The sequence below is a fragment of the Vipera berus genome (genome assembly GCF_964194415.1).
Source record: "Vipera berus genome assembly, chromosome: 2".
In the NCBI taxonomy this organism is placed as follows: domain Eukaryota; kingdom Metazoa; phylum Chordata; class Lepidosauria; order Squamata; family Viperidae; genus Vipera; species Vipera berus.
Genome location: NC_138203.1, coordinates 10,001 through 260,000, shown reverse-complemented (window position 1 = coordinate 260,000; position 250,000 = coordinate 10,001). Strand labels below are relative to the sequence as shown.

Genomic DNA, 250,000 nt, shown 5'->3' with positions numbered 1-250,000 from the left:
AGGCAATGGGGCTCCTCGGAAGGAGGCAGAGAGAAGCCACGCCCTGAACTCTATATAAGGGGAATGTGTGGGGAGGGCTGGTTTGCTGAAGGCAACCGCTTGGATAGTTCGTGTTTCTTAAAGCTCCTGTTTCTTGGTTTGTGTCTTGTTTGTTTTTGTAGCTATAAATTTGGCAGGCGTAATTCCAGCCTCTTGCCGTTTGTAAAGGGGTTGTCCCTGCCTTTTCTGCAGGGCCGATAGCAGGCTGGTACAGAACAGAGAGGATGTGTAGCGTTCGAGACAATCCTGGTCAAGCAATGCTTATATTCTATGTCCTGGATAGAAGGAAATGAACTACCAATACTCTTTTCTGCTGTCCTCACCACTCTCGGCACAGCCTTCCTGTCCAAAACAGTAATAGCTCCAAACCACACAGTAATACAATACGAAAGTATAAAAGTATAAATATGAATTAGATTTTGCTTGCAATTTGGGTGGCTGACAGTGACGTGGAATCTAGGGTGAATCTTGTATCAGATACCGTTGGAAGGAGTCCGTTGGGCTTATAGAGGAATGCGGCGGATAGAAGATCTCCTAACTTAAGCTGATTGACTGGATTACACTTTGAAACCATCTCCTTATCTTTTAAAGGGGGCAGCAGCTGGACTCCTCTATGTCAGCGCACACGTCCTCAACGCTTACAAGGAATACGACTCTTTTCTTCAGAACCGAGATGCTCTTTTGCCCCCCATCATTATCATTGCCGTTGCTGTGGTCATGCTGGTCATTGGCATACTTGGCTGCTGTGCCACCCTTCGTGAATCCAAGATTGGCCTAGGAGTGGTAAGAATAAGGCCTGGCGCTGCTGGCCCCGTTTATAATAACACCATTGCTTGAAGGTGATGCGGAAGTGGGCAATGAGATTGTCCCTGTCCCAGTCCCTCCGTTCCTGGACTCTTACAGTTGCCTAGTAGGAAAGGATATTTTTTAGTAAATTAGGAGATTCAAATATTCCAGAAATCCCTGAAGTTGGTCAGCTAGGGTTAATTCCATCATGCCAAAATGTCTAAAACCCCATTTTGCCTACAACTTGAAAATGTGTGGACTTCAACTCCCAGAATTCCACACATCTTGAAAGAGGGTAGATCTTTCCACAGAACAGCCGAATCTTCCAAAGGTTGGTTTGTTGGCAACATCTGGAGAAGATCAGATGTGTCTCTGCTTCTTAAGTCTTCTTTTCTTTCTTCAGTTCTTGGTCATCATCCTGCTGATCTTCGCTGCAGAAGTGGCAGCCTTGGTGCTTGGATTTGTTTACAAAGGAAAGGTGAGTGAAAATATCCAGGTAATGAAACAACCACCTTACAACCGTTCACTTAATGATTGTTCAAAGTTATGTGGACCCTGAAAAAAGTGAACTAAGAAATACGAACAGCAAAAAAGCTAGATAAGAATTTAAGAAAGATATAAATGGACTAAAAAAGGAGTCCTTGCAGATTTTATTCCCTCCGTTGTTGCCAACTGTAGGGAGCGGTGCTCATCTCCATTTCAAGGCAATGGAGCCGGTGCTATCTGAAGATATTTCTGTGGCCGTGTGGCCAGCACGACCTCACGAAGCACTGTTAGCTTCCCTCTGAAGTGGTGCCAGTTTATCTACTGGCATTTGCATGCTTTCAAACTGCTCGGTTGGCAGGAGCTGGGGGAAAGGATGGGAGCTCACCCCATCGCGTGGTGCTCAGGTCCCGAACCTGCGCTGTCGGCTTTCCAGCCAGCAAGACCAGCGTCTTAACCGCTGAGCCACCGTGCCGCCCATAAGTGGACTAACAGCCTAATAAAATTGGGAACCTTGAGATTCAGCGTTTAAATAATCACGTGTTGCCTTTTTAAATTGGGTCACCGGTGCTTAAACCTTTTATTTGCACCTGGAGAGAAGGACAGCAAAAGCTCGTCGTTTGGCGGTGCTGTTGTTTGATATACAAATCTTGCCTTTTTATGTCTTAATGCTTTCTGTTGCATTTCAGATGGATGAAAAGATGTGAGGTAATAACAACCTGTGTGCCTTTCTTTTCTTGCCACAGATAACAGCTGAGTTCCACGACTCTCTGTCGGAAGCATTTGCAGCCTACAATGGAAAATCAGAAAACTCTCATAGTGTAGATTACCTGCAGCGGGAGGTAGGAAAACTCGATTCCTGATATGACGATATTGGTGTTGGAAATAGGAATGCATTTTTCTTCTGCCGTATGTTATTCTGATTGTAGTTTCCCTAGTTTGGTGGCGGTTTTGTTTTTAAGAACAGAAAACTAGATTTTGAATTGGAGTTGGGGTAGAAATACACATTTTAAAAAGAACTGTTGAATTGTGGTCAACCAACATAAATAGCAGAGTAGCATAGATCTGTGATCCCTCGACAAAAGAAAAGCAGCAAATCCACCACAGAGTAAACAGAGACAGTAACACTGGTGGTCCCTGACTTACAGCAGTTCATTTAGTGACGGTTCAAAGTTACAGCGGCACTGAAAAAAGTGACAGGGCCGTTTTTCACACTTTCATACACTGCAGCATCCCTGCGGTCAGGTGATCAAAATGAAGATGCTTGGCATCTTAATTGTGACGGTTGCAGCGTCTTGGTTTTTGAGACCTTCTGACAAGCAAAGTCAGTGGGGAAGCCAGATTCACTTAACAACAGTGTTACTAACTTAACAACCGACTCACTTAATAACCGTTGCAAGAAAGGTTGTAAAACGGGGTGAAACTCACTTAACCACTGTCTCACTCAGCAACATAAATTTTGGGCTCAATTGTGATCATGAGTTGAGGAGTACCTGCGTGCTCCTTGATCCTTTCCATGTATCGAAAGCATTGCTGATAATAGTTCTGTTGCAATTAAGTTAAAATACCAAGTCCTCTCGGGTAGAATAGAATTGGGATTCCTGATCCCGATGTTTTACTACTTTATTTGTAATCTTTTCTAAGGCAGTGATTGGAGAAGTTTCGCTTGTCCCCATCTCCAAAAAATACGTAAAGACCCCGTAGTGGCTTGAACAGGATGAGAGGTCATAGTGCACAAGGAGACCGTCTCCTTTGCCCCCAGAAGCCCCCAGAGCAGCAGCGTCCATGGGAGTGGGGGGGATAATAAAAAATTCAGGATGATAGCCATGTTGCCCATCAAAACCAGCCGGGCCTTTGATCTCATGGCTGTGGCTGTCATTTTGACTTTTATTGACCCCTTCTCCTGATGACCCTGGCTTAGTACAGTATAAAGGGTGTACTGTAATAGGAAAGAAAGAAAGAGAGAGAGAGAGAGAGAGAGAGAGAGAGAGAGAAAGAAAGAAAAAGAAAGAAAGAAAGAAGAAAGAAAGAAAGAAAGAAAGAAAGAAAGAAAGAAAGAAAGAGAAAGAAAGAAAGAAAGAAAGAAAGAAAGAAAGAAAGAAAGAAAGAAAGAAAGAAAAGAAAAAAGATAGCAAAGTGTTGATAGAAATTGAGACAGAGACAGGCAGATGTAGATAGATAGATAGATAGATAGATAGATAGATAGATAGATAGATAGATGATAGATAGATAGATAGATAGATAGATAGATAGATAGATAGATAGATAGATAGATGATAGATAGATAGATAGATAGATAGATAGATAGATAGATAGAGCCACATTGTAGGGGAAATAAAAATAAATAAAAGAATAAGTAAAAAGAGACTTTATCTGAGCTCTGGAAAAACGCCGTCCCTCCTGCTTGGGAGGCCAAATGCTGATGGCTTCTGGATCGTAGGTGTATTATACAACGATGGGAAAGTCTTGAATAGAGTGAGATGCTGCATTTCCCCTCAGAGTTCTCTAAAGCAGCTGGAGATTAATTAAACACAATGGCTAAGCCAGCTTTATCAATCTGTTTGTTTTCCAAGGTGTTGGATCTAGAATTCCTAGCCAAGTTGGAGGTCATCATATTGGAAGGACACCAGCTTGCTAAGACCTGGTTAATCCAAGGCTTATTGACTAAATAGTAGCCAGCTAGATTTCCGCAACTCACCAAAACTTAGGCTGGGTTTATAACTTAGAAGGACCGATTCACATTGTATGCTGAACCAAAACTCTTTTGCCCGGTTCACAAATATAAGGCCATCCTTGGGTATAAACTTATCTAATTCTTTCACTTTATTTTTGCAACATTCAGCTGAAGTTAACAGTATAAAATAATGTTTTGGTTCCAATTTTTTTAATGAATATATTCCATTTTAGAATCTTTTTTTCAGCAGATAGGTTGATCGTTTTAGTATCAGGATGAATGGCTCGGTATGAAAGATCTCATCTGTTAGTATTGCAGCAAAGGAGATGTTTTTGCTTCCAAAGTACTGATTGCATTTAAAGAAGTATTTCCTCCCCATGTGAAAAAACATAACATTCTCAATACATTTTTGTTCCAAAAATTAGTCATACAGTGCTGATATTCTATTTATAGAGTTTATTTCAGAGACTAGTCACTGTATGTATTGAGTTTTCATCAGTGGGATTAATCTTTCACAGAACGTAGTGAAGAATGTGGTCGAATCTTTAACAAAACTGAGAAAACGTAAACGTCTGTTGGGTCCTTAGTTAGGAGGGCCTGAAAAATAAAGGCTAGAGAAGAAGGAGGGCCTGAAAAACAGCTTTGGTATTATTGCCAAAAAACTACATAGTTGTGCCCACATAAACATCACAAGGGAAGATCAAGTTGAAGCAGGTTTTTTTTTCTTTTCATTGTGAAGCATCAGCATCAATAGTTTGATATTTTTGGAAAGTTCTCCAGCATACTGTATCTGGGCAGGAGCGTCCACAACACACAATCGCCAGTTTCCAAACTCGATTGCAGTGTTTCCCCAAGGACGAAGAGAATCAGTATATTCTTACGGCTCTTATTGAGCATTCTTTATGCGGCCCTGTCCAGATGCAAGGAATTCTGGGACTTGCCATCCTGGCCCATCTGGTGGGTGTCACTTTCTGGAGAAGCTCCAGGGATGAGCCCTGAAAGTCTCAAAGGCAAGCAGACTGAATTTTGGATGTGCCTCTTCCAACCACCATTGCTGCTCTTCCAGCTTCAGTGTTGCGGAGTCCAAAACTACACTGACTGGATTGGTACCCAGTGGTTCAACACCACAGGCAACCACAGTGTTCCTCTGAGCTGCTGCAAGCAAGGCCCGGCTGTCATGAATTGCACAGGACGACTAAGTGAGAAGGAGCTTCTCAACACACAAGTAAGAGCATTCGGGGTTTGCTTGAGTAGGACCAAAGTTGTAGATCCAAGAACTTAAATTGTATGAACCAGCTTCCTATTATTATTATTATTATTATTTTTTGCCTATGCTGGTTGTCTTTACTTATCTTATTCTGGAATATATGTTTCCCGTTTCATGAACAAAATTCCTCTAGTTCAGGGGTATCTAACTGCCGGCCCACAGGCCAGATGCGTCATGGCGAAACTGCGCCCACCCCATTGCTGGCAATGGAAAAAAAGTCACGGCACGTCACGTGACGTTGCAAGTTTGACACCCCTGCTCTAGTTCAATACACGTATGTGGAGATTCTCAGTCATCCAGGTCATGGTTGTCTCAAAGGGTGTTTTTTCAAAAGGCAACTATACCACGTTTTCAAGAGCCGTGGTGGTGCAGTGGTTAAAATGCAGTATTGCAGGCTGACTCTGCCCGCTGCCAGGAGTTTGATCTTGATGGGTCAACCTTCCATCCTTCCGAGGTCAGTAACGTGAGGACCCAGATTGTTGGGGGCAATAGGCTGCCTCTGTAACTGCTTAGAGAGTGCTATAAAGCATTGTGAAGCAGTATTTATTTTATTTATTTATTTATTTTATTGGATTTATATACCGCCCTTCTCCCGAAGGACTCGGGGCGGTGTACAGGGCAGTTGAAACACAATATACAAGGTTAAAAATAAATTAAATTAAATTAGCCCCAACAAGTAAATCACATTCTAAAAATTTAAACTCCCAATCCCTCAGTCCAGGCCGGCAAGCTCAAATAACCAAGTTTTCAGGTTGCGGCGAAAGGAGCGAAGGTCGGGAGCCATCCGGAGCTCAAAAGGGAGCTGATTCCAGAGGGCAGGTGCACCCACAGAGAATGCTCTCCCCCTGGGGGCCGCCAGTCGGCATTCCCTGGCCGATGGCACCCTGAGGAGGCCCTCTCTGTGGGAGCGCACAGGACGATGGGAAGTTGACGCCGGCAGAAGGTGCTCCCGTAAATATATAAGTATAAATATATAAGTATACTTATAGACTTATAAGTATATAAGTCTAAGTGCTATTGCTGTTTTTTTCTCTTGAGGAAGAAGAAGATGACATTTTGCTTCTCATCCAAGAAGCTTCATTAGTTCTGGCTAGATGGCGATGGTGGTGGTGGAAATGGAAGTATTAGTTCCAACAGGATATTGGGTGTGTGTGGAAGGATTATATTTCTTTGCAATCACATAATATATATGACTGCAAAGAATATAATACCTCCTGTCATAACTAATGTTCAATTCCCCCCACCATTCAGCCAGAACTGATGAAGCTTCTTAGATGAGAAGCAAAATGTCTTCCTCCTCCTCCAGGGAAAAAACAATATGCTGAGAGTCCTTTGAGAGTCCTCTCTCTACATTTAATCTGAAGAAAACTCTTGTCTACCTGTCCTTTCATATTTATGGATTGAGCTGATGAAACCAATGCATATTATCATTAATGGGGGGAATTCACTGCCCCAAGATGGGGCTTCATCCAATTTGTTTGAGAGTAATAGAATAATATAAACCCAAGAATAACACCTGGTGATCTTCCAAGCTGAGTTCTTTATTGTTCTCACACTGATAGACAAAATCTTGAAAGACTTAGGACTTCGTTATCTGCATCTACAATATACTCTGGGGATTATTAGGGAGGAGCCATCTTCATCCTCTTTCTATCACACATACTGGTAATATCTGGGCTGAGTTGCTTCTTATTCCTCTGGAATCCACCCCCTCCCTCCTGAGGATCCACCCCCTCACTAAAGTCCATCATCAAGTCTCTGATTGGCGGCTGTGGGACATAAGAGAATGGACTAGATCGGGGTTTCTCAACCTTGGCGACTTTAAAATGAGAGTCTGTGGAGATTCTCAGTCATCATGCAGGTCACGGTTGTCCCAAGGGTGCTTTTTCACGAGGCAACTGGACTTTCTTGCTTTCCTCTGAAGACCTTTTGCTTCTCATCCAAGAAGCTTCTCCAGCTCTGGTTTCTTGGATGAGAAGCAAAATGTCTTCAAAGAAAAAGTCCAGTTGCCTCGTGAAAAAAGCATCTTTGGAATTTAAGATGAGTAGACTTCAACTTATGGCTGTCTGGAGAATTCTGGGTATTAAAGTCCACCCATCTTAAAGTTGTCAAAGATGAAAACTTTGAACTAGATGAACATCTGGGCAGGTCCAGAGGCCTTTATGTCCTTATGTCTACCAAGTTCTTGTTTTGCACAAAACTCTTAAACTTTTTGACAGAACCCTTTGAACTTATATAATCAGTTCTTCCCCATCATCTCCCCTCACTACAGGGCTGTGAAAAGGTAGTGGATCTCCGTGACCTGTTGAACTACGCAATGCTCGTTGTCTTAGCTTTTGCCATTGTGAAGGTATGTGGTTGCCAAGTTTGAACCTGCTTTTCAGTTGGGTTATTGTTCAAAGGACATCTGGGGACTGCAAAGAAAGGGCTGCATGACAGACCCCAAATGGTTCCGATCCACCTTTCATTCTGAATGGCCTCCTCTCCTCGTTCCCATTTTGATTTGTTGGGTTTTTTAAAAAACAAGGAAAAACAACAGTACCCCAAATTGGCTGTTTCTGTCCAAATGGTGGTGATCCTGGAGGCTTCCTGCAGTCCACGAGTTTCATAGATGATCCCTAGAGAAACATGGTCTGATCGTGCCAGTCTCTGCTAAAGTTCTTGTGATTCTAAAGGTTTTTTTCTTATTCGTTGGCTTTTTGGAAAAGACAAAACTCCACCCTCCAGATTAAGTGGAACATTCCACGGGCTCTTCTCTTCCCTTCGAATGTTTAAGCAATCATCATTCAGTTACATTTCTCTCTTTGCCTTTTCTAACCTAGTATGTGTCTTTCCAGGGACAGTTAGGAAATGGATTAAATATTTGCTTGGATCTTCCATTATGAGTAATCACACAAAGCCATAATCCACAAATAGCCAGGGGCTTCTTAAAGAAACCCAGAAGTGCAACGTTGAGGCAGTATTTACTTTATAAACCGTGATTTATACTACATGTAGCTATGGCTTGCTTAGAACTCAAGAGTTAGTTTTGCTTTGACAAAACCATGCAGTGTATTCAATAAACAGTAAGATTTTCGGAAATGGAATGAACCTGGAGTTTTATTTGGATTCTCAAGCTGGATGTTGACAGATGGTCATAAAACAGGTCACTCATGTGACCAACCTGATTTTACAACCTTTTATGGAACAATAGTTAAGCGAACGTCACGGTTGTTTAACAAGCCATTGGTTTGTTTTGGGCCAGTTTAGCCCCAAACTGGAATAAATGGTTGTCGAGTACATGCAGTCACGAGACTGCAGGGGAGTATTGGAACTTCAAATCTAGGGAGGTCTGTCCAAACTTGAAATGGTTGCTAAGCAACTGGTCATAAATTGAGGACTAGCTATAATCCAGAATATGTAGAGGACACCCAGAAGGGCAAAACTGAATTTGACAGACACAGGAGTGAAAATTAATAGTGGTGGAGAGACTATTAAGGGTCAGATTTGAGAGAAGAGCAATCCATTTTCAAACTGTAAATTCTGTAAAGGTTGCCAAGAATGGGGTCCTTCGTGGTCTCTGAGCTGGATGGCTTTCTTACAGGCGTTTCATTACCAAACTAGGTAACATCATCAGTGCTACCTAAAACTAAATCCCAGAATCAAAGAGGCCCCGGAGCCTGAATGGGTGGTCAACATGTCCAGCCATCCACTATCTTCTGCAGAACACAATATTTTACGGAGAAGCCTCCACTTCAATACAGGTGATGCTGATCAACGAGAATTCTAGAAGGAACATTTAAAACCAGTAGCACTGATGATGTTGCCCAATTTGGTAGCGAAATGTCTGCAGGAAAAGCTGCCAAGCTCAGAAAGCATCAGGGACCCCACAGTTCAGCCCTGACCTACAAATATTCTCTTCGATGCTATGTATGCAGACTGAAAGATTAATTACAGCGTTTTGGCTTTTGGGGATGAGACAGCATATAGGGCGGAGGTACAAAAACTATCCATATGGTGTAGTAACAACAACTTGCACCTAAACGTCGGCAAGACAAAAGAGATGGTGTTAGACTTCCGGAGAAAAAAGGAGGAACCTGCCCCACTTTACATCGGGGAGGACTGTGTAGAGAGAGTTTCCTCCTTTAAATTTCTGGGAGTCTACCTCTATGAAGATCTGACCTGGAAAGTTAACACAACCCAGGTGGCTAGAAAGGCCCAACAGAGGGTTCACTTTCTTAGGATCTTGCGGAAGAACAGGGTAGAACAACAGCTAATGACCCTCTTTTACCGGTCTACTATAGAGAGCGTCCTCTCGTATGGTATTGTGGTTTGGTATGCTGGTCTGACAGCCGCGGACAGGAAAGTATTACAGAGGGTAGTGAGAACAGCACAAGACATTGTGGGCTGTGCCCTGACACCACTGGATGACCTCGCCAGGGCTCGTTGCCTTGGAAGAGTGAGGAAGATTCTCAGGGATGACTCACACCCTGGACGGTATCTACTCTCCTACCATCCGGTAGGAGATATAGGAGTATAGCCAGCCGTACCAACAGGCTGAAAAATAGCTTTTATCCGTGGGCTGTTAGGCTTTTGAATGGGACATAATCTTATGCAGAATTGACTTGGGAGGCCGGTGTGTGGTGTAGTTGGTTCACATAGTGTGGTGGGATGGAGGGTTTGTTGTCACTGTGTGTTGGGGGGAGAGAGCATGGGGGGGGAGGCTCAGCTAATCTCAATGTACACATGTTGTACTTTGACAATAAAGGTTTATTATTTATTATTTTTTTCCATTTCAGTTTTTTGGAATGCTTGGGATCTGCGTGTTGGCCTGCAAGAAAGAAAGCAGCGGGTATCAGCCCCTGAGCACCGGGGTGTTTGCCTGACCACGGAATGGAGGAATTTTCCTTTTGGGATTCCCATGAACAAAAATGGAAAGGTGTCTTGAGTAGAAAGCATTAGCCCACTTTTTATGAAATCCCAAAGGAGATTACACTGGTTTTCAGAAGTCCTATTAAAGATGAAATAGTTGGCATTAACATCCTCATAAGCCTGAGATTTGTCTGGTGTAGTTGAAATTAAGGTGCCCTTGTTTTAACAGCAGATGGAGACATTCACCAGAAAAGACAGACCAGCGTCTGCGATTCCAGTGTCTGATACAATTTGTGAGTCTATCCTTGAACAGACTTAAATTATTTTTTACACAAGTCATATTTTCCCCCAGATTGGTTGGGCCATTAAAGGGCTAGGGGCTTATAGCAAATCTCTAAAATCCAGTGGAAATGGCTAAACATTAGACGTGTTTGAAATTCACTCTGAGGTAAATGTTGAGAACACAGCATGCCTTGGATTGAAGCTGGATCCTTCTCCCAAGAAAAACTGCAGGCACGAATGCCGACAATTGCTTTTACTCTAGACTGACGTTTTCTGGAGTAACTTGGAGATTTAGACATAGGCTGACTTCACCTGGGAGTGATCAGCTTTTCTAACAGATTATCCATTGCATTTCTGATTGTGTGAATACTTCTGCTAAGAAGTTGAGTTAGGTTGGAAATGCATATAGATTCCTAATCTCCCTTTTTTAGCTCCTGATGTCAAATGTTTAATTCTGGTGGTAAATTGACAATTCGTATAAGGGAAGCCCAATAAAGTTGTAAGATAATCCCTAAAATAGGCTTCAGACTTTAAGCCAGGAGTGTCCAACCTTGGTAATTTTAAGACTTGTGGACTTGAACTTCCAGAATTCCCCAACCACCCATGTTTGTGGGGAATTCTGGGAGTTGAAGTCTGCAAGTCTTAAAAGTTGCCAAAGTTGGACACCCCTGTTTTAAGCAAAGAAAGACATACTCTGGTCTAAATATCAATCATAGCCTCATCTCTGGAAAAAATATACTTCTTACCACTGCATCCTTAGTTCTAGTCTGTCAAAACTAAGTACAATTCCTAGCTATAAATTTGTTGAGTTTCAGAACAAAGTCAGAGTTGCTAGAATCCTTCAGAAGTGATGGATTAATTACTTATTCCCAGACATACCTGCACGGAGCAGTTATGTACTCCAGAGACATCAGGTTAGAGAAGGCTGATCTAAGTGTTTGTGGTTTGATTTTTTTTTAGTCTTTATTCACTGGATGCTCCGGGTTGAATACAGCCTATTTTTGGTCCAGTAATCCAGTATGCACCACAGTTGGGTAAAATTTCAGGATGTGCCTGGAAATATATTAAAAATGTGGTGCTACTTTCATTCCAACAGCAGCTGAGCTTGACATTAAACTTTTTCTCCAGATGAAGGATGTTGATTTGCTGGGGCACGATCAGATGCATTCTTTAGCTTTTGTCTTCCTGTTTTTGTGAGCAGAGAAGCAACTTGAATAGCATATGTATTGTTGTGGGAAAAGCAAGTTTTGTTTTTTTTTCAAACCATTTTTCTTTAAATTTTGAGTATTGTATGGCTACTAGATTACATAAAGAGCCTCCTGAAATCCTAAATAAAATACTTCAAAAATAAAAAGTACAGTATTTTATTTCATTTGAAAATAACAGGAGAATTGAAAAAGCCAGAGTGTAAAATAGTTACATAAAGATAGTAAGATATTTTGGTTAAGCTACTTGACTTGTGATGACTTCATAGGCAACATTGACAATATGGAAGGATTTTGCTAGTGTCCAGTTTCCCCCAATTTCAATCCATTTTCTGGGTTTCTCTCATACATGGAATGGCAAAATATTCAATGACTTTTCTACAATTTGCTGTTGAATACACCTACCGCATACGATAAAGTCTCTAGATCAGGGGTCCCCAACCCCCAGTCTGGACTGGTACTGGGCTGGTACTGGTCCGCGGCATGCCAGAAAGTGGTCTGTGCAAACCAGTGAAGCCCCAGCCACGGGATGCAGGCAACACACAAAACCACGCACTCTCCAGTCCATGGAAAAACCTCTCTCCATGGAAGCGGTCCCTGGTGCCCCAAAGGTTGGGGGCCTCTGCTCTAGATGAATTCAGGCCCTCATGAGTTGACTTACGCTTTCACGGAGCTGGCAGCATGGTGGTGCTGTGTACAGTAATTGCTGCCTTTTTAAATGTCCCAGTCTAGCCTTGAGCTCTGGAATCTCTTGGTGGTCTCCCATCCAAGTGCCAGTCAGGCTCATCCCTCATAGTTTCAGACTCCAGTCAAGATCTGCCAAGAACAGAACGATGAGTATGAGGAAGGAGAAGCCAGACTATCCCATTACAGCAATTTGTTTGGTATGATTGCATTCATACAACCCATGACTGAACCGGTCCTTATGTATTATGCATAAAACATCAACCCGCAGGATGTCCAATGAATCGCAAAGGCACAAATGACACAGAAGACCTGGTTAAAACAAACAAGTATTTGTGTGAATTTTTTACCTTGCGTGTGTTGGGTAAGTCCAGTTTACACCTAAGAACCATGCTGAATGGTTTTGCTAAGCTTTCCAAAATAACTTGCAAACGATCACCATTGCTAGACTTCAGCATTCCCTTTGCTTGAATATAGGAAGTGTTGCATTCCCAGTTTTACCCCTCACTTCAGGCTTCCATTCGGCTACAAATGCATTGTAAGGCTGAATAAGGACAGATTTTACTGCCTTAGACTTAGTTGAGTGTTGCTGCCATTATAAACAACACTGGCTCAGGAATTCTGGGAGTTGAAGTCCACGAGTCATAAAAGAGCCAAGGATGCCTACCCCTGGACTAGGTGATCTCCAAGGGTCCCTTCCCGCTCTGTTACTCTGTTCTTCTTTTAAGAGGTATGGACTTCAACTCCCAAATTCTGCTGACTGAGCAATTCTGGGAGTTGAAGCCCATTCATCAAAAATCTTTGCAGCCAAGCAGTCGTATCACTGATTGTCTGAAAGGAAACACTTCATCTGAGCAAAACTTTAGAGCAGGGGTTCTTCAAACCTGGCCCTTTTATGACTTGTGGACTTCAGCTCCCAGAATTCCTCGGCCAGGCATGGCCGAGGAATTCTGGGAGTTGAAGTCCACAAGTCATAAAAGGGCCAGGTTTGAAGACCCCTGATGTAGACTCTGCTCCATTGATAAAGTTCCCCTATACCTGTCAATTCAGATGCAACGCCAACCCCCCCCCGCCCCCGTTTAGTTCAAACCAAGGACTTAGTTCTGAGTCCTTTTCTCCCCAGCGGATAAACTCGAGGGGTTTTTTAACTCCCAAGTATGGTAATGCTGTGCCACTCTACCATTTCTATCTCCCGAGATTTGTGTGCCGCTCTATGTTTCTCGTCTATGGCTAAACTCCGAGACCGGGAAGGAGCACCGGCAACGCCTCCGCAGCGGGAGGAGCGAGATCTCGCGCGATTTGGGACGCCCAGCCGCTTGGGCGGGTAGTTTGAATGTGAACGAATGGCCGCCGGAGGAAAGTTCCCGGTTTTGCGTGGACTGGCGACCTCGGAGATGGAGGAGGAGGAGGGGGAGGAGGAGGCGGGGGCGAGCCTGGCCTCGCCCGGTGAGCTTGACGGTGAGACCACGATGCCCTTTGGGGACTTTCCAACACAGTTTAAGCAATATTGATATTTATGCACGCATGCGTGCTTGTTTTGTTTGTTTACTCTAGCCGCCCATCTCAAACAGTGACTCTGGGAGACTTAAAATTCCAAAATTATAATATTTTAATATTGCATTGATTAAAATATCTAACAGTAAGTAACAATTCTTATATTTTATATTATAAAATAATTGCATTACGTGTTGCATTGCTCTTACATCACATAATTTGGAATGAATTAACTTCTATTTATATTTGTGTGTGTGTGTGTGTGTGTGTACAAACCCTACTTCCCTTTTAGCATTTTTGGAATTGGCCACAATTCTTTTGGAAAACCGATAATAGTTTTAATAAAATACAGCTACTCTATGTGTTGTAAGTAAAGTAAAGAGATCAATTGTTCTTCATTGTCAACTAAAGAATGCTTTCATTTTTTATTTTTGAACTGGTCTTATGATATTTAATATTTCTGCTATTTATTTGTAGGCAGATTTGTAAAAATCCTCATATCCTTAGAAAAGCGGGAAAATGTTCCGTAAAAGTGTCATTATAATACTTTTATTTTCATTCTAATAATGTTTAATATGTTTGTATAATACTTTTTTCCTATTTCTGTCTTTGTGTCCCCTCTATGATATTAAATATTTTTGTATCTATTGCAGATAGATAAAAATGCTTGCTTTTCTTACAAAGTGAAAATTTGTAAAACAACATTAGCTATTGTAACCTTTAAAACTGAACATTAGTCTATTTTTCCTTCTTTTTCCTTAAAGCAAGAACAGGGGATACAATCTCTTCAAACTTAAATGACTTATGCTTTCATCTCAACTCCAAGATCTCAAATATCAAAAAGTCACTTCAGCTGAGAAAAATAGGTAAGAAAATTTCATTTCTTTAGGGTAGAACTGGTGTGCTTTATGTAATAATGCTTTGTAATTGATCTGGGAGTCTGGGAACATATGCATGGAGAATGCCAATCTGATAAATATACTTGCAGACTATTTCATTCCCTTTATACAAAGCATAAACTATGAAATTTACTGCCATCAGTGGTGGTACAGTAATTCCTGAATCACAGACAGAATATTTTAAAACAAAAACAAATACCGTATTTTCCGGCGTATAAGACGACTGGGCGTATAAGACAACCCCCTACATTTCCTGTTAAATTATAGGGTTTGGGCTATACTCGCCGTATAAGACTACCCCTCTTCCAACGCACACCAAATAAAAATTAAAAAACATCAGATTTGATTTTAATATGGTAATTTTAATTCAAATGCTTATGACATGCAGGTACTTAGTAGGAAAACTCGCTTATAAACATAAGGCTGTTTGTCATCAAACATGTAAACATAAAACAGTGCAAGTGGATTAAAATTTTCCTAATTCACTCTAAAGCTTTCCCTGCGCAGAGCCTTAAGTAACACCAGCTGCCTGCAATTAGTGCAGGTTCTCATCACACCAGGCTCAAGGTTGATTCAGCCTTCCATCCTTCCGAGGTAGGTAAAATGAGGACCCAGATTGTTGAGGGCAATAAGCTGACTTTGTAATAATGCTGCTTGGGGGGGGGGGGCGAAAGCCCTAATAAGCAGGCATATACATAGAATGAAGGCTATTGCTAAGCACATTGATTTGTGCTTTAAATTGTAAGCCGCCCTGAGTCTTCGGAGAAGGGCGGGATATAAATGGGATTTTTTTAAAAAAAGACCAAATGGGAGATCCGCTCCAGGTTTTCCAGCCAGCCCGCCCAGTTCCTGAGTCAAATGTGTCCTTAGAGCTAAGCTGCTGCTCTGACTGCTGCATTCCCCACCTGCCTTTCAAGTTGGGATATACTACAGCTGCTCTTCAACTTTAGAAGGAAAGACGCTCAGACCCCAGCCTGTAAAAAATCACAGACTGCAGCTTCTTCTCCAATTGGTCCCGCTTTCCCTGCGCAGACAAAATGGGAGATCCGCTCCAGGTTTTCCAGCCAGCCCTGTCCCTAAAGTTTCAGCACCCGGGGTATAAGACGACCCCTGACTTTTGAGAAGATTTTATTTTATTTTTATTTTATTTTAATCCCATTTATATCCCGCCCTTCTCCGAAGACTCAGGGCAGCTTACAAGCTTAGCCGTAGCCTTCATTCTATGTATATGCCTGCTTGTTAGGGCTTTCACACACACCCCAAGCGGCATTATTACAAAGTCAGCTTAATTGCCCCCAACAATCTGGGTCCTCATTTTACCTACCTCGGAAGGATGGAAGGCTGAGTCAACCTTGAGCCTGGTGGGATGCGAACCTGCACTAATTGCAGGCAGCTGGTGTTACTTAAGGAGGCATTAGCCCACTGCTCCACCAAGGCTCATTTTCATGGGTTAAAAAGTCATCTTATACGCTGGAAAATACGGTATGTTATTGCTTTCCTGATCCTGCTGCAAGCTTCCTCAATGCATCTGCTTAGTCGCTGTTTGATACCACATTATTTATCTGTATCTCACCTTTATTATTTTTACAAATAACTCAGGGCAGCCAATATATCCAACACATCTTCCTCCTCCTATTTTCCCCACAACAACAACAACCCAATTACTCTGTGGTAAGATGGCTGGCCAATACATTTTATAAATATTATGAACCTTGTGCGGTGCTGAGTCATGTGACTAGCCCAAAGTCACCCAGAGGGCTTTCCTGGCTAAGATGGGACTTGAGCTCAGGGTCTCTTGCTTTCCAGCCTGATGCCTTAACCGCTAGGCCAACCTGGCTCTCAAAGGCAGGACGGTGAATACGTAGAAAGGTATATTTGGAAGAGGCCTTAGAAGATATCAAATCTGTTCCTCAGATCAGGAGCCACTGCAGCATCCCTGAGAGATGACCCCAGAGCTATTATTGTAAGATCTCTGTTGAAAGAAAACTCACACTTCGTGTGGTGGCCGGTCTCCCTAGATGGCAGCTTATACAGCCATGGACCTACTTTCTCACAGTTTTAATTCACGGTGTTTTGTCCCTTTTGAACTATGGTGCCCAGGACTGGACATCACACTCCAAACCCTGCCTGAGCAGGGCAGAGTGGAACAACCATTTCCCAGGGTCTGGTTCTGTGCTCCTCTTAAGGCATCCCAGGATAGTTTTTGCCTAGCAGCTGCATCCCTGCTGGCTCATGTTTTGGTCAGTCCTGCAAAGCTCTTCTTGAATGACCGGCATCAAAACCCATGTCGTAGAGGTATTATTTATTTATTTATTTATTTATTTATTAGTTTTTACAAACCGCCCTTCTCCCGAGGGACTTGGGGCGGTGTACAGAGGAAGGAAGGTATACAGACCGAACAATAAAATAATAAGAAACACTAATGAACACAAACTGGGACCCCAATTAACGTTATCATGCCAGGCCAGCCTGCTGGAATAGGAAAGTTTTTAAGTCGCGACGGAAGGTACGGAGGTCAGGGGCCATCCGGATTTCGGTTGGTAAGGTGTTCCAGAGGGCTGGCGCACCCACTGAGAATGCTCTCCCCCTGGGGGCCATCAGCCGACATTCCTTGAGCGGTGGCACCCTGAGGAGGCCCTCTCTGTGGGAGCGCACAGGACGGTGGGGTGCTGACATCGGCAGAAGGTGCTCCCGTAGGTAGTCCGGACCCATGCCATGTAGGGCTTTGAATGTCATTGTTAGCACCTTGAACTTCACACGGAAGGCAACCGGAAGCCAGTGCAGCGCACGGAGGAGAGGTGTGATATGGGAGTATCGGGAGGCTCCCAAGAGTGTCCGTGCCGCCGCACTTTGCACCAGTTGAAGCTTCCGAGTGGATCTCAAGGGCAGCCCCATGTAGAGAGCGTTACAATAGTCTAGGCGAGATGTCACAAGGGCATGGGTGACTGTACGTAAGGAATCCAGGTCCAGATAAGGCCGTAGTTGGCGAACTAGCCGAACCCGGGAGAAGGCCCCCTTGGTCACAGCTCCAATGTGGTCTTCCAGGGAGAGCTGCGAGTCTAGGAGGACACCCAGGTTGCGGGCCCTATCAACAGGGGGAAGTAACTTGTCCCCAATGTTAAGCAGTGGGACGTTCTGAATCTCCTGGCTTGCCGGTACGTACAGCCATTCAGTCTTGTCCGGGTTCAGTTGAAGCCTGTTTCTCCCCATCCATTCCCGGACCGCTTTCAGGCAGCGGGACATCACGTCTAGGGCATCACTGATATTGTTAGGAGTTGAGATAAAAAGCTGGGTGTCATCAGCATACTGATGGTACCCTACTCCAAAACTGCGAATGATCTCACCCAGCGGTTTCATGTAGATGTTGAACAGGAGAGGCGAGAGGACCGACCCCTGAGGGACTCCGCAAGCGAGAGGCCTCGGGGTCGACCTCTGTCCCCCCGTCAGCACCGACTGCGAGCGACCCTGGAGAAAGGAGGAGAACCAACGCAGAACCGTGCCTCCCACTCCCAGTCCCCTGAGGCGTCGCAGCAAGATACCATGGTCGATGGTATCGAAAGCCGCCGAGAGGTCTAATAAGACTAGGACAGAGGAATGGCCCCTGTCCCGGGCTCTCCAGAGATCATTCATCAGAGCGACCAATGCCGTCTCCGTGCTGTAGCCCGGCCTGAAACCCGATTGGTACGGGTCTAGATAAACCGCTTCATCCAGGATCTGAGGAAGTTGGTGCGCCACCACGCTCTCAACAGCCTTCGCAAGGAAGCGAAGATTGGAGACTGGACGAAAGTTATTCAAAGAGGATGGGTCCAAGGTGGGCTTCTTGAGGAGAGGTCTCACCACCGCCTCCTTCAAGGCGGTGGGGAAGTGACCCTCACTCAGAGAAGCAGAGATGACCGCTAGGAACCAGCCTCGTGTCGCCTCTCGAGCTGCATAGGCCAGCCAGGAAGGGCACGGGTCCAGTAAGCATGTGGAGGAGCTCAACCTTCTCATAATCCTGTCCACTTCCTTAGGAGTTACAGGATCAAATTCTTCCCAGATGACGTCGACAAGACTGTCCATGTCTTGTTCTTCCATCTCAGCCCAGTTGGAGTCCAGACCAGTTCGGATCCGAGTGATTTTATCCAGCAGATATTGACCAAATTCCTCGGCTCGACCCTGCAAGGGTTCCTCCCTCACCTCTTGGTTTAATAGGGAGCGAGTCACCCTGAACAAGGCAGCCGGGCGATTATCTGCGGACGCGATGAGGGTGGAAAAGTAGTTGGATTTTGCCACCCTTATCGCAGCGAGATAAGACCTGGTGAGGGTTCTTAGTCGCAATCGGTCGGATTCGGATCGACTGGACCTCCAACGGCTCTCTAGGCCCCGTCTCCGACGCTTCATCTCCCGGAGCTCCTCGGTGAACCATGGGGCTCGCTGGGATCTGCGCCGGGTCAGAGGCCGCAAGGGTACAACTCGGTCCAGAGCCTCCGTGGCTGCCTTTTCCCAGGCTTCCACTAAGGCTTCCGCCGAGCTGTGAGCAGGGGGTGCATGCGAGTCCCTAAGCGCTGCCTGGAACTTATCAGGGTCCATTAGGCGCCTAGGGCGGTACCATCTGACTGGCACCGTGCACCCACGGTGGGGGGTGGCAAGGGGGAAGTCTAGCCGCAGGAGGTGGTGATCGGTCCATGACAGGGGCGTAATAGTTGTGGCACCCCCACCGACATCATCACGCCACCGTCCAGACAAGAACACCAAGTCTGGGTTGTGGCCTCTCTCATGAGTCGGCCCAGAAATTATTTGCAACAGGTCCATGGCCGTCATGGAAGCCATGAACTCCCGAGCCAGTTCGGACGATCCTCCCAGGGACGGTAGATTAAAGTCGCCCAAGACCATGAGTCTTGGGAATTCAACCACCAACCCTGAGAGGACATCGAGTAGCTCGGGTAGGGCCGCCGCTGCACGATTAGGTGGTAGGTACGCCAGCAGCAGACCCAACTGCGCCCCTGGGCCGAATCTCAGTAGGAGAGACTCACACCCGACCATCTGAGGGACGGTGGTCTCTCGTGGGCTAAGGGATTCCCTGATGATAACTGCCACTCCCCCGCCCCTCCCATGAGCCCGGGGCTGGTGCAGTACCTGGAAACCTGGCGGGCAGAGGTCAACCAGAGGAACACCCCCCTCTGGGCCCAGCCAGGTTTCCGTGATGCAGGCCAGGTCCGCATGCTCACTCTCCACTAGGTCACGAATGAGGTGAGCTTTGTTAGCTGCGGACCTTGCAGCTAACGGAAGTTAGCGGAAGTCTGGCCTCGGCTTGGAGGATTGCAGAAAGAACGAAAGATTTCAGATTGCGAAGGAGAAAGCCATTTTCAGGGCTAACGTGAGGAGGAAATGGCTTGTGTTCCACATAAAGCAATTTTGGATTAGGCCTACTTTTGCTTTACTTTTGTCTATGCTATGATTGATCTTCTTTATTTGTAGGCCAGGAACCATCTTTGAAGACAGTGCTCAGTAAGATAGCCCATGAAATGATTCTCTTAAATAGCCTCCTCAATAAATTGGAAGAGGAGTGTCATCATCAGAGGAGACTGCAGAAAAAACTCAAGGTACTAACAACATTTGGTGCCTCAGAATCTCAGTGAAACTTACCTTCTGACCTCTGCGGATGTTAAGCGTCTAAAGCCTTCATAACACCAGTGGTTCCCCACCTTTTCTTCACCACGGACCCCCTTTGAATACCTTTCGTGGCCACCGACCCCCAAGACGTAACTCGAGATTTAAACCCTAACGTTTCTTCAAGCCTTTGTGGGCCCCCTTGTGATGACACTGTGGCCCTTTCAGGGGTCCCTGGAGCACCGGTTGAGAACCACTGGATTACACTATTCTAGAAGGTTGTTATAGCGTCTTCTTCAGTGGAGGACCAAGAGTTACAAATCAATCCTAACTATTAATCTCACGTCCTCCCTTACAGGTGGTCCTTGACTTACAACAGTTCATTTAGTGACTGTTCAAAGATATAGCAGCACTGAAAAAAGTGACTTGACCGTTTCTCACACGACTGTTGCAGCATCTGCAATGTCACGTAATCAAAATTCAGACGCTTGGCAACCGGCTCATATTTTTGACGGCTGCAGTGTCCCCCGGGGTCATGTGACCTAACCTTTGGGGACCTTTTGAGAAGCAAAGTCTGTGGGGGAGCTGGATTTCACTAAACGGCCGTGATACTAACTTAACAAATGCAATGATTCACTTAACTGTGGCAAGAAATGTTGCAAAGTGGGGCAAAATTCACTTAACAAATGTTTTCACTTAGCAACACAAATTTTGGACTCAATTGTGATTGTAACTCGAGGACTACCTGTATTTCACTCTTAGCTACAAAAACCTGGCGTGTTTGGGGAACTGTGTTGTATGTAGTACAACTACTAAAAGCTGCTTCTTGTGGCAACGGAGTGAAGTTCCCTGCATAAGCTACCTTGAGTTCCTAAAAGGTGGGAAATAAATCTAGTAACTACGTGAAGAGTAAATAAAGTGTGCAACTTATTTTAAGTTAACTCAGGGTGACTAAAAATAAGATTTGCACATTACTAGAAATCAACAGAAGCTTCTAAATACATGGATTAATGCAGAATAGGATGGAATTTGTATCAGTAGTATAATTGAAGTGTTTTCATTAGGCATCAAAAGAATTCTACCATGGTTTTTGATGTGAAAATACTAATTACAATATTGAAAACAAACATTGCAGGAGGCCCCTGGATTTTTTCCCCCTATGCTTTAAGCGGTCATTGTGCTTCGATTGTTCCTAAGAGTGTTCTGTATTTCTTTCTGTATGTACTTAGCTGCGTGAGACCTCCAAAAGAGATTTAGCTTGACCATTTCTGGAGATCGCATCTCCCAAATGAGAAACCGGTTGGTCTACTTGATTTTTCTCCATATTCCAAATGGCCGCCAGCACCTAAAACTATTTCTGATTACAGGAGCTGCAGGAGTCGGTCGAGAGGGACTATTTGGAAGCCCAGCATCTTGCAGAAAATGTGCCGATTTACCTTCCCCAAGCCACACAAGGCAGGTCAGTTTCCTGTCAATCACCTTGGCTACCAAGGTGCAAAAGAGGGGTGTGCTGTGAAGAAACAGCCGGTGTTTTGCACATTTAACATGGTTTTATAATCACACTAAACAATTATATGGAGAATTAATGCTACAGTAATTTCCTGAATCGCAGGCAGAGCATTGCTGTCTTCTTGATCCTGCTGCAAGCCTCCTCAGTGCATCTGCTTAGTTGCTGTTTGATGCCACATTTTATTTATTTATAGTCACTGGCATGGTGAGCTTTTGATGGACTCTCTGTTTGCATTACAGTTCGATAGGCACAACTCTGAAGGAGAAGGAACCGTGCAAGGCCGAAGAGAATAAATCCTCAAAGAAGTCGGCCAAAGTCTCCAAGTGCATCAGAGAAGCCCCCTTAGTAACGGCAGAGGAGTTTGAGAACGTTCCCTCGTGAGTAATCTGCAAACGGGAAAGTTGGGCTGCATCTTTCCAGAGCGGTCCCAATCTGGTGCTTGCTACTGTTGTGCTGGATCTGAACCATCATAACGCCCAGCCAGTACAGGATGAGTCCTTCGGGAAAGGGCGGTATATAAATCCAATAAAATAAATAAATAACTGGGTGACTGGGCCAATTACCAGGAGACTAGGAATTCTAGTCCCAACTTAGGCATGAAAGCTGACTTGGTAACTGGGCCAATCACCAGGAGACAGGGAGTTCTAGTCCTGTCTTAGGCACAAAAGCTGAAGAGCCCTGGGCCCAGAACAGGCTTTCTCCTCTTATTCTTCACAGATCCGTGTCATTCTCCCGGGGCCTCCCGTGTGCTTTTGGAAATCGTCCTTTCGGTTTTCCTGCTTACGTTAAGCTGTTTTCTTCTCCCCTGAAGGTACATGAAAGGCCGACTCACATTCAGCCAAGTGAACGCGGTCGTTGCTGAGATCAACAAAGCCGTTGCTAGCAAATACAGCATCCTGCGCCAGCCGCTGAAAACCTTGGTGAACGCAACCAGGAATCTCTACTTTCGGTTCCAGGAAGAAGAAAGCAAAGACACAAAAGGTGAGCGGCCACGGGAAGGGGACACCCGGCAACGCGGCTAGTCCTGGACTTGTGAGGACAGCCGGCACCAGGATTTCCGTGGCTGAGCAAGGTGGAGAATAAGTGAGTTGTGGCCTGAGTTTATGACCTTTTTCTCAGTTGTTAACAACTCAGTGAATCACTGCAGTTGTTAAGTGAACCACGCAGTGAACAGGGCTGTCCCCGTGGACTTCGCTGGAGGCCAGCTGGGAAGGTTGCAAGTGGTGATCACGTGAGCCACGGCAACCATCGCAAATACATGCCCGTTGCCAAGCAGCTGGATTTTGTCTACGTGACCCTGGGAAGGCTGCAACTGTTGTAACTACAAGCACCAGTCATAAGTAACTTTTTCCGATGCCGTTGTGGCTTTGAACAAGTGCTAAATGAATGCTTGTACCTTGAGAACTTACCTGTACCCATTCCTCACGACCTAGAAGGCGGTACGTTGAAAAGATGCTAATGGTGATGCTAATTTTCTCTAGTGAAAGTCAAGGATGGCATCTAGTTCCATACCTTGAAGGTGTCGCCAGCTTTCAAGGTCTGGGTGCTTATTTCAGTCCTTGAAGATGGTCTACGCTAGACCCAAATTGGGTTGTACGAAGCTGCCGGTAGAACTGCGTCATAGCTTGTTTAATCGCAATGAATGCAGCAAAGTTGCTGAATTCACAACATGCCTAGTCCAACCCTGTGACTTAGCACAGTGTGCGAACCGGCCCCAGAATGAGAACTCTGGTCCCACTCGCGCTCTTACCGGTCCGCCTGGGTTGGGTCCCAGGATTGCAGAGAAGGGTTTTTCTCGGACACGCGCAAGTATGTTGGGGTTGAACTGGGTCGTTTTACAAAATCAACCTTTGGGGTGTCTTTCTTTGCTGAAAGAATGGATGGGCTTTCCCAAGAAATATGACTGCAGCCCGAGCCACGTTTCCCGTAGGATGAAAATTCATGGCTTGGCAACACGTGCTTTGTGCAAAGAAGTCTCATCTCCAGTTCTGGAGAAAAATAGTTATAAATGGATAATTGGGAGGAAGGCACCGTATTCTCCAAACACCTGGAGATCTTGCGGGTAGATCAGATGGATAGTAGCTGGGTGGACCAGTGGTCTAGCTAGCCTGATATTAGGCAGCATGGTATTCTAGCGTTCTTGGGCACCTTCATCAGAGGGTCTTCCCTTCACCCGTCTGGGGACACAATAGTCGAGATGGAGCCTCCCCTTGATTTGATTTTCCATTGTGTGTTTGGTTAATTGGGAATAAGTTTTGGCTGGAGAGGAGAAAGAGGCAAGTAAGGGCAATAATTTGCTCCTTAGCTCCACATCCTAGGAAGAAAGCACTATTTCATTTTATTTTTTGTCATTCTTGTGCCTGCTGGAGAAGAGTTCTTTTAGGTTTGGGAAACGTCATTGGGTGACCAATGGGTTAGAGGCTGCACCACCATTCCTGGAAGAAGATGAACATGTTGTGTCTCTATCTTTCATTGCAGAAAAATCTACTGTATATATTATTTTCTGAAACCAACTAGGTACTCTTCTTTGTATCTCATCATGGTGCAGAAGAACCTGGGATCGCCAATAATTTTCAACCCCTTCGCAAGCTACAGTATCCTAGCAGTGTAATTGTGGTAGATACCTGTGGCCAGTGCAGGATCTCCAGATGTTTTCAGACTCTGTTTGACCCCCAAATGAAACCTTGTGTCTCCACAGGTGAATATTTTATTGTGGAGGCTGACATTGAAGAATTCACCCAGCTGAAGGTTGACAAACGTTTTCACAGCATCCTGACTATCTTGCGACATTGCCACCGAGTGCGGGAAATCCGAGGATCCCGGCTTGTCCGCTATGCCATCTGCTGAAAATTATTGGTCACTCTTGTGGACTTTTGGTTTTGACCATGCTGAATCTTTGTTTTGCTTCCTTCCTGCCATTATTGTTAGAAAAGATGGGTTTTGTTGGCATTACTAACTTGTTTGTTATGGGACAAAGATTTTAGGTTTGTGCAGTGATTGAGACAGTGAACCAATATCATAGCTTTTCCTGCCAACTCATTCCATTTTAATCTTGTACTTGGAGAGTTTGAGACATTTGGCATAATAGATGAAGTGTCTGAAGTGATTTGCTCAAAGTCTTTGGAACTTGAGTTTTGGAAGTGGTGTGTTGCTAATAAATCAGAGAACGGAATAAATGTGCAAAAGAACTGCTGGCTCTTATTTGGATGTATGTGTGAATTTGTGGGAATCACTGTCTGTTCATGAAAAAAATATTGGTGAAGATAGGTTTTCAGCGTAAAGGATTCTTCGGAGGGATGTAAGAGTTTGTAAGGTTTTTCAAACTTCTCAAGATGCAGCTACGGGGCATTGTGTGCCAAAACAACCAGATACAGAGATAGTTTCCCCCCTCCCCCACACCTCATGCCATCACTCTGCTAAGCGCCTAATTCCCACGGCACTGTCTTATGTCTGGATATTTGCCCTGTATTGCTATTATCCTTTTCATCTTTTTCTACTACATTTTCTTATTGTTATCATTATAATGATTATTATTACTCTATTCCTTTGCATGCACACTGAGGGTTTATGCACAGGAGACAAATTCCTTGTGTGTCCAATCACACTTGGCCAATAAAGAATTTGATTGATTCAATTTGTTCTACTGTGTTTCCCTGAAAATAAGACCCGGTCTTATTATTTTTTCCCCCTCCAAGAGAGGCGCCAGGTCTTATTTTCTGGTGGGGGGTGTGTCTTTTCCACGGTTTCACCTCACAGCGACAGCAGCACCAACAGCCCACCCCAGCCGGCCCACTTCTTCTGCAGCCCAAGGAAATGCCTCAGCAGCTGAGAATGGAGCTCCGGGTTGATGCGTGCTCTTGTATTACTAGCACACCACACTAGATCAGCTTACCTCCTTTGTCCTGCCACAAAACCAGTAGCAGGATTGTTCTGGTGGATCATCTGCCCAAATATCCATCGCAGGTGAGTTTCTATCTGCATAGATTAATTAAAATCTTCAAGACAAGCTTGGCTTAAATGCCACAAGGACATTTTGTGGCTGGCATTCACAGAGCAGGTCTGAAACAACTTGACAACAAAGGTCACATCCTTAAGAAAGGATTGTGTTCCAAGCAGCTGGATGTCCATGGCCAATTGTTAACCATGAAGATGACGGGATAACCTTTCTCTTTGCTTTTGGGAATAAATAATTCTTCACGGCTATCTGGATTTCATTTTTATTTATCGTAGCACAAACTTGGCTTGAGTTGGAACCCCAAATTATTCTTCTAACAATCATCTGGGAGAAAAGCTATGTTGTTGCTAGGAGCTGAAAATAACTTGACACATAATCATCAAGTACTCTGAGCAGCCTAGATCTTGCTGAACTACAATTCCCAGCATCCCTCAGTATTGTTCCTGCAATTGTAACCACTAGAGCAGGGATGTCAAACTGTTGGCCCAGGGGCCAGGTGCGTCATGCTGAAACCGCATCCACCCCATTGCTGGTAATGGGAAAAAAGTCATGATACCTCGTGACACGTCACGTGGCATTGCAAGTCTGACACCCCTGCACCAGAGGATGTAAATAGCAAATCAGTCTATGATCTTTATTGGGTGATAGCAGATTTGTACATTATGGTGAGTTAAAAAAAAATTTCAAGTAGCAGGGTCAGTTGTGGCAGTATAATGGAGCCCAAAATATTTCTTGGTCTGCCTTTTTCTTACATGTAAATCATAAGGCGATTGTCCAAATCTCATTTAAATTGAGAGCTTAGCGCTGAGCTTTTGCTATTAATTTCAGTGGAATTTAAACATGCTTAATGGCCTCTGAGTTGTGCCCTCTGTCAAGTTATTAAAAAACCAAGTTCATTTAGCTTTGCTTTTTGGAGACATTTAAGATTATATGTTAGGGTTAGCTATTTAAATACCAGCTTATCCCTCTTAATACTAGGAGGGATATAGTACATCTCTAGTTAAAGTTTGTTCTGCAACCCTTTGGCAGGGAAAAAGGATAAAGACGTCTATTTTCTTAGCTTTCTGCTTGGGGCAGACTGCCTTCCTTGATCAGGATTTAGCTGGTTGGGACTGTTCATTTTCTCTCTAATTCTTACTTAAAAGCTTCAGAAAATGCACATGGTTTATTTTAATGGGAGTTACCAATCTCGCCGAGTATCTTTTTTTAGTAGCATTTTTATATAAACATTTATCTAAACAAGAAAAGGGGAAAAGTGAGCAACTTAATAGTTTTTCCTCTCCCTTGCCCACTTTTTGCATTTGGGGAGAGGTTTAAAGATGAAGTGAGTGACTTGGCGCCCTATCAGGAGTGCTATTCTCAATGTGCTACCAAGTGTGCTACAACCCTCAAACCTACATAGGGGGTTCTATCCTGGCTTAGCACAAATGCAAAACTTTGGCCCAGTCACTCGGCCCAACTCATCTCACAGGGGGTTGGTTGTGGAGAAATAGGAGAAGGAAGGAAGGCCAGGGATGTTCACCACCTTCAGGTACTTATACAGCAATAAAGGTGGGATAAAAATCTGATAAATAAACATGTTTGTTGTTTCTAGCCTTTATCATGATTTGTTTCTGCATTCCTGGTAAATCTTTGACCCACAACCTGTATACAGACAGTTTTTCTGGAGAATTTCTGGCTTCTCCAGGACTATGATTCCAAAATGTGATGGTTCATGCTTCTGCAGATGTTCTTTCCAGAAATAAAGGCCATCACCATACATACATGAAGGTCTGCTGGTTGTATCTAAACAAAAATGGCTCTTCTGCTGAGGGGCTGTCACAGAAAAGATGGGTCAACCTATTGCCCAGAGCACCTGAGGGCAGGACAAGAAGTAACAGATGGAAGTCCATCAGAGGAAGATCCACCTGCAACTAAGGAGAAACTTCCTGAGAGTAAGAACAATTAACTGGTGGAACGGCCTGCCTCCAGAAGTTGTGGGTGCTCCATCACTGGAGGCTTTTAAAGAGAGACTGGACAACCTTTTAGCCGGAATGGTCTCGGCCAGGGTCTCCTGATTGTGCAGGAGGTTGGACTAGAAGACCTCCAAGGTCCCTTCTAGCACTGTTATTCACAATCACCATCATACTTTCTGCAGATCTTGAAGGCCATCCAAATGCTTTTTAAAAAGTTCCCCACCTCAGAGAGGTAACTTAGCCTCTAATTTAACCAATATGCAGAATGGCAAAACAAAAACAACTAACAGAAGGTAGTAAACAATCCAGGAATTGGTCAGGATCTCCCACAAACAATGTAAAATACTCTAATTTGCAAATGAATCCTGTTGGTTTTGTATGTTCAGCTACGGCCGTTATTTAAGCCATGGTTTCCTGGGCAGAGCGTAATGATGATTTTGTATATAATATGAGTCAATTTAATCATGGTTTTCAAACCATATTAAGCTGATCTCATACCAGGCACTTATCCCACCCACCCCCAAGCAGATTGTGTTGGTGCTTATCACAATATAGGAATCCTAGCTATAATGTTCAACATATAATGGTTAAAACAAAGAGCTTTTCAGAATATGCTGGTATGATCAGAATTTATAACAAGATATGGAGCCCAGTTTGAAAGGAATTGAAATTAAGAAGTTGGACACACTTGAGATATGAATAGTTTTGAGGTTTGGGGCTATTCTTTGAGATCTTGAGCTATTCATTTCTGAAATATCTGAAACATACCATCAGTCAGCTCATATTACTAAGCTAGATGCCTCATTTGACTTCATAAAAGCCAAATTCATAAGATTATTTTTTTGTTGATTAAGCAAAGTAGACATGTTCCTCACTGTGTCTATTTGCAGCAGGGTTAATCACCGGATCCACATCTGGAACATTGCAAGTAATGGGTGAATTTAGCCTGATATCTTTGCAATGGGGGTATCTAAATGAATTAAATTCCTTACCCCACATCTTGGGCAGATCAAGCAAATATCAACTGGGTCACTGCTTCATAAAGACAGATCGTGGCAATTTAAAAGATGTCTTGCTGAGTACCAAGCTGCGTAGCAGATACACTGTGCTAAATTGTTCATAGTTAAAGCTTAGTTCAGCAGCCCCAGAAGATCAAATTAATCGTTCTTGAAATTCACACCTTTTTCTGGGAGATAAAGCCTTGAGTTTAGGAAGATCCAAAATAGCATCAAAGAGCTGTTAATTGCCAACTATCTGGTGCACTTGATTTGCCTGAGAGATAGGAAGGGGGGAAAAATGCTTCTGCACACAGGAAAAGGCAACCTCTTAAAGATCAGAGGACATAAAAAAGCACGTTGAGCTGCCACTGAAATGCACTCAGTTCATTTTATGAAGGATATCTGGAGCAGCGTGAAGATGTGTGGACTTCAATTCCCAGAATTCCTTGCTGGCTGGGGAATTCTGAGAGTTGAGGTCCAGGCATTTTCAAGCTGCCAAGGCTGAGAAGTTGCTATAGACACCCACTTGAAAAGAACAGCTGATGGTCCTCCCTGTCAGGAAGTTTCTCCATAATTCCAGGTTGCTTCTCTCTTTGATCAGTTTCCAACCCTTGTTTCTCGTCCTTCCCTCTGGTGCTCTGAAGAATAGTTTGACTACCCTCCTCTTCTTTGTGGCAGCCCCTCAAATACCGGAAGACCGCTATCACGTCTCCCCTATTTCTTCTTTTCTTTAGACCAGTCAGACCCAAGTCCCGCAGCCGTTCTTCATATGTTTTAGTCTCCAGGCCTTGGATCATCTTAGCCACATTTTTTTTCTATTTCCACTGGTTCCAAAACTATATACACTTCATTTTTAAAGCTTCAAAGTTAATTTTCCATTTCCTCAAATACTTATATACACTTGTATTTTTGTATTCATTTTCTTCTCGTCCTAAAGAATAATTAGGGTGAAATTTAATTTTATGCTGTGCTATTTTTCCATACACTGTACAGGGCAAAGCATCCTCAGAGTAATTCTTAATTTCGTTACATTTTCACCAGATAGTAGAAGAGGTTGTTTCTTTTTTCCATTTTCGGAGTCCCCAAATGTTTTTCTTTTCAGATGATCATGTCTGATTTCCTGTAGTATTTCTTGCTCCATCACTTCCTCCCCTTGACTTACAGTCATTTGTTTAGTGACTGTTCAAAGTTACAACGGGACTGAAAAAAGTGACTCATGACCGTTTTTCACACTTACGACCGTTGCAGCATCCCCCATGGTCCCGTGATCAAAATTCGGACGCTTGGCCACTGGCTCATACTTATGACGGTTGCTGTGTCCCAGGGTCATGTGATCACCTTTTGTGACCTTCCGAGGAGCAAAGCCAATGGGGAAGCCAGATTCACTTAACAACCGTGTTACTAGCTTAACGACTGCAGCGATTCACTTAACAACTGTGGCAAGAAAGGTCACAAAAATGGGGCAAACCTCGCTTAACAACTATCTCACTTAGCAACACAAATTTTGGGCTCAGTTGTGGTCGTAATTCGAGGATTACCTGTAGAGGATTTTTAATTCAGTGCTTAAATTATAGATTGCTTTCTATCTTCTCTTCTCTTTAGATGTGTACAAAACTTGGGAAAGAGTCTGGTTTTTCTGGCTATTTTCATTTTAAAATCATCCATTTCTTGTATGGAGTTGATTTTAGGAATATATTTTCTTTCACACACTTGCCTGGCCCCAGATCTCCCTGTCTGTCTGTATGAACTGCCCTGGTTGTGTTTATAAAATACTCATCCGTGATGGTCGCCTTGCTTAGGCTCCAAACTCCGCTCCAATATTTTAATGCTTGAGATTAATGTGCCCCTCCGAAATTACTCACAGACGTGACGTAATGGGCTTAGCAGGGATCTAATTTGCATGAGCCTCTTCCTGTCCGCCACAGCAGTGGATTTTCGGCACCAAGCGCCTGTTTTATCGGTCCCCTGATATTCATCACGAAATAAGTAACTGCTTCATGGCAGCAAAAAGGTGGCTGGTTAAAAGGGTTTATTCACAGCCACTGAGACATTTGTGCCCTGCCTTTCTTTCAGCCTTTGTGCTCCGGGGACAGGAAGGGCAAAAACGATGATTGACTGCACAATCCAGCTGTAATATCAAAAAATATCAAAAAGCAGGACAGCTGAAACATGGGAACACCTCAAACGAGACAGGTCTTACCCAATTGAGACCAAGTTTTTTTTAAAAGGCCCCAACAAGTGTTTTCCAAATTAGACAGCTTTGATAGATTGGCCACAGTCTATCCTGCAAACCAGACCTGTGAGCTCATTGAACAAATCGTAGCTGAATAGCTTGGCTGGATGAAGCCTATTCGTTTCGTGGCTATTTCTCTTCTTTGTGCTTCTCTTCCCTTCCCTCTTTGCCTGCACTCTACTCTACTCTTTACTCATCCTCCAACTTACTCCGCATTTCTGTTCCCTTATGGACTATCTCCTCGGTTTTGAACATTTTGCCTCTTTTCAAACTTGCACAACATCTACCAGATTTGACATTAATGGTAGTCCTTGACTTACAACAGTTCGTTTAGTGACCATTCAAGGTTACAAAAGTGACTTATGACCGTTTTCACACTTAGAACCATTGCAGCATTCCCAAGATCAGGTGATCAAAATTCAGATGCTTGGCAACTGACTCACACGAGGGCATTTCGGAAATAAACCTCCGTTTGAGCATCTGCGAGAAATAGGCGGGGATAGTGACGCCCGTCCTATGGCGCCGTGCGCAGTAGTTCAGTAGGCAGTGAGGAGTGGAAGGAGAAGGTTTTGTTGCAGTTGACTCATCCGCTAGATCAATTGAAAATGGACCCTGCCATAGAAAATCCCTCCAAATATGGAGTGCATTAATACGATTCCTGTGTGTGAAAAAACGTTTGGCAGCTGTGATTCTTTGTGAATTGTGTAATGTTTATGGACCAAACGTAATAAATGAAGGTGTCTTACGGCAATGGTGTCGCATGTTTAAAGATGGATGAGCTGACGTGCACGATGAGGCAAGAAGTGGCTGCAATGAACTCATGCAGGAAATTGACAAAAGGGCCATGAAGTACGTAGGTTCACAATATCTGCACTTTCTTTACACTTTCCCCAAATTTCTCGGACTGCTTTGTACGAGACAGAAAATTTGGGATACCGCAAGTTCTGTGCTCGTTGGGTACCAAACCTCCTTTCTGAGGAGCACAAAACACACCAAATGGCTTCTGCTTTGGACTTTCTCATGTGTTGTGCCAAGGAAGAAGAACAACTTCTTAACAGAATTGTAACCGGCGATGAGACCTGGGTGTTGTACATGAATCCTGAAAACAAACAGCAATCAATAGTGTGGTGTCATATGCACTCGCCAAAGAAACCCAGAAAAGCTCAGCAAACATTGTCTGCCAACAGTATTCTGGGATGCCAAAGGAGTAACTGCTAGTGAAGTTCATGGAGTGTGGTTGGACCATCAATTCAGAAGTCTACTGTGAAACGTTATGAAAACTCAGACAAGCCATCCATAACAAGCCTCGGGGCCTGCTGACTTCCGATGTGGTGTTGGTTCACGATACAATGCTCGCCTGCACACCGTTAGATGCACTCAAGAACTTTTGAAGTGGTTCTGTTGGGATGTTTTTGATTACCCCCCTATAGCCCAGATTTGGTGCCGAGCGACTGCCACTCTTCAGGCGCATGAAACAGTGGCTTGCGTCGCACTGCTTCGACGATGACAATGCGCTTCATGATGCTGTTACAGGGTGGCTTCATTCCTGAGATAATTTTTGCAGAAGGAATTTCAAACCTTGTAAGACATTATGGCAAATGCCTAAATTCGAATGGCGATTATATCGAAAAATAATGTAATGTTGTAGTTTTCTAATGTGTATAATAAATGTTCTCGTATTTATGAGGGTTGCTGTGCCCCGTGGTCATGTGCTCACTTTTTGCAACCTTCTGCAAAGTCAATGGGGAAAGCCAGATTCACTTAACAACCATGCTACTAGCTTAACAACCGCAGTGACTCACTTATCAACTACAGCAAGAAAGATCATACAATGGAGCAAAACTCACTTAACAACTTTCTTGCAATGGAAATTTTGGGCTCAACTCTGGCTGTAAGTGGAGGACTACCTGTAGTGGCTCTTAACCCTGCCAAAGCCTAAATCATACTTTAGGATTCGGAGATTATTTGTAGAGTACCCTAATAATGCTAATGCTATTACTATTCTCATGGTCTTGCTCTTTAAGACAGTAAGGGGTTTGCTGGATGAAAGCAGTTGGTGCAAGCATTAAGCAGCTTAAATCACTTAAATATTTTCCCCTTTGGCAAACTGGTAATCTTAATAGGGTTATTCAAAAAATGATAGCCTGACTCTAATACAGGTTGGAATGTGCCAGATTTAATTTTTTTTTCTCCTTGGATGGGAGAGCAAACTTGATTTCTCTTTCTCTCCCTCTGAAAATAGTGACAGATGAGAGAACCACAGTTTGAATGTCTACGTGTCCACTCAAAAGCAAGCCCTGCTAGTTTCAGCTAAGCTACAGTATACAGGCAGTCCTCAACTTATGACCCCAATTTTCCTTGCTAAACACGGTGGTTGTTAAGTAAATCCAATTTTATGACTTTTGCCATGGTTGTTAACTGAATTACTGCAGTTGTTCAGTGAATCATGAGGTTGTTAAGCAAATCCTTTCCCCATTGGCCTTGCTTATGGGAAGATGGCTAGGAAGGTCACAGACGGTGATCATGTGACTCCAGGACGCTGCAGCCATCATAAATGTATGCTGGTTGCCAAGCGACCAAATTCTGATCACATCGACGGGGATCCTGCGATGGGCAGTGGAAGGAGCAGTTATAAGATTTTTTTCAGTGCCATTGTAACTTTCAACGGTCGTTAAGTGAATGGTTGTAAGTCAAGGACTATCTGTACAAGCACAGATAGGACTCCTACTTCCATCTGTCCACCTTTGTCCACTGAATAAGTGGATCATTTAAGATGACTTGGATATTAAAATACGGAACAATGAAATTAGCCAGTGAGAATTCCTCAGACTGAGCTGAGTAAACGTTATGACTGTTTTTCAACCTCGGCTGCTTGAAGGTGTGTGGACTTCAATTGCCAAAGTTCCCCAGCCAGCAAGGAATTCTGGGAATTGAAGAAGATTGCCTTCCACGTTCCCCCAAAATGCTACTTAGGGATCCAGAGAGGGCTGCCCCCAACATTTTCAGAACTGGAGGAAAGCAGCATTTTCTCATGTCCAAAGCTGGAACAGTACGATGGTTGGGACATATTCAGACCAGTGGTGCCCAAACTAGATCTACGAGGGACTTCAAAGGTCAGAGGAAGGAGAGAGTACAGGACGACCTGTGGAAAAACACCCCACTTTTGCAGAGTCAGGAAACCAGATGTTGGTTCAACTATCTATTTGCATCTTCTCCTTCACCTCTGGTAAGTTGCACAAAACACCTGCAACCCATTCAGTCATTTTCTAAGGAGTCAGAAACACACATATTAACATATTTAAATCAAATGCAGCTACAGAGAGTGGTTATGAGGGTCTCGTGAACATTGGGTGAATGGAGAAAACTAACAAGCAGAAAATTCTGCAGCGTACGGCTGCTGGCTTCCAGAACAGGGCTGGGCCATTATGGCCCCTTTACAACCTGTGGACTTTGTCCCAGAATTCCTGAGCCATCCATGGAATTCTGGGAGTTGGTCCATAGGTCATAAAGGGGCCACAGTTGCCCATCCCTCTTCCAGAAGTAGGGAAAAAAGCTTAACTTTGGGAAACAAAGCACTGTGCCTAATGAGTTCTGTTTCAAACAGGTTCTACCCACCTATGTGAGTCCATCATAATTTTAAAAAATCTCTACATCTCAGGAAAAGCCACCCGCCCTTTTCCTATTTCAGTATCTTGCTATTCTACAGGCCTAGAAGAACAATAGATTCACCCAGAATAGAATAGGGAATAGAGCTGGAAGGGATCTTGGAGGTCATCTAGTCCAACCCCCTGCTCAGGCAGGAAACCCTATACCATCTCAGACAAATGGCTGTCAAATTTGGGTTAAGGGTACACAGCAGCAAAGTCTTGATCGATGGGTGGAAGGATACAAATGGCATACTGCAAATGAACAAATCATCCAATGTGCAACAGAGGAACACAAATTTTGCTCTTACCTTTGCTTTGTTGTAGAAAAATCCCTTTGCCAGCCCTTAAAGTTACCCACCACCACCACCACCTTTTAGCTTGTAATAATACTAGAAGAAATTGTTGTGTCAATGGAAAGGAAAATGTTGTTCCCAAAGCTGAACCATGTCATTTTTGCAAATTCAGGATGGCTTGAGAGGTGTTCCTCCAACTTCCTCCAGCACCTGTGTAACACACAGTTAGTATGATTTCAACCCCAGCACATACCAGCCTTTATGTCAGCCTTCCCAGATAGAGCAGACAAGATGAGATAATTCTACTTTATTGTAGAATTTATCTCATATGATATGCTAGATAGGCATACCTAGAGAAGCGAAGGCTCAGGGGAGAAGTGACAGCAGTCTTCTAGTACTTGAAGGGCTGTCACAGAGAAGAGGGGGCTGAATTACTCTCCACAGCACTTGAGGGTAGGACTCCTCAGAGGGAAATGCAACCCGGAAATAAGGAGGAGTTTCCTGACAGTGAGAACGATTAATCAGTGGAACTGCTGGCCTTCTGGACTTGTGGGTGCTCCATCACTGGAGGCTTTCAAGAAGAAGTTAGGCAATCATTCGTCCAGGATGGTGTAAGGACTCCTGCCTTGGTCCGAGGGTTGGACTAGAAGACCTCCAAGGTCCCTTCTTCCAGCCCTAGGATTCAATATATTAACATAGTCTTGCAAGTCTCAAAGTCTCTACGTACCTCTTGTCTCTTTTTATTGCCTGATGAGCTCCTTTCCGAGTTTCTCTCTCTGCCTGTTATGCAGCTATGGGCTCCCCCACCCCTTATCTGTCTTTTCCCAAGACAGAATTTCTTTCCCTTATTTCGCAAGGTCATTCCCACATATCATTACAGAGACTCAATTGGAGGAGCTTTTACAAAATGATTTAGGGAGAGGTTTGCCATTTCCAGAAAGAATTTCATAAGGGACACCAATATCCTGCTGCTCTCTCTAATCTGTCCTTCCAGCCTTTTTCACTTTCTGCTGTTTTCCCTTGTTACTTGATAGGCTACTTTGAAGCAAAGGGGCACCCATCTTTTTGACTTCCGGTGGTGCCCTTTTGGACCTGGAGACATTCTTGGAGATCAAGATGCTAAAGGCCATCTTGCTTTGTTGCGTGATGAGACACCACGTTGAAGGTAGAGCAAAGAACCACAGGGCTGGAAGGGACCTCGGTGGTCTTCTAGTCCAACCCCCTGCTCAAGGCAGGAGACCTTAGCCCCCCCCCCCCCCACTCAAATAGCTCTCCAGCCTGTGGTTGAAATCCTCCATGCTTGGAACACTCACAACTGCGGAGGCCAGAAGTTCCACTGATCAGTTCTTCTCACTGCACTTTGTCTGTACTTCTGCCCTAGGCTGGCTCTCCCGTCGATAACCTTCCACCCATTCCTTCTTGTCCTGCCCGTTGGGGCCTCAAAGCAGGAGTCCCCAAGCCCTGGGCTGCAGACCGGCAGGCTTCCACGCTCACCACGAAGCAGACCGTGCAAGTGAGTGAAGACCCGTCTGCACGTGGGCAGGATCCAGGAAATGCACAAAACCGCACGCACACCCGGTCCTCAGAGAAACCGCCCTCCATGCAACCAATCCCCGGTGCCCAAGGTTGGGGGCCGCTGCCTTAGAGAAGAGGTCAGCCCACTGTTCTCTCTGGCAGCGCTTGGAGTACTGGAAGACAGTTATCACGTCCCCCCACAGTCCTTCTCTTCGATAGGCAGAAAATGCCCAGCTCCCTCTACCACTCATGCACACCACTGGGCAGAGCCTGAGGAGTTTTGCAGTAAACAATCCGTGAAGTTTTCCCTGACATAATTTAACCAAGCTTCCAGCCCTATAATAAAGGAGCTATTGCTTATTAAAATGGTTATCGTCCCATCTCTGTTCCTTGTCTTCTCTGTTTGTTGCAGCGGTAAACTCACCAGGAATATCCCAATTATTCCTGCATAAATAGGAATGAAACCAATTTAGCTACTGAATGTTTACATCAATTAGCAGGATGTAGCCTAGTGCAGGGAGGGAATAATTAAACTTCCAGACAGGAGCTGCCATGGAGGGGAGGTTATAGGAAGACGGCATCAGCAGGAATCATTCATTTTCACGAGGTGATTTCTTAAATGGAAGCACACAATTTACGTGGGATCCTTGAACGGAGGCCCTGGCACGCAACTCTTTAACTTCCCCGGAGCAGATGGTCTCCAATGGCCAGGAAACAGCTTATCATTGGAGGCAAAGAAACTCTGGGGATTGGATTCTTAAATTGCCAGTATTTTTCATCTCCCTAAGGGTTCTGTTTCACCAGGCAATTAGCAGCAGATTATAATTAATACTTTACCCTGAAAGCTTTACTTGGTAATTACAGGAGATACCGGCTTGTAGCTTGAGTCTAAAGCAGTGTTTCTCAGCCGTGACAGCTTTGAGATGGGTGGACTTCAACTGCCAGGATTCTCCAGCCACACAAGATTTGAGAGGCCTGGTGGTGTTGCAATGGTTGCCCTCCTTCTTCTAGGTCTAGGATCAGCCCCTGCGATTGGGGGAAGGAGCTCTGCCAACAGAAGGGACTGTGTGTAACTCAGAGCTGAACTGCGGAGTCCTTGGTGCTGAGCTGGGTTGTTTTCTGGCAGACGTTTCATTCAAACAACCCAGCTCACAGCGGACCAAGGACCCCTCAAGTCCTTCCAGAAGCCTTGTAAAACATGCGTGTGGCAGCCTCATTAAATTAAACTGTGAGAGCCACTTTGGTCAAGTGGTTAAGGCACCAAGCGAGAAAGCAGGAGACTGGGAGTTCGAGTCCCGCCTTGGCCATGAAAGCCAGCCGGGTGACTTTGGCCAACTCTCTCAGCCCAACCCACCTCACAGGGTTGTTGTTATGGGGAAAATAGGAGGAGGAAGGTGCATTGAATATGTTCACTGCCTTGAATTATTTCTAAAAATAGTAAAGATGGGATATACATAAATTAACACAAACATCTGTTCTCGCTATCCTTTTCAGTTTTTTTAAACTATTTGTTTTAATTTTTTGTAATTATTTTTTATGATTTTATTGTATGCCATCAGGTTTCTATAAGGTAGGCAACATACAGTATAAATAAGATAAATTACGGCTTCTAGAAATCCTTGAGTGGCACACAAAGATAAATAATAAAAATAAAATTAATATCCTTTAGTTGCAAGTCAGGGGTACATTTGGTTGTCATTTAATAAATCCCAGTCAGTTGTCAATGAAGCTCACCTCTTTGGATATCCTTCTTCTTGGGCGTTTTCTTGACTTCCCAGTCCAAGGTGCAGCCCTTGGGATCTCCTGATGGTCTCTTAGCCAAGTAGAAAACAGGCTCTGAATCCAAATAAGGTCATCTCCTGAAGTATTTGCATAGAAAAAGCCCAGCCCTTGCACTTTAATCTCATGCAGCCTTCAGACTAATTTCAAAAGCACTTCAAGTTCAATTAGGTTCCTGGCAAGAGCCAGTTCTCCTTTGTGCAGAGAAACACACACACACACACACACACACACACAAAGGGGGGGGGGGAGAGAGAGAGAGAGATGTCAAACGGAAAAATCCCAATAAGAGTACAATAATGTAGGAAAGACAATTAGTCATTTAAGAGAAATAATGGGTGCTGTTCTAGCTTCGCCCTCAGGTCTAATTTCCTTCAGCTTTTAGGAGGAAAATAAATGACCTCTAGATTGTAACCATTAACAAAGCAATGGTAATGCATTGCGCAGAGGTTTTTTTGTTCACATTGAATAGCTAGATTTACACATGCAAGCTGGAAGGCTGAGCTTTTCAAAGACAGCTTGTTCCGTGGGCCCACCGCTGAGCAGGGGGTTGTACCAGGTGACCCCAAGGCCTATCTACCTCTGTGATTCTGTGACCCTTCAAATTCAAAGGAAAAGAAAAGGGGGCTTTGCACCTGTCAGCAACCCCTTAAAGCAACTTGATCTTTCCTGGGAGCACACGCTGCTCTCTGCTAATGCAAGACAGGAAAAGGTGGGAAAGATGATTTTGATTCAAGGAGCTGCAGACAGAGGCGGTGTGTGCAACCCCACCAACTCTTCTCAAGAGCTGTACAGCTTTAGGCGATTTTGTTCACACCACCTGCTAATCCAAAAGTAACTGGAGCTTCAGTTATTGAAATAACTCAATAGCATGAATTCGTACCATGCTCTGGCCACAAACTGTCTACAGTATTAGCTTGGTTTGAATTTAGCTTGCATATTAACCCAACCATAATGAAATAGGACTGGGTTAATATGCAAGCAGGATTAAAATTCAAACCAAGCTAATAGGTAGTCAGGTTTTGGCCAGAGCATGGTATGAACTCATGCTATTGAGTTAATTCATGAATTAACTGAGCCATAATGAAATAAGATGCTGAAGCTCAACACCAGGAATCGTGGGCGCTCCATCACTGGAGATTTTCAAGAAGGGAGTGGACAGTCTCTCGTCTGAGATGGTATAGAGGTTCTCCTGCTTGAGGGGGGGGGGGCTGGACTAGAAGACCTCCAAGCTTCCTTCTAGCTCTATTCCTATTCCTATTTTGGCCACTAAATGAGAAGAGAAGACTTTTCCAAGAAGTTGGAAAAGCCCTGATGTTGGGGAGGATTGAAGGCAAAAGAAAGGGACGGCAGATAGCATCATTGATAGCATAGATAGCATCATTGATGCAGTGGACATGTTGTGGAAGTCTCCTTGCATCCTTTGAGATAAGAAACAAAAAAAGGAGAATATCTGTAGCTCAGGGTGGAGATGAAGGATCCTGAGCTTGCCTGTTTTCTTACAGATGTTTCATGACCCAAACTAGGCAACATCCTCAATGCTAGTAAGGAGTGGGGTTTGCTCTCAGTGTGTATTCTACTGGCTTGCCCCATCAGGGTGGGTGGGGATGATGGTCTGGGAGGTTCTTTGGTTTGGCTGTCTACTGCTAGCTTGTTGGGCAGTTCCTTGATTAGGGCATTGTTTACTATTTGATTGTTGGTCTGATGTTAATCTTGGAGTTAATCTGTGCTCATCTTTGTGTTGATTGCTGTGGGGGAGGTGTTTTGTTCTTTTTGTTCCCAAAACCACCCCCACCAATACTGACAGGACAAGCCACTAGAACAGGGGTCTTCAAACTTGGCCCTTTTATGACTTGTGGACTTCAACTCCCAGAATTCCTCAACCAGGCGCCTGGCTGAGGAATTCTGGGAGTTGAAGTCCACAAGTCATAAAAGGGCCAAGTTTGAAGACCCCTGCACTAGAATATAAACTGAGAGCAAACCCCACTCCCTACTAGCCCTGATGAGGTTACCTAGTTTGGGTAATGAAACGTCTGCAAGAAAGCAACCCGGCTCGGAGAGCATCAAGGACCCTTCAGATAAAAAGCCAGTTGCCTCCACTGGCAATGTGCCCGCTCTTTTCCAACTTGTCTTTCTTTGATGTAACAGTCTTTGTTTTCAAACTTAATAATTGGTTTCCAGCTAGGAAGAAATTAATATTTGTCTCATTAACAAATGAAGGCAAACTAATGCGTCTCAGCTGCCAGAACGTTTTCACTTTGGCTGTGGTCCGTCCTGAATGAAACAGATGGGCAGATAAATAGACAAGGGTGAACTGACAATGGAATTTCGCTTGAGTGAAATTTGAAAGAAACATTTTTCTCCTGTGCATTTTGTCTTCAACTGATGATCAAGAAGATGAAAAAAGGGGGAAAAGAAGATTCTAAATCCACATCAGAGCTCAGTCTTACAACTGCATCTAACATCTAAAAGGAAAACTTCACCCATCACGTTCTATATACCACTTAGTTTAATACCAATTAGTCCAATGAAAAGTTTTTGTGGACCCCAAAAGCTCACAGATAGTCCTCAACTCATGGCCACAATTGTGATTGGAACTTCTGTTGCTACGTGAGGTGGTTATTAAGTAAGTCACACCTGGTTTTATGACCTTTTTTTGCCAACGTCATTAGGAAAATCACATGATTTTTAAGTGAAACTGGCTCCCCCCCCCCACCATTGATTTTGCTTGTCAAAAGCTGGTTAGGAAAGTCACAAACAGTAAATAGGTGACCCTAACCAACATGCCAGCTGCCAAGCATACAAATTTTGATCATGTGACCGTGAGGATGCTGCAATGGTCATAAGTTCAAGGACCAGTTATAAATCACTTTTTTTGCGCTGTTTTAACTTTGAACAGTTACTAAACAAACACTTGTAAGTTGAGGATTGCCTATACATCTTTCAATGGAATTTTGGTTCCTCTTGATAAAAAGTGTTGCCTATTTTGCATTCTGAGAGGTATCTAAGGAATGTTGAAGAAAACTAAGGTATTTTGGATAAAACTAACCATATGTCTCTGGAAATTTTACATAAGTAATTTTCAACTTTTACAAAACAGATATTTTTCACAAGTATCAAATAGTTTGATATATGTATCTGTGTATGTGTACACATACACTTACACATATACATACACATAATAACAAAAGTCACCTGTTTATTTTTTTCATGTCAGCTTCCAGAAATTCTTAATAGTTATGTACTGTAATAGAAAATAGTCTTCTGAGATTAGGAGTCTGGTACATGAAAAACCAGGCAATGAAACGGAGATGCTGTTTGCAATTTAATGGTTCACATTGCACTTTTGCATATCATTAAACCGAGACCTAAGTGCATGTTATAATTATGTTTTTCTATTGCCTCACCAACTGCCTTAATTATCATATATACGTGATGAGGATTACAAACTGCTCTTCTTGAAAAGAGTTGGGTGGGAGTTGATCAACAGCACCTGGACTCAATCCACACTCAGGCACATCATGGCTGCCATCTTGGGACTATATCCTGTAGTAGACCTTCTGAAATTAAGGCTTTTGAGGGGCATCCTCTGAGATGATCTGTATTCCATGTGGAGAACATCTCATGACTGGGACTCCCAGAGTGCTAGTTGAAATCCAGAAATGGCACATTGCAAAAGAAAAAAAATCCAATCTCCAATGTTTGATTTTCCCTGGAGATACAACATACGTTTTTGTTAGAAGAAGCTAGAACAAATTTTTCTTCTCTACGCTTCAAGGATAGCAAGGAAATGCACTGGTTTTTTTTTTCATATTTGCCTGCCAGGCTCCTTCCTTCTAGCTCTTGTTACTCCTGACTATGAGGAAAGTACAGGAAACAGGTGCCGTCTGAGGGACCCTCAACCTTCTCAGAGGGTCCGAAGGGAGACTTGAACGACAACATCTAGCCACCCTCAGCCCTTCATCATGGGTGCAGCTCCAGTTGACATAAACGTCTCAGGACCACACAGTTGGCTTTATAGAGGTTAAATCGGGAGGAGGATGTGATGACTCCAGGATTGATTTGGCCTTTGAATGAACAATGAGCTCCATTACTGAGAGATGCTGTACCTCACATAACCAAATTCTCCTACTGAAAATCAATAGCCTGGTCTCTGAATTTTGACGGTGCGATCTCAGGCAACATAGGGCAGGGTTTAATGCAGCCTGAAGGAAGTGAGTTGCCCACCCTTCTCTTAGTATTTTTAATGTATTTGTTTATTTGCATTCCACCTTTATTATTTTTACAAATAACTCAAGCCAGCAAACATACCTAGTACTCCTTCCTCTTCTTATTTTCCCCACAGCCACAACTCTGTGATGTGAATTGGGCTGAGATTGGCCCAAGGTCACCCAGCTGGTTTTCCTCTCTTACTACTGTATGTTGTATGAATGTAGCTATTTGGGGGTCAACAGAAGAGAATATCTGTAGCTCAGGGTTCAACTGTGGATTCCTTGATGCTGTCTGAGCTGGGTTGATTGCTTGTAGACGTTTCATTACCCAACTAGGTAACACCATCAGTGAACTTTGAGTAATTCATAAAATCCTGGCTAACTACCAGGTTGCATGTAGGTAATGGGGCTCCACATTTCAGCCGTGTGGAGGGAAGAAGTCTTGGCAGGTAAGTTGGGCTGATACCTGGTATAAATATCTTCTTCTCCAACAAGCTGGCCGCTACCATTGCATGTTTCTTGTGCCTTTTTCCTTTCGTCTCATTCACCCTGACGGGAAACCAGCACAGAAATAGACGCTCTCATTATCTTTGCCTTCTCTTGTTCGCTCTCGCCTACAAGCCTCTCAAATATTCATTAAGGCTCCCGTAAGGCTATCCTGTTTAATTGGGACCTGGGGGAAACTGCAGCCGTTCTAGAGCAAGTAAGGATGTACTTTGTTTTCAGTGACTGAATAAAGCTGTTGATGCAAAGAGAGGAAACTCGGCCATTTATATTTCACATTGTTTTCCTCCAAAGTTGCTTTTCTTTGCTTTCATGTGTTAAGCTGCAGGAGCAGAAAGAAGAAAGCAGAACGTTTTCACAGATAGGAAATAATAACATCTCTATATCACTTTACTGCTCTTATTAGCAGTGTGTCAAAATACTATTAAAGTCATAGATAGGGCGCTTGGATAAGAAGTTGATAAAGCTACTTTCATTTTTATGTTTTCTCACTGCGGACCAATGCAGGCTGGAGAATACCAAGTAGGAAAACGGTGAAAATCAATATTATTTTTATTGCTTTGATCTTGTCACAAAGGGTTGCCTCCCTCTCATCTCAGATTTGCCACATTTTAATATTCACATTGCTCTGGTACCTTTGCAAGTGGATAAGTCTTGCTAGAAAACGCTTTATGGGAAGGCCTACTGGCCAATGCAAGGCAGATTAAATGCCATAAGAACATGACAAGAAACCTGAAGCTAAAGGCACCCTGGTGGAACCGGCTTTCTGTCCACTCATTCCTAAAACAGAAAAGTGAGCAGGTAGAGCAGGTGGACAATCCCTTAAATAGGAGCCAGCCGTGTGCTGCAGCTGCCAAAAAAGCCAACACAGTCCTAGGTTGCATTAGCAGAGGGATAGAATCCAGATCACGTGAAGTGTTAATACCGCTTTACAATGCCTTGGTGAGGCCACACTTGGAATCCTGAATCCAATTTTGGTCACTATGATATAAAAAAGATGTTGAGATAGATAGATAACCTTTATTGTCGGGGTTTTTTTAACTCTGGCCACACTGGCACACATTAAAAATGAAATTCTGTTCTTTGCTGTCAAAAGAGTACACATATATAACACACATATAGCCATGCTGTATACATACATATGTATATACCTACACCCTTACATATAAACACATATAAATATTAATCATGCTTGCTCCTGGGGAGGAAAGCCATGGCAAATCTAGACAGCACACAAAAAAGCAGAGTCATCACCCTGTCAACAAAAGTGCGTATAGTCAAGGCTATGGTCTTCCCAGTTGCAATGTATGGCAGTGAAAGTTGGGCCATAAGAAAGGCCGAGCGCCAAAGAATTGAAGCCTTTGAACTCTGGTGCTGGAGAAGACTCCTGCGAGTCCCTTGGACTGCAAGGCGATCAAACCGGTCAGTCCTAGAGGAGATCAACCCTGACTGCTCTTTAGAAGGCCAGATCCTGAAGCTAAAACTCAAATCCTTTGGCCACCTAATGAGAAGGAAGGACTCACTGGAGAAGAGCCTCATGCTGGGAAAGATGGAGGGCGAGAGAAGAAGGGGATGATGGAGAATGGAGGTGGCTGGATGGAGTCACTGAAGCAGGAGGCATGATCCTAAATGGACTCCAGAAGATGGTAGAGGACAGGAAGGCCTGGAGGAACGTTGTCCATAGGGTCGCGATGGGTCGGACACGACTTCACAGCTAACAACAACAAATATTAATCCCTGTCCATCTTGAATACATAGCGGAAGGAGGAAGCTTTAGAGTTCACAAGGTTAACACTGTATGGAACAAAACTGTGAATGAATCTGGGTGTTCTGCTTCAGATACAACGAAGCCCCCTCCCTCCCCTCCCTCCCAGGAGGTAACAAGGAAAGCAGGTTGTGAAGGGCATGTGTAGCATCCCAGACCATCTTGCGGACCCTGCTCAGGCAGCGCTTGCATGCCATGTCCTGGATAGGAGGGAAAGAAGTGCCAATCATCTTTTCTGCCCTTCTCACCAAATGAGACGCTAGAAAGAGCGCAGAGAAGAGCAACAAAGAGGATCAGGGGACTGGAGGCTAAAACATATAAAGGACGGTTGCTGGAATTGGGTAAATCTAGTTTAATGACGAGAAGGACGAGGGGGGACAGGATAGCAGTCTTCCAGTATCTCAGGGGCTGCCCCAAAGAAGAGGGAGTCAAGCTGTTCTCCAAAGCCCCCGAAGGCAGGACAAGAAGCAACGGATGGAAACTCATCAAGGAGAGAAGCAACCTGGAACTAAGGAGAGGGGTTGGACTAGAAGACCTCCAAGATCCTTTTCAACTCTATTATTCTGTTATGCACAATAGAGCAATGGTAAGGAAAATACAGCTTACAAAATCACTTCCAGTGCAATTATAAAGAATTATTTTGTGACGTGTTTTTAGATACCTTCATCATGGAGCAGATTGCCCAAAGTTTCAATAGTATAACTGTGCTTCAGTTACACGGAAATAACGCACAGAAAAAGAAGGTAATGATGGTGTTTATAATTTATTCAGTTATCCATTTGATGTACTTCATGCCTTACTGTACAGAGCAGAGAGTACTCCAAGTGACTAGCCATAAAAAAAAACCATAAAGAGTTGACTGCTGTTAAAGGTGTTTAGAATGGCTATTAATTAATGTAATCTAAAAAAGCTTATTATAAAATGAAGGTCTTGGGACCTCTTCAAAAGCAGAACTAGACAGGCAATCATGCAGCTTCTGATGGACCCCTTCCCCCTAATTTAGGAGCTGCACAGAAGTCCCAGCAAACAAAAGGTGAGGTGGTCTTTAACACATCTTTCTATCCTTTTCAATGTCCCCAAACGTTTCATGTTCAGAAAGCTGCTTTAAAAATTAAACTAACCTAGGGATGACTGTAAGAATGTGTGTGTGTGTGTGTGTTTAAAAAAAAGGTAAGATGGCACCACCACTGTTAGAGATTAAACTTGATTTGGGTGACAATATTATATAATGGAGTAAAAGCACCTTTAAGGAGTTAAACGGCCTAAGGGTGTGGCTGTAATTATTCCACATAAAAGAGAGTTAGATGTTACACGTAGTTGTTCTTGTATATGTGTTTGATGTTAGTGTTTGGATACCTCTTGTTCTCTTGCTTGCTAACTTGATATTTACTCTCTCAAGAATCAACTGCTTGCTACAGTGTATATTGTTTTTGATATTGGTAAGCAGCTTTTGTATTTTGATACTATGTTTTTATGGACTGACTTTTATGTGCATTGTTTGATATGGGTTTAAATTGTAATGAACCAATAAAAGTGTATGAAGACAATCAAGCAGCTATAAAATTAGCAACTAATGCTGCAGTGAAAACTAGATCAAAACATACGGATCTACGGTATCTAAATGTCAGACAATGTGTTAAAGATAATTTGATTAAACTGGAATATTGTGCAACTGAAGATAATGTTGCTGACCAGTTTACTAAAGCTCAGGGTGCTATATGTTCCCAGATGTGATTATAATCTATTATCAGTTAAGGCATTATTGGAAGCAGGTTTTAAAGTTACTTTCCAAGGGGAGGAATGTCTTATTCAAAAGAATGAAGTGAACTTAATAGCTAATATGAAAGATGGTTTGCTTGTAATTAGCAATGATCCTATTATAATGGCTACTACTTGTACAAATCAAAAACCACATGATGAATGTATTCATTTATTACATAGAAGATTGGGTCATGTGAATTTTAATACACTAGATCAAAACATACGGTTCTACGGTATCTAAATGTCAGACAATGTGTTAAAGATAGTTTGATTAAACTGGAATATTGTGCAACTGAAGATAATATTGCTGACCAGTTTACTAAAGCTCAGGGTGCTATAAAGCATAAATCTGTTTGTGATATGTGTACTTTGAGATTGTAAAAATATATGTATAATATGCCACCCAAAAGGGGAGATTGTTAGAGATTAAACTTGATTTTGAACCAGGTTTTCTAGTTGCTGGGAAATACTTTCTGCCTGTTTCATATCACCCCTTGCTGATAGTCACCTCCAGATGACAGTCAACTCCCCAATCTCATGGAGCTGAAGTCCAAAAGACAGGCAGTACCAGACTGGAAGAAACTGTATTTTAGAACAGGGCTTTTCAACCAGTGGTACGGGTACCACCTGTGGTACATTGGCACCTGGCAGGTGGTATGCGACCATCCTAGGAAAGTAGTAGCGGGGGAGGGGAATGAGCTGAACCGGTAACAGCACCACACAAGCCGGAGCGAGAGATGGCTGGAGCTGCAGGGCTGTCAGGGCTTAGCGGAAGCGCCAGGATCAGTGCCAGGCCCCATCTGGAGCTCGACGCTGATCCCGGCACTTCTGCTGAGCCCAGAAGAAGCACCGATCAGCTGGAATGTTGCAGCATCTCCAGGGTTGTGTGATTTACATTCAGATGCTTGGCAACTGATTCATATTTATGACAGTCACAGTGTCCCAGGGTCATGTGAAGTGACCAAAACCTGCTGCAACCACCCAGCAGAGGGGGAGGGGAATAAAAACCAAACACCCCCCCACCCCACCCCCACTGCCAATCCTCAACAGAAATGCTCACAACAATGAAAACCTCGGGCAGGAGGAAGAGGGCTGCTGGACGGGCAGGCTGGTGTCTTGCTCGGCTGTGGCTTGGGGGGCATTTTTTTCAGTGCCATTGTAACTTTGAACAGTCACTAAGCGACCTGTTGTAAGTCAAGGACTACTTGTACTTCATCACTTTTTTCTTTTTTTCTGGTCATTAAGTTTTTGACACCTTGCTAGGCGACTGGTGGTACTCGGATGTTGCCATATCCTAAAAGTGGTACAGTGGGTGGAAAGGTTGAAAAGCCATTTTAGAAGACTTTTCTCCAATTTTCACTGGAGTCTATGCTGATTTCAAAACTTTCCTGAGCCGCAAAGCGGTCTCCTTCAGAAATTAGATTAGAGTTGAGTTAAAAGAATTTGAAACAGTTATCCCTTTGAAGCAAGAATTTATTTGTTCCATCTTCATTATATTCCATTTTATCAACATGATGATGATGGTGATGGTGTTTCAGGTTGAAAAGGTTAGACGATGACATCACCGTTGCCCAGGAGACACCCAGTTGGGGACTCCTTACATGTACCCGGCAGGAGCAAAAGACAGGAGCTCACCCTGCCCTGAGGCAGCACTGGGGTCTGGAACTTGCTGACCTCCAGGCCAGCATCTTGACCACCTGAGCCACCGTGCTCCTATGAAGCTATCCATTCAGTTGCGTCGATTCTTGGCAATTCTGTGGGCCAGGTCTCTCCACATCCTTCCGATCTTGCACTACTTTGAGTCGTTCTATATTCTGGCTGGCGTCAGCTTGGACGACCTCCCAGCCACCATGTTCCTTGGAGGCCTGGTGTTCTTTTACCCCTGATTCTTCCCAACATAATTGCTTTCTGCAGTGAATTCCCCCGTGCAACCTGGCCCAAACCAGCGAGAGGCCTTTCCAACATAGGCTGGTGGCGGTGCCTTTATAGTGCTCCCTCCTCGGATGTCTCTTTGGAAACTCCTCTGGGACCCCCCCCCCGCTTAGCCTTTCTGCAAGCCGTCGCCCTCTTTGTCCCACAGCAACGAACCACCCCGGGTTTACCCAGGGTTTGCCCGAGGGTCTCGCGCCGCTCGTCCAGCCCCGCCGGTCGCCGACCCCAAAGCGCCCCGCGCCACCGCCCCGCTCTTCCCTCGGGACAAGAGGGCCGGAGCAAAGGCTGCCCCCTCCACAGCTGGCCCTGCAGGAGGCTCCGCCAGCTGTTCGCCCCCGCCCCCCTCTGCTGCCCCCTGGATCGCCGCCCCGGCTGCCAGCGCTCCCAGCCGGCGGCAGGTGGCCGCCCAATGACTGGCGGGCCTCCCGTGACGTCATGCAGGTGGGCCGGGCCGCCGGGGCTGCAGCGGAGGGTCCCCACGCGGGCAGAGCTGCCGGCTCCCCCCCCCCACACACACACTCCGGCTCCCTCTGCGGGGCGCGGCGGCGGCGGCGGCGGCGGGACGGGCGCCCGCTGGAGGCTCCCCGGCGCAGCTCCGGCCAGACGGGCAGGCAGGGCTGGTCCTGGGCGGTGAGTAGCCCCTTCTTTCCCCCGCTGCGCCCCCCCAGGGGTCAGTCGCGCGCCGGAGCCCGGGAAAGGAGCGGGAGGCGGCGGGGGAGGCAGGCGGGGGGGGGAGGGAGGCAGCCGTCCCCCACCCCCGCGGTCGGAGCGGGGAAACCCAGCAGCGGGGCAGAGCCACGGAGGGCGGCGGGCTCGGGGCGGAGGCCTGGCCGGAGAAGATGGGGCAGCGCTGCCGCGGCCAGAATGGGTGGCCGCGGCCGGAGAGAGCCCCTCGCCGGCTCCCCCGGGCCAGGGCGGGCGGAGAGCCCGGTCTCTGGCCTGGGTCAGCCCGGAAGCCCCCAGGTACGCTCGGCTCGCGGCGCGGAGGAGGCGGCGGCTGCTTTGCGGAGGGCGCCGGGGCGGGAGCGGCGGCCGCTCGGGGCTCGCTCCGCGGAGCAGCCTGGCCGAGGCGAAAGAGACCGCCTCCCCCTCTGACATGCCTCGCGTCCCGTCAGCGCTGCAGCATCTCCCCGGTGCGCTTTTGTCCTGCTTTGGGAATTGGCCGCGCGGCTGACGGGCGAGCCCCGACCCGCAGGGCACCGGCCGTGCCCGGAGCTGAGCCGAGCCCCGGAGCAGCCGGCCGGCAAGAGAGGCGATGCTGGGAAGGGGCCCAACGCCGGCTAGATAGGCGAAGCCTCGAACGCTGTTCCGGCGTGCTGGCGTTTCCTCTCCTGGCTCTTTTTAACGGTAATAATCGAGATGCCGGTCCCGACCTCCGTTAATGCCGTCCTAGAATACGGAGTGACGAGCAGAGTTGGCAAGGTCGGAGAACCGTCTGCTTACTGGGAAGTAAAAATAAGAAAGCTGAAGAAGAAAGTACGTATTTATTTATATTCTGCCTATATTCTTTTTATAAATTACTCAAGGTGGCAAACGTACATAATACTCATTCCTTCTCCTACTTTCCCCGTAACAACAACCCTGTGAGGTGAGTTGGGCTGAGAGGGACTGGCCCAAAGTCACCCAGCGGCCTTTCCTTGCCTAAAGCGTCACTAGGACTGCCCGTCTCCCGTTTTCTACCCTGGAGCCTTAATGGGTAGACCAGGTACGAGCAAATGACTTCTCTTCCACTGCAAGAAGATGGCGAGGAGGTCCCTATGGAGATTGTCCGAAACTCATTCCAATCCCCTTAAAGCTTTGCCTTGAGGACAGTACGTGCAAAGAATGAGAAATTCTGTCTATGTGTTGCAAAGAATCAACACTCACCTTTATTATTAATAAATCAAATGCAAAGAAATTGCCAGTTACCTGGACGTGCAACTTATATTTGGGATTAGCATAAAACGAAGCAATCTCCTGAAAGTAATAGTTAAAAGAGGAGAATGGGAAGTTTTGGTTCATCTGTAGCTTTTCCAGCAAGATTTTTAATTCTCTGAAGGCAAAAAAGGCATTGTGGCATTTTCAGTGTGAGTTGGTGTGTGTGTGTGTGTGACTTTCCAGGCTTCATTCACATCTTATGCTGATAGGGACAAACAAGCAAACCACATTATTACAGGTAGTCCTTGACTTATGACCACAATGGCGACTAGAATTTCTGTTGTTAAGCAAGGCAGTTGTTGAGTGAGCCCAATTTTATGATCATTCTGCACGTGGCTGTTACGCAAATCACTGCACTTGTTAAGTGAATTGGGATGATGTTAAGTGAATTTGGCTTCCTCTATTGACTTTGCTTGTGGCCAGATGGCTGGGAAAGTTGCAAATGGGGTCACCTGGCCATTTTTGTAAATACATGCCAGTTGCCCTAATGCTGATCCCATGACTGTGGGGATACTGCAAGGGTTGTCGGCATGAGGACTGATCTTTCCAGTGCCGTTATAATTTTGAACGGTCACTAAACAAAATAGTTATAAGGGACTGCCTATATTTGTGTTGTGTGAATGCAACCACTGAAGGAATTACTTTGAGCATCATAGCAACAAGGCTCTAACTAGCTGTCTTCTCAGTAGCATTGGAATAATGGCATTGAATTAGAGAGAAAAAGTGAAATGCTGCATTTTCCTGTAAAAAATGCTCAATTGTGGGATGCATCATGGTATCGATGGATTGCACGTTCAGGATGGACGGAGGCTTTCTTTCCTTTCCGTAATGTTTAGTGAGCTTTTGGCATTTCCTGCCAAGAAGTGGAAATCGCTGTTCTTGGTAGCATCAAAGGAAGATTGCACAAATTCACAGAGGAAAGATCAGTTGGGGTCCTCTTAGATCACGAGGCGTCTCTGTGCAACCTTCCCTTTCAGAGACAGCCCTTCGTCTTCCTGGCAGCTGTCAGAGTCAGGATCAGGTGAGTCTTTGCTCTTAATAAAAGGATCTTCCACCCCCCCCCCCCCAAAATTTTCCAAGGGCTTATAGTATTATCTCTTTCATTTCTTTCCAAGCTGCTCCCCCGCTGGCCTCCCACATGAATGTGATCTGGTCATATTTCCATTGGAACGTCTTTGCTTTTAATTTGCTTTTTGTTTGCTAACCCTACTCCGCCTTTAGAAGTCTAGAGCCAACATTTACCAAATGCTTCTTTGTGCGTCCACTTTCCCTTGTGGGAAGAGATGCTTCTGTTGCATCAATGTCTGTCTGCATAGATTTTTATAGGTAGTCCTTGACTTACAGCCACGATTGAGCCCAAAATTTCTGTTGCTAAGTGAGACATTTGTTAAAGGGTTTTGCCCCATTTTACGACTTTTCTTTCCACAGTTAACAGTTGTTAAGTTGCTAAGTGAATCACTGCAGATGTTAATTTAGTAAGACGGTTGTTAAGTGAATCTGGCTTCCCCATTGACTTTGCTTGCCAGAAGTTCGCAAAAGGGGATCGCAGGATCCCGGGATATTGCCCTCATCATCAATGTGAGTCGGTTGCCAAGCATCTGAGTTTTGATCTCGTGACCCTGGGGGTGGTGCGGTGGTCGTAAGTGTGAAGTATGCTGTTGTAACTTTGAACGGTTACTAAACAAACTGCTGTAAGTCAAGGACTTTCTGTGTTTTATTCAGTAAATTAAAATGCAAACTTTAAAAAAAGATAGAAAAAATACAAAGATAAAACAAAGCTAGACAGAACATTTAAAAAAATGTGCATTAAAAAAAACAAAAGACAAAAACACAGATTCCTATATTGTCCACCCCTGGTTGAATACTGATATGGTAATACATTGTGGTAATTCCCCCCTCCCGTGCAAAAGAGGACCACAATTTATAAATTTCTACAAATCTATTTGCAACAATTTTATTTTTTATTTTTTTTTATTTAAATTCCATTTATATCCCGCCCTTCTCCGAAGACTCAGGGCGGCTTACAAGCTTAGCAGTAGCCTTCATTCTATGTATATGCCTGCTTATTAGGGCTTTCACACACACACCCCAAGCGGCATTATTACAAAGTCTGCTTAATTGCCCCCAAGAATCTGGGTCCTCATTTTACCTACCTCTGGAGGATGGAAGGCTGAGTCAACCTTGAGCCTGGTGGGATGCGAACCTGCACTAATTGCAGGCAGCTGGTGTTACTTAAGGAGGCATTAGCCCACTGCTCCACCAAGGCTCTTATTATATCTGCTGTATATAAAAAAGGTAGTTAAGAAGTAATCCAGCAGTGAAGTTAATCTTCAAAGCCCTCTGCTCTTTGTGCACCCACTTTCCCCTTGTACTTCCCTCGCATGAACACCCATAGCCAAAGGGGTTTTGTATGAATGCGCTTTGTTGTGATGCAAAGGAACGACACTCCTCTCCTCAGTGCTTTGTTTCCCCGTGAGTCCCGTCCCCCCCCCCGCCTAATGGATTCAAGGCTGCCTGGGTCCAAGAGAGAGGATGCTATAAAACTGGAAGCACCTTCGCCACCCACCCGCCCACCCACTGCCCCGGCTGTAGGCTGCCTTTGTACGGCAAGGGGCAACCTTTGCTGAACAACCGCAACTGGGACTGGCAACCCCGTCACTAAGTGACTCAGATATTAAGTGAGATGTCACATGGCAAAATTCTACTCTGGACTTCTCCAAGACACTGCGTGGGGAAGCCAGCTGCAAAGACCCCAAATGGGGATCAGTGACCGTGGGACGCTGAGACGGTCATACAGGTAGTCCTTGATTTACGACCACATGGTTTCCCCCATTGACTTTGCATGTCAGAAGCCTCCTGGGAAGGTCACAAATGGTGTTCATATGACCCCAGGATGCTGCAGCCATCCTCAATACACGCCACTTGCCGGTGCTTGAATTTTGTTCATATGACGGTGGGGATGACGGTCATAAGTGTGAAGAATGGTCAAAATCTTTTTTTTCAGTGCCATTGTAGCTTCCAGTGTTGTTAAGCAAATGGTTGTAAGTCGAGGTTTACCTGTAAATACCCCTCACCCCCCCACCCCCAGTTGAAAAGCACCTGAATTTCAATTGTATGACCAGGGAGACATTGTGATGGTTGCAAGTATGAGGTCCATTTGTAAGGCTACTTTTTCAGTGATGTTATAACTTTAGTCACTAGAGAGGGCAGCTTTATTTATTTATTATTAGGCGTATGGCACCTGCAGAGGTCATGCAATCACTGATATACAAGTTGAGTTCAAAAGAGGACAATTTAGTTTAAAGTTTAGTGTAAAGAAGGCAGTTGTTAATCAAGGACTAACTGTATTGATAAGTTGCAGCGCTGTTCAGTGCATTCAACTTGTTGGACAACTACTTAGTGAAGTAACAGGGTAACAAGACTAAATTGCTCTGAGGTAATCAATTCGTGATGAGCCCGAGAAGAGTAGCTGAAGGGATCAGCTTCAGCAAGAATCTGTACCAGAAGTTCGGAATCCTGTTGTCAAAGTTCCGACAGATGAACCCAACCAAGCAACCCCCTTCAAGACATTCTGATCTCTTAATGTAAAACTTTATTGAGTACAACATTTCAGCACTAAAGAAAGCAAAACCAGCTCTGGCAAAGCCCCACCCAAGCCCAACATAGTGAAAGCCTAGAATTCTTGCTCCTCCCTCTGGATCAGGTCACGATGCCCGATTAAATGCAGCAATATTGTTATGAGAAAGTATCTCCGGGTCTGGCCAGACACCTGGTAAACGTCCTTGGTTCCCATGGTCCGCTTCCTTAATCTCTGAAGTCTGCATTTCAGTTCGACTCCCTCCCCCCTGAGTTCGTTGGCAAACTGAGAAGCAATAATGGTTGCTGCAGGAAAAAAAGACGTGCTTTGAAGCTTGACACCAATGACACCTTTGAAGATTAGGGTTATCTGGCATTCTCCAATAACAGAGATGCTATTTAAAGAAATCTAACTTGGTGCAATCTACAAACCAGATCTGGATGTCAGATTATGAACAGACCTGATTGGAAAGCTAGTTATTGATGCCGAGTGTCTTCACATTTGAAATTACAGGTGCATAATTTGTGACCTGTGGACTTTTCGATGCTGCTGAACTATTTCTCCTAGCCTGCCTCACCATTGGCTGTGCTTCTGAGGGAGTTGTATTCAGTACAATGGTGACAGCAGGGGGGTGCTACTGTCCACCTTCTGATCAAAGACCAACAATGAAGGAGAATTCATCATTTCATGTGGCAGCCAGTTCCACATGAACTGGTATAATAGAGTAATAGGTTGCTTGCCTCTCCTGTCTGAGGAAAGAAAATAAATCAGTTTATTTCCATGTCACTGATGTTACTGTACTTGCTTTGGAGTGGCCGTTAATAGTAATGGATGTCTTTCTCCTGGCAAGGTCATTGGTGAGGATCAAGAAAATAAACACCAGAGAATGCTTTGCTTTCTAAAATGCTCATATGAAATTTGAAAGCACTAATAATTGATTTATGATCATTGCATTTAACTGAAATGTCTCAAATGTTATGTTAATTGAGGGCTGCATTTCCAAAATGTGCTAAACTGTTGAATCACGGTTTATTGAATAGACCGCAAAGCACTGATCATTCAATATGCAAAGCATAAATTGCAGGCTAGATTACAGGTAAATTGTAGTTTGCTATAGTTCCATCACCTGATTGCTGTTTTGTGTCCAAAAAAGGAAGTTGGAGTCCACTGTGAGTTTAGGTCGGTTGGTATTTCCTAGTAGTACAACTCGAATTGTGAGCTTTAGTTGAATCCTTGGTTAAGAATTTTTGAAATCAACACAATAGCATACCTCATTAAACAGAAAACAATTGCTTTTATACAGTAACACATTTAAAAATATATTTAAGAACAATAGACTTGCTCTCTCAGAAGAGATGGTCACAGCTGCTGTCAGATAAGAATCTTTTCTAAGTGAGGTCCACTGTGATGCAGTTATCTCTATTATTATATTTGTGTCAGGACCCACCCCAATCCACGTCTTAGGAAAACAAAAACTCTTGGAGTCAGTTCTAGTCCAAAAGGAATTTTTACTAGGACATGCTTGGTTGTGGAAATACAAGACAGGACTTGGTATTGTTTTACAAATTGAAACTTTATAAAGGGTTCCCGGTTCAACCCCCCTTCCCTCAACCCCATTTGGTCAGCCCCCATCATTTTACTTCGTGTCATCCCTTTCCTGGGGGAAAAGGAACTTCGAATCGTTATGGTTATTGCCTTCTTCCTCTTCAGAATTAAAAGAAGACACAGGCCAGATGTCTTCTTCCCTAATCCTCCCTTTTGTTCCCCCAGTTCAAAAGGTTCCCTTGGTCTTTGAAATAACCTAAGGCAGGCTGAATCCACATGCGCTCCTCCTTCCTCCGGAGATGGCAGAATCCATGGGGAGGGATAATGTTTTAAACATGCATTTATGAATGTGATATAAATGGATTCTGACAATTTGGTTTTTATTTCAAATTATTCCAAATTTTTATTTTATTATGTAGTCCCATGCTCAAAAGAAGGTCCCAGCAAGTTCACTAGTGCTTCCTCCCAGATAACAGAATAACAGAGTTGGAAGGGACCTTGGAGGTCATCTAGTCCAACCCCCTGCTCAGGCAGGAAACCCTATAACATTCCAGACAAGTGGCTGTCCAGTCTCTTCATAAAGGCTCCAATGAAGGAGCACCCACAATTTCAGGAGATAGGCCGATCCACTGATTAATTGTTCTCACTGTTAGGAAGTTCCTCCCTAGTTCTAGGTTGCTTCTCTCCTTGATTTAAAGAAGGGTCACTCACCCATTTGGGAACCTCTCAGCAAGTCAGAATTCCAGGGTCTCAAATAGATTGACGGTTCTTCCTGCACTGTTGATGAGTCAGGAGCTGTAACCAATAAAAGAATATTTGTAGCTCAGGGATAAACAGTGGCGTCCTTGGTGCTCTCTGAGCTGGGTTGTTTTCTTGCAGACGTTTCATTACCCAACTAGGTAACGTCACCAGTGCTGGAAGGGAGCGGGGTTTGCTCTCTGTTTATGTGCAAGTGGCTTGCCCTGTCAGTGCTAGTGGGAGTACTTTTTTCTTCTTGGTAGTTCCTTGATTGGGGATGTTCTTAGTTGCAAGATGAAGCTGTTCTTAGTTGCTGGAAGTAAGTAATGTGGATTTTGAAGCTGTGTTTCTCATGGCACCATTGCCTGGAGGACACAAATTATTTTCTTGAAACTTAGTGACACGGATGCAATGTGAATTATTTGTGCAAAGTTGTCATAATGCACAAAGAATCCCCGTGCCTCCTCCCAGAAACCAGTGGCCTCATGGGGATGCAGGGGCAGACTGCAGTCTTCCAACTGCAGGGATAAATGCTCCTATTTCTCCTTTTTCTGCATGCCTGATGGCCCTGTGGCAACTGTTCTTTAATTATGTAAATGCCCATATGCAAAGCAGATTGAAAGTGAGCAACAAAAAATGAGAGAGAGACGGATAGAAATAGCTGGCCCTGAGGCTAACGGATCTAATGCTTGGGTTAATTATTATTGGGAAAAGATACCCCTTACCTTGAGTTCAAGGGTGGAATTCTTACACCGAGGATCGCCTTTAGTTTCACACCATGGATGGTTTTGCTGCTCGTGGCGATTTCTTTCAGGTATCCGGAATGCTAGCTCACGTTTCCGAAGTTTCCTTTATTCCACAATCATCAGGAATTTCTGAAAAAAATAATCATATTGGCAAATTGATCTAAGGGTTTAGTGAATAAAGTATCTCCTAATAACAAGATGAGTCACTTTTGATTTTCCTTGCATAATGTCCTTGTTTCATCATCATCGTCATCGTCATCATCATCATCATCATTCTAGCCTTTGTCTATCCGTGCAGGATGAAGGCCTCTTCCGCCTGTTTCCAACCTGTACGGTCCTGGGCTCTCCTTTGCCAGTTGAGCCCGCCATACTTGCTGATGCTGTTGATCCATCTTGTTTTAGGTCTCATTCGTGGACGCTTTTGATCGAGTGGGATCTGCTCTCTGGCCACCTCGGTCCACCTGCCCTCCTTGGTTCTTCTTGTTATCTGACCAGCCCGTTTCCACTGCAGTTCTCTTACTCTCTTGACGGCATCGCATACTTTCATTTCTTCTTTCTGCCTTGTCTCGTGATCCCCAGAACAATGATTTCTATGGCTCTTTGCACCACTTGCAGCTTTTGTATCGATCGTGAGGTTAGTGTCCACGTTGTGCCAGCAGATGTTACAGCAGGTATTTTTTTATTTTTATTTTTATTTATTTAATTCCATTTATATCCCGCCCTTCTCCAAAGACTCAGGGCGGCTTACAAGCTTAGCAGTAGCCTTCATTCTATGTATATGCCTGCTTATTAGGGCTTTCACACACACCCCAAGCGGCATTATTACAAAGTCAGCTTAATTGCCCCCAACAATCTGGGTCCTCATTTTACCTACCTGGGAAGGACGGAAGGCTGAGTCAACCTTGAGCCTGGTGGGACTCGAACCTGCACTAATTGCAGGCAGCTGGTGTTACTTAAGGAGGCATTAGCCCACTGCTCCACCAAGGCTCTAGCACAGACTGATAGCGTCCTTGTGTATGTCTGTAAATTACTGCCTTGGATTACTCAAATTCAGTTACAATACTACATTTATCCTGGAAACAAACAAACAAAAAATTCTTAATATTTATTTTTAAAAAAATGTAACTAGGACTTAAATGTAGTTCTGGTTTCAAAAGAACTTATTTTTCTGGTCTTCCTACTCAGGGTTTTGAGTTCTGCTTGAGTCCAGTCTGCTATTCCAGCTGCGTATCTAATAACTGGAATTGCCCAGGGATTAATTGCCTTGACGGCATTACTTCCACTGAGTTAGGACTTTGCTCTTATGAGGTATTCGCTGTGAGTACTAAACTTCTTCTTGACTTTTATGTGCTTGATGTCAGTTTGAAGGACACCCAAGTATTTCATCCAGAATCTTGGTATTATTTCCGTAGGGCATCTTGATGCCTTCGGTTTTCCCTGTTCTTCCCCTGTTGATGGTATGGGGGGCACATTAGTCCGGTCCAAATTTCATTGCAATATTTTGTTGTATACAGTATATGAAAAATATTGAGTAGCGATTCTATTTCAGACGGTGATTTTTTCATACAGCTTCAGATTTCTAATTCTGGATGTTGTTCATTCCAGAACTGGTGTGTTCTTTGCAGTTATCCTTCAGTTTCCATCCGTGGTTTCTCTTCCTTCCCTCCGGTGCTTTGGAGAATAACGTGACCCCCTCCTCTTCCTTGTGGCAGCCCCTCAGATAGAATAGTTCCCATTCATGTCCCCCCTAGTCCTTCTTTTCTCTAGACTGGCCAAACCCAATTCCTGCAACTGTTCTTCATATGTTTTAGTCTCCAGATCTTTAACCATCTTAGTCGCTCTTCCTTGCACTTTTACCAAAGTCTCAACATCATTTTTACCGATTTCATTCCTTTATTTGCCATTTCTGTCCCTCTTTTCTGCTTGCTGGGAGTTAATCCTTAGGAAGGGCTGCTTTGTTAGTTTTTGGCATCCTGTTTTTGATGCTCCCCGTAGGAGCTTTTCATCCACCCACCACTCGTTTATTTTCGTTTGGCTTCAGGGACTCTGTTGCTGAGGGAAAGCTGTTGATATACCTTTGAAGTAGATGATAAACCACTTTGAAAAGTGTGATATAAGATGATAAGACAAAGCAAGGTTCCACTGACAGCCAGAGACGAGAAATGCAATTGCACAATGTAGACATAATTTTCTGTCCAGCAAAAATTGGTGATTTTTGGGCTTCCTCTTCCCTCTGATGCACAAAGGGGCTTATTGATATCAGCTTGTCTAGATCCTTATTTTAAAGATGGATTTGTACCTCCTCATCTGATGCTAAAACAGCGTAAAAAGATGCATTTCAGAAGCTCACAAGCCTGGATCGGAGAGCTGCCTTCTGCCACTCCTGCTTCCTGGTACTTACGGCCAGCTGCCTAGGATTTTGCACGTAGGAAACAGCCATCAATCTTAGCAGCCATTGAGGTCTTGATCCTCCATGAACCCATCTGGTCTCCTTTTAAAATAATCTCAGGGGGCTGCATCGTAATTATGGGCAGCAAATTCTGCTCTCTGACCACTGTATGGAAAAGCATCTCCTTCAGTTGGCTGTGAGAACTTTCGGTGGCGTTCCAACAATGGGAGAGATGTGAGGTGTGCAGTGGATGTTTTGATAATACACCTGTTGTTGTCTACAGAGTCCCAATGGCTATAATCTTTCTTCCTTGGAGAAACCCTGCAGCCTCCTAATTGTTTTAGCCGTCTTTTTTCATATCTTTTCTAGCTCTTTTTATGATATAGCGTTGGTGACTAAAACAGTCTCTAGCGTATACAGTATGGTTGGATCAGGGAATAAATATATTGACATTTTTCAGTTCTAACGATACCAAGTGTGAAGTCTGTTTTTCCTTTTCCCCTCCCCTCCCCTCCCATCTATTTACTTCCTCTCCTCTCCTCCTCCTCCCCCTTTTATCCTCCTCTCCTCTCTCCCTTTCTTTCATCTTCCTTTCCTTCTCCCCTCCCTTCCCCCCCCCGCCTTCCCCTCTCTTTTCCTTCTTTTATTTTCTCCTTCTCTCCTCTCCTCTCCTGCACACTCTTAGCAAATTCATCGGGTGAGCAACATGTCCTAATATCCCTTTCCTGATTCACCAAGGCACGTTCCGATCCCACTACATTGCAGGGTAAGAACTGAATTTTATGTGCCAAGAGGCACAAAAGTGATTTTTTTTCAGAGGGGGTTCATCTGTAGCCCAAAGAGGCTGGGTGGTAGCCATAAACCTAGAAATGTTCAGGAAAAAAATGGAGGAAAAGTCATTAGCCTAGTTTCTTTGCATCACCTCATGAGGAAATGATGGCAGTGGTGAAATGGAAGACGGGAAAATGAAATATCCTGAAGGAAGCAGCCCATCTGACCGACTGCAGCTCTGAACAGGAGCCTTCCACTTTACCACATTTTGTTGCAATGCTGGCTTGTAGTTCCAGGTCTGCAGAGAGAGGCTGAAAGCAGGCTTCCCAGTCAGCCATTGCCCTCCTTTTGTTCTTACCCTTATCCTTGCTTCAACTGTCCTTCTCTTCCCAATGAATAAGTGAATTGCACTGAACTTCCATCACGACAGTGATAAACTTCACAGGGCAGATATTAAAATGAATGAGCTTCGGAACTGCAAGTGCAAAGCATCCAAATTAAATCCCTTCGAGGGCATGAAGGTTTTGGAAGTTTTTGGAAAGGCCTCCAAGGGAATTCTTAATCAACAAAGCCAGGATCCTTTGACCCAACGCAGACACTGTGCTCACACGGGGTGCTAAACCTTCATGTAGTTTGTGTAATTTTGCCTCACTACCATCTCTGAACCATGATGTACAGCTAGTCCTTAACGTACGACCACAACTGAGCCCAAAATTTCTGTTGCTAAGCGAGACATTTGTTAAGTGAATTTTGCCCCATTTTATGAACTTTCTTACCACAGTTGTTAAGTGAATCACTGAAGTAGTTAAGTTAGTGACACGGTTGTTAAGTGAATCCGGCTTACCCATGGACTTTGCTCGTCAGAAGGTGGCAAAAGGGGATCACGTGATCCCCGGGGCACCGCAGCATTCATAAGTAGACGCTAGTTGCTGAATTTTGATCATGTGACCACAGGGATGCTGCAACAGTCATAAGTGTGAAAAGTGGTAATAAGTCACTTTTTTCAGTACCGTTGTCACTAAACGAACTGTTGTAAGTTGAGGACTACCTGTATAATTTGAGTCAGGCAGGGCATTTTAAGAAACTGTAATTAAAGCAAACCATGATTTATATGGGTAATAGCAGCCAAGGTTACTGCAGCTGAATCACCAATGTTTTAATGGATGAAGTTGAGATGCCACCTACAGATTATCTGATCAGCGTATATAAATATTTCAACTTGTTAATTTTTGGACAGTTTTATTAAATATGCCTGTCTCGATTGGGGATTATGAGCGTTCTAATTAAATTAGGGAAAGCTGATTTAGCTGCAGACTGAGATGTTTGAAGTAGCAATAGGAGGGAATATCAGAGTTCTTAGTGCTCTCTGAGCTTGGTTGTTTGCTTGCTAACAAACACACACACACACACTCTCACACACCCCACACACACTTGCACTGATGATCTTTCTGAGTTGGGTCATGAAATGTCTACGGTCCATCTCAAGCTCAGATCACCAAGAATATCACATGTTTGAAATTTTCACTCTGCTAACCAATTGCATGACATTTTCATTGTAGAATAATCCTATTATTATGAATGTGTATTGGTATGTTTTACAAATGCCGTGCGTTTCTCATTGTTGGTTGTGCTTCCTGCAACCGTTTGGTAACATTTCTGGAGTTCCTTCGCCTGAGAGAAGGGTTTGGCTATTTGAATTCTTCCATACTGCTCAAAATGTCCTCCTTAATTTTAAGGTTTTGCTGAACTGATTGGTATGTTACATTATATTAGACAAAAACCAAAGCAGTGGAATAGTAATATAAAAAGCATGATGTAACACAATACTTTTGTCAAGAAATTAGCCAGAAACTAATTTTAAGGAGCTAATCTTGATCCTAGCGTTCTCCCAGACAGATCACGTGAAACACAAAAGAGACGTCTTGGTGCACATTCATATTTATTTTTATGGCCGTGCCTAAAAAGCAGATATTTTCCATTGCATGGCAATATTCTGCGTTGCTTTCTTAAGTTTCAAAGCAAGCTGTGCCCTAAGGGCGTGCCTGCATCTCCTTTGCCTTTGATCTGTAGACTTTCTACACTAGATTTATCATTAACTTCTTTCATTCTCCAGGAATAATTTTATTGATTAACTAGCATCCTACAGATTCCTGCATGTTAAAAGTTAACATTGAGGTTCCCCCTTGAACTGAACTGGGGAATCAGCAAATCAGTAGGTGGCCCAGAACTATTTCTGGATCAACCTCAGCCTTTGAATTGCCTTCGCTTTAATCTTCAAGAGCCACACAGGGTACCTTTGATCTTTGGACTAGTATTTTCACTCTTACCAGTTCGCTGGTTGGGGATGATGGAGGTTGTAGTACCACCACATTTGAAGGACCTCAGCCTAGGTGACTTTTAGCTTACATGACACATATAGAACATAGAATAATAGGGTTGGAAGGGACCTTGAAGGTCTTCTAGTCCAAGCAGCCCTGGTCAAGCAGCTACTATTCCGTTGTGGACAAATGCCTGACCAGTCTCTTCTTGAAAACCTCCAGTGATGGAGCATCCACAGCTTCTGGAAGTAAGCCTTTCCTCTGTTAATTGTTTTCAGTCAGGACATTTCTCTCTAGTTCTAGGTTGCCTCTCTCTTTCAAGATCTTCCATCTGTTAGTTCTTGTCCTGCCTTGAGGTGCCTTGGAGAATAGGTCAACTCCGTCTTCTCTGTAACAGCCCCTCAAGCACTGGAAGACTGCTATCATATCACCCCTGGTCCTTCTCTTTGTTAGACGGACATACCTGGTTCTTTCAATTCATCATATAGTTTAGCCTCCAGACCTCCCCCTTTTATCTTTGTTCCTCTTCTCCACACCCTTTCTTGGGTCTCAACATCTTTTTGTGTCACAGTGAGCAGAATTCCAAGTGTAGTCTCACCAGCGTAGTATTAAGTGGTGATATGCTAATTAGAGGGCTGATCAGTCAGAAAGATTAATGACTTCTTAAGTTCTTTTTGTGGCAGTTGGTTGACCACTGAGTTGGTCTTTGAGAGTCATCCAGTTCTTGGAGAACAGTATTCCTGTGTGCTTATTAGACCAATAATTGATAACCTGCTGTGGGGTAGCTCATACATGTCTTCTGTCTGAAGTGTTTGGATAGGGGGGAAAGAAAAGACCAGGCCACAATATAGTTTTAGGAAGCCATTAAAAGACATGCCCCTCTGGGGGAAGTAAGTGAAAATCCAGAAGAGCCCATCTTTTCCAAAACATAAAAGAGCAAAAGATTCGTGTCAGTGTAGAACTGCTTTTCTTAACAAGGAAAGCCAAATAATTTTGCAGTCTCTTCAACATATCTTCTTCTAGAACCAGTGTTTCTCAACCGTGGCAACTTGAAGATGTGTGGACCTCAACTCCCAGAATTCCCCAGCCAGCGCAAGTTGCCAAGGTTGAGAAACACTGTTCTAGAGTCCAACGCCTTTCCAAAGACTTTTGGCTACTGTTTTTAATAAACACTGCTCCAACTACAGGCACTGGGCAGAAACAGGGCGTTTGAAGCAGAACCATCCTCCTCAAAAAGAAAATGGCAGGGGTCCCATCATAATGCAGCATCTCCATGGTCACGTGATCAAAATCTGGGCATGTGGCATCCAGCATGTATTGATGACAATCACACTGTCCCAGGGCCATGTGATCACCATTTCCCAGCTGTCTTCGACAAGCAAAATCAATGGGGGAAGCCAGACTTGCTTAACAACCGCATGATTCACTTAACAACAGCAGTGATTTGCTTAACAATTAGCAAAATGTTCGTAAAATGGAGAAACCTCATTTAATAACTACCTTGTTTAACGCCAGAAATGCCAGGTTTGGCTGTGGTCAAAAGTCAAGAACTATCTGTATTGGCAGGGTTTTGTAAGGGTTATGCATTTATTGGCAATTGCCAGCAATCATTTTTTTAATTATATCAACCATGGTTTCACTTTTAAAAAAGAGTTCCCTAGAGTGGTTCTGAGGATTTTTTGGGTATTTTTATACAGTTTTATCAACAGTACATTGAAAACGTTTCATAACTGTTGTCTTCTGGGTTGTTTTATTAACTTCCCAGAGATTTCTATGCACCAACTGGGCCCAACTCTGCTTGCTTCTCAAGCTCAGCAGAGGTCATCCAGGTGCTGCAAACTCATTTAAGTGAAGACAGTCGTGATTCACCTCTCTTACTTTTGACACAACCATCTGGCTGTCATAGAGAAGACAGGGAAGGGGTGTGTCACTGCCCTTTTGCAGGATTTGTTCACTTCCAGTCTAGTCCCAGCTCAGTTATTTGGTGACTCTGTCTATACACCAACCATCTCCGGTCCTGTGTAGCATCCAAGTCCAGTGAATAATAGAATAATAGAGTTTGAAGGCACCTTGGAGGTCTTCCTAGTCCAACCCCCTCCTCTAGCAGGGGACCCTATACCATTCCAGAGAAATGGCTGTCCAGTCTCTTCTTAAAAACCTCCAGTGATGGAGCACCCACAATTTTTTGAAAACAAATCATTCTATTGATTAATTGTTCTGTTATGAAATTTCTCAGTATTCCTAGGTTGGTTCTCTCCTTGATTAGTTTCCATCCATTGTTTCTTGTCTTGCCTTCTGGTGCTTTGGAGATTAGGTTGACCCCCCTCTTCTTTGTGGCAGCCCCTGAGATATTGGAACACCGCTATCATGTAATGATGATGATGATGATGATGTTGAAAGGGGCCTTGGAGGTCATCTAGTCCAACCCACTGCTCAGGCAGGAAACCCTATACCATTTTGGACAAATGGCTGTCCAGGCTGTTCTTAAAATCTTCCAGTGTTGCAACATTCACAGCTTCTGGAGGCAGGTTGTTCCACTGATTAATTTGTTCTCACTGTCAGGAAATTTCTCCTTAGTTCTAGGTTGCTTCTCTCCTTGTTTAGTTTCCATCTGTTGCTTCTTGTCCTGCCTTCGGGTGCTTTGGAAAATAGCTTGACTCCCTCTTCTTTGGGGCAGCCGCTGAGATATTGGAAGACTGCTATCATGTCCCCCCTCGTCCTTCTCTTCGTTAAACTGGACATCCAGTTTAGCACAATACCAACAAAGAAGAAAAATAACAGCTCTCAAAAGAAACCAGCATGGCTGCATAAAGAACTCTCTGATAAATTGAAAGATAAAAAGGACAAGTATAAGAAGTGGAAAGAGGGGCACATAACTAAGGCAGAATATCAGCAAACAGCCTATGCCTGCAAAGATGAAGTGAGGGAAGCTAAGGCTCAAAATGAACTAAGGCTTGCAACCAAAGTCAAAAATAACAAAAAAAGCTTCTTTCAACATATAAAAAACAAGAAAAAAGTTAAGGAAATGATTGGTCCATTAGTGGGGGAAAATGGCAAGAAGGTGACAAGCAACAGGGAGAAAGCAGAACTATTTAACTCGTTTTTTGCATCTGTCTTTACACCAAGGGGAACAACAGTCCAACCTACCAAAACCAGTGCCATAAAAAACAGAATAGAAATGCAAGTTAAGATAGGCAAGAAAATTGTAAGTGAGCACCTGTCTAGCCTAGACGAGTTCAAATCACCAGGACCAGATGGATTACACCCCAAGGTTCTCAAGGAACTGGCAGATGTGATCTCAGAACCACTGAACTATATCTTTCAAAGATCCTGGAGCACTGGGGAACTACCAGAGGACTGGAAGAGAGCTGATGTAGTTCCCATCTTCAAAAAAGGGAAAAAAATAGATTCAGGAAATTACAGACCTATCAGCCTGACCTCAATACCTGGGAAGATTCTGGAAAAGATAATCAAACAACAAATCAGCGAACACCTTGATGCAAACAAAGTCATCACTAAAAGCCAACATGGGTTTATCAAAAACAGATCATGCCAGACAAATCTTTTTGCATTCTTTGACCAAGTGACAAAATTAGTGGACCAGAGGAATGCTGTGGATATAATTTACTTGGACTTCAGTAAGGCATTTGATAAAGTAGATCACAACCTACTACTTGATAAGATAGAAAAATGTGGGTTAGATAGCATCACCACCAGATGGGTTCGTAGCTGGCTGACAGTCCTCAATGGAACCGCATCTAAATGGAAGGAAGTGTGTAGTGGGGTGCCCCAGGGCTCTGTTCTGGGCCCAGTGCTCTTCAATATCTTCATTAATGATTTGGATGAGGGGATAGATGGGGAACACATCAAATTTGCAGACGACACCAAGCTGGCAGGAATAGCCAATACTCCAGAAGATAGGCTTAAAATACAGGAGGATCTGGACAGACTCGAATATTGGGTGCTAACTAACAAAATGAAATTCAATGGTGAAAAAAGTAAGGTTCTACACTCGCAGTTGAACTGTGGGGTCCTGACTGCTCTCTGAGCTTGGTTGCTTTCTTGCAGCTGATTCATGACCCAACCACTGTAGATAATATCATCAGTGCTAGAAGGGAGTGAGGTTTGCAGAGAGGTGGAGGAGGTCTCTGAGCTTGGTAGTTTGCTTGCAGATATTTCATGATTCAACTAGCTAACATCCTTAGTAGTAGAAGGGAGTAAGGTGTTTGGAGTGGAGGAGGAGGAGAAAGGGAGGAGGATGACGACAATGATGACAATGGGATCCTTGGTGCTCTCTGAGCTTGGTTGTTTTCTTGCAGATGTTTCATTACCCAACTAGATAACTGTATCAGTGCTACAAGGGAGTGGGGTTTGTCAGGAGGAGGAGGAAGAGGAGGAGGAGAAAAGAGGAGGAAGAGGACAATGACTGTGGGTTCCCTGGTGCTCTCTGAGCTTGGGTGTTTGCTTGCAGACATTTCATGACCCAACTAGCTAGCATCCTCAGTAGTAGGAGGGAGTAAGGTGCTTGGAGTGGTGGACGAGGAGAAAGAGAGGGGGAGGAAGAGGAAAAGAAGGAGGAGGAGGAGGAGGAGGAGGAAGCTGTGGGGTCCTTGATACTCTCTGAGCTTGTTCGTCTTCTTGCAGATCTTTCATGACCCAGCTATGCAACATCATCAGTGCTAGAAAAGAGTGGAATTTGTTCTTATTTCTATATACTATTGGCTTGCCAACTCAACAATGGCCACAGGATTGGAAAAGATCAGTTTACATTCCAATTCCAAAGAAAGGCAGTGCCAAAGAATGTTCAAACTATCGCACCATTGCACTCATTTCTCATGCTAGTAAAGTCATGCTTAAAATCCTACAAGCTAGACTTCAGCAGTATGTGGATCGAGAACTACCAGAAGTGCAGGCAGGATTTCGAAGAGGCAGAGGAACTAGAGATCAAATTGCCAACATACGCTGGATCATGGAGAAAGCTAGGGAGTTCCAGAAAAACATCTACTTCTGCTTCATTGACTATGCTAAAGCCTTTGATTGTGTGGATCATAACAAACTGTGGCAAGTTCTTAAAGAGATGGGAGTACCAGACCATCTTATTTGTCTCTTGAGAAACCTATATGCGGGTCAAGAAGCAACAGTGAGAACTGGACACGGAACCACTGATTGGTTCAAAATTGGGAAAGGAGTCCGGCAAGGCTGTATACTGTCGCCCTGCCTATTTAACTTATATGCAGAGCACATCATGAGAAAGGCAGGGCTAGATGAATCAAAAGTTGGAATTAAGATTGCCGGAAGAAATATCAACAACCTAAGATACGCAGATGATACCACTCTAATGGCAGAAAGTGAAGAAGAACTAAAGAGCCTCTTGTTGCAGGTGAAGAAGGAGAGTGCAAAACTTGGGTTGAAACTTAACATTAAGAAAACCAAGATCATGGCATCTGGCCCTCTCAATTCCTGGCAAATAGATGGGGAAGAAATGGAGGTAGTGACAGATTTTATTTTCCTGGGCTCCAAGATCACTGCAGATGGGGACTGTAGCCAAGAAATTAAAAGACGCTTGCTCCTGGGGAGGAAAGCCATGGCAAATCTAGACAGCACACTAAAAAGCAGAGACATCACCCTGTCAACAAAAGTGCGTATAGTCAAGGCTATGGTCTTCCCAGTTGCAACGTATGGCAGTGAAAGTTGGACCATAAGAAAGGCTGAGCGCCAAAGAATTGAGTCCTTTGAACTGTGGTGCTGGAGAAGACTCCTGCGAGTCCCTTGGACCGCAAGGCAATCAAACCGGTCAGTCCTAGAGGAGATCAATCCTGACTGCTCTTTAGAAGGCCAGATCCTGAAGCTAAAACTCAAGTACTTTGGCCACCTAATGAGAAGGAAGGACTCACTGGAGAAGAGCCTAATGCTGGGAAAGATTGAGGGCAATAGAAGAAGGGGACGACAGAGAATGAGGTGGCTGGATGGAGTCACTGAAGCAGTAGGCGTGAGCTTAAATGGACTCCAGAAGATGGTAGAGGACAGGAAGGCCTGGAGGAATGTTGTCCATAGGGTCGCGATGGGTCGGACACGACTTCGCAGCTAACAACAACAACAAATTGGCTTGCCATGTCAGTGTTGGTGGGAGTGTTCTTGGTGGCTCTTTGATTGGGCTGTTTACTGAGTTGCTAGTTCCTTGATTGGGGTGAACAGAGAGCAAAGCCCACCCCTTCCTAGCCCTGATGATGTTACCTAGTTTGGTAATGAAACATCTGCAAGAAAATCACCAAGCTCAGAGAGTCCCCACAGTCCTTGTCCTCCTCCTCCTCCTCCTAAACCCCATCCTTCCTAGCACTGATGATGATCCCTAGTTGGGTCATGAAACATCTGCAAGAAAACCACCAAGCTCAGAGGGTCCCCAAGGTCCTCCTCCTCCTCCTCCTCCTCCTCCTCCTCCTCCTCCTCAACCCCACTCCCTCCTAGCACTGATGATGATCCCTAGTTGGGTCGTGAAACAACAGCAGGAAAACCACCAAGCTCAGAGAGCACCGAGGACCTCGCAGTCTGTCCTTGTCCAGCATTTTGTAGTCGGCAGGCAGAACAGATGTTCTGAAGTTAAGATTCTTGTTTCGTACTCACGGCTTTGACTTGCAGCCAGAGGTGATCCTCTGTTTACTTGATGCCTTTAGTGGCTATTCCTTTCCTAACACGTCCAGCTAAGCATTTGATGGAACGGCCCTTCCTTCTTTATAGACTTGAGCTGCCATCGCCTGTTCTTCTCCAGGAGACCTAACATTTCTGGACTCGGCTTTCTCCTCCTCGTGCAAAAGCTCGAGGTTGATCCCAGAGCCAAGGCCGGAAAATGTCAGCCTGGAAAGGGTTACCCAGAGAGTGATTTGCATGCATTACCAAGTGACAGACGACATAAGAGAGCAAGCTCACCTAATGGATGATTAATGGCTTGATGTTGACCAGTGGCGCTGACTTGTTCTCCTGACCCTTTGGGGAACTTCAAAGACAGCTGGCATTTCCTTCCAACAGGATAGCGAGTGGAATTGTTTAATGAATGCACGCCGGGCATAATTTCAAGGCAGTCTTTTATAAATGCGCTGGTGGTACACAACCCAGCAGATGCAGCTTTCTGATTCAGCTGATGGGCCTATTTTCAATTATTTTTTTCCCCAATTAGATTTATTAGATTTATTAGAAACAAGAATGAAATTCAATGGTGAAAAAAGTAAGGTTCTACACTTAGGCAGGAAAAATCAAATGCATAGGTATAGTATAGGTGGTACCTTGCTCAATAGTAGTAACTGTGAGAGGGATCTCGGAGTCTTAGTAGACAATCACTTCAATATGAGCCAGCAGTGTGCTGCAGCTGCCAAAAAAGCCAACACAGTGCTAGGCTGCATTAACGGATAGAATCAAGATCGCGTGAAGGGTTAATACCACTTTACAATGCTTTGGTAAGGCCACACCTGGAATACTGCATCCAGTTTTGGTCACCACGATGTAAAAAAGATGTTGAGACTCTAGAAAGAGTACAGAGAAGGGCAACAAAGATGATTGGGGGACTGGAGGCTAAAACATATAGGAAACGGTTGCTGGAATTGGGTATGTGTAGTTTAACGAAGAGAAGGGTGGGGTGACATGATAGCAGTGTTCCAATATCTCAGGGGCTGCCACAAAGAAGAGGGAGTCAAGCTATTCTCCAGAGCACCCGAAGGCAGGAGAAGAAGCAACGGATGGAAACTAGTCAAGGAGAGAAGCAACCTAGAACTAAGGAGAAACTTCCTGACAGTTAGAAAAATTAACCAGTGGAACAACCTGCCTCCAGAAGCTGTGAATGCTCCAACACTGGAGGTTTTGAAGAGGAGACTGGACAGCCATTTGCCTGAAATGGTATAGAGTTTCCTGCCTGAGCAGGGGGTTGGACTAGATGACCTCCAAGGTCCCTTCCAACTTATTATTATTATTATTATCCCCAATTCCAGCAACCGTTCCTTATATGTTTTAGCCTCCAGTCCCCCAATCATCTTTGTTGCTCTTCTCTGTAGAGCAACTGCAGGACTAGGACTGTCTCCTAGTCCTTATTTTAATTAAACTAGACATAAGCCTTGGTGGAGCAGAGGGCTAATGCCTCCTTAAGTAACACCAGCTGCCTGCAATTAGTGCAGGTTCGAGTCCCACCAGGCTCAAGGTTGACTCAACCTTCCATCCTTCCGAGGTAGGTAAAATGAGGACCCAGATTGTTGGGGGCAATAAGCTGACTTTGTAATAATGCGGCTTGGGGTGTGTGTGAAAGCCCTAACAAGCAGGCATATACATAGAATGAAGGCTACTGCTAAGCTTGTAAGCCGCTCTGAGTCTTCGGAGAAGGGCGGGATATAAATGTAATAAAAAATAAAAAAAATAAACTTGTAACAACACTGGATAAATTTTCTGGAGATTCGAATGGAAGGCATTTTGGTAAATGGTAATCCAGGCATTAGCCTGTTGAGCCAACGTGCCCTCTGCAGCCAATTGTACTTTTGAATAAAACAATGACAAAAAACTTACAGATGTTTCCACCCCACCCCAAAAAAGTGAGTATTGGTTTTTATCTGCAATCAGGATGTGCTCAAGTCCACCTCTTCAAGAGATATCTCAGGCTGTTTTTTTAGTACTTTGAAGAATGCCATTTGAAGGGAAGGTATCTGGGCTTCCTCTGCCTCCGAGACTCATTAAGAAAATCACAGTAAAAGGGAAGAAGAAATTGTTGGAGAAGAAATTCGGTGGTAAAGGAGGATAAAGAGGCAGAGCTTCTCAGCAAAGCTAATTAACCTTCTGTCCTTCAAAGGAAAGTGGAAGGAGGCAGAGTCTCCTGCAAGACATTCAAAATCCTTTGGCTGATCTCTAAATGCCAGGAATTTAGCACATTTTAGCCTGTGCTGGGGAATTAGCATAAGAAAAAAGGAGTTAGCCAGGCAGAGAGAGAAAAATGATCTCAGAATCCTTTTGTTTCCTTGAAAAGGAAAAAATCTTCTTTTGTACTCATGACTTCAAAGAGTGTCAGGACCAACTTAGAAGGGTTCCTTAAATATTGAAGCTGCAGTGATAAATATCAATATTCTTTAGGTGGTAGTTAAGTCCTCATCAGCTTTGTGGGGTTCCTTTCATTCCCTAGAAAAATTGCTTCCCTTTTTATTCTGCCTTTCCTCAAATGAGTTTCCGATAGGTGTGGATTGCTTCGCGTGTGCCCTTATCCGCACAAGAGCTTTGTGTAGTCAGGCGTAATTGAACCGAGATGCTTTCGAGTTGCTTCCTTTGGACATAACTCCCTTGTTAAAATGGGTTCCAAGGGAGTTGATGATAAAGGGGGGGGGAATTAAAGGATGCTTGTATGACTTGTTACAATATCAAAGAACAAGGAAATGCAGATGGGCAATCTTCACTTTATGACCACAATTAGAACCAGCAATTTTGCTAAGTGATAGTCATTGAATGAGACATCAGGTGGCTGCGTCAAACTTATGGTCTCAGTTAAGGAATCACCAGAGGCTGTTAAGCAAGATGGGATCTCCTACTTGAGCAGGGGGATGGACTAGATCCTAGAAGATCTCCAAGGTCCTTTCCAACTCTGTTACTCTGCTAATACAGATAGTCCTTGACTTAGGATCACAATTTTTGTTGCTAAGTGAGACATTTGTTAAGTGAATTTTGCTCCATTTTATGACCTTTCTTGCTATAGTTGTTAAGTGAATCACTGTAGTTGTTAAATTAGTAACATGGTTGTGAAAGTGAATCTGGTTTTTCCATTGACTTTCCTTGTCAGAAGGTTACAGAAGGTGATCCCATGACCCCGGGACACGGCAACCGTCACAAATGCAAGTCAGTTCCCAAGCATCTGAATTTTAATCACATGACCAGGGGGATGCCGCAAGGGTTTTAAGTGTGAAAAATGGCCATAAGTCACTTTTTCCAGTGCCGTTGTAACTTTGAACGGTCACTAAATGAACTATTGTAAGTCAAGGGCTACCTGCCCATCGTGGGATCTTGACTTGCAGTTCTACTGCCGGCGTCTCCCTTGACTTGGCTTGTCGGAAGCTGGCCGTGAAGGGTGCGGATGGCGGTCACGTGGCTGTGGGGACACTGCCGCAGTCGCAAACACCCGCCGGTTGCAAAGTGCTCGAAAGTCGATCACGTGACTTTGAGGGTTCTGAAATATCCATAAGTGCGAGACCCTGTGCTGTCAAAACTTCAAATGGTCACTAAACAGAGCAGTTGCAAACCGAGGACTACCTCTAAATAAAAATACACACATGCAAGGGTGTTTGGGTGAATAAAAAGGATTTTTACCAGTATCTATCTAAACGATAATATGGGTCCCAGGCGAGGTATTGTCCATGAAGGCGTTCTGTGAGCAAGTATTGCATAGGTGGCTTCCCAGAAAAGTCTCTGTGGAGATTCCCAGCCGTCCAGGTCCAGTTTCTCAGAAGTCAACTTTTTCCTCTGGGAAGAAGAAGAAGAAGAAGAAGAAGAAGAAGAAGAAGAAGAAGAAGAAGAAGAAGAAGAAGAAGAAGAAGAAGAAGAAGAAGAAGAAGAAGAAGAAGAAGAAGAAGAAGAAGAAGAAGAAGAAGAAGAAGAAGAAGAAGAAGAAGAAGAAGAAGGAAGAAGAAGAAGGAAGAAGAAGAAGAAGTTTCATTTCCCATCCAAGAAGGGGAGGGGATGGAGGATAGGCACTGGCGCTGGAGACTGGGGGGCTGTGGGTGGAAGGAGAGGCTGTGGCCGGATGGGGGTGGGCGGGTGGAAGGACTGTTATTTCTTTGCAGTCCTCTGGTCTTGAGGCCACTTGGGGGTCTGTCTGTGCCCCCTGGGGTGCCATTGTTTCTGGAATCCTTTTGATCACCTATCTCCAGTCTGCCACACAGCTCTTGCAGCAGTTACCAAGAAGATTCCAGAAACAATGGCACCCCGGGGGCACAGAGAGACCCCCAAGTGCCCTCAAGAGCTCTCACGAAGAGCACCAACGGACCAGAGGACTGCAAAGAAATACAGTCCTTCCACCCGCCCACCCGCATCCAGTAGGAACCTGTCTTTCCATCCCCCCTCCCCCCCTCGGTCTCCAGGGCCAGTGCCTATCCTCATCCAGCCCTCCATCCCTCTCCCCCCCCCCAACACAACTGATGAAGTTTCTTGGATGAAAAATGAATCTTTTTGTTCTTCTTCCTCAAGGAAAAAAAACAGTCCAGTAGGAGAAATATTCTGTCTATCCTAGCCACGAGGAACGGAATAAACTGCAGCCAGGACATCAAATATCATTGTTTGAGCCAGCACAAGCTAAAAAACACTGCTTTGTGTGGATTACAAGAAAAATGGGCCAGTGTTGCTTTTCCTGAGGGCTGTGGGCAGGGAGAGATGTCATGTATTCTTGCCTTCAAGGTAGGAACAAGACATTATATGTTAGTCCCAACTAAGCTTAACAAAGCCAGGTTTGAGTGTGAGCTACTGTTTCTTTGGGTAAATTATAGATAAGATTATTTCAAGGGTCTCTTTCATAACCACAGGCAACTGATTTACATTATTTTTAATTGTTTGTGAGCAGCCCGGAGTCATATATTAAAAAGGGCATCTCTATAACTAGGAATAACAATTTCCCTTGCTCTATATCAAATTTTTAAAAATGCAGTGGAGATGTGCAATTGCTCTAGCAATGGTTCATTTTATTTATTTATTCCAGGAGCTTTACTCCACTTAAATCTCATGATTATAATGCAGTAGGTGTTTGCACGAGAAATTTCAGACTAATCTTTGGTTTTTTTGGTTCAGCGAGAACTGCAGAAAATCTGTTTGTGCTCTCCTCTTGGTATTTTAAATGTTTGATTTAGGATGCAATTTCAGGGGGTTTTTTCTTTTAAAATATTAATCTATAATCAAGCTGTATTTCCTAAATGCATGCTATCCACCTGTCTGACGAAGAGAATGAAGTTGGAAAAAATATATTTACGTTATATTGTTTTGATTTGCTTGGAGATACTAATTTCTTTTTCATGGATATGAAAGCTGCTAGATTTTGGCTCTGAAAAGAGGTGGTAGGGCCGTGGTGGCGAACCAATGGCACGGGTGCCACAGGTGGCACACAGAGCTTTCTCTGTGGGCACATGCGCCATCGCCCCAGTCCTAGGCCTTCAGCTGGGTTTTATAAAAACCTTTTCGCTTTAGGCCTCCGCCACCGTGTGCAAGAAAAAAAAGGTTCAATCAATCAATCAATTTCAACTTCTCATGGGGAAAAAAAAGATCCCTCAAAGTTGGAATTTATTGATTGAACTTTTTAGTCCCACCCAGCTGCCATTACCACCGCAGCCATGCCCACCCAATTGGCCACACCCACCCATTGGGCTACACTCACCCAATGGGCCACGCCCACCAGGCACCCAACGATACATACCGTAAGTGGGTTTTGGGTTGCACTTTGGGCACTCGGTCTCTAAAAGGTTCGCCATCACTGTGCTAGGGTTTGTTTTATATAATATTAATAATAATAATAATAATAATAACAATAACAATAACAATAACAATAACAATAACAATAACAATAACAATAATAATAATAATAATAATAATAATAATAATAATAATAATTTGGAAGGGACCTTGGAGGTCATCTAGTCCAACCCCCTGCTCAGGCAGGAAACCCTATACCATTTCAGACAAGTGGCTGGCCAGTCTCTTCTTAAAGACTTCTATTGATACTATTTTAGTATCATGTGCTTTTAGCTTGTTCGTTAGGAGTGGATTTAGATCAGTTTTCTAGGCTTAGCCCTTTCTTATGATAGGATCTCTATGCTGGGTATAGGGTTACAGAAACAATGGGGAGATATTTCATAGGGAGGCTTTATTGTTTGAACTGGGAAAATTGTTCCCTTTTGAAAATAGGTTGTACAGCATGTATGTATGTATGTATGTATGTATGTATGTATGTATGCATGCATGTATGCATGTATTTATTTATTAATACCCCCCGTTTTTTTAGTAAATATATTAAGGTGGCAAACGTACACAATGCAACTTTCTCCACCTATTTTCCTCACAACAACAACTCTGTAAGGTGGGCTTGGCTGATTGGCCCAAAGATACTCAGAGAGCTTTCCTGCCTGAGGTGGGACTGCAACTCCCCGTCTCCTGGTGATTGACCCAGAGTCACCCAACCATCTTTCACGGGACTGGTGGGACTAGAATTCACAGACTCCTGGCTTCTAGCCTGGTGCCTTAACCACTAGGCCAAAGTGCCCCTCAACTTAGCTTCTGCTATCCATGCGGCCTTTACTGGCACTGAGCCCCTTGTTTATTTGATTTATATCCTAGCTTTTCTACACAGAAGCCACTCACTGAGTTTCCACTGCAAAATGAACGGAAGTGAGAGACGCCAAGGGACAGAGCACGTTACGTAATGCAGACAACGTGGATCATAGCCAAGAGTGGCTTTCCTTTTCTACTGGAAGTTCAATTTACCGGTATGTGCTGCATTAGCCATTTTGTTCTCAGGAGGGTGGCTGAATAACCTAAACTTGAAATCCATGCAATTTGATGAACAGAACAACCCGGTATTTTGTACGACTACTTCAGATTTTTGGATAGCCTTGCATAAGCTTTGTTCTAATGATATGGCTCTTTCTTCGATCCTATCAGTGGAATCAGGTCCGAATGAATCATTTTTAATGACTTTTTGGATTTGAGACTGATAATATATAGAACACAGTCATTTCCTGGGAAGAGCTCCTTGGTTACCTTTAGGATTGGCCAAGAGCATTTACAATCTGAGATTATACCACATTTTCAGGGACTGCAGAAGTTCTTCTAAGGCTCAAGTTCTTGGAGACAGTCCAAATGGATGCACTTCCGGTTTTCATGCCTAGGGAGATCCTCAGTCATTCCAGGTCACTGTTGTCCCAAAGGTGCTTTTTCAGGAGACATGTGGACTTTCTTGTTTTTCTTTGAAGACGTTTTGCTTCTCATCCCAGAAGCTTCTTCGGCTCTGACTGGATGGTGGGGAATGGAAGGATTTATATTGTCCACTCCAAGGATAAAACACCCAGACACAAACTGAGCAACGTGGTACATGCAGTACAATGCAGTGAGCCATGTGCTGATCTGTACATTGGAGAAATGAAACAACCACTTCACAAATGCCTGGCACAACACAGGAGAACAAACCCATCAGGACAAGAGTCAGCAGCTCATCTGCTTTAAGAGATAAAGGCCGCTCTTTCGAAAACAGCAAAATGCACATTTTGGACAGAAGGACCGCTGGTTTGAAAGAGGGGTCAAAGAGGCCATCTAGGCCAAAATTGAACAGCCTCTGTCAACAGAGGGGGGAGGGATACGACATTGTCTTAACTCCAGTCTACAACACCGTCCTTTCAGCAGTCCCAAGAAGACTCCACACCCATTTGCACCATTCAGGTGACCCTGAGGACACAGATAAGCCTCCAGGTGGCCGCAAGGACTCGCTAAAAGACCGCAAATGACCAGCTGTCTGCAAGGAGTATAAATCCTTCCATTCCCCACCATCCAGCCAGCGCTGAAGAAGCTTCTTGGAGGAGAAGCGAAACGTCTTCAAAGAAAAGCAAGAAAGGCCAGTTGCCTCTGCAAAAAGCACCTTTGGGGCTTCTGGTTTTCAGCAAAATTCTGTCCGTGGTATTGATTCCCTTAACAACTGTGGCGTTCTCTCATTGACCACAACTGCCAGAAAGATAATAAAATCAGATCACTTACATGATCAATCTGTTTTATTATTGTCATGAGTTACAACCGTGATGAGCAGGTTCTATTACAGTCATAATTTGAGGACTACCTGAATAGTGCTTTATTTTTTTACTCTATAGCTGCTTGGAAAAAATTAGTCAATTTACATAAACATTGCAGTGCCTCAGTGAAACTACTTTAGGACGACAAACAGAGATGACAATTTGATTGTAATAGGAACATTTTCAAGAAAAATCAGCTATTAGATTAAGAGAAATGCAGGTTTCAAGATTTTAAAATTGACAAAGGCAATTTTTCCCTCTTACTGCTTACCTGTGTAAAAATAGGAACTGACTGGTTAAATTACACAGGAAGTATATGTATTTTATTTATTATAATGTAACACTTTCCTAAATGATATGCTGAAACTGCCAAAATATTTGTGTAAAATTAATTTTACTTATTGAATTTGTTAAGACCACCCAATTTCAAGGAGGCACATAGTACATAAATGAAAAAACACATTTAAAAATTTAATTCCCAGACATAAAAAATTATTCCCAACATCCTGTTAACTGTTTTAAGTGAATAGCTGATGAGTCAACGTGATAGATGGACAACAGATTTCCACATTGGTGACAGCTTTTATGTAACATAATATTTTTTGTAAATACCAAATGGTACGGTGGCCTAGTGTCTAAGACGTTGGCCTCCCATTCGGAAGGTTAAGAGTTCAATGCCAGCCAGTGGCAGATGTTTCTCTCCCAGGACGCAAAGAAAAAATATCTGCTGCAAACTCTGTGTAGGCATCAGGAAAGGCATCGGGCCGGTAAACATTCAGCTCCACCTAGTCATCCCAACTACCCCAAATTAAGGGATTACAGGGTCGTGTAAAAGGGAGGGAGTAATTTTGGTAAATATGGGTGGGAAAATAATAACCAGTTGTAGATCTGTTATGTAAAGGTTGGAACCTACCAGATATTTGAGACAGTTGCAAGAAAAAGTATGTGAACCCTTTGGGATTACGTGGAGTTTTGCATGAATTGGCCATAAAATGCAGTCTAAACGTCATGTAAGTCACAACAATAGAAAAACATCTGCTTAAAATAATACTACACAAACATTAGCTGTTGTCATGTTTTAATTGAACATAAGATGGAAACATTCACAGTGCAGGGTGGAAAAAGTATGTGAACCTTTGGACTTAATAACTGGTTGACCCTCCTTTGGCAGCAATAACCTCAACCAAATGTTTCCTGTAGTTGCAGATCAGACCTGCACAACGATCTGGAGTAATTTTGGACCACTCCTCTTCACAAAACTGTTTCAGTGTAGCAATATTCTTGGGATGTCTGGTGTGAATCGCTCTCTTAAGGTCATGCCACAGCATTTCAATCGGGTTGAGGTCAGGACTCTGACTGGGCCACTCCAGAAGGCGTATTCCGTTCTGTTGAAGCCATTGTTTTGTTGAATTACTTGTATGCTTTGGGTCATTGTCCTGTTGCATCACCCATCCTCTGCGGAGCTTCAGTTGGCGGACAGATGGTCGTACGTTTTCCTGAAAAATGTCCTGATAAACTCTGGAATTTATTTTCCCATCAATGACAACAATCCGTCCAGGCCCTGAGGCAGCAAAGCAGCCCCAAACCATGATGCTCCCTCCGCCATGTTTTACAGTGGGGATGAGGTTTTGATGTTGGTGTGCTGTGCCTTTTTTTCTCCACACATAGTGTTGTGTGTTTTTCCCAAACAACTCAATTTTGGTTTCATCTGTCCACAGTATATTTTGCCAGTAGTGCTGTGGAACATCCAGGTGCTCTTTTGCAAACTTCAAACGTGCTGCAATATTTTTTTTGGACAGCAATGGCTTCCTCCGTGGTGTCCTCCCATGTACTCCATTCTTGTTTAATGTTTTCCTTATTGTAGATGTGTCAACAAAAATGTTAGCATGTGCCAGAGATTTCTGTAGGTCTTTAGCTGACACTCTAGGATTCTTCTTTACCTCATTAAGCATTATGCGCTGTGCTCTTGCAGTCATTTTTACAGGACAACCACACCTAGGGAGAGTAGCAACAGTGCTAAACTTTCTCCATTTGTAGACAGTCTGTCTTACCATGGACACATGAACATCAAGGCTTTTGGAGATACTTTTGTAACCCTTTCCAGCTTCATGCAAGTCAACAATTCTTGATCGTAGGTCTCCTGAGAGCTCTTTTCTGCGAGGCATGGTTCACATCAGACAGTGCTTTTTGAGACCAGTAAACCCAAAACAGGTGTGTGTTTTTAAAGGGCAGGACAGCTGTCAGCAACACATCCAATATCATCACACTGATTGGAGTCAAGGTTGGCTCACTCCTGGCTCCAATTAGCTCTTGGAGAAGTCATTAGGCTAGGGGTTCACATACTTTTTCCACCCTGCACTGTGAATGTTTCCATCTTATGTTCAATTAAAACATGACTACAGCTAATGTTTGTATAGTATTATTTTAAGCAGACTGTGTTTTTCTATTGTTGTGACTTACATGATGTTTAGAGCGCATTTTATGGCCAATTCATGCAAAATTCCACGTAATCCCAAAGGGTTCACATAATTTTCTTGCAACTGTATATTTTTCAGCATTCAATCAAGGTGGACATTTTATGTTGAATGTTAATGTTTACAAAATATTTGTTATATTTGTTGTTTCATTTGTATTTGGTGTCTTCTTTTATCTTTTTGTTTTGTATTTTAACTTTGGAGATGAATAAAAAATATTAAAAACAAACAACACTTTCAACGCATAAAAACGCAACAGGGCTGTACAATCAGAAAGAAGAGAGATTTGACTTACTCTCTGAGGCTTCAGAGGGCGGGACAAGAAGTAATGGGTGGAAGCTTTGTAAAGAGAGATCCAATTTAGAAGTAAGGAGAAAGTCTCTGGCGGTGAGAACAATTGATGGAACAGCCCCATTTCTGGAGATGTAGGTGCTCCATCACTGGAGGCCTTCAAGAAGAGACCGAACAGCCACCTGTGAGAAACGGTACTATAGGGTCTCCTGTTTGAGCAGGAGGGGGCTGGACTAGAAGACCTCCACGGACCCTTCCAGCCCTATGATTCAGTGTTCTCTTATTGGCACCAAATGGGAGGATGAAGCATTGATTAACTCTGCTCACGCCATTTGCCATTCCCAAAGATGGCATTTATGGATGCCCAGCTTTGCACACACTGGAAAATAACCGCCAGTCCCCTGGGCGATCCAAGTCCAGCTCTCGCTCAAAAGTCAGCATTTAGTCACCCCTCCTGAGGTTTTGCAGAGGGCAATTTGGAAGCACTTGCTGTCATTGATTGGACTGATTTTGGGGCTGGGTTTCTTAGGAATACTCTTTTTTTAGACCTCTCCACTCTGCCTGCAGGAATCTATTTTTACGGGCAGGAACACCCCGTCACAAATAGCTCATGAGATCAGTTCTCTGTTCCTGTCTGCAAGTGAACAGCTCATGTCTGACTTCGACTGATTGATAAGGAGGTTTTTATGTTAATTAAGATTACCTCCACCAGGCCTTTCTTTCTGCAGCTGGAGGCAGGTCAGACTGTTGACTTAACTCCAACTCAGATAAGGGTTTGTTCCATGGTTGTTCCTATGTTGATCATGGTTTCCACATAATTTTGTTTATTTATTATAAAAGCAGAGATCTTAGGGCAGATAAAATTACTTGGTGTGGCTATCCTGTGGTGTGTCATTGTGTGACTTTGTGATTTCATGAGGAAAACCTTGCCAGAGACGATCGGTGTGTGAAGGAGCTTTGGTCAACCTTGCATTGCTCCTGATATGCTGGTTTCTATGTGTGGAGGATTCTTTTTTTAATGTGAATAAGCTTACTGTATCCAGGGGAGGCCGTAACTAAGGCATTTTTCACAGGAAACTGGTAAAATCTAATTGTGGCCGTATTATCCTTTTTATTGGAGCTGTGTGGCTCCGTTGCCCATTGAGTCAGTCAGTTTATAGTTTCAAGCTGGTTCAAGTTTCATTCAGTGCTAAATCCATCTTCAGCATTCTATTTTGGCAGATTTCTCCTCTCTGCTCCTCTTTGCAGCATCCTTACTTATTTTCTCACAACTTTTCCCTCTGGCAATTGTTCGGAAATATGTTTCCATGGCAACCGAACAGCACAGATATTAAGAACACCCCACCACAGATCCTAAGTTTGCAATATTCTCTTCCGGGCCTAATAAGGTTCCATTCACTGTAGCTTGCTTTGCTTTCGGTATGGAGCAAAAAATGACTGATTGAATGAATCCTGGTTTGGAGGAGAAACCACAGTTTGTCAGTCTGGATACAGTTATAAGGAGCTCTTTGATATTAGGGAATACTTAGCTTAAAATGTAGGGAGAAAAAGACCTTTCCTCCATCAGATTTGGTCATCTGATTTCTTGAAAAAAGAGCAATAGTGAAATCAGTGGTTCTCAGCCTGTGGTCCGTGGACCCTGGGAGTCATCAGGGGGGGAGGGGTCCACGAAGGCTTGAAGAAGTGCTATGATTTAAATCTTTCAGTTAAAGACTGTGGTCCGTGGCCACAAAAGGTATTTAAAGGGGGTTCGTGGTGAAGGAAAGGTGGAGAACCACGGCTGTAAATGTAGAACAAGCCCCTTCAAGCTAAGATGGAAGATTGTCACCATGACTTGTAACAGTTTAGTGACCGTTCAAAGTTACAAGGCACTGAAAAAAGTGACTTTTGACCGTTTCTCACAAAGCCGTTGCAGCATCCCCATGGTCATGTGATTAAAATCCTGATGCTTGGCAACTTATTCATATTTATGACGGTTGCAGTGTCCCAGGGACACCTTTTGTCACCTTCTGACAAGCAAAGTCAATGGGGAAGCCAGATTCACTTTACAACGGTGTTACTATTGTAACAGTTGCATGATTCACTTAGAGACTGTGGCAGGAAAGATCGTAAAATGAGGCAAAATTCACTTAACAAATGTCTCAGCAACATAAATTTGGGGCTCAATTGTGGCCATAAATTGAGGACCACCTGTAAAGAACTTGAAAGAAAACTTGGAAATTTTGATCATCTGTGTTGGCTGCGGTGAGAATCTAATCAATGCAAAAATGGAAAAATGCATCAACTCCAACAATGGAAGAAGGGATGGAGTTGGCAGAGATGTTAAAGCTGACGGTCTTAGTCAGTAAGAAGAATTTAACCAGTTTTGTTTTTAGCTGGAAACCCCTTCTGGAATTTAATGTCAAAAAAGAAAAAAGAAAACATTGATTTTAGGTTTTGATGGTTATACAGGTACTCCTTGACTTACGACTGCAATTGAGCCCAAAATTTCCATTGCTAAGCAAGGCAGCTGTTAAGTGAGTTTTGCCCCATTTTACGACCTTTCTTACCACAGTTGTTAAGTGAATCACTGCAGTTGTTAAGTTAGTCACATGGCTGTTGAGTGAATTTGGCCTCCCCCAGGGACTTGGCTTGTCAGAGGCCAGCCGGGAAAGTGGCAAGCGGCGATCCCGCCATCCCCGGGTACTGCAGCTATCGCAACTACAGGCTGGTTGCCAAGCGCCCAAATTTTGATTGCATGACCATGGGGATGCTGCGACAACTGTGCATAGGTCATTCAGTGCCACTGTGGTTCAAACAGTAACTAAACAAATGGTTGTAAATCGAGGTCTACATATGTAGATGTGGCTAATATTTACTAAAAGTCAAGGTCGCAACTGTATTTTGTGTTCCACTGCGGGGGTCTCCAACCTGTTGGCCACAGCCACCACTGGGCCGCAGCCTATAGGCCACCGGGTCGCGTGAGTGGCTGGTCAGTGCACCCGTGTGCACATACACAGCCCCACCCACGTGAGTGTTGCTGCAAGTGTTGCGGGCATTTGCAGCCCCACTCACGCGAGTGCTGTCGCAGGGGCTCGCGGCCCCATTCCCACAAACATTGGGTGTTTGTGCACATGCATGCACGCACACATGCATTTACTCCTCCCGCAAAGCCATCCCTTCTTTCCCCCCTCCCCCCCTCTCTGGGCCACCAATGCCAAAAGGTTGGGGACCCCTGCAGCTCTGTAGCATCGGAAAAAAAGTCAGAGGCCATTATTATTTTTTACGTTGCACTCCTTTTCCTTTCTCCCCTTTTCCCTTTTCCCTTGTTCCAATTTGAATTTTATACCACAATAAACTCTAATAAAATCCAAAAACAAACGGGTTCTTTTCTTTTGTGTATCAATTCTTGATCTTCTCTAACCATTTCCAGCACATCTCCATGTTCATGCATCATGCTAAGCTTTAAAGTAGACCAATATATAAAGGCTTACTATGCTGTGTGAACTAAAGCAGCTGTGATTTATTTAAAAGCACTTGTGATTTTTTTTATAGCTTGGTTCAATATGTGGAGTCACTCAAGAGTGTTAATGGAAAAGAAGTTAGTTTTTCATCCTCTTAGTAATTTCATTCTGTTTTTAGTGCCTGGAGATACTCACAAAACCACATTTTTTAAAAAAACTGTGAAAAGATACACTGTTTAGGCTAATATAAAAATCTGCATAATAGCATAAAAATGGTGCAGGATATGAATGTAGGATGGGGAATAATCAATATAAATTATAGAAAGGAGATTCTGAGTGGGTGTTAGAAAAAGCTTTCTAACAATTAGGACAGTCTGACAGCTAAATTATTTCTTCCTTTTCATTTGTATTTAATGCTTTAATTTGGAATTCTGTACTAAATAGGAAAATTGAACCTGTTCTTAATATTGTATGATTCTGTGAAGAAGAAGAAGAAGAAGAGGGAGAGGTTGGGGGCTGGGGTCATTACAGATAGTCCTCGACATATGAACACAGCTGAGCCCAAAATTTCCATTGCTAAGCAAGACAGTTGTTAAGTGAATTGCGCTCCATTTTATGACCTTTTTGTTACAGTTGTTAAGTAAATCACTGCAGTTGTTAAGTGTATCATGCAGTCATTAAGCAAATCTGATCTGACTGATTTTGCTTGTCATAAACCAGCTGGGAAGGTTACAAATGGAGATTATATGAAGCTGGGACACTGCAACTGTCATAAATACATGCCAGTTGCCAAGCACTCGAATTTTGATCATGTGACCAGGGGGATGGTGCTGCAATGGTCATAAATATAGAAACTGGTCATAAGTCATTTTTTTCAGTGCCATTGTAATTTCAAACAATCACTCAATGAATTGTTTTAAAATGAAGACTTATCTATAATCCATAACATTCTTTGCTTGCTTTTGATTTAGATATTGCCTTAATCCAAACATAGTGGCTTGTCTAGCAAAATTTCTGGATTAGCAAATGTGTAAAGCAAGCCATTGTGATATAATCAGCAAACTGTGCTTAAAACAAACCAGAGATTTGTGTGATATGTAAATCTATATCTTTTATGTCAATTCGTCAAAGGAAGAGGGATGTTTCTATTCCCGTTTGTCTGTCAGTCTCTATAAGGATTTCAACTGAAATCTAAATATATTTATAGACTTGGTTTTAGATTAGATTAGAATTCTTCACTGGACACACAAGGAATTTGTCTCTGGTTCATAAGTTCTCAGTGTACATACAGGCAACAAGTGATAAATCATGACTATAATAATAAAATACATTCATCATAAATCGTAAGATACAACAGTCAGTGATGGTCATAGGATAGTAAATAAGCAATCAACATAAATCATACTAGGATACTAAATAAAACAATATCAATCATAAGATACAAGCAAGAAAGTTATAAGAAGATAAGGAATAGGTAATAGGAAGGATGAGAAGGAGAATAGTAATGCAGTCCTACTAGATAGATCGACAGTGTTTAGTTTAGAATTATTTGTTTAGCAGAGTGATGGCACTGGGGGCGGGGCGGGGAACTGTCCTTGTGTCTAGTTGTTTTGGCATGCAGTGCCCTATAGTGTCATCCCGAGGGAACATTTTACATCCAGGAGGTGAGAGGTCTGGAGATATTTTCACAGCCCTCTTTCTGCCTCACGCAGTACACAGGTCATCAGTGGAAGGCAGGCTGGTTGCAATCATTTTTTCTGTAGTCCTAACTATCCATTGACGTCTGTGTCTGCCTTGTTTGGTTGCTGGACCAAACCAGACAGTTACAGAGGTGCAAATGACAGACTCAAAAATTCCTTTGTAGAACAGTATCAGCAGCTCCTTGGGCAGTCTGAGCTTTCTGAGTTGGCGCAGGAAGCACATTCTTTGTTGTGCTTTTTTTGTGTCTGTATTTCTTTTATAAAATAGAGTAGGGGTGGGGAATGAATGAATGAATATATATTTATATTAAAATCTGTGTCATAAAGAAGAAATCAATGGATTAAAGTAATGACCCAACTAAATCAGGGGGGGGTCCAATCTTGGTTACTTTGAGACCTGTGAACTTCAACTCCCAGAGTTTAAATTCTGGGAGTTGAAGTCCACAGGTCTTAAAGTGGCTAAAGTTGAACACCCCAGAACTAGATCATTCCTAATTTGCATTATGGTGAGTTAAACTAATGCAATTTGAAGTACTTTGGAAATATTGGCAATTCTTGTAAGTCTGATAAGGAACATTTCTGCAGCAAAGACTGTGCTGTTTTTGCTTGAATGCCATTCTTTACCAAATAAATGTATACTCCACATTCTCTGGGTGGGTGGGTGTGATGAACACAAGTCAGTAACAGAGCCAAGTCCACAGTGCTAAATCAAACGTAGTCTAGCAGATTTATTTCAAGAAAAGATTTACCTCAGAGCTGGAGGGTTTTCTTTCAAGCTTGTTGCCCCTTTAGATGTTTTGGAGGATAATCCCACTAACCAAATAACAGAGTTGGAAGGGACCTTGGAGATCTTCTATGGCACGCGTGCCAGAGGCGGCACTCAGAGCCCTCTCTGTGGGCACGCGCACCACCGCCACTAACAGCTTGCGCAGGTCCCTCAAGGTGTGCTGCCGCCGCCCAGAGCAGCAGCCCCGCCCAGCACAAAGCAGGCAAAATGGCCGGCTAGCAAGCTCGACTAGAGGTGTTAGAGCAGGGGTGTCAAACTGCCGGCCTGTTGGGGAAACCACGCCCACTCCATTGCCAGCAATGGTGAAAAAGCTCCGATACGTTGCACGACGTCATGTGACATCGTGAGTTTGACATGTCTGTGTTAGAGCATTGAGGTGGCCACGCTACCTGGCCACATCCACCCAGCCTGCTGTGACCACCCTGGCCACGCCCACCCAGTGGGCCACACACACTGCCCTCCCTGAGGGAACCACAATGCTGAAGCAGCCCTGGCACTTTGCAATAAATAATTGGTTTTTGGGTTGTGGTTTGGGCACTCGTTCTCTAAAAGGTTCGCCATCACTGTTCTAGTCCAACCTCCTACTCAAGCAGGAGACCCTATACTATTTTAGACAAATGGTTGTCCAATCTCTTTAGTAAGAGATTATCCAGGATCCAAAGGCCTCAATTCTTTGGCGCTCGGCCTTTCTTACGGTCCATAGAAATAGTTTGTCGCAATAGCGACTGCCTGTAAAAGGCTCCTAGATTGGGGCTGAAAGGCAAAAGCAATAGTAGATTGCTCCGTCCCATATTTGGGTAGACCAGGTTGCTCTGTTACGCCCTCCTGTAATCAGTTGCATTGTTCCTATTTCTGTCGGGCTCGTTGACGTCTGTTTAAGTTTTGGTGATCTGCCTGTCTCTACTCGCCCCGCCCGCTGGGAGCTTTCATCTTGCCACGCACAATCATTTCGCTGCCCATCTGACATTTCTATACATGATGCTGCCTTCTCTGCTGATCATTCCTCTCTAATGTTAGCATCGCTGCCAGCGTTGGTCAGATACCCTCTCTCCCTAACGTCCATGGGTCCGATCTGTCTCCTCGTCATCGCTTGCTGTAACAGTGTGTCGGTAGGCAAGAGGTTACGATCCTCTACTCCCCTGTTCGTGCGGTGGGGGGGGAGGTGGTCGTTAGTTCATCCTTTCAGTCTTCCTGCCAGATGCCGGGGCAGCATCTTATAAGCTGGCAATAACTCAATGTGCCAATTAACGGAATACTGATTGGGTAACCAAGCCTCTCTTAACAAGTGGCTGCCCTTGGTTGTGTCGTGAGCAATGACTCTGGCCTCTGTGAAATTGAAAGTGTGGTTGTGCTCAGTGGCATGAGCCCATACCTGAGATCATTTTTCCTTACGTTTGACGGCCAGTTCATGCTCATGGAGCCTCGTCCGGAGGCATTTCATGGTCTCCCCAACGTAGTTGCATGGACAATCATTGCAGTTAATTTGGTAGACCGCTGATGATATTTCGCCCGCAGACAGGAGTTCTTTAGGGCGCATTGTGAAGGGTCTGACTGGGTCTGTGCACCACTCTGATGTTATGTGCTGATAATATTCGTGTCGCTGTTTCTGAAACACCATGGATGTAGGGGAGTGTGGCCCAGGTGATAGTAGTTGTTCTGTTGTCTGCAGCCTGCAGTGCTCATTGTTGGCAGCAGCGTCAGATGAAATCAATGGGCTATCCATTTTGTGTGCATTTTGTGTGATAAAGGTATGCCTGCTCCTTGGATTTTTCCATTGCTGTGCTACAATGTGTGTTAATTCTGTTGAAGACTGTGCGGATGCAGCTGATTTTGTGGGTGGTGGGGTGTTTGCTGTCGTTATGGAGGATTCTGTTGGTATGTGTGGCTTTGCGCTTAAATGCTGGTGGTGAGCGTGCCGTTATGCTCATGACGGATCAGTGTGTCTAGGAAGGGTAGGGTGTCATTCACTTCTTCCTCTGCCGTGAACTGGATATCAGGGTAGATGGAATTGAGCTTTTCCATGTCGTCAACATACCTGGCCCAAAATTTGGGCTTGTAGTCGCTCATCGCCATAAGTTCTAACTTCTGCAAAACCTCCTTGGAAATTATTCCTGAGATGGGACAGCCCGTCGGTGTGTCCTTGGTCTGTTCATATGTGGAGCCGCTGAACGTGAAGTATGTTTTTAGGCAGAGGTTGAGGAGCTGTACGTAGTCTTCTGAATTAGGTAGACCAGGAAACTGTGGTTCCTCATCCTGCAGCAACTCTCTCATGACCAGATCTTGGGGGATGGATGTAAACAGCGATATTACGTCAAAAGACACCATGACCTCATCATCCTCTATCGTCACACGCTAGCAACATAATGCTTAGGGTCATCCAAGGCAGATTAGAGCCTCACATGGAAAGGGGGATGCCAGATGTTCAGGATGGCTTTAGAGGGAGCTGAGGAACATGAGACGTTAATGCTGAGTTATGCTGGATAATTGAGACAGCAAAAGAATGCCAGAAAGGTGTCAGTACCGGTATGTAGTTCATCGATTACAGAAATGTGTTGACCATGTAGAGCTGTCAAATGTCCTTAGGAAAAATGGGGATTCGGGCCAGTTTCTTGTCTTCTTGGAAAGTCCACACAAAAGCCAGGAAGCCATAATCTCTGCAGGTTGGCAAAGGTCAGCAAAGTAAAACTAGGCTGTACAGGTAGTTGCAAACACAATTGAGCCCAAAGTGTCTGTTGCTAAGTGAGACAGTTGTTAAGTGAATTTTGAAAAATGGTCATCGGGTACTTTTTTTCAGTGCCGTTGTAACTTCAAATGTTCACCAAATGAACGGTTGTAAGCCGAGGACCGCCTGTTTGCCTTCTCCTGATTTATTTAACCTGTGCACTGAATGTATACAGGTAGTCCTTAAATTACGACTGTAATTGAGGCTGAACTGCAGTCATAAGCTGTAATGGTTGTTGAGTAAGTTACCATGTGACTGTGAATTATTTTATGTCCTTTTTGCAGTGGTCAGTAAGTGAACATGGCAGTCATTTTAGTTAATGGGGTTTGTTGCTGGAAACCAGAAGTAAATGAAACGATGAAACCATAAAAATTGCATCACATGATTGTGGGATGCTGCAAATGGCCATAAATGCAGGCTGGTTGCCTAGCGCCCAAAATGCTGTCACTTGATTATGGTGGGGGGGGGGGGGCGACATCAGGACTTCGATGTCAGTAGGTTGATAAGTAGCTCCAGGGAGTCCATCATAGGTTTCAGTGGTTGCTAAGCAACCGGTTCTGAATCAAGGACTACCTGTATCAAGGAACGGTGGATTGGAAAAAGGTCATGATTTTAAAATTGGAAGAAGAAGCATCACTAAGCTGCACTATCTGCTGCAAACTCTGGTATGTGAAAGTCAAGGTACATACGTTTGTGTGTGTGTATGTGTGGTGTGTGTGTGTAAGAGAAAACTTTGCCATTGCCGGGGCTAAGCGAGAGTGACTGGCTGAAAATCACCAACTGGCTTTATTTGTAAGGCGGAAGTGAAACTCCCAGCCCCCCCCCCTTTCTATCCTGGTGCCGTTAACCACTACACCAAACCGGCTCTCTAGTTCAGCTGTGCAGAAGGCCACACGGCAGCAATGAATACCGCAGCCAGCTTTAGACTTCTTGCCTTTCACCTTTATTAGAAGAGACCAGCAAATAATGCAAAACCCATGTAGGTTAAGGGGCAGCTGTTTAATTCACCTAGGTCACCGATTATCACGTAGAAGCTTTTGGATTTTGGCTTAGCGAAAGCTAGTCCGTTCTTAGAACCCAGCCTTGCAAAGTGATCGATCGTGATCTCATTAGCAACCACATTTGGATTTTCCCTTAGTCTCCCTGGTAAGCATGTGCAGATCCGACCTGTCTGGTTTAAACGGCTTATCTACATGATGTAATGTTTGGTATCCCAGCCCGCTTCTCAGCCAAGAAGGATGAACCGCTGAACCTTGAATTCCCTGGAAACTCTGCTCAGTTCTGCTTGCAGTCTATCAGGCCTCAGACGCCCTTTTGGACAGCGGGCGGCGGGGGGGGGGAAGACCCAGGGCTCACTCATTGAGCAGACCTTGCCTGCTGGGCTTCTGAAAGTGGCGAGTAGATGAAATGAAATGAAATGAAATGAACCTTTATTGTCAAAGTACAACTATGTGTACATTCAGATTAGCTGAATGTGCTCCCATCCCCCAACACACAGTGACAACAAACCCTCCATCTTACTACACCATGTGAACCAACTACACCACACGCCGGCTTCCCAAGTCAATTCTGCATAAAATTCACAAAAGTTATTTCTCATTCAAAAGCCTAACAGCCCACGGATAAAAGCTGTTTTTCAGTCTGTTGGTGAGGCTGGCTATACTCCTATATCTCCTACCCGATGGTAGGAGAGTAAAGAGATACCGTCCAGGGTGTGATTCATCCCTGAGAATCTTCCTCACTCTTCCAAGGCAACGAGCCCTGGCGATGTCATCCAGTGGTGTCAGGGGACAGCCCACAATGTCTTGTGCTGTGCTCACCACCCTTGGTAATGCTTTCCTATCCGCGGCTGTCAGACCAGCATACCAAACCACAATACCATACGAGGATGCTCTCTAGAGTAGACCGGTAAAAGAGGGTCATTAGCCGTTGTTCTACCCTGTTGTTCCGCAAGACCCTGAGAAAGTGAAGCCTCTGTTGGGCCTTTCTGGCCACCTGGGTTGTATTAACTTTTCAGGTCAGATCTTCACAGAGGTAGACTCCCAGAAATTTAAAGGAGGAAACTCTCTCCACACAGCCCTCCCCAATGTAAAGTGGGGCAGGTTCCTCCTTTTTCCTAGTTTTTGTACCTCCTGTTCTGAACCAGCCTGCTACCGGCCTTGCAATAAGGCAAACCCCTGTTCAAACAGTAGAGACTGGAGAGCGTCTGAGGCTGCAAAGCGTCTGCCAAGATTTATTACACAAACAAGAAACAAAAACACTGGAACTTGAATCCTCAAACGGAAGGGTTGCTTTCAGCAACCAGCCCTTCCCCAAACACTCCTTTTATTTAGAGTTCAGGGCGTGGCCTCCCTGTGCCTCCTCCCGAGGAGTCCCACAGCCTTTCTCTGTTTGTTCCTGCTCGACTGCCTCCTGCGTCGGGCGTCCTTGAACAGGGCCAGCTGTGGGTCATCATCCTCCGCACTATCGGGCTCACGCAGCTGAGAAGAGGGCCCCGGCTGGGGGCTCTGCGAAGCCTCCAAGCCATCATCAACCAGTTCGTCTTCCACATTCTCCTCCTCCCCCTCATCTGAGTCATCCGAGACATCTGAGCCGGCTGCTGGACCCACAGGCTGGCCCTGAGTCACATCCCCACCTGTAATGAGACCCACCACAGTCGTATCATCTGCGAACTTGATTATCGCAGTGGATGGGTCAGATGATACACAGTCATATGTGTATAAAGAGTACAGGTAGGGGCTAAGCACACAGCCCTGTGGCGTGCCGGTGCAAAGCTTCAGGGGGGTGGACAAAGCAGACCCGACCCTCACTGTTTGTAACCGGTCCCTAAGAAAGTCTTGAATCCAATCGCAGATGGCGGGGGAGAATTTCAAGTCAGTCAGCTTCTCGATGAGAATGCTCAGCAAAATGGTGCTGAAAGCTGAGCTATAATCAACAAAAATCATCTTGACATAGCTTCCAGGTTTCTCAAGATGACTTGCTACAGAGTGTAAAGCAGTAGCTATGGCATCATCTGTCGATCTGTTCCCCCTGTAGGCAAATTGATGTTTATAGAAATCCAGTGGGAGGCATGTCCTGAGATGTTGGAGAACCAATCTTTCGAAGCATTTCATGACTACAGACGTTAATGCAATAGGTCTGTAGTCGTTCAGGCACTCAACTGCGGTTTTCTTGGGGACTCGGACAATGGTAGCTGCTTTCAAGCACAATGGTACACATGCCGTTTGCAAGGAGATGTTAAAAATCCTTGTCAGGACCCCTGCTAATTGGTCGGCACAATTCCTGACCACTATCCCCAGCACCCCATCTGGGCCTGCGGCTTTGCTGGGATTCACAGCCTTCAATACAGCTCTCACTTGGTGTTCACACAGGGTGAGTGGCTGAGAGTCAGAAGGCCGGCCAGCGAAGGCTACAGGGTCTGGTCTTTTTACCTCATAGCGAGGGAAGAAGATATTCAGCTCCTCAGCCAACGAGGCGACCTTCTCCAACCTGGGACCCTAACCCTTGGGAGGTTTGGGGGTTTCCGTTCCAATACAGGTAGGCCTCATGATGTAGGAGCAGAATTTGGACCAGAATTGCTAAGGAAAATGGTTGTTAAGTGAATTATGCCTGATTTTATAACCTTTTTTATAAACTTTTTAAAATAACCTTTTTAAGTGATTCGCTGCTGTTGTTAAGTGAATCACATGGTCATTAAGTGAATCTGATTTCCCCCGTTGACTTGGCTTGCTGGAAGCTGGCTGGAAAAGGCACAAATGGTGACCACTTCAACCCAGGATGCTGCAACAGTTTTGATCATGTGACTGAGGGGATGCCCAGATGGTTGTAAGTGTGAGGACCCATCATAAGTCGCTTTTTCCAGTGTTGTTGTAACTTTTAATGGTCACCAAGTGAATGGTTGTAAGTCAAGGACTTCAGATGTGCAGGAGATGCTAGCTTGGACAAGGCTAAAAAGGAGATTTTAGTCCCTGGGACCAATTTATCAGGCCAATTTACAGTCAAGGACAGTCGACAAATGCTGCTAGGTAGTCCTCGACTTACAACAGGTCATTTAGTGACTGTTTGAAATTACCACAACACCGAAATGACTTATGACTGTTTTTCACACTTGCAACCATTGCAGCATCCCCCTAGTGACATGTTCAAAATTCAGTTTTTTTGCAACTGACCCACACTTACGACGGTTGCCGCATCCCCACGGGTCACAGGATCCCCTTTGGTGACCTTCTCCTAAGCAAAGTCAGTGGGGAAGCCGGATTAACTTAACAACTGTGTTACTAGCTCAGGGATCAGCAACCTGAAACAGTGAAAGAGCCACTTGGAACCGGTTCCCTCACAAAAGGAAAAACTGGGAGCCGCAAAAAATGTGTGCGCATGCGCGTACATGCGTGCAAGTGCAGAACAGGGTTTGACTGAAGAGTGGAGCCAAGGCGAGATATGCACCTACCCTGCATATTTGAATTGATTGGTTGAACTTTTTTAGTCCCACTTTTTTTTTTTGGACTGCACATGGCAGAGGACTGGGAGCCACAGGAGACGACTGAAAGAGCCGCATGTGGCTCTGGAGCCACGGGTTGCAGACCTGTGCCCTATACCATTTCAAACAAATGGCTGTCCAGACTCTTCTTAAAAACGTCCGGTGTTGGAGCATTCACCACTTCTAGAGGCAGGTAGTTCCACTGATTAATTGTTCTAACTGTCAGGAAATTTCTCCTTAGTTCCAGGTTGCTTTTTCTGTCTTTGGTTAGTTTCCATCCGTTGCTTCTTGTCCTGCCTTCGGGCGCTTTGGAGAATAGCTTGACTCCTTCTTCTTTGGGGTAGCCCCTGAGATACTGGAAGGCTGCTGTCATGTCCCCCCTAGTCCTTCTCTTCATTAAACAGGACATACCCAATTCCAGCAACCGTTCCTTATATGTTTTAGCCTCCAGTCCCCTGATCATCTTTGTTGCTCTTCTCTGCAACTCTTTCTAGCATCTCAGCATTTTTTTTACATTGTAGTGACCAAAACTGGATGCAATATTCCAAGTGTGGCCTTACCAAGGCATTGTAAACTGGTATTAACACTTCACGTGATCTCGATTCTATAAATGGCTAAACTAACGTAAGGAAATGGACCAGGACCTCTGGTTAAAGATTCAGATCTGTTTCTGACGTTTTTCTCCTTGCGTGTAACACATTTCCCCTTCATGGATTACTGCCTTGTCGTGGCGAAGGGGCTTGCGTAATTCAATGAAGCTATGAGCTATGCCGTGCAGGGCCACCCAAGACGGACAGGTCATAGCAGAGAGTTCTGACAAAACGTGATCCACTGGAGAAGGAAATGGCAACCCACTCCAGTATCTTTGCCATGAAAACCCTATGGACAGTACCAAAAGGCAAAACGATATGACGCTGGAAGATGAGCCCCTCAGGTCGGAAGGCGTCCAATATGCTACTGGGGAAGAGCAGAGGGCTAGTACTAGTAGCGCCAGAAAGAATGAAGCGACTGGGCCAAAGCCAAAAGGACGCTCAGCTGTGGATGTGTCTGGTGGTGAAAGGAAAGTCCAATGCTGTAAAGATTTTTTCTCCATAGGAACCTGGAATGTAAGATCCATGAATCAAGGAAAGCTGGACGTGGTCAAACAAGAGATGACAAGACTGAACATTGACATCTTAGGTATCAGCAAACTAAAATGGACAGGAATGGGTGAATTTAATTCAGATGACCATCAGGTATACTACTGTGGGCAAGAATCCTTCAGAAGAAATGGAGTAGCCTTCATAGTCAATAAAAGAGTAGGAAAAGCAATACTGGGATACAATCCTCAAAATGACAGAATGATCTCAGTTCGAATCCAAGGCAAACCATTCAATATCACAGTAGTCCAAGTCTATGCCCCAACCACCAGTGCTGAAGAGGATGAAATTGACCAGTTCTATGAAGCACTACAGCACCTTATAGAACTAACACCAAAAAATGATGTTCTTATCATCATGGGGGATTGGAATGCTAAAGTAGGAAGCCAAAAGATAACTGGAATAACAGGCAAGTTTGGCCTTGGAGTGCAAAATGAAGCAGGGCACAGGCTGATAGAATTCTGTCAAGAGAATGTGATGGTCATAGCAAACACTCTTTTCCAACAACCCAAGAGACGGCTCTACACATGGACATCACCAGATGGTCAACACAGAAATCAGATTGACTATATGCTCTGCAGCCAAAGATGGAGAAGCTCTATACAGTCAGTAAAAACAAGACCAGGAGCTGACTGTGGCTCAGACCATGAGCTTCTCCTTGCAAAGTTTAGGCTTAAACTGAAGAAAGTAGGGAAAAGCACTAGGCCACTCAGGTATGAATTAAATCATATCCCTGTTGAATATACAGTAGAGGTGACAAATAGATTTAAGGAATTACATCTGATAGACAGAGTGCCTGAAGAACTATGGACAGAGGTTCGCGACATTGTACAAGAGGTAGCAACCAAAACCATCCCAAAGAAAAAGAAATGCAAGAAAGCAAAATGGCTGTCTGAGGAAGCTTTGCAAATAGCTGAGGAAAGGAGGGAAGCGAAAGGCAAGGGAGAAAAAGAAAGATACGCCCAATTGAATGCAGAATTCCAGAGAATAGCTAGAAGAGATAAGAATGCCTTCTTAAATGAACAGTGCAAAGAAATAGAAGAAAACAATAGAATAGGGAGGACCAGAGATCTTTTCAAGAAAATTGGAGAAATGAAGGGAATGTTTAATGCAAAAATGGGCATGATAAAGGACCAAAATGGCAGGGACCTAACAGAGGCAGAAGAGATTAAGAAGAGGTGGCAAAATTACACAGAAGAACTATACAAGAACAAGCTTAACATCCCTGATAATCACAATGAGGTGGTCACTGACCTCGAGCCAGACATCCTAGAATGTGAAGTGAAGTGGGCCTTAGAAAAACTGAGCAACAACAAAGCTAGTGGAAGTGACAGTATTCCAGCTGAGCTATTCAAAATCTTAAAAGACAATGCAGTAAAAGTGCTACACTCAATTTGCCAGCAAATTTGGAAAACTCAACAGTGGCCACAGGATTGGAAAAGATCAGTTTACATTCCAATTCCAAAGAAAGGCAGTGCCAAAGAATGTTCAAACTATCGCACCATTGCACTCATTTCTCATGCTAGTAAAGTCATGCTTAAAATCCTACAAGCTAGACTTCAGCAGTATGTGGATCGAGAACTACCAGAAGTACAGGCAGGATTTCGAAGAGGCAGAGGAACTAGAGATCAAATTGCCAACATACGCTGGATCATGGAGAAAGCTAGGGAGTTCCAGAAAAACATCTACTTCTGCTTCATTGACTATGCTAAAGCCTTTGATTGTGTGGATCACAACAAACTGTGGCAAGTTCTTAAAGAGATGGGAGTACCAGACCATCTTATTTGTCTCTTGAGAAACCTATATGCGGGTCAAGAAGCAACAGTGAGAACTGGACACGGAACCACTGATTGGTTCAAAATTGGGAAAGGAGTCCGGCAAGGCTGTATACTGTCGCCCTGCCTATTTAACTTATATGCAGAGCACATCATGAGAAAGGCAGGGCTAGATGAATCAAAAGTTGGAATTAAGATTGCCGGAAGAAATATCAACAACCTAAGATACGCAGATGATACCACTCTAATGGCAGAAAGTGAAGAAGAACTAAAGAGCCTCTTGTTGCAGGTGAAGAAGGAGAGTGCAAAACTTGGGTTGAAACTTAACATTAAGAAAACCAAGATCATGGCATCTGGCCCTCTCAATTCCTGGCAAATAGATGGGGAAGAAATGGAGGTAGTGACAGATTTTATTTTCCTGGGCTCCAAGATCACTGCAGACGGGGACTGTAGCCAAGAAATTAAAAGACGCTTGCTCCTGAGGAGGAAAGCCATGGCAAATCTAGACAGCACACTAAAAAGCAGAGACATCACCCTGTCAACAAAAGTACGTATAGTCAAGGCGATGGTCTTCCCAGTTGCAATGTATGGCAGTGAAAGTTGGACCATAAGAAAGGCTGAGCGCCAAAGAATTGAGGCCTTTGAACTCTGGTGCTGGAGAAGACTCCTGCGAGTCCCTTGGACTGCAAGGCGATCAAACCGGTCAGTCCTAGAGGAGATCAATCCTGACTGCTCTTTAGAAGGCCAGATTCTGAAGCTAAAACTCAAGTACTTTGGCCACCTAATGAGAAGGAAGGACTCACTGGAGAAGAGCCTAATGCTGGGAAAGATCGAGGGCAATAGAAGAAGGGGACGACAGAGAATGAGGTGGCTGGATGGAGTCACTGAAGCAGTAGGCGCGAGCTTAAATGGACTCCAGAAGATGGTAGAGGACAGGAAGGCCTGGAGGAATGTTGTCCATAGGGTCGCGATGGGTCGGACACGACTTCGCAGCTAACAACAACAAAGTAACACATTTGGGGAATGACAAAACATTCTAAACTGTATTTTGCAGGGCAGTAATTTCATTCTGACTGATAATAGTAATCCAGAGACTTTGGTAGAGATCTGACCCCAAGATCTGTTTAATTCCCAAGAAGCCAAACCTTGATCCTGGATGAACTCAGTGGAGTTTCTGAATAACAAAGTGTACCGTATTTTCCGGCGCATAAGACGACCCGGCGTATAAGACGACCCCCGACTTTTAAGAAGATTTTCAAGGTTTTTCGTCTTATACGCCGGAAAATACTTACATGCCCTGCCCTCCCTGTCCGTCGCAGAGGAGGCGAAGGCACGACTGGCCCCGCCGGCCCTCCCGCTGCTCCCGCGCTTCTGCCGGCCCCCGAGGCGCAGCGTTTCCCGGGCGGCAGGCAGCGCCGAAGGGCAGCCGCCACCCCGCCACGGCCAGCGCCCCTCCTGCTTCCCCCCCCAGGCCTTGAAGTTGAACTTCTCCCATTGGGCGCAGGGCGGGGCAGCTCCGCCCGCAGCCTCTTTTTTAGAACTCATGTGCCGCTTCCCTCTCACCGTCAGCCGAGGCGCGCTCGGCCCAGGCTCCCGGTCCCTCTTCCCGGCCGGCTTCCCGCCCTGCCCCTCATGGAGCTGGACTGGGCGTGCAGCCTCTCGGTGTGGCTGCTTTTCCTGGGCAGCCTGGCGGTGCGGCTCCTGCGCTCAGACCTGTTGCTGAGCCGGCAGCTGCTGCTGCGCATAGGGCTGCTGGCCGTCCTGCAGGCGCTGGGCCAGGCCGTCCTGCCGCTGCCCCTCAGCGCCGCGCTCACGGCGGCTGCCTGCTGGCTCGTCTCGGCCAGCACCGCCCGGCGGAAGCGCATCCCCGCAGGCGGGAGAGCGGTGCTGGTGACAGGTGAGTCCGGTGGGCATGAGGCCCTCCCCTTGGGCCAAGAGCCGACGGGCAGCGCCACCTTCGCGTGGGGAGAGCCGCCCGATGCTCCCGCCCAGCCGTGTCCCGGAGCCGTGCCGGAGATAGCTCGGTTGCGCGGGGCGGCCCGGCTTTGCAAGAACGGGGACGCTCGACTGATTTGGTTTTTTTCCGGCGTATAAGACGACCCGGCGTATAAGACGACCCCCCAACTTTTGAGAAGATTTTCATGGGTTAAAAAGTCTTCTTATACGCCGGAAAATATGGTACCAGCTGAATTTTGAGGGGGGGGAGGTTAGGTAAAAATGGATGACAATTAAAACAAGAATGCCTGGGCCAAGGGCTGAGTGGTTAGCACGGCTGCTAGCTTCAACTGTAGTCACTTTCTTGGGTCCAGAGTAAGTTTGGCTTGGTGTAATGTGTTGATATACGATGTGAACCCAGGCATACAGTTATTACATAAGTCTTAGCTTTACATATGTGAATGTATCATTTGTCACCACTTTACAAAAAAAGTGTTGAGACTTTGGAAAAAGTGCAGAGAAAAGCAGCTAAGATGATTAAAGAATAAAACATATGAAGAACGGTTGCAGGAACTGAGTATGGCTAGTCAAGAGAAAAGAAGAAATAGGGGAGACATGATAGCAGTATTTGAGGGGCTGCCACAAAGAAGAGGAGGGGGTCATGTTGTTCTCCAAAGCACCAGAAAACAGGACGAGAAACAATGGTTGGAAACTGACCAAAGAAAGAAGCAACCTGGAATTAAGGAGAAACTTCCTGACAGGGAGGACAATCAACCAGTGGAACAGCTTGCCACCAGAAATCGTGGGTGCTCCATCCCTGGAGGTTTTTAAGAAGAGACTAGACAGTCACTTGTCTGAATTGGTATAGGTTCTTCTGCTTGAGCAGGGGGCTGGACTAGAAGACCTCCAAGGTCCCTTCCAGCTCTATTCTATTCTAAAAAGAAGTAATCTGGAATTAAGGAGGCACTTCCTAACAGTGAGGACAATTAACCAGTGGAACAGCTTGCCACCAGAACTTGTGAGTGCTTCATCACTGGAGATTTTAAAGAAGAGATTAGACAGCCACTTGTCTGGAATGGTATGGGGTCTCTTGCTTGAGCAGGGGTTGGACTAGAAGACTTCAAGGTCCCTTCCAACTCTATTTTGATTGATTGATTGATTGATTGAAATGTTGATGTGTGGCAACTGGAAAGACAATAATCAGGTTCTGGTGCCATCATTTCAGACAAACTCTTCTCATAGAGAATACTTTTCTCTGAAATAGGACTTTTAGATTCTTCAAAATCCATGTAATTCTGAAGTCTCAGGGCCATTATCTGGAGACTGAGACCCATCACTCCTGTCTGAAATGAATGAATTGCTTGAAAATAAGTGTTGAGTCTCATAGAAACTCCTAGATGGAGATTCCTAGTTACAACTGCAGAAGCAAACACTCGGCAAGTTTTGTTACCTAATAGAAAACAAGAGTGTTTGCATTTACATTTTTGTGCCCTGTGTGTATGCACTTCTAAACATATTTATTCACATTGCTGGCCAGGAAGGCTCATCTGGGTCAAATTTGGCCCTCTGAGGGGGTCCCCTCACTATCTGGTCTGGGCAACAGAAGGAGGAGCCCCAGTGATCAACAACAGGACCTGGTTGTAGGCTGCCGGAAGAGGTGGACGAGGCCCTTGTTCTGTCACTTCTTTGTCACCCTGACTATGCAGCTAAGTAACTTTGGGACCAGATAGCTGACAACTATACAGTCTGATAGATCTAAGTTCATTTTGGCATGTCAATCAATCCATTCAGAGACCCCATCTGTATGGGCCTGTGTAGATATTAAGCATGACTTTTGTCTATATAGGACAGTGATCCCCAGCCATAGCCACTTGGAAGCGGTACCTGGTGGTGAATTCTGGGAATTGGAGTCCACACATCAAGGCTGAAAAGTGCTGCTGCAGAGGTTTGCAGAGTGGTCAATACGTGAAGGTGGTATTGGGTGCATATCCATCTTCAAGGTTGAGCCTCTGTGTGTGTTTGTGTGCGTGTGTGTGAGAGAGAGAGAGGTGTGTGTGTGTGTGTTTCTCTTTAGTTGCTGACAATTTTTGATATGCAAGTCAGATTATGACCTGTGGTTTTAAAAATGAATTACGGTAGGTGTAGAGAGTGGAGATAGGCAGATGGCATTAAGATGCCTCTATGCCTTCTCTGAGGGAGTCAGGTGGTTAAGAAACAGGAAACATACAGCAAATAAATACTGTAAATAAGTAAATCAGTCAAGCAAGCAAGCCACCCGCCCTTGGTGTTACTCACAATAGCTGTCTAATGTTTTTGCCCTCTGCAAACGGGTTTGTGGTTTTCTATTTAAATAGCACATTTAAAGTACTTTGGAGGCAGTTTTCAGTACATCTTTTCTTATCCTATCAAGAAGCTAGATTGGCTAAAAGGCTTTTTCCACCATTTAAAAAGTTTTGATCTCTGTTTGATCTCTTACAGTCGTTGTCTGAGTGTGCATTATTGACAAACTTAAGGTGAAGTGAGATCCTGTCCAGTTCTCTCACAGGGTGGAACACGTGGTGTGTGTTAGGGTGACGGCTGATATACCATCTCAGCACAGGAGATTATGCCCATATGTCTAACCCCACAGTCCTGCTAGCTGCTGTTACGTGGTGTGTGAGTGCGTTATCTCTCTGTTGGCCTCTGTCCACTTGGCACAGGGATTGTTGCTAAATATAACCTGTAATCAGCCTGCATTGCAAAAATGTGAGGTCACTATTAGAGGCTGATTCTCAGTTCCCTTTTTCGCCCGATACCCACTGTTGGCCCTGCTTCTGGCAAGCACGTCAGGAGCAGAACCGTCTGGTTAATCTCCCGTTATGGTGGGTGTGCAATGGTTGGTAGCTCCGGTTCAGCATCTTCCGAGCTGCTTCGCCGCTTCCCCTGCTTCATAAGCGGTTACGAAACCAGATTGGGCTCAGAGAATTGCAAAGAACATTTTGATGAGCTTGCTGCTCGTCAGGAACAGGATCTGCTGAGACGGCTGTAGGCCCCCTTTTATAATATGAGCCAGGGACAATTTCTTGTCTCTCCCCCAACCTCACAGTTTCAGAGCTTGGATCATTCCTCCTTGGAGCTGGCAAGGAGGACATCAGGGGAGCCGCAGAGAAGCAAGCAAAATCTACTTTGTTTGTCGTGGTTACAGATTCTACTTAAAAGCCTCCTTTAGAAGCTTACAAGCAGATGCAAATGCAAGCCGGAACCATTCCTCTTATGCTCCTTAGCTACTGGATGGGTAGATGTTCCTTCCACTAATGCTTGTAGCCCCTAATGCTTCTTCCTAAGTGTATCCAATTGCTTTTTAAAGCTATCCAAGGTGGTATACATCCTAAGAACCTGTAGCCAGAAATACTGGATTTTAACTATTGGTAGTAGATTCTGTGTACTATTCCTGTGTTTTCTAGACATTCCTATCAGTTATAGGACAAAGCTGTACTTGTACCAAGTCCTGCATCTCCTAAACTTAGTTTCAATAAGTAAACAAGCTTGTCCTTAGAGGCATGATGGTACAATGACAAACAGGATGTTACACACATGCACCCTTGGCCAACTTATCACGGCATCAACACAAGATGTGCCAGAAGAATTTTACAAATCTCTCCTGCTCTGAAAGGAATGTTAAGCTCTTCTTCATTCAGTTAAGTGGGGAGTGTTATTAAATGGGGAATGGCATTCTAGCCCAGTATTAAATTCATGATTTTGTGGAGCTGAAGAATTTTTGATGGAGAACAACTGCTGTTGCCGTGGGAAGAAGCAGCCTTAAAGAAAGAAGAAGCAGGGAAGGCCATGGAGGTCTTTAAAAAAAAAGACATTTTTTTCTTCTTGTGACAGCCAACTGATTTTTTTCCACACACTTTTAATTATGCAAAGGGGTCATTTCCATGTGTGCAATATAAAAGAGGGTGAAAAGGTGTTAGCTTTGTGAGGTAATCCAGACAAAACGCACACCAAGAAGAGCCAGATGGCGCAGTGGTTGGAATGCAGTTATTGCAGGCAAACTCTGCCCACAGCCCAGAGTTCAGTCCTGCTGGGGCTCAAGCTTGACTCAGCCTTCCATCCTTCCGAGGTTGGTAAAATGAGGAGCCAGATTATTGGGGGCAAGTAGGCTGACTCTGTAAAGCGCTTAGAGAGGGCACTGTGAAGCAGCATATACGTCTAAGTGCTTTTGCTACTGGCTCTAAATTTATTTATTTATTTATTTATTTATTTATTTATTTATTTATTTATTAAACTTATATACCGCCCTTCTCCCGCAGGACCCAGGGCGGTTCACAAGGCAATTAAAACAACAATACAAAAATTAATAACAATTAAAATAGATTAAATTATCCTTAATTAAAATCTAAAGCCCCTATAACTCTGATTAAAAACCCAATTACAATAAGTTAAAAAATTAAAAAATCCTCAGTCCTGGCTGGAAAGCTCAAAGAGCCAGGTCTTCAGGTCCTGGCGGAACGAACGAAAATCAGGGGCAGTCCTGAGCTCTACGGGTAACTGGTTCCAGAGGGCAGGCGCACCCACAGAGAAGGCCCTCCCCCTGGGTGTTGCCCGCCGGCAATCCTTTGCCGGCGGCACCCTGAAAAGGCCCTCCCTGTGAGAGCGCACAGGACGAAGGGAACTTGATGCCGGCAGCAGGTGTTCCCTCAGATATCCCGGACCCAAAGTAATATAAACAGACTCTTGCAGTCTGAAAGTATACCTCTTGCCCCTCACCTTTACAGGCCAGGAAACTGGGGAGGGTCTGTTCTTGGCCCACCCACATTGCTGCTGCAGCAGGCTAAGCTGCCTCTAATCCAACCATTGACTCGTCCCCGGTTCTATCCTCCATGCATAATTACAGGAGGAAAGGAGCCTTCATAAGTTAGCAGCAAAATTGTATTGGGGTGGGGTATAGGTTGCAATGGCTCGTTGTATTTTTAAGGCATTAAAGGGGAATTTGCTCCCCTCCACCTGCTCTTTCAGCTTGCCAGAACATCGCTTCTATATTAGGACTTGCAATGTGATTCTAGCTGAACGATTTTTAGAGGAAAGAAAATGGAAATTATATTTTTCTGAACCGTGTGAGATTGTATTCTTAATGAGAAGGCAGAAATCGTACAGGGTTTTGATTGCCTTGTATGAGACTGGGCAAGCTTTCAGCCTGAGACTAGAAAAGGCTGCTTCTCACTTCTGCTGAAGTCTTTAATGACACCACATGGCTCAGAGGTTTGGACTTTTTATTTTGCAAACTTATTTGATGGCCCTGAGGCATTTTGCTGGTTGAACCAAGCTGCAAATGGACCCTCCCCATTATTGCTACTGAAAGGGAATCGAATTATTCTGGCACTTGAGGCAAATCAAGAACAAGAACCCAAGTATCTGTTCCTAAAATTGCAAGAATAAAAGTAATATAATAAAACGCCCAACAACTTGTTTTTTTAATCATGACATCTGAAATGAGCTGTGTAAGTAAACTGCTTGATTTTATGTAATGTTATGACCAGTTCACTGAACTGGTTCCTTGATCTTTTCCCTACTTATTCAGCAGTGCAATCAACAAAGAGGGACAGATTTTAATATAAATTAATATTTCATGAACTTTCAAAGGAGTTAGAAGAGTTACAACATGTTAACATCACACCTTTATTGCAGGGATAAGACCAGAATTTCTGAAAAGGATTTGTCTATCTCATTTGTGTTTTCCTTAGGAAGACAGCGTTTAAATAAAAATAATCAGGGCTTTTTTTGTCACAGAACGCCCAGAATGGAGTTCCAGCACCTTTTTTGGATGGAACCTTGTAGGGTAGCCAAGGCGGGTTGTATGACGTGTGTGAGTTCTGGCACTTTTTTTTTTTACAAAACACTAAAAATAATTATATTAATAAGTTAATTCTATGGGTTTTTCCTCCCTTACAGGAAGAAAGATGATCACAAGCGAGGAGGCGAGAGACATAATGAAATGAGGAATCCATCATCAAGAAAAAGACGCAGAAAAATGGGGAAATGCCTAGGATAGACATCTGTGGTCTTGCGTTCAATTGACAGGGAACAAAATTTATGTTCTTGTGATGATGGGACTGGAAATTAATTTTGTAATAAGGAATGAATATCAACCTTCATTCTGGTCTCACTCAAGAAAACTGCTGACGGAGCCCATGAAAAGAAGAAGTTTCAGGTATAAATGTTGCTTTCCAAAGCCTGCAGCAGAAGGTCTGTCAAACCCAATGGGATATTAAACGTAGTCTAGAATTTGAAGTTGATTACATTGCATTTCCAGGAGTTGAAAGATGAGGAGAGTCATTTAAAACTAGTTATTTCCACCCAATCCCTCATCTAAATTGAGGCTTTTAAGTTAGCAAATTTACTTTGGAAAAACCCTTGGAGATGCAATCTATAAACTGATACCTTTGAAATGAATGTCTTCTCCTTTGATTTGATCTCTTCTCCTTTGATTTGATGGGCTTCTAGCATGAAAAATTGCAAAGTGTAATTGTTAAGAATGAAGATTTGTTTTAGTTCATACCACCTGGGTAATTGGAGACTGTTTCACCTACTGGAATTTTATTACAGGGTAAAGCAGGAGTAGACCCTGCACCATGGCAGAGAAGTGTGATTATATTGCAAGTGTCTATGGTTATGATCTGGGTTGCCGATTCAGCAACTTCAGACCGCTGGGCTTTGGTGTGAACGGGCTGGTTCTGTCTGCAATCGACAGCAAAAGCTGCTGCAAAGTTGCCGTGAAAAAGATCGCCATCAACGATGCGCAGAGCTTGAAGCATGCTTTCCGTGAGATCAAGATAATCCGCCGATTGGATCACGACAACATTGTGAAGGTCTACGATGTCTTAGGGCCCAAAGGAGCAGATCTTCAAGGAGACTTGTTCAAGTTCAACATGGTGTACATCATCCAGGAATACATGGAGACAGACCTGGCCCGTCTGTTGGAGCAAGGACCACTTTCAGAGGAACACGCCAAACTTTTCATGTACCAGTTGCTCAGAGGCCTGAAATACATCCATTCAGCCAACGTCTTACATAGGGATTTAAAGCCAGCCAACATTTTCATCAATACGAATGACCTGGTCTTGAAGATTGGTGACTTTGGATTGGCCCGAGTTGTGGACCAAAATTACTCCCACAAGGTATGACTTTCCATCTGTTTGGCTACCATTATTCAGACACTGTTCACAGACGGTGAAATCAGATTTACCATCCCAGATTAATATCAGGCTTTGTGAAATTTGTTTCTACCAGTGACACATTCAAATGTTGTATAATAGCAATAGCACTTATATATCGCTTGACAGTGCTTTACAGCCCTCTCTAAGTGGTTTACAGAGTCAGCATATGGCCCCAACAATCTGGGTCCTCATTTTACTGATCAAGGAAGGATGGAAGGCTGAGTCAACCTTGAGCCGGTGAGATTTGAACTGCTGAAGTGCTGGCAGTCGGCAGTCAGCAGAATTAGCCTGCAATACTGCATTCTAACCACTGCGCCACCACGGCCGAATAATAACAGAATAACGAATAACAGAGTTAGAAGGGACCTTGGAGGTCTTATAGTCCAACCCCCGTCTCAAGCAGGAAATCCTATACCATTTCAGACGAGTGTATGTCCAGTCTCTTCTTAAAAACTTGCAGTGTTGGAGCCTTCACCGCTTCTGGAGGCAGGTTGTTCCACTGGTTAATTGTCCTCACTGTCAGGAAGTTTCTCCTTAGTTCTAGGTTGCTTCTCTCCTTGACTAGTTTCCATCTGTTGCTTCTTGTCCTGCCTTCAGGCGCTTTGGAGAATAGGTGGACCCCCTCTTCTTTGGGGCAGCCCCTCAGATATTGGAAGGCTGTTATCATACCATCCCTTGGTCCTTCTTTTCATTGAACTAGACGTACCCAATTCCTGATCACTGTTGGAAATCTTCTCCCTCACCCTCCCTTCTCCATACCTGAATGTCTCTACAAGTAAAATGCTTTCATATGCACTGGAATAACTCACAATCCAACAGGTGAACAAGTTGTGCTGGCACATCCGTGCTTCCATCGCAAGTGGAATTAAAGAGTCTCCTTCAAATAATACCGTTAGCTGTATGGAGCATCATATTAAACAGGACAGCATAATTACAACAGAAAAAGAGAGCTTGAAAACACACATCTTGCAACTGGGTGCAAACTTGAGAAAGATATGAATGTCTTCCACCTCCTACTGTTAAAATAAATGTGCCAGTTTAAACATGGCAGACATTTTAGTAAATATTTGGTGTGGTAACAATTATCACGCCTCATGCTGTTAAAACAAAAAAGGGCCTCCTTGTACAATTCCGTACATCTGTCGTTCGGCTCACGAAAGATGCTTATTGCGTCTTTCCTAGCAAATGTTCGTCTTACCTTTTGCAGACTCAAAAGAAACAAGAGATAGGGATTAAATAAAGACGGGGTGTCATACTGTGCTAATGAATTGCAGTGGGAGCTGGCTTCTTCTTCTCATCTCTCTTAAAAGTGGCTTGTTTCTCCAGTAACGTTTAAGTAAATTCCTCCTCTGACATATATATATATATAGTAGTTCTATTTACCTTCTGCCCTGATGCCCAAGTGACCAGAGGCAGTCCTTGACTTACGACCACAATTGAGCCCAACATTTCAGTTGTTAGGCGAGACAGTTGTTAAATGAGTTTTCCCTCATTTTATGGCCTTTCTTGCCACAGTTGTTAAATGGATCACTGCAGTTGTTCAGTTAGTGACACGGTCATTAAGCGAATCTGGCTTCCCCACAATGTAAAAAAGAAAGAGTGCAAAGAAGAGCAACAAAGAGGATCAGGGGACTGGAGGCTAAAACATACAAGGAATGGTTGCTGGAATTGGGGATGTCCAGTTGAATGAAGAGAAGGACGAGGGGGGACATGATAGCAGCTTCCAATATCTCAGGGGCTGCCCCAAAGAAGAGGATAAGAAGGATCCAGGATAAGAAGCAACGGAGGGAAACTCATCGAGGAGAGAAGCAACCTAGAACTAAGGAGAAACTTCCTGACAGTTGGAACAATTAACTAGTGGAACTCCTTGCCTCCAGAAGCTGTGAATGCTCCAACACTGGAAGTTTTTAAAAAGAGAGTGGACAGCCATTTGCCTGAAATGGTATAGGGTTTCCTGCCTGAGCAGGGGGTTGGACTAGTTGACCTCCAAGATCCCTTCCAACTTTATTATTATTATTATACTGACTTTGCTTGTCAGAGGGTCACAAAAGGGGATCACATGACCCAGGGACACACTGCGACCGTCATAAGTATGAGCCAGTGGCCTAGTGTCTGAACTTTGATCACGTGACCATGGGGGATGCTCAATGGTTGTAAGTGTGAAAAATGGTCATATGTCACTTTTCACTGCCGTTGCAACTTCAAACAGTCACTAAATGAATGGTGGTATGTTGCGTCGAGCAACCGGTCAGGGTTCCGGCCTCAACTCTTAGAGCCCCGTAACAGGGGTGAGAATTTAGAGGGACCCTCGCAAGGGTGAACACCTTGAATATGGAAGGATTTAGCCCTTTGCCACCGACCCAGTGTGCCGGACGTTCCAACGGTCACACTTGGGAACTGCGATAGCGCAGGAACAGAATCCTAGGACAAACTGAGGCACCAACACAAGTTTGTTCAAGGTGAGAGAGCACAGAGTGCCCAGGGTGGATGGTGTTGCCCCCGAACAGCTTTGCACAGCACTCTTTTATTGAGCAGTTTCATCAGGGAGGGGGAAGTACACACATGAGGAATTAACATATGGAAGGTCATAGAACATAGCTCATTGCATACAACTGCTAATGAAGAGGGCAAAGGTCATCACAGGAAACAATAAAGCATAGCCTATCGTATACAAATGCTAACAGAGAAGACAAGGATTACCACAGGAAGGCATAACTTGAGGCAAGGATAATTACAGGAGACAGGAACCATATACAAATGCTAACAGAGAAGATAAGGATTATCACAGGAAGGCATAACTTGAGGCAAGGACAATTACAGGAGACAGGAAGCCATATCTTGAGGCAAGGGCAATTACATGAAACACGTCTTGTTATATACAATTGTAAATGAAGGATCACCAGAGGCAGGAATGTGATTGTAAATGGAGAAGAAAGAGTTTTATCACCAGAGGCAGGAATGTGATTGTAAATGGAGGAGAAAGAGTTTTATCACCAGAGGCAGGAATGTGATTGTAAATGGAGGAATGCAGGACTTTCTTTGGGAGTCTAGGATAACTACAGTGGTAGGCCAATTATGAGCTGTATTGTGCCATTTCACAAAGAACCCCATAATATAAAAATTCCTCCATTCTTGGTCAAATTAAATGTCATTCCGGGAATAGCTAAAAGCTACTGTGTTCTGCCTATTTTAGCCAGCTCCTTTCATGGCCTCTGGAGACCTCCAAAATCGTGCTGCTGAAAAACCTGTGGTGTGATTTCTTTCTTAAAGTAAAACAGAAGCATTTAGCATCTAATAGAAGGAACGGACGTTTTTCCTACCCTGCCCAGCATTTGGGGATCAAAAATTCCAGCCCTCTTGGCTATAACATTGCATCACTGCCATGGCCCCAGAATTTGGGGAACATGAATGAATTCCTTGTGTGTCTAATCATACTTGGCCAAATAAAGCCTGTTCTGTTCTGTTTTGTTCTGCTGTGCTCTGCTCTGTTCCGCTCTTCTAGTCCTTGACTTATTTGATTCCTGTCAGCAGGTTGCATAAATATTTTCATGGCTTGCCTTTTCCTTCTTCCTAGGGCTGACAGAAAGGGAGAGAAAGGGAAGCTTTCCCATCCAAGTTAGGATTAGAACTCAGTTTTTCCTTCTCCTTAATGAAATTATATCTCATTTTTGGCTAGCAAAATGGAATCTGCAAGAAAACGTTGCAACCTGTTAAAGGTGCCAACAATCCCTTATCCTGGTATAGTGAACACCAAGGGCCCCGCAGAGCACAAAATGATTTAGAGACAACAACTTAGACAACGATACCCTACTCTTTGGCTTTGAATCACTAAAGCAGGGGTCTTCAAACTCGGCCCTTTTATGACTCATGGACTTCAACTCCCAGAATTCCTCAGCCAGCATGCCTGGCTGAGAAATTCTGGGAGTTGAAGTCCATGAGTCATAAAAGGGCCGAGTTTGAAGACCCATGCACTAAAGCATGGGAGGAATTCAACCTGGATGTTTTGAGAAGATAAGAGCGGGCTTCAGAAGGGAAGTGAAACTTCGTGTGTTAAACTAATTGGTAAATGTGATTTATGACATGTAATTAAGGGAGGGAGATTCTGTATGTTATGATGTGTTAAGGGGAGGAGAATTCAGATTCTGGCATCCATCCATGAGTTCCGATGCTCCGTTCTCATTATTATAGACTTTTTTGGAATAAACAATCATGCAGTGTTCTTTGATCTGTGTCATTAATCGGAACCATGACATAAGGACTGCCAATGCAATTACATTGGAGAAACGGCCAAACAGATTAAGAACAGAATCCACGAGCATAGGTTGGCCATGAAAAGGCAGGAACAGTATTCACAAATATGGACACACATGGCCAGTGATGGCCACTCATTTGACTTCATGGGGACAGAAGCTATTGCCCAGGACACCTTCAAAGGAGGCTGGCTGCTTAGGGAAGCCTGGTTCTCAGATGCACACTCGATCAACCGGCACATAGAGCTACCACCAGCTTATCAAGCATTGAAAGCGTATGAAGAGCAATCCAAAATGCTGATTGCACATAGAAGGAGAGGGGCCAAGGAGGATGGCAGCCACACTACCATGTGGGGCAGAGGAGGCTGGACACACAACAACTCGTCGAGACCAGGGAAAGGGAACAGGTGAGGAGTGAGTCTGCAATAACTCCCGACAGCCAAACGCGGAAGGGGTGGGGGGAGAGCGGACTGCATCCAGTGCATTCATGTGTGAACAGAGATCAACTGAAAAGAGCGGAATCGATCGGACGAAGAGAGGAGAAACAGGAACAACTGTGAGGCGAGGCAGGCATATGGGCACGCCCAACCCGAAGTCCGGAGGGGATTCAACAGATTGGTGAGGGAGGAGTGATGCAGGGACCCCTGGAGGAAGAACAACAAATAGAGGAGGATGGTGCGACCCGCAGAAAGGAGAAGCAAGATAAACAACAGCCGATTGAATGCGGACGGTGGAACAAGATCAGGAATGACCTCGCAAACACTCCAATCGACCGAACACGGATGAGACAGGGAGGGAGGATGCTGCAATGCGCGTGCATGCCTACACACGAGGAGCAACCTGCTGAAAGCGGACAGCGCAACAAGACGGAGAATGACCCAGCGGCCACTCTGACCTGCTGCATGCGGACGAGGCGGGGGGAAGGGCACCACAGCGTGTGCACATACCCACACACGACGAACGATCGGAGGGGACGAGATCGGTAGGATTGAACGGCAGAGGGCGTAAACAATGGACAGACGCACTAGAGAAGGAAGAGGGGAATGGCAATAGAGGGGCCTATACAACGCCAGCCCAGGACACGCAACCTATGATGATTGCGGGAGTGGGGCGTTTGGAAGATGGAATAATAATAGCATCCCATGGCTGGACGCAAGGAGGACGGGTTGAGATGATAAAAAAGGCAGGAGAGGAGACACAACAACGAAGGGTAGGATTGACAGAGGTGAAAGGGGCAAAGAAAGGAACAAGAGGAAGGAAGGAAGCGATAGGACTGGAACATGCACAAGGAGATGCGGGACAGCTAGGATGTTTATGGTTAGTTAGGACGGGCGGCCCTATCACACAAAGATCAAATCAATGGGCAGGGCGCTGAGTCAACAAGGTTTATAAACAAACTCCCCACCCCCGAGCATTTACCCTGATGACGCTGGCAGTGGACCAGCGAAAGCTAGGTTGTTTTAGGTTTGTAAATAGCTGTTTTTATTGTTTTAACTATTTTAACAATAAACAGCTGTTTTATATTCTTCCCAGAGTTCGAGAACTTCATACTGCTACATATATATATGACAAAACATTGTTGGAATTTTTAAAATAGCAGCAATGGAAGAACCTTGTCTTTTGTGTGGGGCTAAAGAAAGTGATGTCTTTAAACAGGGTACCATCTTCTCATCAGGGAATACAAGATAATGATAGGAAACCGGCGATATGCTCCTGTGAGTAAATTGCTACCTTTTCCAGAGCTCATCTTTGGGATTAATAGCAGGTCCGTCGTGATGGAGATGTCAGCTAGTGCCTGCCAGAAGCCGCAGCCAACATGAGGAGAATGCCCTAGCTTCTTTGTCAGAGTGTTTTGAAAATTGTTTTTATTTTCTCCTCTGCACACCATATGTATGGGAGGAGGAAAAATCATAGGTCTAAATAAAGTGGGATTCATTTTTTCCCCTGCAGTCATCAAGAGGGAGGGAGACCCACAAAGGGCTTGAAAACAGGAGATTTGCTGCATGAAGCTTAACCATGAGCTACCTCGGCGTTCGAGCAGGGAGAATTCAGTTTTTGCCAGATGGCAGGGGAATTTCCAGTTTGTAGCACCAAGCTAGCAGGAGGGTGCTCCAGTTTTACATTATTTACATTTTCTCTTCCCTAATTTAAGGAAACACACCACCGCCAGTGGGAACGCTTAGTTGCATCTGTGCGCTTCTGACTCGCTTCGGTTTTCACAACCCCCCGAACAAAATGGGGGAAATGCTTAGCATCCACCACCACCCCGCTGCCTTCAGGTGGGAGATGAAAGAAGGGAATTGGGGGCTTATTGCAAAGCATCAGGTGCGGCCCCCTCTTCTCCCAGCCCCCGCCTGAGCTCCGTGGCCGGCTCGCCTTCTTCGGGGGATGCTGTCCTTCCATCCAGAGGCCAATTCTTCCGTTTCTGGCCTCCTTCCCGCGCTCGTCTTCCTTGCCCCCGCTGGTTTCTTCTCCCTCCCCTCTTCTCCCCTGGCGCTCTTCTTCGTAGCTGCCCTAAGGCAGGCAGTCTTGGACTTACGCCCTGTCCGTTTGAAGTTACCGTGGCACTGAAAAAGGTGACTGGTGACCAGTTTTCACACTTGTGACCGTTGCAGCATCCCGCATGGTCACGTGATCAAAATTCAGGCAATTGGCAACTGACTCATATTTACGACAGTCGCAGCGTCCCTGGGATCGTGTGATCCCCTTTTGCGACCTTCTGACAAGCAAAGACAATGGGGGATGCCAGATTCACTTAGTTAGCAACCATGTTACTAACCTAACAGCTATGGTGATTCACTTAACAGCTTTGGCAAGAAAGGTCGTAAAATGGGGCAAAACCCACTTAACAGCTCTCTCAGCAACAGGATCTTTGGGGTCAGTTGTGGTTATAAGTCGAGGACCACCTGCAATCATATTTAGATCTTCACTCTATGGCAATCGTGAGAGAAAGTTCAGGTCGGCCTCCAGGCTTCCTGACGGGGCTCTGATCTCACCTCTGAAATTAAATCCACCCAGTTTGCTGCTGGTGGAATATTCAGGATATTGTGTGATGTTTGCCCACTCTTTTAAGTCTCCTTTCTCTTCCAAGGACGCTTGTGGTCTCCATTTGGGGCGACGGCCCTGGCATGGAATCCAAATGAAATTGTTCGTGCCCAGCGCCACCACCCCATTCATTTTATTAAAAGAAACCTTTAAAAAGTCAACTGGCCAAGGATGCGAGAACCACAGGCCCATTCCCGGCTTTAGAAGTCTCCTCTCTGAAAGGAAGACTTTGTTTCATTCTGGCCAAGAAGAAGGGATGCTACTGAATGCCGCATCGTGTCTGGAAAGGCACGATTGGCCCATCCGGGTGGTGCTCCTTAGAGTTCTCTTTGTTTTGGGGAGCATTAGCAACTAGAAGGGGGGCAGAGTTGTCGAAAAGCTGCTTCTAAAGAGCTTTGGCTAAGCAGTCTCAATTACTTGCCAGTCGCAGGGAGAAAAATAAAAGTCGCTTTTTCAGAAGCGAGGCGCCGCGATTGGTCAGGCCCAGTTATAAAGGAGAGCGAAGGGACCAAGGGAAAACAGAGGTGGTGCTTTATTCCTCCGTTGTTATTTTTATTGTGTTGTGACGTGAAAGGCCTTTCCTCGTACAGATGATTAAGGAAGATTGCTTTTTTCTTTTTTCACCAAGATTGAACCGAAAGGGGAAAAAAATCAGTCGGGGAACACAAGTTAGAAGCAAGACCTTTTAGAAGAGCGTGAGGGGCAACCGTGAACCTCAGCTTTTGGGTGACTGTGATTTTTGGCAAGGAAACATGGTTTTTGGCACTCCCTTTTGGCCCATGTGAGTCCGGTTTGGCTCCTGCTGCCCTGTTTATGGGGCCCCCGCCAAGTCTTTCCACCTGTATTTCTTCCTTTGGTGCAGCTGGGCTTTTGATCTTGCTTTAATTTGCACAAACACGGGTTGACCTTCACGCACACCCACCTGCTGACAGGTCCTGCAAACTGTATGAGTGTTTTGGTGCCCCGGGATCTCAGAATGAAGTCACTTTTGACCACTGGGCCGTTTTCATTTTGAAAGAGAGAAGATTGGGGGGAAAATGCAGCTTAGCAAATAAATATTTGCAATACATAACCCCAGATTGGTAGAGCCAAGTGTAAGGCCAAACGGCAGGTCAGATAGGATATAAAGCTGGGGATGGGAGCTGCCCATAACTTCAAGGAGGCTTGTGGTGGGAAAGGTTTTCTGCAGATCAGAAAAAATAACAAAATAGCAGAGTTGGAAGGGACTTGGAGGACTTCTAGTCCAACCCCCTGCTCAGGCAGGAGACCCTATACCATTTCAGGCAAATGGCTGTCCAGTCTCTTTTTAAAAACATCCAGTGTTGGAGCATTCACCACTTCTGGAGGCAAGTCGTTCCACTGATTAATTGTCCTCGCTGTCAGGAAGTTTCTCCTTGGTTCTCTCTTTGATGAGTTTCCATCCATTGCTTCTTGTCCTGCCTTCGGGTGCTTTGGAGAATAGGTTGGCCCGCTCCTCTTCGTGGCAACCCCTCAGATAGTGGAACATTGCCCTAGTCACTCCTAGTCCTTCTTTTCACTAGGCTAGACATACCCAATTCCAGCAACCGTTCTTCATATATTTTAGCTTCCAGTCCCCTGATCATCTTTGCTGCTCTTCTCTGCACCCTTTCAGTAAAACCAGCCTCCCTCCCTCCCTCCTTCCCTCCCTCCCTTCCTTCCGATCTGCTTCTCCATTTTACAGGACTTTTTGTCCCACCTTGCCTCTTGGCTTCTGGCGCTTCTTGCTGCTTTTTTGTGTCCTTTTCACGGGAGCCTTTGGGATTGCTTCCCCCCCCCCCATACATAATCAGATAAGCACATACAACATAACACAAGCATGTTTGTATGTGGGCTCATGCGTGCTGGCGATTCATTTGTCCTCCGCATGGAATCAAGTGAACTTTAGTGCAAGGTGAAGATCGTTGTGGAACATTTTCGAAGAGGTTTTGTAGGAAGGCAACACAGACATGCCCTTCATTTGAACTGCATCTTTTTTTAACCTGGGTCTTTTCTGAAAGCAGCAATGCGTGAAAGAGGATGGCTCCAGCCAGCGGCTAAGCAAAATTACTTTTTCAGTAGAAGGGAACAGATTGCTCTGCTGTTTATCAATTAATAATGATAAAGTACAGGGTGTGTTGGAATTATTGGTGCAAAGCTGCAAGACAGAGAAGAAAAACCAGACTTATTTATCTTAACCAATGCCCGCTAAAGCTTTATGGAATAACAGAAGGAGAGAATCTTGTCTATGAGAAGTAACCATTCTTGTAAGTCCCGATATTGCTGCCCATGGTTAATTATAACGCCAGGTGCATCTGAGGTTCAAAGCCCAGTAAATCCTTCAGCAAATCTGCCACGGTGGTCAATGCAGGTAGTCCTTGACTTACAGTCCTTCATTTAGTGACCGTTTGAAGTTACTGGAAAAAGTGACTTGTGATCGTTTTTCACACTTACGACCATTGCAGCACTCCCATGGTCACATGACCAAAATTCAGACGCTTGGCAACTGGCTTGTATTTATGGCGGTCGCAGCGTCTCCCTGGGGTCACGTGATTCCCCCCTTTTGCGACCTTCCGACAAGCAAAGTCAACGGGGAAGCCGGATTTCACCTAATGACCGTGTAGCTCACTTAACAACTGCAGTGATTTGCTTAACAACTGCATCAAGGAAGGTCGTAAACTGGGGCAATAACTCACTGAACAAATAGCTTGCTTAGTGACAAAAAAAATTGGGGCTCCATTGTGGTTGTAAGTCAAGGACTAACCGTACAGCTATTTTGCAACACACACTACTGTGCCCTGAAGCGTGGATGGAGAGGTCCCCCTCTCTTTTTTCACCATGTCCGCTGCTTTCCCCCCCCCCCCTTGTTACCTGCACGTGACCGGCCGGCCGGCCTTCTCTGCCTCCCCCGAGGGCAGCTGAACACCTGTGCGCTCTCTTGGTCTCCCCTCCCCCCTTCCAGGGTCACCTCTCGGAAGGCCTCGTGACCAAGTGGTACCGGTCCCCCCGGTTGCTGCTCTCGCCCAACAACTACACCAAAGCGATTGACCTGTGGGCGGCTGGCTGCATCCTGGCCGAGATGCTTACCGGAAAGATGCTTTTTGCTGGTAAGTCCTTTTTAATCCTAATTCTCTTTTATCAATGTGCTTGGCTCTCCCCGGTGGAGCTTTAAAAACTCTCACAGCTTTCTTTTGTGCTGTTTCTTTTTTTAAAAGGCTCGTCTAGGGAAGAAGTGCCTGGATTGCTTTTTTTTCTTCTTTTGCTTTTCATCTCTAAAATGGGCGTGGTCTGTAGATTCTGATAAACATCTGGTTATCCAATTTGGGTTATGGGGAAAAATAGGTTTCTGGTCCTCATCAGCTGGGAAATACAGGTAGTCCTCAACTTACAACTGCAACTCAGCCCAAAATTTCTGTTGTTGAGACATTTGCCTCATTTTATGACCTTTCTTGCCATGATTGTTAAGTGAATCACTGCACTTTATAAATTAGTAACCCAGTTGCTAAGTGAATCTGTCTTTCCTTGTGACAAAATCACAAAAGGGGGCCTTGGGACAGAGCAACCGTCACAAACACGAACCAGTTGCTGAGCGTCTGAATTTTGATCATATGATCATGGGGATGCTGCAAAGGTCATAACTGTGAAAACCAGTCATAAATCACAATTAACCAGTGGAACAACCTGCCTCCAGAGGTGGTGAATGCTCCAACACTGGAGGTTTTTAAGAAGAGACTGGACAGCCATTTGCCTGAAATGGTATAGGGTTTCCTGCCTGAGCAGGGGGTTGGACTAGATGACCTCCAAGGTCCCTTCCAACTACTTATATTATTATTATTATTATTATTATTATTATTATTATTATTATTATTATTATTATTATTATTATTATTATCATTATCATCATTATCAGTATTTATTATTATCATTATCATTATCATTATCATTATTATTATTATTATTACATTGTTCATTGTTGTTGTAACTTTGACCGGTCACAAAACAAGCCGTTGTAAGTCAGGGCTACCTGTACATGTCTTCGGCTTATAATCAGAAATGGGGCCAGAATTTCCATTGCAAAGCAGGGCAGTTATTAAGTGAGTTGCACCCAATTTTGCAACCTTTTCTGCCACAGTCAACTGCAGAATTGCTGCTCTTATTTCTTTATAAAGTTTATAGACTGCCCACCTTACCTCAATATTTTTGTGGTCCTTGAGCCAGACCGTCTTCCCTGATCGACTTTTACCGGTCAGAAGCTGGCCGGGAAGGTTGCAGATGTTGACCACGTGACCCTGGGACGGTGCAGCCATCGTAAACACATGTGGGTTGCCAAGCACACCAATTTCAATTGGGATTGTTTCAATGGTTGTAAGGGTGAGGAATAGTGCTGAAACGGTGTTCTCCGCGCTAGTGTGACTTTGGACGGTTGCTAAATGAATGGTTGTTAAGTCGAGGACTGTACTTTTCCCCCCTCAATTCTGATCTCATATCAACCAACGAGCAGAATGTGGGGATGGGAAGGAGGGAGGGAGGGAGGGAGTCCTTGGGTGGGATCCCTGTGTGGGTTTTCCTTTGTGCCATCTCTGTGCTGAACACCTAATTCCCACTGTACTGTCTTATGTCTGAGGATATTTACCCACGTAGTATGGCTGTGTTGCTATTATCCATCTCATCTTTTCTACCACCTTCTCCTATTGATGTCTTATTTTTATATTACTTTGTTGTTTGTATGTACGCTGAGAGCATATGCACCAGAGACAAATTCTTTGTGGTGTGTCCAATCACAGCTGGCCAATAAAGCTATTCTGTTCTGTTCTGTTCTGTTCCGTTCTGTTCCGTTCCGTTCCATTCCATTCTCTCTTCATATTTGTATGTCTGTCAGCCAGACCCAAAACCCAGAAAGTCAAGGACATGTCCTGGCAATAAGACATCACTTTGCCTAGTTTTCCACTCTGTCAATCCCGATGCCTTCATTTTCCATCTGCTCAGTGCCACTTTGGAAGCCTCATTATCCCTGCTGGGCAGCCAAGAGGAGCATTGCAGATTGGTGTCGCACCCTTGGATGGTTGCCCCGAGAGCTTCCTCTAACAGCTGCTCTAATAGCCCTTCCAAATAACACACTCTCTCAGCTCTGGGATTAATGACAACAAGAGGAGGGCGCATTGCTCATCAGGCCTGACTTACTCACCCTTGGACTGCAACATGGCGGAGTTTGTTAGGGTGTTGAGACCAAGAGAGGGAGCGTCTGTGTTGTGAGCGGGCCTCTGTTGTTCCATTGTGGTTAGTTCAGTTGTGCCCTGTGCTCGGTTTGTGGAGGTTTTCAAATATTTTGTTTTGTTAATCCTTGTTAGCTACCCAGAATCCACGTGTAAAGTGGATGGCCATGGAAATTTTCTTAAATACTGTAAATAAATAGACCAACATCATCTTCTAAAGTGATGGTTTTAAGTGCCCTGCTGGCGCAGTGGTTAGAATGCAGTATTGCAGGCAAACTCTGCCCACAGCCAGGAGTTCAGTCCTGACTCAGCCTTCTGTCCTTCCGAGGTCAGTAAAATGAGGACCCAAATTGTTGGGGGAACAAGAGGCTGACTGTAAAACGCTCGGAGAGTGCTGTAAAGAACTATGGAGCAGTATATAAGTCTAAATGCTATTGCTATTTTATAAACCTCTTCCAAACAAAGAAGTTTACTCCCTTGCTAGAAATATTAGATAGCAGCTGGGGGGAAAAAAACATGGATATTTATTCAGGACTTGAGCGCATTCCCTGCTGTTACTTAACAAATAAAAAAGCCCTTCATTTTGCAGTTGGCCCAACTGTGACTTTTGTTCTTCTTCACTGTGTTTGTTATTATTCTAAAATCTCGGTTGCTTATTTTGCAATCCTGCAAAATTTCAACCCCTTGGAAAGCTGCACTCAGCTTCTTTAAATAAATGATAAGGTTAATTAATAATGGATTTCATGTCCTGTTCTTCTAAATAATCTCACCCAGGAAGAACTGGTAGCGCTGGATAGTCACTTTCCATAATTTAGAAGGTGCGCTTGATCCTCGGATCGAGTTGGTTGGAGACGCGGAGATTTTCCCCAAGCTGCAACAAACTCAGGTTCAGGCCGAGTAACTGAAAGAATACAGGCAGTCCTTGATTTACAGCCTTCTGTTTAGTGACCATTCAAAGTCACAATGGCACTGAAAAAGGGACTTGAGACCATTTTTCACACTTACAACCGTTGCAGCATGCTTACAGTCATGTGATCAAAATTCAGACGCTTGGACAGTGGCTCATATTTAGGACGGTTGCAGGATCCTCGGGTCACCTTTTGCGACCTTCTAACAAGCAAAGTCAATGGGGAAGCCAGATTCACTTAACAACCATGTTTCTAATTTAATAACTGCAGTGATTCACTTAACAACTGTGGCCAAAAATGTCTTAAAATGGGGCAAAGCTCACTTCACAACTGTCTCGCTTAGCAACAGAAATTTTGGGCTCAAGAAAATTAATCGTGTGAAGGAACGCGGGATGGGAACGGAAACGGGGGGGGGCCTCAGAACTCTCCCCGCCCCTGTTTCCTGCCCCGTCTCCCTTCTCTGTGCTTTTCCCTTTTTTCTCAGGAGGCCACTGGACTTTCTTGTTTTTTTCTTTGAAGATGTTTCGCTTCTCATCCAAGGAGCTTCTTCAGCTCTTTTGCACCACTCAGGAGACCCTGAGGACACAGAGATAAACCTCCAGGCGGCCTCAATGACTCTCTAAATAGAAGGCAAACGACCAGCTCTCTGCGAGGAGTATAAATCCTTCCATTCCCCACCATCCAGTCAGAGCTGAAGAAGCTTCTTGGATGAGAAGTGAAATGTCTTCAAAGAAAAAAAACAAGAAAGCCCAGTGGCCTCTTGAAGAATCGTCTTTGGGACAAGATTAAGGGGTCCTTTTGTAACGGATTCTTGCAGCGAATGACTTTTCCCATCCCCTAGACCAGGGGTCAGCAACCTGAAACAGTGAAAGAGCCACTCGGAACCAGTTCCCTCACAAAAGGATAAACTGGGAGCTGCAAAAAAATGTGTGCACATGTGCGTACATGCGCGCATGCGCAGAACAGAGTTTGACTGAAGAGTGGAGCCAAGGCGAGATATGCACCAACCCTGCATATTTGAATTGATTGATTGAACTTTTTTAGTCCCACTTTTTTTTTTTTGGACTGCACATGGCAGAGGACTAGGAGCCACAGGAGATGGCTGAAAGAGCCGCATGCGGCTCCGGAGCCGCGGGTTGCAGACCTGTGCCCTAGACTCCAGTTAACTTCTTCCTTTTCCCCTCTACTTTGCTCTTCCAAAAGACATAGAGCAACAAGGAACAAAATCAATACAGGTAGCACTTGACTTATAACCATGAGTTTTGTGACTATTCAGGGTTAAAATGGCACTGAAAAGAGACCGGTTTTTCACATTCGCAACCACTGCAGCATCCCTATGTATTTATGTCCCAGGTCCGCGTGATGGCCCTTGATAAGCTTCCTAGCTGGCTTCCAACAAGCAAAGTCAGTAGGGGAACCCAGATTCGCTTAATGACCACATGATTCACTGTAGTGATTAGCTTAACAACTGTGGCAAAAAGGTCGTAAAATGGGGCAAAGCTCACTTCACAACTGCCTTGTTTAACAACAGAAATTTTGGCTCAGTTGTGGTCATATTTCGAGGACTACCTGTGTTGGAATGAAAGACCATATCCATATAAAGCATCTTTCCCGGAGCTGACCTTTCGATGCGTTTAGGATGGGGTTCATAGCCAATAAGCAGGCTCAGATTGGGCAACAATAACCCATTAAACCAGCAAGAAGACAATCAAATCCTATAGATGAGAATTTGTGTAGCTCAGGGTTGAACTGTGGGGTCCTTGGTGCTCTCTGAACTTGCTGGTTTTCTTGCAGACATTTCATTACCAAACCAGTAGGTAATGTCACCAACTGATGATATTGCTTAGTTTGATAATGAAACTATAGCAAGAAAACCACCAGGCTCAGAGAGCACCAAGGACCGCCCCCCCACACACAATCAAATCTGCCAGAACTGAAGTGCCATATAGGGCACAATTGAGACACATCCTAGGTAGAGGGTGGCATCCATACATACGGTAGATACATAATAGATTAACAGAGCTGGAAGAGATCTTGGAGGTCATCTAGTATCTAGTCCAGCCCCCTGCTCAAGCAGGAGAACCTATACCATTTCTGACAAGTGGCTGCCTCTTCTTAAAAGCCTGCAGGGATGGCGCGCCCACCATTTCTGAAGGCAAGGCTGTTCCACTGGTTGATTGTTCTCACCGATAGGAAATTTCTCCTTAGTTCTAAGTTGCTTCTCTCCTTGATTAGTTTCCATCCATTGTTTCTTCTTTTGCCTTCTGGTGCTTTGGAAACCAACTGAGGTGATGGAGAGGTAGCGATCTTCCTGTGTGCAGGTACATCAAAATGCTGCTTCACACTTAGGCTAAGTGTGGAGGCTTGTTTTGAGATAAACAAAACATGGTTGTTAACTCAGTTTCAGGTTTTGGATGGTGTTTGACCAAGGCAACCATGTCTAGCTCGCCCAAAGATTTTTCACTATCTTTCCCATGATGTCTTAGCACCCTGATTTAAAATAAATACACAATTTTTTCCTTATCAAAGAAAGCTACAGGTATACATTGTTACCGAGTCACATACAACAGGGTTCCCCATAGTGAACAGGGAGGAATTAATGAGGAAATAACAAGACTAAGTATTGATTAACTGTATTAGGCCTGCAGTACTTTATGTTATATCGATTTTATTGTAATTTCTTTGTTTGAATGTTGAATGCTGCCCAGAGATATCAAGAGTTGGGTGACATGCAAGTTTAAATAATGATTAATAAGAATAATGATACAGTAGGTGGTCAACAATGCCAAATACAGTCTAAACATCTGGCTGGCTATGTGACAAAGCGTAATAATATTTAAAACCATGAAACAACAGCATCTGCCTATCTCAGTCTGTGCTTCCGCACATCCTAGCTTCTTAGGAAGAACTTGATGTGTGTGAAGGCCAACACCAGCTAACGAACTACAACTGTGTTTTTACATTGGGAGGAAGAGGGGAAGGAGGGAGGGGGAAGAGGGGGAGACAAAAAACTGCAGAACATCAGAAAATGTAAGGATCTGCAAAGAGAATTAGAATGACTGTGGCAAAAGGAAGGGACGATAGTTCCAATAGTAGCAGAGGCCTTGGGTACAATTCTAAAACGTCTGAAGCACCACTTGAACGCTGGCGGCATTGACAAAATCCCCACCAGTCACTTGCAAAAGACACCTTTACATTCTACAGCGATGCCTAACACACCATCAAACATCTGCCTATCCCAGCTCCTTAGGAAGGACTCAAAAGGTGGGTAAAAATATCAAATCCAGTCTAAACATCTGGCTATGTGACCAACCATAATAATACCAAAATAAAACGGATTTCTGATGATACAGAAAATTGTTTTTCCTGAAACAGGGAGATTTGTTGAACTAGATCACCCATCCTCACCTCTGACACAATCAAAACTTTTATTACTATTGGACTCAGCCTTTTGAGTGGGAACCACACTAACACCAAGACTTTGCTGGATGCATCCTTCATTCAGCTGCTGAAACTGTATGCAGATTTGAGATTGTTAATAATTTAAGCTACGCTAATGAGATTTCAACAGCAACAAAGCAAAAACACAATCTTCTTAAGGGTGGTTTGCTCCCAGTTTAATTTGAATGCCTCCAGCTATGGTTTCAGAAATAAGAAATGTGGAATGACATTAAATTTCTTCCTGGACATACGTAGTTTTGTCCTTACTCACGACTTATAATGGTTTTCTGTCAATAAATCCCCTCCCTGGTTTTTTTTAGCCCTTATGGAGCAGAATATAATCTTCCTTTCCAGCACTAATAGCAACTATTTTTTTCTTTTCTTTTTGTAAGCAGTTTGCACAGAGATTGTGCAAGGGAAGATATTTATGTAACTCTCTTATCCATCTTGGTGATAGCTAAAAATATTCCTTCGATCCTTTCTGAAGCACAAATAACCCTTGTAGCCATTTACTTATTTTAGAAAATGCTCCTTAATTGATATGTGCAATTATTGTACTCCTGGCTTCATTTTGTCCTTGAGCACCAATAGCTAAATTTGGAACGAAAAGCTATTTTTTGATATCCAATTCTGTTGGGAGAAATATTCATTTTCCAACTGCAGCATCAAATATTAGAATGTTATTAAGATACTTTCTATCTTTTGCATACCTTTTTCTCCCAGCTATTTTTCTTTCAAGATTTCACTATGAAACCTCATTTGCAAGTCACCTCACCCGATAAAAAACTCCGAGGTGTTTCACCCACAAAGTTGCAGCTACTATTTTTATTTTTATTTTTTCCCCCGTGATAAATGACCAAGACCAGGCTTTCCCGTTCTTGGCTACTTTAAGGTTTGTGGATTTCAACTCCCAGAATTCCCTAACCAGCAGCTGGCTGGGGAATTCTGGGAATTGAAGTCCACGTGTCTTAAAGTGGCCAAGAAGAGGAAACCCTGGCCAAGACTGAAAAAGTATATGAGTCTGTAATTGCAAAAACTTCCTTTGCCTGGTTGATTTCTCTGAAATCTATTCCTGACGACCTTCCCCTCCGAATAGCTGAAGCTCAGACTCTGGAAGTAGAGAAACATGCCAGAGACTTCTTTAGGTCAATCTTCCCTCTTTCTTCACTTCTCTCCTGCTAGCTCACTTGTTGTTGAAACTGACTCCGTCCGTGCCCTTTTCAGGGTTATGTCCACACCACACAGGTTAAAAATAGCTTGTTAAAATTGATTTTTAAACTCTTTTTTGTTTTAGTTTGCTTTGTCAAAAATGCATATATTCTAGCCCTTTCTAGGGAGTGAATTTAGGAAATGAGTTAATGCAGTAACTGAATGGAGTGTGTTGCGTGAGAGCCACGTCCATTTGTAAAGGTCTTAGGGTTTGCTGCTGTCCCATTGCATTGTTTGAATATGAAGGATTGCCAGGAAGTGGACAGGATCATGGGGAGGCTGAGCACCACCACATGTTTATTAGACCCGTATATGCAGCCCGGGAGAGGACACGCAGCTGGTTCCAGGCAGTTATATCGGCTTCTCTGAGTGAGGGTAGCTTCCCCGCCGTCTTGAAAGAGGCGGTGGTGAGGCCTCTCCTCAAGAAGCCTGCCTTGGACCCAGCTGTATTGAACAACTTTCGTCCTGTCTCCAACCTTCGCTTTCTTGCGAAGGTTGTTGAGAGTGTGGTGGCGCATCAGCTCCCTCTGGTCCTGGATGAAGCGGATTATCTAGACCCGTACCAATCGGGTTTCAGGCCCGGGCACAGCACGGAGACGGCATTGGTCGCGCTGGTGAATGATCTCTGGAGGGCTCGGGACAGGGGATATTCCTCTGTTCTAGTCCTATTAGACCTCTCGGCGGCTTTCGATACCATCGACCATGGTATCTTGCTGCGGCGTCTCAGGGGACTGGGAGTGGGAGGCACAGTTTTACAGTGGTTCTCCTCCTATCTCCAGGGACGTTCGCAGTCGGTGTTGGCAGGAGGGCAGAGGTCGACCGCGAGGTCTCTCGTTTGTGGAGTTCCTCAGGGGTCGGTCCTCTCGCCTCTCCTGTTCAACATCTACATGAAACCGCTGGGTGAGATCATTCGTGGTTTTGGAGTTGGGTATCATCAGTATGCTGATGATACCCAACTTTTCCTTTCGACCCCAAACCACCCCAGTGATGCCCTCAACGTGATGTCCCGTTGCCTGGAGGCGGTTCGGGTCTGGATGGGGAGGAACAGACTTCAACTCAACCCCGACAAGACTGAGTGGCTTTGCATATCTTCATCCCGGGTTTATTCGGATATTCCACCTTTGGCTATGGGGGGTGAACTATTACCCCCCGTAGATAGGGCTCGCAACTTGGGAGTCCTCCTAGATTCACGGCTCACCTTGGAAGATCATATAGGAGCTGTGACTAGGGGGGCTTTCGCCCAGGTTCGCCTGGTGCGCCAGTTGCGGCCCTATCTTAGCCGGGATGATTTATGCACAGTCACTCATGCGCTCGTGGCCTCTCGTCTGGACTACTGCAACGCTCTCTACATGGGGCTGCCCTTGAGGACCACCCGGAAGCTCCAACTGGTACAGAATGCAGCCGCGAGAGTTGTGTTGGGAGTCTCCCGATACTCCCACGTTACACCTCTGCTCCGTGAGCTGCATTGGTTGCCAGTTGCCTTCCGGGTGAGATTCAAGGTACTGGTAATGGTGTTCAAAGCCCTCCATGGCATGGGGCCGGAGTACCTTAGGGAACATCTGCTGCCGGCATCAAGCTCCCTGCGCCCTGTGCGTTCCCACAGAGAGGGCCTCCTCAGGGTGCCACCGGTCAGAGAATGTCGATTGGTGGCCCCCAGGGGGAGATCCTTCTCTGTGGGCGCTCCGGAGCTGTGGAATCAGCTACCGGTAGAGCTCCGGATGGCGCCCGATCTTCGCTCCTTTCGTCGCGATCTCAAGACGTTTTTGTTTGTACAAGCCGGCCTAGCCTAATGGGGATTGGTGGGGTTTTTTATTTTTTGTATTCTTAATTTGATCTTTGGGGTTTTATAATTGTATATTAATTGTTTTAACTTGGGCAATCATTTAATCTCTTTTTAATGTTTGTATTTTGTATTTTACTTTTGCCCTGTGAACTGCCCTGAGTCCTCAGGGAGAAGGGCGGTATAGAAATATTATTAAATTAAATTAAATTAAATTAAATCTCCATTGTGTTTCTTGTTATTTCTTATAGGAATGTCCTCAAAAGTAAATTATTTACTGTATCATTTCAGTGTGATTCATCTACCAGAATTCTTAGTCAGTGTGGCCACCAACCAAAAGGTTTGAGCAGATCTGTTGTCTCAGAAGGTTTTAGTCACCGTGATATAAAAAAGACGTTGAGACTCTGGAAAGGGTGCATAGAAGAGCAACAAAGATGACTTTAGGGGACTGGAGGCTAAAACATACGAAGAACGGTTGCTAAATTAGGTATGTCTAATTTAATGAAGAGAAGGACAAGGGGGGAGATGATAGCGGCGTTCCAGTATCTCAGGGGCTCCCACAAAGAAGAGGGAGTCAAGCTATTCTCCAAAGCGCCTGAGGGCAGGACAAGAAGCAACAGATGGAAACTAACCAAGGAGAGAAGCAACCTGAAACTGACAGTGAGAGCAATTAACCAGTGGAACGGCTTGCCTCCAGAAGTTGTGGGTGGTCCAACAAGGGAGATTTTTAAGAAGAGATTGGACAGCCATTTGTCTGGAATGGTATTAGGGTTTGGATTTGAAGACACACACACCCCAGTACCCTTCCAACTCTGTTATTCTTTTATTCTGAACTGGCTAACTAGGATTGGAAAGATCACATCTAGTTTGGAGACCATGAAGATCCACTGTAAATTGCATACAAAAGGTTTTTTTTAAAAAAAAACAGTCAGAAGAAGAGAATAGCAAATCCTGTTTGTATTATGGCCAAAAAAATTGCACAGATATGTCTATGGTCACCTGGAGCCCAGCTGACTCAAAGAATACTCTCCTTTTTTATGGGCTTTTTTAATCATACACACATGAAAGTGTGGTTGCTTTTCTCCATCTAGTGGTGAAGATGGAAAGTGAGATTTCTGACTTGGTGCAGGAGTCTCCCAACTTGGCAACTTTAAGACTTGTGGACTTCAATTCTCAGAGTTTCTCATCCAGCCATGCTGGCTGGTGAATTCTGGGAGTTGAAGTCCACAACTCTTAAAGTTGCCAAGTTTGGAGAGCCCTGACTTGGCGTATTGGAAGCAACTAAACACATGTGACTGCAACATTATTATGCTACGATACATATATATGTTTAGTTCCAAGTATTTCCCTTTGGAGAATATAATGTGAGAAGGACCCATTACCATAAGAAGACCAGCATGGCATTTCTCTTTTGGGGGGGGGGGGAATGGGCTGCATTGGATGTTCCAAAAAGGAGGAGGAGCTAGAATGGAAAAGTGATTGGTGCCAGGACAAAAACAAAAATTAAATAAGTTTTGCTATAATTAGTCCGCAACTTACAACCATTCGTTTAGCAGCCCTTTGAAATTACAAGGGCACTGGAAAAAGTGACTTACTACTGGTCCTCACAACCATGATTGTTGCAGCATCTCCATGGTCACATGATCAAAATTCAGGCAGGCATCTACAGTGGTTGCTGCGTCCCGGGTGGATGGGATGGCCATTTGTAGCTTTCTCAGGCAGCTTCCAAAAAGCAGTGTCAACGGGGAAGCTGAATTTGCTTAGCGATTCATTTAGCAACTGCTTCGCTTTGCAATGGAAATCCTGTTACCAGTTGCAGTTGTAAGGTCTGACTGTACGTCCCAGGTGTTAAGTAGTTTTGCCATTGTGTCACATGAGAAATTTGGTAGCAATGATTGAAGGAGTTCCGCTGCCTCCATCCAAACCTTTTGGGGACCGTGTATCCCATTTCAGTTTGGGTATCCCGCAGTAGCTAAAGCAGGCCAGGAAAGGGCATCCCGTCCTGCCCTGCCCGTGCCAGCGGAGGCGGTGCGCTGCAGATCCCCTCGGCCGAGGAATTCCGGCTGTCGGAATCCAGGGGAACAGCCTCCTCTGCCGTGGCTCCTTCCCTCTGTGACATCTTATTTATTTATTTTATTTTATTACATTTATATACCGCCCTTTCCCTGAGGACTCAGGGCGGTTTACAGGGAATTAAAAACCAAAAATACAAAAGTTAAAACCAGTTTAAAAAAGATTAAATTTAACCCTGTGCAACTAAAACCCCAGTTAAAATAAATTAATCCTCAGCCTGGGCCAGAGAGCTCGAAGAGCCAGGTCTTCAGGCCCCGGCGGAATGAACGGAGGTCGGGGGCAGTCCTCAGCTCCACTGGCAGCTGGTTCCAGAGGGCAGGCGCCCCCACTGAGAAGGCCCTATCCCTAGGTGTTACCCGCCGGCAATCTCTTACCGGTGGGACCCTGAGCAGACCCTCCCTGTGGGAGCGCACTGGACGAAGGGCACTTGATGCTGGCAGCAGGTGTTCCCTCAAGTACCCCGGACATAAACCATGTAGGGCTTTATAGGTAATGACCAGCACCTTGAATTTCACCCGGAGGGCAACCGGAAGCCAATGCAGCTCGCGGAGTAGAGGTGTTACATGGGAGTATCGGGAGACCCCCATTACAACTCGCGCGGCCACATTCTGCACCAGTTGAAGCCTCTGAGTGGTCCTCAAGGGCAGCCCCATGTAGAGAGCGTTGCAGTAGTCCAAACGGGAGGTCACGAGCGCATGAGTAACTGTGCGTAGGGCATCTCGGTCCAGGTAGGGACGCAACTGGCGCACCAGGCGAACCTGGGCAAAAGCCCCCCTGGTCACGGCTCCTATGTGGTCTTCAAAATTGAGTCGTGAATCCAGGAGGACGCCCAAGTTGCGAGCCCTATCAACGGGGGGTAACACCTCACCCCCCATCGTTAAAGATGAAATAGTCTGGTTGACCCGAGATGCCGATATGCACAGCCACTCAGTCTTGGCGGGATTGAGACGAAGCCTGTTTCTCCCCATCCAGACCTGGACCGCCTCCAGGCACCGGGACATCACGGCGAGGGCATCACTGGGTTGGTTCGGGGTGGAAAGAAAAAGTTGGGTATCATCAGCGTACTGATGATACCCCACCCCGAAACCACGAATGATCTCGCCCAGCGGCTTCATATAGATGTTGAACAGGAGGGGCGAGAGAACCGACCCCTGAGGAACTCCACAAATGAGAGGCCTTGGGGCGGATCTCTGCCCTCCCGTCAACACCGACTGCGAGCGGCCCAGGAGATAGGAGGAGAACCACCGTAAAACGGTGCCTCCCACTCCCAACCCCCTGAGACGCCGCAGCAGGATACCATGGTCGATGGTATCGATGGTATCGAAAGCCGCTGAGAGATCTAATAGGACCAGGACAGAGGAGCAACCCCTGTCCCTAGCCCTCCAGAGATCATTCACCAGCGCGGCCAATGCAGTCTCCGTGCTGTGTCCGGGTCTGAAACCCGATTGGTACGGGTCCAGATAATCAGTTTCCTCCAGGAACAGAGGAAGCTGATGCGCCACCACACTCTCAACAACCTTCGCCAAAAAGCGAAGTTTGGAGACTGGACGATAGTTATTTAAAACAGCCGGGTCCAAAGCAGGCTTCTTGAGGAGGGGTCTCACCACCGCCTCCTTCAAGGCGGCAGGGAAGACACCCTCCTTCAAAGAAGCAGTTATTACTGCATGGAACCAGCCTCGTGTCCCCTCCCGGGCCGCATAAGCTAGCCAGGAGGGGCACGGATCCAACAAACATGTGGTGGTGCTCAGTCTCCCCATGATCCTGTCCACATCATCAGGGGAAACAGGGTCGAACTCAGTCCAGATAACATGCTCAAGACCGCCCGATTCCTCCACATCAGACTCTGCCCAGTCAGAGTCCAGACCGGTCCGGATCTGAGCGATTTTGTCCGCAAGATGATGACTAAACTCCTCGGCTCATCCCCGCAAGGGATCCTCCCTCACCTCCTGGTTAAGGAGGGAGTGAGTTACCCTAAACAGGGCGGCCGGGCGATTATCTGCGGACGCGATAAGGGCAGCAAAGTAGTTAGACTTCGCCGTCCTTATCGCCGCAAGATAAGACCTTATAATCACATAGGGCAGGTGTTACAGATATGTCCAAAGGGTAGTTCGATGGCGGTGAGATTGGCTCCCGTCCTCCTGACGTTTCGAAAGAGAGTCGGGACCTGGTTCCGACAGATGGCTTGGCCACCCAGTGGGGGAGCTTCATACTGGAGGTGGACGACTGATTAATGTTCAGCGCCATTTCCACCCCCACCCCGCCGTGTGTCCAGCCCCCTTCTTTGTCATCTTGTCGCCATGATTGTATCTGCTAATGTTGTTATCTGTTATTTTTTAGTGGATGATTTTAATGTTTTTCAGTGTTTTTATGTCGTAAGCTGCCCAGATCCCAAAGGTGCCTTTTCACAAGGCAACTGGACTTTCTTCAGAGCTGAAAAAGCTTCATGGATGAGAAGTGAAACATCTTCAAAGAAAAGCAAAGTCCAGTTGCCTTGTGAAAAAGCACCTTTGGGATAACTATGACCTGGATGACTGAGAATCTCCATAGACATTAAGCTGCCCAGAGTTGTTTGACATGAGATGGGAGATAGATAGATAGATAGATAGATAGATAGATAGATAGATAGATAGATAGATAGATATAGATAGATAGATAGATGCTTTGCACAATAGAGTCAACTCAGATGCAAACCTTCTCTTTGCTCGATGGCTGCATTATAAATAGCTCCATATTTCTGAAAGGTTAAGGTCTTCCGTGTTTGAGCCCTGGTGGCACAGTGGTTAGAACGCAATACTGCAGGCTACTTCTGCTGACTGCCGGCTGCCAGCAGTTTGGCAGTTCGATCCTGACCGGCTCAAGGTTGACTCAGCCTTCCATCCTTCCGAGGTGGGTAAAATGAGGACCCAGACAGTTGGGGACAATAGGCTGACTCTGTAAACCACTTAGAGAGGGCTGCAAAGCACGATGAAGCAGTATATAAGTCTAAGCGCTATTGCTATTGCTATTGATCTGTGGCGGTCATTCCCATGATGGGAACTACCTCTTTGTCTTGTTTGTTTAGGAAGCCATGAGTTGGAGCAGATGCAGCTCATTTTAGAAACAATTCCTGTTTTCCATGAAGAGGACAAGGAAGAACTTCTCAAAGTGATGCCAACTTTCATCAATAGCACCTGGGAGGTGAAAAAGCCCTTACGGAAGCTTCTTCCTGAAGTCAACAGCAAAGGTAAAGTGGCCTTGGGATTTGGTGGGCGTCACTGGGATGGGGTGATTAAATATCCTTATCCATTCTGGAGTCCATAAACACCATGCTCGCTTTCAGTGAGACTCCATAATTCTACATTCATTTCCCCAAAATAACAAAAAAGCTTCTTTCAGCGTAAAAAAGAAAAAAGTGAAAGAAATGATTGGTCCATTAGTGGGGGAAAGTGGCAAGAAGGTGATAAGCAACAGGGAGAAATCAGAACTATTTAACTCATGTTTTGCATTTGTCTTTACACAAAGGGAAAGAACACTCCAACCTATCAAAAACTGCCATAAAAAACAGAATAGAAACGCAAGTTAAGATAGGCAAGAAAATGGTAAGTGAGCACCTGTCCAGCCTAGACGAGTTCAAATCACCAGGACCAGATGGATTACACCCCAAGGTTCTCAAGGAACTGGCAGACGTGATCTCAGAACCACTGAACTATATTTTTCAAAGATCCTGGAGCACTGGGGAACTACCAGAGGACTGGAAGAGAGCTGATGTAGTTCCCATCTTCAAAAAAGGGAAAAAAATAGATTCAGGACATTACAGACCTATCAGCCTGACCTCAATACCTGGGAAGATTCTGGAAAAGATAATCAAACAACAAATCAGCGAACACCTTGATGCAAACAAAGTCATCACTAAAAGCCAACATAGGTTTATCAAAAACAGATCATGCCAGACAAATCTTTTTGCATTCTTTGACCAAGTGACAAAATTAGTGGACCAGAGGAATGCTGTGGATATAATTTACTTGGACTTCAGTAAGGCATTTGATAAAGTAGATCACAACCTACTACTTGATAAGATAGAAAAATGTGGGTTAGATAGCATCACCACCAGATGGGTTCGTAGCTGGCTGACAGGCCGTACTCAGCGTGTGGTCCTCAATGGAACCGCATCTACATGGAAGGAAGTGTGTAGTGGGGTACCCCAGCGCTCTGTTCTGGGCCCAGTGCTCTTCAACATCTTCATCAACGATTTGGACGAGGGGATATATGGGGAACTCATCAAATTTGCAGATGACACCAAGCTGGCAGGAATAGCCAATACTCCAGAAGACAGGCTTAAGATACAGGAGGATCTGGACAGACTTGAACATTGGGTGCTATCTAACAAAATGAAACCCAGTGGTGAAAAAAGTAAGGTTCTACATTTAGACACGAAAAACCAAATGCACAAGTATAGTATAGGGCAGGGGTAGGCAACCTTGGCTCTTTTATGACTCGTGAACCTCAACTCCCAGAATTCCTGAGTCAGCATAGCTATGAAGAGAAGGGCAAGGGGTGACATGATAGCAGTGTTCCAATATCTCAGGGGCCGCCACAAAGAAGAGGGAGTCAAGCTATTCTCCAAAGCGCCTGAAGGCAGGACAAAAAGCAACGGATGGAAACTAGTCAAGGAGAGAAGCAACCTAGAACTAAGGAGAAACTTCCTGACAGTGAGAACAATTAACCAGTGGAACAACCTGCCTCCAGAAGTGGTTAATGCTCCAACACTGGAAGTTTTTAAGAAGAAACTGGATAGCCATTTGTCTGAAATGGTAGGACTAGATGACCTCCAAGGTCCCTTCCAAATTATTATTATTATTATTATTATTATTATTATTATTATTATTATTATTAGCCACAGCTATTTTGAGAAATATTTTGTGAAGTGAAACCAGAGCTGTAGACTTGATCTTACAGTAACGCTGATAGAAAGATCAGAGAAAGGGCTTCCGGTTCCAGTTTTCGGCATGGCCAGATGCATGAGGGAATGCTCCCCTGGATTTCTTCATTGGGGGTCCCCTTTAAAGGGGTCGAAAGTCACCCTGGAGGGGTGACGAGCGGGGGAGAGGTCTCTCCAGTCAGCGGTAAAAGGGTGGCGGCCCTCCCATCATCTTGGAGCAACTCTCCGAACCAACAAAGAAAGGATCAACCACTCCCATGGCCCATCGTTTCAGCTGTTTCCTGCCAAAGCCAAAATTACAACAAAGCACTTAAAAGCACTTGAAAACTGGGTGAGAATTGCCTTCTTCTTTTCCTAATTGTCTACTTTTTCCTGCTAAAATCTCCTTGAATTTGCTTCCCCCAGCGAGAAGAAAGGTAAGGGAGCTTTTTTTCCCCCACCCTCCATAAGGGCGGCCTTTGATCACGCCGGGAGAAAAAAGAAAACCTTGAACAGAATAATACTATTTAATTTGACTTACTTCCTTTCTAGTTTTGGCGACCCAAAACTCCTATCCTTACAGAAACTGGCTATTCTGTCTATTTGATTTAAAAAAGGGAGAAAACAGAGAAAAGAACTACTTAAAAATTACTTAAAAGTACTCAAAACTGATAAATTTACTCTGTCTGAAAAAGATTTTAAGTATGCTGGGGACATCTTGTGGCCTTTTTGGCAAATAAACCTGTTTATTTTGGAACTGCCCTTGACATTAGCAGCTAAAGATAAAAACCTGAAACAGCTGGACGTGAACTCAAGGCTGGTGGAGGTGAACATTTACTGATTTTTGTTTAAAAATTAGCCTCCATAAGGACTATTTACCACTACTTCAAAATGGAGACTGATCAGCCTCATATATATATAAGCTCAAATTAGAAACAATCCATAAAGTTTCTGAGACGTTTATCTCCAGGCTAGAAAATTTAGGTGCCAACTCCAATTTACAAGTTGTAACCCAGACTTCAACTAAAGAATTTACAACTCAGAATATAACAAAACTGGAACAAATTACTACTGAGACAGAGACTGAGACAGAGGAACACAAGATACAACAAAATATTGAAAAAACTAATATAAAAAAATTTGACTCTATCCAAAGACAACTCTAAACATACAAGGAACTATCACTATGGCAAATAACCTTAAGGACCAACAGCAATTGACTCCATCAAAAGAGCCTATAACTTTAGAAGTATACTATGTGCAAGATAGTGATACTAACATAGAGGACGTGGAAGATCAACAAAGACAGTTTCCTGAAAGCCTGGATAGCTAAGCACTAATTACAAAATTGGATAATACTTCCATATTTTCTCCATTACAATCTTCAAAAACCTGTATTTGTTGAATATTTAATTCTTCTGCCAATGTATTTGATTGTTCTATTTCTTCTGTTAAGTTCTGTCCCAATAAAATATTAATTGTAGTCACAGTTTGAATTTGAGTTTGTTTCATCGAGATGCTTTCTAATTCTTTCCCAAAAGCTCTTATTTCATTGCCAGCTGTAGAAAGGAACTGATAAGTTTGGTAAGATATTTCCCACAAAGCCCAAATTTGTTTTTGAAACTCTTCCATTGTGAAAATTCACATCTGGTGTTCAAGGTTACTCTTATCTTGTTTTTCTTAAGTATTTTCTTGTTTTTTTTAAAGAGAAAGTCAGATTGCAATTTCAGGTTTAGCCACTGGGTGTCCCCCAAGTACTTTGGAAATTCTTTTCTTTTAGTATTTCTTTCTTTAATGTTTTTTTTAAAAGCACCCGTGGGCTTGTTTGCCGCCTTTTGAAGGGAGGGTTAAATTTCCCCCTCCCTCTCCACAGGGGGGAAAGTACTTAACAGCTTAATTAGGTGCAAAGAAGATGATTAAGGTATAAGAGAGGAATCTTACCCCTGTCTCTTCCACGCTGCTTTAATGTTGCCTGGTGGTAAGTTTGACTGGCTGTCTGCAGCCTAGTAACTGGCCATATTCCTATGGTTAGTCTTTCGTCCACCGGTACAAAAGGAATGCAGCCACTAACGGGGGGTTGCTGCTCCCCCACATTTCTGCAAAAGCCCCTTCTGTCTGGACACCCCTCCAGGATGACGCTTCGGTCCTTTTAGAACCCCCCCCCCAGCGATGCGAATCTGGACGTGGAAGATGGGAGCCGTCCTCCAGACGTTCATTGTCAGCTGTTGGCAAACCGGAAGTCTAGAATGTGTTTCTGTATCTATTAGGCTTATTTTAGACATTATAATTTGTGCACTGATGTAATGGAAATTTGGTTTATAGATCCCACGTTTGATGTTAAAAGATGTTTGATTATTCTATTTAAGAATTAAGAATTAGCTAAAATTTAAAACAGAATCTGGTTGTGTATAAATAGTTGTAGATTGATAAACATAGGCTGTGGTCCTGTCAGTAAGGTGTGATGTATTAGGATGTGGAACAGACAATGTTTATTAGGTAGAACATAGCTACTCAGGCACTGTGTATATGTTAGATGCTATATAATGAAATAAGGGAAATTTGGGTTGTGAATATTATTTGGGATGTTAAAGGCTAAATTTGAATAATATAATTAAAATCAAAATTAGATAAAATTTAATAGCAGAACATAGCTATATCTCAATGAAATTGAATTGACAATTTTTTTTAACTGACCATGCTATTTCTAGAAATTTATTAGTTTAAACTGGTTGTATGAAATGTTAAGGGAAATTGAGAAGGATGTTTTGATAATGTAACCTGAATTATGTACTGAAAACTCTGTTACTGAATCTCTGATTACCCAGTCACCATGATGCTTTCTAAATATGTAGGTTTTAACTGAAAAACCAATAAAACTTGTTTTAATAAAAAAAGGAAGAAAGATCAGAGAAAGATAGGAAGATCATTGGAAAAATTGATGTAAAAGAGGACATATATATAGTACAGAGAACTAGTACAGGTGGTCCTCGACTTACAACCATAAATGAGCCCAAAATTTCTGTGGCTAAGGAAGCCATTGTTAAGTGAATTTTGCCCCATTTTATGGCTTTTTTGCCACAATTGTTAAGTGAATTTGGCTTCTCCACTGACTTTTCTTGTCGAAAGGTCACCAAAGGTGATGATCACCTGACCCCAGGACATTGCAACTGTTATGAATGTATGGCCCACCTTTTAATGGGAAATCCTATGAGTGTGTGTGTGTATGCACACAAACACACACACACACACACACACACACTTTCCTTCTCCGAGCTGAGCTCAGTTTCTGGTGATCTCAAGGAGACATCCATGAAGTTATTAAACGGGCTTAAACATTTGTTTCTGAGTTTTTTTAATTGCTCCAAAGGTTATTTTATAAAGCACCTTGAGAACATTGTAACCTCAAACATCAGTGTGAAATGAATGTCAGCAAAGATTTTTTAAAAAATGTATGAAAGGTTCTTCAGTCATTCTAAATATGTGCCAGCTTTTTCATTATGCAAAAAATGAAAGCCAATATTCTTTAAAAAGCTTCTTTTTTAAAAAACAAACCCTGGAATATATATTTTTGCCTGCGATCTTAAGAAATTGTATTAATCAGAAATCAAAGGCCTTTTTTTGACATTTGATCAGTTCTTCAACAATAACAAATAGTTCCACATTAAATATCTGAAATTTGCAAACCCCCCCCCCCCCGTCTGCTTTTCCAAGTTAATGTTTTAAAAATATTTAAGTAACTTAACTGTGTTTTGCTGGTACAAAATAAAAGCCAATAAATAGAAGCCTAAGGATTTCTGAGAGTGTCTTGAGACCATGAAGCTCCAGTTTCAGAGCCATTTGCTCCCCAGTTGCACTATTAGTAAGAACCCAAAGACACTTATGGGAGGGAAAACTTCACTGAACACAATAAAACTTAATTTTGGGGAAAGCCAGTTTAGGACAGGGCTCGCCGTCATAGTGTCCAAACACTTATTTCCTTAGCTTCAGCGGTAACTCTTAATTTTAAAAGAACACAGGATTTTCCACCTGTCCAAAAGTCAGATTTCCTATTTAACATAATTGGAGCTGCTTCTGAATGAAGAACAAAGATAGTCCATAGTTAATGGATTTAGAGAGTAAGGAAAAGGATCTTGAGGGAGCTCTTCAGATCCCCTTGCCAAGGGAACAAGGAGTAATACATTTGTTGACGTTGAGGATATCCAGATAACATTTGGGAAGGGCAAAAGGCAGATCCAGGAGGAGGAGCTCACTCAGACCTGCAGGTTTCTCTTATTACAGCCAAGCTCAAGAAAAGTAAATTTAGCCTTCCAGTGCCGCTGATTCCCTAGTCTGGTCTACCTGGCAGGGCTGGCAATCTGTTCTCCCATTGCAGGAGAGTTTCTGTGTATTGTGCAGATAAAATACAGATAGTCCTCGACTAATGACCATAATTGAACCCAAAGTTTCTGTTGCTAGGCAAGACAGTTGTTAAGTGAGTTTTATCTCATTTTATGACCTTTCTTGCCACAGTTGTTAAGTGAATCCCTGCAATTGTTATGACATGGTTTGTTAGGTGAACCTGGCTTCCTCATTGACTTTGCAAATGGTGACCACATGACCTGGGAACACTGTGATCGTCATAAGTACATGCCAGCTGCCAAGGGCCTGAATTTTGGTCATGTGACCATAAGGGTGCTGCAATGGTTGTAAGTGTGAAAACCAGTCCCAAGTCACCTTTTTCAGTCCCGTTGTAACTTTGAACACTCACCAAACAAATGGTTGTAAGTTGAGGACTACTGGTGTTTCACAAGGCTGGGCCAGGGATGGGTGCTCTTGGCTTGATTATATATCTGCCTCTTGCAGCTATTGACTTTTTGGAAAAGATACTGACGTTCAACCCCATGGACCGGTTGACAGCAGAGATGGGCCTTCAGCATCCTTTCATGAGGCCATACTATTGTCCTGAGGATGAGCCTGTTTCCCAGCACCCTTTCCGGATTGAGGATGAGATTGATGACATTTTGTTGATGGAAGCTAATCACAGCCAGATGTCCAACTGGGACAGGTACATTTATTCCCTAGTGTGAATTGTGCAGGAACACAGAATGTCTGAGGACAGAATTCTATGCATTAGAAAACTTAGTTTGCTTTCTTCTTTACTTTTAAAATTTTAGAGTAGAATAGAGTAGAGTAGAATAGAACAGAACAGGAACAGAATAGAATCTCAGGGTTGAAATGAGGGGTCCTTGGTACTCTCTGAACTTGATTTTCTTGTAGACGTTTCACTACCCAAGCTAGCCAGTATGACTGAAGAAAACAACCAAGCTCAGAGGCCACCAAGGGCCCCTCATCTGCTTTTGTACTTTTCATATGGAACTGTATATCTTACTGATTTTAGTACAGAATGCAAATAATCCTTAAATGAGATGAGTCATTCCTTGGTACTATTCCAAGTTTCTGTCATTGTCTAGGGTAGGAACATCAGCCAAAGGGGTGCAAAGCTTTAAAATCTTTCAGGAAAAAAGTAAAATGAAAGAAGAAGCCCTCCAGCTGGTGATGGGAATATTTTACTAATTTATATGCAATTTTTAATTTGTGTCTAAGCCTGCAGTTATTTCAAATATACAGATATCAAGTAAGTTTATCCTCGGATTTGGAATGGCGACAAGAAAAATGCCATGATTTGGATGAGGTGCAACGGGATCCCCGCGCAGGATCTGAATCTATTGCCGAGGAAGCTCAAGTGGATCCACGCAAATATTCGCAGAGTAGTTCAGAGAGATTTTTGGAGCAATCGCATTCTTCAATGGACCAAACATTTGAAGGAGACTCTGGGCACTCGTGTGATTATAAGGTCGGCTCACCTTCTTACTTAGACAAATTGTTGTGGCGAGACAACAAGATTCACCATTACTCCGAACCCAAACTCATCCTAGACTTGTCCCACTGGAAAAGGGCATCTATTCCTCCCGCAGCGGAGATAACCCTAGAGGCGGAACCATCCAACCTTTTTCTAGAGATCGCGCAGTGGGTCACAAGCACTCAGACGGGGCTTGAATGTCCCAACGCTCTTCCGGAGATTCAGGAACGGACTTTGCCGTCTCCTCCTCCACGTCTCCTCAAAGAACCCAAGGAAGTCGACAAGAAAACTGACCCTCAGTTTGACTTGGATGTCTTCATTTCCAGGGCCTTAAAACTTTGCACAAAGCCGGAGGATCTGCCCGATAACAAACTCAAAGACATGAACGGAGCATGTCTAGCAGAACACCCAAAGGAAATTGTTCAGACAGAAGGATATCATAAAGAGAGGTGGTAAATAAAGGGATGGAAGTTGGCTTATAGTATCCATGGTTATTCTCTTCTAAAATTCAGTTTTAACACAGTGCCCATGTAGCAATGAATTGTAACCCAGGTTTGAATGCCCATGGAACTCATTGATTCCTTATCTGATAATTGTCGGGATGCCTTCAACTTAAAGGCAAGCACAATCCAAGACCTTGTTTTTCTGTGTCTTGCAAGCTAACCTAAAAAGTAATCTGGAGATGTGAATGATATACTGAGATTTTTATTACACTGCCTTAACGGTCTTGCCTTTGCCTGTGGACATCAGCTTTCAGTGCAGAAAAATCCTTAAATCCAAAGGAAGATAATTCTATGTGTATTTTTTTCCCCTGTTATGAGGATCATGAGGTACTAGAGACCTTTCTATGGAAAACCAGCTCCATTCGCACGAACAGACGATGCTTGCACGGAAAGATCCACTTGTGTGACTGGTGGGTGTGCAGACCCGCTGCTTGTGTAAATGGACCTGCATGCATGAGCGTACACTCCCACTGCTTGCACAGAACCATTCCCTCTCCCCGCCCCTCACCGGAAAGGTGGGAGACCCCTGAACCAAGAGGTACATGCAGGGGGTCATCTGCTACCTTCTTTCAATGGAAATGCCAGTCTCCCCATAATTAATCTTTTAGGTGCCCATCCAACTCCTTGTCCTGTCTTAATGAGGGTGGGTGAGTTAGACCAGTAAGTATTCTTTCAACTGTTTAAATTATAAATGGAAGGCAGCAATCTGCAAAGCAGAACACCAGCTTTTAGCATTATCCATGGTTACCAAGCCTCCTTAGGAAATAAAGATGATGTGTGGCTATGACCCAAAGCTTTACTTAGGTGCATATCCATAAAAAAAAAGTCAGGTCACCTGTTAAAATACATCCTCGGAATCTGAACAAGGTAATGCCACCAGCCTGTTGGACAGTCTGGATTTTTAAAAATTGCTGCTCTATCCATTCTCCAATTTCTGGTGGTCTCCCCTTGGTCTATTTTAATTTGCTTCAGTCTCCTTGCTTGATGGGGTACACACTGTGTCTGAATGTCAGAAATGTCGACCACTAAATGGCCTGTAAAGAGTCACTGTTTTCATCATCTCTTTGCTGGCCATTGGCCATCAGAGGTTTTGCAGCACAAACGTTGGAGTCCTCATTCAGTGACACATGGATGGGACTTCGCAATAAGACCAGGCTCTAGATCAGAGGTGGGGAGCGATGACTTGTGCACTTCAACTCCCAGAAACCACAGCCAGGTTGGCTCAGGAATCCTGGGGGTTGAAGTCCACAAGTCATAAAAAGGCCAAGGTTTCCCACCTCCCCCCTGGACTGAGTTGGGCCTCTGCCGAGAAGCCTGCAGGGTGGCAGCGAGGCAGAACAGTCTGGCCAAGAAGAGAGTCAGGAAGACAAACCAATACGTAGCTGTGCTCTGGGCTACTTTGCAAAGGGGTCTTCTTTCTTTTCACGACACTACAAGTAGTCCTCGACTTACGACTGGTCACTTAGCCACTGTTTGAAGTTTCAGTGGAGTTCAAAAAAGGGACTTATGGCCTAGATGCATTGATGCCCAATGTCCCCTAGGGTCATGTGACTGCATTTTGGCTGTTTGTCAGCTGGCCCGCACTTATGGCTGTTTGCAGCATCTCGCAGGCAAATGTCCTTAATTTATGACATTTTTGCCAGAAACAAGTTCACTTCGTTTCCAGCAAAAAAAACGCCCTTAAGCAAACAGTGGGTTCATTTAATGACTGAGGTATTCTCTTTATGAGTGGTGCATTCATTCAACGACCATCATTAAAAAATGGTTGAAAAATTGGGCATGATTATGTAGTGACCCACTTTACGATTGTCATGACTTACCACCGAAATTGCAGGCTCCGTTGTGGTCTTAAGTCGAGGACTACCTAAAAATGCAAATTTAAAAAGTTTAATACCAGAACAGTTAATGCTGCCATGACTGCTAGTGAAAAAGCCCCCCAACCCCCCCACACACAGACACTTGTGCATGTTTGAATGAATGGGGGAGAAGACCAGAGAATGTCTCTGCTTGTATAAGAGAGAGAATGTGTGAATGCACATGAGAGAGGGAGAAGTTAACAGGTTTGGTGAGTGCCCATCCATCTTTTCATTGATTTTTTTTTAGTTGGAGGTATATTTTGTAAAAAAAAAACCAACCAAAACCCCCCACCTATAGGCAATAGCCTGAGCTCTTAGACCAGGGGTCTTCAAACTTGGCCCTTTTATGACTTGTGGACTTCAACTCCCAGAATTCCTCAGCCAGCTTGCCTGGTTGAGGAATTCTGGGAGTTGAAGTCCACAAGTCACAAAAGGGCCAAGTTTGAAGACCCCTGTCTTAGACTTATATACCGCTTCAGGATGCTTTGCAGCCCCCTCTAAGTGGTTTACCCTTTCTTGTGTCATATCCTCCTTTCGTAGCATATTTTCTTGGCCATTCTTACATTACAAAGGGATGGAGAGCAACTTCATCAACCATTCTGTGATGTTTTTGTGTCCTGTGGTGTCTTCTCCAAATTCCAGAGGCTGCCACCATCCATAGAAGGCTGCTGTGTCCCATTTGTGTGAGATCCAGGGCTTTTTTTCTCATAGAACGCCCAGAACGGAGTTCCGGCACCTTTTTTGGATGGAACCTTGTAGGGTAGGCAAGGCAGGTTGTATGACATGTGTGAGTTCTGGCACCTTTTTCTTTTACAAAAAAAGCACTGGTGAGAACCTTAGTTTAAAATGTCATCTGGCAACTTGATAAAGTAGTGCACAATGCAAGTTGATCATTGTTATCCTGGTTTTCATCAAAATATGTTGAAGGTTTTTGTAGAATCAATGCAGACAGATAGCAAAAGGTGAATTCCAAATTTTAAGTGTAAATATTCAATTATTACGACATGCTCAATTTGTCTGGAAGTTGCTTCTCATACAGGCAGAAAGTATTTGACAAAGTGAGACTGAGGCTAAGGGTCTGAACGTTAGAGATGGTCTTCTAGTCTATCGTCTCTCAACCTTGGCGACTCTAAGATGGGTGGACTTCAATTCCCTGCTGGCTGGAGAATTCTGGGAATTGAAGTCCACCATCTTAAAGTCGCCAAGGTTGAGAAAGACTGGTCTAGTCGGAAAATGAATGTTCTGAAGTAGAAATATGTTTTGCACTGAGGCTGGTGGCTCTCTATCTGGCACACAGTTTAAGAGGTGCATTCGTAACAGTTTATTCCAAATCAAACTTTTTTTCTTTTGCCACAACTGTTTTGCACTGTGGTGTTACTACAAGGCAAAAGAACCAATTAAAATTTCAAAGAAACTCACATAATTAAATAAGCATACAATGAATCTGCTTCATTCACATTTTTGTGCATCTTATTAATTGATTGAGTTTAATGCATATATTGAAAAAGTTGTTTACTTCTACTTAATTGATTTTTTTTAGAAAATATTGAAAATCTGTAAATAATATGCACTTTGCTTTAAAAAACATGCTTGCATCTTTTTGAAAATTGATTTAATGTCTTTGGTTCAAATGAAAAAATGTAGTTTGCTGATTATTTAGCTTTTAAAACACACAGAAATTACTTCTGCTAGATCCATAGTTGAAGAAATATCTTTTAGCAGAAATATTCAAAATATGGTATGATTTCATACATCATTGGAGAAGTAACAGAAAAGAATAATATATTTTGCTTGTACTGTGACTTTTTTTATACTGTGGAACTGACATGGATATCCAAAACTTTCTTTTAAAAAAAAAGGAGAAAAATTCATTTTTTTGTTATGAGAAAGGAGGAATGTGTATAAATGAAGGAAAACTAAAAAGAAAGAATGGTACAATGTTTTATATTAATAACCAATGTTTCTAGCATCAGCCATTTTCTAATATAGTTACAATTTTAGCTTTGTGGCCTGGGTTGTTAACAGCATGTAGTATTTATTGGATCAGAATGAAAACCTAATTCTTTGCATGTCCATGGAGATTCTCAGTCAACCAGGTTGTGGTTGCCCCAAAGGTTGTTTTTCAAGAGGCAGCTGGATTTCCCCCCCCCCCTTGGAGAAGTTACGCTTCTCATCCAAGAAGCTTCCTCAGTTCTAACTGAATGGTGGAGGATGGGAGGACTCAGCAGTAAGAGCCATGGTGATGCAGTGGTTAAAATGCAGTATTGCAGGTTAAGTCACTGCCCGCTGCCAGGAGTTCGATCCTGACAGACTCAAGTGTTGATTCAGCCTTCTATCCTTTCGGGGTCAGTAAAACGAGGACTCAGATTGTTGGGGGCAATATGTTGATTCGGTAAAGCGCTTAGAGAGGGGCTGTAAAGCACTGTGAAGTAGTATATAAGTCTAAGTGCTCTTGCTATTAGAAAGACAAAGGCCACTCTTTTGAAGACAACAAAGTCCTCATTCTGGACAGAGAGGACTGCTCCTTTGAAAGAGGGGTCAAAGAGGCCCTCGCTCAACTGAGGAGGAGGGATACGACACCAAGTATCTCCTGTTTACACCACAGTCCTTTCAGCAGTTCCAAAGAGGCTCCACACCCATTTGCACTATTCAGCTGACCCTGAGGGCACAGATAAGCCTCCCAGTGTCCTCAGTGACTTTCAGAAAGAGTGCTAATGACCAGGTGACTGCAAGGAGTATAAATTCTTCCATCCTTCAGAGCTGAAGAAGCTTCTTGGAGGAGAAGCAAAATATATTCAAGCAAAAACAAAGATAGTCCAGTTGCCTTTTGAAAAAACACCTTTAGGACAATCATTCTTTGAAGCTGAACTGCATGTTCAGAAATAAAATATAATGCAATTGCTGAAAAAAGATACAGAATTACAGATGTCAGCACTTTCCCTTTGTTCTGCATTGCTAGCTTTAAGTAGAGATGGTCCAGAGGAAGAGCAAAATGGAAAAAAAATCTGAAACAAACGTTCTGAAGTATTCATATACTGCAATCATCGCAAAAAAAGGTAGTAAACAAAAAAACCCGTCTTGAGCCTAATTCAGAGTTTGATAAAATGGATGCAGTATCCATCAGCTTATAATTTCCTTTGCTTTGACAATTCGTATGTCTAACTGTGAATAATTTATTAACCAAATTTATGCCTATATTGTTATGGAGGGCCTGAAATCCAGATGAGGCTCTTTGTCATCTTACAAGCTCCTTGAGGCTCCCTCCCATTGGCAGCCTTCAGACGGGTTGCCACTGTGAGATCTAACTTGGCTTATATTGTGGTAATTTGAACCCATCTGGAAAGTGCTAAATTGCAGACTGTCTGGCAAGTATGAAGCTTCCTGCAAGCTTCCAGAATTGAACTGAATCTATTTGAGCTAACTTTGATCATTGTAACTAGTACTATAACACACTACAGGTACTCCTCGACTTAGAACAGCTCATTTAGTGACCATTCAGAGTTAAACGGCACTGAGAAAAGTGACTTATGACCGTTTCTCATACTTACTTTGCGGCATTCCTGTGGTCACATGATCAAAATTCAGCCATTTGGCAATTGATTCATATTTATGACGGTTACAGTGTCCTAGGGTCATGTGATCCCCTTTTACGACCTTCTGACCAGCAAAGTCAATGGAGAAGCCAGATTTACTTAACAGCCGTGTTACTAAGTTAACAACTGTGGTGATTCACTTAACAACTGTGACAAGAAAGGTCCTAAAATGGGGCAAAATTCACTTAACAACTGTCTTGCTTAGCAACAGAAATTTTGGGCTCGTGGTCATAAATCGCGGACTACCTGTTCCCTGTTTCTTTTTAAAAAAATGAAATATAAAAACAAAATCCATCCTCTTTTGTAGAAAGGTGTTCCCAGTTTGCTTTGTCATGATGAATAGCTTGATATGCTAGTGGCCTAATTTGAAGATGGGCGAAGATCCCCCCCCCTCACTCCCGTTGATATATATCAAGATGAGATGAGATGAGATGAGATAAGCTGGAGGGCGATTTGACAACAACAATAAACATCCAGACACAGCGGAGCAGGAAGGGGAGGCAATAATGGGAGGAGAAGAGACGCTAGAATCTAAAAGCACGCAGGCGGATGCGACGCAACTAGAGAGAATACGACTGACCGGGGCAGGTAGACCAGTGGCGCTCGATGAGCAGAGCGCTGAAACAGCCAGCTTTATAAGCAAACTTTCAAACCTCTGGTTTTTCACTCTGATGACGTTGGCAGGGAACCAATGAAAGCTTAGCAAATAAACAGTTGTTTTTCACATTTATCCTGGAGGTCAATGATTTTTCTACATGTCAGCACTTTGCAGAAGTTTCTGCCTGCTGCTTACAGTATAATTCATACTGCATAATCTGTGACCCACTGAGTTGACTTTTCAGAGCTATTTCCTTACTTGAGCAGAGAAACGGAATGACCAGACGCAGGCAAGAAAGCAGTGGAAGCTATGAGCAACTTCCAAATTCCTGCTGGCTTACCCATTGATTTTCCTTGCAGAAAACCGGCAGGGAATGTTACATATGATGAGAAAGCACTTGAAGCAGCCAAATTTCATTCCGATGAGAATCATGAGTTCAGATCTGGGACGCATTCTGTAAGTTAGGCCATTTGAGGTATGTTGACTCAAAATGGTTGCTTTATGATGTTTTGCCCAACTGAAGGCTATGAACAATCAGAGTTTTAGTGGTGTATAGATTGCAGCACATTACATTTTGCAATCGTTAAAGGTAATGCATTGTATACAGTCATCTAACCTGGATGGGTTCATGAGCTCAATTTCCACTAGAAGGTTTGAATTCTGTACACATAAGATCTGCTATGTACGTGCAATGAGTCCCATATAGAAAAAAACTGACTCTGAACTGCCTTTTGCTAGTCATTTTATAACATAGTTCATATTACAGCACATCGCATTATTGATTTATTTAGATTTATTAGCCACGAAACTCCAGTGCATTCTGAGTAGCGTACAAAACTAAAATGATATTAAAAGAGGTAAAAATATTAAATCAGCAGGGAGCGAGACTAAATTGTTCTAATCACAAAGTCTACAAACCAAAACCATTTTATTCATCAGTATTATTATTATTATTATTATTATTATTATTATTAATTTATTATTATTCCTTCTCTGTGGGAGCGCCAGCCCTATGGAACCAACTCCCCCTTGAGCTTCGGATGGCCCCGGATCTCTGGTCCTTTCGCCGCGGCCTCAAAACACTCCTTTTCCATCAGGCTGACCTGGACTGACAGGGATTTTAATTATGTTTTTAATTTTTAAGTTAATTTTAATTTTAATTTATTCTACTGGGGCCATTAATTTAATTTCTTTTTAACTTTTGTATTGTATTTTATTGTTGTTAGCCGCCCTGAGTCCTTCGGGAGATAGGGCGGCATAGAAGTCCCAATAAATAAATAAATAAATAAATAAATAAATAAATAAATAAATAAATAAATAAATAAATAATCAGTATTATAATTAGCTCCTAAAGCTAATGCATTGTACGTAGTAAGTTTGATGCTCATGTTTATGAGTTTAATTTCCACTAGAACGTTTGAAATTCTTAGTATGATCTGACTATGTACAACAATTCTCTATAGCAGCAGCCCCCAACCTTTTGGGCACCAGGGACCAGTTCCGTGGAGAGAAGTTTTTAGGCAGACCGGAGGGGGCCTGGTTTTGTGTGCTGCCTGCATGTCGCAGAGGGGGCTTCGCTTGTTTGCATGGCCAAGGTTTTCTGGCATGCCAGGACCGGCACCAGTAGACAGACCAGGGGTTGAGAATTCCTTCTCTGTAGAACAAAACGGGTTGTATACTGCCTCCTGCTGGTCAACATGCCACATAATTCATATAGTAAGATACCTCATTGGGGAAAGGGGAAGAAACCTTGAAAGGTCACCACTTTCTGATTTTACCTTGTTCAATAGATTGCATAGGCAGGTGTTTCTTTGGCTGGAGCAAAGGTGATCTTTACCACGTGCAGCATGTACCCAATCCAGCCGTGCTTATGAAGTGAATACTCAACTTACGACCACAATTGAGCCCAAAATGTGTGCTGCTAAGGAACGTGATTGTTATGTGAGTTTTGCCCCATTTTACGACATTTTCTGTCACACTTGTTAAGTGAATAATGAGTTGTTCAGTTAGTTACATGGTTGCTGAAGTAAATCTGACTTCCCATTGACTTTGCTCATCAGAGGGTCGCAAAAAGGGATCAGATGACTCTGGTACAATGCCCTGGGACAATGTGACTGTCATAAATGAGTCAGTTGCCAAGTGTCTGAATTTTGATCACGTAACCATGGGGATGCTGCAGTGGTCATAAGTGAGAAAAGCGGTAATAAGTAATTTTTTTCAGTGCCGTTGTAACTTTGAATGGTCACTAAACCAATGATGTGTAAGTCAAGGACTCCCTGTATTTTATGCTATGACAATTGATATGGCTTAGCTCAGCCTTCCCAACCTGGCATCTTCCATTCGGATTGGCCATGCAGACCAGGCCCTGTGTGAATTGAAATCCAGCACATTTGGAGAACGCTTTGGGGGCTCTAAACTACTTGCACGCTCATCTTTGATTTTGCTGTGATAACCAACACAAGCAGGAGATAAGACTTGACTATCACATCTCAGACAAGCCTGGAGTACTACATTTAACAATTTACGGTCTCCTGCCTTCTAGCCTGGTGCCTTAACCACTAGACCACGGGTCGGCAACCCGCGGCTCCGGAGCCGCATGCGGCTCTTTGAGCCGTCTCCTGCGGCTCCCAGTCGCCTGGTGCGCGCGCACCTCTCCGAACGGGTGGAGGTGCGCGCGCAGCTCTCCAAACCTTCAAGGCGGCGCTTGGCCCAAAGAAGCGGGAACTGGAGGGGCCACGATTTCCCCTCCAGAGGAAGAAGGCGCTGGATGCGGCCGGCTCCGCGGGGAAGGGGGAGCGGCGGCGGGGGCGACGGAAAAGCTGCAGAAACGGTAGGAGAGATGCTGACTGGCGGCGGCCTCGGAGGAGGCGGAGGGGGAGGAGGGAAGGGTGACCCGGCGGGGGGGGGTGAGCCAGAAGGAAAAGGGAAACTCATCCTGCAGAGCGGTTGCGAAAAGAGGGAGGAGATAAGCCAGCCCGGTACCTGGATCCGCTTCCTGTGTCTCCTCCGCTCTGCCATGATGTCCCCGTTTTGGTCTCCTTGTGAAGTGGGGCTGAGCCGGAAAAGGGGGATGGGGAGACCGAGGGAGGGAGGAAGGAAGAGAGAGAGAGAGACGGAGCCAGCGGGCTCACGAGGGGCAGCAACCTTGCGAGAGGCCGCGTGCAAGCCATTAGGACGCGCACGAGCCCTTGGGGAGGCAGGGCGGGAGCGCGGTCCGGCCGCTGGGCTTCCTTTCCCTCTTGTCCGCATCGCTGCAAGGAATTGCGTTGTTTGGGGAATTTGTTGAATTGGAGCCATGGGCTAGTCGTGGTTAAGGCACTTGTAGGCGAAGCAAATCACAAAAGCCCCCAAATCCTTCTAAATGCAGCCCACGGGCGAGCTTCCCAAGTTGTTTTAATTTAGTTTGCACGTGGCAATAGAAATAAGCTTTTTTCTTCCTCAGCGGATCGGTGCGGTGAAGAGGCTGGGCTTCCTTCGGGGGGCCTTTCATTCCTGTACAAGGGGAAGGGGAACTCTCTGTGCTTTTGTGTGTGTGTGTGTGTGTGTGTGTGTGTGGCCCATCTGCAAAGCTGCCGAGGAAGGAGAAGCGGGATACTGGTTGGGTGGGGGAGCGGCAAAAGCGGGGGGGGGGGAGAGAGAGAAACGGCTCCGCCTTTGGTTCCCCCTCCTAAAGCACAGGGGCGCTAGAGAAAGTTTGGAGTTGGGTAAGGAAGCGCAAAATTCAGGAAGGAAAGCGGGGCGGCGGGCGAACGGGAGACCTGCCGACGTTTGGGGAGGTTTGGGGAGGTGCACGCCGGGGAAAAGGCTGGGAGAGGAGGGGGTCCGGGCTGGGGGGGAGGGATGGGGTGGGGGAGAAGGAGGCTTCCCGGGCTGGGGGGGAAGCAGAAGCGAGGGATCAGGACTCCTCCCGCTTGGCTGCTGCCGCCGCCGCCACCACTCCTACGGCCGCCGCCACCTGCTCTCTCGGCTGGTTGCTTTCTGCTTCTCTCACCTGCCCTGCCCCCCCCCGCCTGCCCTCCTTCCTGCCTTCCTTCCCTCCGCCTCGCCTTCCCCGCTCCCGCGTTTTCCCTCTCCCCGCCTCGGATTCGGGGTGATTCCCCGGGAGAGGGCGATGGGATTCCAGCAAGCTTTCAAGCCTTCTCGGCGGTCTCCGGCACGGCTCAGGAAGCGTTTCTGTGCCGCCCGGCCGGAGCCTTTGCCTCCTTCCCTCCCCCAAGCGAGGCGTCCTTTTTCAAGTTGCAAAACCAAGCGGGGTGAAGCGGGCTGTCGGGAAAGACATTGCCGCCTCCTCCTCCTCCAGCGGCGACACCTCCGGTCGGGCCCTGGTGGCGGAGGAGGCAGTGGCAGAGGCGGCCGCAGCACCGGCAGCCTTCCTAGCAGCGGCAGAGACAGAGGCGGCGGAGGAGGAGGAGGAGGAGGAGGAGGCGGCGGCTGCAGAGGCAGCTTCCTGGCGGTCTTCTTCCTCTTGGCTTCCTGCCTCTCCGCCCGCGGTGCAAGCTCGGATGTTACGGGGCTGGCCGGCCCGGACTGGGTCGGGCGAGTCGATCACCTCCTCCTCCTCCTTCTCCCACTCCCTCTCCTCTCCAGGATGACCCTCCTGAATGTCTTTCCCGACAGCCCGCTTCACCCCGCTTGGTTTTGCAACTTGAAAAAGGACGCCTCGCTTGGGGGAGGGAAGGAGGCAAAGGCTCCGGCCGGGCGGCACAGAAACGCTTCCTGAGCCGTGCCGGAGACCGCCGAGAAGGCTTGAAAGCTTGCTGGAATCCCATCGCCCTCTCCCGGGGAATCACCCCGAATCCGAGGCGGGGAGAGGGAAAACGCGGGAGCGGGGAAGGCGAGGCGGAGGGAAGGAAGGCAGGAAGGAGGGCAGGCGGGGGGGGGCAGGGCAGGTGAGAGAAGCAGAAAGCAACCAGCCGAGAGAGCAGGTGGCGGCGGCCGTAGGAGTGGTGGCGGCGGCGGCAGCAGCCAAGCGGGAGGAGTCCTGATCCCTCGCTTCTGCTTCCCCCCCAGCCCGGGAAGCCTCCTTCTCCCCCACCCCATCCCTCCCCCCCAGCCCGGACCCCCTCCTCTCCCAGCCTTTTCCCCGGCGTGCACCTCCCCAAACCTCCCCAAACGTCGGCAGGTCTCCCGTTCGCCCGCCGCCCCGCTTTCCTTCCTGAATTTTGCGCTTCCTTACCCAACTCCAAACTCCGCCGGCAGAGGCTCGATCTGCCGTTCTGCAAGCCTCCGCCGCCGGTTAATACCCTGTATTCAGCTCTGGGAAGTGGGAGGGAGGGGGAGTTTGGGGGGAGGGGGAGCTCCACGGTGCAAAAATAAAGCCCTGCCGCTCTTCGCGTTGCTTGCCCGACTGGCTGTCACGGGACCAGCCCTGCCCCCATCCACCTCCAGTATGGATGGCTCTGCCAAAAGAAAAGCAGCCGAAGCAAGTCTCCCATTGAGAGAATGGGGCGGCGGCGGCTTGCAAAACGGCGGATCCAGCCTCTGCCGGCGGCAGAGGCTGGATCCGCGCTCTGCAAGCCTCTGCCGCCAGCAGAGGCTCGATCCGCCATTCTGCAAGCTGCAAGCGTGTCTGCCGGCAGAGGCTGGATCCGCCTTTTGCAAGCCTCCGCCGCCCCATTCTCTCAATGGGAGGCTTGCTTCGGCTGCTTTTCTTTTGGCAGAGCCATCCATACTGGAGGTGGATGGGGGCAGGGCTGGTGCACGTTTTGCCTTGTTTTGCGCATGCGCGTGCGTGCATGCACGCGCGTGCACATTTTGCGGCTCCCACTTTTTTGTGTTTGTGACGGAACCGGTTCTGAGTGGCTCTTTGCCTTTTTCCGGTTGCCGACCCCTGCACTAGACCAAACTAGCTCTCATAGTTGTTTTTTTTAATTACTCAAAGACCCTTTCAACTTCATCCAACACGTGCCATGTCACATATTTATGTGGCCCTCTGGACCATGGCTCTTTTCCTTGTTTTTTCTAGCAGCCAGCAGTTTGCAAGATGGAGAGCGGGCGCTTTTACATAGATCAACACAGATCAAGTATAAAGTGATTGCAGTGACAGCAACACCCCGGCCGAAAACGCCAATTGTAGCATGAACTCTTAGACGCATTGCAACACATAAACTTTATGCACTGAAATGGGTCCCTTAAGAGTTCACGCTTTATGTCGTAAAGCGAGATCTACGGCGCCAAGTTCAAGCGGAGGCGTCAGGCCGGGCAGCCGCAGACAGGCACGTGCCGAGCTGCTTTCGCTTTCACCTCCAGGGCCCCGTTCAACGTCGCTCTCGCGCCTTCACACCTCCCCGCGCACGGCATTTCCCTGTCGCCCAATCAGACGTCTCCTTTCCGCCCGCTTCCCTGGTGGCCCTATGCCGAAGTAACAGCTCGGGGATTGGCTATTTCGACAACCGTGATTAGCATAGTCAAATACTTCGCCTCCTCCCTCTCAGGTCTCCGTGATTGAGCGGAGACGAAGCGTCGGGATTGGAGGAAGGCGACGATCCGCTTAAGCCGCCCGTTGGCTAACGTCCTTGTCATTCAGCTAGGAGAGACCCACCTCTTGGGGTGTCCCTCCCTGTCCCGACCTCTGGCTGTTCATTCGGCGCTGAGGAGTGGAGGGCGGCGGCGGCGGCGGAGGACGGCCGGCTGTAGGTTGGGGGCAGCCTCGCAGAAGCCCATCGCTGGAACAAAAGAGCTGGATGAGGAGGTGCTAACTCGCTGCGTGGTAACTATCTGTGCGGTTAGAATCAACATGCTTGCCTTGCTCTGTGAAATGGTTTAACTTCCCTTTCGGAACTTCTTTTTCCCCCGGAGGCCCGTCGTTCGTCGTCTAGCATCAGTTTGGGGGAAAGGGTGCAAGTGAAAAGGCCCTCCTGACTTTCAGGCTGCCGGCTCCAGCTTGAGGGCCCAGGCTGGAATTAGTGAAGCTTCCTCTCTTGGTGACTCCCAGGGGGACTTAAAATGGCATTTGGGCACTGGTGGCAACTTGGTTCCTCTTACTGAATCCTGGCCCAGTGATGTGGAAACAGGTTGGCTCTCCAGGACAGCCTTCCCCTGCGTATGGGACTACAGCTCCCATCATTTCAGCCAGCCTGCCTTTGGTTGGGGTGACTCTAGTGATGGGAGGTGTGGTCCTGCACAGCTAGCAGGTGTTTGATTGCGGAGGTTGCTGTAACCATCAGTGCTCAGAAATGCTTGTCGCCCCCAGGATTTTAATTTTTTTATAGGAAGTAAGCTTGTAAGCCGCCCTGAGTCTTCGGAGAAGGGCGGGATATAAATGGAATAAAAATAAAAATAAATAAAATAAAAATAAAAGTTCATCTCAAAAAGCTACGCTTATTTGATTGTTTTATCCCACCTTTATTACTTTATGAGTAACTCAAGGTGGTGAACTTACCTAACACTCCTTCCTCCTCCTATTTTCCCCCCACAAACACAACCCTGTAAGGTGGCTTGGGCTAAGAGAGAGTGACTGGCCCAAAGCCACCCAGCTGACTTTCATGCCTAAGGTAGAACTAGAACTCACCGGCTCCTGATTTCTAGCCTGGGGCCTTAACCAGCAAGCCAAACTGGCATTTTGTACTCTCCTTTAAAAACCAAGGAACAATTCCACAATGCGAATAAATTGCCTTCTTGCAGGCCACTGGCTGATAATTTAGTACACTTTCTCAGCTTGGCAAGTTCTATTAAATATTTGTTTAGGAAAAGAGGACAATGATGTTTGATTCAGATAAGTGAATCTGAGAAAGCCTCACTGCTTATAAAAAGCAGGTTTTATTTGAGTTTTATTTAGTTTGGGAAACAACCTGGACTGCCGTGTAAAGTTGATGGCAATTGCTCTTGGGAAAAAATCGTGGTTGCTAGGAAGGGATTTGCCTGTTCTCGCTGGAAGGCAGAGGCTGTTTGGCAGCTTCGTGCTCCAGCTTTTGTCCTGCAATGAACCTTTATTTCCATTTTAAGTGCCAGGAAATGCAGATTTCAAATTCTTGAACACTTTCTGTGATTATGCTGTGCTAGACACTGCGATAGATTTTCTTTCAGAATACAGGAATTTTAAGAATGTTTCTAAAATCAAGACTTCACTGTGTTATTATTTGCTTTAGTGTAATGGAAAGAAGGAAAGAGAAAAAGGGAAAATAGTTTTTAAGAAAATGATAGGGAATGACAGTTGTGGAGTATACTGCAAAAGTGTGAGGTCTACATAAGAAAAACTCTCAAAAATATTAAATAATTTTTAAAAAATGCTTGCAGCTTTCTAGGAAATAATTCTCCCTTGTACCCTATAGAATATTTTTAGTGTTTCTCAACCTTGGCAACTTTTAAGATGAATGGACCTCAACTCCTGGAATTCCCCAGTCAGCCATGGGAATTGAAGTCCACTCGTCTTAAGGTTGCCAAGGTTGAAAATCTCTGGATTATAGCAAATTCTGTAATTCATGTGTTTATTGAATATAAAAATAGTGTATATGTAGTCCTTGTCTGCAACCACAATTGAGCCCAAAATTTCCATTGCTAACAAAATAGTAAAGTGAGTTTTGCCCCATTTTATGACCTTTCTTGCCACAGTTGTTAAGTGAATCATTGCAGTTGCTAAGTTAGTAACATGGCTGTTAAATGAATCTGGCTTCCCCTTTGACTTTGCTTATCAGAGGATTGCAAAAAGTGACACGTAACTGTCATAAATACATTCCAGTTATCATGTTCATGTGACCAAGGGGATGCTGCAACAGTTGTGTGAAAAACGGCCGTAAGTCACTTTTTTCAGGACTGTTGCAACTTCGAACAGTCACTAAATTTTTTATTTTTATTTTTTATTTTAATTCCATTTATATCCCGTCCTTCTCCAAAGACTCAGGGCGGCTTACAAGCTTAGCAGTAGCCTTCATTCTATGAACGGCTTGTAAGATGAGGATTACCTATACTGCCTTGGTATGGTTGGGCTCCTGACTTTTGTGGGTATCTCCATATTGATAGCCCAATATTATCAGTTCTGAGCAGCACAGAATCGGAGGTTCAACATCACTCGGGCCATCTGTTCTCTTATCTTTTTAGTAGAGATTTGTTGTTGTTTTGAATCTGATCTTTCGCAGATGAAGCTTTTGTTCTCTCTCTCTCTCTCTCTCTCTCTCTCTCTATCTATCTATCTATCTATCTATATAAATCAGTTATTTTCTATAGCTCAGAGGAACGTCTTCCCATAGGAGACAATAGGCTGCTATTTCTGTAGTTGGGCTGAAGATATCCAGGTTTTTCTTTCGACTTGGCTTGTTTTTCTGAGCTATCTACCAACTGGTCCTCTTGTAACCTAGTAGCAACAGAGATCCTTTAAGCTAGCATGGAAGTTGGTTGGCTTGTTATTAGCGTGAAGAATACCATGCGGTGAAAACAGTCAAGCTTATTGCGTAGCTGCCATATTGATTCCTCATCCGTCTCCCACTGTAGTCATTGGAAAGAAATACGATATGGCAAAGGTTTTAGGACCGCACTGTGTGAGATATTTAGCCTCCTATTTTCATTTTCAAGATATTTGGGGGGTTTTTTACCCCCCTTTGAAAAGAATTCTCTACTGGTAGAAAAGCAATTGTGGCAGGAAAGGGGATAAAAGGGAAATCTTGCTCTTTGTTGTATAGTCATATCTACAATTTGCAGAGAATACCAGATGAAAAGTGACAGCCAGTTTCATGCGTCAGGCCATAGTTGAACAAAATAAGCCTTGATTTCTCTGGATTACAGTGGCAGTGGGAATGTGGATTCATGTTCCAGTTGTGTTCCCCCCACTTACTTTAGATTATTAAATTAAATTGGGATAGGGTTATAGGTTATACATGGTGGCGCAGTGGTTAAAGTGCAGTATTGCAGGCAAACTCTGCCCACTGCCAGGAGTTTGATCCTGACCGGCTCAAGGTTGACTCAGCCTACCATCCTTCCGAGGTCAATAAACTGAGGACCCAGATTGTTGGAGGCAATATACTGACTTTGTAAACCACTTAGAGAGGGCTGTAAAGCAATACAAAGTGGTATATAAATTTAAGTGCTATTGTTATCCAGCAGGAATTATGGATTATGTTGTCAAAACAAGCCCAGATTCATGTGACAACAAAATATCTTGCTTTAAAGTAGACAAAAGTGTTTTTCCGCTTAAAGGGAATAATGCTAGTTCTTTCTTCCTTGTTACCTATAGTGTCTTTTGCTCATTACAGGAGCTCAGGCTATTGAAAGCCAGAACTAAGGGCAACGTTGGACTTTATTTTAGTAGCTGTGTGATCCTTCTTAATCCAAATGTAAGCAGTCGGTAGAGGGATTGGATTACGGGTCCCTTTGTCTTGTGGCTGAACCAGTAATTTGAAATGTAGCAATTGAAAAAGGCAATTACCAGTGTGCAGATTGGTTCATCTGTTCAATAGAAAATGATGGATGGAAGAGGCAGTCTCCTAAAATGATGGAGCTGTGTGTTTGCAATATATTAAATATTTCTGATGGGGTTTTTAGTCTTGGATTCCTGTACTGTGTTAAGCACTCTCTTCTACTTTCTTTTAGAAGTAAATTTTGGAAGGAGTTGCTGTTACATTCTTATCTAAATAGCCAGGAATAAATTATGTGTATCTGTGTATCTTTTGAAATGAGCCATACAGTGCTGACGCACACCTGCTTGGAAATTGTCCTTTTAATAAAGTACAGCCTGTTTTATCTCTGCCTGAGTGGTGAGCTAAGATAGCCGGTGTCTGTTTCTTCTCCGGTTTATGAAAGAAGTCCAGTTACTTTAATAACAAGAGAGGGCACTTTTTCCTGTGCCTCAGGCTGCTTCCCAAAAATGTCAAATTGTTCCTCCTGAGGGTTTTTGGTCTCTGTCGATCAGACAAAATTCTGCCTAAGTTTATGCTTTAAACGGCGGCGTGATCTCATGCGCGTCTCCTGTGATACAAAAAATAAGAGGCCCTTTGGGTAGAAAGGTAATTTGTCTAGAAAAAAGTCCACCTTTTCCCTGAGAGCCTAGTTTTCTGCATGCAGGGAGGGTTGATTGGTTTGTTTCTTCAGAGAAAAGGTCAGATTTTTCTTGGTTCTCTGGTTGCCTATCTGAGGAATTATTTCTAGAGGCAACATCTGACTGTCTGGGTCCCCATTACAGGCCAAAGCTCAGAGTGGGACAGATGGAGTCTCTTCTCAAAGGGTTTTGTATTGCAGGCCGTCCTCGGCTTATGACCAGAACTGAGCACAAAATTTCTGTGGCCAAGCAAGATGGTTGCTAAGCAAATTTTGCCCCATTTTACGACCTTTCTTGCCACCGTTGTTAAGTGAATCACTGCATTTGCTGAGTTAATAACAGTTATTAAGTGAATCTGGATTCCCCATTGACTTTGTTTATCAGAAGGTTTGTAAAAGGTGATCACGTGACCCCCGGGACACTGTGCGACCATCATAAATATGAACCAATTGCCGAGCGTCTGAATTTTGATCACATGACCCTGGGGGGACTGCTGCAACGGTCGTAAGTGTGAAAAATGAGCATAAGCCACTTTTTTCAGTTCTGTTGTAACTTTGAACGGTCACTAAATGAACTGTTGTATCTTGAGGACTATCTGTGTTTTTTTACACACGGATTCAGTGTTGTTGTTGTTGTTAGCTGCAAAGTCGTGTCCAACCCATTGCGACCCTATGGACAACGTTCCTCCAGGCCTTCCTGTCCTCTACCATCTGCTGGAGTCCATTGAAGCTCACGCCTCCTGCTTCAGCGACTCCATCCAGCCACCTCATTCTCTGTCGTCCCCTTCTTCTCTCGCCCTCAACCTTTCCCAGCATTCGGCTCTTCTCCAGTGAGTCCTTCCTTCTCATTAGGTGGCCAAAGGATTTGAGTTTTAGCTTCAGGATCTGGCCTTCTAAAGAGCAGTCAGGATTGATCTCCTCTAGGACTGACCGGTTTGATCGCCTTGCAGTCCAAGGGACTCGCAGGAGTCTTCTCCAGCACCAGAGTTCAAAGGCCTCAATTCTTTGGCGCTCAGCCTTTCTTATGGTCCAACTTTCACTGCCATACATTGCAACTGGGAAGACCATAGCCTTGACTATGCGCACTTTTGTTGACAGGGTGATGTCTCTGCTTTTGATTGTGCTGTCTAGATTTGCCATGGCTTTCCTCCCCAGGAGCAAGCGTCTTTTAATTTCTTGGCTGCAGTCCCCATCTGCGGTGATCTTGGAGCCCAGGAAAATAAAATCTGTCACTACCTCCATTTCTTCCCCATCTATTTGCCAGGAATTGAGAGGGCCGGATGCCACGATCTTGGTTTTCTTAATGTTTAGTTTCAACCCAACTTTTGCACTCTCCTTCTTCACTCGCAACAAGAGGCTCTTTAGTTCCTCTTCACTTTCTGCCATTAACCTACTTAGTCACCTGCAATTTCCAAAAAAATCAGGAGTAGCTTTTCCAACGAACATGTTTTATCAAAACGTATCTGCTTTTGTGGGTGGTTGTATAGACACAACAGTTTTATCTAGCTAACCAGCTGGAATTACAAAAAATAATAATCAGATTTCTCTGATTAAGAAATCTTATTTAGCTTGGTCTAGTCCGTGGTTAAGGCGGCAGGCTAGAAAGCAAGAGACCGGGAGTTCATGTTCTGCCTTAGCCGTGAAAGCCAGATGGGTGACTTTCGGCCTGTCACTCTCTGTCAGCCCACCCCACCTCACCTCACAGGGTTGTTGTTGGGGAAAATAGGAGGAGGAAGGTGTGTTGGATATGTTCACCTCCTTGAGTTATTTGTAAATATAATAAAGGCGGGATATAAACAAATAAGGCATCAGCTTTCATGAGCTGCAATAATTGTATGTTGAATTCTATCCATGCAAGAACAAAAATGGATTTAGAAGCTTTGGCCCAGTTTTAGTGATTTGTGTAGAAGACTCAAATGCCGCTACATGATGCAACTTACAGGCACTGTAGGGAGATATTTGCTTCTAGATAAATGTCTTTATATAGTGCTTCTGATGAGTTTGAATTGGCTGGCTGCCTCCTTGATAACGGATTTTTCTCTCAGAAACTGGCGATCATTCTTGTTATGGGGTTTAAAGAGAGAATGTCTTCTACATGCCAAAAACGAGAGGTTGTGTGAAATCAAGACATGAATCTTGACTGGACTATAGGTAGTCCTTGACACATGGACCAGCAACATCCTGCAATCACACGCTCGTGATTTTTTTGCTGATTTCTGGGCAAAAATTCTCATTCAGATGAATAGATTCACAATTAAGACCACAATGCTGAACAAGCAGAGTGACTCTGCTTAACAGCTGCTACCAAAAAAGAAATGTCATAAAACCAGGTCTGGTCATGTGGGTGCCTCGACTTAACAGCGTAATGGCTTACCAGTGGAAATTCGGTCCTGCTTGGAGCTGTAATTTGAGGACCACCTGTAGCATAATAGAAAGGAAGTCATTTTTGTGAGCTTGCTAGGTGGCCAGAACTAGCCAGTTTCAGCTGATTTTGGGAAGTCAACCCAGGTTGCATTTAATTAAACCATCATCCCAGAATTGTAACCTGGTTTGTAAACTAAAAAAACAAAAAAACACTGTATTCCACCAGAAGACAATGAAGACAACAATATGAAATTTTTGTTGGGCAGTTTTGGGCTTCAGGGCTTAGTAACCCTGAGCACTTGAAGAGGTCAGCCACAGTTGCTGGTGAAATATTAGGAAATTGTTATCTAGAACATGATCACTAAACTCTGATGTCCAACACTGCCCAGTAGAAGCTGTGAAAGCCTGCAAGATATATTTTAAACATATTTTAAAATAACTGAATGGAGCCGTCTGTCTCTCTTCTCTCTCTCTCTCTCCCTCCCTCCCTCCCCCCCTCTCTCTCCTCTCTCCCCCTCCAAGGGGGGGCCTCTTGGAATTGGGACTATTTTTTCTTGCATTAGCCTGAATGTGAAGGATTCTGCCAGTCTGCCACCCTACCTACTTACCTACCTGTCTGTCTGTCTATCATCTATCTATCACCTGCCTACCTGTGTCTGCCTACCTGTCTTGTCTGCCATCCGATCTGCCTACCTACCTACCTACTTACCTACCTATCTACCTGCCTGCTTGTCTGCCTCCCCACTTAGACAGAGGTCAGCCCTCCCAGGTGAAAGAGCAGTAGATGAACTAAATTTACTTTATTGCAAGACTACATTAACAGAATTTTTCAAGTTGAAAGTATAAACTTCCTGCCTGCCACTTTTAACTGCCTGATATTTTAGGGTGGGTCCTTTCTCAGTTTCTCCCTCTGACTGTTAAGCAACTGTGGACTCCTGGCCCCAAGTTGGGGGTTGTTTCCTAGCATCTCTCCTTCTCTTTCCTTGGAAGCCATTAAGGCATTCCATTACATACACACACACACACACACACACACACACACACACACACACACACGGTTGTTTTCAGCCTGTGCCCAAAGAAATGGCAAATCATTACGTGGCTTGCAGGGGGGCATGGCTCAGATTTTGCAGGGCATAACTCAAATCCTTTGGCCACCTAATGAGAAGCAAGGACTCACTGGAGAAGAGCCTAATGCTGGGAAAGGTGGAGGGCAAGAGAAGAACGGGACGACAGAGAAGGAGGTGGCTGGATGGAGTCACTGAAGCAGGAGACGTGAGCTTAAATGGACTCCAGAAGATGGTGGAGGACAGGAAGGCCTGGAGGAAGGTTGTCCATAGGGTCGCAATGGGTCGGACACGACTTCGCAGCTAACAACAACAACTTAAATATATTATTGATATGCTTACAGCTGTTGCTTTTGGCCGTCTCCAGCCAAGACTCACCATGATGCATAACAGTGCAGGGAAATAGTAAACACAGTCATGCAAAAAGTAATTACATCATGGAACCTGCCTCATCCATCACGGAACAGTGAACCAGCTTTGAAACCACACATGTTTTGGACACCTAAAGGTTAGTCCTCGACTTAAGACTGCAGTTGAGACCAAAACTTCCATTGCTAAGCAAGACGGTTGATAGTTCAGTTTTTCCCCTTTTTACGACCTTTCCTGCCACAGTTGGTAAGTGAATCACTGCCATTATTAACTTAGTAACAGGGTTGTTAAGTGAATCAGTAATCCCCCCCATTGACTTGGCTTGTCAGAAGGTCGCAGAAGGGGATCACATGACTCAAGGACACTGCAACCGACATAAATGTGCATCTGAATTTCGATCACCTGACCATGGGGGACGCTGCACTGGTCATAAGTGTGAAAAACGGCCATAAGTCACTTTTTTCAGTGCCATTGTAATTTTGAACGGTCACTAAATGAATGGCTGTAAGTCGAGGACTATCTGCACTTGAAGAAAACGCCTTCTGACTGGTCCGTTGCAGCATGCCCTCGGTCACATGATCAGAATTGGGGTGCTTGGCAACCGGCATGCATCTGCAGCCTCCTGGTCCAGGCAATCCCCATCTGAGACCTTCCCAGCTGGATTCCAACCGATGAAGTCAAGGGGGGAAGCTGGATTTGCTTAACAACTATATGATTCACTTAACAACTGCCTGACGCACTTAATAACCATGGCACAGCAAGGTCGTAAAATCACACACCCACTTAACAACTGCTTTGCTTAGCAATGGAAACGTTGGTCTGAATTGTGGTAGTGAGTTGAGGGCTACCTGTATTGGATTTACCTCATATACTTTCGGCTCTGAAAGTACGTGAGGTATACTTGATGTACCCCTTTATATTGCAACGCAGTTTGTGTATCAATCAGCTTAGTTTATTCAGCAAATTACAAATAAACCATGACAGGTTCAAGAAACCATGTTTAAATGGATCACAGTTGCACTGCAGCAATCTAACTGTAGTGTGTTGACAATTCTGAAACAAAATTTAAACCCCGTATGATTCTCCCTATTCACCTACAATATCTCAATTTGCAAAATGGATTTAAAACAGTTTCCTGCTACAGCTCCTGTCTGCTCTGCTGCCTGTTAACATGCTCTAAAACAATGAATTCCTGCAGGCCGTTTGGATTTTGCCTGCATCCACCTAGTTCATCATGATACCCTATCATTCTGGGCAAAGCTGCTTTTGTTTCTAATACCCAGTTTCCAATTGGTTGGGTTGCTAAGCAGTGAATAAACTTGGCCACAGGCCTTTTTGAACTTGTCTGGTTGCTGTTCAAAGTAACAGGCAACAGTTTAGAGATACGATTCCAAGTTGTGGTTTAGGATGCACCCACACACGGGTTTACTTGGATAACTAAACACAGTGGCTGCAAAAAGAACTATTTTTCTTAAAAAAAAACCAGGCATGTTTGCTTCCTTTGTTCTTGTCAAAGATGTCCTTAAGGTCCTTAAGGTCCTTAAGTTACTGGCATCAAATGAGAAATCTAATTTATGAGCGTATTTTTACTTTATTTATGATGTGGAACAGAATCTGATTTCAAAGCCAGACTGCATAACTTTGGCCCAGCATACCAATTCCTAATTAACATATTGTATCTAGAATGTTAGCATTTATAAAGTTAATTAGTAACCTGAACCCTGGAACAATGTGATATCCTGGAGCAACTTGTAAGAATGTAATTGTTTAATTTATAAATTAGGCCTCTGCATTTATACAGAGTGACTTTATGATTATTTTGTTGGAAACATACAATATTCACATTTTTCTTGGAAGCAAAATATACGCTAACTTTGATGACCAAGGGGGCCACAGTTAACATTTTTTTGGGGGGACAAGAAATTCCAGTGGGCAGGGCACAGATGCAAAAGAGCCCTGGGTTTGGTTTGGCCCAGGTAAGGACTTTCCACATTATGTTTTAAACTGCATTAAGGCCTGGAGACTAAAACATACGAAGAACGGCTGCAGGGACTTGGGCTTGGCTAGTCTGAAGAAAAGAAGAAAGGGGAGACGTGATAGCAGCCTTCCAGTATTTGAGGGGCTGCCACAAAGAAGAGGAGGGGGGCAGGTCGTTCACCAGAGCACCAGAGGGAAGGAGGAGAAACAAGGGTTGGAAACTGATCCAAGAGAGAAGCAACCTGGAATTAAGGAGAAACTTCCTGACAGGGAGGACAATCAACCAGTGGAACAGCTTGCCACCAGACATCATGGCGCTCCATCCCTGGAGGTTTTTAAGAAGAGACTGGACAGTCACCTGTCTGAGATGGTATAGGTTCTTCTGCTTAAGTGGGGGGGCTGGACTAGAAGACCTCCAAGGTCCCTTCCAGCTCTGGTCTAAGATTCAGCCACTGAATCTGTCAGGAAGCCATTTATGGTTCCAGATGTTGCTAAACTCCTATTGTGTGGCTAATGGGGAGAGACCCTGTAATTTAACAACATCTGGAGGGAGGGCAGGTTTCCTCTCTTTGAATTACAGTTAGTCCTCAACCTACGACTGCAATAGAGCCAAAGTTTGTGTTGCTAAGCAAGACAATAGTTAAGTTGTATCCCATTTTACAACCTTTTTTGCCACAGTTAAACTAACATGGGATGTTCTTGCTTGACACACTGCAGTTGTTAAGTGAGTCTCGTGATGTGAATCTGGCTTCTCCCGTTGACTCTGAGGGAAGCCAGCTGGCTACAAATAGCGATCCCATTGGGGGGGGACACATCCCGGGACACTGCAAATGTCATGCGTATCATACATGTCAGGTGCTCGAATTTTGATCATGGGACCATGGGCACACCACAGTGGTTCTAAATGTGAAAAAGGGCCATAAGTCGCTTTTTCCAGTACTTTTGTAACTTTGAATGGTCGCTAAATGAATGGCTGTAAGTTGAGGACTACTTGTATAGGTTTCATGTGTCTGTTGCAAAACGGAGAAAATTAAGGCACGGGTTTTTTTTGTTAAATGAGAAAGAGGACCATAAAAAGGTGTTTAAGAGCCACTGGTAGTTCTTGGTCCTTCAGCTACCCCCTTGTGCTGCCTGTAGGATTACAACATCTGTGTATTGTCGGCCCCAGCAAGTAAACAGGGCAAAAAATCAACTCCACAACAAGACTAGAACTGCAGTTTATTAAAATGGGCTATTTTATTTATTTACTAAATCTGTATGGCACTGGCCTCTCTACCGAGTGGCTCTGGGCAGCTTACAGTACCATAAACAGTACCACGAAGCATTCACAGAATAGAAACATTGAAACATCAGACATTAGAAGTTAAAACATTAAAGTTAATATTAAAATGGATAAAAAGAACAGTGTGTAGACTGGGTAGAGGTGAGATCTTCCACTCATCTCCTAGCGCCTCCAGAACAGGACGCCTCCCTCCGGGAGAGTTGGCAAAGGCAGGTCCTCAGGCTCTTTCGGAAGGCCGAGAGGTGGGTGCGGATCTCACCTTGAGGGGGGCGCACTGTTCCAAAAGGCAGGAGTCCTGGCAGGGAAGTCTCTTCCCACTGGACCCCACCGGCGGCAGTTCCTTGGCTGACGGGGTCTGGAGCATGCCCCCCCCGCCTGATGGAGCGAGGGGGGCAGGCCCCGCTCAATTGCTCAGATAATCTGGACCCCCGGCTCTAATAACCGAACTTGCAGACTTGAAGCTTCTTTGCTTCCCCTCCATCTTTTATCCCCAGTGAGCCAGGAGGAGCCTTCCTGCGTCACTTCCAGATATTATCTTGCTTCCTCGGTCTTAAATAATGCATAGAACGATTGAGGCCGCCTCCCTCATTGAACTCTCTACAAGCCATTGCCTTCGGAGACTACTTAAAATTGCAAGAGATTCCATTCCCCTTTGGGAGGTGAATTTGCTGTTGGAAATAATAATAATATTATTATTATTATTATTATTATTATTATTATTATTATTATTATTATTATTATTATTATTATTTAATTTTTATACCGCCCTTCTCCCGAAGGACTTAGGGCGGTGTACAGGGCAATACAATAAAATACAATATATAAAAATTAAAAGAAATATTAAATACAGTAGCCCAATTCAATAAATTAATACAAAATGTTAAAATACCCCTAAACCCATCAGACCAGGCCGGCTTGTTCAAATAAATATGTTTTTAGGTCACGTCGGAAGGAGCGAAGGTCGGGAGCCATCCGGAGCTCCACCGGTAAACGGTTCCAAAGGTCTGGCGCGCCCACAGAGAACACCCTCCCCCTGGGGGCCGCCAGTCGACACTCTTTGACCGACGGCACTCTAAGGAGGCCCTCTCTGTGGGAGCGCACTGGACGAAGGGAAATTGATGCCGGCAGCAGATGCTCCCGTAGGTAACCCGGACCCATGCCATTTAGGGCTTTATAGGTCGTAACCAGCACCTTGCATCTTACCCGGAGGACAACCGGAAGCCAATGCAGCTCACGGAGTAGAGGTGTTACATGGGAGTATCGGGAAGCGCCCACCACCACTCGCGCAGCTGCATTCTGCACCAGCTGGAGCCTCCGAGTAGTCCTCAAGGGCAGCCCCATGTAGAGAGCATTGCAGTAGTCCAAACAGGAGGTGACGAGTGCATGAGTGACTGTGCGCAAGGCATCCCGGTCTAGATAGGGCCGCAAATGACGCACCAGGCGAACCTGAGCGAAGGCCCCCCTAGTCACAGCTCCTATATGATCATCCAAGGAGAGCTGTGAATCTAGGAGGACACCCAAGTTACGAGCCCTATCTACGGGGGTAATATCTCACCCCCCATAATTAGCGATGGAATATTCTGAATTTCCCGAGACGCCGGTACACACAGCCACTCAGTCTTGTCAGGGTTGAGTCGAAGCCTGTTCCTCCCCATCCAGACCCGGACCACCTCCAGGCAACGGGACATCACGGAGAGGGCATCACTGGGGTGGTTTGGGGTGGAGATAAAAAGCTGGGTATCATCAGCATATTGATGATACCCAACCCCGAAACCACGAATGATCTCACCCAGCGGCTTCATATAGATATTGAACAGGAGGGGAGAGAGGACCGACCCCTGAAGAACTCCACGAACGAGAGGCCTCGGGGCGGACCTCTGCCCTCCTGCCAACACCGACTGCGAACGTCCCAGGAGGTAGGAGGAGAACCACCGTAAAACGGTGCCTCCCACTCCCAACCCCCGAAGACGCCGCAGTAAGATACCATGGTCGATGCTATCAAAAGCCGCTGAGAGATCTAATAGGACTAGGACAGAGGAACAACCCCTGTCCCGAGCCCGCCAGAGATCATTCACCAGCGCGACCAATGCCGTCTCCGTGCTGTAGCCAGGCCTGAAGCCCGATTGATACGGGTCTAGATAATCCGCTTCCTCCAGGAACAGAGGGAGCTGCTGCGCCACCACACTCTCAACAACCTTCGCAAGAAAGCGAAGGTTGGAGACTGGTCGAAAGTTGTTTAAAACAGCTGGGTCCAGGGCAGGCTTCTTGAGGAGGGGTCTCACCACCGCCTCCTTCAAGGCAGCGGGAAAACTACCCTCATTCAGAAAAGCAGTTATCACTGCCTGGAGCCAGCCTCGTGTCCCCTCCCGAGCCGAATAAACCAGCCAGGAGGGGCACGGGTCCAATAAACAGGTGGTGGAGCTCAGCTTCCTCATAATCCTGTCCACCTTCCAGGCTGACAGATTAAAATATTTTTTTATAATTCAGCCTCTACCTGCTCGGTCTGGGGTGTTTCATGAAGGTGGGTCATTTTCCTGTTGCAGGAGGCCTGCAAATTCAGCTGCATGGAAGAAACGGGAAGGGTTGCAGAAATGATATGTTCCTCTGTTGGGTTCCACTTCAGCATAGTTCTAGGACTATGTTGTGACTAACCAATGGTGCTACAACTGGACACTATTTGAGACGGAAGGATAAATAATTGACGTTGCGGAGAAATAGCATGTTTTAAATACTGCTGTCTTTGAGCTGTGAGGCTCTCTCCCCAGTGCGAAGATGGACTAAGCAGTGGGAAATTCTGCTGATGACACTGGAGAGGGGATGTTCCAGAAGAGGTGGCAAACGGAGCAAAGAGCCCTGGGAAAACTTTGCCAGGAGTGGCCTTACGCTGGGACAATTGTTGCCTGCTGTTGGTCCCCAGCTGCTCTTTATAGGTATGGTCTAAACACCCAAGGCCTTTGCAGACAATGGCTTTGGGCTAGTCGTGATTGATGTTCTAAGGCAGTAGACTCTGTTGGCCTCTGCCAAGGAGGATACAGCGGTCCCTTGGAGAAGAGAGATGTCAGGAAAGAACTTGAGAGCCATTTTTAGAAGATGATTTGTTGGGGTCTGTTCCTCATCCTAGCCCAAGAGAGCCACTTGAGTGAAGACGCAATTGGCCCCTGAACTTAACAACTGGAAGGATTTCTCTCTCTTTCTTTCTTTCTTTCTTTCTTTCTTTCTTTCTTTCTTTCTTTCTTTCTTTCTTTCTTTCTTTCTTTCTTTCTTTCTACCTTTCTACCTTTCTACCTTTCTTCCTCCCTCCCTCCCTCCTTTCCTATTTATTTGTCATCCATCTCATGGTTTAGGCAACTCTGAGCAGCATCTGAGCCTTGATGTTGCTTGCATCTGTGATCCGTCTTTAAGGATCTCTCTTGTGGATTTAATTCCAAGTAGGAGAATCCTGTTTTGGGATCTCCTCTCTTTGCCTACCTCTTCAGCCACTGAACTAAAAAAATCTTGGCAGCTATAAATTGTGTATCCAGGGTTGGCTACACATCTCGTGTTCTCCAGCTGCTTCCTTTACTTTCACTTTTCAGTAAAACATTGCTGAGTACTTCGGGTCATTTATAGCGATTACCGTAGGGCAGTGCCTAGCAGAATGAGTGTCCCTTGGAACCGAGACTGGAATCGCACTTGTCACTGCGGTAAATGAACGGTTTCCTTTCCTTGGGTTACACAGTAACCTTCCCAAGCCCATCACCTTTGAGATAAGTTGGGCTACAGCTGCCAACATCCTCTGTGCCCAGTCAGTTGCGGCACCGTTTCTATCTGGGAACAACAATACGACACTCTTCAAGGCCACATTCTTGGGGAGGTCCAAAGTTTGCTGAAAAGTGACTCATAAGCCGCCTAACGACCATTGATACAGGGTGAGGAAGCAACCTCTGAATACGCGTATAGTGCCGTTCACTCAGCCTCAAACATATAGCATTATACGCTGTTTATTTATTAGATTTATATCATGCCTTTTCCTCCAGGAGTTCAAGACAGTGTGGACAGGTCCTCCACATTCTCCCCACAACAGCACCCTTGTAACTGGAGTTGGTTGGAATTTTAATGATTGGGCAGGGGGTCCTCCTTCCTCAGTGCCTTAACTGTCTTGCGTGTAATAAGAACTTCATGTCCGCACAGAGGAGAAGGGAAAGAGGCATTCTCATTTCCTTCTTGAAAAAGGGAGAAGATCCTTCTTCCGCTCTGTGTGTGTAGAGCAGTGTTTCTCAATCACCATCCATGCATTTCATCAGCCATCCGTAACCCAGCCACCCCCAAGGGTGTGTAGTAGCCCTTGCAGAACTCAAAATCCCCACCCAACAGACCTTTTGGAAATTTAGATGCTGCATACAGAACTCAAGCAGCGGATCCTAGATTGAGCAATGCCAAATTACAGAATGAAACATTGGCTTAGAGTGAGAGTCCCCAAATTTGGCATCTTTAAGATTTCTGGACTTCAATTCCTCAGCCAGCCAGCCAGCTAGCCATGCATGCTGGCTGGGGAATTCTGGGAATTGAAGTCCACATATCTTAAAATTCCCAAGGTTGAGAAACAGTGGTGTAGAGAATACAGAACAAAAGAGCGTAAGGTTTTTTCATAGCCTATAAAAGCCACCTGAAAGGATTCTAGTGGAAATAGTACTCTAATGTTGACTAATGTTATATCCTTCAAGGAAGTCTTTGTGCCTTATTTATAAACAGTCCTTTTTTTCAAACAGCTGTGTCCTGTTTAAGTAAAATTGGAAAATCTTGCTATTTTTATACATCTGCTTGAATGTCTTATGTTTTGAAGCAGAGCGTGCTATTCCTCTTTTCCCCTCTCCTAGGCAAGCTATACATAATGCTCTCCCGGTTAAGGATAGCTGTTTCCCCCTGCGCGTTGGCACATCGTAGCATGCACAGGAAGGAGAAAGGGAAGCCTTTGATGCTTAACCCCAGGACAAACAAGGTAAGTGTTGTGGGTGTCTCAAATTCACACTAGTGCTGGGAAACTTAATGTGAGGTGGAAGACTGCTGCAGGAGACATTAGGCAGTGCCAGATGTTAAAAGAGAGACAGAGAGAGAAGCTGAATATTGAGCAGATCCACAGTCTATTGATGGCTAGTAACTAAAGAGTTGCAATGTGGACGATTGTAATAAATCCCCTTTTTGCTTTATTATTGGGATCCCTTTTCGTGGCCCTTGTGCAGTGCCCCCCAACCTTTTGGACATGAGGGACTGGTTCCGTGCAGAGATGGGCCTGGTTTCGTGTACTGCCTGCATCCCACGGATGGGGGCTTTGTTTCTTTGTGTGGCCCATGTTCTGCCTGCCACGGCCCTTTGGCAGTCCACAACCTGGGGGGTTGGGGACCCCTGCCTTAGTGTATGATGCAGATGGTAATCAAGTCTGTGATTGACTCAAGTTGTGTCAGGTCAAGTTATGGAATGTTTTTTAACCATGGATTGCTGAATAGGCTACAGTTTGGCTGCTTTCACACAATATAGATAGTCCTTAACTTATGACCACAGTTGAGCTCATAAAATGAAAGTTGGACCATAAGAAAGGCTGAGTGCCAAAGAATTGAGGCCTTTGAACTATGGTGCTGGAGAAGACTCCTGCGAGTCCCTTGGACTGCAAGGCGATCAAACCGGTCAGTCCTAGAGGAGATCAACCCTGACTGCTCTTTAGAAGGCCAGATCCTGAAGCTAAAACTCAAATACTTTGGCCACCTAATGAGAAGGAAGGACTTGCTGGGAAAGATGGAGGGCGAGAGAGGAAGGGGACGACAGAGAATGAGGTGGCTGGATGGAGTCACTGAAGCAGTAGGCGTGAGCCTAAAGGGACTCCAGAAGATGGTAGAGGACAGGAAGGCCTGGAGGAACATTGTCCATGGGGTCGCGATGGGTCGGACACAACTTTGCAGCTAACAACAACACAGTTGAGCCCAAAGTTTATGTTGTTAAAGGAGACATTTGTTAGGTGAGTTTTGCCCCCATCTTACAACCTTTCTTGCCTCAGTTGTTAAGTGAATCACTGCAGTTGATAAGTTAGTAACCCAGTTGTTGTGAATTTGCCTTCCCCCGTTGACTTTGCTGGTTGGAAGGTCTCAGAAGGGGATCACGCGATCCTGGGACAGAGCAAAGGTCATAAATGTGACCCAGTTGCCAAGCGTCTGAATTTTGATCACAAGGCCGTGGGAATGCTGCAAAGACTGTAACTGTGAAAAACGGTCATTGGTCACTTTTTTCAGTGCCGATGTGACTTTGAATGGTCACTAAACGAGCTGTTGTAAGTCAAGGAGTATCCGTATAGTGCAACAGAATAGCACAGCCTGTAGCCAGGTTTCCAGTCACTGAATGTGAGAGAAGGGGGAAATTTATTTATTTTATTTATTTATAATTGAATTTCTATATGCGCTCGTGACCTCTCGTTTAGACTACTGCAACGCTCTCTACATGGGGCTGCCCTTGAGGACCACTCGGAGGCTCCAACTGGTGCAGAATGCAGCCGTGAGAGTTGTGTTGGGGGTTTCCCGATACTCCCATGTTACACCTTTGCTCCGTGAGCTGCATTGGCTTCCAGTTGTCTTCCGGGTGAGATTCAAGGTGCTGGTGATGACCTACAAAGCCCTACATGGCATGGGTCCGGAGTACCTTAGGGAGCACCTGCGGCCGGTATCACCTTCCCTCCGCCCAGTGCGCTCCCACAGAGAGGGCCTCCTCAGGGTGCCACCGGTCAGAGAATGTCGACTGGTGATCCCCAGGGGGAGGGCCTTCTCTGTGGGTGCGCCTGACCTGTGGAACCGTTTACCGGTTGAGCTCCGGATGGCTCCCGAACTTCGCTCCTTCCAACATGATCTAAAGACCTATTTGTTTGAACAAGCCGGCCTGGTCTGATGGGTTTTGGGATTTTATTATGTTTTTATGTATTTATCTGTTTTATTGGGCATCATGGTTTAATCTCTTCTTAATTTTTGTACTTTTGTATTTTAGTATTTATTGCCCTGTTCACCGCCCTGAGTCCTTCAGGAGAAGGGCGGTATACAAATTTAAATAAATAAATAAATAAATAAATAAATAAATAAATAAATAAATAAATACCGCCCTTCTCCCAAAGGACTCAGGGCGGTGTACAGGGCAGTAAAAGCTTTACATACAAAAGTTAAAATGAAATTAAATTAATTAAGCCTAACAATAAATAATTAAAAATACCCCAAACCCTTAAACCAGGCCGGCCTGTTCAAATAAATAGGTTTTCAGATCCCGGCGGAAAGAGCGAAGGTCGGGAGCCATCCGGAGCTCAAAAGGGAGCTGATTCCAGAGGGCAGGCGCGCCCACAGAGAATGCTCTCCCCCTGGGGGCCGCAAGCCGACACTCTCTGGCCGACGGCACCCTGAGGAGGCCCTCTCTGTGGGAGCGCACAGGACGAAGGGAAGATGACGCCGGCAGCAGGTGATCCCGTAAGTAGTCCGGACCCATGCCATTTAGGGCTTTATAGGTAATCACCAGCACCTTGAATCTCACCCGGAGGGCAACTGGAAGCCAATGCAGCTCGCAGAGAAGAGGTGTTACATGGGAGTATCGGGAGACCCCCATCACAACTCGCGCGGCCGCATTCTGCACCAGCTGAAGCCTCCGAGTGGTCCTTAAGGGCAGCCCCATGTACAGAGCATTGCAGTAGTCTATACGAGAGGTCACGAGTGCATGAGTGACTGTACGCAAGGCATCCCGGTCCAGATAGGGTCACAACTGATGCACCAGGCGAACCTGGGCAAAAGCCCCCCTGGTCACAGCTCCTACATGTTCATCCAAACTGAGCTGTGAATCCAGGAGGACACCCAAGGTGCGAGCCCTATCTATGGGGGGTAACACCTCACCCCCCATGGTTAAAGATGGAGTAAACTGAATTTCCCGGGATGCCGAAACGTACAACCACTCGGTCTTGTCGGGATTGAGCCGAAGCCTCTTCCTCCCCATCCAGACCCGAACCGCCTCTAGGTAACGGGACATCACATCGAGGGCACACTGGGGTGGTTTGGGGTGGAGATGAAAACCTGGGTATCATCGGCGTACTGATGATACCCCACTCCAAAACCACGAATGATCTCACCCAGCGGCTTCATATAGATGTTGAACAGGAGAGGCGAGAGGACCGACCCCTGAGGAACTCCACAAACGAGAGGCCTCGAGGCCGACCTCTGCCCTCCTGTCAACACCGACTGCGAACATCCCAGGAGGTAGGAGGAGAACCACTGGAGAACGGTGCCCCCCACTCCCAACCCCCTGAGGCGCCGCAGTAAGATACCATGGTCGATGCTATCAAAAGCCGCTGAGAGATCTAATAGGACTAGGACAGAGGAGCAACCCCTGTCCCGAGCCCACCAGAGATCATTCACCAGCACGACCAATGCCATCTCCGTGCTGTACCCAGGCCTAAAGCCCGATTGGTACGGGTCCAGATAATCCGCTTCCTCCAGGAACAGAGGGAGCTGATGCGCCACCACGCTCTCAACAACCTTCGCAAGAGAGCGAAGGTTGGAGACCGGACGATAGTTATTCAAAATAGCCGGGTCCAGGGCAGGCTTCTTGAGGAGGGGCCTCACCACCGCCTTCTTCAAGGCAGCAGGAAAGCTACCCTCACTCAAAGAAGCAGTTATCACTGCCTGGAGCCAGCCTTGTGTCCCCTCCCGAGCCGCATAGACCAGCCAGGAGGGGCATGGGTCCAATAAACACGTGGTGGAGCTCAGCTTCCCCATGATCCTGTCCACATCTTCTGGAGTCACAGGGTCGAACTCTTCCCAGATAACATCACCAAGACCGCTGATGTCATCTCCGTCAGACTCTGCCCAGTCGGAATCCAGACCGGCCCGAATCCGAGCGATTTTGTCCGACAGATGTTGGCTAAACTCCTCGGCACGACCCTGCAAGGGCTCCTTCCTCACCTCCTGATTAAGGAGGGAGCGGGTCACCCTGAACAGGGCGGCCGGGCGATTTTCTGCGGACGCGATGAGGGCAGCAAAGTAATTAGACTTTTCCGCCCTCATCGCAGCGAGATAAGACCTCGTAGAGGACCTTAGTCGCAATTGGTTGGATTCAGACCGGCTGGATCTCCAACAGCTCTCTAAGCTCCGTCACCGACGCTTCATCTCCCGGAGCTCAACGGAAAATCATGGAGCCCATTGGGATCTGCGCCGGGTCAGGGGCCGCATGGGTACAACGCGGTCGAGTGCCTCCATGGCTGCCCTTTCCCAGGCTTCCACCAAGGCATCGGCCGGGCTGTGAGCGAAGGTGGCAGGCGGGGACCCAAGCGCCACCTGAAACCGGGGAGAAACAAGTTTCTCTAGGCAAAAGTAGGATATAGCAGATGTTTGCTCAACCGATTCCCTGGGTTTTTTGGCGAGAAAAATAAGTGTCTTTGTACCTAAAATCCAGGTTTGGTTTGGTGGCTCAACTGAGCATTTGTTTCACTGAAACTGACCCACTAGAGAGTATGAAACATGCTACGTAAACATCAGGGCTAAGAATGGCAGCCGTAGTTAGAAGGGTAACGGGATTTTCAGGTAATCCTTGAGTTATGACCATGATGGAGCTTGCCCATCACAATTGCAACTCATCATGGCCACATGGTGAGCAATTGAAAACCTATTTTTATTAAATGCGGCATCAATTTCTAGCTCGTATAACCAGCTTTTGTGTTAAATATGTTCAACTCTGGAGTAGGAAGAAAATGAGCCACATTAAATAACGTGAAAGGAACAAATCAAAGAGAGTGTGTTGGTCTAGACCAGGGGTGACCCTTTTATGACTTGTGGACTTCAACTCCCAGAATTCCTGAGCCGGCCAGGCCAGTCAAGTCATAAAGGGGCCATGGTTCCCCACCTCTGGGACTGATTAAGGAGAAAGGAAGGAATCACATTTCAGGTGAAGAACTAGTAGGATCCCACTAAAATCATTTGGCCAAAGGACTTCCCCAAACCAGGAATTGGGGCTGATTTTGTCTCTTCCTCTTCCTGTCTCTATCCAGGGTATGGCTTTTACCTTAAAAGAACGGCAGATGTTGGGGCTTCAAGGGCTCTTGCCTCCGAAGATCGAGACGCAGGACCTTCAAGCTTTACGTTTCCATAAGAATATAGCCAAAATGACGGATCCCTTAGAGAAGTAAGACCCGACTGGAGGAGAGTTACTCTTTTGGAGCTGATTCTCTGCACCTTGCTGGTGTTGGCTTCCAGTTATGGTTTGGAGAAGCACAGTTGCAAATATCCCAGACACTCTGGATAAGGGGGAGCGCTGGTTGATGAAGTTCTCCTTCAAACGGAACCAAATGCATTCAAACTGTGTTTTGTTGCTAGTTTTAATACAAAGGGGTTGAGTTGGCAGCACTCCCAAACCTGTATTTGAAACTTCTCCAGAGTCTTCCACAATCACCTTACCAAAATTCAAAGGCAACTTCATTTTAATACCATTTTTAAAATAAATTCTGCCCTGTGTGCTTTACCTTGGGGTAGGTTTAGTTCACCTATTCTGATTGAGACCTTGAAAGTGCAGGTTCGAGTCCCACCAGGCTCAAGGTTGACTCAGCCTTCCATCCTTCCCAGGTAGGTAAAATGAGGACCCAGATTGTTGGGGGCAATTAAGCAGACTTTGTAATAATGCCGCTGGGGGGGGGGCGAAAGCCCTAATAAGGAGGCATATACATAGAATGAAGGCTATTGCTAAGCACATTGATTTGTGCTTCTTAGATTGTAAGCCGCCCTGAGTCTTCGGAGAAGGGCGGGATATAAATGGGATTAAAAAAAAAAAGTTTGGTCTAGTTGTTAAGGTACCAGGATAGAAACTAGGAGGCTGGAAGTTGTAGTCCCGCCTTCGGCATGAAAGCCAGCTGGCTGACCTTGGGCCAATCATCAGGAGACACTGAATTCTAATCCCAGTAGGACTGAAAGCTGGATAAGTAATTTTGGGCCAATCGTAGTGAGACAATGGGTTCTAGTCCCGCCAGGCACAAAAGCCAGCTGAGTGAGTTTGGACCAATCACCAGGAGATGGTGGGTTCTAGTCCCGCCTTAGGCACATAAGCCAGCTTGATGTCTTTGGGTCACTCTCTCTCAGCCCAACCCAACCCACAGTGTTATTGCTGTGAGGAAGATAGGAGGGGGAATATTAGATATATTCGCCACCTTGAGTTATTTAAAAAATAGTAAAGGTTGGATAAAAAGAAAATTAATTATTTTTTCAGAATTATCCCCCAGTATGGCTGAAAATTTAGGTCCCGCCCCTCTGGTGAAGGTGTAACACTCTTGCCTAGATCTTGAAAGGGTGTATATGCATATCAGTGTGCCTGTACATACATATATATTGTCCATCTGTGTTTGTTTATAAAATTGAAAGCCTGCCCATCTTACCTCAAGGTAAGTCTGTGTTGTATAGTGTCTTTTTAAGTTACAGCAGCCTTCACTCTAAGCCTTTCTTTTTCCTTGTTGACTGGAAACATATTTTATGACTTGAGTGTTATATATATAGTCTTCCTGGATGGAGAAATCAAAAGCTGGTTAATTGACCATAAAGTGGCAAGCGACTGGACTGCATATTTATCAAGAGAACGCTGTACCTATTCTACAAATGTTGGCTAATCAGAGTTGCATTTGTTATTTTCCCCTGATACAAAGATTTCTGCAATCTAATCCAGGCCCTGTTTTTCTGGGGAGTAATTTGTGATTCATGAGGTTTATTTCTGAATAGCTATGCACAGTATTCTGTCTGTAGTCCAAGGTCATTTTCACAACCACCTATTATATACACAAGAACTAATGTTTGTAGCCAGTTCGCCTGTGATGCTGGATATGGAATCTGAAACCGGCATTCATTAGAATGTGCATTCTGTATTAAAAATAGCTCTTGTCACCTGCTTTGTTTTCCACAGCAGCTTCATTTGCTTGTCTTCCTCATCCTTCAGTCTAGCAAACTGGAATCCTCACCTCCCACGGCCTAGCCAGTGGCAAGACTGCTTGCTTCACCTCTGTCCTCCCAGATTCTAGAGTCTCCTCTCCAGAAAGCCCAAAATGACATCGGGCTGCATTACATTACACACATTGTACACATGTTCATTTTATCCGGATTGCTTCCTTGTCAGTGGAGATTCTCAATCATCCAGGTCATGGTTGCCCCATAGGTGCTTTTTCAAAAGGCAACTGAACTTCCTTTGTTTTTTCCCTTAAAGATGTTTCGCCTCTCACTCAGTCAAAACTGAAGAAGCTTCTTGGATGAGAAGGGAAACGGCTTTGAGGAAAAACGAAAGAGCCTTTTGAAAGAGCCCCTTCGGGATTGCTTCCTTGGCTTCTACTCCACCTTTCTAGCCAAATATTCCAGATTGCTAGCAACAGCGTTTCAGAAACTTGAAAAGTTAAATTATAAATGGAAATAAACAGTAAAAGAGATTAGCAGTTGTTACAGGTAATCTTCAATTTACATTTAGTGACCATTTGAAGTTACAACGGCAGTGAAAAAAGTGACTTAAAGCAACCAAAAAAGCCAACACAATCCTGGGTTGTATAAACGGAGGCATAGAATCAAGATCACGCGAGGTAATATTACCGCTTTATAAAACCTTAGTAAGGCCATACCTGGAATACTGCAGCCAATTTTGGTCCCCATATTACAAAAAAGACATTGAGAGTAAAATTCAGAGAAGAGCAGCTAAGATGATCCAAGGCCTGGAGACTAAAACAGACGAAGAACGGCTGCAGGACTTGGGTTTGGCTAGTCTAAAAGAAAAGTAGAAATAGGGGAGACGTGATAGCAGCGTTCCAGTATTTGAGGGGCTGCCACAAAGAAGAGGAGGGCGTCATGTTATTCACCAGAGCACCAGAGGGAAGGACGAGAAACAATGGATGGAAACTGATCCAAGAGAGAAGCAACCTGGAATTAAGGAGGAACTTCCTGACAGGACAATCGACCAGTGGCACAGAAGTTGCCTCCAGAAATCGGCGCTCCATCACTGGAGGTTTTGAAGAAGAGGCTGGACAGTCACCTGTCTGAGATGGTAGAGGTTCTCCTGCTTGAGCAGGGGGCTGGACTAGAAGACCTCCAAGGTCCCTTCCAGCTCTATTAAAAAAAGATTTCTTATGACCGTTTTCATATTTATGACCGTTGCAGCATCCCCATGGTCATGTGATCAAAATCCCACCATTTGGCAACTAACTCATATTTATGAGGGTTGTATTGTCCTGGGCGTCACGGATCCCCTTTTGCGACCTTCTGACAAGCAAAGTCAATGGGGAAAGCAGATTCATTTTACAACCGAGTTACTAATTTAACAAACTGCAGTGATTCATTTAACAACTGTGACAAGAAAGTTTGTAAAATGGGACAAAACTCAGCATAAATTTTGGGCTCAATTGTGGTCATAAAGAACATCTGTAGCTTGGCAAAAGTGATGGGATTTTGCCAATTTCCTAACTGTCAGTGGAGATTAAATGCAATTACAGTTGCCACTTATAGAATTGCGTTTCATAATCTGGGTGCACTTTTCAAGGGTGACCCCATGTAGCATATACTGCAGGCACTGAGATGTAAATCACAGTCCCCAAATTTGGCCCAGGAACTTAGGGATAGAAGACATAAGCATCTCTGCCTCTTGTTCATCTCCAGTTCCTGGAAGCTCTTCCTGCACGGCCAGTAGGAGTTGTAACTCCAAAACCTTAATAAGTAGAGGACTTAAAGATGGCCTCTTTCATTGGAGTGGGCCAGGGAAAAGTGGAATTGTTTATTCTTCCCATCCTGTTCATTTTCTTGCTCGGGGCTAAACCGTGGATCCCACTTTTAAAATGTCTGATTGGCTCTTGTCCCATGGAACTTCCATTGGTGCCTTCTGTGTTCTGGGACAGAGGTCCCCAACCTATGGGCCGCGGCCATATGAGTGGCTGGCCAGTGCGCATGTGTGTGCGCTGACTCTCCCTCGCGCTGGCTGAGCTACGAGTCCCTCGCTAGTGCTAGCCAAGCCATGAGCCGCGAGCCTCTCACCTGCGCTAGCCAAGGTGCATGCTGGCGCTGAGATGCGCACCTGCGCTAGCAGCCCCATTTAGGGGAGCACGCATGCTCATTGCCCTGTTTACGCACGCATGCACGCAGCCACGTTTGCATGTGTGCATGCATAAAAGTGCCTGCTCCTCCCATTCCCACCAGGCCGCCAACCAAGAAAGGTTTGGGACCCCTGTTCTAGGAGACATTGCTCACACTCTTTTCCTAAAAATTAAAAATAAGCTAGTTGTTGGCTTAATATTTATTTCCACAAATAGCTGTCTTCGTGAATGCTTCTGGGTCTTGCACATATCCCAGCCAGCTTCTTTGGAAGATAAAACTGACAGGTCACAGCCAGGGCAGTATTATGTCTGAGGGTTGAAATCTCTTCCCCCCAAAGGGGTAAATATATAAGCACAGACGTTTCATGTCGTTTCTCCACTTCTCTGCTCACAGGTACATCTATGTGATGGGAATTCAGGAAAGAAATGAGAAGCTGTTCTACAGGATTCTACAAGACGATATTGAACAGTTAATGCCGATTGTCTATACGCCAACAGTGGGCCTGGCGTGTTCCCAGTATGGGCATATTTTTAGAAGGCCAAAGTAAGGACAGCCTTTTGGGTTTTTTTTATGTAATTGTAACTAATTTTTCTGCTCTTTCATTCTGGAAACTCAATAACAGACTCGCTATTCTTTTTAATTTTATGTTTGTTATTTATTAGGCTGGTATTCCTCAATAAAGCACTATTTCTGCTGACTGTAGGCAAAGAAACGCAAAGAATTGATGGTGACATTAAAAATTTCGATTTCTCTTCTTACTATTATTCTTTTCTTCTTCACACGTGTTTTGTTTCTACTTAGAGTCCGTATACTATTTCCTACCTTCCAGGGAGTTGCTACCTCGGGAAGGGCTGTATAAACCTTCTAAATAAAATGATTTATGTTTTTCTTCATTATTTAGATCTTCCTCACTTCCTGAAATAAATGTTCATTTCCTGGCCCTCATGACAAAAATTCTTATTTGTAGAAGCCAAAGAGAGATGGATTTTCTAAGGCTCAATCTAGCTGATAATTTTGATTTCACTAAATAAGCTAGCTCAGTATTTCTCAGCCTGAGTGACTTTAAGATGGATGGACTTCGACATCCGGGATTCCGGTGCTGGCTGGAGAATTCCGGGAGTTGAACTCCACCTATCTTAAAGTTGCTGAAGTTGAGAGACACCGAGCTAGACAGTAAACGTTGTGGGTTTTTTCCCCAGCAGCTTGAATGCTGATAACTTTGCATATGATCAGATTAATTTAGCGAATCCAATTCAGAGCATCAACGCCACAATATGGATAACACATCTCACACTAGAATTGGGTGGCACCTCAATCTATAAATAAGTAAACGATTATGGTACAATCTACATAAAATTTGCCCTGTTAGAGCTCTCTAATTGAGTTGGACCAAGTTGATGAAGGATGATAAAGATTCCCCCCCCCCCTTGTAGTAACAACAAATAATTTCTATCCTGGAACTTGATACTGCTCTTGTCAAAGAATAATGGGAAAAAGACAACATTCACTCAAGTATTTAGGTTTTCTTTAATAGTTTTTATTGAACATGTTAAGTTATAACAAGCAATACAAACTAAAACAGAAGAAAGAAAAATGGAAAGAGAATAAAAGAAAAAGCTAAAACTGCAATTAAAACATAAAACGAAGTAGAAAACAGAAGAATGATATAAAGATCTGGCACCTGATATTCTTAGAAGTTATAAGTACGATTGTACTTTATTTTTCCATCTAAAATTATATCATGACTCTTTTCATTCTATAAAATATCTTGCCTAATCATTAAAACAATAAATTTAAAGTTCATTTTTCCCCCTCGTTTTTATGCAAAGAGTCCATAAGGGATATTCAGTTATCAATAAATGTAAATACTGAATCTTTCCATCTTCCGCTTAAGTATTTTGAATCTTCCTTTCCTTCCTAAATTGTACTTATTCAGTATTATTGCCTGTCCAGAGATATTTTTTCCTGGTTCATTTCACGTGACAAAATTAACTGGATGTGAATGTTAAAATCAGATAAATTTTGCCTTTTTCAAATTCTGTAACCTTTTAACAGTAACATAGATCTCATGTGCTATCTTAGTTTTACCCGTTTTTTTAAAGGTGTCATATTCAACTTTTTTAAATGAATAAGGAGAAAATCTACCAGGTTGACCCTTGCGTTTTGCCTTGATTTCTTTGCAGAGGATTATACATTGCCGTAACAGATAAGGGCCACATCCGATCTGTGGTAAACAACTGGCCAGAGAATGATGTGAAGGTACTGACCGTATTTCCTTCTTTCAGCTGGACTTTCTCTAGTACCGGATAGATTTCCTTGAGTGCAGCTAACAAATAGAGGGGGGGTATGCTCGCAAACTAAACTATGAATTCTTGGTCACATTGTCTTTCCTTCTTGTGATCTGATGCACTTCTCTTCTTATCACAGGCTGTTGTTGTCACAGATGGAGAACGTATCTTGGGCCTTGGGGATCTGGGGGTATACGGAATGGGAATCCCAGTTGGCAAACTCTGTTTATACACCGCCTGTGCTGGAATAAAACCTGACAAGTGCCTTCCTGTGTGTATCGATGTTGGAACTGACAATCAGGTAAGTTGTTACATGTTCTACACCCATCAGGTACCAGTTGCTCATCTGTGGTGCTCGTTGGTGGGGTGAGATGCCGCAGAGCGGGAGTTTGGCTAGATTACCTTGGAGGTTCCTTCCAGCACTTCCCGTTACAACTAATCCTTGACTTACAATGGTTCATTTAGTGGTCATTCAAAGTTACAAGGGCACTGAAAACAGTGACTGTTTTTAGCATCCCCATGGTCACTTGATCAAAATTCAGACCTTTATTTATTTATTTATTTATTTATTTTAATTCCATTTATATCCCGCCCTTCTCCAAAGACTCAGGGCGGCTTACAAGCTTAGCAGTAGCCTTCATTCTATGTATATGCCTGCCGGCGGCTTACAAGCTTAGCAGTAGCCTTCATTCTATGTATATGCCTGCCGGAATGACCATTGCGTTGTCCTGGGGGGGGTGTCCCGTGATCCCTTTGTGCGACCTTGTGACAAGCAAAGTTAATGGAAAGCCAAATTCGTTTAACAACTCTGTTACTAATTTAACAACTGCAGTGATTCACTTAACAACTTGCAAGAAAGGTTGTAAAATGGAGCAAAGTTCATTTAACAACCATCTCCCTTCTCAGAAAGTGTCCTGCAAACATCCCGGTTTCCTAGGAATGGCAGAGTATAAATTCAGTGCCAGAGTGACTTTGCTTTGTTTTTCCATTTTCCTAGACGCTTTTGGAAGATCCATTTTATATGGGGTTATATCAGAAACGAGACCGCTCGCAGCTGTATGATGAATTAATTGATGAATTCATGGAAGCCGTGGTGAGCAGGTATAAATCCTGAGCCTTGTTCCACTGCAAGCATGAAAAGAATTCGTGCAGGTCAACAGACAGCCTTTCCTGCATGACCAAGAAGACTTTGATGGATCAAAGAGTATTCTGTTTAGCAAAGATGAGAATTGACTGCTGGCATCCCAAGGGATGAATATGGTCACAAACTCCCCTTTTGTGGGCCAAAGGGTTGTTTTTTTTAACCACACAGTTGAAATTTAGCAGTGGAATTCCCTAAAACTAAGCAGTATGACATCCTACCCTTCTGAAATGGGAAAGCCTCAAGACATGCCCTTCACCAAAATTAGCATAGTTAAAAAACAGAAACAAAGATATGATGTATCCATGCGCTTTGTCGCTGGTTGTCCTTCCACCTTCCCCAGCACTGGAGTCTTTTCCATAGAACTGGGTTTCCTCCTAAAACGTGTCCAAAGTTTGACACATTGGAGCCTGGTCATTTGTGCCTTTGGGCATACATCTGCATGGGTGGTATAGGTGGCCCTCGACTTGGCCACAACTGAGCCCGGGATTTCTGTTGTTTCTGTCATTTAACAGTTGTTAAGTGAGTTTTGCCCGATTTTACAACCTTTCTTGCCATAGTTGTTAAGTGAACCACTGTGGTTGTTAGATTAATAACACAGTTGTTAAGTGAATCTGGCTTTCCCTGTTGACTTTGCTTGCCAAAGGGGATCATCGTATGATCCCAGGATACTGCGACGTAAGTACCTGCAGGTTGCCAGGTGTTTGAGTTTTGATAACGTGACCCCGGGGAGGCTGCAATACTCGTAAAGTATGAAAAGGGGCTAGAAATTACTTTTTTCAGTGCCATTGTAATTTCGAATGGTCGCTAAGCCATTTTGTTGTAAGATGAGGACTACCTGCGTACAAACACCAGGTTTGGTGCCGTGCTCACTTAGGACACTTAAATTAGACAGGTGTGCAGGATCTGCGTGGTTGACATGGATGCTGTCTGTGCCTTCCAGGTACGGCCAAAACACCCTCATTCAGTTTGAAGACTTTGGCAATCACAACGCCTTCCGCTTTTTGAGGAAATACCGAGAAAAATACTGCATTTTCAACGATGACATACAGGGTAAGCACAGTCAACCGGGGGCTTTTAACGTCTTCCCCATGTGCCCCTTTGGGCTCTGTTTTTCCTGGCTTCTGCCTTTTAGCTCCTGACAAATTGTGTGTCGTTCCTCAGGGACGGCAGCGGTCGCCTTGGCTGGATTACTGGCAGCAGAGAAAGTCATTGGGAAGCCGCTCACCGAGCACCGGATCCTCTTCCTCGGGGCAGGAGAAGTGAGTCGTGCAGCTGGACTGCTGCAATGAATTTGAGCCCGTGCAGTTTGCATTTAGTCGTCAGATACAAACGGTTGTTGAGCCAATCAGAGCTGGGATAGGTTAGAGCTAGACTGCCGCAGTGCCCCTGTGCAAGGCTACCCTAGAAGAGTGTTTCGTGCCTGCTGGCTGGGGTAGTCCGGGAGTTGAAGTCCCTGCATCTTAAAATTGCCAAGTTCAAAGACTGCTGGCCTGGGTGGTGTTGTGGGGCTGGGCATTTGGCAGCCTACGGTTACACGTCATCCTGAAACCCCTTTTTTTGTGGGATCCAGCTCCGTGCTGTTCCCAGGTACCCTGTTGCATTTCAGCAGGGCCTTAAATTGGGGTTCCCCCCCTCCCGATATGAAAGGTGTGGCCGTTATCCTTAAGGATTCAGCCAGTTGCTTTCCAGAGGGGCCCTTTTTCACTCTGCCTTTTGAATATCTGAAATCATGATTCTCACCGTATTATTTTATCAAGCTTTTAAAACAGTACAGGTAGGCCTTGCTCAATGACCGTCGGTTGCTTAGTGACCGTTCAAAGTTGCGATGGAGCTCCAGTTCATCAGCATCTGCCTCAGTTTCGAAGGTCCAAAGGCTGCCCCTGCCCCATAGTCACGTGACCGCATACGTTGGGTGCTTGGCAACTGGGCTGCCTTTACAACCACTTGCTGTCTGTTCTGCATAACCACACTTTTCAGCGGGGGGGTGGTTTGCTGGACATCAGGGTTTATCTCTGATTTTGGCAAAAATCCCCAGTTGGTGTAATGGGCTTATTTAACAACCGCAGTGGTCATTAACCACTGCCACAGAAAAGTCATAAAACTGGGTGCAGTGATGGACTAACCTGCTTAATGACTCCAATGTGTGATCGTCCTATACTCAGGGTTGTAAGTCAAGGACTGCCTGTACTTTAATTTTCATTTTTTAAAATTTGTATCCTGGCTTTATTATTTTTACAAATAACTCAAGGTGGCAAACATATCCAACACATCTTCCTCCTCTTGTTTTCCTCACAACAGCCCTTTGAGGTGGGTTGGGCTGAGAGAGAGTGACTGGCTTTCCTTGCCTAAGGCCGGACTACTGCCTGGTGCCTCGATCACTAGCCCAAGCTGGCTCTCATAGCTATTATTTTACTTATTTTTTAAATTTCTGCATGGCATGTCCCTTTATAATTTGTAGTCTTTCTCCTTGGTGGAAGAAGTGGAGTAGCCATTCGATAAGCCTATAGAAACGGTGAGAGTGATATGCCAAGCGTCACTTCTTTCTTTGTTTTAGTGTCCTCTGGAAACTGAATTCCGAGCGGCTTTATTGATGCCAACACAGCCCTGCCAAATCCGTACTTTCTCTCCTCTTTCTTTGTCTTCTCCGTCAGGCCGCCCTTGGAATTGCAAATCTCATCCTCATGGCTATGGTGGAAAGTGGTCTTTCTGCAGAAGAAGCTTGCAAGAAAATTTGGATGTTTGATAAAGATGGCTTATTGATAAAGGTAGGGTGCCTGTCGGTTTTGGAAAGAGCCAATCCAGTTTTAGACCCGTGTTGGTTTTGGTTTCCCGATCAGATGTTTTTTATTTCATCCCCTTTTAGGGCCGGGCAGAAGCGACAGATGTCAACCAGGAGCCCTTTACTCATCCAGCTCCAGGGAACATGCCCAATTCTTTCTTGGATGCGGTGAACGTTCTTCAGCCTTCTGCCATCATTGGTGAGCGTTTCAGACAATTCCCAGGTTACTCATCCGATGGATTTGCTGCTTCTACATCTACATTTCTGATGTTGGAATTTCCAAATGTTTAAAGCACTGTTTTTCAATGTGTGGACTTCAACTCCCAGAATCCCCCAGCCAGCAAGACTGGGAAATTCAGGGAGTTGAAGTCCTGCCTGAGGAATTCTGGGAGTTGAAGTCCACACATCGCTTAAACTTGCCAAGTTTGAAAAACACTGGTCTAGAGCCTTGCTGACTACAGAAAAATGGAGTTCTTTTCACTTTATTCTTTCTCTTACAACAAGTAGGAGCTTGCACACAATTCAGGGAATGTGTGTCGCTTCGTTCCAAAACGTTCCTGCAGTGGCCACACTCTGTCCAAATCTCTCAACACAAGAGATTTATAGCTTGACACGCTGTTAGGACAGCTCCTGCCCCACCTGCCTGAAAATATTTGGAGCATTTTTTTTAAGCCGTGGTCTTATTTCCACTTTCAGGAGTTGCCGGGGCTGGGCGGCTGTTTTCTCATGATGTCATCAAAGCGATGGCCGACATCAATCAGAGACCCATCATATTTGCACTGAGTAACCCTACCGTGAAAGCAGAATGTACGGCTGAGGAGGCATACACACTAACAGAGGTAAGCTAAAATTCTGAACAATCTTAGAGTATGATGTTTTTTCTCCTGGGCTTCGCAGCTGGGCTCACTTGTTGGAGCTGCCTGAAGGCAGTCCTCTCTGAGATGGAGCTGCTCTCTTCCATTTTGACACCCTGAGATGAGCTGATCTGGGGAGCGTTTATGATACAGGTAGTCCCAGTGGTGGGATTCAAATACCTGAACATCCGGTTCTCTGTGTGGATGCAGGCCTGGGCCTCTGAGGCCTAGAATGGACTTCCAGAAGTGACATCCATGCACTTCCTGTGGGCTGTTCTAGGCCTGGGAGGCCTCCTCCAGGTCTCCGAGGCCTAGAACGGACTTCCAGAAGCAGCATGGGTTCAGCTGGTTCTCCAAACTCAACAAAATTGAGCTACCGGTTCTACCGAACCGGTGCAAACCAGCTGAATTCCACCACTGGGTAGTCCTCGACCTAGGACTACAATTTATGGTTTGTAAGTTGTACTGATTATTAAGCGAGTCACGTGACTGCGCTTGATTTTATGATTTTCCTGCAGTGGCTATGTGAATTTGCTGTCCAGAGTGGGCTTTTTTTTTGCCAGAAAATAGAAGCAAATGCAGGTTTCTGGCAAAAAACAACAACAAAAAATTCTGGTCATATGATTGCAGGATACTGCAAATGGCCATAAATATGGACTGGCTGCCAAGTGTCTGAAATCTGATCAGAGGTTGAGGAGTGTCATAACTTTGAATCTGGGTTGTTAGTAGCTGTGAAGAGGTCTGTCCTGACTTCAAACGGGCGCCAAGCAAGCAGTCATAAATTGAAGACTACCTGTAATATCAATTCATAAATCAATAATGTCAATTCATAAATCAATATCCTGTTTTTCATGGTCATGTTAGGATTTGATTTCTTACCAGTATTTGAAATATCTTTGTCAGTTGTAATTTTTTCAATATTAATTATATTTATATACGTAGCTATAAGTTGTATTCATATCAATCTTCCTCTTATCTTCTTATTTCTCATATCAAAAAAAGAAAGAAAAACAATGCTATTTTAGTTCTAAATCATATCTTTCATTATAAAAGTCTAATCATATCTAAAGGTCATCTGTTCTTGTAATCTTATTCAGACAAGTATTTAAACATAATGCCCCCTCTAAAAGGTCAAATCTTCTGTTTTTTAAATCTGACTCTTTCTTTGCCAAGTAGCTTTCTAAGCCAGGGCAATTAGATTGCCCAAGAATTTTCTTTCTATTTTTATGAAAATTGCTTGGCATGAGGAAGACAATTTAGGTAGGGTATTTTTTTTTTTGGGGGGGGGGAATTCCACCCATTTATACTCCTTAAAACAACTCCCAGTTTCTTTCTCCCTCAATTTCTCTTTTCATTCCCTGTCTCCCAAGTTGTGTTATTTCCCCTAACAGCTCTAAATTCCATTTTTAAAAATCTTCTTCCTTGCCATCAGATGTATTTTGCAGACCTAAGGGGTAAAGGGTCTTTTGCATTTTCATAGTTATAGCTAAGTCTTGCAGTATTTTGTTTGTATATAGTCATTTATATTTCCCTTCTTTTATCTCTTCCATCTCTAAATCCGTTTCCTCTGTTTTGTGTTCTGATTTCTGGTTTATATGTTCATACTTTGTAGTCGTTATCGTGGAACTTTCTAGTTGTAGATTTAATTTGGAGATTTGCTTATTTATATTGTCTAAATTGTTTTTAGTCTCATTGTGATTTCTTTTTATGTCCTCTTTGTATGCAGCAATTGTTTGGTGAATTAGTTGTAGCATAGAATATATTTCCTTCTGAAAAGTGTTTGTTTTTTCTTGAGGCATCATTCCTGGAGATCCTCTAGTATCACCAGTCTCAGTAAGAGTAGATCAAAGTTTCCTCTAGTTTCCTGATCTTTATATGTATCCGTTATAATACAATAGATTCCAGAATATAGGTTCAGTCCTGAAAGCAATATTTTATAGTGATCCTTTGTCTCAAGTATCCAAAAGTTGCCAATCAGGACAGGTTGTAATCCACAATGTTCAAAGTGTTCAAAATGTTCAACCTCTCTGAAAACAGCTCAAAAGTCTCTCCCAGCCAGGCATAGTCCATGGTCAATTTTTTCTTTCTCTTCCAGTAGCTCTTGAGGTTAGAAGTCCAAGCTCAGTAGGTATTAATAATCCAAAAAGGTCAAAGTGATAAGTATGCCAAAATATTTTCCTTTATTGCCAAGCAGACAGGAAGCAAATTATAGTGCTATCCACAAATCCACCACTAGATGTCATTCAAAGTCTATTTTCCACTCTTAAAACAAGGATCAATATTCTCACCCAGTTTCAAACATGCTGTTTGCGATGTGTTATTTGGTGCTTTTTCTTCTTTGGTTGTCAGCAGCTAATGGCCAGTCACAAGGGTGTAGCAGGTCTTTCCCCTGCTGGTTTGGAAGGCTTTCCTTGGATTGAACGGAAAGACCACCATCTCTCCGTGATCAGCAAGGCACCCCTCCTCTTCATCGCCTCTTCGGGGCGACTTTAGGGCCCCTAGCAGGACGAAGTCGTGCGTGGAAGGCAGAGCCCTGCCTTCCTGCATCCCGTTCCGCTGTGATGCAAACGTCAAACAACATCTTAGCTGGGCAAATTATACTTGTTCTTATTTAGGATTTAGTCAGCTACAGAGCCTAACAAAGTTTCCCTAAGTCCTTGTTAACTCTTAGCCACTCACCCCGATCAAAAAAATCGGAATAATATCTCAACTGCAATAAAGAAATATTTTATTGTGTAGAAGTTCAAGATTCCTGTATCAAAAAGATCTTGGTCCAATGACATTAAGCAGTTCTTACTTTTAGACAGAAAATAGAGTTACATCCATAACAGAGCCTGCCCATTGCAGTCATAAGTTGTAACAGTCGTAAAACACACAACCCACTCCATTTTAGGACTCTTTTTTTACAACAGTCATTAAGCAAACAAACGGTCATAAAGTGGCCACTCTAGTCATTAAGCAAACCCTGTAGTCATTAAGCAAACCAATGGATTTCTATGGCGTGGTTTTGCCAAAACTAGATACAAGTGCTGGTTTTTGGCAAAAACACTCCAAAATGCAGTCAGGTGACGGGGTGTGTGGTTAGGATTAGGCTAACCCATTCATCTGAGCAAGGCAGGCCTCTCGGCTGCTGGGAGCTGCAGGGCGACGCTCTGGCCTTTCCGAACCCTCAAAGGGAGGACTCGGGGGGGGGGGGGCGGCTGGTGAACCTTGCCCAGGCACCGCCCGGCCCTGATCCCCGGCTGAACGTGACGTTTTTCTTGGTTGCCTCCTGACCTGCACCATTTCAGACTGGAATGAAAATTGTACATTTCTGTCTCGCCCCTGTCTTCCTGTGTGAAAAAAGAAGGAAAAACCACTAGCTAAAAATCCTTCTTTTTTCTGCATGCGAAGAACGTTTCAAGGGCAATTCTGGGGGCAGCAGGTGGTCACCCTTAAAGACCTCCAGGGCTTGGGACCGGGCTGCTGCTTCCCCACTAGAAATTTCTGCCTGTCCAGTCCAGGCAGGCAGGAGGGACTTGCTTCAGGTCTCCTTGACCAAGCAGGGGTCTCCATGCTGGCTGGGGAATTCTGGGAGTTGAAGTTCAGAAGTCTTAAAGTTGCCAGGTTGGGAGACCCCCGGACTGCGCTGTTTGGGGGCGCTGAGAAGATGTGCCTTTTCTGCCACGGGACCCACCCACTGGAACGTCCTCCCTCCGGAGATCAGACGCCTCGACCCTGCTGGACTTTCGTAAGACCCCAAAGACCCGGTTCCGGAAGTACCTTGACTCCCTCATTTCTCTGTTTTGCCAGGGGCGCTGCCTGTTTGCAAGCGGCAGTCCATTTGGGCCTGTGAAGCTGAGGGACGGACGGTCCTTCAAACCGGGCCAGGGAAACAACGCCTACATATTTCCAGGTAAAGCTTTGGAGTTCCTGCCTGGCTGATTCGTTCTTTTCAAATGGCCTGCCAGCCTTGCAGGGTAGTCCCAGATGCGAAGCGCTCTACTTGATCGTAAGGTTACCGTGACAGAACCTTGCAAGTCTCGAAGCAAGTCTTCCCAGCCCAAGAGCCCAGCGAGGGTCCCTTCTGAGACGTTTCCTTCCGCGGCTGAGCTGCCTCCTACCTGTGGCCCTGCCCGCCGCTCTTTTCCCTTCCTCCCAAGGTCTTTCCCACACACCCCTGGACTCTTGCTGCTGTGCACAGCACAGAGCTATCTTTCCCTAGAGGGAGCTCAGCTCTGGGAAATCACCTTTCGGTTTGATCTAGCCTGCCTTCCTTCCTTCTTTTTTTCTCCTTCCTCCCTCCCTCCCTCCGTCCCATCTTTCCTTCCTTCCTCCCTCCCTCCCTCCTTCCTTCCTTTTTTTCTTCTTCCTTCATTCCTCCCTCCTTCCCTGCGTCCCATCTTTCCTTCCTTCTTTCCTTCCTCCCTCCCATCTTTCCTTCCTTCTTTCTTTTTTCTCTTTCCTTCCTTCCTCCCTCCCTCCCTCTCTCCCATCTTTCCTTCCTTTCTTCCCTCCCTCCCTTCCTCCCTCTCTCCCATCTTTCCTTCCTTCCTTCCTTCCTCCCTCCCTCCTTCCTTCCTTCCTTCCTCCTTCCCTGCGTCCCATCTTTCGTTCCTTCTTTCCTTCCTCCCTCCCATCTTTCCTTCCTTCTTTCTTTTTTCTCCTTCCTTCCTCCCTCCCTCCCTCTGTCCCATTTTCCTTCCTCCCATCCTTCCTTCCTCTCCCTCCCTCCCTCTCTCCCATCTTTCCTTCCTTCCCTCCCTCTCATCTTTACTTCCTTCCTTCCATCCTCCCTCCCTTCCTCCCTCTCTCCCATCTTTCCTTCCTCTTTCCCTCCCTCCCTCCCTCTTTCTTTCTTTCTTTCTTTCTTTCTTTCTTTCTTTCTTTCTTTCTTTCTTTCTTTCTTTCTTTCTTTCTTCTTTCTTTCTTTCTTTCTTTTCCATGGAAATGGCTATTATTCCTGTATCTTTCATTGAATTTTATTCCAAACTGCTGTCCAGGCATTTTTTTAAAAAAAATAGATATTTTTTTAAAGAATGCAGTTCAAACGCCTTTGTGCTTATTGCAGAAAGTATAGCCTGCTTAATCTCATCATAAAAATCTAGTTACCTGTATTTTGCAAGTGTTATCCCACTCCACTTGTGTATTTCATTGCTACGTTCCTGTTGTTGTTTGCTGTGCCCCAGTTTTCTAAAGGTTTTTACTCCCTGCATGCTTTGCATGAACCATAAAAATGATTTTTATCATTTAGAATTCTTCTCTGTATGTCGCAGGTGTGGCTCTTGCTGTTGTCCTGAGTAGTGTCCGGCACATCAGTGACAATGTCTTTTTGGAAGCTGCAAAGGTAAAGGAAACAGGTTGGTTGGGATACTGAGCACCGTCTTTTCCATCCATCCATCCATCCACTCCTCACTCACTCACTCACTCACTCAGATTTTTATCTTGCCTTTATTACTTGATAAGCAACTCAAGGCAGTGAACATACACAATACTCCTTCCTCCTCCTATTTTCCTTACAACAACAACCCTGTGAGGTGAGTTGGGCTGAGAGAGAGGAACTGGCTGAAAGACACCCAGCTGGCATTCATGCCTAAGCTGGGACTAGAACTCATCACTGCCTGGTGATTGGCCCAAAGTCACCTGCCGGTTTTTGTGCCTAGGGTAGGACTAGAATTCACAGTCCTCTGATGATTGGCCCAGCCAGCTTTTGTGCCTAAGGCAGAACTTGAACTCACAGTCTCCTGGTTTGTACGCCAGCTTCTTAACCCAAACCGGCTCTCTCTATAGCTATCTATAGTTGTTAATCATGGGAGCAAATGATAAATCAGGTCCTGGACACCTGGACATCCAAGATATCTCCCAGGTTGGGTGAAAGCCATTTCAGATATGGACGTACGTTGCAATTTCTGACGATTTGGTTTGGAGTGAACAACTGACGTTGCTATGCTGGCTGGGGACAACAGGGACGGTGGGCTGCTCTTCTTGGGGAACGTGCTTTTACGCTATCTGAGGGAGGCTTTGCCTCGTACTCAAAGAACAGAAGATTCTCTTGGGTGAATTTTTGTATAGGATGTGCAATGTCTGCTCAAGACAACCACCGCTAGGCTGTTCCTTCAATCCATCTAAAGGAAACGTAAACGACTTTTATATATCACCAACAGAAGAGAAGCTGAGGGTGGAATGGTGGGTCCTTGGTGCTCACTAAGCTGGGTTATTTTCTTGCAGACATTTCATTACCCAACTAGGTAACTTCATCATGCTAGAAGGGAATGGCTTTGCTTTCTGTTTGTATACAAGTGGCTTGTCTTGTCAGCGTTGATGGGAGGGTTCGGGGTGGATGATACATCAAGCAGGATAAAGCACCAATAGTAACCAAACTCAAGCAAAAACTCTGTGTAAAAGTTGTAAAAGCTGCTTCTTTGGCTTAATAAAAGCAGATTTGGGTCAAAGGAAGGGTTTCTTCTCTCGTCCTGGGTGGCCCAGATGTGCAGGGCCAGGACGGGAGGTTTACTCCTGGATAAAATGCCTTCTTTTTCCCCTCCTTCCTTTTTTTGCGTTAACAGACATTGTCCCAGCAGCTGAGTGAGGAAGAGCTCCGAGAGGGAAGACTTTATCCCGCGCTTTCCAACATCAGGGAAGTGTCCATTAACATAGCTATAAAGGTAAGGACCCATTTCAGAAAAGAACAAAACATGACAGCCACAGTTGAACCCTAATTTTCTGTTGACTATTACTAAGTGAGTTTAGCCCCATTTTACGACCTTTCTCGCCACAGTTGTTAAGTGAATCACTGCAATTGTTAAGTTAGTAAAACGGTTAAGTGAATCTGGCTTCCTCATTCACTTTTCTTGCACTGAAAAAAGTGACTTCTACTTGCGACCATTACAGCATCCCCATGGTCACGTGATCCAAATTCAGACACTTGGCAACTGACTCGTATTTATGACGGCTGCAGTATCCCAGGGTCACATGATCACTTTTTCTGACCTTCTGACAATGAGGAAGCCAGATTCACTTAAGAGATGTGTTACTAACTTAACAACTGCAGTGATTCATTTAAACACTGTGGCGAGAAAGGTCGTAAAATGGGGCACAACTCACTGACAGTCTCGCTTAGAAATTTGGGGCTCAATCGTGGCTGTATGCTGAGCGCTACCTGTAATTTAAGCTTCCCTTTTTCTTCCGTAGGTCATGGAATATTTATATGCCAATCACATGGCGTTCCATTACCCAGAACCAGCAGACAAAATTCAGTACATACGATCAAGAATCTGGACATCGGAGTATGAATCCTTTCTACCAGATTTGTATGACTGGCCAGTGTCCACAACCTACTCATCGGACAAAAGGCGTGTTTGAAATTTTACTGGGAACCCCCGTCCAGAACAACATTTGAAGTAGGACTGCCGAAGACTTAAAACTTTCTTTTTTGTGCTAAACCATTGAACTGGGTGCATAACCGACACCGAATTTAGTCCCTAGGTTGGACTTCCTCTCTCCTGAGGTGCATAGGAATGGACGGCTGAGTTGAAATTTAATATATTTTCTATTCTCCCAGGGGAAGCTAGTTGAACAAATAAGGGAAAACCCTTAATTCTTTTTTTAACTTTTGTTAACTGGTCTGCTGTGTGATAAGGTTTTTCTGTACTGTCTCTTTGATGGCTGTAAGCTGCATGGGTTCACACCAAACCGATTAACTGAGAAGGGACTCTTAGTAAGTCAAGGAAAGAGATTTGGCTTAGTCTCCCTCCCTTGTCCTTTTTCTCAGGAGAAGCATCCAGAAATGCCGTCCTCCCTTTTGTAGTCTACACAAAAACCCCTAAGTCTTCCTTCTGCTGGAAGCATAAACTGATGACCAAATCACTCCGTCCCTTTTTATATCGGTTCTGTCTTTTTGCAACCTCAGTGGCTCCTGTAACTGCCCTACGTGCTGAATCTTGTGGCCTGAATTGCAGGGAGCCAGATTTACCAGGAGAGGCTTTCCTGTTTCCTTACAGGGCGGATTCAGACACGGAGTTCCGTCCTTCCTCCTTAGCGCTCCGTTTTCTTCCTCTGGGAAACATCAGTCATTGCCAGCAAGCAACGCTGACCTCGCCTGGATCTGTGTGTTTCTGTGTGCTGAGGTTCTGCGCTTGAATAACTCAGCTTTCTTAGTGGCACTTGCTGCATATCACTTCCCCCCACACACACACTCCTCTTTTGTCTTTTCAAGTGGTTTTGTTTTTCTTGTTGTTCTTCATGCTTAAACTGTTAACACTCCTTAATCTGGACTTCATGAGGGCTGCTGTCCTCCCAGGTCTCTGCCCCATTGGTCTAAGGAGTGGGCAGGTGTGCTTCGTTGCCCCCACCCCCATCCTATGCCCTAAAACCAATGTTTCTCAACCTTAATCATTTTAAGACGTGTGGGCTTCTATCTCGGAATTCCCCAACCAGAATGGCTTAAAACCGCCAAGTTTGTGAAACACTGCCCTAAACAAAGCAAGACACCACTCCAGTAAAAAATAATTTCTTTTTATCTCCAGGTAATCTTGGTTTGTGACATGCATATTATATATGTCAGATCTGGGATCTTTTTACCATTATTTATTTTTTTATTTGTCCAGTTGCCTTACCATGTTTCTGGGAATCTGTTAAGGATATCAAAGCTTCCTCTTGGATAAGTCAATCTTCAATTTGCCTATCCAATAAAAAGAAAGTCAATAATAATAACATCTCCATTTCCTCCAGTTAAATTCTACAGGCTGCGCTGTCTGCTAGGGAAGCTAGTTGGATATGACAGCGCAGTGTGAAAAAGTGGATGGTTTGAGTTTTGTTTTGTTTTATTCATTGGGGAATGCAAGAGTGCAGAGCAAACGTTTCTGAGAGAAATGCCACCGCAGCCTTTTACTTGGAACTGGTCACGAAGGGAGAAGGTCTCAGAGTGTCACTGCTTCTCCTTTGCCGTTTCTGAGAAACGTGGGTTGAGCGAAAGGATTTCAACATGACATTTTCCTGCTGTAATTTCACCATAATGGGAAGTCTGTTTCATGCCTTGTGCCTCTTACACTGAGAACTGGGTCAGTGCAGACTTTTCAGAGAGCAGGATGAGTTTTCATGTTAATGTGGCACCAGGAACTTTCTCAGACAGGGTGACTGAGATTGTGTCTAGATTCAGCTTTGAATTGTACTCTCGGCACACCTAGAGTGGTTTCACGAAGGCTAGGGGAGACTGCACAATTCAACTAGGTGTGATAACTGTTTGGAAACATTACAATCTTGTTTTACAGTGCCGGACTAAAATATTTTGTATAGAAGTTTACCTGGATCCCAATTTTTTTTTTTTTTGGAAAAGCGTCCCGTGCTATCAGCAACGTTTCTTTGTTTTCCTCTTCCGTATAATGTAGAAATATCAGTGAAATTGTACCATTTTATAGAGGACACTTCAAAGGCACCTCGTGTCAGTTGTACCTGCCCCAAGGGATGGTGTCTGTAATTTAAGAAAACACAAGAAATAACATACTGTGTTGCCTAACTTTTAACATTCTCAGAAGAATTTATCTGAGAAATAATTGGGAAAGAATATTCTGGAATTCTGTTTCAGGAGGTCTCTCCATTCCCTCCCTACTTACATGGCTTTGCAGTCATGGACTTACGGAAGGTCATTGCACGCTCTCAAGAAAACGTTTCCTAGTGGTCCAAGAAATGAACATGGGTGGTGTAGTTGATCAGAGCCTGAATAAACTACATGGGGTCATGTTGTTCATCAAGATAGTACATATAATTGAGATGAATTCATAATGACTTTCTATTTATGAGTGGAAATTTATACTAGAAAGTACTAGCAATATTTGCTAGACTGCACAATTCGGGACAAATACGAGTACAATAATATTTTATCCCATATGTATCTACAAAGTTCTCAGTCGGGTTGTCTCAGCCTGGACTGTGCCACCAACAGGGCTGCTACTGGGATTTTAAAAGTCAAAGCCCAAATCACCTAAAGGAGGTTGAAGTTTAAGAAAGGCCCTGAATGTCTCAATACCTAAAATACCTGTAGCAGAAGATAGCTCTCTGCAACGTTTAATTGGCATAGTTGGCTTTAAACATAGTCTGCGAGCAGTCTATAACTGCGCTTCTCATCCTTGTCAACTTTTAAGTCATGTGGACTTCCAACTCCCAGAATTCTCCCAGCCATGCAGAATTCTGGGAATTGAAGTCCACGTCTTAAAAGTTGCCAAGGATGAGAAAGGCTGCTGTATAAATTACGCCCTGTATGTAGTTGGCTGAATTTGAGTAAAGTATGTGATTTAAATATTTTTGTCAAAATACTAGGTTCAGACATACCTCTTGTTGACCGGTACGTTTCAAGACATACAGATTCCTCCAGCGAGAAAAGAAGGCCACTTTGAACTGTTCATTCCAGTTCCACATGCCGTAGATTATTATTATCATTTATTAAGTAGGAAGGAGTTTCAAATTCTGAATGCTCAGAAACAAACGTCATGTGTATGTTGGACGAGATACCGGTTTTTAATCGCAAGATCTTCCTTTTGGGCCACTTAAGCTTCTATGAGCTTCTTTTAGACAAACCTGCAGTAACAATTTTTTATTGTAAACTACCCAGAGCTATTTAGGTAAGATACGCAGCGTAAAAATGTGATGAATAAAAAAATGATAATTTGATGGACAAATACAATTTTTCTCCCTCCCAATCCCCAATTTAGGTTGAGGTACCGTAATTTAGAAAATAACATATTACTTGGAGGAAGCTTGCTGAATAAATATCTGCCAAATTCATTAGAAAACACCTTAGGAAACCTTTTGTGCTGTTTAAAAATGTTTTTAATTTAAAATATGTTCCCTTATAAATGTATTATTGTTCGAAAAATGGACATCTTTGCTCCTTTCAGCTGATTTTCTTTTGCTTGGGCCTCAAAACTGGTTTATTTTTAGCACTTTTCTACTTGCTGATTCCCATTAATTTTGATTTTTTTAAAAAAATGATGACAACTTACACTGCAAGTTGTTTTTAACTTCCAACAGCTGTGCTGAATGATCCCTCTCGAGACCTCTTTGTGATTATGATGGAAAATGAACACCATTTCGTAGGAAGGGATAAACTGTTTTTACTGAAGGTCACAATTCTTGGATTGGATTTTTGAATCCAAGAAGCTGGGTGGAGTTGGAGTGGAACTTAGCTGATTAGTAAACTTGGTTTAAGTCTCCTTTATCATCATATATCTAGTTCAGAGAAGAACTTGTTCACACAAGCTGGAAACCAGTAAGGCCATGTTTGTGAAGTTCCTGTTATGTCCCTTGGAATTGGCCCTAATTTGAGGGCATAGAAGAAAAAGGGACCATTTTCTTACAGCCAGTGTTTCTCAAACATGGCCACTTGAAGATATGTGGACTTCAACTCCCAGAATTCCCCAGCCAGTCCACATATCTTCAAGTGGCCAAGGTTGAGAACTGCTGTTATAGGTGAGTAAAGGTAAAAAAGGATGGGGCTTCAGATCTCTTGCCTGTAGTCTTGAAAACCTGAACAGGGAATAATGATATCCCAGTTAATAATGATAAAGTAATGTGTAGATTCCATTGATTATTCTATTACACAAAACATTTTCCTTCCTTATCTGCTACCGCTGGATGTGTTCAGACTTTAATTTTGAGAACGTGACTTCACGCAGGATTGCTGGATGGAAGAGGCTGGTATAAAGCCTCTTGGGGGAATTTAAAGCAAATTATGCCTTGGTGGGAGTGTTTCTCCCAACTCTCAGGATATAACTCCCCCCACCCCCCCAGGATATTGTTTATTGCAAAGGGAGCCTTTGAAAAACAAGCACAATGTTTGTAAGCTGCAAGTGTTTTGCTAATGTTGTAATTGTATGAAGAGACTAGCTGTGGCTCTTTTTTTCATAGTAAAAGCTTTTCCTTTTTGCCTACAGTTATGTGAGTGATTGTTTTATTTTGCTGGGGGGTGCAAAAGCCTCATCTACAGCAAACATACCTGCTGGAGTTGGTGGGCTATGCAGTCCAACAGCTCTGGAAGAACCCAGTTAGGAAGAGGCTGCCTTAGTGGAATATCTTGATAACTTTCCTGCTTCTTCTGATATCACCCCGTCCCTGGATCAGCACAAAGTAAAGGTTACTGAAGCCTAAATGAATTGCAGACAGCAGAAAAGTTTGCAGGTAGTCATCAACTGATATAAGTTTGTTTAGCAACCATTAGAAGTTATAGGGATGCGGTGCCTCAGTGGGTTAGGACGCTGAGCTTGTTGATCAGAAGGTCGGCAGTTTGGCAGGTCGAATCCTGAGTGCCGCGTAGCAGAGTGAGCGCCTGTTACTTGTCCCAGCTTCTGCCAACCTAGCAGTTCAAAAACACGTAAAAATGCAAGTAGAAAAATAGGGACCACTACGGTGGGAAGGTAACGCCTTTGGCTTCTAGTCATGCCGGCCACATGACCACAGAGACGTCCTCGGACAAGCGCTGGCTCTTTGGCTTTGAAACGGAGATGAGCACCAGCCCCTAGAGTCGGAAACGACTAGCACGCATGTGTGGGGGAACCTTTACCTTTTAGAAGTTATAACTGCACTGAAAACGTGACTTATGACCATTTTTCACACTTATGACTCTTGTGGCATCCCCATGGTCATATGGTCAAAATTCTGACACTTGGCAACTGAGTCATATTTATGACGGTTGCAGTGTCCTGATATCATGTGATCACCTTTGATGATCTGGCAAGCTAGGTCAATGGGATGCCAGATACACTTAACCGTGATCCAAGCTTAAAAACTGCAGTGACTCACTTAACAACTGTGGCAAGAAAAGTCATTAATTGGGGGAAAATTCACTTAAACAAATGTCTCACTTAGCTACAGAAATTTTGGGCTCAAGTGTCGTAAGTTGAGGACTATTTGTACATGCCCAATGTATCAGTTTGCAGCTGCAAAATTCCACATGGTCATGAAAAAGTTGGCAAAGGACCTTTCCTATACAGATAGCCCTAAATTTAGGGCCAGAATTGGGGGCCAGAATTTTCGTTTCTAAACGAGGCAATTGTTAAATGAGTCTCACATAATTTTATGACCTTTTTGCCACAGTTGTTAAGTGAATCACTGTGGGTGCTAAATAAATCATAGGGCCATTAATTGAATCTAGCTTCCCCCGTTAACTTTGCTTGTTGGAAGCTGTCTGGGAAGGTCACAATTGTGACCCCCGGGATGCTGCAACCCTCTTAGTACATGCCAGTTGCCAAGCACCCAAAATTTGATCACGTAACCATGGGATGCTGTGACAGTCATGTGAGAACCAGGTGTAAGTCACTTTTCTCAGTGTGACTATAGCTTTGAACGGTCACTAAATGGATGGTTGTAAGTTGAGGAGTACTGTACCTGTATATCTGCTGCCATCTACTGATAGTTCCAATTTTTGCAGTCCAGATACAGTAGCCATAGCTGTTTCCCCAACCTGAAGGAGTGTGGACTTCTGCTCCCAGAATGCTCCAGCCAGCATGGCCATTGCTAAGCATTCTGGGAGTTGAAGTCTACACCTCTCAAAATTGCCAAGGTTGGGAAATGGTACCAACATTTCTGGGTTTGTGGACTTGCGGGGAGAGGAGAGGGGATGGTTCTGTGTGAACGGCTGACATGCGCATGCGTGTGCACTTCGCTCCATTTACCCAAGCGGTGTGCACGGATGCCTGCCACTCACTTAAATGGAGCATGTGCACGCTCACCCGCTGCTCTTACAAGAGAGGATACGTGTGCATGCATGTGGTCTCCAGCCGTTTCCACGGCCTGGTTGGGAACCCTTGTTCCAGTTGAGCCCCCTGCTCAGGCAGGAGAACCTATCCCATCCCAGACAAGTGGCTGTCCAAATCTCTTCTTTTTTTATTAAAAGGTTTTACAGATACATTTTAAAACATAAAAACCCTCCCTCTCCCTCCCCCCCCACTTCCCAGAGCAAATACAGGGTATTGACCCTAACAATCTTAAACTATAATATGCTAACTAATGCTAAGCTTGTAAGCCGCCCTGAGTCTTCGGAGAAGGGCGGGATATAAATGGAATTAAAATAAAATAAAAATAAATAATGGCAGAAAGTGAAGAAGAACTAAAGAGCCTCTTGTTGCGGGTGAAGAAGGAGAGTGCAAACGTTGGGTTGAAACTAAACATTAAGAAAACCAAGATCATGGCATCTGGCCCTCTCAATTCCTGGCAAATAGATGGGGAAGAAATGGAGGTAGTGACAGATTTTATTTTCCTGGGCTCCAAGATCACTGCAGATGGGGACTGTAGCCAAGAAATTAAAAGACGCTTGCTCCTTGGGAGGAAAGCCATGGCAAATCTAGACAGCACACTAAAAAGCAGAGACATCACCCTGTCAACAAAAGTGCGTATAGTCAAGGCTATGGTCTTCCCAGTTGCAATGTATGGCAGTGAAAGCTGGACCATAAGAAAGGCTGAGCGCCAAAGAATTGAAGCCTTTGAACTCTGGTGCTGGAGAAGACTCCTGCGAGTTCCTTGGACTGCAAGGCGATCAAACCGGTCAGTCCTAGAGGAGATCAACCCTGACTGCTCTTTAGAAGGCCAGATCCTGAAGCTAAAACTCAAATCCTTTGGCCACCTAATGAGAAGGAAGGATTCACTGGAGAAGAGCCTAATGCTGGGAAAGATTGAGGGCAATAGAAGAAGGGGACGACAGAGAATGAGGTAGCTGGATGGAGTCACTAAAGCAGTAGGCGTGAGCCTAGATCACAGGTCTGCAACCCGCGGCTCCGGAGCCGCATGCGGCTCTTTCAGCCATCTCCTGCAGCTCCCAGTCTTCTGCTATGTGTAGTCCCCCCCCCCAAAAGTGGGACTAAAAAAGTTTAACCAATCAATTCAAATATGCAGGGTAGGTGCATATCTCGCCTTGGCTCCACTCTTCAGTCAAACCTTGTTCTGTGCATGTGCGCATGCGCACACTTTTTTTGTGGCTCCGTTTTTCCTTTTGTGAGGGAACCGGTTCCGAGTGGCTTTTTCACTGTTTCAGGTTGCTGACCCCTGGCCTAGATGGACTCCAGAAGATGGTAGAGGACAGGAAGGCCTGGAGGAACATTGTCCATGGGGTCGCGATGGGTCGGACACAACTTCGCAACTAACAACAACAACAAATGCTAACTAGCTGTATCGCACTTTAACTCTCCTTAAAAATAACTAAATAATAACAAATCTTATAAATCTAATACTTATTCAAATGCTAAATGAAACTTTTTAGTCCCATATTTATTCTGGATATAATCAATCCATCTTCTCCATTCCAAAATATATCTTGGTTGCGAATGATCTTTCAAATATGCTGAGATTTTTGCCATTTCTGTCCAAATCTCTTCTTGAAAGCAGCCAGTGTCGGAGCGCCCACAACTTCTGGAGCCACGCTGGTAAATTGTCCCATCGGGAAATTCCTCCTTAGTTCTAGGTTAGATCTCTCTTTGACGAGCTCCTTCTCTTCCCCTCGGGTGCTTCAGGAAACAAGCCGGCCCCCTCTTCTCTGGGGCGGCCTCTCCAATACGGGAAGACCGGGTCGCCCCCGGGCCTCCTCTCCGGTTCCCACAAGGAAGCCTGTGTGTGTGTTAGCAGCGGCTTTAGTGGCAGCTGCGGCAACCCCGCCGGTTCCTCCTAGCTCAGCGGCTGTCCGCGGGACTCCCCACCTACGTCCGAAGGAAGCGTCTCCACGCGGTCACCACCGGGGGAGTCGTCAGAAGGGACTCGAGGCTGCGAAGCCACCGGTCCGTCTTCCTGCCTCCCCCGCTTAAGGCCTACATCCGCCCGGCCGCCTCGGAAGGGCGGAAAAGGCGCCGCGAGAGGCCGCCTTGCTTGCCCGCTCCTCCGAAGGAAGCCGCGGCTCCCGCACTTCTTCCCAACCCCGTTTCCGGCCGGGCCGGGAGACCCGGGCGCCGCCGCCGCCTGAGCGGCTGCCTGAGCTGGGGGCGCAGCTGTGGCGGCGGCGGCGGCGCCCGGGCGGGTTTCTGCTTCCGCCGCGGATCCGCGCCTCGCACCGGCCTGGCGGGAAAGCTGCGCTTCGGGGGGGGGCGGGAGGGGGGCCCTAGAACGGAGCCGTCGCCCACGTCCCGCGAGGCTCTCCCGGGGAGGGAAGGGGGCTTGGCGGGCTTCATTCCTTCGGCTCTGGCCGGAGAGGCCTTGTCTGCCCGGGCGCCGCCCCCCCCCCCCTCGCCGGCTTTGCGGAGCGGGAAGGCTGCCGGGGCCTGGAAGAGGGCAGCGCCTCGGGCCTTCCGAGCCTTCGCAGGAGGAGGAGGAGGAGGAGGAAGGGGCGATTCCCCCCCCTCACTCCGCATATACCCCCCTCCCCCAAGAGCGCCTGAGGGTCAGTTCCAGGTTGCATCTGGGGGGGGGGCGAGGAAAGGAACTTCCGACGGTTCCTCCGCCTTTTTCTCCTGGCCCGTCGCGGCCCCCCCGCCCCGGGCCCTGAATTGCTCCCCCCCCACACTTTGCTTTTTTTCCACCGAGCGCCGGACTCGATCGGCGGAGCCGCGTTTCTGCGCTTCTGGGCGGCTCAGCCCCGGAGACGCCGCCCGCGGGAGGGCATGGCCGGCAGGCGGCGGCGGAAGCGAGGGGATTTTAGTTTCTGTTTTTTGTTTTAATTCACTAGAAGAAGAAGAGGGCGAGAAAAAGAAAAATAATACTAAAAAGCCAGGAAAACCTACGCCTCTCTTGTACGGAGCGAAGCTCGGGTTGCACAGAGAGAAGAGTTGCTCGAGTTAATTGTTAACATTAAAGTCGGTTTTACTTTAGGAGAAAAAAGAAACGAGGCGTAAAAGCTAGAATACAGGTAGTCCTCGACTTACGATGACAATTGAGTCCGTTGCCAAGCGTCTGAATTTTGATCAGGTGAAAATGGGGATGCTGCAACGGTCGTAAGTGTGAAAAATGGTCAAAAGATGCTTTTTCAGTGCTGTTGTAACTTCAAATGGTCACTAAATGAACTGTTGTAAGTTGAGGAGTATCTCTACTCAGTGCATTTTTCTAAACAACCTTCCCCCCCCCCCAGTCCCTTGTGCGTTTGAAATGCTACCGGTAGTTGAAAGATACAAAGAGGGATGAGTCTTCAGTCTGTTGTTGAAAGTTTCTTCCATTATTGTGTCACTGTTTTTGTTCCCCTAAAAATGTTCACTGTACATTTCTGTCTCTTGTTACTTTCCAGACAAGAATTGTGGCTTTAATACTTTTGCTTTATAGACTCTGAGAATAATCTGATGGTAGAACTGAATTGGAATATTTGGAGATTTCTCCAGCATATTCAGTATATAACTAAACGTGAATTTACTAAACGTACGGTAAGGTTTGGTATTTATGTGCAAATCAGATTCTACTTATGTGCATACTTATTTTTATTTACATATTTAGTTATTTTTGAATGGTAGAAGATTTTTTTGTGGAATATACCTAGAAGTTGCCTAGCCCAGAGGTGGAAAATTTCTTTGCGTGAAGCAATATTGCATCTGAGGGAGAGAGGGAGATGAAACTTACTTTCTACATGCAAGCTGAGCTTGTACATCTGTTAACCAGGTCAAGTAGATGCACACCAAGTGCATTTGCTTATGTACAGATGGTCCTCGACTTACAACCATTTGTTTTGTGACCATCTGAAATTGCAGCGGACTGAAAAGAGTGACATGGCTGTTTTGCACACTTGTGACTGTTGCAGCATCCCCATGGTCAAGTATTCAAAATTCAGATGCTTGGCAATGGACTCATATTTAGGACAGTTGCAGCATCCCAGCATTATGTGATAAACTTTGGCGACTTTCTGACAAGCAAAGATCAATGGGGAAGCCAGATTCACTTAACAACCATGTTACTAACTCAACAATTGCAGTATTAAGTGAATCATCTGGCAAGAAAGGTGGTAAATTTGGGCAAAATTCACTTATTTATCTTAGCAACAGAAATGTTGGGCTCAATTGTGGTCATAAATCAAGGACTTAATTTGATTAATGCTAATTATTTTTGGTAGGGATAGATTCACCTGCAAATCTTGCCTTTGAGTTAATTTCTGGGTTGTTAAGTTGTGGAAACCCAAAATATGGGTTTATTCAGTAAGCAGGTTAGCTATGGTATATAGCTCGAATGTAGTGAGTTTTAAATCCTTCATTTTTAATGTCTTTATTCTCCTCCACTGTGTACATCCACTGACTGAAACTAGCTCTTTGGTTGAGGTTGTAGTTGAACCCTTTATCAAGGGAAGGCTTGCAACTGAAATGGCAAAGTACGTTTTTTAAGAATACCATTTTGCTGAGTGTCATGGGTGGGTGATTGGATGCAAGTATTTTATTCCTAGTGGGAAATATTCCTGGAATGACTTACATGAGATCAAGTAGAATAATAATAAAATAAAAATGAAATTTAGACTTATAATCTAAATTGGTGGTTTCCGATCTTTCTGGCTCTGTGGTCCAGCAACCACCCACAGAGTGGGTGCTGGGAGAGGGTTTCATGCGTGCACATGTGGGCGCTTGCCCAGCACTTCCGTGCCCTGGTGAGGATTGGGGATCCCTGATCCAAATGGCAGGTTTTCCAAATTCTCCAGGTATTTTGGCTTTACTTTGCATAATTTTCAACCTTCAGCCACAATGACTGAAAATTAGAGGAGAGAACTCCCAGGTATCGGGAGTGGGGGGGGGGGAAGACTGCAGTAAAAGGATGAGAAAGAGGGTGGAAGAATTAAGAGGGGAAACAAGGTTAAATAAACAAACAAACCTACTTCCTGGGCTGGGATTGGAAGTAAGTTCTGTTTTCTTGCTTTGCCCTTTTTGAGATCTAATAGTTTTATTTAAAAATCAAACCAGGAGACCCCTCCCAGATCTGATGTCCAGGTATCATTCTTTTCTTTTAGTTGTCCTTTGAGTAAAATGTCCATGGATATAACATTTCTGGGGACGGGGGCTGCATATCCATCTCCAACGAGAGGGGCATCGGCTACGGTAATCCGTTTTGAAGGGCAATGCTGGCTGTTTGATTGTGGCGAGGGAACCCAGACGCAATTCATGAAAAGTAATCTCAAAGCAAGTGCGTTGAAGAGGTTGTAAATAACTTTCCAGATGCTGGGAAAAGTTGGGAGGGCCTGGTCTTTTGCAGAATGGAATGGAATGGGAATAGGAATAGAATAATAAATTTAGTTGGAAGAGACCTTGGAGGTCTTCTAGTCCAACCCCCTGCTCAAGCAGAAGCTCCTATACCTTCAGACAAATGGCTGTCCAGTCTCTTGTTAAAAACATCCATTGACGGAGCACCCACAATTTCTGGAGGCAGGTTGTTCCACTGATTAATTGTTCTCACTATCAGGAAATTTCTCCTTAGTGCCAGGTTGCTTCTCTCCTTGATTATTAAAAAGTTGTAGTGTCCTGCAGTCACATGACTGCAATTGGTGGCTTTTTGCCATTTTCTAGCAGAAAAGTCCTTGTCTTGTTGCTTTTATCTCCTATTTATTCTTAATTTTCATTATGTGCAGCCCTGGATGCTAACAATCTTATTTTATATTGTTAGGCAAAATTACCAAGATTTTTATAACTCATCTGCATGGGGACCACGTCTTTGGCCTTCCGGGACTATTGTGTACAATCAGCCTGCAGTGTAGTCCTGATGCCAGCAAGCTCCCAGTGGATATTTATGGGCCCCTTGGGCTAAAGGATTTTCTCCAGAGAGCCATGGCGCTTTCCCGTTCTCAGCTGCTTTTCCCTTACGTTGTCCATGAACTGGTTCCCACTTGCAACCAGTGCCCTGAAGAAGAATGGACTGACATGTTTTCTGGGAAGCGAGATGAGGTCAGCTGTCCAGAGCCACAAAGAGATGTTATTTACCTGAATCTTGCAGACGACTCGTACTTCCTGGAGGACAGTGGGCCTGTCGTGATGAAGGCTTTCAGATTGTTTCATCGTATACCTTCTTTTGGGTTTTTGGTCGAAGAGAAGCCACGGACTGGCAAGCTCAACGCTCAGAAATTGAAGGAATTAGGTAGGAGTGCATCCAGCTCTGCTGGTTATTATACAGCTGTTCCTTGACTTACAAACATTTGTTTAGTGACAGCTTGAAGTTACAACAACATGGAAAAAAACAAATATGACCTTTTTTCCCACGACCATTACAAATCCCCATGGTCACGTGATCAAAATTCAGATGCTTGGCAACTGGCTCATATTTATGACTGTTGCAGTGTCCCAGGGTCACGCGATCACCTTTTGCAACCTTCTGACAAGCAAAGTCAGTGGGGAAACCAGATTGCCTGTTACTAACTTAACAACTGTCCCAAAGGTGCTTTTTTCATGAGGCAACTGGACTTTCTTGTTTTTCCTTTGAAGACGTTTCGCTTCTCATCCAAGGAGCTTCTTCAGCTCTGACCGGATGGTGGGGAGTGGAAGGAGTTATACTCCTTGCAGACAGCTGGCCATTTGCATCCTTTTAGGGAGTCTTTGAGGCCACCTGGAGGTTTATCTGTGTCCTCAGTGGTGAGTGGTGGAAATGGGTGGGGAGCCTTCTTGGCTGCCGGATGTTTCCTGCACCGGGGTCCCTTCAGTGAAAACAAGGAAGTCTAGTTGCCTCCCAAAAGACCTGGATGACTGAGAATCTCCATGAGAAACTTAGCAACTGCTGTGATTCACTTAATAACTCTGGCAGGAAAGGTCGTAAAATGGGGCAAAACTCACTTAATGGCTATCTCACGTAGCAATAGAAATTTTGGGTTCAATTGTGGACATAAATTGAGGACTACCTGTAAAAGTTGATATTTCCAGAAGAACAGTGTTATTGGTATTTTGTAACAGAAACAGGCTTTTAGGTTATTTTCAACTAGCTTGAAATATGGTTGCACGGATCAGAATTCAGTTCAGAAATATTGGAAAGGAAAGGAAGAGAGAAAATGACTGGTGATCAAAGCCCGTATTTGGTGCGTTACAGACACCTTCGATTCCTTCTAGCTACATCTCCCATTTAGTAACTGCCCAGAAAAATAACTATGTGGATTCTTTGCAGCAGAAATAAGAGTTTGTTAAGAATAGAAACTAACCAGTGTATATGCTTTTGAGCACTATATCTTCAGATGCATGGAGTATTATTATCTACTCCTCATGCCTGTAATTAAAACCACCCCACATAGTAGGTCAGTAGAAGGAGTCCTTGTTTAGTGATCACAACTGGGACTGGCAACTTGGTTGTAAAGTTGATACAGTTGCTAAGTGAAACCATGAGAGTGCTTATAATCTGATTTCAGTTTTTCTTTGGTTTACAGACCTGCGAAAGTTGTAAATGTGAGAATTGATCACAATTACTTTTTCATTACTGTTAAAACTGCAAATAGTTGCTAAATGAGGCAGTCACTAAACAAGGACTACTCTGGGAAAACTGAAATAGAGAGATTTTCAGTTCCATCTCTATACCACCAGCTGAACTAGACTGAAATTTTGCAGCACTTCTGCTGATATTACATGCGTGACTATGACACAGCTTGGTGACTAATAGCTTTTCAAGCAGATGAAATGCACGATTCGTACTTGAACTCGTTTTCTCTCCCCCCCAAAAAAATATTAAGTAGTTCAAAAGGATACTACAAGAGGAAAGATTGTGGATGAGGTGACAGGTGAAAGCAAGTACAAGTGCAGTACTAAGATGAGTGGCATATAAATTTAATAGAATAAAAATGAGAGAAAGGTTTCAATTTTGTGTGCACAGCTTTTTATTTTTTATTGTTTTATCATAGCGAATAAAGTACAAAACAGTAAAACAAAATGAAACAAAAGCATAAATTCAACACTTAACAACAAAAAAGAAAACAATAGTGTACAGAAAAAGTGGTCCATTAAATTTATTATGTGCAGTTTCAAACAGAAGTATTCATAAGGTCTAGAAACTTGATCTCTTTAAGAGGGGAAGGTTGGTGGATTTTAGAGTTATGGAGTTACTCCACCAGAGGTCTTTTTTTTTAAATGAAAAATAAACTGCACAAAAGTTACTCTAATTCCTGTTCTTTAATTTGTAGGAATTCTGCCGGGCCCCTTATATGGGAAATTGAAAGAAGGTGTTCCGATTACTCTGGAAAATGGGACAATCATCTCTCCTACGGATGTCTTAGAAAGTCCTTTTCCTGGAAGAAAAATTTGCATTTTAGGAGATTGCTCAGGTGTGGTTGGGGACGGAGTGATGTCGCTTTGCTCTGAAGCCGATATCTTGATTCATGAGGCCACGCTGGATGACAGCCAGATGGACAAAGCCAAAGAACGCGGTCACAGCACACCGAAAATGGCAGCAGAGTTTGCTAAGCTGTGCAAAGCAAGGAAGCTGGTCCTCTCTCATTTTAGTCAAAGATACAAGCCTGCGAATCAGATGGGGGAAGGAGATGCAGACGTTACAGAGCTGAAAAAGCAAGCTGAGATAGTTTTGAATGGACAAGAAGTGATATTGGCCGAGGATTTTATGACAGTTAGTATTGCAGTTAAAAAATCAAAATAGCACTGCTGGACAACAAAATGGAAATTGGCGGGTATGCAAAAACTCCAGCTGTGACTTTCTGGTGATCATCTTGGAAGGGACTGAAGGAAGTCTGGATGAGCCTCTTTTTATGAACATCTGTTCTTTATTGCATCCAATATTTCTGATGCATTTGTAATGTTGACACGGATTGAATGTGCTTTTTATGTGCTAGGCCTTTGCAAGAGGGATTCCTTCCTCGTAAGACAAACTCTGTGTGTTTTAGTTATTTGGAACTTCATGAACAAAGGCTGCATTTTTTTTAAACAGTAATACATGGGAATAATTGAAGTTAGGGGTGGAAAACATGGTTTGAGGAAACATGCACTTATTCAGTTGGGAGAGTTGTCCTCTTAATGCAAAGTGCATAAGAGTGTGCTAAGAATGTGGTCGATTTAAAACAAGAGTCTCCCCAGCCAGTATGAATTTGAACAATCAGCATTTTCTGGAAGTGTAATAAATGCAGAATATTTATGCTGAAAATACAAAATACAAAAAATTAATAAAATAGAGAGTTAACAAGCTTCTTAAATAAGTCACAAAAAAGCTCTACATTTCCTTTCTTCAACCAGATCCTGATAGTCCATTTCAGCTCTTCATTTAAGTCAAATTCCCATAAAATTATTCTATCAATTTTTAGCAAACGTTGGAAGTCACATAGTATCAAACAGATGGACTAACAAGGAGATCCAAGTTTGCAATTGGCTCTGGGAAGTCCAGTGTTGTCAGAATGCAACAAAATTTCTATCTTGTGCTTCTAAACGTGATTAATTGTTGCTTCAATATTTTGAATATTTCAGTATCACAAAATTTTCAGGAAAAGAGATGTAAAGAACTGTCATCACCTGGTTGAAAACAAAATGTGGACAGTTGTCCGTCACTGGCAGAAGTATGTAGGAAATGGTGGCGGTTATAGGTCTCCTCGCTTGATGACCATTTGTTAGCAACTGTTTGGAGTCACGTAATCCTTGACTTACATCCATTTGTTTAGTGATTGTGCAGCACAACAGCACTGAAAAAAGTGATGTATCACATTTTCACACCTTATAACCATTATGGCATCCCCCAAGGTCATGTGATCAAAATTCAGGCTCTTGGCAACTGGCTCATATTTATGACAGTTGCAGAGTTCCAGCATCACGTGATCCCCTTTTGCAAAGTCAATGGGGAAGTCAGTTTCACTTAACAACCATGTTACTAACTTAACAACTGCAGCAATTCACTTAACTGTTGCAAGGTCGTAAAATAGGGCAAAATTCACTTAATTGTCTTGCTTAAGAATGGACATTGGGCTCAATTATGGTTGTAAGTTAAGGATTACCTGCGCAATGGTGCTGAATAAATTGTAATAATGCCTGGCCCTGTAAGTTAACTGCTGTTGCAGCACCCCCATGTTCATGTGATCAAAATTTGGGTGCTTGGCAACCTGCCCACATTTACAACTGCAGCATGTGCTTCAACTCCCAGCACCTGGCTATCTCCATCTCCCGCACTTTGGGCTCTGGTGGCTCAGTGGGTTAGGCCGCTGAGCTTCTCGATCAGAAGGTCGGCAGTTTGGCGGGTCGAATCCCAAGTGCTGCATAACAGAGTGAGCGCCTGTTACTCGTCCCAGCTTCTGCCAACCTAGCAGTTCGAAAGCACATAAAAATGCAAGTAGAAAAATAGGGACCACTACGGTGGGAAGGTAACAGCGTTCCGTGCCCCTTTGGTGTCTAGTCATGCCAGCCACATGACCACGGAGACATCCTCGGACAAGCGCTGGCTCTTTGGCTTTGAAACGGAGATGAGCACCCGCCCATAGAGTTGGAAATGACTAGCACGCGTGTGCGGGGGAACCTTTACCTTTTACCACTCCCACAACCACCTATATCTGCTGCCCCCAGGTGACCTTCACAATCTTCTTTCTCTGTTGCTGCTGCTGAGGTGTGCCAGGCTGAGGCAGCTGCTGGCCTTTCATGAGCTTTGTTAAAGTCCATGCAACTCAAAATTCCTGAGGTTGAGAAACGCTGGTCTATGCTAATTATTTGCAGTCTTGTTTTCAGGGTTTCTGGGAAGTTATTGTACCTTTTGATATATGAACATACAAAAAATGCAAATTCTTGCCCCTTGCTTTTTGCCTGCCTTTTACCTTATTTTTGCCAGCTGTTTTTGATGTTTGCTATCTTTTAATAAATGAACATCAGGCTGTTAGGTGGCTGTGGCTGTGTATTGAAAGATTGAGTGGGAGTGTGCTGAACACAAACTCAGTTGGAACCTAACTGGTAGTTTCCCAAAACTCAGATGATAAAATGAGGACTTACAGGTAGACTATAGATGGAGCCAACGCTAAGGAAACTGAATCTGTTCAAAGATTAGATAACTTGGATTGATGCAATCCAGATGTGACTTAACTCAATTCAGAAATAAACACTGTTGTGGTTTTGAAATGCTTTGGTAAGCAGTTTTGGTTTGCTTTTTGTGTATGTGTGTGGCAAGAAGGGTAGCATTAGTCATTAAGGGTGGATGTTTTCACTCACTGGGGCAATGCAGTTCATTTACTGGCACAGCAAAAGAGCTTTGAGGAATCTGGAGACACAATGGTTTATCCATTTTTAGAATAATGTGTTCTTGCCCCTTCTGAAACCATCTCTACATTGTTGTTGTCCCACCTTAGCTGAAATACTTCAGATCTGATTTTATACTTGGCAAACACAAGAGGTACAAAGGCTGAATCTAAGATTCTAACTACAGGTAGTTCTGGATTTAAAACCACTCATTTAGTGACTGTTCAAAGTTACAATGGCTTTGTGACCAGTTTTCACACTTATAACCATTTCAGCCTCCCCACACTTACCTGATTAAAATTCAGACACCTGGCAGCTGGCTCATATTTATGACAATTGCATGTCTTAGAGTCATGTGATTTTTTGCAACCTTGTAACAAGTAAAACCAATGGGGAAGCCACTTAACTGTGTTACTTACTAAACAACTGCATGAGATGAAAGTGATTCATTTAATTATGGCAAGAAAGATCGTAAAGTGGAGCAAAACTGTTTTGCCTAGCAGTGAAAATTTTGTGTTTAATTGTCGTAAGTCGAAGACTACCTGTTTGTTCCCTTTTTAAATACCGTAGCAGGAACTGAGTTTATCGAAGTTTTCCTCTTGTTCTGTGCCAGGAGCCAGATAATATTTCCTGCAATAATCATAGGAGTTCTTTTCTCCTTAACAGTCCAAGCTAAACAGTCATCCATTTTGATACAGATCTTGTGTGGATTTGTTTTTTGATTGTCCTCTTAGAATTCTTAGCTCTGAAATTGAAATTATTACAGACATTTTCTTACAGGATGCATCCAGACAAGGGTGAAAAAAATAAGAAAAAATAAATTAAGAAAAACAAGTGGCATATAAATGTAATAAATGGTAAATAAATATTAACTTGCTTTTTCCCTTTTTCCCTTTTGCTTTTAATTTTCTTATTCTGCTTAAGTGAGAGCAAACAAAAACAAAGCTGCAATGCAGCAGATGAAAAATCCGAGTGACTTGTAGTAAAACAACTATGTGAACAGGTAAAGGTAAAGGTTCCCCCGCACATGCGTGCTAGTCGTTTCCAACTCTAAGGGCCAGTGCTCATCTCCGTTTCAAAGCCGAAGAGCCAGCGCTTGTCCGAGGACGTCTCCGTGGTCATGTGGCCAGCATGACTAGACGCCAAAGGCGCACAGAACGCTGTTCCCTTCCCACCGGAGTGGTCCCTATTTTTCTACTTGCATTTTTACGTGCTTTCGAACTGCTAGGTTGGCAGAAGCTGGGACGAGTAACAGGCGCTCACTCTGCTTATTCCTGGGTATCTCCAGTTCGAAAAAAGGCTTAAAGAATGGGAAGATGCTTTTTGCTTGAGACCCGAAAGGTCTGCCCACAGGTAGCAGTGCTTTCATCTTGGGCAACTTGAAGACTTCAACTCCCAGAATCCTCCAGCCAGCATGCTTAAGTCCACGTCGACTTGTTCTTATGGATAGAAAGCTCTCTACGGCTTAACAGCCCATCAAAGAAAGATCCGCTTGAGCTGAAGTTCATTCAGAAACAACAGGCGCTACACGTGACCTTGCTCTCCCTCGGGGATTGGACGAGCGCGGTTCTCTAGTCGGCTTCTGATGGCTGCCATTCATTTTGACCGTGAGAATGCTAACTCTGCATCGGTTATCAGAGTAGAATATAACGGGATGGAACGGAATAGAATAGAACACTTTATTGTCACTTGAAACGTACACTTAATCAGCATACATTAAAATGAGATTTCCTTGCATTCTGCTCTCAAAGGGTCACCACCTCCAATATACACCGCGTAAAAATGAGCAAAAAATAAACTGTGTATATGTGGCCCGGAGAAACAACACAAGTCTAGTTCGGATATATGCGTGTACCTGGCGAGACAAACCAAACTTGCGAGTTTGCCAGTTCGTGGGGAGGTGTTGCCAAACGCGCTGGAGCCGAACCGGTCGGGGCTCCGGGTGTGGGCTCAGGAGGCCTATTTGGGCCGGTGGGCAGCAAAAACGCTCGTGGGGAACGGACAGACACGTGGAGAGCCGTGGGCGGAGAGGCGGGCCCAGCCTTAGGGCCCCAAGAGGCCCCTCCCCCCTCCAGGCCTCCTTCCAGAGGTTCCGGTTCCGCTGGACCGGGGGGGGGAAGGGGCCGTCTGGGGGTCGAAAGACAATTTTCCCAGCTGCTTCGAGGGCACCTTTACCCGACGGAGGGGGCTGATGAACACGACAGGCTTCGCGTGGGCGGCGCAGCTCTACGAGGAGGGTCGCGCGTGGGTGGGAACGTGAAGAGCCACGGCAAGGCAGCAAGCCAAGTCCGCCCTGAACCCTCCCCGTTCTCTTTCAGGGCGGGCGGCAACTTCGAAACTAAGGAAACATGGCATCCCCCCCCCCCGCTTTTCCCAAAGTTCACGGCCGCGCCCTCCCGCGCCGTTCTCCAGGAAGATCTTCCAGCGCGTCACGGGACGGGTGCGAGCATGCGCACCGCGCTCGGCCGACTGGGGAGCTCGGGTTGCGGAACCCACTGGCCAGCCAGGGATGTGAGGCGCATGCGCCGCGGGGCCTGACTGGGACGCGTCTGCGGCAGCGGCGGCAACAACAACACGACGACGGCGACGCAGGCGGGGGCCGCCGTCGTCGTCGTCTGGAACGTCCTTCCCTCGCGCCTGGAGGCCGTTTGCGCGCGCGCGCCGCGAGGGAGCCGCGCCGCCCCTCCCCCCTCTCTCTCGGGGAAGGCGGGGCGAGGAGGAGGAGGAGGAGGGGGCGCTGAGGCCCCTCGCAGGCCGGCCACGGCGACGGCGGCGGCCCCGGCGGGGTCCCGACTGAGGCCCAGGTAACGCCCCTTCCGCCTCGCTTTCTGCCCGGGGCCCCCGAGGGCTGCAGCCTCCGCCGTCGCCGCCGCCTCCTCCTCAGGCGCCGCGGACTGCAACGCCCATCATTCCCAGCCTGCTGGGAGGGGAGGGGAGGGAAGCGCTGCACGACAGCCGGGGAGGCTGCGGCAGCCGCGCCGGGTCCGTTGCCGGCGCGAAGAACAAAGAGCCCGGCCGCCCCCACGGGGGAGGGGAGGGGAGGGGAGGGGGGAGAGGCTCGGCAGGGCCCGCTTCCTCGGGGGGGGGGTGAGGGGAAGGAGGGGGTGGGGTAAGCGGCCTCGGAGTCCCGGCCGAGCCCGCCTCCCTCCCTCCCGGCCCCAAATTTCCTCCGGCCTCGCCCGCTTCTAAAATGGAGCCTTGCGCGGGTTCCGGGGCTGCCGCTGCGCTTCCTTTGGCGCTCGCAGCAAAACTCCGGGCGGGGGGGGAGGGGAAGGAGGGAGGGAGGGGGGGCGGTCGCGGCAGGCCAAAAGAAAGAAAAGCAAATAACGCGTGGCGGGGGGGGGGGGAGGGAAGGATTGACGGAGCGGGACGGCTTCGTCGCGCCCGGGGAAGATTGGGGGGTTTCGGTTTTTTACGTTGTGACTCTCCTCGGGTTACTTTGTTTCTGCCACCGACGCTTTTCCTGACAACTTTGGGGGGATCCTGGGTGGATCGGGGATCGGGCCGAGTCAGTTCCCCGTCCACGTGCGTCGGGTTTTGTTTTTTTAAAATGGGCGGAGGGGAGCGCGCGGAGAGGGACGCACCAAAAAGCGATACTGAATCGAGTGCAGACTTCGTGTCTCTCTTTCCTAGGTGCTGAATTGAAAGTCGTTGCCGAGTGTTATTGTGATGAATGTTTGCATAATAAAAATTTCCCATATAGAAGGGGTAAAGTGTCTGCTTTCGAGGATAGTATTTCCTGAATCCGTGGTAACAAGTAGATACGTTATGTGAAAATAGAAGATTTTATCTTTGTTACTAACATTTGTTACTTTGTTACCGGAGTTGTTACGGAGTAAGGAACTCGATTGTAGATTTGTTTCTGTTGCACGTGTCTTTCTATACCGCTTGTTTTCGATATTAGTCAAACTTAAAGCACTGTAGAAAAATAGTGTAGAAATGAAAACTGATACCGGAAATGGATATCAAATCAAGATATTAGCAGATGTTGGTTAATAGCCAGTTCAGAAATTGTGCAGTATCTATATGGATGCCTGGTCTTCCTTGATGGTTGACAGATATGCAAATGATCACCTTGACATTAAAATTCTTTGGTATAAATGACAGTGTAAGTAATTTATATGGATTCTTTTCTTTATTTCTTAAACATTTTTGAATGTTTTAGCATAGTCACTAAAAACCTTTTCTCCATTTTCATAAAGAAAATTTAAAGACATTTAGAATACTTATCTGCCGTGTTTACACATACTAGCTAAGATTAAGAGCAACTGCAAATGGTTAGCATTATTTATTTTATTTTTATTTTATTTTAATTCCATTTATATCCCGCCCTTCTCCGAAGACTCAGGGCGGCTTACAAGCTTAGCAGTAGCCTTCATTCTATGTATATGCCTGCTTATTAGGGCTTTCACACACACCCCAAACGGCATTATTACAAAGTCAGCTTAATTGCCCCCAACAATCTGGGTCCTCATTTTACCTACCTCAGAAGGATGGAAGGCTGAGTCAACCTTGAGCCTGGTGGGACTCGAACCTGAACTAATTGCAGGCAGCTGGTGTTACTTAAGGAGGCATTAGCCCACTGCTCCACCAAGGCATTTATTTGCATTTATTTGCATTTATTTGCACCAAGGTATTTATTTGCATTTATTACTGTCCCCATTCAAAATATTTCAAGTTTGAAATGTTTTAAACTTTAAATATTCTATTTAAAGTGCAAAATTGTTAAAACTTAAAAAAATGCTTAGAAACTATAGAATAGATTATTCTAGTCCTCGGAATCAGAAACTTCCTTGTGCCTCTGGCAAGAAAAACCTAAAGGAAAAGAATCAGTCTTGAAATTGGATGTTTTGACCTAAAATCATTTTAAAGTTTTACACACCTTCAATGCTGGCCTGCTGATGATAAAATATATGTGCCTTTTTTTTCTTTTCCTCTTGTATTGCTCTAGGGCTTTTCAACATTTTCACCCATTGTACCACTTTTAGGATATGGCAACATCCGAGTACCACCAGTTGCCTAGCAAGGTGTCAAAAACTTGATTACCAAAAAAAACACAGGCAAAAAGTGATGAAGTACAGGTAGTCCTCGACTTACAACAGTTCACTTAGTGACGGTTCGAAGTTACAATGGCACTGAAAAAAATGAATCAGTTGCCAAGCATCTGAATGTAAATCACAAGACTGTGGAGATGCTGCAACATTCCAGCTGATCGGCGCTTCTTCTGGGCTCAGCAGAAGCGCCAGGATCAGCGCAGAGCTCCATCTGAAGCCTGGCGCTGATCCTGGCGCTTCTACTGAGCCCTGACAGCCCTGAAGAAGCGCTGATCCTGGCGCTTCCGCTGAGCCCTGACAGCCCTGCAGCTCCAGCCATCTCTCACGGTGCTGCCACCAGTTCAGCTCATTCCTCTCCCCCTCCATCACTTTTCTAGGATGGTCGCGTACCACCTGCCAGGTGCCAATGTACCACAGGTGGTACCCATACCACTGGTTGAAAAGCCCTGCTCTAGAGCAGTGGTTCCCAACCTTTTCCATACCCCACACCCCTAGAACGCTTCTGATATATTCTTGCAACCCTTACAAAAGTTCAAAATAACCAATGAATTAATTATGCATGTACGCTATAATTTTGAAACTCCTAAACCCAAGTTTTAACACCCCCTGGAATATTGTCTTGCACCCCCAGGGAAATCCCTGCTCTAGAGGGTTAGAGAACTCTCTTGTTCGGCTCCTGCAGTGCTGGAAAGCCGGGGAAACAGAGGGCAGTATCCATTGTCATTAGGGGAAATTGCTTTTCTAGATGAAGCACAACAACAATTAGAAAAGGTTTGATTCCTCTCTCTCTCAGAAGAGCATTGGCAAAATTTGTTTATGAGTGGTAGAGCTGGATAGGAATATCCAACAGTCTACATGGGTGTGATTAGATAAGTTCTTTATTTAGTAAAGATTTTATCAAATTACAGCAATATTCTGCCTGTTAATAACCCCCCCAAAAAAATCTGTTTAAACCTTTTGCAATCAACCCTCCCCTCATGCTATTTCAGTACAGTTAAACTCCATAACCAGCTCAGATTTAGATGTGACTCTTTAATGTCATATGTCTTCAGTTGGGGGAGATCATTGAGATGGTTTCTTTTGTAAACAGTTGTGCATTATAAATACACTCCTACTCTTCTTCAGACTAGCCATCCTGTTTCCATTCTATTTAAAAGAGCTTTTCCTACTATTAAATGACAAAGTGAGATCTCATTGCAATGCAAGAGTTATTTCCTGACAACATTTATAGTTTGTCATTTGCTTCTAACAGTAATGTATATGTTATCTATTATAATTCTGTGGCATTATTATGATTAGTCAGCATATAACGATGTACATGGTCATGGTGAACCAGTTTTCTGAGTTTGCACAACACACTTAACTCTATGGGCTGAGATTGCACAATACGTTTGATTTGAATGTGCTTGGGTGCTTTGTGGTTGATGTGTCTTGTGAATAGCCTTACTCTACTCGGAAGTAAGTCCCATTGAATTTAATGGTACTAACTATCAGGTCCTAGTTTATGCTTTCTTCTGTAATAATTGACAAAGCTTGTGCTATTCTTCTGAAACCATTTTTGAAACATTAGACTTTGTTTACATGCAGTTTTTTATCCTTTTAAATGCATACTTCCAAAATGATTCTCTACCAGACTTCAAATGTTAGTGAGGGTGATTATTGAATACATGTCACATGTTCCTCTTAGTAGTTGTGGTACTGTACTTTTGGCAAGAAAAATGCATTGGTGGTAGCTCTTGGATCCATGAAATTATTTTAAAAGATTTTGTTTTTACACTTAATATTTATTTAGTCTTCAGTCTAATTTTTCAGCATATGTTGTTAATCTTTTCAGGATTGAAAGTCTCGGGTTTGGCTTCATCTGATGGAATAACCAGATCTTAACTGCTTTCCTGAAACTGAGAAGGGGGAAAAAATATGAGATTTCTGTGGCAAGGGAATTCCACAATGTGGGAGTGGTATTTGAAAATGGCTGCGTTGAAGGGCCAAGCGATGGCATTCCCCTAGAGACGGAACCTGGAGGAGGAGTACAGAAGATGCTGGCCCCTCAGGTAGCTGCTCTGGATCTGAAAAGGTTTAGGCTTCCCCTACCCAGTCATGACAAACTCAGGGAAGTGACGCTCAGCTCTGATTCTCAGCTGAGGAAGTCTGTGTCATCGTGAGAATACGGGCCGAAGTGGTGCCTATTTATCTACTTGCATTTGCATGGTTTTGAACTGCTAGGTTGGCAGGAATTGAGGCAAGGAACAGGAGCTCAGCCCCTCACGCGCGTGGCACTTGGGTCCCAAACCCAGGCTGTTGGCTTTCCAGCTGACAAGCCCAGCATCTTAACTGCTGAGCCATTGTGCCACCCTGACCCAGAGACAACTGGCACCTTGAATTGCACTTGGCAATTCAGATTGGTGTCAAAGAGCCATTTGAAACCTCCAGTTATTCTTTTATTAGTAGAGTATTACTGTGAGATGCAGGGCTCATGAATCAGGAGCTGAAGTTCCTTTTATGCGTCTGTATTAAGAATAGTGTCTTTGGCTTCTGTTTGCGTTTCCTCATATCAAATATATCATTTCCCTATGGACTGTCATGTACAGTTATTTACTTATTTCTTCAGAATTTATATGCTGTTCCAATCCTGATGACCTGGGGCAGGTAGCGGTAACGAAAGTAGATCTTCTCCAGATTTACAGATTAATGATGGGAAAATAAAACAATCATGCAACTGTCTTCCATGATACATGAACACTTAAAGAAGTATAAAAAAACATGCTTCAAGACAAAAAAGGCCAGCATTCTTTTTAGCCCTGAACTGATCGTGGTAAGATTCTTCTCTATGAAGAAAAAGTGCAAGGTATTGGATTCCCTTCCCCACAATTTAGTGAATTGTCCAGTGTGTAAAGAAAGGAATGAGCTAGAATATTAAAGAAGGATATGGCTTTGCAGATGGGTCATTCCCACATTAGGAATCCCTCTGGCAATAAAGTAGAAATGGAAGAACCTAATGAAAGAGGGAGTTTTTAATTCACACATTTAACAATTGCCTGTGAACTTTGAACACATCCCTATCTGCATTGCTTTTTATGGAGCTAAACAGTGGTAAATATATATACAAATGCAAATATTAAATTAAATGATTGTTAACTGAGGCAAGCTATGCAAAGGCTGCAATGATATTTAAAGCATGCAGAGCATGCTTCCAAATTGATTGCTCAAATATCCCTTTAGGGCGGAAGTATTCTGAGGAATGAAAAGGGGCACTACATTGTAGCAGCATAGCACTCTTAATGGGGAAATCTGTCATTCTTTGAATTCTGTTGCTTCTGTTAAAAAGATGGCTGGGTTGATAAACATCGATTGGGATTTTATGGAGACAGATTGAAGCCACATCTGCAAAAGGGATATGATAAAAGTGGCTTTGTGATTCAACCAACACATGTATGTTGCTGATGCTTTCTTAGAAATGATTTTGGAACTTCCCAGTTACCTTGAAAGTTAAGTGTTAATTTAACTCTTACCTACTTTGGCCACCTAATGAGAAGGAAGGACTCACTGGAGAAGAGCCTAATGCTGGGAAAGATTGAGGGCAATAGAAGAAGGGGACAACAGAGAAGGAGGTGGCTGGATGGAGTCACTGAAGCAGGAGGCGTGAGCTTAAATGGACTCCAGAAGATGGTAGAGGACAGGAAGGCCTGGAGGAACATTGTCCATAGGGTCGCGATGGGTCGGACACGACTTTGCAACTAACAACAACAGAAGGAGTGCATAGTACTGTATCTTTCCTAATCAGTATCTTTTCCAGAATGTAAAAGTCAGGTTTGCAGTGTTGAAAGCAAGGAATTTATTAATCATGAAACGCTATTACTGAAAGGTTAAGAAGACAGCTACATGTAAATGTTATTGAGATTATTTTTGTGCCTCGGGGTGAGGGCTGACCACTAAGACTGGGTTCATTACAGACTTTAGCTTCTTTGGAGGTTGTGTGACTTCCTCCAGCCATTTCCATTAAGCGTAAACTTTTGCCGGGAGAAAATCTTTTGTGCTTAATAGACTTGACTGAAATGATGATTTTTAAGCTTCCACTCCTAGGTTGGACAGTCCCTGGTCTGAGATGGTGTAGGTTCTCCTGCTTGAGCGGGGGTGGGGCTGGACTAGAAGACCTCCAAGGTCCCTTCCAGCTCTAGTCTACTCTAGTGTTAGACATATGCAGATTTTTCCCTTTTGTAATACTTGAATCTCAGGTCATCCAAGAAAATTGAACAAGGCAAGTTATGTAAAAAGAAAGAATTAGTATAACATTTGTTAACACAAGATAGATTCGAGACAAAGGACGATGAAATAGAGCCATGGATAGTTAAGACTATGGAAAAAGGCTTGCTGACTTCTAAGCCAGTAAATTTAAGCATTTAAGCCCAGAGACCTAACTAACTTGGGTTCTTGGAAGCTTACTATCTTTAGAATGCAGTGAAAAATGAGATACTGGACAAAATAAGTCTTTTTTATGTTTTTGAGATGAAAGAACATTAAGCATCTCATGGTGCAAGTTTGCCTTGAATGAAATAGGTGGCTTCATCTTGCATCTCTTATCATCTAGAGCCTGGCATAAAAATAAGTAAATAAATAAAATAAAACCTCTGTGAATCAGGTTTGAAAAAAGAGGTTTGGTCTTTGGAAGGTTGGTTTTCCTCCTTTGTGCCCTAGTTTTGAAAAAAAAAATTATGCACTGCTTTGGATTGGAAGGCAGAAAAGCACTTTAAAGTATATGGGATTGCAAATATAGTGCCTATCTGTAACTTCTTTTTTTAAGGATTGCACAACAGCTGCATGATGCCATAAAAAAGGTGTGGCTATTTTCAAGCGTTGCAGACAGGTGCTACTTTGAGTGCATGCTTAGAAACAGATTTTTGCCAAATTTGTTTATTTGGAATTTAAGTCAGAGTTAATAATTTAACCCCATGTTTCCAGTTTTATCCCAGTTTGATTTCTGTCTTTCCCTGCTTGCCTCCCTGTTATTGCATCTATCATTCAGTTGCTGCTTTCTCCTCACTATTGGTGGAAAATACATGATCTGCTCCTTTTCTCAGATTTGTTTTTTCAAGGTTTAAATTTCAAGAAGTCTCTTTAAAGTAAATTGAATGCACTTGAATTTGTTTTATGTATGTTGGTATAAATTCAGAACAGGGAATAGTCCATTTGCACCCCCTCCCAGAGCTTTGGTACCTAAAAAATGTGTACTCTCTCTTGCTAAAGATTTTCATCAGCAGCAGAGTACTGCTTTTGTGGTTGTGGAAAGACAGTAGACATTTCATAGTGATAGATTTTTTTTCCCTAGAGCAGCTGTGCTCTTAATTATTCAGTTGAAGGGTAGATAAAGACTGCATCCAATTCCACAGTTTTATTTGTTATTTTAGCATGGCAGTGCTCTGAGGACCAAAGTATCTTCATGTGTGATAGAATGTTGGTTGACTGGTAAATATATTTTATCTTAATCTTTTCAGCATTTTGACTTGTCCAGAGTTAGTACAGGTAGTCCTCCATTTACGACCACAATTGAGCCCAGAATTTATGTTGCTAAGGGAGAAATTTGTTAAGTGAGTTTTGCCCCATTTTACGACTTTTCTTCCCACATTTGTTAAGTGAATCACTGCAGTTGTTAAACTGGTAACACAGTTGTTAAGTGAATCTGGCTTCCCCATTGACTTCGCTTGTGAGAAAGTCACAAAAGATGGTCACATGCTGTCGGGACACAACGACCGTTATAAATACAATTCGGCTGCCAAGCATCTGAATTCTGTTCATGTGCCCATGGGGATGCTGCAGTGGTCATATGTGTGAAAAATGGTCATAAGTCACTTTTTTCAGTGCTGTTGTAACTTCTTTTCTCAAAGGATCTTAAAGAGGCAGAAAAGCATGCCCAGTTTTCTTTATAGCCCCAAGTCTCCCTCCCCCAAGCAGAAACCGGCTCTATAGAAATGCAGATGTAAATACAGGAAGGTCGAAGCTAGAAGACAAAGACTTAAAGTCTACATAACCCACCCAAACTCTTAAGAGCCATCAGCCCCAGCCCCAAGGAAGCAGGATATATGACCTTTGGGACATAATAGGATTAACCCAGCACCATCAGAGTGCCAGAAAGGCACACTCAGACTCAGGTCAAAGTTCATGCCACAGGAACAACTCCAAACAAAAGGCTCTAGGGGGTATAAAGACCCACTCCCTACTTGTGCTCACCCTTTTTTCTTCCAGAGCCATCTTTCTGTCTGGCTCTCCTCTTCAATAAACTGCAAGCTTCTTCCTAAAGCAGTTGCCATGTTTATTCCCGGCTTGGACTGAACCACGATGAAGACTTTTCTTCCAACACCTCCTTCACCTCCGGCCCCAGAGAAGTTCACCTTCACTCCTATCACAGTTCCTCCTACTTTTTGCTTGGTCCTCTACTTCTGTAAACTAACTCCCCATGTGGCTGATTACAATCTCCATTTTGCTTACATTTTAGCAATCTCTATCCTTTTTCCAGGTGATCTGTCTCCCATCTACTTCCTTTTAAGAAAAGTTTTTTTTTTAACAATAAGGGTAGAACTGTTGGGCAAGTCCAGACAAGTTTTTTCTTCTTCCCCCATCTCCATTTTGTACTTTGAATTTTAAACTGATAAATAATCCCTGTTGTTTTACCTCGGCAAATCTGGACTTGTCTGTCTTGCCCTCCCACATGTTGCTAGGTATTGCATTTGTTTCTAAATCAGGGTTTCCTAAATGTTTTGCCATCACACCTCCCTTTATTCTAATCTTACGACCACAATTGAGCCAAAAATGTACGTTGTTAAGTGAGAAACTGGTTACGTTAGTTTTGCCCATTTTACAACTTTTTTTTGCCACAGTAGGTAAGTGAATCACTGCAGTTGTTAAGTTAGTAATATGGTTGTTAAGTGAATCTGGTTTCTCCATTGACTTTGCTTGTCAAAAGGTCGCAAAAAGGAATCATGTGACTTTGGGACACTGCAGCCATCATAAATGCAAGGCAGTTGTCAAGCATCCAAATGTAAGTCACATAACTATGGGGAAGCTGCAACGGTCAAAAGTGTGTAAAATGGTCATAAGCCACTTTTTAAAGTGCCGTTGTAACTTCAAATGATCACTAAACAAACTGTTGTAAGTCAAGGACTCTCCTGGACCCTGTTTGTACACCCCTCCTTCCCCCCCCCAAAGGGAGGCAGGCCTAACAGTTTGGAGAAGGTGAAGAGGTTGACTCCATGGCTGGCCTTTCACCGTATAGACAAATGGGCAAAACATCATTTGCTTTCAAGTCGGTGCTCAGAGATACAATTGATTGGATTTGCAAGGATAGCAGGGTTCAATTCCAATCTATGCTCGTTGAGAAAATTAGGGGAAGATGACACATTTGTTTTAAAAAAAACTTCCAACCTTGATGTTTGTGGGAAAGAAGCATGTTTGAGTTGGACTATTTTTCCATCCCGTTCATTTTAATAAATTTAAATATGATAGTGGTAACACAGAAAAATATGGCCTAGGATCCAAACAGAAAACATTTAGTTGCCGCCCTTGTAATGTTTGGTCTTTTTTTTTTTCCCCTTCCTCTTAGGCTTATCCTGGATGTAGTCTCCGGCCCACTGGCTGGCCGGGATCTTTGGTCTTGAAGCGAGAACTGTACCACCAATGGACAGTATGTCTATTACCAACACGCCAACCAGTAACGATGCTTGCCTGAGCATTGTTCACAGTTTGATGTGCCATCGACAAGGAGGGGAGAGTGAAACATTTGCAAAGAGGGCTATTGAAAGCTTAGTTAAAAAACTCAAGGAGAAAAAAGATGAACTGGATTCCTTAATTACAGCCATAACCACCAACGGAGCTCATCCTAGCAAATGCGTTACGATTCAGAGAACACTGGATGGAAGGCTTCAGGTTAGTAGAAGCATATCTGGTGCTGTTTCATGTTCTTTATTTTATGTAGTGAGAAAGAGATGTAGAGGAATGGACCATTGTCACGCTTGCCTATGACCCTGTGTGAATTGTGCTTATAGATGAGTGATGGGTTTTTTTTGTAGCAATAGAGTATAAAACATAATGGCATTTCCTTCATATCCTAGATTTCTTAAATCATTTTCACTCTAATTTTCCATTGAATTTTTCCATTATTTTCAATCTTTTTAGGTGGCTGGTCGAAAGGGCTTTCCGCATGTAATTTATGCACGGCTATGGAGGTGGCCTGATCTTCACAAAAATGAACTCAAACATGTCAAATATTGCCAGTATGCATTTGACTTGAAATGTGACAGTGTCTGTGTGAATCCATATCATTATGAACGTGTTGTGTCACCTGGCATTGGTAAGTTTGTTCATAAATCCATGTTAATTGTTGAAGTTAAATTAGAAATTGGGTTAGCTTTAACAACGGATTCCTGACTCTTCTACTTTCTGAGTAAGTTCTTTTTATTTGTGGTTACCTTGCATGGCAGTAGATTCCAGACTGCTAGAAAATATTCCTGCTGTTGGTCAACGGAGCCTCCATTATTATGAGGACCCAGATTATTGGTGGCAATATGCTGACTCTGTAAAACTACTTAGAGAGGGCTGTGAAGCGCTGTGAAGCAGTATATAAGTCTAAGTGGTATTGCTATTTTTTTCCTATTCTCTTTGGTTGTAGGAAAGATGTACCAGGAACACTGACAACCAGAAACAAGGTTGCAGTGCGTAGGTGCAATGTTAGTCATACCAGCAGCTTTTATTTTATTTTTCTTTCACAGAAAGAAACTTAAAACACTTGGGAGATATGCCAGAGAGAACAGCATCTCTGTCAGTAAAATATCCCAGATTCTTTCCTGCTATTGTAGCGGGGAGTTAGAGACAGACAGACAGACAGACAGACACACTTGATTTCCTTATGGCCTTGAATCTTCCGGTGTTCTTGAATTATTTGCTTACCCTTATCTTTGCCTTGCAGTATTCAAGAGACCTTTTGTTTCATAGTTGTGGGTTTTAATGTTGCATCCTACTGCTGTTAGTGGTCAAGGCAGGTTTTGTGACAATTGAGCTGTGTTTTGCAGCCTTTAGGCTAAGTAGCCTTGATGATGTTGGAAAAGCTGAACATGGTTTTGGACCTGAAGAGTAGTTGGATGGAAGAAATCCTTGTAGGCTGGACTGAGAAATCAGAACACATTCTGAAAAAAAGCCACCACATACAAAAGCCCATTTAGTTTCAGGAGTCAGTTCGGTTCAAGGTAGTATGACAATCGATTCAGATTTTGCTCACAGATTTCATGGTGCTTTGTGGAAGACTGTTGAAAACTGTTTTGTCTCACGGACTTTATTTTGAATGTGGTGGATGGATCTTTAAACGTTCCTTAAAGATGGATTTAAAAAAGTGACAATATTTGCATTGATGGAAAGGAAGAATCAATTGGTCCCTTGTCCACCTTTGAGAGCTGTTGTTTTAAAAAAGTATTATTGTGATGGAACAATAAATAAAGATTGGATTTCTGAAATACTATCATGGAATTATATTCCAGAAATGGTAGCATAGAAAGACAGCTTCCAGTTTAATATAAAAATTTGCCAAGTAGAGAATTTTAAGAACATAATAATTTAAATATTTAAATGGTCACCTATCTCAAAATAGTGACTAAGTGGTATATAGGGATCAAAACAAGAAGCATGGAACACCCACAAAGATAATGCAGTAACCTCAGTCACAAAAAATACACCATCTGTGGCAGCAGAAGCTCACCTAACCTCCTGACCGAAACACCCCAGGGAACAACCAGGTGGTCAGGCTTCATACGGAAGGCGCATCGTTGTCACAGGTTCTTTTATAGATATCCTAAGTTAGTGGGCCCCAAAACCCTGGAGAGTGAACAGAACCCTAACCCCTGGTCTCTGGGAAACACACCCACCCTAACCCTAACCCCCCCTGCTATTTACCATGCCCACTCCCCCCACCCCAATTCTACCACAACTCCTGTTCTTCTACTCCCGGGGTGTCAAACTCGCAACGTTACGTGATGTCTTGCGACGTATCGCGACTTTTTTCCCATTGCTGGCAATGGGGTGGGCGTGGTTTCGGCATGATGCATCTGGCCCGCAGGCTGGCAGTTTGGCACCCCTGCTCTACTCCTCCTCTTAGCAAGCCCTACCTCTGGAGAGGAGTAACTGTTTTATTTGCCTTAAGCTGCTTCAAGCTGTACAAACCACCACATACCACCTACTACACTCTCGCTACAACACCGCCAACTCCAGCATTACCATACCCAGCTGCCGCCTCTCTGCTCAGCTCTTGCAGTGGCCGGGCTGGCTAGCAGAGAGGCCCCTTAAAGGGACAGGGCGCCAACAGCCCAGGACAGGTGCTGGCCGTTTTGCAGGAGCCTATCCTTTCCCACATATTTACATATTTCTGTTCTTTTTTTTTTGTTTGTTTAAACGTTTGGATGGTAAAAATGTTTATTCACTGGTATTTCAAACTAGTCTAATTGTTGTGTTTTTTCTCCTCTTTAAAGATCTTTCAGGATTAACTCTGCAAAGTTCTGGTAAGCTATACATAACATTTTATGCATTATAAACAACATGGAATCTTAAATTTAAAGCTACATAAACACTGGAGAAACTATATTTTTCTGCAGTAAAAAGAATAGCAAATTGTATTATGCAATTACATGAGTCACAAGGAAGTGTTCTGTCATATGAATGGCAGAGGAAGAGAAAATAAGATGTTATAATTTGCTATTCTTATTTGTGTTCTTAAAAGAATAAAGAAAAATAACAGTATTGCCAATTATTGTTTGAGACCTTTAACTGGTTACTCATTTTATGTGATTAACATTGCCACCTGATGGAGTCAAGTCAATAAAAAGGCTCTTTTCAAGAACTAAAAAAAATAGTTTATCAATCTAAATGAGATATTGCATGTACCTGAACTCATAAATTTTCTAATTTCTGGGTGTCCACTAATGCGTTGTGTTAGATATACTTAAACCTGGAATAAATCCATTGAATAAGTCTGATCCATCCTACTGTGATTTATTTGGCTAATTAATTGATCTTAGCTGCTTTCTACATGCAGTTTCTTGTACACGTACAATTGATTTTGGATTTATTATATTTCCAAACGGATTAAATCCCAACTGGGTTTTATTTTGTCATTGGGCTAGAATTAAATCCATTCCCACTGACTATGTTGAAAAAGTCCCCTATATGCTAAATGACTTCCCTTTTTTTCCTAATGGGTTTGTGTGGGAAGGATGCTGGCTCTGAGTTTATATGCATAAGGGTTGGATATGTCTGCTAATGGAATTGATTTTTGCTGATGTATAAGAGCTTTCAGCTTCTCCCATGCACCCTCAAAATCTCCTGGGGGGGAGAAGAGGAGAAAGTCCATTCCTGCTCACTGAGTGTTGAATTTCAACATGTATCTGTAGCAACAATAGGGCAACAATTCTGTGCCCTTCACAGGTTGCTTTTGTCGTCTTGCCAATGATTGGCTTACTGTCTGCAGTTGTTAGAGAAATTGTGGATCTCTTTTGTATCATTTTCATATCATGGGCACCTCTCTTGGATGGGGATGAGTGTTCTTAGTTTTTTGTGATTATCTTTTTGACCTTGTCCTGATTTACATATTATCATTTTGGTTTTCCTATACTGACATAGTATACTGCCTAAAGTCCTTTGTATTTGGGCAAGATAAAGGTTATAAATAACTAGTTGCGAGTATAATCTATAAGGTCCAGAATAATTTCAATGTCCAAAAATTCCATGGAGATGCTAGAAATAATTGACACAAGAGCATGGATGAGAGAAGGATTGTTGTTGTTGTCGTTAGCTGCGAAGTCATGTCCGACCCATCGCGACCCCACGGACAACGTTCCTCCAGGCCTTCCTGTCCTCTACCATCTTCTGGAGTCCATTTAAGCTCACGCCTCCTGCTTCAGTGACTCCATCCAGCCACCTCATTCTCTGTCGTCCCCTTCTTCTCTCGCCCTCCATCTTTCCCAGCATTAGGCTCTTCTCCAGTGAGTCCTTCCTTCTCATTAGGTGGCCAAAGTATTTGAGAGGATTATTCTGGTTCATTACAGTGGATTTTAATACTCATAAATAAGAAATAATGATTTTTTTTCTTTCAAAAAAGATATTTTGGGATTTTTGTATCTCAAGTTAATTTGTGTACCCTGAGAACATTCTTCCACTTTAATCTAAATATCTCAAGCATCTGATTATTTCACGCACTTCTAGTATCAACCTGCTTTTTTAATTAGAAAAGTTTCCCAAATTCATTTATAATAGATACGCTTCTTTGTAATTTAAAATAATACTTCTCTATCTGTGGCTTCAAATGAAAATAGCTTTTCTTCTTTCTGTGGGTTTATTTACAGCAGTTGTTTGTGTATTTTCCTCCTCAGTCTCTTAAACTTGTCTTTCCTTACAGCACCCGCTAGCATGTTAGTAAAAGATGAGTACGTACATGAATTTGAAGGGCAGCCGTCACTGTCCTCCGCTGAAGGCCACTCGGTTCAGACAATTCAGCATCCCCCGAGTAGCAGAGCCTCCGCTGAACCCTACAGTACTCCGGCTATGTTAGCCCCTCCCGAGTCTTCTTCCGCCAGCACTACCAGCTTTCCCAACATTCCTGTTCCTTCCACAAGTAAGAGAATGACCACTATTTGAAAATGCATGTCTGTCCCACTTTTTTAGAAACCTGGCTGTGATTAATCAGACCATTAATATAAACAGATTAATAAAGGAGGATATTTGTAGCTCAGGGGAAAACAATACTCCAATTAAGAAACCAGCAAAGAAGCCAAGAGCAAACAGAACAATCAAAGAATCTCTAAGACTGCCCACCACCAACGCTGACAGGGCAAGCCACTAAAATGTATACTGACAGCCGTCAGCCCTGCTTTCCTAGCACTGATGAGAGGTTACCTAGTCTGGGCAATGAAACGGCTGCAAGAAAACAAGCCAGCTCAGAGAGCACCGTGGACCCCCCTCGTCTAAAGGGATTAGTGAGTGAACTGAGAAGCCTTGGAATCCTGGCTGATTATTATATCGTGTATATTAATTTATAAAATTATGATTATATATAAATATAATTTGATATTGATGTATTTATTCTCATTGTGTTCTTTATCATTGTTTACTCTATTATTATTTTACTTTTGTTTACATGCCTTTTCATTTTTCTTCCTTTTTATTATTGAGATAGGCAGCTAATGAGTTTAACAAATAAATGAATTACCACTAACTTAGTGGTAAAGATGATGGTTGTTACTTGATTCCTTTTATGGAGGAAGAGTTGTAATCCAGATTTATTTATTTATCCATTCATTCATCCATTTATTTCATTTATGTACTGTTTCAGTCTGTCTCTGTCTTGGCAGCTTACAGTTCTTCATTATATAAAAGATAACGTGGGGGTGGAGAGGATGGGGACTCACACACGTGTATACATGTATTGGATACAGATTCTAACCTCCAGACTTTAGCTGCTAGATTAGAAAGCATGTTTAGCTCTCAGTGTCAGTGTCAGAAAGAAAGCTGTGGAAATCTGAACATTATGTTAACAAAGCAGATTTGAAGACAGGCCAGTGTTTTGGGAGATGGATAGTAGTTAGATAAACAGTGCTTTTTTATCTTTTTTTAAAACGTTTTTACAGTGTCTCCTACTTTGCATAATTCTAAAAGACTCCTTAGATCAAGAAAATAACTCCATGCTTCTACAAGTTTAGTGAGAAACCCAGTGCCAAACACTGTTTTTTACCTCTTTCGTCCCAGGCCTAAGTAGATCAAACAAAAATGGAGCAAACAAGATCTTATTTGGGATGCCAGATAAACACTCTAAGTAATAAAGGGGGGCCGTGCTGGTGGCTTCTGTCCTGCCTTTTTGGTACTCAGCTTCTTTGTCCTCGCATCATATTATCTCGTTCACATTTATTTCCTAAATTCAGCAGCTACATTGATACGTTCAAATGTGTTTTATTGTGGTTTTATTACTGTAGTCATAGTAAATGGCATAGTAACTTCAGGCTTCTAACAGGATAGTCGTCCGTTTTTTAAAGCCGTTGCGAACTGTTTTACATTTTGCCAGGCCAACCCACCAGTCTGTTGGCAGGGAGCCACAGTGATGGGCTCTTACAGATTCCGTCAGGGCCTCAGCCGGGGGCACAGCAGAACGGCTTTCCCGCTCAGCCAGCTACCTACCACCACAGTAAGTGAACTGTTTACACTCCACTCCGGGGTTTAGCTTAGCTTAGCTTAGCTTGCCGTCTTTTTCCTTGAAAAGAGATGGGAATAAACGCACGCTTTCTGTATCCTTTTAGATAGTACAACCACTTGGACTGGCAGTCGCACCGCAGCCTACACACCTACCATCCCCCACCATCAAAACGGGCACCTTCAACATCATCCACCTATGCCTCATCCTGGACATTACTGTAAGCATGCCCTGTGTTGTTGTAGGGGTTGCTTAATTTGTGTGATTAAATCACGATTGCCAGAGAGACAGCAAGCAGTAATGCCGAGCTGAAATAACAAAGAAATATTTGGTCATCTATGAAGCTCTGTAACTTATCTCAGGCAAGTTAGGGGCTGGGTAATACTGAGTCATAATGTGGTTGGGGTTAGGACCATTTGTGGCTTACTAAAAAAGAAGGCATAGTTAATTCGTGACATAGAGCAATGTATGGACTCAGCTACTGCCTTTTATATTAACAGGGTACAAATAGAATAACTTGGCAAAAGGCACTTGGAAGAACCTTTTTAGACAAAGTCAGTTGGGATATAAATGTGTAACTTTTTTTAAAAAAAGAAGAAAATACCACTGTCTTTCGTATCATTCCCAGAATCCTATCCCTTCAATCCCATATTCTTCTGTTTGGGAATATGTAGAACTTGTAGAGAGAGGTTTTATAGAACTTTTATAAACTGGCCTAATTCTTTGATTAACTTACTGGTCTGCAAATAATTTTGCCTTTAATTAATTGAGAAACCTTCACATCAAATGTGAGTTTATTTCTAAAGAGCGTACTTAACATTAGGCCCTGCAGATAGAAACAGACAGACCTCATCCTAGTTTCTGCTATGTTGCTGGTTCGCTATGCATATGAAATTGTCCTGTGCACAAAGGAGTTAGTTTCATCTCAGTCCAGGCCAGAGATGAGGCTGGACGTTTGGTCCAAATGTATACCAAAACATTTTTGATGAAATGTTTTGGGCTGACAGCTGGAAAAAGCCAAAGACATTATCAGTGACTAAGAGTTGTTAAGAAAAAAAGGTGTTGAAAAAAGTGGGAAGCGGGGTGGTTGCCATATTGGATGCGTGGAGATTAAAGAGGTCTTGAGGATCACTAGGAGGAAATGGGGAAAGAAACCTGCGGGGAAGATTGTGGGGCTGAAATGATGGATATCGTTGAGTAACGGGAGGTAGGTAAAGGAATCCCGAGAAGGTTAGGATGAGGGACAGGCAGCCAGTTGAAGCCGGGGACTTGGGCAGGAGCTAAATAGCATCTGGAAGGCACCCAAAAAAGCTGGTGAGGTTGTGGGTAGATCAGCACACCGGTCATGGGACGGGGTGGGTGGGGGAGGGTGTCCCAGCCTTGCCCTGCTTGCCCCAAAAGACCTCCTAGAACAGGGCTGTCCAGTCATGGCAACTTTTAAGACCCGTGGACTTCAACTCCCAGAATTCCCCAGCCAGCCTTCTACTGGGAGTTGAAGTCTTGCTCTAGATTTGTTTAATGTCAAGTCAGGACAACCAAAGCATTCTAGATTTTGGTTATAGTGGTGCAAATTATGAAAAAAAGAACGTGGGTTTGGCTTTTAAAACAAAACATATTTTCCATTTTCTATCCAGTTCTTTATTTAAATTTATTAGATTTGGATAGGAAATAGCCTTTTAGAGATGGGAAAACCTGCAAGGACAATGGGTAAAAAGTATGACTTTTTTACTTTTTTTTTAAGGGCCAGTTCATAATGAACTTGCATTCCAACCTCCAATATCAAATCATCCTGGTAGGTGCATTTGTTTTAATGAATATTCAGTTAAATGCTTAATCCACATTATAGAATTAAATGGGTACCTTGTGCCCTCTTTAAAATCCATCTTACCCATTTTATCCACTCACATGTATAATACTCCTATATTAAGGAGTGGGGATCCTCTGGTCTGCAAGCCAGTCTTGGTCTGTGGGTTGCTTACGTGTTTCTCGCCTCGGTCGCACCCCTTCCCCACAGGTGCAGCGTTCAGTCTTTTTTTTAAAAAAAGGTTCCAGTGGGGGGGGGGTCTAAGAAGCCAAAATGGCTGTGGGGAGAGCCAGAGTTCAAGGGGTTGGACTCGAGGAGAAAAGGGCGAGTAGGCCATTCCCTACAGTTTGCACTCCTCCACCCTTGCACGTTCCTCCACCCCCACCCAAAAAACCCCTCCTGTGCCTTCCTCCATCCACGTTCAGCAGCTTGGCTTTTTGAAAACCCTTCTGATCGGTGGAGATTTTTGTAAGCAATCGGGAGATTTTTCGGAGCTGTGAAAAAACCTGGCCTAGAAAGCATTCTCCTTGTACTCACTAACTCTTCTAGTTCTTGTAGTGGTGATCTATTTTAATGAAGCCTCTCTTCTTCACCCTCGCCTCGCCTCGCCCTTCAGCTCCGGAATACTGGTGTTCAATTGCCTATTTTGAGATGGATGTTCAAGTGGGGGAGACGTTCAAGGTCCCTTCAAGCTGTCCAGTTGTTACTGTTGATGGATATGTGGACCCTTCAGGTGGGGACCGCTTTTGCCTTGGTCAGCTTTCCAATGTACATAGAACAGAAGCCATTGAGAGAGCCAGGTAGGTTTTGCCAGTCTGGAAAAGGTAGCATCTGGTTTGTCCTTCATTTTGGGGTGCTTGAAAGTTTGTCCTCCTGCCTAAGTGTACAGTAGTCCTTGCTTAAAGACCATTCGTTCAGTGATTAAAGTTACGACAGTGCCAAATGAGTGGCATTTACGACCGGGCCTGGAGGTTACAGCCCCCTGCCCTCTGCTGCCCCACCATTCTGCCCTCGCTGCCCTGCATGCTGCCACCCCCTCCTGCTGTTGCTGCTGCTGCTGAGGCGTGCCCAGCCTGGCCCTTCACAATGCCTTGTCAGCAGTGGGAGGGAGAAGGCAGCAATGGTCAGTGGCGGTGGGGCAGGCTGGCCAGAAGGGCAAGGATGGAGCGGAGATAGACGAGTGGGGGGAGTTGAGGTGAGGGCAGGGGCAATGGGAAGTCATTGCCCAATGATGGTGCAGCCCTGGCCTAACGACCTCAGCCAGGACTACCAAAACTGCTGTGTGGTCACATGAGGTTTTACCTAATGACCACATCACTTAACAATGGAAATTCTGGTTCCGGCTAGGGTCATTAAGTGAGGACTACCTGTATACCTCTTCTTTTGATATTCTTCACACTTGACTCTGCAATATTCTTCCTCGGGTTCACTCGTTTATCATGCCGTGTTTGTTTATCAATAATAGACCTGTCATTAATAATGTCCAAAGTAGATCAGAGTTGCCATTGATTCTTAATGACCACATAGACACATTTTCTTCAGGGCCATCTGTCCCCAACTTGCCCACCAGGTCTTCCAACAGTGCCCTCATTGCACCTGTAACTCAAGTCCATTTCGCTGTTGGCTGCCATCTTTTTCTCCCTTCCACCTTTCCCAGCATTAATAAAGACTTCTCTAAGGGTGGGGGGGTCTTGGCGTGATGTGCCCAAGCAGCATAAAAGTGCATTAAGCTCATGTTGGACTTAAAAAAGAAAAGAACAGAAATACCTTCAACTGCCAATGTAATTTATCATGTTGCTAGAGTTGGAGTCGCTCTTCCAGAGGGTTGATGCTATCGTTGGTCTGCTGAACTAAGGCAGGGAGGGGTAGGCAGCCTTGGCCCTTTTATGTCTCGTGGACTTCAATACCCAGAACTCCTGAACCAGCCATGCCGACTCAGGAATTCTGAGAGTTGAAGTCCACGAGTCGTAAAAGAGCCAAGGCTGCCTACTCCCCCTGAACTAAGGGAACCTCCGAGCAGAACGGCTCCCCTACTTCTTAAAGAATAGAGAGATGGATACTGCAAGGAAACATGCCGAGGAAGTAATTAGATTAAGAAATGGAGTAAGTTTCACACACACATTTCTGATTTTTATTCGACAATCACCACATCATAAGTTATGGGGATATGAATCTGCCTGGATATCATATGTTATATGTTGAGTTATATCTATTCTGAGAAATCCCTTTTTATGTAATTAAAATTACCAGTTGTTGATTGCCTGGAGTGGTGTTTTTAATTAACAAATTGCACAAATGTTAAATTCTGGTGACAAGCCAGAAGAGTGATGGATAAAATGTATTTGTTTTCACCCTTAATCAGCAATCCTTGCATTGTGTTCCTTGGCAATAATTTAATAATTCCACAGAACTTGATTTCGCTGTTTATTTAAAATCCTGTTGGATATATTTGATATACCGTGTTTCCCCCCAAATAGGACCCGGTCTTTATTTTTATTTTATTTTATTTTTTGCCTCCAAAAGAGACACCAGACCTTATTTTTGGGGGTGGGGCTGTCTTTTCCATTCACCTCTGACACCGCCAGTCGTCCCCCCCCCACAAGCCGACCCACTTCTTCTGCGGCCGAAAAAGCAGCTTCATTGTGCAGCTGAGAATGGAGCTCCTGCCTGCATTTCACACTCGGAGGCCTTTCCGGAAGGCCGCTGGAGCCGATAACCGAGCTACAGATTGAATCCGTAGCTCGGTTCTCGGTCGCAGAATGAAGCTGCTCCTTCGGCCATAGAAGAAGTGGGCCGAGGCGATGCAAGCGTTAATCCACGGGAGGCTTGGCTGCAATGGTAAGCTCCACTCCGCCCTGGCTTGCTTTCTAGGTGTGCACCTTGCCCCAAACTAGGGCTTATTTTCAGGGTAGGCCTTACTTTCGGGGAAACATGGAACATCTGACTCTGTTAAGTGAGCCCTTGTCCATGGGGTCGCGATGGGTCGGACATGACTTCGCAACTAACAACAACAACAACAGCAATGATGCCCAACTGTGAGCTCAAAAACGTTTATGAAAATCAAAATAAGTGGAAAGGTTTTTCATTATAGGATCTTGTTATAAAATAAATTATTGTCCCATTTTTCTACTCAGACTTGCCTTACACAGGCATAGTTAACCATGGTTTCTGCACCACCAAACGGATCTCTTGCAAGAGTGAATTGATTATTGCGAGTGTGATTCATTGCTAGAAGTAAATCGGACATATAGTTAGTCCTCGACTTATGACCACAGTTGAGCTAAGTAAGCTTTGTCCCATTGTAAGTCCCTTTTTTGCCACCTTTGTTGAGTCACTGCAGTTGATAAGTTAGTAAAGGTAAAGGTTCCTCCGCACATGCGTGCTGGTCGTTTCCAACTCTAGGGGCCGGTGCTCATCTCCGTTTCAAAGCCGAAGAGCCAGCACTTGTCCGAGGACGTCTCTGTGGTCATGTGGCCGGCATGACTAGACGCCAAAGGCGCACGGAGCGCTGTTACCTTCCCACCGTAATTAGTTAGTAGCCTGGCTGTTTGAGTGAATCCAGTCCCCCTGTTGACTTTGCTTGTCAGAATTTCACAAAAGGGGATCACGCAACCCTGGGACGCTGCAACTGTCATAAAGACGAGTCAGTTGCCAAATGTCTGAATTTTGATCATGTGGCCGTGGGGATGCTGGAATGGTCATAAGTGTGAAAAATGGTCATGAGTCACTTTTTTCAGTGCTGTTGTAATTTCAAACGGTGTCACCAAATGAACCATTTTAAGTTGAGGACTACCTGTAGTTTCTTTCAAAGGAATTGGTGTGTCTGCGTAGCAATCAGTCTTGAAACACAGGGAACAGGGAGGCCACCGTGCCTAGGGCCATATAGAGACATGTCGTGTAAGTGCGTCAGTAAAGACACATTTGGTAAATAGGCTTCTGATTCTTCGTTATTTCATACAGGCATCTTGTCCTGAACATAAGCTAGCAATAGGCTTCACGTAGTTGGGTGAGTTTTGAGTTCACTCGTCTTGGAAGTCATTCCTCAAAAAAAAACCAAACCCCTCAAAATGTGCTTCTGCCACTTCTGCTGCTGCTGCCGCTGAAGTGGCCTCGCTCTTACCTTGAGCCTGCCTGCCTGCCGTTCAGAAGTCACTGGAGGGGGGGAGGGCAGGCTGTCTCAGGGTCTCCTGAGGGTCTCCTGCTCATTCCTTGGTTAAAACATCACAGGCCAGCAGGGCCTTAAGGGTAGCTGTAACAGGCACCCAGATTTTAAAGGGGTTTTATACACTAAAGTCTTGATTCTAATGGGGTACCGTTAGATAAATCTATGCCATCTTCCTGAATTTATGGTAAAGGCAGGCCTTGTTCTTAAGACTCAGTCTTCAGAGAGTTTGCACAAATGCTTAAGAGCAACTGATGTTGAAACCAAATAAAACGGATTTGTCAATTGTTCAGTTTTTCCCACTTTACCGACTTGTGTTATTTTTTTTTCTCTACCAGGTTGCATATAGGTAAAGGTGTACAACTGGAGTGTAAAGGTGAAGGCGACGTCTGGGTTCGGTGCCTCAGTGATCATGCGGTTTTTGTTCAGAGTTACTACTTGGACCGAGAAGCAGGACGGGCCCCAGGCGATGCAGTTCACAAAATTTATCCTAGTGCCTATATCAAGGTTTGTTAATAAAATAATCCTGGATTTTAAAGTTGTAATAACAGGAATCATTTTAATGCTCTGGTTCTGGATTGGTGGTGCTAATCCCTAATCCCTTGTCCACAAACTTCTGTTCTTCGCCATGTTGTTTTTTTAACCTTAAGCTACAGGTCTGGACCATATGGTCCCATGCTGTGTATGTACTATTGTTCAAATGTTATTTGGGGGAATCTCTGGTTATTTATGTACAAGAACCTTAAGACCTGCAAAATCATTTTTTGTGTAAAAGTAAATATCACCAGTGTGAAGATTTAAATACCTGAGTGAATGACTTTAAACGTTATGTTTGAACATAACACAGAATAATTCTGAGAAACGTGTATTATTAAGAATAAGTGCAATTCTATTGCATTTAATCTGGAATCTGTCTCATTAAACTCAATGGATCTTTTTACCACTTCAAAGATTGAAAAAAAATGCATTGCAGATAAATGCAAAGAGCCACAGTCTGCAAAAGATGACTGCTTTGTGAGGGTCTCCTATTCTGCTGCCCAGAAAATACTCCTCAGGCCTTGCGGGGGTGGGGGTTAAGGACAGAAAGCAGTTTTGACACCCTGCTTGTATGGATGAAGAGTCTTCCATTACAGTTTTCTCAGGAAGGTTTTGTGTAATTCGGTTCCTAAGTTGTCAGCGTATCTTTGCTGCTTTCAAATCAAGGCTAGATATGTTTTGGAGCCAGAAGCGTAGGCGCTTTGTGCTCAGCACAAATAATAGAGAAGGGATTTTGCAGTGCTGTAAAGAACTTTATTTTTACGATTTGGATAAATCAAGAGGCTCTTGGATGTTTTCTGATAAAAGCAATTAGGTTAAACCTTCTTCAAAATCAGAAAAAGTTGGGTTCTTCAGGCGCCAAATATTGCAGCTTGCAAGTAGCAGGGGTAGACGGGTGAATGCCGAGAATGGAAGGTGACTTTAGAACCATGTAGTTGTTCTTCAACTGAAATAGGGAGAGGGAGGTAATATGTAGTCAGTGGTTGAACGTAATCCCCATGTTTCGCGTTGTTTTTACTTTTACATAGACCACTATTCTATGCGTGTTTGCTCTAAAGATTCATACAGTAGTCCTCAACTTACAACCATTCAAAGTTACAGTGGCACTGAAAAAAATGATTTATTACAATTTTTCACATTTAATAACTGTTGCAGCATACCCAGGGTCGCACGATCAAAATTCAGATGCTTGGCAACTGACAGCATTTTTATGACAGCTGCCGTGTCCCGGGTCTGGTCATTCACTTTTTGCATCCTTCTGATAGACAAGGTCAATGGGGAAGCCTGATTCACTTTACAACTGTGTTACTGATGTAATAACTGCAGTGATTCACTTAACAACTGTGGCAAGAAAGGTCATGAAATGGGGCAAAATTCACTTAACAAATGTTTCTTAGCAACAGAAATTTTGGGCCCATTGTGGTCATAAGACGGGGACTGCCTGTGCTTCCATTCGCCCTGGGTCAATTCACTTAGGTTTGCATCCCACTCTTAGGAGCATAAACCGGTGTGAGAGCCTGTTCACAGCTGTTCATCCGTAGTCTCCGGGCCAGTCTCGGCTTGACAGGTAGCAGAAGCACAGAAATAGAAGCAGATCCCTCCCCCACCCACCCCCATTGGCTTTGCAGTAGGTCCCGCTTGATTCTTAGTCATTGTATCCCTTCTCCAAATACAGAGAATTCATGCAGCCAAAGACCCTTTAGTCTTAAAAGGGATGAGAAAGCATGATAGCAAAAAAGATACTTATCAGTATTTTTTTTTAGGTACTGGGGCTGTTTCCCCCCTAACTCGCTTGGGCTTTGTTTTTGAGATAGCTTCCGCTCTACAATAATGCTGCTTCTTTTTAAGGTATTTGATTTACGCCAGTGTCACCGCCAAATGCAACAGCAGGCTGCCACCGCACAAGCCGCGGCTGCTGCTCAGGCTGCCGCTGTGGCAGGAAACATCCCCGGGCCAGGATCTGTCGGAGGAATTGCTCCAGCCATCAGTAAGTACTCGGTGAAATAGGTCACCCCTCGGTATTGCATCAGGCATTCCCAAATTTAAGAATTCTGCATTTCTGATAGTTTAAAATCCAAAACACATTTTAGTTTCCAAGTATACGTGTAAGTTAGGATTTAAAGCTGCTTATTTGTGTGTTTTTTCCCCTCTATTTGCTCAGCACTCTTATCTTCCGGTGTAATAAACAGCTGCTATCAGCAGCGCTTGACTTAGAACCAGTCGCCTAGCCACTGTTTGGAGCTGCGATGGGTCTACTTGGGGGCTACCTACTACGACCCAGATTCAAAGTCCTAATGGTTGTGCCCCCCCACAACCCACCACCTTGTGTGCGGTCACAAGACTGCACTTTGATTGCTTGGCAGCTGCACCATAGTTTATGGCATCCCTTGGTCACATAAACATTTTTTAAGAAAGTGGTTTGTTGAACCGTCACAAAAAAGGTTGTAAAATTGGCTTAATCATGTGACTGACCCCCTCTTTACAACCATCACAAATTACGATTGGAAGCTGCATTGCAGTCATTAACTCTAGGATTATAACTTCACTCAATATATGTTGATTAATCAAACCATGATTTGCAGACCTCCAAGTTGCTTTGTCAAGTCAGACCCCATGCCAATATTTCATCGGCTCTAATTGCATTTTTTTTAGAGGAATTGTTTTCCCCTTTTTCACTGGAGAGCCCCTGTCTCTCTCCAGCAACACATGCCCAGGAAATGTTGGTTGAATTTCTGGCTTTGAAAGCATTTGCAGAATTCCTGCCCCCCCCTGCCCCCCATTGCCACTAAGTGGGTGTAGCAACTCTTGAGAAATGTCCAAATGCTTTGAAACAGAAATCTGAGGTTGCAGCTGAAATGAAGCAGCAGCTTTTTTTGTCTTGATGAAATTTTTAGTCAGAACTTTTTTTATTAAAAAGAATAACCTGTATAAGTGGAGAATGCAAGGAGCATCATGAGGAACCTCTTTTAAAGAATCTTGAGGCCTGAAATGCAGCTGTGCTCTTACCGTAATTGTTCTTTAAATGCTCCCCGAATTATAGGCTCAAGGAAATAGAGGCTAGTTAACTAGACCAAGAAATTGAGGTACATTTTGGAAGAAGTGACAATCGGTTCCCATAAAGTTTTAAAAGAAAGTAGAGAGATATTCATATAATCACAAGGAGCTGAGCTTTATTTAAGAGAGGCTGCATCTTTACTGGGATATACAGCAAGCTTTTTTTTTCTTACAAGATGCTTGAAAATTTCAATGTTTTATCTAAATTTATTACCTGCCCAAATCCAATGGATTTTATTTTCTTTCTCTTTCTAATGCTGGGATATATAGCATACACACATGCGTGTACGCACAAGCAAATTTTTAAACAAAATACTTGAAATGTCCATGTTCTTTATATGTTTCTTTAATTATTTGAATTTATTAGCCAATCTCCAATGGGCTTTATTTTCTTTCTGTTTCTAAATGACAATCTGAACAAACCAAAAGTTGTAGAGGTGCGAACCACCTTCTTCTAAAACTGGGTTGGTCCCAGCATGTGGTTTGATAATAATATCCCTGTTCCGCATTAGGTTTGTCGGCGGCTGCTGGAATCGGTGTGGACGACCTTCGGCGTCTGTGCATCCTCAGGATGAGCTTTGTGAAAGGATGGGGACCCGACTACCCTCGCCAGAGCATCAAAGAGACTCCATGCTGGATTGAGATCCATCTCCATCGCGCCCTCCAGCTGCTGGATGAAGTCCTCCACACCATGCCGATTGCAGATCCCCAGCCCTTGGACTGAGACCGCACAGCTGTGAGCCACGAGGACGGAGCGAGGAGGGTGGATTGTAAAATACCATTTTGTTTATTACGGGAAGATATATTTTACTTCCATTCTGCTTAATCTCTTAACCAGGTTTTAAAGAGAAAATGTCTTTGCCACCTTGCTCTCAGCAGAAAGAAGCTGAACTTGTAACTCCAGCTAGTTCACACCTTCAGACCTTTGGTGGGCTACTTGTGGAAAGCTGTCACCAGCCAGAAATTTTTTAGATGGTGATCGGGCGGGATCACTGCTGCGTCTGTTTCTTGGACATCTCATTGATTCGTGTGAGCTTCTCAGAGCAATGGGGAGCTCACGCTGAACGATCCTATGCATTTCAGGGAACCGGGAGGTGGGGGCCTCACTTATGCAGCCACCCAACTTGTCCTTGCTTGAGTCCAGTCCAAATGAGCAAAATCATGTTGATTGTTCTAAAGGGAGGATGCTGATGCTCTGCTCTACTGGGCACCGGGGCATGTCTCATCAGGAGTTTTTTATGTAAAATTTTTATGTATGCCTATTATTTTAAAAATGTACTAAAACTGGGATGGGCTTCAGAGCTGGTATCAATTTTAAAGGCAACGTGAAACAAATCAATAAAATTGTCTACTAAATTCAGTAGTGAAACATCTGCATTATTCTACATTCCCAACCGATTTTAACTTTTACCAGCATGAAACTTAAAATACACTTGAGCAATTAATTGGGATAGCGTGAATCTGCATTACTGAACTTGGTGTGCCATCTCAGACTTCTTAATCATGTTTATGGTTGTACCGCTGAAAATCCAGATTTTATATTTTTCAAAATTTCTACTCAGGGCAAGCTGGCAAACTTGTTTTTATACTTCTCGGTTATTTTAAGCTGTTTATCTCATCAACGATCTTATCTATTTGCATTGACTTTGTATAGAGAATTTCAAGTAGAAGTTGCAAATGTAATGGCTGTATGACAGATGCATTATGCTTCTCTAGTTAATAAAACTATTAGAAAACTCTCAGCACCGGTAAAGTGATGTACTTCACCTTTTGAATCTGGAGCTCTGAATCTGTTTGCCTTTGGGGATCGAAACAAGCCATAGTGAGTGTTTCTTGCAGCATCCATTTTGGATGTGCTTGCTGATATATTCTCTTCTCTGAGTACAGGTAGTCCTCGATTTACAGCCATTCGTTTGGTGGCCATTTGAAGTTACGACAGTGCTGAAAAAGTGACTTACAATCAGGCCTCTTGTTTTGCAGCATTGGGAAGGTCAGACTTTGGGCACTTGGCCACTGGCATATATTTATGACAGTGGCAGTGTCCAGAGGTCATGTGACTGTCAAATCATTTAGAGAGGAATAGGAATGGAATGGAATGGAATGGAATAGAATAGAATAGAATAGAATAGAATAGAATAGAATAGAATAGAATAGAATAGAATAGAATAGAATAGAATAGAATAGAATAGAATAGAATAGAATAGAATAGAATAGAATAGAATACAGGGAGTGCAGAATTATTAGGCAAGTTGTATTTTTGAGGATTAATTTTATTATTGAACAACAACCATGTTCTCAATGAACCCAAAAAACTCATTAATATCAAAGCTGAATATTTTTGGAAGTAGTTTTTAGTTTGTTTTTAGTTATAGCTATTTTAGGGGGATATCTGTGTGTGCAGGTGACTATTACTGTGCATAATTATTAGGCAACTTAACAAAAAACAAATATATACCCATTTCAATTATTTATTTTTACCAGTGAAACCAATATAACATCTCAACATTCACAAATATACATTTCTGACATTCAAAAACATAACAAAAACAAATCAGTGACCAATATAGCCACCTTTCTTTGCAAGGACACTCAAAAGCCTGCCATCCATGGATTCTGTCAGTGTTTTGATCTGTTCACCATCAACATTGCGTGCAGCAGCAACCACAGCCTCCCAGACACTGTTCAGAGAGGTGTACTGTTTTCCCTCCTTGTAAATCTCACATTTGATGATGGACCACAGGTTCTCAATGGGGTTCAGATCAGGTGAACAAGGAGGCCATGTCATTAGATTTCCTTCTTTTATACCCTTTCTTGCCAGCCACGCTGTGGAGTACTTGGACGCGTGTGATGGAGCATTGTCCTGCATGAAAATCATGTTTTTCTTGAAGGATGCAGACTTCTTCCTGTACCACTGCTTGAAGAAGGTGTCTTCCAGAAACTGGCAGTAGGACTGGGAGTTGAGCTTGACTCCATCCTCAACCCGAAAAGGCCCCACAAGCTCATCTTTGATGATACCAGCCCAAACCAGTACTCCACCTCCACCTTGCTGGCGTCTGAGTCGGACTGGAGCTCTCTGCCCTTTACCAATCCAGCCACGGGCCCATCCATCTGGCCCATCAAGACTCACTCTCATTTCATCAGTCCATAAAACCTTAGAAAAATCAGTCTTGAGATATTTCTTGGCCCAGTCTTGACGTTTCAGCTTATGTGTCTTGTTCAGTGGTGGTCGTCTTTCAGCCTTTCTTACCTTGGCCATGTCTCTGAGTATTGCACACCTTGTGCTTTTGGGCACTCCAGTGATGTTGCAGCTCTGAAATATGGCCAAACTGGTGGCAAGTGGCATCTTGGCAGCTGCACGCTTGACTTTTCTCAGTTCATGGGCAGTTATTTTGCGCCTTGGTTTCTCCACACGCTTCTTGCGACCCTGTTGACTATTTTGAATGAAACGCTTGATTGTTCGATGATCACGCTTCAGAAGCTTTGCAATTTTAAGAGTGCTGCATCCCTCTGCAAGATATCTCACTATTTTTGACTTTTCTGAGCCTGTCAAGTCCTTCTTTTGACCCATTTTGCCAAAGGAAAGGAAGTTGCCTAATAATTATGCACACCTGATACAGGGTGTTGATGTCATTAGACCACACCCCTTCCCATTACAGAGATGCACATCACCTAATATGCTTAATTGGTAGTAGGCTTTCGAGCCTATACAGCTTGGAGTAAGACAACATGCATAAAGAGGATGATGTGGTCAAAATACTCATTTGCCTAATAATTCTGCACTCCCTGTAGAAGGGTCCTTGGTAGAGAGCACAGCAGAGCTGGAAGGGACCTTGGAGGTCTTCTAATCCAGCCTCCTATACCATTTCAGACAAGTGACTGTCTAAGAAGAGAGACTAGAGTCTAGACTCCAGTCTCTCTTCTTAAAAACCTCCAGTGATGGAGCACCCACAATTTCTGGAGGCAGCTTCTGTTCCACTGGTTAATTGTCCTGTCAGGAAGTTTCTCCTTGATTCCAGGTTGCTTCTCTCTCTGGTCAGTTTCCATCCGTTGTTTCTCGTCCTGTTTTCTGACCCCCTCCTCTTCTTTGTGGCAGCCCCTCAGATGCTGGAAGACTGTTATCATGTCACCTCTGTTTCTTCTTCTCTTTAGACTAGCCAAACCCAAGTCCCGCAGTCGTTCTTTATATGTTTTAGTCTCCAGGCCTTGGATCATCTTGGTTGCTCTTCTCTGAATTTTTTCCAAGGTCTCAATATCTTTTTGGGGTTATGGTGACCAAAATTTGTAACCTTCCCAACTGTCTCCTGACAAAGTCAGTGAGGGAAGCCAGATTCACTTCGACTGCATGATTCATGTATCAACTGGAGTCATTCACTTAACAGTCTTGGCAAAATGTTTGTAATATTAGGTGTGCCTCACTCACCACCTTGCTTATTCTGGTCCCAATTGTGGTCGTAAATCAAGGACTACTGGTAGATGCAGCAGAAGAACACAGTGTAGTGGCTGAGAAGGTTTTTTCCCAACCTCACAGCCAGCAGTCGTAAAGAGGGGGACCCGAGCTGAAAGAGGAATCGTCATCCCCTGCCTTACCTCATTATTGATCCTGGACTCTCCCGCACGCTAAATGGCTCTCCATTCATCTGACACTGTCTCGCTCTACCTTTTTGAGAAGCGTGAACAATTTGCAACTTTCTTGTAATTGCAACACTTAATCAGGTAAGGAACCAAAAGAGAAATTCTTTTTCATGTAAAAAAATTGAGAAACTTTGACAGCTTTCATATTGAGAAAGCCCAGCTGTGGCATAAAGATGTTAGTTATTCGAGAAGCAAAGAATGGTTTTCTTCAGAACTGTCATTCATATGCAAATGTATGCAGTTGTGATTGAATAGTCAATTAAAGCTCATATAATTAATAAAAGGTTTGTTTTAATAGGTGGAAGCCCAATGGAAATTAATTAATGCAGCATACTCCACATTCATTATTTCTAAGCCCCCACTGCATATAGTATGAAGTATGGCTTTGCTTATGGAAGCTTTTGCACTTCCTGGAAGGGATATTAGCCTTTGTCTCAACATACAAGTGCTTTTTTAAAAAAGTGTGTGTGTAAAATGATTAGGCTATCCCAGATTTTGCACTTTAGAATTTGCACTAGTTGTGAATCACCCCACTGGACATGGTGTTTGATCCGCAGCATTTCCAGGACTCGTAGAATAGTTCAAGCCCTACTTGATGTTAGTTGTGGTTTTCCTGGGGATGGAATGGGGGTGTCGGCATCAGAGGTTACAAAAGTTGCGCAATGTGTGAACAACCTTTTTTCTCCCCCACTGCAAAACTTAGTCATATGCCCAAAGGGTATTTAAATACATGTTGATATTATTCGTTGCTATTGGCGTTTTCAGTTACTAAGCATTCCAGGGGTGCTTTTGGTTTGCAGCTTCAAGCATTTATATTTTAAATAATTTCTTACTTCATCCTTACTTCATGCTTAAAAGGACACAGAATTAATTGCTTGGGAAAATAGTGTATGCTTGGGGTGTCCAACTTGACTACTTTCAGATCTGTGGACTTCAACTCCCTAACCTTGGCAAACAAATTTTATGAATTTTCATTGCTGAAATATGTTTCACTTTTTAAAAAAGCAAACATTTTATCCATGAAATTTAACCACCAATCTAGTCCCAGCATCCTTTAGCATTTCGGTTGAAAAACATTTTGGTCTCGGGGCCACACCCACCCCTTATCCCAGCAACACGAGTTTTCCGAATTGTTGTTGCTGGAAAGAAAAAATGGTTGTTTTTTTTTAAAAAGCAAACAAGTTGAAAAATATTTTGGCCACTAGCATCCCTCATCTTGGGAAAAGAAATTTTACGAATTGTCGCTACAACTAAATATGTTTGAACATATTATTCATGAAATTTAAACAAGAATCTTGGTCTACGTTTTAGCATTTTGGCTGAAAAAAAATTTGGCCTCACTGCTACACGCACCCATTATTTGAGCAAAATGAATTTTGCAAATTTTCATCGCTGGAGACAAAATACGTTTGACTTTTTAATAAGAGCAACCAAAACCATTTTCCCCATGAAATTTAACCACGAATTTGGTCCCGGAATCCCTTTTAACATTTCAGTTGAAAATTATTTTGTACTTGCTGCTAGACGCACCCCCTATTCTACCACTACGAATTTTGTGAATCTTCATCACTGGAGACAAAATATGTTTTAGTTTTTAAAAAAGCAAGCAACATCATTTTCCCCATATGTTTGACTTTTTATAATAGCAACTAAAACCATTTTTTCCATGAACATTAACCAAGATTCAGGTCCTGGCATCCCCTTTAGCAACTTAGTTGGAAAAAAATTTGGCCTCACAGCTGCACGTACCACTTATTCTACCAATACAAATTTTACGAGTTTTAGTAATTATTATTATTATTATTATTATTATTATTATTATTATTATTATTATTATTATTATTATTATTATTCTGCAAGAGGCATTGGAAAATATGGTGGGAGGTTGCAATTTGCCACCGCTCTAAATATTGCAGTTTTGGTGGGAAATAGCAGGGGTGGACGTCTTCCCACACCCCACGAGGAGCAGAGGTTGGCAGTCTACCGGGAAAGGGCCCTTCCTGGCTTGCTTGCCAGGTCGTGCAGCAGAATCTTTGGGTGATGCTCGTGGTCCCCACTTTCCAGGCATTTAGGGTCAAGATAAGAAAATGCATACTCGTTTGCCAAGCTTGATTTCTGAATGATTGTCTTGGGTAATTTTAAGACTGATTTTAATTGCATTAATGTTGTTTATAGATTATGTGATAGTATTTTTTGAGGCACTTTGATGGTAGAAGTTTCCATCTGTTGCTTCTTGCCCTGCCCTCAGGTGTTTGGAGAATAGGCTGGTGGCAGCCCCGCAAATATTGGAACATTACTATCATGTCACCCCTAATCCTTCTTTTCATTCCTTTACTTTCATTAGCAGGGAAAATGCATATTTTTCCACAGCATAATCAGCAGCAGTGGCACATACAGAACACTGGCGGCTCTTCCTCTCTTCCACCAGCAAAACACACGCCCTTTTGCAGCACACAACACACAAACTGCAGCTGGGCTGTGAACAGCAAGGAAAGCAGTAGTCTCCTGCCGTTGCTGATGGTGATGCTAACCTAGCAATCCATAGTGAGCTTTCTGGGAGGGTGAAAACTGAATTTCCCCCTCTCCTGCCAACAGTGTTTAAAGTGCAAAAATCGATATGCAGCGATGCAGATGAGGAAATGTATATACTTGTATTTCTAGGTGTGCCTCTGAGATGGCCCTCCAACACACACACATGGTGCCTTCAAGAGAGGTTTGTTAGGACCTTTTCTTAACACCATTTTATTAAAAGTCACTAGTTTTCAGGAATATGGAGTGCTCTCCCACCAGTTCCCACCTTGAAATTCTTAAGCAGCTTAATCATCCCAGGGGCTCTGGGTCCAAGGATTATTTCTCGGAGACTAATGTAGCTCTCCTCCTACAATGTTTACTTAGCTCTCTGAGATCCAAAGAGTTGCCCGTTTGTTTCCTAGATCAGGGCTTTTCAACCAGTGGTACGGGTACCACCTGTGGTACATTGGCACCTGGCAGGTGGTATGTGACCATCCTAGAAAAGTGGTAGCAGGGGAGGGGAATGAGCTGAACCGGTGGCAGCACCACACAAGCCTGAGCGAGAGACGGCTGGAGCTGCAGGGCTGTCAGGGCTCAGCGAAAGCGCCAGGATCAGTGCCGCTTTCCAGCTGATCGGTGCTTCTTCGGGGCTGTCAGGGCTCAGCGGAAGCGCCAGGATCAGCGCCAGGCTCCAGCTGGAGCTCGGCACTGATCCCGGTGCTTCTGCTGAGCCGAGAAGAAGCACCGATCAGCTGGAATGTTGCAGCATCTCCAAAGTCTTGTGATTGCCGGTTGAGCTCCGGATGGCACCGGATCTTCGCTCCTTCCGGCGCGGGTTAAAGACCCATCTATTCGAACAAGCTGGCCTGGCCTGATGGGGGAATGTTAGGGTTTTAATGTTTTTTATATTTTGATTGTTTTAATCGGGCAATAATTTAATCCTTTTTTAACTTTTGTATTTCTATTTATATGCCCTGTTCACCGCCCTGAGTCCTTCGGGAGAAGGGCGGTATAAAAATTTAATAAAACTAAAACTAAAACTTGTGATTTACATTCAGATGCTTGGCAACTGATTCATATTTATGATGGTCACAGTGTCCCAGGCTCATGTGAAGTGACCCTAACCTGCTGCAACCACCCAGCATATGGGGGGGGGGGAATAAACACCAAACATTACCCCACCCCACCCCCACTGCCAATCTTCAACAGAAATGCTCACAACAATGAAAACCTCGGATAGGAGGAAGAGCGCCGCCGGGTGGGCAGGTAGGTGTCTTGCTCAGCTGTGGCTTGGGGGGCACTTTTTTCAGTGCCATTGTAACTTCGAACAGTCACTAAGCAAACTTTTTTTTTGCCATCAAGTTTTTGACACCTTGCTAGGCGACTGGTGGTACTCGGATGTCGCTATATCCTAAAAGTGGTACAATGGGTGAAAAGGTTGAAAAGTCCTGGAAGTTTTGTTCACAGCAGTTTGTCCATTCTTCACCTTGAGGGCACTCTTTGGTCCTAGAATCTGAGTCAAGCTGTCTGGATGCTGTCCCAGTTAAAGAGACAGGAAACGAGTTGAAAGTTGAAACTCTGATATACAAAAGAAATAACCATATTTTCCCAATGTAGCCAAATGGGAAGCTATGGTCCAGGAATTATTTCCTGGCTGATTCTTGGCTAACATAAAGGATGGTACAGAATGATGACATATGTGCAAAGAATTCACTGATCTCTGGGCTTAAATCTTGTCAGAATAAGGGCACTCTAGGACTCACGTCATTAGCCTAAGGATGTTCCATCCCTCTCTCTCTTTTAAAAATGCCTTCATTCCACAAATGCAGTAGAGATCCTGAATATAGAGAGAATAATATGCAGCATCTAGATGTGGCTTTCTTGATGCTGATGTGACCACTTCTGCTGTCAACGCTGCTAACATCAAATGTTATTGCTCGACAAGAGATGAAGAAGTAGCTGTTTCATATGTTAAACTTGTGTATTGCTTTAAGACTAGTGTATTGCTTTAATTTAAGGTTAGGAGGGGGGATGAGTAGGAATGCACCTTCAAGGCCATTTCTCTCACTAAGTAATAAAGGACTTTTAAGGTAAACAATGCCTCAGAGTCACTTGAAAAGCCCATGTCGGAAACTTGACATCAAGCTGGAATCCCCACTACTTTTTAAACTAGGGAGTCGCTGTCTCCAAGCTTCGGAGGCAGTCTGGCAAAGAGTTGGGGAAGATCCCATAATGGAGGGAGTAAAATTGCCTGAAGCCATCCCAGTGGGGGAAGGGCCAGCAAAGAAGCCGGCAGGGAAAGAGTTTCAGCAATCCTCCCAGCTGGGAGCTAGACCCAAACAACCAGGAGAATTTGTCTGGTCTTCAGAGTGGATTAAGCCCAGCAGAGACTCCAGGAGCCTCAGAGCAGCCAGGCCAGCTGAGATTGAATACTCAGATCAGTGGAAAATCCTGTCTGCAGATCAGACTGCTTGCCAGACCCAGAGTCCCCTGCCAAGCCCTCCAGACCCATAGAGACAGAGGACCCCAGCCTGGGGCCTCTGCAGCAATGGGAGTTTGGGGAGCCCTTTGTAATTCAGGCAGACGCCAGCAATGTGGCAGTCAGAGCAGTGTTATTGCAAAAGAATAAAAGTGGGGTCCTGCAAACTTGTGCTTACACCTCTAAGAAATTTACTGAAAGCGAGAGGAGATGGACAGTCTGGGAGAAGGAGGCCATCGCTATTAGGTGGGGGCTATTAAACTGGCAAGGGACACGGTGGCTCAGTGGGTTAGGACGCTGAGCTTGTTGATCAGGTCGGCAGTTTGGCGGGTCAAATCCCGAGTGCCGCGTAACAGTGAGCGCCTGTTACTCATCCCAGCTTCTGCCAACCTAGCAGTTCGAAAGCACGTAGAAAAATAGGGACCACTATGGTGGGAAGGTGTGCCTTTGGCGTCTAATCATGCCAGCCACATGACCACAGAGACATCTTCGGACAAGCGCTGGCCCTTCAGCTTTGAAACGGAGATGAGCACCGGCCCCTAGAGTCGGAAACGACTAGCATGCATGTGCAGGGGAACCTTTACCTTTATTAAACTGGCGGCACTACTTAGAAGGGAGCAACATGCCTTTTGAAGTATGGACAGATCACAAAAATTTAGAGGCACTAAAAACTCCCCACAAATTGTCCCCAAAACAAGTACGATGGGCATAGTACTTCAACCGTTTTAACTTTAAAGTACATACCAGGAAATAAAAACTTCCTAGTTGATGTGCTCTCCAAATTCCCACAGTACAAAAGCGAACATGAAGAAGTTCACGAGGCAATTATCCCCGGTCCACAAACTGCAGCCCAACTCACACTTTGCAGGACCCCTAATCCTGATGACCCAGGAGTAAAGAAAATAAAGCAAGAACTCCTCACTGATCAATGGTTTAAAGACAATCAGACATCCCTAACATGCAGGGATGGTCTGGCTTACAAGGGGGTAAATTGTACTTGCCTGAAGCTCTTCATCTTAATGTCCTCAAACACAGCCATGATGTCAAACAGGCTGGACATTTCGGATATCTAAAAACTACATTTCACTCGCCGGCAATTTTGGTGGCCGGGACTAAAACGAGACGTAGAAAACTATCTCTTTATTTCCAAGTTGGATCTCCCCGATGAGCTTCTATCCATTGCTTCTCCTTCGGGTACTATGGAGAATAAATCCACTCCCTCTTCCCTGTGACAGCTTTTTAAGTATTGGAGGATGGCTATCATCTCTCTCCTAAGCCTTCTCTAAGCATAGTTCGCTTAGCTGCTTACCACACAATTTAGCCTCCAGACCCCTGGTCATCTTTGTAAAGTGTCACCTTACCTCCCTGACTCTGCCTGGAATTTTCCCACTGGCCAATTTACCAGCAGTACAGATGTCATTCACATTACTGAGAAAACAGTTGGCTCCTTCTTGGCCCTTTCCATCAACAGGAGAACGTTGATTTTCAGCCCCAAGATGGCCTGGAGGGCAGACCCAGATGACCCTGCTCGTTTTGATCATTGGCCCAACATCCTGGCTGAGGAATCCTTCTGTGCAGGGATCCTGGAGTCAACATAAGATCTGAACATACAGACTAGGTGTTTCCTAGACTCATTGCAGCGTTAAGGGGGCTGGCCCTGTAGCCCTCTTGGTTACAATCTGTCCTCCTGGATCTTGTCCTGCTACGATCATGAAATTCTCACTCAATGATCAGCACCTGACCATGAAGCTGCTGAAGTGCCCTGCAGAATTTGGAATACTGGTTGACCTGGATGAAGGTGAGCTTCATTTGTGTTTTATCAGCTCGAGTCCTATGCTATTCTCCATGTGCACCAGGAAACCTTTGCTGCCCCCATCAACCCAGTCCTGGACGTGGCTGATCAAAACATTTCTCTGGTGTGAGACCAACACTGGGAAGGACATATGTTTTAATGATCTGGCATTAGAATTCAACTTTGTATCTGCAACCCAGAATGTGACTCAGAGTAGGACTGCTTACCAAAACAGGTGGCCTCCCTTCCTGTATCACTGGGTTGCTTGGAAAAGAGTTGGGATAGAAAGATTCCATGTAAAGTCTATGGAGATTCTCAGCCATCCAGGTCACTGTTGTCCTAACCCCTAACCCTAACCCTAACCCCTAACCCTAACCCTAGAATTCCTTTTTCCTTTTCCTTTCAAGGGAAAATGGAACATCAAGGAATCTTTCACGATTTAATCACAACTGCATATTTAGTCTGTAAATTTGCCTGGAATAAACAAACTGTTCTGTAACACTCCAAAGTAATATTTTCCCCCACTCTATTATGCCTGTTACATTTTCTTTTCTTATTGGAAGAAATTGAGTGGCAGCATGTGTGTGCATGTTAGAATCCACTTGGTTCCCCAAAGAAATTTTTCCATCAGCCTGTAACACCAACTCTGTTGTTTTAAACACAAGAAACCTGGGACAGGGATACTGCAGACGCTTACGCTTACAAGCAGGGATATAAGTTTTATTTGATTTATTTTGGGTCACTGTAAGATTTGTTAAAATTTCCTCTCCTAGAAACAGCTGCTGAAATCCAGCCACTTACTTTTAGCCTTTCTCTATCCGAGCCTGCAGATCTAAAAGTGAAGACAGAAGATGGTTTTGTGGTACCTCCATGTCGCTCTCAATCGGCTCCCCAGCCATTTTAAACAGGAAGCTGTGCAGTCCAGTCTTCCTCGCAGCCAAATAGTCATTCACATAATGGTCCCCTATGTGAGCAGCCAGCTGGGGCTCCACCTTGGCACTGTGGAGGGCTTGCAGAAAAATCCTCCGGTCTGGCTTGGCAAACCCCACTTCTTCCGAGGTTAAGACAAACTGAAAATATTGTCGGAGGTTGCACCGGCTCAGAATCTCTCGTACCCTCCGGTCAGAGTTGGAGATCACTGCCATGGGGATACCCAGTTGCTGGCACCACTGGAGTATCTCAATGGCACCTGGGATTACTTCCCAGTTCTTTGGGTTGCTATAATCCTGGTAGAGTTTTTCAGCAATGGGCCAGAGAACACCACTGTCACGAATTCCAGCAAGCTGGAAGGTCTCGAAGACAACCTCAAGCCACCACTGCTTGGAGCTGAGGCCCTGGCCCCGG

At 44.4% G+C, this 250,000-nt stretch overlaps 7 protein-coding genes across 13 annotated transcripts in view; 6 read left to right on the top strand and 1 right to left on the bottom strand.

Moving 5' to 3' along the window:
• LOC308661888 (tetraspanin-36-like) overlaps positions 1-11,730 on the top strand; it is a 33,939-nt gene extending 22,209 nt beyond the window's left edge. The window contains exons 2-7 of the mRNA XM_081317108.1: positions 631-822; positions 1,229-1,303; positions 2,055-2,150; positions 5,049-5,207; positions 7,522-7,599; positions 10,028-11,730. Coding sequence (XP_081173234.1) covers positions 631-822; positions 1,229-1,303; positions 2,055-2,150; positions 5,049-5,207; positions 7,522-7,599; positions 10,028-10,114 — 687 coding nt within the window. The 3' untranslated portion in view covers positions 10,115-11,730. The remainder of the gene's footprint in view (positions 1-630; positions 823-1,228; positions 1,304-2,054; positions 2,151-5,048; positions 5,208-7,521; positions 7,600-10,027) is intronic.
• A 1,884-nt stretch (positions 11,731-13,614) lies between these two features.
• On the top strand, positions 13,615-25,375 carry SKA1 (spindle and kinetochore associated complex subunit 1; the record flags this gene model as incomplete). The annotated part of the gene is made up of 7 exons (XM_081316309.1): positions 13,615-13,729; positions 14,530-14,631; positions 20,122-20,246; positions 21,621-21,712; positions 22,003-22,140; positions 22,575-22,744; positions 24,462-25,375. 7 exons carry the CDS (start codon positions 13,615-13,617, stop codon positions 24,608-24,610), a joined length of 891 nt encoding a protein of 296 aa, XP_081172435.1. The 3' UTR covers positions 24,611-25,375.
• Positions 25,376-103,881: 78,506 nt separating this feature from the next.
• On the top strand, positions 103,882-138,301 carry MAPK4 (mitogen-activated protein kinase 4). The gene is made up of 6 exons (XM_081317799.1): positions 103,882-104,016; positions 104,412-104,983; positions 115,277-115,421; positions 130,000-130,161; positions 136,678-136,879; positions 137,443-138,301. Exons 2-6 carry the CDS (start codon positions 104,438-104,440, stop codon positions 138,128-138,130), a joined length of 1,743 nt encoding a protein of 580 aa, XP_081173925.1. The 5' UTR covers positions 103,882-104,016; positions 104,412-104,437; the 3' UTR covers positions 138,131-138,301.
• Positions 138,302-150,813: 12,512 nt separating this feature from the next.
• On the top strand, positions 150,814-195,302 carry ME2 (malic enzyme 2). 3 transcript variants are annotated; one of them, XM_081321140.1, is made up of 17 exons: positions 150,814-150,915; positions 167,105-167,226; positions 172,282-172,415; positions 176,726-176,875; positions 178,516-178,591; positions 178,760-178,921; positions 179,618-179,721; positions 180,705-180,814; positions 180,926-181,023; positions 182,416-182,529; positions 182,628-182,742; positions 183,240-183,382; positions 187,190-187,292; positions 188,653-188,723; positions 189,943-190,041; positions 190,568-190,776; positions 191,286-195,302. In XM_081321140.1, the coding sequence occupies exons 2-16, from the start codon at positions 167,119-167,121 to the stop codon at positions 190,736-190,738; spliced, it is 1,758 nt and encodes a 585-aa protein (XP_081177266.1). In that variant the 5' UTR covers positions 150,814-150,915; positions 167,105-167,118; the 3' UTR covers positions 190,739-190,776; positions 191,286-195,302. The 3 variants fall into 3 exon arrangements, 2 of the variants coding, with proteins under 2 accessions (XP_081177266.1, XP_081177265.1); XM_081321139.1 differs by having other exon boundaries at positions 150,818-150,933; XR_014025610.1 differs by lacking the exon at positions 191,286-195,302 and having other exon boundaries at positions 150,818-150,933; positions 188,653-188,736; positions 190,568-190,729.
• A 3,991-nt stretch (positions 195,303-199,293) lies between these two features.
• On the top strand, positions 199,294-208,305 carry ELAC1 (elaC ribonuclease Z 1). 3 transcript variants are annotated; one of them, XM_081321143.1, is made up of 4 exons: positions 199,294-200,192; positions 202,257-202,429; positions 202,907-203,374; positions 205,392-208,305. In XM_081321143.1, the coding sequence occupies exons 2-4, from the start codon at positions 202,273-202,275 to the stop codon at positions 205,859-205,861; spliced, it is 1,095 nt and encodes a 364-aa protein (XP_081177269.1). In that variant the 5' UTR covers positions 199,294-200,192; positions 202,257-202,272; the 3' UTR covers positions 205,862-208,305. The 3 variants fall into 3 exon arrangements, with proteins under 3 accessions (XP_081177269.1, XP_081177267.1, XP_081177268.1); XM_081321141.1 differs by lacking the exon at positions 199,294-200,192 and adding an exon at positions 200,258-201,629; XM_081321142.1 differs by lacking the exon at positions 199,294-200,192 and adding an exon at positions 200,258-202,144.
• A 2,655-nt stretch (positions 208,306-210,960) lies between these two features.
• SMAD4 (SMAD family member 4) lies at positions 210,961-238,984 on the top strand. Of its 2 annotated transcripts, XM_081320799.1 has the most exons (13): positions 210,961-211,226; positions 221,068-221,390; positions 221,640-221,814; positions 223,979-224,008; positions 225,901-226,116; positions 227,560-227,679; positions 227,792-227,905; positions 229,427-229,477; positions 230,106-230,289; positions 233,990-234,158; positions 236,037-236,175; positions 237,755-237,978; positions 238,081-238,984. In XM_081320799.1, exons 2-12 carry the CDS (start codon positions 221,142-221,144, stop codon positions 237,964-237,966), a joined length of 1,659 nt encoding a protein of 552 aa, XP_081176925.1. In that variant the 5' UTR covers positions 210,961-211,226; positions 221,068-221,141; the 3' UTR covers positions 237,967-237,978; positions 238,081-238,984. The 2 variants fall into 2 exon arrangements, with proteins under 2 accessions (XP_081176925.1, XP_081176924.1); XM_081320798.1 differs by having other exon boundaries at positions 237,755-238,984.
• A 10,383-nt stretch (positions 238,985-249,367) lies between these two features.
• HDHD3 (haloacid dehalogenase like hydrolase domain containing 3) overlaps positions 249,368-250,000 on the bottom strand; it is a 2,291-nt gene continuing 1,658 nt past the window's right edge. For both annotated transcript variants that reach the window (XM_081315474.1, XM_081315475.1), the window contains exon 2: positions 249,368-250,000. This exon is cut by the window's right edge and continues 191 nt beyond it. In XM_081315474.1, coding sequence (XP_081171600.1) covers positions 249,460-250,000 — 541 coding nt within the window. In that variant the 3' untranslated portion in view covers positions 249,368-249,459.

Coding starts and splice junctions, on each gene's coding strand:
- MAPK4 (XM_081317799.1), top strand. CDS start 104,438: ATGGCAGAGAAGTGTGATTATATTGCAAGTGTCTATGGTTATGATCTG. Junction 130,162..136,677: donor TCCTGAAGTCAACAGCAAAG/GTAAAGTGGCCT, acceptor TGCCTCTTGCAG/CTATTGACTTTTTGGAAAAG. Junction 136,880..137,442: donor CAGATGTCCAACTGGGACAG/GTACATTTATTC, acceptor TCAAATATACAG/ATATCAAGTAAGTTTATCCT.
- ME2 (XM_081321140.1), top strand. CDS start 167,119: ATGCTCTCCCGGTTAAGGATAGCTGTTTCCCCCTGCGCGTTGGCACAT. Junction 178,592..178,759: donor GGCCAGAGAATGATGTGAAG/GTACTGACCGTA, acceptor TTCTTATCACAG/GCTGTTGTTGTCACAGATGG. Junction 182,743..183,239: donor TCAGCCTTCTGCCATCATTG/GTGAGCGTTTCA, acceptor TTCCACTTTCAG/GAGTTGCCGGGGCTGGGCGG.
- ELAC1 (XM_081321141.1), top strand. CDS start 201,475: ATGGTATATAGCTCGAATGTAGTGAGTTTTAAATCCTTCATTTTTAAT. Junction 201,630..202,256: donor CTTGCAACTGAAATGGCAAA/GTACGTTTTTTA, acceptor CTTTTCTTTTAG/TTGTCCTTTGAGTAAAATGT. Junction 202,430..202,906: donor GAAAAGTAATCTCAAAGCAA/GTGCGTTGAAGA, acceptor TTATATTGTTAG/GCAAAATTACCAAGATTTTT.
- SMAD4 (XM_081320799.1), top strand. CDS start 221,142: ATGGACAGTATGTCTATTACCAACACGCCAACCAGTAACGATGCTTGC. Junction 221,815..223,978: donor TGTTGTGTCACCTGGCATTG/GTAAGTTTGTTC, acceptor TCCTCTTTAAAG/ATCTTTCAGGATTAACTCTG. Junction 234,159..236,036: donor ATCCTAGTGCCTATATCAAG/GTTTGTTAATAA, acceptor CTTCTTTTTAAG/GTATTTGATTTACGCCAGTG.